General features: G+C 45.2%; 1 protein-coding gene across 1 annotated transcript; it reads right to left on the bottom strand.

The window, feature by feature from the left end:
* Positions 1–99,302: 99,302 nt before the first annotated feature.
* On the bottom strand, positions 99,303–285,510 carry SH2D4B (SH2 domain containing 4B). Its single transcript, XM_054983863.1, has 8 exons — positions 285,327–285,510; positions 221,118–221,277; positions 217,859–218,006; positions 199,793–199,940; positions 187,023–187,233; positions 178,662–178,789; positions 113,938–114,158; positions 99,303–99,395 (listed from the first exon to the last, which is right to left on the bottom strand). The coding sequence occupies exons 1-8, from the start codon at positions 285,508–285,510 to the stop codon at positions 99,303–99,305; spliced, it is 1,293 nt and encodes a 430-aa protein (XP_054839838.1).
* Between the last annotated feature and the right edge of the window lie 2,848 nt (positions 285,511–288,358).

Raw genomic sequence — 288,358 nt, 5'->3', positions numbered from 1 at the left:
GTGTGTTCCTGGGGTTGCACAACGATGTCGTTTCCGGGAAGTGATGTCATTGTGCAGACTTGCTGAGAAGTACGGGAGTGCTCTTGGGACAGTGTGATGACATCACTTCCAGAAATGACATCGTTGGGCTGCCCTGGGGAGCAGACCTGGGAATCAGGTTACCCTGCCTCTCCCCCTCCCCCCCCCCCCACCCCACACACACACTGATACTCCAACAAAAGAGGCTTCCCTAGGAGAAAATACTAAACGGCAAAATCAAAAACAAAGTTCTATCTAATCAATTAATGTCATAAATACAAAAATTCAGTAATGTCTTTAAACAGTGTGAAAGTGCAAAAAGTGCCTACAATATTATAAATAGTCCATATATAAATTAATCATACAATAAATAGAATTCATCATACAATACATAGAACTAAAATGCATTTACAAATTTCAAGTCATAAATATCAAAAGTACAATCCATATAACATTTATAAGCTGGTTAGACAGTTAAAGGTCCATATGAGTCTTATTACTCAAAAACAACCGTTCTTGTTCTCTGTGTGGATTCAACCAACTCCACCAGAGGCTCCCACCAGAACAGAGGTAAGTGATATTTTCCACATCTTCTTCTGTTATTGATACGTGTTTCCTGTTTAATTTCAGGTATCAGCTTTGCCCACTTGAACCCGCCAGCTACAGCAAGCCCAACAAGCAGCTAGCCCTGCCTGTTTTGCACATCAGTGCCTTTTCAAGGGCTGATTACAGTATCTGAAGAAGAAACATATACGTGACAAGCTCAAAATATCCATTATCCTATGCTTAAATCTTTCATTCAATAAATAATTATATTGTGTATTCTCAGTCTCTGTCCATATCCATTATTCACCAGATGTACTCAGTTCTGACAGAACGAAAGCCGTTTCCTTTAGCGTCACAATTGACCTAGTCATTTATATTCTTATGTAGCTGCCCACTTACTCATTATCTTAAAGGGGCACACTCAAAGGAAACAAGATAAATTCCACTCCTGATTCAAGCCTTTCGGGGCTTTGGATTTTAATTTAAATATCCAAAAAGATTCCGTTTGTAGAAGGTGTTTCTGCATCACTTGCCCTTCCCTGTAATGTACAACCTCCAAAACTGTGTATCTTAACTCCCTTAATGTTGATGGTTTTCAAGAATATGTGTTACCAAGGGAGCTTCCACTACCTGTCTCCTGATTTTTAAGAGGCGTTCCTGTATTCTAGTGAGTATGGGGTGTGTGGTACTCGGGGCTTTTTTTCTGGGAAAAGAGGTGGTGGAACTCAGTGGGTTGCCCTCGGAGAAAATAGTCACATGGCTGGTAGCCCCGCCCCCTGATCTCCAGACAGAGGGGAGTTTAGATTGCCCTCTGCCACGTTCCACCATGTTCCAGCTGAAAAAAAGCCCTGTAAATGAACTCGCAAGGGCATTCTATGAGATATATTACTCCTGAAGTTCTGCAGGTAGAAAAATGCCTGATTACGAGGGTCATGTTGGGCTTATGTAGTGTTTTGATGTCACCCTCTATAGTCCATGTGCAAAGGTTACAATGCCCACATTTGTAATGTCCCTTGATATGGTCTCTTATATCTGGAACAACCTTCATATCTGAATGAACCAGCGCATCACAGAATGGCTAACTATATGCCAATGCTGTTTCATTATCCTACTAATAATAAGGGCCAATGTGTTGTAAACTACTGTCCAATGTACCCTTTGTTCCTTCTGTCTGATTTTGATTTCCAGTAGCTGTTCCTGTCCCACACCAACTGCTTTGGAGTGTGCCCTTTCAACTATGCTTCTTGGATATCCTCTCTGCAAGAAATTCTTTGCTTTAGATAAATTCCAAAGTAGAGTCCCTTTTAATGTGAAGGAATTGACCTAACGCAATGTTCTTTCTCAAGTGTACTGGGTGTTGGGAGGTGTATAACAGTTATGAATTCCTGCCAGTTGGCTTTTTATATGGCTTGACTGCCAACTTGTTTTGTGTTTGTTTATACATCACTACATCCAGGTAACTGACCTGATTCACATTTGTTTCCCAGATGTATTTCAAATTAGGGTTACGGGCATTCATCCATTCCCTGAATTTGGTCATAAAACAAGTTGGCATATAGTTAGCCATCTGCCTGGCTTTTTGCACTTTCACATTGTTTAAATATATAATTGAATTTTTGTATTTACAACATTCATTGATTAGGGAGAACTTTGTTTTTGATTCCCTAATTTTGATTGGCTGTGTGAGTGGTGGCGGGGTGCAGAGGATGGGAGCGGGGGATCCCCTACCCCCACCCTCACTGAGGGACATGGGATCCGTATCTTGTAAGAAGGGGTAGATAGGAGTAAGACGAAAGACACAAAGGCCATAAAGAGCAGTCTAAATACTAGAAGAATAAGTGGAGAGAAAAACTGGCCAGGAACTGGAGATGATTTGAAATGAGTTGTTTACATCCCCCCTCTCCTCCTCTATATTTGACCAGTTTCTTTCTGCCCTCCATGCATCTGACGAAGAGAACTGTGATTCTCGAAAGCTTATGCTACAATAAAATTGGTTAGTCTTAAAGGTGCTACTGGACTCTTTTTGATTTTGCTACTACAGACTAACACGGCTCACTCCTCTGGATCTATAGTCAAAACTTTGGCTCCAAGCCTGGGCAAACAACAAAAACATCAGGTTAAACACGGGTTAATACAGCTGGATAAAGGTACAAATGTAAATAGTTCAGCATGGCTCATTTCACCTGAGAAGTTTTGTGTCAAAATGAAACATAGTTCAGAAAAGGCAAATTCCTCAAAGACAGGCCACTCATTGGGTATAAGTTGAGAGCTAGTTCAGACTAACCGGAATGTTCTAAAATCCTAAGTATTCAGTGGATGGTGGGGTCTATTCGGGGCTTTTTTTCAGGGGGAACGCGGGGGAACGGAGTTCCGGAACCGCTTGAAAATGGTCACATGGCCGGTGGCCCCGCCCCCTGATCTCCAGACAGAGGGGAGTTGAGATTGCCCTCCGCACCGCTCAGCGGCGCGGAGGGCAATCTCAACTCCCCTCTGTCTGGAGATCAGGGGGCGGGGCCACCGGCTATGTGACCATTTTCTCCGAGGGCAATCCACTGAGTTCCACCACCTCTTTTCCCAGAAAAAAAGCCCTGGGTCTTCTACAATATCTTATGCGCTTGTCATACTGCTTTGAGTATTGTTTCTAACGTCTTTTCTCATTCAGCAATAGGACCCAAGCAGTTCTGTTAATCTAACATTTCTCTATCATGCAAATATTAAAGAAATTCCTATTCAGAGTTACTCCATAACTCCTATACAAGGTCATACATAGAGACCTATTGCTTCCTCCCTTTTAGTATCATTTTTAATTATATTAATAATTTTAAGAAGTATTTTAAATTTTCTGATGTATTTTCTTATCACATATATAAGATCCCCGTGTTGCAGAGTGTTAAGCGGCAGTACTGCAGCCCAAGCTCTGCTCATGACCTGAGTTTGACCCTGGCGGAAGCTGGGTTCAGGTAGCTGGCTCAAGGTTGACTCAGCCTTCCATTCTTCTGAAGTCGGTAAAAAAAGTTCCCAGTTTCCTGGAGGTAAAGTGTAGATGACGGGGGAGGGCAATGGCAAACCACCCCGTAAAAAGTCAGCCAAGAAAACATCATGATGCGACAGCCCCCCATGGGTCAGTAATGACTCGGTGCTTGCACCTTTACCTTTACCTGTATATCTTATATACTGGAATTTGGTACTGTTATAACTTTTTGTTGGTGGTTCTTAATGGTCATTGACGGTCAACCAACCAACCAACCAACCAACCAACCAACCAACCAACCAATCCTATATGTAGAGTTAGCCCATTCAAATAAATCAGTATAGAATGGTGTAACTGAGTTCAGGAAGGATTGCCCTGTGAGAAACTTGATTAAGTCAATTGTTTTCAGTTTCTTCTTTGAAATAAAATTTGGATTTCACAAGCCTTCCTGGCAAATCCCAGAGCCTCAGGCTATATTTTTTTTCTAGTCGATTCCTTTCTTTTCTTTGGAGATGTTCTGTATAGATGACCAGAGTTGTTACCAAATTTAATCTCAGGCAAAATCAGTGGTGAAGTTGGTGGAGGACACTTGCAGGAAGTCAGAGGAAAGCTGAGAGATGTTGCCGTTTCTGACATTGGTTTGGGTCAGCGCAGGAACTGGATGAGGACTGGACGAGGATCACAGAGCTGCTCCGCTTTCCGCTCCCTCATCTAGCAGCCCATTCTGATCCCAGAAAAGTTTATTCTCAAAGTCAAGGGATGCACTGAAAGCAAGTTTGGTAGAGTGGTTAAGAGCGGCAGGACTCTAATCTGGAGAACCAGGTTTGATTCCTCACTCTTCTGCTTGAAGCCAGCAGGTCAGCCACAGCTCTTTCAGAGCTCTCTCAGCCCCACCCACCTCACAGGGTGATTGTTTTGGGGGTAATAATAGCACACTTTGTAAACCGCTCTGAGTAGGTGTTAAGTTGTCCTGAAGGGCAGTATATAAATTGAATGTTGTAATGATGATGGTGATGATACCACCCTATGGATTGGGAAGCTGCAATGGGGAAGAAGAAAGGGGGAAATGGCACCTTCTTCCTCTTCCACCCTCCTGAATTCTCCCAACACACATGGTGATTAATCTACCCTGGAAATAAGCTTTCCTGGGGTAAGTAATGGTTGGTGGGGGAAAGGGAAAGCTGGCAAGATCAACCACCGTCAGCACCTATCACAGAATCATAGAGTTGGAAGGGGCCATACAGACCATCTAGTCCAACCCCCTGCCCAGCCTGCCCAACCTTTTGCTGACCGATTGCAAGATGTATCCTGTTACTTTGGAAGATAAGTGGGTTGCTCTTCTAGAGCTGCAACTACATTGTGTTTAAAACATTTGTAGGGCCCTGCTTAAACTGAAACGTCCATAGGAATTTTAAGGGTCTTGGTAAGATTTTTGCTCATTTTTGTTGGGGAGGGGGTCCCATGCATTCTTCTCTAAAATACAATGCTGTTTTTTGGTCAACACCAAATGCTTGCGTTGCGCTTTCAGGAAAAAATAAATAAATGATCCAATTTTTTTCTTCTTTTCAGGAACCATTATTGGAAACCTAAGGTTGAGGAATGAAGGGAAATCTCCTTTTGACTAAAACTTGTGTTGTGTGTCAAAAGGGAAAAAAAATATTTTCCTCTCAACATCAGTTTTGTGAGATTGTTTATTTTTGCCACTGCTGCTAGCTTTTGTCATGCAAATACTAATCTTGTAGGGAAATGTCAGCCTATGCATCTTTTATACCAGCTTGATTTATTTCATGTAATAGAGGGTAACTTGTCATTGTGTTAAAAATTAAATGGATTTTTTAAAAGGCAATGCACAGGCTTGTACAATAATCTTAAAGGAACATACTCAGGGTGGGCAGCCCCTTTTTCCCACTTCTGAGTTCTCTTGTTTTTCTTCTTCTTCTTTCTCTTGAAGTAGTCAGACAGAAGAATGATTCGTGCTGTGGGATCCTGGCTTTTCTCCAGATACTTTGGCATGCATAGCAATTTGGATCGGGTTGAAAATCAGGAAAAAATGTATGGCTCTAGCTGTCAGTCAAAAAATATTTTGCACAGTTAAAAATGTAAACACTGCCTATGTAGGACCAACTTTATAAAGTTTAATTACTATATGAAAAGTATGTATACTATATGAAAAGTATGTATAACATATGAAAACTGTTTTGTATAGCCCATTTTCTTTTCTTTCTTTGGCTCCCTATGGTCTGCTTCTAACTTGAGCACTTGTGTGGTTATCATTTTAGGCACCAAACAGCCTCCCAACGTTAATGTATGATAAGCAAAACCAAAACTGATTTTTTTTTCCAGTTCAGATTTTCAAACCCAAATTTACTGATTTTTTTTTTTATGTGCACACCCCTAGATAACATTATTGAGCAGAGGATATGAGAATCCTAGAGTTGGATGGGAAAAGCAAATACATTGGCTTCTCAACTCAAAGTAGCCCTACCTCCTGACAAAGGGCAACACATTGGAAGTAGCCATTTTGGAGTCTCCTCCCATACAACTTTGGGGTTCCTGTATTACCCGATTGATATGGGGAACCATGCTGCAGTACCTTTCAAACTAGTAATGTCAGAAGGGTCCTAAGAAGCACCCAAACATACTGACTAGTATATTTATTATTGTTGTATACAGGGCTTTTTTTCTGGGAAAAGAGGTGGTGGAACTCAGTGGGTTGCCCTCGGAGAAAATGGTCACATGGCTGGTGGCCCCGCCCCCTGATCTCCAGACAGAGGGGAGTTGAGATTGCCCTCCGCGCCGCTCAGCTGTGCGGAGGGCAATCTCAACTCCCCTCTGTCTGGAGATCAGGGGGCGGGGCCACCAGCCATGTGACCATTTTCGAGAGGTTCCGGAACTCCATTCCCCCACGTTCCAGCTGAAAAAAAGCCCTGGTTGTATATCCTAATTCTTCTGAGCAGCTCTGGTCAGTATACGCAGGTTATATCTTCTTTTTTTTTTTAAATAAACCTGTAAAGCAGGTTAAGCCAAGCAAAGGATATTGAGAAAAGTCTACCTATGCCTTCCTGGGTGATCAGGCTTAGGAGCTGAAATCTTCCCAGTCCACCTGCAACATTACACCTACTATACCACTCTGGCTATTGGAAGTCTGGTTATCAACTTTAACAATAATGCCTATACTGAGTTGGAGGTGGAATGATAGAGACAGGGTTGTCCTGTGTTGTGCACATGCATTAATGCACTGTGTTTCCCTTTGATGTGCACATATGCACCCCTCTCCAAATTAAGCAAAAGCTGTTTGAGTGGAGACAGCAAAAGAAAAGAGTACATTTGGGATGCCTGTGCCGGTAACCACCTTCAGCTCAGTTTAACGCTGTTTGTCTCCAGCCTTGATACCAGAATCTGTCAGGGCTGCTGTCATTTTGTACCATTCCCAGCTACATGAATAAGAAGTGACTAATGAATGCATGAGAGATCTTAATATAACAACTCGTGTCTTAGCTGTGACTGCCGAATGGGCCCTTAGGGAGACTGACTGTTGCTTCATTTGGTCAGTAACCAACTAATTCTCACTGGAGATGCTTCGAAGACTGTCTTAACATAAATGTTCTCCCTAGATTTTGGTGCTACAAATTACATTACCCTTTTTTTCTAAAGTAGAATGGAGGTTTTAGAAAGACTTTGATGTTTAATTTTTTTAACTGAATTTTGTACAAAGCATGGGCCACGCACAGTTTGTGGCATCTTTTAGGCCCTGAAGTTTATTCCTATCTGTTTCCTCCCCTCTACATTACCAATGTGTGCTGATAAAATTCTGCAAAAAAAAAAAAAAAAAAGGTACCTTGATGTGAACGTAGAATCAGTTGTACCAAGATTCTCTTTGTGGGCTTTCTTCCAGTGCACCAGTGCGTATGTGCACATCTGCAAAACACATCAGTTTGGTGTAGTGGTGAAGAGCAGCAGGACTCTAGTCTGGAGAGCCAGGTTTGATTGCCAGCTGGATGACCTTGGGTCAATCACGGCTCTCTCAGCCCCGCCCGCCTCACAGGGTGATTGTTATGGGGATAATAACAACGCACTTGGTAAACCACTCTAAGTGGACATTAAGTTGTATTGAAGGGTGGTATTTAAATTGAAAGTTGTTGTTGTTACACACAAAAAATCTTGATGATCTCGTCAAGATTTTTATTTTCAGTGTTTATCAATGCACGCACAGACTTTTGTAAGACAGATGAAAATAAATTGAAGGAACAGAATCCAGCAAGGAATTCTGTGTTCCAAGTCTGGTATTCATTTAAGAAATGGGGTCTCCTGCTCCCTCAAATGATTCCACCCTTTCCCCCTTACCATCCCTTCTGTCTCCCAAAACACCTGCTTAATGCCTCCTTGTTCTATCCCTCCTTAGAACCTTTTCCGTTGGACATTTGGCACAACTTCTTAGCCTACGTTAGGGTTGCCAGCTCTGGATTAAGAGATTTTTGGCGATTTGGGGGGCAGAACATGAAGAGGTTGGAATTTGGGGAGGGAAGGGAACTCAGCAAAGAAGTGATGCCATAGAGCCCACCCTCCAAAACTGCCATTTCCTCTAGGGGAGCTGATCTCTGTAGCCTGGAGATCAGTTGGAATTCTGGGAGAACTCCAGGCCGCACCTGGAAGCCAGTTGACTCTCGTTCACACCAAGCGTGAACTCGCATGATGGCTCAAGCGGAACGTTTCAGCACCTACCACTGACCGATGGTGAAGAAGGTGGAGGTGAGATGACCTTACTGCAGGGCATCATCCCCAGGGCCACTGCTGCAGCAACACATGTGTAGGCGTGTACTGAGTGGCTAGGTTCATGTGAGGACTCTAAATTGTAAGCTCCTCACGGCAGCCATCTTGTACTTTGCAAAGCACTATGTTTTAGGAATGAATGAATAATACTAATAACGATAACAACAACTATCCTGGAATGTGAATGGAATGCAGGGCAAAGCAGACCCTCAGAACCCTAATGAAATGGAAGAAATCAGCTAATCAGTTCTCACGATGACAGTTTTTTCTACCAGTTTCCTCCGCTATAAGGCAATTTTTAGTCTCCTCAATGCATTGCCCTCCTTTACTCACACAATCATTGCTGAACCACCATTATGATATTGTGTAGATTTAAACATAAGCTGGGCTAATTGTGTGGGTCTTCCCAGTCCTGTTCTTGGCACCATCCTGGTGGGGTAATGATAACATGGAAGAAATCTATGCAATTGGCCCTGCCTATAAGCCTTGTTTACAAATTGCATGGAACACACATACAATCCATGTACACCGCAGACTTTATTTTATTTAGTACATGTGATGAATAATTTTCCTGTCACATAGGATGCAAACTCCACATTTATCCAGGCACTGATCCTTGGTTTCAATTGCAAAGTGAATGTGTATTGGCTGTTTCTTACAAACGGATGTCACATGGATATGCAGGATGTGTGTTCACTGTAACCCGAACAGGGATAATATGCTTTATTAACATGCACTACCCTAGATAGCATAGTTCAGGGCTTTTTTTCAGTGGGAACACAGTGGAACAGAGTTCCAGAACCTCTTGAAAATGGTCACATGGTCGGTGGCCCCTCCCCCTGATCTCCAGACAGAGAGGAGTTTAGATTGCAATCTCAACTCCCCTCTGTCTGGAGATCAGGGGGCGGGGCCACCAGCCATGTGACCATTTTCTCCGAGGGCAACCCACTGAGTTCCACCACCTCTTTTCCCAGAAAAAAAGCCCTGGCATAGATCATATGGAAAACTGCAGGGAAGGCACTTCCATGTCATTGGAATTGTGAAGAGAATCTGAGTGCAGTCTCTTGTGGCATAAGGTTGCTGTGAGCCAACCAACACACACACCCATCCCTGAAAAACAGGTGAAAAGCTTACAGAAGACCTACTTTCCTTGATTATCTGCATGGGAAATTTATCTTGCACCTGCAAATATTGCAGAAAAAGATATCACTATGTTGTATTTTGCTTTGTATCATCCAGATCAACCCTCTCCAAGATGAAGCCGCATTCTCCCCTCCTCCCCATGACTGCTGTACACATTAGAGAACTGCCGCAGCTTCAGAGGCCTTGAACTGCAAATAAGGCTTCTAATTCTGCCAGATCAAAGGCTGCCTATGTAATGAAAAAGCAAACAGAGTAATTTTACTGGCTGCCAGTCTTCTTAGATTATTTGATGCATTGAAGCCCTTGCATTTCTCTGTTTAGAATGACATGGCAGCTTGTGGTTATATAGTAAATTTACTGTTTGAATAGGATGAGCATAAAGGGGGGGTGGGGGGGCCAGCAGTGGAGTTCCAGATTCCAATATAGTCTTGCACACTCCATTGATCTTGAGCATCTCTGAAGTAAAGCACTGTAGTTAAGGTTTTGCTGGGCAGGAATAGCTACAATCCACCAGAAGAACAGGAAGGGAATTATCACAAGAAGATTCAACTATTCTCTATTCATTATTTCAATTTTGTCCTTGATGCCAGAACATATTTTGGTGCTTCCAGAAAGGAAGGAAGGGAAGGAGGGAGGGCAGATTAAGTCCAGCATCCAATTGTTAGTGTTGTGACTTAAAAGATGCATCTCTTAAGCATATGCTTTGGACACATCTAGTTATGCACTCCTTTTGGGAGGAAGCCATTATGCATATTAATTTTGTATTAGCATAGTCATTTAATTTTTAGGATGTTTATGTAATTTTAAACTATTTGCCTGCCTCATGGAACCTAAACAATGGTCAATGAAAATGCATCCTCCGTGCCTTGAAGTCAGTCAAAGATGTATACCACAGAATTAGAAATATAAAAGCCAGGGCTTTTTTTCTGGGGAAAGAGGTGGTGGAACTCAGTGGGTTGCCCTCGGGGAAAATCATCACATGGCTGGTGGCCCCGCCCCCTGATCTCCAGACAGAGGGGAGTTTAGATGGCCAGCGGCGCGGAGGGCGATCTCAACTCCCCTCTGTCTGGAGATCAGGGGGCGGGGCCACCAGCCATGTGACCATTTTCAAGAGGTTCCAGAACTCCATTCCCCTGCGTTCCCCCTGGAAAAAAAGCCCTGATAAAAGCCCATTTCTCATAAATCATTGGCCTAAGAACCTTATAAACTTCAAATGTATCACATGTAAACAACAACTGCATATGGATTTCCTTTTAGATATTTGGAGACCTTTTATAGAAGCCTATGTGTAGATTTGCCAACATTATTAAAAATTGTTTTTGCTTTTTGTTTCTTTTTTGCACAAGTAAATAAAAATAAAATGATTCCAGGAGTGTCTTTATTTAGCTGCTACATTTTAATCCAGCAAGGAACAGGGTTGCACCTAAGGGCTTTCCAGGTGTTGCCAGATTCCAATTCATGGATTGTTGGATTCTGCCTAACGCAACCTCACATCTTTCAGGCTCCCTCCTAGCTCTGTTCTCAAGTCCACCCCAGGCTCAGCTGCAGCACTGTTCAGGAGACAGTGACATGGAACTGGGCAAGAACAATACAACTGAAAGTCATGTGACCCATTAGAGATCAAACAGAATTCAAGCGAATGGCATTCCCCCGCGTGTAAACCTCCATTATCAATCAAGGCATAGTCATTGCCATGGTAACAGAGAAGTAACATTCCTTCCATTGCCTTGTACATATTGCTGGGGAAAGATGACTGAAAATCAGAGAATCCAGGGACAACTACTCAGAGGAAAGAGCAAGAGTCCGGTAGCACCTATAAGACTAACAACATTTGTAGTAGGATATGAGCTTTCATAAGTCGCAGGTCACTTCTTCAGATGCTTAGAAGAGACTGAAAAATTCACCTACTTGAAACAGTAGAGAGAAATCAACATGAGGTTTGGAGATTCCTGTCACCAATTGCAAATGCCGCTTTGCCACCCTAGTTGGAATGAAGAGACAGACACCAAGTTTGGATATAAGAGCCACTTTATTAACTTCATATAACTAGAACAAGCCAGAACAGCGGGAAGGGCCTAAAGCGGTACAGGTCAAGCCACAGGATCCACCCTGGACCGCCGCCTTGACCTACCTGGGTGACCCCCAAAGGTGCAACCTATCCATGGATGGTGCGGACCCGGCTGGCCAGGCAATTTGGTCGCCCCCTCTCAAGCTCCTGAACACCTCAGCCGTACAGCAATGAGGGAAGGACTTGCACGCGGGGGTTCCCGAAGGCAGCTTGCTCCTGCAGCTGGCAGCCGTCAAAGCAGTACCAGCCACTCCTGGCAGGCTCCTCTTCCCACCAATAGGGAAGCGCCAAGGGTGCTCACCGGCCCGCACCCTATCTCAAACTCAAACCTGCCAATGCCAGGGCCAAACCTCTGCTTAGGCCCCAGCGACCCCACTGGTAGCCTAAGGCTAACCAGAGCCCTTGCCACATATCCTCCATAAAAAAATTTATTGCCTGCTGAGGAAGATGTCTTTGCCCTTAGTGGCCAGGTGAACTCCCATTACCTCGGTAGAGGTTGGCAAATTCAGCCTAGTATGTGGAGGTGTGGCAAATAAAGGCCCATACCATCCCCGAAAGCTTTCTCTATGGCTCCGTTAGCCTTTCGTCTAGCCCTCTCAAGGGCTAACGAGTCCCAAGCTTTCCGCCGCACTGACATGGAAGCATTATGGACCAGTCATCAACACACCAGGCCACTACTTGCCTACGCATTGCAAGTCTGTGTGAGCCTGTAACAAAAGGGCCACGCCCTGCAGCCAAGGTCATGCCCAGCAAACGAAGGTCATTAACACACGGTGAATAACCAGAACTTGAGGCGGAGGACCGCACCTCCCTTCAACCATCAGGCCACTACTTGCCAAGGCGCTGCAAGCCTATGTGAGCCAGTAAGGAAAGGGCCACGCCCTGTGAGACAATGTCAACACCACGTGGCAAATGACCAGGATGTGAGGCGGAGGTCCGCACCTCCCCTCAACCATCAGGCCACTACTTGCCTGGGCACTGCAAGCCTGTGTGAGCCTATAAGGAAAGGGCCACGCTCTGTGAGACAAGGTCAACACCACGTGGCAAATGACCAGGATGTGAGGCGGAGGTCCGCACCTCCCCTCAAACCAACAGACCACTACTTGCCTGGGCACTGCAAGCCTGTGTGAAACTGTAAGGAAAGGGCCATGCCCTGTGAGCTAAGGTCATACCATCCAGGTGAATGACCTGAACACAAAATGGAGGCCACTCCTCCTCTACAGCTCATGAGGCCACCATTCTTATGTGTGCAAATCTGCCTGAGCCTATACTGGAATGGCCATGCCCCGTAGCCAAGGTCATCACAGCCCAAGTGAATGACCAGCATGTGAGGTGGAGGACTGCTCCTCCCCTTAAGCGCACTGGGCCACCTTGTGGGCCACCTTGTGGGGCCTATAATGGAAGGGCTGTGCCCTTGGGAAGCCCAGCTTATCACTCCCAGGTGAATGACCAGGAGTGAGGCAAAGGACCCCACATCCCAACAAACAGAAGTAGCAGCTCAGCCATCACTTCCCCTGTGGCTAATGCGGAGTCAACCAGACCCTTCCTTAAGGGCTTGGGTCATCACTGCACTAACGCTCAGGATCTAACTCCCATGCTCACCATTAATGTCATGTGACCCCGAAAACTGCCCGGGCTTACTTCAAACTTGGAGGTTTACTGGCGAACCAAAAGGCGCCTGAGCTGTCTGATGGCAGCCACTGGATGTGAGGCAAGCCCCTTAACTTTCCACTCACCCATAATAATAAGTTCGATCCCGGTGGAAGCCGGGTTCAGGCAGCAGGCCCAAGGCCGACTCAGCCCTCCATCCCTCCGAGGTTGGCAAAACGAGCACCCAGCCCCCCGGGGTCAAAATGCAGACAACTGCAGAAGGCAACGGCAAACCACCCCCCACAAAGTCTGCCAGGAAAACGATGTGATGCAACGTCCCCCCATGGGTCAGCGATGACTCGGTGCTTGCACAGGGGACCAACCTTACCTTTTTAAATAATAATAATTTTATATACCATCCTTCAGGATGACTTAACACCCAATCAGAGTGGTTTACAAAGCATGCTATTGTTATCCCCACACAACAAACACCCTGTGAGGAGGGTGGGGCTGAGAGAGCGCCCAAAAGCTGTGACTGACCCAAGATCACCCAGTTGGCTTCAAGTGGAGGAATGAGGAATCAAACCTGGTTCTCCAGATTAGAGTCACACGCTCTTACCCTCTACACCAAACTGGCTCACCAAAACTGTGGGAGAGATCTATCAGCTCAGGCAGAACTCCTACAGACCAGCTGGTACCCCAGCCTACTGGCCACTTGGTCATAGGTTCACCAGATGCTGGGGGTGATCCACCCAGTTGCCAAGAAACAATAGCCCTCCCTGGAGGCAAAGCTCAGAGGAAATCCGAGGGACAAGCTGCACCATTCCATCTGCAGGCAATACGGGGCACTGCCTTAAAACCTAAACGCCGGGACCAGTTTCCAGAACCCACCAGGACCCGTCTCAAAATCCTATGCCACTCGGATGAGAGAGGGTTAGGTATGGGCACCACTGCCTAATTGTATACATGAAGTGGGTTGAGGGGTTATCTAGTTCCCTCCCACACAATCCAACTGCCACGAGGACTGGGAAATTCCAATCATATATGATTTCTTGTTAGACTCCCATACCGACTGGCAAATGGGCCACCTCTCAGCCCACCAGTGCCTCTGAACTAAACCCAGAAGCCACTGGACCCCAAGGCAGCGGAAACTCCAAGGAAACTCCACTTCTAGGTGCCAACCCAGAACCCATTGGGCCCCAAGGCAGCATAGACTCCAAGGAAACTCCTCTTCTAGGTGCCAACACCTTGGAGACAAGGCTCAGTGCCCCGCCAGCTGCTGGAGCTCCTGTAAAGACTGGCCAGCAGCTGACTGGCCCAGATTCAGTAAACCTTCTTAAGTCTCATTTACTTGTCTCCCTCCTCAGGTCTACCTCATCCTTCTCCTTCCCCTTCCTGAAGAAGAAAGTTAACCCCCAACATGCTGCCCCCTTTATGGCTGTTCCTTTAGGATTGAGTCAAGTAACAACCCAATGGCTAAACTGCAAAACTCGAAGGCAAGATCCAAAACGATACAACTCAGGAGTCTGAACATGGGAGTCAGGAGACTGTTGCCTGACCCCCCCCCTAGAGCCCCCAAAGCCAAGCACTAGGGGCCAGTGGACTTACCTACCTTGTCAATCATCCGCTGTCACCTCAACCTGACTGGATTACAGCAGCCCAGGCCAGATGCGCTACCAGCCGTCCATTGTGCTAATCTAGTAGAAAGAGCAGATCACATCTTAGACTTCTGTGCCCTGCGTGACAGCATTGCAGATTTCAGCAGATGCCATAACACAGCATGTCATTAGGTGGCCTGAGTGACAAAACCTAAAAAACAGCTCTTTAGGCCCACCAAGGCTGCAAAATTGAGCAGGGGGAAAAGGAGGAGGGGTTTAACCAGTCACCACTCTGGGACTGTATATCCTTGCTACACCAGCAGAAATAAAGTGTGCAGCTAACCACTCTTCAGATGATTGCAAGCCCCCCCCCCCAGCCTCAGCCAGGCCTTCACTGCTGCTGCTGCTCTAAGTACGCTCTCCAAATAAAGGGACACAGTGAGGGAGGGCTGGATAGGCTGGAGGCCTACAGGGGCTGTGCCTAACCCTGCTTCAGTGACTGAGAGACACTGATAGCCCAGTATTTCCCTCCTCCCCTTGGCCACTTCATCATCCTCAAAGGAGGAGTCTGCAGGGCCGCTTGGCAGGAGGCCTATTTTCTGGCTGCTTGCCCTTAGCAGGGCTACTACCCTTTTGGGGTGGCATGATGGAAATGTACAGTAATGTAATGTACTGTAAAATAACTGCTTTTAAAGCTTCAAAGCCCAACAGGAACACAGCACCCCCACAATGGCAGCCCAAACACTGTGTAGCCTGTAGAGGCCTCTATAAAATGACCACCAGTGCAAGGAGGCTAAGCAGGCCGCCGTGAGACACACTCAAAATGGTCACTGCCAGCACAGGATAAGCTGCAAAAAGCCCACAAAAATGGCCACTGCTGACAGTAAGCAAAAGGCAAATCAGGCCACACAAAGCCCACAAACAAAATGACCACCCCTGGTGCTATGCATATTAGAGATGCCTTCACAACATGGCCACCATTCCCAGGAAGCTAAGCAGAGGTGCCTCTCTCAAAATGGCCACCCTACCACATGATAAGCTGCAAAAGCCCCACTAAAATGGCTGCTACGGCCGGTAAGCAGGAGGCAAATCAGGCCACACAAATGCCACACTCAAAATGGCCACCTCCCAGAGTTCTGCATATTGTAGATGCCTTCACAACATGGCCGCCACTGCCAGGAAACTAAGCAGGCCACCGGGTGCCACTCTCAAAATGGCTGCACCAAGCCCTCCCACAAAATGGTCCCTGCTGCCTGAAGTCCTTCCTTAGGCCAAACTATTGCTGCTAGCATTACTCCCTTCCAAGTAAGTGTAAACTGCAGGGGAGGGAAAAAACCTAGACGGGGGGAAGGGGGGCTACCAGCATCCACTCTGATAGGCCAGTAGCAAAAAAGTACGAATTAATCCACACTTCAGATGGCTGCATCTCACCCCTGTGGCCTACAGCAAAGCCTATTGCTGATACTAGAAGTCCTCTCTCCCAACAAAGGAAAATGGGCGCGGGGGTGGGGGGGCCTCAGTAGGCCAGAGGCCTGCAAGGACTGGGTATGATCCTGCTTCAGCCCTCCTGACTGGTGGAAAACAGGCCCCAAATGTAAGTAAGAAAAAGCCTCTGCCAAACCCCTGAGCCTGGCGCTGGGCCCTGGCTCTCCTCCTGGAGTCTGAAGGGAGCCAGCAGGGGGATAGCACAGCTTCTCCAAGACAGCTGGCACTGCATAACCACTGCATAACCTCAGAGGAGCTTGGCTGAGAGAGCTTGCGAGGTGCGCTGCTCAGGCCGAGTGACTCTTCCCAACTGTGGCTGGGCAGGGCGGAGCAGCCTCCCAAAGCCCTTGTCTCCACCCTCCCAGCCAAACCCTGGATTGAAAGGAAGGGGGGTGCTGCCTCCCTCCTTCCAGAATGGCAACTAATGCCCCCCAGCTTTAGCAGCGTAGCTGCATGCGTGGAAGGGGCCATATTCTCCAGTTCGTCTTCTCCAACAAAGCTATACCAGCCTCAAACTTGCATCTCAAATTAGCCATGGGCTGCATGAGGGTGAATTAACTGAAGAGTGCTGGTGGTGAATAGCACAGTGATCCAATTGGAAGGGGAAATGCCCATCTTTGATACTGTTGCACAAAAAAGTGCTCTTTCCCTTTGCCCCTTCCAATCTTCTGAGCAAAAGAGAGATGAGACAGACAAGGGCTGTTGTAACAGAGTATATTTGCAAATATAGGGTACCAGCTTACAAAATGAGCTTAGAATGTACCACAGAACAAAGGAGCACATGCTTCTTTTAAGGGCTTGTGACATCATTTTGGAGAAACGAAAGTCACATTCAGAATAAGGCACCTGATCACTTTTATACCTTTACATTGGACTATTGTCCACCGTTCAGTCTCGCGACAACATCATGTACCATCCTTTCTTGGTCTCCATAGCAGCACCTTCCTTCATTCCACAACTGGTTACTTTTCTACACAAACTCTCTTCTCCAAAAGGGGGAAGGGGGTGGAACTTATAATTCTCCCTTTGTTTCTAGCTTTGCCCTGTTCATATACTGGCAGGACTGTCCAGTTATCTATCTTCAAGGATAGACATTCTTTCTTTCCATGTACAGCTAGGGAGAAGAAGGGGGGGTGGCTAAAGACAGAGACCAGTTACTTTAAAACATAAAGAATCCATCTTATGCATCTTGCTAGCTTACTATTATTGCTATATGATTAATCCATAGTCTTTACTAATATTTGCTAATCCCACAATACCCTCTCTTTGAAAGATCAGGTTCTTGGCCTGGGACAATCCTGGATCTTCTGTTACTCTTCCATGCACCTTTTTCCAGCTTTGGCAGATTCACTAGACACATCTTGGGCTGGAAGGCTGTCATCCATACTTTAAGGGCCTGTAGATTAGACTGCTGCAAGGTGCTGTCCAAGGGGTTGCTTTTCAATATGATATGGAAACTTCATCTACAGCAGAATGTCTGGTGTAAGCAGGTAGCAACTTCCTATTTCTGAGCCCCTTCTAGAATACTGGAATTAGCCTTTAAAGCCACAGTCATCCCGTGTTCTTATCCCATGAGCTATGTAAATGAAGTTGTAGAAGCCATTATTTAGAAGGAGAACCCTAGATGTCTCGACAGTCCTATTCTTTCAGATGGTTTGGATTCAGAACTCAAAGGCCCTTTAATGGGAGTGGAATGCAGGGACTCTAATTGTCACAGTCCAGGCAAGACTACATGAGATCACCACAATATTCTTTAGGTGATCTCAGCCTACCAAATGCATGTGATGTCTTTTCTAAATGTGTCATGAGGGAACAAAAAAGTCCCTGTGGTGATTGAATTCTGCAGGTTAGACTTTAGTTAGAAAGAAAGGGGGGAGCTCTCAGGCCATGTTCTTAAAGTGGCAACTGAAAGCGCCAACATCTTGGGTGGAATGGCTTTCATCTTTGCTGAAAAGGGCACAGTGTATATTTGGCACCAAGTTACACCCTTGGCTTGTTGGGGACAGGAAACAAACAGGGGAGGGGACGGAAAATAGAAAAGCCATTCGCTGATCAAATGATTCTGCGATGATAATGGAACAGAGTTCCTTTTTAAAGGCTGAGAAAAACAACTTAATGCCCTGACCTGGATAGTCCAGGTGAGCCTGATCTCATCAGATCTCAGAAGCTAAGCAGGGTCAACTTTGGTGAGTAATTGGATGGGAGACCTCCAACAAAAACCAAGGCTGCAGAGGCAGGCAATGGCACACCACCTCTGTTAGTCTCTTGCCATGGACCCTCCCCAGGGATCACCATAAGTTAATTATGACTTGAGGGTACTCTCTACCACACACATTAACATAAAAGAGATTATCTTCTTGATTTTCAGATTTCAGAAACATTGCATTCATGCTTTTGGAACAAGCCACCTGATATAAGACTGGAAAGAACATCAGCAAGTTAATGAGTTGGACCCCACTGGTGAAAAGGGGAGGAAGTGTCCCCCTCAATCACGGAAAAGGCTTTGCAGGGGATCCTGGAACCTTCCTCGACAAATGCTATGTGGAATGGATGGGAGACCTCCAAGGAAGACTGGGGTTGCAGAGGCAGGCAATGGTAAACCACCTCTCTTCATCTTTTGCCATGAAAACCCCACCAGGAGTCACCATAAGCCAACCATGACTTGAGAGCAGGATTTCATTTCAATGGGGTACTGTAATAAAAAGGGGAAATGACTGATTGAGCAAAACTGTTGATTGAATTCAACCCTGTTATTTTGCATGTGTGATTTTTTTCGTGCAACTGTGCCAAAAACGGATGCGACATTCCATTGCGTGTTTCTCCCCAGATCCCAATCTCTAGAATCAGATAATGCTTTACTCTGTGAGAACTGATACAAAACCAAAAGATACATGGAGATGTATAAAACTCACCACTGCGTCTCATGGTAATGTGGCCAAGAAGAGAATGTGCAATGGAGCGTCAGGCACACTTGAAAGGTAAGGCTACGCAGGCAGGAGCTCACTCATTTTCCGCTGGCTTTCATTAAGACACAATAGGCAGTCTGTAATTTGATTAGACTATTACAGAAGAGGCCCAACTTGCTCTCCTATCCCAAAAAAAACTAGATTTGGAAGTAGTTGTCTGTCCACCAACATCCAAGCCTTCAAAAAAATAGATGAGTGGATTTTATATATTTTTGTAGCAAAATGTCTAAAATGATAGATATTTTGCTAGGAAATATATAACACCACCCATCTATTTTTTCCCCTTGATATATCTTTTTCTAGACTTCTTTATTCTGTGTTATTTCAGACAATTTGAAGCAGCAATAAGGCCACAGCTGCCCTTTCTTTCCCACAGAAAGAGTCAGAAATCCCATAGAACTCATTCCCTTGCTATTTCAGCTGCACAAAGCTATTGGATTGGGCTATCGCTCTGTATTGATTATTGGCCTCTCTTCTGTGACAAGGTGAGAATTCTTAAAATCTGAGCCTTTGTTGGCGCTCACTAGTGGGGCGATGGCCTATTTAAGAGGCTCAGTCAAAATTACTAAGGAGCAAAGATGGAGGCGGTAGTGAGCCTAAATGTCCAATTTCTGGATGAAAATGAGACTTTTTAGGGGCCCAGCGTATGGTTTTCCAGGATGTGCATAGCCACAGAGTTCTCCCTGTCTACTGTCCCAGGTACTGGACCCCCACCCTCTTTTTCTTGATGTGATTCCCTACCAATTAAGGATCATGTTGTGAACACAGATAATATCCTGGCACTGCACAGCTAATCAGATATGATTCTTGGCCATTGTCCTAATGGCTGTGGCCAAATGACTAAGAATAAACAAGCTGTAGTTGAATCCAGACAAGATGGAGGTGATGTTGCCTGGAAATCCTCATGTCCTGGAGAGATTGCATTACCCATTTTAGACAGGGCCCCGTAGGTATCTGTAGATTCTGTTAGGAGCTTGGGGGTGCTTTTGCATCTGACCTTGTGGATGGAAAGACAGGGCAGCACTGTTGTTAAGACTGCCTTCTTTCATCTACATACATCAGGATTGAAAACATCACCTTTTTCGGGACACAGCGAATCTGGTTCATACTGATTCATACTACTGTAAACTTGAGACTAGATTACTGCAATCAACGTGCTTTATGTGGGTTGCCCTGGGAGACGGTTCCAAAATGACAACTGATCCAGAATGCAGCAACATGTATCCTGCTGGAAATCTGTCAGATTATTCATATTTCAGAGATATTAAATAAATTGCACTGGTTACTGCTTTGTTTCCCAGTCCAGTTCAAAACGCAGGTTTTGATTTTTATGGTGTCATATATTTGAAGGACCAGCTTTCCTCATGAGCCTAGATGAACCTTATATTCCCCCAGGGCTTTTTTTCAACGGGAACACGGTGGAATGGAGTTCCGGAACCTCTTGAAAATGGTCACATGGCTGGTGGCCCCGCCCCCTGATCTCCAGACAGAGGGGAGTTGAGATTGCCCTCCGCGCCGCTTGGTGTCGCGGAGGGCAATCTCAACTCCCCTCTGTCTGGAGATCAGGGGGTGGGGCCACCAACCATGTGACCATTTTCGCCGAGGGCAACCCACTGAGTTCCACCACCTCTTTTCTCAGAAAAAAGCCCTGTATTCCCCTCATGCTATCTTGGAAAAGTGAGGCCCTTGATGGGTCAGGCAAGAAAGACTAACATCTTTGTGAAACCACCCATTGATATGAGGGCTGGCTCCCTCTCTGTTGCAGTTTAGAAGACAGCGTACGCCAGGGCTGTTGAGAAGTGCTTTGGTTGAATTTCTTTTATATATTGCTTTGGATAAGTGCCTTCAAGGCTGGTATTGAGAGAGTTCAATCCAAGTTCAAGTGAAAAATCCCGAGTCTCCCATGCTGTGTCCCATACGCAGTCCTTTGTTTAGAAACTGGTAGAAACATGGTAGAAACGAGAGCATGGCTTATGTCAATTAAATATTGGCTACGAGTGCACTATAATGCTGGCCCTAGGAGCCTTTTACATTAAATGCTGTCAGAATTTACCATCTCCAACTGGACTGCCTCCATAGAGAAAAAAATAACTACAATGGGCTTATCTTTAGATTCATTATTTATGCTCCCTTTTCCAAATGCATTATCAATCAATTAAATGCAGAATTTTGGACACTGAATTGCAAAAGCTTGCCAGTTCTGCCCCAAAATCCTGCCCCAAAAAAGGTAGCCCTATTTTTAAGTCTGGTAATCAAGGATCGATTGAAAAATGTCTAACTGCTTTCACTCAAATCACCCTTGTTACCGTTATATTTGTTTACTGCCTGTATCGATAACCTGAGATATGTTAATAAAGGCTTTGTTGTTGTTGTTGTTGTTGTTGTTGTTGCTTGTCACTGGATTTTATGATGTTGGTTTTAATTCTTTGGATTATGTGTTAATTGCATTTTAGTGTCAGGTTCAGAATGCTGTATTGTACTGCTTTGCTTAACCGACTCCATTTTTAATCCTTTCAGTGTTTAAGTGCTTTCTCCACAGGTGCCAAGGTTCCCAGGCAGCTATCTCGCAGAAGAGGATTGTTTTGGCTACCGACGTTCCACCAAGAACCGGCCTTGGGAACTTTCGCTATCCTGACTTCAAAGGGGATGTTTTGAGAACTATGGGGGGAGGTTGGGTCTTCTGTGATCTGTTACTTTGTACCTCATGCTTTGCTCTTCATTGGTAACAATGCATATGTACCATCCTGAATATTGCATTCAGGCTAGTGGACTATAATGAACTATTTTTCCAGTAAAAGCAATGGACTGTTGTCTGATTGCAGAAGGTAGTCTGGAGTAAGGACATTATCTAGCCACAGTTCTGACATTTAGTTGTCTGATATTAGATTTTGTAGATGGAAACTGTTTTAAGCATATTTGGCAAATCATTTTGTGATGGAACTAATTTTGAGCACATTTGGAGAAGTAATATAGGTACAGAGTCTGACAGCATGACATCACTTTGGGGGAAGAAAGCCCTCCCTGGGTCCTCAGTCTGAAGGGGTTCAGGAGAGCGAATGCACCGGCCCACAGCCCAGGTAATGAGCAGGTGATGAGCAGGTTGATGAGGAGATGTATTCGCTCCCTCTCTCTCACCTCTGCCCAGTGGCCATCCAGGCTGAAAATCTAGGGCCCCACCTGAAGGACCAAGGCGAGAGCCCTAAAAGCAAGTTATAGCTTTGCATTGAAGTATGCATTATTCGGGGTGGAGTGGGGGGCTAAGGCACTACATGTTTTGTGCATCTCTTTTGCAACTAGTGAACTCTGTAGACCAGACAAGACCTACAAATCTTGTCAACTACCCCTGCCAGCTGTTGGGTTTTAGGAGTCCTGGTTGAAATGACCTCCCGGGGCCTCCTGATGCGTACACAGACAAAGAGACATCCTCTTCCATTTGGAGGAAAGAGGAAAGCTCAATTCCTTTAAGCCACATTGGACCAGCAGGGATTAAAGCAGGGCGTTTTTTCAGGGGGAACATGGGGGAACAGAGTTCCGGAACCTCTTGAAAATGGTCACATGGCCAGTGGTCCCGCCCCCTGATCTCCAGACAGAGGGAAGTTTAGATTGCCCTCCGTGCCGCGGGAGCTGCCTTCCAGAGCCAGGCTTGGACCTGGAGAGGTTCTCATGGGCTGAAGTTTCCCTTCTGGCATTTCGTTGCCCCTTCACCCAGCTCCAGTGCCTTTGCCCTGCTGCCGGCTCTGTCTTTTTAAATTATCCTTCCCGGCTAACATTGCATCCCTCAGCATGTGTTCATCACATCAGATGTCTCGTGCAGTGACCGGCTCTCTGTTTGCTACTGGTGAACTGATTCAGATCTAAACTGGTAGATGTTCAAGTTTCCCTAACTGGGTGTCCTACAATTGGCCTTGATTAGCTGTTGAGTATCATGTTTATGTGTTTCTTTTAGGGCTGACAGGGAGGAGGTTGTTTGTTTAATTTGTAGACTAATCAATGGAAGCCCTTTTTGGCAAGGGCCAGTTTGAATCTGGAATGCCCAATTTTAAATGAGGGCCTTGAGGAATCAGAGAGCTGGGGCTAGGTCTGTAACTTTGGCTTGCTTCTGCTGCGTCCTGATAGTGAAGAGTTAGCATAATGGCATAAACTGGATTCCCCACCCCCACACACACACTGTGTGAAAACCAGTTGATTGGCTGTGGCTGTGCAGAGGCTTAATATGTGTAAAATGCCTGAAAGACACCGGCTGTGATTGTCACAACCACCTCTGGAAATCTCATCTTACAAGTATCACATCCCTGCTAAGTGCATGATTATTTTTCACCTGCTTAAGAAACGCTTTAGGCAAAATGACCTTTCATGGGAAACAGAGCTTGCTAATGTCGTCAACACACACACATGCACACAGCCCTAAGTAGAGATGCTGAAACCTGTCCCCTTCTACCGACAACTCTTTCCACCTTCCCACACATGGGCATTTAATGCTTAGAATGCTTTTCTGCAAATAAGAGGAACTTTTTGCAAGGCTAAGAACAAAATGAGGGGCTCTAGGCTAATGCAGAAGTATTATTTTCTGCAATCTCTTTTAGATAAAATAGGTTATAGCCAGTATTTATTTTCTGAGAGCAGAGGGGCATTTCTGCTGCAGAGGAGGGAGCAGTCCCAAAGCAGCCCCACGATGTTCTAAGAGGCAGCATTTGGGGGTGACAGTATGCTGTATCGTGGTCAGGAGACAGGGAAGCTCTACTCTGTAAGCAGAGATCTGCTCATGGTAAGTTAAATGCAGGGTTTTTTTTATTAAAGCTTCTCAAATAAAAAAAATCCAGATGATGCTTTACCACAGAAGAATGATGAAATAATAAATCCCTCCTATTAATAATCTAACCAGATGAAAGCAGCCTTATACAGCTTCTGATTAAAGTGGCAGGATGAAACAGACTAAAAAGTCCAACATCCAAAGTACAATTTCCAGTCCATAGTGTGCATTCTCACACACACAATCATAGCAGTAAAATTACAAGGCAGGACAGCAATAAAAATCAGATCCATAATGAACCATCCATCAGCAATTCACAAGTACCTGGGGGAAAAGCCAGTAGGGTGCAAGGCCGTTGGGGTATAGCCGGTTGGATGTTGATGATGATGGTGGTCATGGTGTGCTTATATACTATCCTTCTGGACAGATAAGTGCCCCACTGAGACCAGTGAGCAAAGTCAGTGTTATCATTATCCCCAAAATATAGCTGGGGAGCTGGGGCGGAGAGAAGTGGTTGACCCAAGGCCGCCTGCAGTGCTCTTGGCCATAGTGGGAGTCGAACCAGCAGAGTGCTGAATCATAGTCCAGCTACTTAACGACTATGCTACATCAAGTTCAGATCTCCCCTCTCCCATGAAGCTCACTGGGAGACCTTGAGCAACTCACTCTCTTTCTCAGCATAACTTACTGCACAGTTTGGTTGTGTGGATACACAAAGGGAGAGCTGTGCCACTCTCAGCTCCTTGGAGACCAAGTAGGAGAAAAAGGTAAGTCGCCCGTTTGAATAACTCAAAGCTCTCCTGCTTCCTTGCAGAGAGAGAGAGAGAGACCTTTCTGAGAGCCAAAACAGACAAGCAGAATTCTGTTCCTGACAAGGCTGCATCACTTCCTACTGCAGTTGTGGGATCAAAAATTCAAATATTCCTTTGCATGAAATATTTCCTATACACACACATTTGTTTAAATTTACACACATTTGTTTAAATGTATTTATATATTCTACTTTTCTTTCCAAAGAGAATGTTTCTAGTTGACCTTCTATGGCAAGCTAGATGTATACGGAGTTGAAAATAAAGTTGGAAGAAGAGTTGGACAGTTAATCTTCCCACCTGCAGCATGAAATGGGGCTGCTCAACCACCAAGTTCACCCCCATGAGGCTTCTGGTCACCTGGTTCAGTTCTACATGGTATAATATAGATTCAAATCAAGGTGGCTGTTGATTGTTCAGAAGCAAACCTTAAAGCCCTATGTCAGACACACACTAAGCAAAGCTTCAGGAGGCAGGGGTTATCCTCCATTGAGTACTTCCCCCTTGCCCACCCTCACTGTGCACTTATCTCTGTTGAATTGCATCCTATTCACAACCGCCCACTTCTCCAGAGTATTCAGGTCTTGTTGAATTTGAACTCTATCTTCTTGGGTGTTTGCCACTCCTCCCAATTTGGTATCATCAGCAAATTTAATGAGTAGCCTGTTTACCCCTTCCTCCAGATCATTGATAAAAATATTGAAAAGTACCAGGCCCAAAACCGAATCCTGTGGTATGCCACTGGACACCTCCCTCCAATCTGATGAAATGCCACTGAGCACCTCTCTTTGGGTGCCGTCCTCTAACCAGTTCCCTATCCACCGAACTGTTCTTTAGTCCAGTCTGCAGTCTTCCAGTGTACCCATTAGAATGTCATGGGGAACCTTATCAAAAGCTTTACTGAAATCCAGGCAAATCACCTGGATTGTTTGGACTGGGGGAGGGGAACTGGAGTATAACCTCTTGGGGAAGGCTGTATACTTCAGCATTCTGGGCAATCTCTATGTAACAGAGCATTTCTAGGGAGTTTTATCTGAATAACGACCTTTAGCTCATGCAACCATGTTGGATGAAGTGGAGAGTCTGAGAGAATATCCTAGGCAGGCCTGACAGCCACTTCCTGCTTCTTCCCAGGAGTTTGTGCCACCCTTTCACCACACTCCTGTACCTCAACTCCAGGTAAGCCCTCTCTATGCATGCTTCTCTTTCATTGTTGCTGCTCTCCTGTCTCTTCCCTGCTGGTTCCAGGTCCTAGTTTGGAGGAGGGAAGGCTGCCCCTGTTACCCAACTAGGCAGTCTCCTAATTAGTTAGGGGAAATTAGATTAAAGGAGACAAAGCAAGAGGGGGTAACTGGGATTCTCCACCAATGTTTCCTAGGATTTTTCCCTAAGAGAACTCTCAAAATAAACCAGCCAGATATTCGTCCGGAAAGGTTTTATTAAAAGAGAAATAAAAGGGCAAAGATACAATCACATACAGAATACATATGAGGCTAACTAAGAGGAAATCAGCGAAAAGAGGGGAGAAAGCAATTTAAGGAAAGGCTATAATTACCAGTCTCAAGATTGAGGTCCACAGAGGCATCAGCAGAACAACCAGCATTTCATGGAGAGAAGAAAAGAAGGTGCAAACAAAGTTCATGTTTATGTCAAGGTTTATGTATAGGTCCCAGAAAACAAACACACACAGGTTCCAGATATAGGACAAAATGCTCCCTGGGGAAACTTGATGGTTTTTCTAGAGGTGGATAACAGGTGTAAATGGTGGTTGATGACCCTGTAAGTACCGGATGGGAAAAGTTACCAGGTTTGGTGAACAGTGTTAAGTGTTGCTTAATTAGGGTAAATGGGTAAGGTAAAGTGAGGCTGGGAATTGATGAGATTAGTCAACAGTTTCTTGGGAGACCGATCTAAGGTAAAAATTCCATTATCTGTCCAAGCCTTCCATAAAAAAATATTTCTTCCCAATTTTTAAATGTGGATTTGACCATAATGTTAGTTTAGCATGTGAGAATGGGTTACGTTGATATTGTCATGATATGATGTGCTATACTTCTCTAGCTGCAGAGATAGTTGGAGGAACAACATCAATTTTAACATAAGTAGACCCTAATGCATTCCACTTAAAAAGTGGTTCCAAAAAAAAAGGCCTCCAAGAATGCCCAAGACAGATCCTCCAAGCGAGGGCAGGATCCCAGTAATTTGTACATGCTAACAAATATCAAACAAGTGGAGCCCAAGCTCAAGGAAGTACAGTTAGGAGTGGAAATTATACACCTTCCGTATATATAGAATTCATGAATTTTTATGAATTAAAGTCCTTAATAGACTCATCCTAACAAATATGCCTGAAGATAAGCACTAAGGTATGGAAAACCAAATCCTCCATTAATTGAAAGTTGAATCCTCTTTAAAGAAATCTTAGTTGATTTTGAATCCCACATAAATTTCTAAAACAAATTATTAATGTTATGAATAGATCTGCAAGGTATATAAAAAGGGATTTCATGCATAACATATAATTCAAGGTATGATAGTCATTTTGACTGTATTTACTTTTCCCACAGGAGCTCCGTGGCACAGAGTGGTAAGCTGCAGTACTGCAGCCCAAGCTCTGCTCACAACCTGAGTTCGATCCCAGCGGAAGCCGGGTTCAGGTAGCCGACTCATGGTTGACTCAGCCTTCCATCCTTCCGAGGTCGGTAAAATGAGTACCCAGTTTCCTGGGGGTAAAGTGTAGATGACTGGGGAAGGCAATGACAAACCACCCCGTAGCAAAAAGTCTGCCAAGAAAACATTGTGATGCGACGTCCCCCCATGGGTCAGAAATGACTCGGTGCTTGCACAGGGGGGCTACCTTTACCTTTTACTTTTCCCATAATGAAAATTTTAGAGTTGCCCATCTATCTCAATCCAAGGATATATCTGAGATCAGTTTATTAAAATCAATATTCCAAGATAAGTAATAGGATTGCTTAAATATTCCAAGATAAGTAATAAGATTTGGACACCATCGAAAATGTCTCTCAGTAATTACACTCTCTATATATTGTCTCCCAGTGGCATTAATTCTGTTCAATTTATTGAATAACCAGACTGATCACAAAAATTATTAATCAAACACATTAATTCAGAAATGGAAGACTGAGGTTCTGAAATACATAATAAAAGATCATCTGCATATAAAATAACTTTATATTCCAAAGAATATATTACTTTGTCTAACAGCATACGCCAGAGATTCCAAACATAGCTCAAAAATGAGTGGAGAAAGAGGACAACTTTGTCTAGTACTTCTTTCAAGAGGGAATGCCGCAGAAAAAAATACCATTGTTCTATACCCTAGATCTAGTGGACGAATATAAAATTCTAATCCATTTGAACAATTCATGAGGGAAGCCAAATTTAGTCAGTGTAGAGGAAATAAATTTCCAATATATTGTGTCAAATGCTTTTTCAGCCTCAAGTGAAAGAAAAGCACCTTGATCAGATCTCTTTTTGTTTAACGCATTAGTATTACGGTACCATGTTACCAGAGATTTTTCTTTCTTGCAAGAATGAATTCACTTCTGCTTGCTGTTTTAAATGAACCATTTGCAGGCCAAGAAAGAGGATCTAGAGTTTGTATATGTGATAAGTCTTTGTTAGAAACTATTGACCATTTCTTCTTTTTCTGTGTAATCTATTCAGATCTGAGAAGAAAATTTCTGGATCCTCATCTGAATAAGAAGCCTTGTATATTTCATTTAATGACACTACTAGTGGACCTAGATTTTAATATAACATTAGATGTGTGTAAGTATATAGCTGCTGCAATCAGGGCTTTTTTTCAGGGGGAACGCGGGGGAATGGAATTCCGGAACCTCTTGAAAATGGTCACATGGCTGGTGGCCCCGCCTCCTGATCTCCAGACAGAGGGGAGTTGAGATTGCCCTCCGCGCTGCTCAGTGGCTTGGAAGGCAATCTAAACTCCCCTCTGTCTGGAGATCAGGGGGCGGGGCCACCAGCCATGTGACCATTTTCTCCAAGGGCAACCCACTGAGTTCCACCACTTCTTTTCCCAGAAAAAAAGCCCTGGCTGCAATCAAATTTTTTTTTTAAATAAATATTGAACAGCAATAACTTTTTAGTTATATTGCTGTCTTCTTTCAGTTGAACAGGCTATTGGCTTTAAGAGCTAGATGGGAATGAGAATGAATGGGTTTAATGCAATCAGGTCAGCCACCAATCTAAAATTATTAGATCCCTGCCTACTTTGTATAAATCCTTTATGGTCTACAAATACCAAAGTTCTAATAACCTTTTGAAGCCTGTTAGTGAGAATGGCAGTTAATATCTTAGCATCCACATTCATTAAAGAAATAGGTTAAAATTTGCATACTGAGTATAGTGTTTGCCTGGCTTTTAATATAAACATCCTGCAGTGAAGCTGGTAATACACCAGATTGAAAAAATCTCATTGTATATTTGATATAATTTTGGAATTTGAAAATTTGAAAAGGTTTTATACCATTCAATAGAGAACCCATCTAGTCCTGGAGATTTATCAGTGCTCATATCCATTATCACAGCCTTAATTCCATCCATATGCAAAGGTTCAGCAGGTAGATGTTGCTGAGCCATATCTAAATATGGAGGATCAAGGTGAGAGAAAAATGTTTTCAAGTTACATTCTCCTCGTCCTTAATCAAAGAAATATAACTCTTGTTCTTTCGCTGGCTTAACCAACGGGTCAATAATCTGCCAGCTTGCTCTCCTCTTTTCCAGTACGACATGTCAAAGCATGTTCTGCTTTCACTGACAACATATTACTCAACTCGTATTTAACCTTTTGCAACTCTCAATACAGATCTCGATTGGGAGATGTAGTAAACTGAGTTAACTAATTTCAACTTATTTTTCATATTTGTCTCTTCCCTCTCTGTAAGCTTCTTCTTATAAGATACACAAGCAATAATTGTTTTTCTGATAAAGGCTTTACAAGTTTCTCACTCAATTACACAAGTACTCACAGTTCCTTGGTTAATATTAAATTACTCTGCAAATACTCAGCTATCCAGGGCAGTGGAACAGAGTTCCGGAACATCTTGAAAATGGTCACATGGCCGGTGGCCCCGCCCCATGATCTCCAGACAGAGGGGAGTTGAGATTACCCTACGCGCCATGCGGCGCAGAGGGCAATCTCAACTCCCCTCTGTCTGGATATTAGGGGGCAGGGCCACCAGCCATGTGACCATTTTCTCTGAGGGCAACCCACTGAGTTCCACCACCTCTTTTCCCAGGAAAAAAGCCCTGCAGCTATCATTTGTGTTTGAAAAGTTCCATCATTGAACAGAGAAACATTAAGATGCCATGAGGTTGGTGGTCTAACCCAATCAGTAAACTGGAGAACTAATGAAATAGGGGTATGATCAGAAATAACAATTACATCTACATCACATGCTTTACTCTGAGGCATGAAAACAGCTGAAACAAGGAAATAACCTAACCAAAAACAGTTATGAAGTAAAGAAGAGATAAAGGTATACTTTCTGTCCTTTGGGTGTAACATGTGCCAAGGATCAATGAAATCTAGTTCAGCCATATAGGCTTTAAATGTAGCTCTCACCAGTGAACATTCCTTATGTTCACTACTACCCAAGGTGCCCTCATCAACTAGCTCTTCCCTTTAGATGAGAATCAAGTCCAAGATAGAAGACCCCCTTGTTTCCTTCTCCTCTTTCTGGATGAGGAAGTTGTCCGAAAGACAAGTCAGGAATTTTTTAGACCTTATATTTTTAGCAGATTTTGACAGGGTAATTGAAATCTCCCATGACACCATAGCACCTTTTGCACTCCAGACTTATTCCTCGTTTTTCAAGAAGTCAAGCCAAAAACAATGCAACAGGCTTGGCCACATTCCTGCCACATCTCTTCCATGTAATGGTGGTGTGGTGTCACTTTATTTATTCTGTTCAGTACTCAGATAAATCAGAATAGAAGAAGTTTGTGCTGTCGTCGTCACCAATGGCATCAACAAGAAAAAATGAAAACAATTAAAGCTATGAAAGCTATTGGGAATCCTGTACCTCCTGAATGCTTGCAAACGATTGGTGCATCGATCCAACACTGGATTGGGGGGGGGGAGAAAAATACAAAGAGGGGAGGGGAGGGGGGAAGGATGGAAGGGAGGGGAGTGGCTGGATAGATGAGAGTGACCAATCACAAAGAAGTGGGGTGACAGGGGGTGGGAGAGGGACAGAAGCGGGATGAACACTAAAAGCCGGCATAAAGATTATGCACACAGGAGAGCACTGACTGGAAAACAACTTTTTTAAAAAGTCAGGGGGAAAGTGCGCTCAGAAAACTAGGGGGAAAGCTGCCAAAAATCCGGACCCACTACTAATGGCACAAAATAGAGTGTGGAGGCTTGTAAATAAATCAATGCCATTTGGGGAATGAACTGGCAAAATTAACTGGTGCAGAAAGAGTTCACATCCCATTTCTTTGAAAATTTTGTAATCTGGCCTAGGAGCATATCATCCAAATCCTCTGCCTGGCTTGTTGGGCTATGGCAGATCCCCACCATAATGTCAGTCTTTCTTTCTCCTTTTATTTTTATCCAGAGGCTCTCAACTGACCTGTAATACCCTTGAAAACCAACTGGGTCTCTGTAGGAAAGACAGGAGAAAGAAAGCAATGAAACCAGCATTAGCAACAAGTATATACATATCCTTGACATATAATACTACTACTTCTGCCTCCTTATTGGTCTGTTTCTTTTAAACAAGTTGTACCCCTCTATCCTAATACTCAGTTGTGTGGCTCATCCCACCAAGTTTCAGTAATGCCTATTAGATCATCATTCCTCTCTTGTACAAAGACAAGTTCCTCTTGTTTATTTCCCATACTCTGTGCATTAGTGTAGAGATATTGGAAGCCATGTTTTATGTGCCCCAAGTGCTTCATATTTGTCCTTATCTGCAAATTAATGGATGGTATAAAAACTATCTAATTTGTCTCTTCCGGTAGACACCTCTGAGCTTAAAATGCTCTTTCCCATAAAAATACCTGTTTCAAAACTGCGTTTTGTTCATTCCACTCTTTCTGAGATTAAGTCTGGGCATGAAGCCATGTATTCATAATCCATCTTTCACAAACACGGGACAGTGCGAGCAATGCAAACACGACAAGAAAATATAGGGGTGCTGAACTTCTCAGGCCTGCTGTTCTTTAGTCTCTACGAAAGCACCGCTGCAGTGGTCAGAGTCTATCATGAACCGATTGCCCCAGGATTCATTGCCTAGGGTCAGAGGCAGTCCACAAGTGAGGGTGCCAGAAGGCACACTAGGACCTGTAGTGTTGTGCCAAAGTTGGCTCCCCTGCATGTTTGCCAATTACCACGCAGAGGCTGGAGTAGGCAGAATGATACGAAGGCTTCATTGCCAGAAAAGAGAGGAACAAGGCTCTCAAAAACCAGCCGCCATGCTCCTCTGACTTGGGTCAGAATACTCAGAGCTTTTATAGTGTTATTTCAGCAAGGCATATGTGTCTTCTTTGGCTTGGCATCATGTTCCAAACTAGTCATGACTTTCCCTTCAGCAATGCATACCACTCTGTGTACAGCCTGTGGATTTTATCAAGGCCGTCGTCACACGGGCATCTCTTCTGTTAAATTTACAGCATATAGCGTCCTACCTGTTATCGGCACAGTAACGTTTCTTTGGGTCACCTAACGGCTCTTCGCGCCACCAGCTGTCCACACCGAAGCACTCTGTTCTGTTCTCTCTAACCGCACAGAAGCAGCTCCTCCCCCTTTTTTTTTTATTATTCTGGCGTTTAATTCCGCTATAATGGAATAACAGGATATAAACATTCCGTTAGAGCAAAACATTACGACCCTTTTGTTTTTCCAACTTTGAAATTATATAAATAGCCCTTTGCCCGCAGAAAACTCCCTGTCTGACGTGATCCCCATCGCTGAAGACTCTGCCGTGGCGACTGAGTCATTTTTACTTCAGCAGAAAGTTTGCATTGTGTTATGTCGTTATGGCGTTATAAGGACATAATAAAATTAAAAAAGGGGGAGTCGCAGGAAGAAATGGATTCTGGGATTGAAGGGAGGGCATAGGACGTTGCGAGGCGAAATACATCGATGTGAGGCATTCACACTGAGGCACAAAATAGCGCAACTATCCAGCACAAAGCAGAAGAGAGAAAATCGCTACAGTGTTGGAATAAGGTGGGTGTTTGCCGGGAAATAGCGCCATTTTAGCGCTAAATAAAAGCCCGTGTGACGACGGCCCAAGTCTTGTTGCAAAGTCTATTACCATCATAAACTGTTAGCTAAAGTAAGGTTGTTTGTTACTATATATCACTGTTAGCTATGTTGCAAAGCAAAGCTGGTTGCTGTCACATACCATTAGTTATGGCTACAGGATTCACTGTAATTATTGCTACACAGGGTGACTGCTGCTACACAGCATTGACTAGTGGGTGATGGGCTATCAAGTCTATCAGAGTCTCAACTAAACTAACCTAAAGGTTATGTTTGTTCGGTTTTTTTAGGTTGGGGCACTTGAACAGTTGGAAGCGGTTTTGTGGTGGCAGCAGATAGACGTCAGGGAACATCCCCTGCATGGAAGTGGCTGCTTCCACACACATTGGATAATGCACTTTCAATGCTCTTTAGTGATCATTTGGAACTGGGTTTTCGTGTGTGAAACACAAAATCCACTTCTAAAGGATAACTAAAGTGCATTGAAAGTGCATTATTCAACGTGTGTGGAAACGGCCACCGTGTACTTCTCTGTACTTGGAGGTCAGGTGCATTTTGGGTAAGAATCTCTGCTCACATTCTGAGATCTTTTAAAAAGAAGACAGAGCTTTATGCACTAACAACCATTTCTAATTTGCCGAGTGCAAAAGCACAGGAAAAACATACATTTTTCAAATAAATTAATAAAAATAAAGATTTCAACCATCCCACAGACGTTTAGGGGCATTTCTACCTTGCTGTCTTGCATCACTTATATATATATATATATATATATATATATATATATATATATATATATATATATATATATATATATATATGAGTGCCTGTTAAAATCCACAGTGTAGATTAATCCTCAGAATTTTAGTTCACCTATATAAACAAGTCAAAGAACTCCAAGCACAAAACTCGTACCTACCACAAGGTAGGTCGAGGGAAGGAGAAACAGCTCCATCCTTTCATTCTATTCTTGATTCTAAGAAAATTATTACACATACTTCATCCAAGCACAAACTGCCATATCTATAAAAATATTAAATATGGAAAATCCAAGCATAATTCATATTTGTGAAGGGCGGGAGCAAGTTAATGAGAAACAAATTGTCCAGAGCAAGCTGAGCAGTGGTATTCCCTTTTAATATTCTAGCTGTCATCCTTTCTTAAAGCCATGCAGCTGTATCAAATAATGACCTGCAATTTGCAATACAGGCATTTATTATTAATTTTTTATTATTTAATTTTTTAAAGGTATTTCTTATTGTAAAACATGTCTGCAAGGTCAGCTCAATGGCACCACCTTCAGGAGTAAAAGCAGATTGCATGCTAAATTCCCTGGATTCTGACAGCCATTCTTCACTCATTGATAGAAAATGTCTTCTTTTATACCCTCTGCGTAGTTTGTAAAAGCTGGTCTTCTCTCCTGGATCCACTTTGCATAATCTACATTGCACAAATGAAAAGGTCTCGCAGTCTTTTTTAAAAAGCACAATGCCACGTTAAACAATGTTTCCTAGGTTCATTTGAGAATGAAGGTGGAGAGGAATCTGGGTTTTAGAAAAGAGTATATCATCCTTTCTGTTTCCGTTTTGCAAAAAACAAACAAAAAACACTTAAGTAATCTACCTCAAATCATTTTTTATTTATTGGCAAGAAAGGCTGCTTATCTGGCTTCGGTCGTCTCCTATTAGTAAATATCAGCGGCTCCAGGAATAAGCTCTCTCTTCCATCAACGCAGCCCACAAAATCAAGCCATTTGAGAGAAAGACCAATAGCGTGGATGATATGAGAGAGAGAGAGAGACAGCGAAAGAGGAAAGGAAGAAGATACAGCAAAGAGAGTTCCCCTCCTCCTGTCATGCTCAGAAAAGTAGAACAACCGCAAGATGTGTGGAATAAAAAGAATCTGCTTGCTGTGCAGACATTTTCATGTCAAAGGAGCCTGTCCTCTTAATGTCGTCTGGCCTCCAAGCTGTCTTAAAATATAACTTTCTAATCTTTGGGGCAAAGCCCCTCCCATCCAAACTATTAAAAGCCCTTTTTCAAGGACATGGACTAAAAAAACAGGGCTTTGAAGCTAAGTCCTGCGTTAATAGATAATGTTGAAGGATGCCTATCTTCTTGTTATCCATCTGTTGTTGTTTTTCTCTCAGATTCTTTGCTATAGATGCCCCCTCCTCTTCCCCAAGACCGTATGCACAATGCTCTGGCTGCATTTTTAAACTTCATTTTGATTTTCCAAACTGACTAGTCAGCTCTTAATCTTTAATTAGTGATGTCATCAGAACAAGGGGCGATCCTGCTTTCGGGAGCGGATTTCAAAGTTATTCTCAGTGCTGCCAAGAGACTTGAAATACAAATTTATGGAGGGCTTGGCCACCTTGGTTGCTTGTGTGGCCAGGCAAAAAGAAGAGTTGTTAATTAGACATTCCTGCTGATTTGACTCAGGTTGTGATTAGGGTTGACCATCTCCAGGTGGAGCCTTGACGGCTCCCAGGGCTTTTTTTCAGCAGGAACGCGGTGGAACGGAGTTCCAGAACCTCTTGAAAATGGTCACATGGCCAGTGGCCCCGCCCCCTGACCATTTTCTCCTAGGGCAACCCACTGAGTTCCACCACCTCTTTTCCCAGAAAAAAAGCCCTGATTACAACTGATCTCCAGGCTACAGAGATGAGTTTCCCTAGAGAAAGTAGCTGCTTTGGAAGGTGGAATCTATGGCTGACATCCCACTGAAGTCCCTACCCTCTCTAACCTTTGTCCTCCCCAGGATCTCCATGAATTTACTAACCTGAACTGACAATCCTAATTGCATCATTTTCTCACCCCTCTTTGTTTAATGGGTAGGTCAAGTTGCTTGCATACAGTTCAAGCCTGTTTGCCAGTTTGCTTTCTCTATAGGCTCATATGCAGTGGCTCACAGAGGGTGGAGCTACATGAGATGTACGGGTACATGTCAGATCCTGCAAGGATCCCTGGGAAATGTAGTCTTTAAATAACCAGCTGCTTGATGTGATTCTCAGCTGGGGAGAATTGCAACTGGAGGGACTTTTTCTCTCACACTCTTTCTCTTTCAAAAATCCTCTGGGAGCTCAGGATTAAGGTGGGGTGGCAGGGAAACGATGTAACAAGAGGCAGGGGAAAAGCCGAGGTGTTTTACAAGCAAGAGAGAAACCCAGTCCCTCCCATTCATCTTCTCCCGGCAGGTAATCACAGTGTGAATTCCCCTCCCTCCACCCCATCTCTGAGCTCCTGAAGAAAAACTAAAGCAACTGGATTTTTGAAAGAGAGAATGCCTCCAGTTGAATGGCTGTTCTTGGTAAGAAAATCCACTTGGCTCAGTTTTCCTCCAGGGGGGGGGAGGTAAAACTACCCCTTCCAGGGAAGCTTGCATGACCCAACCCATGTTCTTCACGTGTAATTCGTCTCGTGTGTTTCCACTCTGAGAAGAGGAACGTTTAGAGGAACTTTATTTTTGCTTAAGAATCCAGTGCCATGGATGTATTCTCATCTGGGTTTATTTACTTTGCCTCAGTTTTTTCAGATGTAAAATACTACAGTGTGTGTGTAAAGTGCTGTTAAGTCACAACTGACTTATGGTTACCCCATCAAGGTGCTCCTCTAAATCAGTGGCCTTCAGTCTTTCCAGTCCTGGGACCCACTGAGCTGACACCAAGTGGCATGGAGGAATAGCAGGAACCAGAGTTAGTCCTCACCAATGTCAAGGCTGAGACGGTGGGCAGCAGACCAAGGGAAGAAAGGACAGGAAACACAAGCTTGGAGGAGCAGATGAAGAACAAGTCAAGAGGCAGAGCCATGAGAAAAACCTTCCTCATCTCAGCCTCCCGCTGCTCCGCTTATGTGCAAGTGATGTCCTTGCTCTTGATGTGTGCGGCTTATTAGCAGCAGGTCCTTCTGAAAGGCAGCCAAAAATGGCAGCTTTAGAGAGACCCATGATGACCCACCTGACAGCCTCAGTCCATGAGTTGAAGACTGGGGATGCTGCTGATTTTGCCGTAAACAATGGTCAAACTTACCGAGTTTGAAGATGGTGATTAGATGTAAGCCTATCACCCTGTCTGTTCAGTTTCAGCCAAAAAGCAAAGGTTTGCCATACTGGTTTGCATCAGGTTTTCCCAACATTGTGCATGCACAAATATACTGCCAATTCAAATTGATTAGCTAAGGACTACTTAGACGAGCACAAAAGGGTAGGATTTTATTGAAACACAGTGTTTATTGATGACTGGCGTATAGGATTTGCGAGTGATCTAATTGTTTATTTAAGCAATTCCCTGCTGAGCTGAACAGGTACACAGCAAGGATAGGGAGTAGTAGAACTCACTTGGGCTCTGTGAGAACCCAAACACATGAAAAGCCAATTGCACTATATTGAGTGGTTAGGAATGAATACAGTGAAACAATCTGCCAAACAGACAGTTCAACAAACTGTTGAATTGTCAAAAAATCAGGCCTCTCTCTGTTTGCAAAGGGCTAACAGGGTACAAGCCAAACTAGTGAGAGCTTCGGAATTCCTATAGAAGACCACTGCTGTAAATAATATAAATTCAGTCTGGTGAATATCTACTTGACCTGCTTCATTGCTTTAGTCACCCAGATCCTTCAGCTTTACATCCTGCTTTTGCTTGAGGAAGGCAATAGTACACCGCCGCCCCCCCCCCTGCTCATCTCTTGCCTGGGGCACCTTGTAGATGGGGTCGCCACAAGTCAGTTGCAGCTGGAAGGCACCTTCTTCTTTTGCTTGAGGCATGTTTCAGTCAGGATTACATTTCACCCACAATAGGATGGCTGACCCAGCTTCTAAGCCATGATGGAGGGTATGAAACAACAACACCCCTGGACAGCCCAGGTGAGCCTGATCTCCTCAGATCTCAGAAGCTAAGCAGGGTCGGCCTTGGTTAGGAACTGGATGGGAGACCTCCAACAAAGACCAGGGTTGCAGAGGCAGGCAATGGCAAACCACCTCTGTTAGTCTCTTGCCTCTTGCCATGAAAACCCCACTAGGGGTCACCATAAGTCAGCTATGACTTGAGGGTACTCTTTACCACCGTGGAATAACTTAAAAGCAGGATGGCACAGAGGCCAAGATGGCCTTCTATCAGCAACGTTTGGTTCACTAGCTCTCTCATTCTTGGAGTAAGCAGATCTGACTGTGATGATCCATGATTTTGTAACCTGGTCTGACTACTGCAACAAACTTTGTATTAGGCTGCCCTTGAAGACAGTTTGGATTCAGTTGGTTTAGAATGGAGCAGCCAAAGTGTTATTAGGGGAAAGCCAATGAGCTTGCCTATCTTAAAATAGCTACACTGGTTGCTAGTTTATTTCTGAGTCCAATTTAAGATGCTAGTTATGAACTTTAAAGCACTGTATGGCCTAGAATCTGCATATTTAAAGAAGCTTCTTTCTTTCTTTCTTTCTTTCTTTCTTTCTTTCTCGAGATCCAAGGAGGATTGCAACAGTGTGAGTGAAAATACAATATAATTGACAGCTAGGGCATTCACTAAGCAAAGTATAATAGTGGACAACAGTTAGGGCATTCAGGGAAACAGATGCAATAGGGAATGGTAGCAGAAAAATTTTAAACAAGGATAAAGCTGAGCACAGAGATGAAAGCTATCTGAAACAAAGCATAACTAATTTCCATGACATGCTTAGTAGCATGAAAAGTCACTAGTAGGTGCATATCTACATCAGCAGACAGTACCCAATAGTATATTTAGCATATCCTCATATAGTTGTTATGGGGGAGGGTTTTTCTGATTTTGTTTTGTTTTTTATTGGTTTCTCTTATACTCTTTTCCTCTTTCAAAAGAGGAATTCTTTTTGATTTCTCCTTAATCTATCTTGTGTGCTTGGGGGGGGGGTTATTTTTACCATGTGATAGTGTAGTTTCCAGGGCTCATTTCAAGGGGGAACGTGCCAGAACACAATTCCAGCAGTTCCCCAAAGAGGTCACATGTCAGGTGGTCCCGCCCACCTGACCCTCGGCCATTTTGGGCCCGTTTCAGCCTGGATTGGGGCCAAAATGGCCTGGATTGGGCCTCTGACGTGTGGTGAATCTCTCTTCCACTCAGCAGTGGTCCAATCCTGACCATTTTGGGTCCCTTTTCGGCCATTTTCAGCCCCTTTTTGCCATTTTGGGCCCAATTTAGGTATCACAGACAATGTAGTTCAGTGGTTAGAATACATGACTTCTTTGAGATGTAGTTGAATCTTCCTCTTTACAAAAGAGGAATTGATTAAAAAATTATTCAAATTTTATCAAAATTGTTATTAAATATCTTAACAAGTAATATTATAGAAATACATAATGAACTATTTTAAAACTGGAAAAGAGCAAGAGTCCAGTAGCACCCATAAGATTAACAAAATTAGTGGCAGGGTACCTTTTCCACTGCTCTTTTCCACTGCTCTTTTCCACTGCGACAGACAGACTAACATAGCTACCCATCTTGATCTTTTTAAAAACTATTATAAAATACATAACCAACTATTATAAAAATACGTAGTGAACTATTTAAATATAAACAACAGCAAGAGTAGTATATGCTGCAAAATGGAAGGCCGGATCCCACTCTGTCCTTTCACGGGGATGAATACTTCTCTGAAGCTCCGGCACAAAATCATCCTCTTCTGCATGTAAAGAAGAATTCATCATCCTAGACAGAGTATACAGATATTCATTAGATGATTTACAGCTTCTAAATCTGGGTTATTTTGAATGTTCTAATGCTTCAGGGAGATTCAGTGACAGCCAGTGTGGTTTGTGGGAATGCAATTTGAATATAATACTAAAAAATTTTACAATACCCCTCTGTGTTGACTTAGGACAGCAATTTTGAATATTATGCTCAAATTGCACTCCCACTAACTGAAGATATTTATGAAATCTGTGGCTAATTAGGTACTTACAGGTAGGCCTCCTGGTAAGAAGTATTACACTTTATCAACAACTCAGTCACAAGGACAAGCACATTTTTAAAAAACAAACTTGTGCACAAAATTCTAATTCAGAATTTGACAGAATGGATGAATAAGATATATGAATATGCATCTCTGGTAAAATTAACATCTTACATACCTAATAGGCCAATCCTAGAATTTCAGAAAAAATTGAAAGTTTTTTTTTATCATGTAGCTAAAAAGTAAGAATGACTAAGACCAACTATCAGTAAAATAGATTAGTTATCAAATTTGTAATTAAAATGTGGAATATAAATGTATCTTAATATAAGTAAGTATCATTGTATCTCATAGAAAGTATCTTAAGAAATTTAAAGAAGCGGATGGTGGGGAGAAATACTTTGTGTTTTATATATTTTGTTATATATAACTATCTCTGATTTATATAACTATGTTGTACAATCCTTTTTTTCTTTCTGTATCCCCTCTTATTATTACTTTTTTCAAAATAAAAATATATTCTATTGGGGGGAAATCCTAAAAGAGGGGAAGAGAAATAGATTGTTGGATTTTAAGAAGAAATTCAGCAAAGAGGAATTAAGAGAACTCTACTTAACAACTCTTGTGGTTATCAGCGTACCTATTGCTGATTCCCCCTTTTTACATAGCTGGCCTGATGTTAACCAGAGTCCACGTCTTCTCCCACTATGTGAAATGGGCTGTCTGAGGAGCTCTTTAGAAATTTTCATAAAGCACTGCAAGTCCAATTTTATTTGCCAGGGCTTTTAATGCAAATATCTTTGCTGGGGCAGGGAGGAGGGGGAGGGGGGCAGGAGGAGTTTTACTTTCTATAATTGTGATGTTTTATTTGTGACTTTGCTCTGGATGACTCTAGTCTGGCCTGATCCAGGTGTAGGTGTGCAGGAGGTGTGCAGGAGGAGTTTTACTTTCTATAATTGTGATGTTTTATTTGTGACTTTGCTCTGGATGACTCTAGTCTGGCCTGATCCAGGTGTAGGTGTGCACTTAAGAAGCCCAGAACGTCTAGCTATCTTTCCTATATCAAATCATTTAACTCCTGGCAAGAGGTACACCACAAATAATGTTTTATATTCATGACAAGGTATAGTACTCAAGTAATACTACTACAAAACCTCTGCTTCCATTCTAAGCCTTAATTAATACAAAAATTATTATTCAGCATTCTTAATACAAGCTTAATCAACAAAAAATCATACCATACATTATAACTCCATAGATCATTAAAGGAGGGCAAATGTAAGCCAATTCAGCTTCCCATATTAATAGGGTTTTAAAACCATCTCCTGACAACAACTAACTATCCTGCTTCAAAGGGCTCACATTCTCAGCTAACTAGGGTTGCCAGCTTCAGGCTGGGAAATTCCTGGAGATTTGGGGGGTGGAGCCTGGAGAGGGTGGGCTTTAGGGAGGGCAGGGACCTCAGCAGGGTATAATGCCATAGAGTCCACCCTCCAAAGCAGCCATTTTTTCCAGGGGAACTGATGTCTGTTGGCTGGAGATCAGCTGCAATTCCAGCAGATCTCCAGCTACCACCTGGAGGCTGGAAACCCTACAGCTAACTAATTATCTTATTAACTTCAAACACCAGACAAGGCCATCTATATTTGAAGCATCATTTCAAAGTATATAAAAACTGTTAGTTCGTTCGTACTCCATTTTATCTTAATACAGTCTATGGTCAATTAGAGATAACGAGTTTCTTGTACATATGGATATCTTTTGGCCTTCCGCCAACGCTCCCATCCCTGGGTTATTCTCCAAATTCTGTGAAATGAGACATTCTTGCCATTCCCAGACGCTCTCTGCGCATTGTATCTCTTGATACAGGGTAGACGGTTCTTCTAATCTACACAAGGCCATAAAACGGTGTTACTGCTCGATTTCAAGCCCCTCTCTTCGGTTTTTCTGTTCTAGGCCTCTAGACAATCTTTGTGGCCTGTCTAGTTATGAGGCTGGGCCTGCCTTCTTTCTGTGCATAAAGATATCTTCTATGATTTTTTTGGTCAAATCAAGCAACTGTTCTCCTATACTGCTAGCTATATCCATTACAACTTGTAAGCTGCCTTGAGCCACAAGGAAAAGTGGGGTTATGAATATTTTAATTAATAACTTGATAATAAACATTTTTCCGTAATTCTGAGAGGCATATGCATAGTCACCTTTCAGGCTTTTCTTCTTTTAATTCTCTGTTGTTTCTCCTTCAACCTCCCTCCTTTGGGTTTTCCCTTATTTTTATTCCCCTTCTCTGAGTATTTTACAAAGCAAAGAGGGGACTATTGTGTTTGGTTCTACCTCTTGTGGCAGCCATTTTATGGGGGCACTCACCTCACTCTCTCAAAATTTCAAAGGTAGCCACAGGTTCAAAAATGTTGGAAGAGGAGGATTTAACACTGTCCCCTTCCTCAGGTTTCAAAGGGGGACAAACCAAAGAGTAAGAAAGACAGAGAGGTCAGGGCACTCTGTTGACTGCTCTGACTGTCCTTTGATATGTAGATTGCTATTATCAGGATTTCCTCCTCCTGACTTCCTCCCTCTCACTTCTTCTCTTTCTGGCTTTGTTCCAGGCAACACCTCTCTCCTTCTCCTCCCTCCATCTTGGCAGCACGGATGCAGGACTTGTCCTGCTATCCATGTCCATCCTTAGACTGGATAGGTAGTTAGGATCTGCCTCTCCTCCTTCCATATCAGAGTATGGAGTTCCTGCAATAAAGAACTCTTATTTCTTTTCTAAATATAAAGCAAGTGTATGAGTTTATTATTTTCATTTCTGCACACCCACCAGCCAGCAGAACCAGCTCACAACCACCTACAATCATGCTTCCTATGCCAAATGATAGACTCTGCTAATAGCCCAAATATGGAATCCTTTGATTAGGTTTCTGGGGCCTACATGATGATTTATTTATTTTTTAAAAAAGACTTGAGACTGCTGCTCTAAGATCCTGGCCTTCAACAACATCAGCAGCACATGCCAGCAACTGCATGCTCAAATTGAGTCCCAATGAATTTCAGAGAATTGTAGCCAATATTCTGTCTCTACTGAACCTGTTCTTACAGGCTTGCATTTAATCCACCCTTGGTTCATTTATAGAGGAGCAGAGTGGGAAGGCAATGAAAAGTGAGTAACATACGGGAAAAGGATGCACTTTCGTCAATGAACACAGCAAATTGCTTCTAAAGAACTTCGTCAAACTCCTGCTGTAGTGTTGTGCTGCTGTGTGAATGACCTAATGGGGACAGGAAATAAAAAGCAATGCTGCCCCCAAGTCACAGATTTGAGAAGCTTATGCTGATCTCGTGAATTTTTGTCTATGAAAAAAGGGGTGTGGACAAAGCATCTGTGGTACATTATTTTCTGTTGTTTTGAGCCTTTTCACATAAACAAAGTAACACTGAGTTGGTTATATTTCAAACCCCATTTTTCTCGCTCACAAATAGACAACTCGTAATATGAAATAAAAAAGGTCCCAGTCTGGCAGCAGGAATGTGGAAATACCAGTGGGATAACAAAACCGATTCCTTCTGTACAAATTCCAACTTGAGTGATTATTAAATTCTGCTTACCTATCATTTGCTCCTTTAGCTTCAAGGGGAAAATATTATTTTTTAAAGTCTTGAGTTGACCTGAAATCTGTTATGTGCTCCTATAGATGCTGAAGCTTTCCTGCTCAGCATATTAAGTAAGATGATAAGTTGCTCATGAGCCGATGCTAAAATTAAAAGTTGCTGGTTTGCTCTTTAATTCTGAGTCACACTTTTCAACCCTAAAACACATCATAGGGACACTATATTGTATTGAAGAAAAGCAACCTGGATGTTACCTTAAAAGAGCTTTGGACTATAGTATCCACTTTGGTCCACGATGCATTGACTACTGTTTTGTTGTTTGTTGTTTGTACTTTATTTTATGTAGCTTTGTTTTAAAATGCATTTTATAAACCACTTTGGGTCCCCATTGTGGACGAAAGGATAAAAAATACACTAAAATAAATAAATAAATAGTATTCACGCATATACTCCCTTTTCTTCATGTTCCAATTTTGCGATGCTGCCCGTAAAACACTTGTATATTTTACTTTCTAGAGAGGAAGTCATTGTTCCCCCTGTGGTAGACAAAGGCATGCTGGGAAGGGTTAGAAATATATTATCCTACTTTTCTCTCCAAGGGAGACCCAAAGCAGCTTACAAAGAAACATGGATACAATTTAGACAAACAACCCCCCAAAATAACAGAATACAGTTTTAACATCCCTGTTTGGTACTGGATCCATTGGTCTGGCTCACAGGGTTTATAGATTGAGAGCTGTGAGCTAAAAGACAAGAGATAAGAGTCCTTTCAGCTGGCACCCAAAGGCTCATGGCTCAGATCATGCTCAGGCTTAAAGACCTACAACTGCAAATGGAACAGAAGCTCAGAACGGAACTACAAGTGACGAATGACACAGGTTGGACACTTGTCAGCTTCCCTCAAGTTTTGATGGGAAATGTAGGCATCCTAGTCTTGCAGCTTGGCTCTCTGACAGCTGTCCAATGGACTTTTCAACTGTCACTTGTCCAATATTCCGCCAAGCTGCCTACATTTCCCATCAAAACTTTTTTTTTAATAAAATTTTTATTGGATTAGATATCATTTAGTTTCACATTACAATCAATTCCCTTATTTCCCAATTCTAACCCCCTCCCTTTCCCCCCCTTTTTGTAGACTTCCAACAGTTTTCCAACCCTTTGTCCCTTTTCCCTTACTCATCTTGAATTTATTCTGTCTAACAAACATATACTTTCACTTTATTCTAAGCTTATCTATATAACACCATATTCTTTCTATTCTCTTACTTACTTACTTTAACATCTAAATAACAATAGGAATAATAGCTAAATAATATCTTTCTTTTAATAATAATTATTTAACTATTTTTAATACTCTGTACTCTGTCTTTAAGTCCCTTCTTCCATATTAGACAAACAATTTGTCCCATTTTGCATAATTTCAAATATTTCTATAAACCATACATTCATATAAGTCAACCAATTTAACTTATACTCTATATGTTACTTTTTCTGCATATCTTATCTTCATTCTGCTTTAATTATATTTAATTATATTATTATTCTACTTTGATTATGCATCTATATAGCTATCATCAAAAGTCGTCAATCAATTTGACCCATATATATCTTCAAATAAACGTATTCAATTTAGTACATTGTACAATTTTTACCAAAAGTAGTATTAATTAATCTGTCTTTATAATTAGTTATTTTCTATCATTATTCTACATATTATTCTATATATAATAATCTAACAAAATAACTGCTTAGAAATTCTCGTTTACCTCTCCACCCCCCGGTAAAGTCACCCCCCTCTGCATTTTATTATGTTTCAATAGTTCTCAAACTGCCACAGTTCTCCTCCCACCTCCCATTTCTTCACTAGATAGTGTTTCAGCTTCTCCCAGTCTGTGTTAAACTGTCCTGGATCAAGGTTTCTCAGTTTTCTTGTCATTTTGTCCATTTCCGCCATATACAGCAATTTGTAGATCCAATCCTCAATAGTTGGCACTTCTTGTACTTTCCATTTTTGCGCGTACAGAAGTCTAGCCGCTGCTGTCATGTAAAATAACAATGTCCTGTGTTGGGCTGGAATATCCTCTATTCCCAAATTCAGTAGCAGGAGTTCTGGGTTCTTATTAATTTGAAATTGTAAAATCTCACTTATTACTCTTATTATTTCCCCCCAGTACTGCCTAGCTACCTCGCACGTCCACCACATATGATACAGGGATCCCTCATGTTTTTTACATTTCCAGCATTTGTTGGACGTATTCAAATTCCCTAGCGCAATCTTCTTTGGTGTCATGTACCAACGATAAATCATTTTGTAAATGTTCTCTTTAATATTAGTACACGTCGTAGTCTTCATTGTATTCTTCCACAGGTATTCCCACGCCTCCATTGTTATTTCTTTGTTAAAATTTATGGCCCACTTCACCATTTGTACTTTGACTATTTCGTCTTCAGTATACCATTTCAGCAGTACTTGGTATACCTTGGAAATTTCCTTCTTGTCCTCTTGTAAAAGTATCTGCTCTAGTTCCGAATTCTCTATTCTTATGCCTCTCTTTGCACAATCCGAATTGTAGAGATCTCTAATCTGTCTATACTGAAACCAATCATAATTTGGAGATAGCTCGTCCTGTGTCTTTATTTTAAGTTTAGAAGATTCTATTCGGGTTATCTCCTTATATGTTAAACACTGTTGCTCATTATCGACAGTTCTCGGATCTATTACCTCATATGGAACCACCCATGGGGGGTTCCTTCTTGTAGATAGTCTCTGTACTTCTTCCAAGTTATGTATAGGCTTCTCCATATGTAATGGTGTAAAAACATAGAGTTCGCTTTTACTTTATCATACCATAAGTATGCGTGCCATCCAAATATTTTTTTATATCCTTCTAGGGCCAGTAATTTCTTATTTTTCAGCATCATCCAGTCTTTCAGCCACACTAGACAAATTGCATCATAATAAAGTCTTAGATTGGGCAGTTGCATTCCGCCTCTTTCTTTTGCATCTTGTAAAACTTTCATTTTCACTCGAGGCTTCTTGCCTGCCCAAACAAAATCTGATATTTTTCTCTGCCATTTTTCAAACTGCTTAGAATCTCGGATAATTGGTATTGTCTGTAGCAAGAACATTACTCTTGGTAACACATTCATCTTAACTATTGCAATCCTTCCCAACCATGACAAATTCAGTCTATTCCATTTAATCAAATCTTGCTCTGAGTCCATAATTTTTCATAGTTATTTTTGAATAGATCTATGTTCTTTGCAGTCAGATCAATTCCCAAATATTTCACCTTACTTGTTACTTCACAGTCTGTTATTTCCATTAACAATTGTTGTTTTTGCTTAGTCATATTTTTACATAATATCTTTGACTTCTTTTTATTAATATAAAACCCTGCCAAATCTCCAAACTCCTTGATCTTCTCTATCACTTTTGGCATGTTCTCCGTTGGATCTTCCACAATTAACATTATATCGTCCGCAAATGCTCTGACCTTATATGAAAAATCCTTTATTTTTATTCCACGAATTTCTTCATCTTGTCGTATTTGTATCATCAGAATCTCCAATACCAGAATAAATAACAGCGGAGACAATGGGCAACCTTGTCTTGTTCCTTTACCTATAGTCAGTTTCTTGGTAACCTCGTCATTCACCACAATTGCTGCATTCTGGTCTCTATAGATTTCTTTAACTGCTCTTATGAATCTTTCTCCCATTTGTAGCTTTTCCATAGTGGCAAACATAAAGTCCCAGTTCAAATTATCGAACGCTTTTTCAGCATCAACAAAGAAGAAGCCAACCTCTTTATCACAACGCTTATCGTAATATTCAATAGCATTTATCACTGTCCTTAAGTTGTCTCTGATTTGTCTATTTGGCAAAAAGCCTGCTTGTTCCTCCTCAATAACTTCCGAAAGCCATCCCTTCACTCTCTCCGCCAGTATCTTCGCAAAGATTTTATAGTCATTATTAAGTAACGATATAGGTCTGTAGTTTTTCACATTAGTCAAATCTTGGCCCTCTTTAGGGATCAATGATATATTAGCTTCCTTCCAGGTATCTGGGATCCGTTGATCCTTTAAAACTCCATTGATCACCTCTTTTAGGAATGGTGCCAGCTCATTGGCCATTACCTTATAAAATTTAGCTGTAAGTCCATCTGGCCCTGGCGCCTTTCCCAGATTTGTTGACTGTATTGCCTTTCTTATTTCCTCATCCGTTACTTCATTATTCAATCTATCTCTCCAAGCTTCCGAAATTACTGGGAGCTTCATTTTCTCCAAGTATGTCGCTATTGATTCTTTATTCACCTCTTTCTTATTATACAGTTTAGCATAAAATTTATAGAAGGCTCTACTAATGGCTGTCTGTTCCAAATACGTTTTGTTATCTTCACAAATTTTGTTTATTGTTTTCTTTTCCTTTCTCTTTTTCAATTGCCATGCCAAGTATTTCCCAGGTTTGTTTGCACCTTCAAACGCTTTTTGGTTCAATCTTTTAAGATTCCACTCCAATTCTTTATTATTCATTGCTGTCAGCTGTTCTTGAAGTATTTTAATGTCCTGATAAATTTTCTTTTTCCCTGGTCTTTTCTTTAACTGTATTTCTTTGGCTTTTATTTTCTCCATGATCTCCTGTCTCTTCTCCTCTTTCTTTTTTCTGGCTCTTCCATTTAAATCCATTAGTATGCCCCTAATTACCGCCTTGTAGGTGTCCCAAACCTTATTGGTTGGTACTTCTTTATTCATGTTGTATTGTATGAAGAACTTTGTCTCTCTTCTCAGCGTCTCCATATTCTCTCCCTCTTGTAACAAATCCTCATTTATTCTCCATCCTTTCCTTTTACTCCTTTTCCCCAACTTCCACATAATTGGGTTATGATCCGAGCCTACCATCGGCATTATTTCCACCTCCTTAGTCCATAACGCTAAGTCTTTTGAGGCCCAGATCATGTCAGTTCTCGATAGTGTAGAATGTCTTGCGGAGAAAAATGTAAATTGTCTACTTTTAGGGTTATTTCCCATCAAAATTTGAGGGAAGCTGACAAGTGTCCAACCTGTGCCTTTTGTCACTTGTAGTTCCGCTCTCAGTCCTTGCATAGATATTCCAAGATTCCCTTTCCCTGCTAGTACAGCCTCTGACTTAAATACCTGTGACAGGACTGTAAAAATGTTCCGTTAAAGTCAGGAAGGACACATGTTCCCTTAAATGGCTCTACCCATTCTCTATTTATGCCTAAATCTCCCACTCTAAATATCTAAGGAGCTCAGGAAGGCATACGTGGCTCTTCTCCCGCCATTTTATCCCCACAACTCTGTGAACTAGGTCTGGATGAGAGAAAATGACTGGTCCAGTCACTTATAAGTTTCATGGCAGAAAGAGAATTTAAACCGGGGACTGCCAGGTTCTAGTCCAATACTGTGTCCACTAATACAACACAATGGTATGTGGTTCATTTTCTCGCTTCCTTCTAATCTCTCCTCAAGCTTACTTTTTCTGTGAACTTCTGGGGCCCCAGCTTGTACAGAAACTAAACCTTTGATGTGCACGTAAGTGGATTGGTGCCTCTTTGTCCTCATCACCATAACCTTTGTTTTCCTTTACATTGCTTTATTTAATTTTGTCAGGCTCTGGATGACAGGATATGGCAGACAGATCCCTGGATCATTATAGCAAGACAGAGGTCCTTGATTAAATGACTTTTATTCAGAAATCAGATCTTTTCCATATTCAGGTCCAAAGGTCTACTTAGGAGTAAGGTAATCATCCAAGTAGCTCGAGTAGAAATTTGACAAGAATGGCAACATGGGAAAATACATCTCTTTTCTACCCTGCTTTTCTTCCCCCTCCCAATTCCCAAACAATCTCTTGCTGCTTTTTCGGTGCGAGAACATTTTGCAAATTTGTGATATCACGCTGCGCCACTAAGAAGAAAGACATATCATAGTCCGAGGGAAAGTCCAAGGTCGTAAATAGTTGCGCTCAACAGATAGCCACCTGTGAAAGCCTGAGAAACCATTAGAATACTACCAACAGGAAATTGAGTTACACCAGGATTATGGTTACAATAACTGGCATTAGAACATAAGCATCAGAATTAACATTGGCATGGATGAATGGGTAAAGTCATACATGACAAATTTTCATTTGAAGTTTGACAAATTTGTTTCAAAGTCCTGGTGGGAGACTAGGCTCAGAAAATCTCCTCTGCTTTTCTTTGACCAAAAACCAATATGGGAAATGTTTGTTGCTCTAAGTGGCATTGACAAAACCCTTCCTAGTTTAATGGATACAGTTTATTATCCCTGACTTAGGTTTGCTGGAAAGATCTTTCTTTCCTGCTAGACTATCCTCTAGAGCAGGAGTTGCCAACTTTTTGAACCTGCAGACAAATTTGGAATTCTGACACAATATGGTGGGCACAGCAACAAAATGGCTGCCACAAAATGGCTGCTGCAGCTGACAGAGCCAGCCACAAAATGGCTGCTACAGCTTACCTTGAGTCACACAGTGAAGATTCTTGTGCTGTGAAAGCAACTTCTGCTAAAGTAATGTTTTTAAAAATCTGTACAACATATCAGATCACCAATGGCCAAACAAAAGCCCTACTGGGCAAAAGCTCCACATGGCCCCACCCACTTTCTAAAAAACACTTGGTGGGTGCAAAGAAAGGTGTCAATGGGCACAATTGTGCTCACAGGTAACACTTTGGGGACCCCTGCCCTAGAACAATACTCATCAAATTGATGCTGCATCATTCACTGATGCTAGAATTACCCTTTTGTGCATTACGCTCTGTGATTAGATGTCTTTCTCTCATTGGCTAAAAAGACATCCAAACTGCAAGATTTTGATCAACCTGAAATGAATTAATACGATCCATTGTTTATATAGCTTGGGAGAAAGAGAAAACAAGGGAGGCTAATTGTTACTTACGACAATTACCAAAAGCTTGAAACTCTCCAGGAAGACAGTATTGGCTTCTTCTTTGTAATTATTTTTAATAATTTATTTTAAAATATGTTATGTATTGGGTTAAAATAGGGTTTAGTAAAGCCTCTGAAAGCTCAAGTGTTATGCACTGTGTTGAGCTTCAGGTTGAGTCAAAGTTCCTAATGTTCTTACTCTCATTGGTTACATTCTGTAGGCAGCAGCCAATCGGTCCTCTCCAATAACGACCAATCACTGGCCTGCCAATCTAATACTTTGTATATAGTTCATGCAAATGATAGGATTGTAGAGAGCATGTTTCTATTGGTTACTGGTTACTATCAGGGTGGGGTTTGTATGTATATATTGGCTCACATTGAGCTTCTCAGTCTGTCTGCTGTTGTCTGTCTGTTCTGGCTTGCAATAAAGCATGCTGTGTTAAGCTGAAACCACTCAGGGCTGAAATCATTCAGAGCACCAAGCTCAGTACTTACTAAAATAGGTAAGATTTGACAATGGAAAGTGCATAGAAAAGCTTATACAAACAATACTTGCAGTTAATTTGAGACTTACAGTAACTTAAAAATAACAGATCTAAAAGTTTATAACTTAAACAGGCTGTTGGAATCTGTGCAAGTGTCCTACGCTCAGTCATGAAAGAGTTAAATTGTTGTTCTGTTTGTTTAGTCAGATAGCTAGTTAACATAGGACCACTTAGGCTTCGAGAGAAGTTCCCGCCAGAGAAAGCGCATGTCTTTAGTCTTAATGAGGGAATCCAGGAATGTCTACTGAATGAGCCCGTTTATTGCGGGTCATTAGCTAGCAACATATACTAAGGTTTTATTGCTCTTCGTTCACTTTAGTAGTCAGCAGCCTACTACTTCACTAGACCATGCAGTCTAAGCTTTTCTCTCTCTAGTACCTAGCTGAGACTATCAAGATGTTGTCAGAAACTGTTGTTTTTCCTACCAAATGTACCCTTTTAACCCTATTATCTAGTAGTTTTATAGAGCTAGAATCACAGAAGTCTGTATACTTATTTCCACTGCGCTATTATCAAACTCTGCAACTCTGCAAACTTATTATTATATATATAATTGCTGTGCAACTGCCAACACAGGCACTACATTTAAAAATGAGCTAAACTGACAAAGGTTAAGATATAAGAATTTTAGTAACAAAATTATGTTGTAAATTTCCTTCTCTCCATGGTTACTTATATTTATACAAAATATAATATCTACTTACTAATCATTCTCTGTGTTCCATACTTTTATCTTTATAGTAAATTATACTAAGTAACCTTAATGGTGTTAGTTCTGGCCTAAATAATCAAAAAAGTCCCTCCAACAGTCTGACTTCTTAAGTGACTGCGACTGACCTGGAAAGGCCACGTGGCTTCAGGATTCTGCAACGCTGGGCGGGTTGGACTTCGCAGCCAGACACTGAAGTCTGGGGCCCCAGCTCACAGGCACAGCAGGAAGAGACAGAAAGGAAGCTGGCACTTTGAAATTGAACTATAAATGCCATCTAAAGAGGGGGCATAAAGCAAGTCCAGAGTCTGAAATTATCCAACTATCCCCGAAAGTCTTATCTATAAGTTAACTTGATCAGTCAAAACAACAAGTCCCTGGGAGCAGACAAGCCATCAAATGCCATTTGGGGCCTTAAGGGAAAGAATGAGCATTTTGAAGAAAAGCAGCTCCCAGTGCAGAACCTTCAGCAACGAAAGCTTGCCAACTTACCAACAGGCATGATTGCAATGGAGGCAAGGCTGATGCAGAGACGAAGGAGGAGTGGAGGGTGCAGAGGGAGAACTGCTAGGTGGTTGGGCTCCTCCTCTGTAAAGCCCTCGTGGTCACCACCATCGTTCAGGTGACATGGCAGTTTTGAGGCATTGGGTTAGATCCACTGGGGGTGAGAGCTGTGGTACGGGCAACTCACCCTGATTCTTGAGGGGGGATCCCCTTAAGGGATCTGGCCAAAGGGTACGCCCTGGATGGCAGGGACCATCTGGTTACTCCATGGTGGCTATACATTACCTGCCGTCCTGCAAACGTGCTGGGGGGTGATAATATCGGACAGTGGAGGGCCCTTCAATGCAGTGGATCTGTTGTCCAGTTTTCCAATGGCTGTAATCAATAAATTTGTGTCCCAATACATCCAATAACATGGGGTGCTGTGTATTCTTTGCCACGGCATAGGGGTGCACACCCCTATCCAGGATATCAGGATTGAAAAAAATAGTGATAGAGATAGATGGAGACAGGGGAAGGAGAGAGAGTGTCATGTCCCATCCATGCCACTACTGAATGCTGACCTGTTGTTTTCTGACCTGTTGTTTGTGAACCAATGTTTCATGCTATAACTTGGCATCATATTGCCAATGCCATAACTGTTTCCTTTCACAGGCTTATGGAAGCTGCAGGTGCCTTATCTAACGGACTGTAGAAACTCTCAGTGCTTCTGACCTTGTATACTGCTCACTCCCATGCAGTGCTATGTCTCATCTTTGATCTCTTGCTTTCTCAGTGTCTCGACTTGATAGTACACGTATGTGAGATGGTCTCAGGACTTTTGGCGTGAACTCGTCCTGATTTACTGTTGGGAGGGGAAAGGCACAAACATATGTGTTAAGAGGTAGGCTTTTCTCATAGGTTACCATTCCTGTCAACGTGTTCTTACTGCTTAGATGCTTACCTTGCTTCTGAGTAGTTCTATGGACATATCTGTGGGAATGATCTGATTTCTGAATAAAGCCATTTAACCAAGAGCTTGGATTTCTTGCTGCGATGGTCCAGGGATCTATCTGCCATAGCCTGTCATCCATAGCCTGACAGAGAGTCTTCAGTCATTTAACTGAATGTGTAGAGATCAAGGATGGGGACAGTGGACATGACCACCCTTTCCATCTATTCAATACATTCTGTCGATACATGAAAAGGACTATCACTCGTGCTTTTAAAAAGAGCTTGCTGCAGGGTGGATTTGATTTAAATCAAACTGATTTAAATCACGATTTAAATCACTAGTCATTAAGGCTTGATTTAAATCATAGTTTTCTACATAAAGACTAATTCTTGCTGGTATAACTTTAATATGCAAGTAGATGCCTGCCTTACTGATAGGTAAAGGAACTTCATTAAAGTATTCCCAAACTGGGTCTCTTTTACGGCCTGCTGCCATTATAGGTTTTTTCCTCCAAGGAAAGAATGTGATAAACCTCAGGTCATACACACAGAAGATCCAAAGACTTGTGCAGTATTGTGCTCAAAAAGTTTCACTTTCATTTTGTACTGCTTGCCCCTCCCTCCTCACACTTAGTTTCTTCTTGTGCAGATCTATTCCACTCCAAACAATCAGAAAAATATTGTTTCTGTTCACTGAACTTCTTGAAACTTAGCACTGGAGGGGTTGATTCTGTCTTCATAGGTTTGTAGAACAATGGGATTAAGGTCTTTTTCTCAACTCTGTTCATGTTATAACATTTTTGCTGTGAAGAAGAGGCATGTGATCTCTGCTGAGCTGACACAAATTCAGTTTTGAGAACTGAAGAACCAAGCATCTGTGATAATATCTTGTAGGCAGAGAAACTGCCCAATAATCTTACAGAAACCTCTGGAAGAGCATGTCATTGTGAATGGATTAATGGAATTTATTTAGCAAAAAAATTAAACATATACAGCCTTATTCTACATAACTAAAAACTAATCTTTATTTCATGATGGAATAACCTTTGGATGGTAATATATTTTCCTCAAAAAGCATTTTATTTAAAAAAATCCAATTTAAATAAAAAAAATCCGATTTAAATAAAAAAATCCGATTTTTTTATTTTTATTTTTTTAATTGTTGATTTTTATCCACCCTGGCTTGCTGTCACATAACCTGTTGAACCTTCTGTTTCATCTCCTGCGTTTCTTTATTTTGCATATCAGAAAACTTCAGAAAATGACAAATAATTGTATTATGGATATCTGACTTCCACTTTTAAGCAGAGGCTAGATGGCCACCTGACAGCCTTGCTGATTCTGTGAACTTGAGCAGATCATGAGAGGGAGGGCAGGAAGGGCTACATCAGTGCTTAGTTCTCACGGCCTTCTTACATGCCCAGGATAGTGCCAATCACCACCTTGGGGTCAGGTAGCAATTTTCCACAGGCCAGGTTGGCTAGGGATCCTGGAGGTGTTTTGCCATCTTCTGGGCATGGAGCAGGGGTTACTGGGGCAGTCTGAGGGAAGGTAGTTGGGAATTTCCTGCATTGTGCAGAAGGTTGGACTAGATGACCCTAGAGTTCCCTTACAACAACCCTATGGGCCAAGCTAGAAGTGATGAATTACACCTGAATGGCAATTAACAGACTCACATGTATTCCTCCCTATTCACTTGTGCTCCACTTGCACTCCTCTCGATCACGTAGTGGAGTGCAACTTGAATTACATTCAAGTGTAATTCGTCACTTCTAGCTTGGCCCTATGATTCTATGATTCTGTTCTATGATTTGTCACCCAACTGCAGGTTGTTTAATCAGGTCTATTCTTTAACATTTTTCTACCACTTCACTAACAGTTCCCAGGCCCTCACAACTTGTTAGGGAGCAGTTGCGGTATTGGCAGCCTCAGATAAATCTAGAAGTGCCCTTGCATAAGGAGTAGAATGTGTGAGAGGCAAAATATAAGAAAGAAGCATTAGAGGGGAATGTGACCGAGTCAGTCCAGGCAGAGGAACGGGTGTGACAAACGGGCCATAGAACTGTGAACCCCAGGAGCTTGTTTACGTTCCATTTGTGAAGAGAGAAATCCAGACGGGCAGTGACTGGCAATACGAACAACCCTATTGTGCTTCCCACAGAGTTGTATCTGTAGGAGACGCAATAACATTCTGCTTGTGCAGCAACTGCAGGCCTACACAGCTCACCAGGGTTTTTTGTCCAATACTTACATGAACAAGTTAATTTTTTACAAAGCAAGGGAGGGAGGGAGGGAGGGAGGGAGGACACTAGCCCTTAGGGGTGCTTCTGAAATTCTCTTTATTGCTATCTCTCCCTGGGGTTTGGAGCTCAAAACAACCTAGTTTGGCTTCCAAAGTACAACCTGAATATTAAAAATTCTCCTTGATATTTTCCCCCCTGAGTTTTGTGCAGAATGTCATGCATGTGCAATTTGCCACAGTTTCGAGTTACATCCGATCCTGTGCATCTTTCCCTTCCTCTAGGCTTCGTATGTGTGCACATTAATAAAAAACTGCAAAAAAAAACCCCAAGTGATTGTGCATGCAGCTGTATCAAGATTCTTTTGTGTGGAGACTTACTGAGGACATAGGCACGTTAGGAAAAACCCCACATGCCTCTGATAAAGAAGGCTGCGTTTGGATGCTGGTCTGTAAGATGCCAGGAGAATCACTGTTTTCACATTGCAGGACAGAAGATCCTTGATACAATCACACAGAGGATCACATCAGAGCTGCTTTTCTTCCAAGTTTTACTGAAATGCACGTGGCCATGTAGATTCGGGTAAAGATGCAAACTGAATGCTTCAGCAAAGCACCTGCGATCAAATTTTGGAATTAATTTTAGTCAGTCTAGAGGTTAAACCAGAATTGACTGGAACTTTGGGCAGAGAAAGAGTTTGGGAAAATATAGTAATGGGACCGTGGAAATCTGCCTGCCTCATTGATTGCACTGAGGCGGGGGGGGGGGGGGCACATGAGTGAACACATGAGGGGGGTCGTCTGTACTGGGCTACTTTGATTCTAATCATGGATAATATTTTATTATGGAATTTCAATGCCCTTTACTCCGTTCTGCTGTGTGGGCTACACTAACAATTTCCCAACTTTCTAGCTTTGAAGAATGGTTTATACATCATCTTGTTGGATGAAGAATCCTTGTCTGTCTGCCACAGAATATCTGCTTGTTTAAAACTAAGATAAATTAAGGTAATTGTGTTATAAAGATAAAACACAAGAGAAATGACTGATTAAATATTATTGATATTAAAGTTTGGGTATAAACAACTAAGGAGAGGGGATGAGAGCTATTACATAATTTAGTTGTACTGTAACTTAAAGATTCTGAATATATCTTTCAATTACCTTAATCTAAATTCAAATGTAATACTTGTATAAGTTTCTATGCACATTCTATTGTTATATCTTTTCTTTTTAAATAAAATCATTTCATTATGAAAAAAAGAATATCTGCTTGTTGTCAAGTAGAGGTAGCCATGAACGGGGGGGAAATGAACTGTGTGGTTCATGGTCCATCTCATTTCACGAACCATGAACCGTGAACTTTCACAAACAGGCCCCAGTTCGCAAACCGGTTTGTGGTTCGTGGGGTTTAAATATCCCTTTCTATGCTGCTGCGAACTGGCACGGAAAGGGGCATTTCATCATAGCCAGCTTGGATCAGCTGCTTGGCGGGGAGATCCCCGATAAGCAGCTGATCTGGGGTTTTAAATGCCCCTTTCTGTGCTGCTTCACAGCGGCAGGGAAAGAGGCATTTCACCCCTACAGGCTTGAATCAGCTCTTGTCAGCAGGACCAGATTTGGTGGGGGCAGGAGGGTCACCTGCCCCTGGTGCTGACGAAGAGGGGGTGCTGCGTATGGCTGCCGTCTAGGAGCACACACTGCGGAGCTGGCGGCTGAATAGGAGGGCATAGAGGCCACCTGTGCACCACCCTGGCAACCTGCCGCGTTGATGGCTGCGCCTCGCCCACAGCTGCTGTACCCAGCCGGGAGCCAACACGTGCGCAGCAGCTGTGGGCCAGGCACAGCCATCAATGTGGCAGGTGGCCGGGGCAGCATGCAGGGCAACTGAGCAGGAGGGCTGGGAGGCCGCCTGCGTACCACCCTGACTGCCTGCCACACCAATGGGGCAGCTGGCTTGCAGCTGCCAGCCAGGGAGCACACGGAATTGTGGGCACGCTCCTGGGGGCAGCGTGCCCTGTGTGATGACATCACATGCAGTGACATCATCATGGAGTCCGGGTACACACGCGTGTACTTCTCGCAAGCACACGAATGGTCACAGGGGTGGCAACAGCCCTGGAACTGCCCCTGGGTGCTGGCAATCCTCGCTACAGCTGTGCTTGTCAGGGAGATTCTCGACAAGCAGCTGATCCAGGGGTTTAAATGCCTCTTACTGTGCTGCTTTGCAGCGACAGGGAAAGGGACATTTCACCCTCCCCCCCCACCGGCTTGGATCAACTGTTTGTCGTGGAGATCCCTGACAGGCAGCTGATTTGGCAGTTTAAATGCCCCCTTCTGTGCTACTTTGCAGCAGCAGGGAAAGGGGTATTCCCCCCCACCGGCTTTAATCAACTGCTTGTTGGGGAGATCCCCAATATGCAGCTGATCCCTGGGTTTAAATGCCCCTTTCTGTGCTGCTTCAGAGCAGCACGGAAAGGGGCATTTCACCCCCGCAGGCTTGGATCAGTTGCTTGTCGTGGAGATCCCTGACAAGCATCTGATCTGTGGGTTTAAATGTCCCTTTCTGTGCTGCTTTGCAGTGACACAGAAAGGGGCATTCACCCTGCAGGCTTGGATCAGCTGCTTGTCGAGGATCTCCCCAACAAGGAGCTGATCCAAGCTGGTGGGGGATGAAATGCCCCTTTCCCTGCCACTGTGAAGCCGCACAGAAAGGGGTATTGGGCTTTTACACAAAGCAAATGAACTGGCAGATCAGTTAATAGAAGTTAATGGAAAATGGGCTCCCATGAACCGCTGGTTCGCAAAGCATGAACCAGCCCAGTAGTTCATCTTGCAGTTTGTGCCTATCTCTATTATCAAGTTCTGGGAATTGTTCTAGGAAGCACATTTAGTTCATATAGCATATTGGCTGGACCCGTCAGGATTCAACGTCTTAGAGCCGGTGATTGCACCCAGGCCACACCTAAGGCTGCATCCACACAGCCGTTTTGCTCTGCTTTGGCTTCCCAACAGGAGTGGTCTTCTTCCATTCTTTGCATGGCCTCATTACTGTGTCTTTTTGCACGTTCCAGGCCCTCCCACCCGTGCCTCACCACTTGGCGGTGATCTTTACAAAATGTGCTTTGGTTGACCTTTTCTTGAAAGAGCCCAGTCAAAATTTGATTCTGCTGGTGTGGACAGAAGGGTTTTTTCCAGTCCCACCCCTACTGGCACCATTTTCTCAGCCTCAGTCCCTTGGGGCTACCATTTCCTCTCCTCACTACTGGAAGGCTTTCTATAGAATTGGTAATTGATATATGGATATAGCATTATAATTCTATAGTGGTGTGTTAATTACTTTCTTAAAAATTAAACGTTTAGAAAATAAACAGTGGTTGGGAGGGTCATGATGGCCATAAGGGACTCTGCACACAGAAACTGGGCTAGCCCAGTCCCATAGCTATATATGCCACAAAGAGGAACCTAGAGGCCTAGAACAGAACAACCTTGGACTGGGGCACAAAACAGAGGAATAACACAGTTGTATGGCCTTGAGCAGGGCTTTTTTCTGGGAAAAGAGGTGGTGGAACTCAGTGGGTTGCCTTCGAAGAAAATGGTCACATGGCTGGTGGCCCTGCCCCCTGATCTCCAGAGAGAGGGGAGTTGAGAATGCCCTAAACTTCCCTCTGTCTGGAGAACAGGGGGCGGGGCCACCAGCCACATGACCATTTTCAAGAGGTTCCGGAACTCCGTTCCACCATGTTCCAGCTGAAAAAAAGCCCTGCCCTTGAGCAGATTAGAGAGCTATCTACCCCATATCAATATATACAATGTGTTGAGACCTAGGTGCAAAGAGCACCTGAGGAGGGCAAGGAGCTGTTCCAGTTGGCAGCAGAGGGTAGGACCCGAAGCAATGGGCTTAAATTACATGCAGAAAGGTACCGGCTGGATATTAGGAAAAACTTTTTCACGGTCAGAGTAGTTCAAAAGTGGAATCAGCTGCCTAGGGAGGTGGTGAGCTCCCCCTCACTGGCAGTTTTCAAGAAGAGGCTGGATGAATATTGGTCAGGGATGCTTTAGGCTGATCCTGCACTGGGCAGGGGGTTAGACTAGATGGTCTGTATGGCCCCTTCCAACGCTGTGATTCTATGGGAATGGCAAGAATGTGTCACTTCACAGAAGTTGGAAAATAACTCAGGGATGGGTGTGTTGGTGGAGGGCCGAAAGATATCCACATGTATGAGAAACTTGTAATCACTAATTTGTCATAGGCTTTGTCATAATTTGTCATACTTTAAGCAGATGTTTCAAATATAGATAACCTTGTCTGGTGTTTAAAGTTACAAGACAATTAGTTAGCCAAGGATATGAGCTCCTCTGAAGTGGGAGTTAGTTATTGTTAGGAGTTGATTCTGAAACTCTATAAATATGAGAAGCTGAGTTTCTTCTTAAAAGGGGCTCCTTGCCCGTGACCTGCTTATCTTTAGGTAGGAAACATTCTTGGATTCATGTAATTACTCTCCTTTAACGAGCTATGTAGTTATAACATAGGATTTTCTGTTGATTGAGCTAATATTAAGAATGCTGAATATTTATGTTTTAATAATAAAGGCTTAGAATGGAAGCAGAGATTCTATAATAGTATTACTTGTGTATTATACTGGGTAATGAACCTAAAACATTATTTGTGGTGTATCTCCTGCCAGGAGTTAAATGATTTGATATAGGAAAGCTAACTAGACACTCAGGGCTTCTTAAACACATGGCTATATCTGAATCTAGGAAAAATGGAAGGCAGTAGGAAAAGAGGAAGCCCCAAAATAAGATGGCTTTGACTCAGTAAAGGAAGCCACATCCTCCAGTTTGCAGGATCTGAGCAAGTCGGTTAATGATAGGACGTTTTGGAGGTCTTTCATTCATAGGTCACCATAGGTCGGAGATGACTTGACGGTACATAACACACACACACACACACATCAGAATCAGGCCTGACCAGAGTCATTGAGAACAACACTCTTGGCACCACAATATGCCAACATTTTCATGGCTGACTTGGAGCAGCACATCCTCAACTCCCACCCGCTAACACTCCTCTTGTATCTGAGATTCTGGAGGATTCCAGGGCTCCACAGAAAACAGACTGAAAACAATGGGTTTTGTTTGAGCTGATTCTGTCTCCAGGTATCATGTGTTTCTGTTTCCAAGGTTTTACCAGCAACCTAGTGTAGGTAATTTACTTCCTTTAGTGTTTTCATGTTGCATCTCTACAGTTTCCCAATTCACTAACCACAAAATTAACCAGCGAGCTGTTGAGCTGTTATTAGTCCATATATATCATTCTACATGATTACTCATACTGAATGGGCGCTCAGCAAGGTGGAAAAAACAAAATCTAAGGGGCTGAAGCATGAAAAGCAAAGAACCACCACTTTTATATTAATTCAATACCAGGAATTTTATATACACATCATTTCTCATTCATATTAAACACTAACATTATCCACCAGATTGTACATTGCTTCCCCCCCCTTTCTTTTTTTTTCTCCTAGCAGTTAATTTTAAGAATATGAGATACCAATTTCAGCGCAATTCTTTGGGAATGCATTTTCTTGTTCCCTACAGGAAAACAATTAATAAGATTCAAGGAGTTTATCTGCAGTCATATAGGAGCCAAATTAACTGCATCTGTAATTATAGTTCTGGCATGTAAGAGTGTGTGTGTGTTTAAATTGACTGAATTTGTATCAACAGATACTACTTCTTTTTTCAAAAGTAATGCTAATATTCATATCTAGGGCACTAAAGGAATGACACCTAATTTACAGACTAGATCTAAATGAACATCCCAACTGGCAGTTTTGGAAGCAATCTGTTTATCATATGAAGAGGTGGTTAGGCTCATTTCGAGGGGGAACGCACAGGAATGCAGTTCCGGCAGTTCCCCAAAGAGGTCACATGTCAGGTGGCCCTGCCCTCCTGACTTGGCCATTTTGGGCCCGTTTCGGCCTGGATTGGGGCCAAAATGGCCCGGATTGGGCCTCTGATGGGTGGTGGATCACTCTCCCACTCATTAGTGGCCCGATCCTGACCATTTGGGGCACCTTTTCAGCCATTTTCAGCCCCTTTTTGCCATTTTGGGCCCAATTTCAGCCCTGAATGGCCAGGATTGGGTCCAAAACAGCCAGAATAGGTGATGTCAGGGGTGTGGCATATGCAAATCAGTTATACTAATGACACACTTCTGGTGATGGTAAGAGGCATGGCATATGCTAATGAGTTATGCTAATGAGTTCCTGCAGCTCTTTTTCTACAAAATGACCCCTGGTTATAGCCCATACTATTACATTTTATGCCCTGACCTGAATGGCCTTGGAGAGCCTGATCTCATCAGATCTCAAAAGCTAAGTAGGGTTGGCCTTGGTTAGCAATTGGATGGGAGACCTCCAAGGAAGACCAGGGTTGCAGAGGCATTTAGTCTCTTGCCATGAAAACCCTACCAGGGGTCGCCATAAGTCCACTATGACTTCAGGGTAGGATTTCGTTTTCATGATATTTTATACCTTGTTAAAGTCAGAGTGGGGCAGTCCCAGATTTTTGTAGCATCTACTCAAAGGAACTGGTCTCCAACCATGACAGGAAATGTTTTATTTATATTTAAAAATGCCTACATCTGTGAGTGCTGGATGTATCTGTAGAGAGCGGTAGCATAACCTGGTCACCCAGGATCTTCCATGGCAGAGTCCGGGTGCAAACTTGGGTCTCTCAGATCCTCCTCTGATGCTCTATAACCACTATATCATCATGGCTCTCATATTCATTTAGAAGAATATGGGCTAGGCTCTAATACTTATGTATTTACTTTTAAAAAATATATTAAGGACTCCATTTCAACAGCTAAACTATCTTGGAGCTTACCGCTTTTTTGCTTTGCATCTTTTCTCCATCTTTGAGAGCATATACACTCTCCTACAGTTGGGAGAAAATAAATACATAAAAATAAATAAAAACAAGAATATTGATGAACAAGATTTCTCCATAACTTCCATTAATCACTGCTTGGAAATGTATCAACCTCATCCATAAAGGAATAAGGATTTTTCAGCAAAATTACCATTTTTAATGTTTTTAATTGCACTAAAGCATGAATGACAGTAAATAACAGAATAATTTTTTCCTTCAGGCTGCAGCTTGACATTAATTCACCCAAAGAGCATGAATGAATGTAAAACTAGAAAACTGAACTGTTGGTCCCATTCTCAGCCCTGTCTCTGTGGTTTCAGGGCACAGGAGCAAGCTGCAGTGGCACGATACCTTGTTTAGGACCAACCAAATGTCATAAAAATCAATGAGTTCATGTTTTTGAATCTTGCGCAACTGTTGATGTCAAACAAAAGATGTGCCGTACAACCTTCATGACAACTTAGCATAGCTATCTATTTTAGTATACACAAAATCATTTAAATTTTAAATTCAAAGGCAAAATAAAACCCCCAAAATAAAAAGGAATGTCTAAATGATGATGACTAAAGAGAACGTCTGCATCCCACTGATTGTGTGATAAAAGATGTTCGGCTAAATGGACCACAGGGTACCTCCAAAGTGCTTCTGTTCTTTCACACTTCTTTCTTTTCCAATTGCAACCACCTGAGTGCTTTTTCAAAGGAGGGGAATACTCTTTAACCCGTTCCTGCTTGCTACTGTTTTACTGATAAAAGCCTCAAATCTCAACTGAATACTGCTCAGAAGAACTCTCATTTTCAAAAGTAATAGCAGTTGTAAGGAAGGAGAGAAGGAAGAGATATTAATAACAACAGCAGCAGCAGCAGCATTTGATTTATCTACTGCCCTTCAAGACAACTTAACACCCACTCAGAGCAGTTTACAAAGTATGTTATTATTATCCCCACAACAAAACACCCTGTGAGGTGAGTGGGGCTGAAAGAGCTCTGAGAGAGCTGTGACTGACCCAAGGTCACCCTGCCGGCTTCAAGCAGAGGAGTGGGGAATCGAACCCTGTTCTCCAGATTAGAGTGCTGCCATTCTTGACTACTACACTAAACCGGCTCTAGCTAGCTGGGTGGATTTTTTACCATTAATTTGCTCACCTTCATCTCTGTTTAAATCTTAGGGGCTGTTATTAGTCTTGGGAGGAAAGGCAGGTAAAATGACCATGCCTGGTTTTTTATCAGGGCAGAGCTGAGAGGGAAGGCAATTAAGGATATCTCATGAGGCAGAAAGGGTTTTAAACCTCATTATGGAGTTCTACACCCACTGTTTCATAGCTCGGCTCCCCCTGGGATTAGGACCCAGAAGTGGGGGAGAGAGCTGATGCAAATAAAAGGAAGAGTGAATAAAGGGGAAAAGAGGAAAGAAGGGAAATAGGGAGAAAGGCAGCCCTGTTGCTCCTGCAGAGATTAGATGGTTAGAGAAGTTTGGAGCAGGTCTTGGGTCTTCTTGTACTGCAATCTCATCCAAAAGCCTCAAAGCAAATAGTACCTGTGTCCGAGCAGCCTCGGAAGCTCCTCACAGAGGCCAGAATGCCTGGGCATCACGGCTGCTCTTTCAGAAGCTTGATCTAGGCAGGTGTCACTTACTTCTCATCTGAGGACCAGACAAGAAATGTAAGAATGGAGGGGGGGAGGGGGGCATTTCCTTAGAACCTGATTAAAACCAATTCCATAGGAGTCCCTGGAAATTAACACAAGTACCTCCGCCCTTTATAAAGGCCAAGATTCCACATGCATTAGAACTGTATTTTGCTTGGGTCTGATGGGATAGTTACAGTCTAAAATGTTTGCAGCGATATGGATTTGAAACTATAATATATGCCTTTCTACTGTATATCAAGGCCACGATATTGATAATAAGGGATTTGCTGGCTATTTACCACTGACATTTTCAGAAGCTGCTCTGTAATCCACGGTGATCTCCCTTTGTATTACATTCTTTTTTTGTAAATGAGACATCTGGGTTTTACAAAGAAAGGCATTGTATTGTACAACCTGACATTTGGATGCTTTCCCAAGAGATATTAAGAACTGAACATCTTCATGCCACACTCCTGCCAGGGTAGATTAAAAACTACATAAGGACATTTTTTATTAGAGTCTGCTTAATCTCCAAAAGTTCAGGGGGTTCATTTATTCACACAAGAATACAGATGCTTCTTGGAAACTTCTCTGAAGAGGAAACATCTCTAGAGTTTAACAAAAATTGCTGAAAGATGTAGAGAACAAGGTAGGATTTGAGTGATATTTTTTGCATTTGATGTTTCTTGTTGGGCCAGGAATTTATTTTCAGCAACACCACCAACAAATTTCCACAAAATTGAGAGAAAGCCTAGGGAGACACCCAAATGTAAATAGGGCTGTGCCCAGATATTCTCCAATTTTAGCTTTGGGGCTGAAAAATTAACTTCATTGTGGTAGAAAGCTTTCCTGTAAAACTCTTGATTGTATGATTATTCACATTGTTTTGATCCTGTTTAGTGGTTGCCTATGGCTATTGCGTCTTTGACCCTGGGGGATCAGCCATGTGGGTGATCCTAACTAATCGGAAATCCTGTAGGGACACCACAGCAATATATAGCCAATCATATAGGCAATGAGATGATGTCACTGAGGGCAAAGGAGGGTACCTTAAAGAGATAGGGGTGCTTTTTGGGTCAGGCACAAGAATTATCCAATAAGGTGAGGGTTTGTTTTTAGTACTGTCGGTGTCATTAAAAATGGTGAATAGTTTTGTCTGGCCTTCAAGATTAAAACATTTTGGATCAGTGCCTTCTGATTCATTTTTTCAGCCCTTCTCTTTATTTTTTTCATAGACTATTAAGACAGAGATTGAGTGCAAAGGAATGGAAAGGAAATTAAAACTTCAACAAAGAGTTTGACTTGAAGGATTCATGAAAAGGAGAATACGTGAAGAATACAATGCCTTTCACCTACTCTTATTTTTGATCTCGTGCTCTTTCGTGGTTGTTAGGCTTGTTTAAAAATTATGGAAACCAGCTCAGTGCCACATTTAAATGACCTTGGAGGAGGAGATTCAAAACACTCTGATTATTAGAAGTTTGGAGGGTATCAGAGAATCTTAAGAGGTGGGTGAGAGCTGATACGACAGGGTTAACATACCTGTAACTTATGTTCATCGAGTTCTTCTGTGCCGACACACATGGGTACTGCGCACGCGCAGGCCAGCCGCCGGAAGATTTTTTATCGCTTTCCCAGCTCCGAAGGGGCCGTTTGCCGCGCGCCTCAGCAACCGTTTCCCGCCCAAACGGTCACATGCTCCTCCAGCGGCCAACGGCCCCTTCCCTCAGTTCTCCCTTGCCGCCGCTCATCCAATACACAGAGCCATAACCCCGATAAAGACTAGAGCATAGCCCAGCCATAGTACAGCAATCTGCGTTGGAGTTCACAGCGGGGTAGGAGGGAGGGTTGTGTGTCGGCACAGAAGAACTCGATGAACATAAGTTACAGGTATGTTAACCCTGTCTTCATCTTCGTTCTTCTGTGCCTCCACACATGGGAGAGTACCAAGCTTCACATAATAAGGAAGGTGGGGTGAAATCCAACTCAATTTTATTATACAACAGGAAAGAAGAACAACATATATACACATATACATATGTGGCAAAAGAAAACATACCAACCCCACAACATCCAGCAAGTATAAATATATATATATAATATACACTATATACAGCGCCTCCACTTCCCCCATTGGAGCATATTAATCAGTATACTCCTAGGGAAACAAGGAATGGAGGACGGCCCTAGCAACAGCTACATCTTCATTGGCATTTACATCCACAGCGTAATGCCATACAAAGGTATCGGCGGACGACCAAGTTGCAGCCCTGCAAATATTAGCTAAAGGTATACCCTTGAGCAGTGCCGAAGACGCCGCCTGGGACCGTGTGGAGTGAGCCCTGACACCCAAAGGACAGTCCACCCTAGCCGTGGCGTAGGCCTTCACAATGGCTGTCACAATCCAACGGGACACCGTCTGTGCAGACGCCCTGCGGCCCTTGTCCTTCGCCCCGAAACACACAAAAAGGTAGGGACTGTTCCTGAACACCCTTGTCCTCTCCAAATAAAAAGCCAAAGCCCTCTGCAGATCCAAACTGTGGAGGGCCTTTTCCCCTTTAGTAGAAGCTGCAGGGAAAAATACAGGCAGAGAAATCTCTTGTGAAAGGTGGAAGGTTGACACCACCTTGGGCAGGAACGAAAGACATGGTCGCAAGACCACCTTATTCGCATGAAAGCGAAGGAACGGGGGGTCCGCCCTAAGAGCAGCCAGCTCGCTGACCCGTCTGGCAGAAGTGATCGCCACGAGGAATGCCACCTTGTAGGAGAGCAAGTCCAGAGGGCACGTAGCCAAAGGCTCAAAAGGGGGCAACATCAACCTAGCCAGGACCAGGGAGAGAGACCACTGGGGCACAGGGGGTGACACAGGCGGGTAAAGATTAAGCATCCCCTTCAAAAACTGGCGGGACTTCTGGTGAGAGAAAACCGTGCAGCCATCCACCCGATCATGGAACGCAGAGATGGCCGCAAGGTGCACCTTCAGAGACGCTACACTAAGGCCCTGGTCCTTCAGCTCGCAAAGATAATCCAAGACCATCCCCAAGGGGCTATCCAGAGGCGCCACCTTCCTAGAGGCGGCCCAAGCCTCAAACCTACTCCACTTCGCCTTGTAGGCACGCCGTGTGGAGGGCTTCCTAGCGTTCAGTAGGACCTTCTCGACTGGCTCAGAGAAGCCTAGGGACGGGGCCGAATCCGCCAAGCGGTCAGGTGTAGTTTCCTGGGCTCGTGGTGGAAGAGCTTCCCGTGTAGGAGGAGATCCCTCCGGGGCGGAAGGGCCACGTAAGCTCGGCAGCTTTGGGAACCAGAGCTGCCGTGGCCAGAACGGAGCCACTAAGATGCAGTCCGTGTTGTCCCTCTCCACCTTGCACAGCACTCTGGGTATGAGAGGGAAAGGCGGAAACATGTAATGTAGTCCCCGGGCCCAAGTAAATTGGAAGGCATCCCCAATAGAGAGGGGGTCGCTTCCTGCCCGAGAACAAAAGATCTCGGCCTTGGTGTTCGCCGATGTCGCAAACACGTCTATGCTCGGGCGACCCCATTTCCGAAAGATCGGCCCAACGTACTTTGCGTTGAGCCCCCACTCGTGATTCAGCATGTGCACCCTGCTGAGAGTGTCCGCCTGCACATTGTCCGACCCAGCTACATGAATGGCGCGAAGCGTCACCCCATTCCTGATCGCCCATTCCCAAATGAGCGTGGCCTCCCTGCAGAGGATCATGGACACCGTGCCGCCCTGTTGGTTCAGGTAATACATAGTGGTAGTGTTGTCCGTCTGCACCAGCACCTGATGGTTCTGCAAGATTGCTGTGAATGACATAAGTGCAAAACGAACAGCCCTCAGTTCAAGCACATTAATATGGAGACCCCTTTCTCTCTCAGACCACACATCCTGAACACATAGCTCCCCACAGAAAGCCCCCCACCCTTGCAGAGAGGCGTCCGTGGTCACGGAGAACTCGGGATGATGGAAACCAAATGGGGTCCCTTTAAACAAATTAATATCCGACAACCACCAGTCAAGAGAGGATATAACGGCTCTGGGAACAGAGAATTTAGCAGTCGGAGGATGCTGTAAAGCATTGTATCTCCTCACAAACCAGTTCTGGAGCGGGCGCATGCGCAGCCTCGCAAAAGGGACCACCGGGGTGGCAGCAGCCATATGCCCTAGCAAGCATTGAATCATGCGCACTGGCTGAAAACGATTTCGTTTAAACAAGGACACCAGGCCCTTCAAGGAACGTGCCCGCTCCGGAGGCAATAAAGCCTTGGCCTCCAATGAGTCGAACACTGCCCCAATATAAGGCACAACACGGCTAGGTGTCAGCTTAGATTTTTCAAAGTTAACCAGGAGGCCCAGGCGTTCGCAAGTGTCTAGCACCAATGCCACATCTTGCAGCAGCTTAACCTCCGAGCCCGCTGTTATAAGCCAATCATCGAGATAGGGGTAGATGGTACAGCCCTGCTCTCGAAGAAAGGAAACCACAGGAGCCACGCACTTAGTAAACACACGTGGGGCTGTGGAAAGGCCGAAGGGGAGAACCTTGTAACGGAATACCCGCTGCTTGTAAACGAAGCACAGAAATCTCCTGTGCTCCTCCAAGATCCCCACGTGGAAATACGCGTCCTTTAAATCCAGGACAGCGAACCAATCCCCCCTCTTCAAAAGGGCAATTACAGCAGGCAGTGTGATCATCTTAAACTTGGTGACCCTTAGAAAGGCATTTAGGCCCCGAAGATCCAAAATGGGACGTAGACCCCCATCCTTCTTAGGGACCAGGAAGAACCGGGAAAAGAAACCCTTCTCAGACTCCACAAAGGGCACCTCTTCCACAGCACCCTTAGCCAAGAGGGACCTAATTTCATCCTCCAGCTCAACCAAGGTATTATTCACCGCACTCAGCGGTGAAGTACACATCGGCAGTTCAGTGAATTCCAGCCCGTACCCCTTATCAACAATCGTTAAGACCCATGAGTCAGATGTTATTGACTCCCATTCAGACAAAAAAGGACTGAGTCTGTCCGAAAAGTTCAGGGCTGCCGCAGGGCCGGGTCCTCAGAACTGCCTTCCAGCCCCTTGCGGATCTTTTTGCTGGGGCGGAGGTTGAGACGAGCGGGGCTTGAATGGCCTACGCCTCCTGCCCTGGTGTTGCGCTGGGGTATACTGGCGCTGCGAGGTAGGGTACTGCTGATAGTACGGACGGGGTTGATATCTGCTGCGGTACTGGTAGGGATTATACCTCGACGAGTACCGAGGCTTGAACGTGGACCTGTCCGCCGGAGTGACCCCCAGGGAGCGTGCCGTCTGCCGGTCCTCCTTCTTCTTTTTAAGCGCCTCGTCGGTGGTGGTAGAGAAGAGGGAATCACCCTCGAAGGGCAGACGTTCAATCTTGGCCTTCACCTCCTGCGGGAGGGCAGTCGACCGCAACCACGAGTGCCTCCTCAGAAGCACTGCTGACGCCATACCCCGAGCAGCCGTGTCAGCCGCATGACTCCCGGCATTCATCTGTTGCTTCAATAATCGTACTGCCTCCGTCTGCAGCAACGACACCACCGCCTTCTTGTCAGCAGGGAGGTCAGTGACATAGTTCGCCAGCTTTTCCCATAGGTAGAGCTGATAGCCCGCCATAATCGTTTGATAGTTGGCTATCCGGAGGGCTAAAGCAGCAACTGAGTACTGACGTCTACCCAGTGCGTCCATCTTCTTTCCCTCCTTATCCGGTGGGACGGAGGAGGACCCCGACCTCTTGTGCTGAATCTCCTCGGCTATCAGGGATGACGGTGGAGGGTGCTTGATGAGAGACTGCCACGTCCCCTGTTTAATCTTATACATCTGTTCGATGCGTTTGGACGTGGCAGGCAGGTCAGATGGTGACTTCCAGACCTTGTCGATGATCTCCTCCAAGCCCTCCAACATAGGAAAACCTACTGAAGCCGGGTTCTCCCCATAGATTCTGCACAGCAACTTGTCCTTCGTCTTCGGGACCACAGAAGACACGTCAATCTCCAAGGCCTTGGACATGCGGGCCATTTGGTCTGCATAAATCCGCAGGTCCTCGAAGGGAGAGCTGGTGGAAGGGCCAACATTGTCGTCCGGAGATGGCTCGGAGAGCGACTCAGAGCGGTAGCCGGACCCCGCATCCTCGTCATCCTCATCAGACGCAAGTGCTGACACTTCCTCTCCTGGGAAGGGTGGAGGCAACCACTCACGACGGCTAGACGACGATGGCCCCGGATCCGATGACCTGAAGCCAGGTGGAGCTCCTTTCCACTGGCACCGATAGGCCTCTGGTAGACCTGTAGCCTGTTGGTGATGCGCAGCCACGGACCGCTCGGATCCGACTCGCTCGGATCCGACGCTCCCCTCCGACCAACACCGCTGGCTACGGGCAGACTGTGCAGGCGACGGATCCCTGGTCGTCTCTCGGATCCGACGACGCGGAGCCGGGCTCGATTCCGGTGTTGGCGAACGCCGTCCACTCGACAGGACCACATAGGCCCCCGGATCCGGCATCTCTTCCTCAAGGAGGGGACGGTCAGGGGACTCCAGGTGAGGTGATGGCGTTGGTGGAGACACCAGGACCACCTCTTCTGTAGACCGGCGCCGAGGGGACCGAGAGCGATGCTTGGTCTTCTTAGCCTTCTTCTTCGGAACCGATTCGGAGGAAGCTTTCGGAACCGATGTCCTCTTGGTCGACGCCTTCCGCGCAGCCTCCGGTCCCGGGACTGTCACAGGCCCTTCGATCGACGCCGGGGCTGACCGTATCGGATCCGACTCGCCCGGTTCCGGCCTCGGAGCCGACCTCCCCGGTTCCGACCTCACCGACGCCGACTTGTGCGGGGACTTCGCAGACCTCGCCACCGAGCTTGCCCTCAACGCCGGCTTGTCTGCCGGGCGGGATGTAGCCACCGATTTGGAAGAGGTTACAGAGCCCGCTCGAGACCGGCTTCCGGCATGGGTGGGGGTTCGGCCAGCCTTCTCCGCGGCCCCGGGTTTCTCCGCCTCGGAGGGCCCAGGGGCGTCCAAGACCCGCTGCCACAGTGAAGCCTTGAGGCGGGCGGACCGCTCCTGCCTGGCTTTATGCGTAAAGCCCTGGCAGACCTTGCAAGTGGGGACTACATGTTCCTCCCCCAGGCAAAGCAGGCAAAGGCTATGCCCATCCGTTTGAGCCATTTTAGCACGGCACTGGGCACAGTGCTTAAACAGGGCTGTAGAAGCCATTCCGAGGGGCAAAAAACAAACGCGAAGTCAAAAACAGTCCGGGTCAAATACTCTACCAAGATCAGTCCGTCCAAATCAGTAAGCAGAAGAGAAGTCAAATCCAGATCCAAGTCAGTCAGGAGAAAAGCAATCCAAAGACACAAATAAGCACGGAGCTACAAGCGAACGTTCTCCTCAAGCGGCGGCAAGAAGAGAACTGAGGGAAGGGGCCGTTGGCCGCTGGAGGAGCATGTGACCGTTTGGGCGGGAAACGGTCGCTGAGGCGCGCGGCAAACGGCCCCTTCGGAGCTGGGAAAGCGATAAAAAATCTTCCGGCGGCTGGCCTGCGCGTGCGCAGTACCCATGTGTGGAGGCACAGAAGAACGAAGATGAAGGTGTAGTGACACAGAATGTCGGGCTAGAATCTACAAGGCCCAGGGTTAAAACCCCACTATGCTGTGGAAGCTTGCTGTGTGGCCTGCTGTACAGGGTTTACCTGCTTTGCAGGGTTCTTGTGACGATAAAATGGAGAAGAGAATGATGTAAGCCACTTTGGATCCTCATGGTGGGGGGGGGGGTGGAGGCAGGAAATCATGAGTTAAATAAATAAACAAGGGCACTATCGCTGGATCAGTCTAAGGATCTGTGCAGTCTAGATTTCTTCCTTGGATTTATATCTACAATTTCTTCCCTGGATTTATATGTACAAATCTGTCAGCTTTATCCTTATGTAATGGGGGATCCTGACGACTTCAACAGGTAATTTACCTTTCACAGGTAAATTATAACATAAATGGAGATTGTTCTTGCACATCATCAGCAAAAGTCATTTTCCAATCAAAACTAATGGAGCTGTTTGGAAAATAGAAAACTGTATTATAATCAACATTCAGATGCAAATGTGACTTTACCGAATGAATATTTATGTGTCTTTATCCCTTTCTACACCTATTCATTTACTCCCTGTCAATAATGGCAGTTTTGCTGACAATAGCTTGTTGGGAGAGTCCGGATTCCACCCCCCGCCCCCTTCTTTGCTTTGCAACTCTTTCCAACCATAATTATCCTGTTGTACCAATGAACATTATGGAAGCATTTCCTTGCACTGTTACAAAACATCCTGTACTAGCTGCCTATCTAAAAATTGCATGAATATATCATATTAATATTTTACACTTTAAAAAAAATTAACGCTTAAAAAAATCTGCTCTTGCTGTAACCCAACTTTGACTGCCTCTATACAGTAACAGTTTTGGGTGGAATGAAGCAAACATACAGTAGTTTCTCTGTACTGCCCTTGCTCCAACCCCCCTTTGCCTTCAGACAAAACACCGGGAAAATTTAAAGAAATGCCAGAAGAATTGTGTGTTGTTCTATTTGAAGAAAGAGGCAAAGTAAGAACAAACACTTTGTACAGGGCTTTTTTTCTGGGGAAAGAGGTGGTGGAACTCAGTGGGTTGCCCTTGGAGAAAATGGTCACATGGCTGGTGGCCCCGCCCCCTGATCTCCAGACAGAGGGGAGTTGAGATTGCCCTCCGCGCCACTGGCGCGGAGGGCAATCTCAACTCCCCTCTGTCTGGAGATCAGGGGGCGGGGCCATCAGCCATGTGACCATTTTCAAGAGGTCCCGGAACTCCGTTCCCCCGCGTTCCCCCTGAAAAAAAGCCCTGACTTTATACATTCAGAGAGAATATAAGGTCTTGGGGTCTTTAGATGTGAACAGGCCTTGCTTTAGCCAGTAGCTTTGACTCTCCACTTTTCTCGTTGTATCTCCAGAAACTGGCTTCAAACTAGGCCTCTGGTACATAACTCACTGTAGCTACTATTATGACCAAAGGGGAGGGTTTTCTTCTCAGTCCCTCACAATCCCTTGTTTCCTTCAGTAGCCACCACCACCCAAACTGAAACAGGCTCGATCCTTCACCGGCCGTTTGGGAAGCTGGTGAGCTTCTGTACTCGTGCAGAGTTCTAGCAAATGGCTAAGCAGGAGGCTTGTCATGAGTGAAGCTCAGACTTAGCTTGGATTAACCAAAGGAAGATCTTTATTGTACTACAGTAGAATATAAAATACAGAGCACACAATGCTACGCAAAAAGAAGCAGTGCAGAAGGCATAAGAGCTAATAAGAGAGAAAAGGAAACAAAACGTCTAATCACTAACTATCCCTTGAGAGTTACCAAATAGTACCTGAAACATACCCTGCAGGGATGGGCGTTCATCACTTGGGGGGGCGGGGGGAGAGGCAAGCCTGCCTCTAGCGCTTCCCATTCTCCATTCCAATGAACCACACCATAAAAAGCACCAGAGCCTATTTAAGTCCACTCTCCTGTAGAGGTCCCTTCCAAACTCCACACCCCAGCTGGCCTTTGTCACGTAGGTTCACACAGGCCACAAAGCTGGTTTTATGATGGCACCCAAAAGACCAGCACGTTCCTGATAGAATGTCACAGCCAAGCTACAAGTGACGCCTGACACAGGTTGGACACTTGTCAGCTTCCCTCAAGTTTTGATGGGAAATGTAGGCGTCCTGGTCTTGCAGCTGTAACGGAGAGCCAAGCTGTAAAACCAGGACGCCTACATTTCCCATCAAAACTTGAGGGAAGCTGACAAGTGTCCAACCTGTGTCAGGCGTCACTTGTAGCTTGGCTCTCAGCTTATAACAAACATCCCCAGGAGAGGTGTCAGGTTAAGCCAACTGTGCTCTGTTTCTTGCCCTCTCTTCCCTAAGAAGAGATGCTTTCCCAGGCTGGATTTGAGAAGGTGAGTCACAGGCCAGTCTGCTAGATCTAAAAGGCATGCAGATACACGTCCTTATCATGACAACCACTTTGTGAGGATTCTGGGTAAAAGTAAACAACATGCAACGTGTTCTTTGTAACTTCCGTATATGTAAGAAATGGTGATACTCTGAACCCATCCTCAGCGTTAGTACTCGGGTTGCCAGGTCTCCCCAACCTAAAAAAGAGGAGGTGTGAGGGCCAGGGGGCGATACAAAGCACTTTTGCCCATGTCCCTGTCCAATCATTTCCAAGATAGGTAGCCACATTACTACAAAATTTGTGGTAGGTTCTTCAGCTATCTGAAGAAGTGAGCTGACTCACAAAAGCTCACACCTTACCACAAATTTTGTTAGTCTTATAAGTGCTACTGCTCTTTTCTGCTATTACATTTACAGAATGCTTGAGTTGCGTTAAAATAGTATTAATCTCTCCTCCGTTTCCCCACCCAGGTAAGTGGCAGTGGGTGGTGGTGGTGGGACTGGGGGAATCCCCCACCACCAGAAGGGAACTGGCAACCACAAAGTAAAAGAGGCATTGCTTCATCTGCGCCCCCCTTTCAGTTTTCATATCAGTCGATCCTTTTGTATTCTGTTGGATGAACTGTGGATTGCTCCGACATCTTTCTATTGAGATCTCTCATTTATAGGATCACCGTAGGTTGGAGGTGACTTGACGGAACATTACACACACACACACATAATTGTAATAATGAATATGAAAATGAAACAAACTCCCTATCTGAATAGCCTATTTCGCGTTCAGGGAGTGCTGGGACTTCCTGGTAGTTGTCTGCCATCGTGCTTGCTCACCCCTAGGGCCTCCTGCAGGCCTCAGATTAAGGAAGGATGGGGTAAGGTTGCATCACCCATTTCCACCGACTTCTTCCTCAAGGGTTGCACCTAGCAAAGTCCAGTCCAGCTCCTCCGGTCTCCTCCCCGGCCTGGGTTCTGGAGCCACTTTATCCCCAACCAGCCTGTGTCAGGCGTCACTAACCCCTAGGCCTGTGGCTATGTAACAAGTAAGGAGAGACACATGAGGATTTTTCTGCTTTAGCCTTCCACACACAAACACCCTCTCCATCCTGCTGCCATCAGCCCTGGAGCAGGCAAGGGCCTTACTGGCTGCCACCACTTTGGTCTGGGAGTTCAGCTCTCAGAGCACACCTCTTGCCTTCACCCTTTCTAACAGAACCCCTCTGCAGGTGAGGGCATTGCCAAAAGACTGGTCAAGCTTGTGGTATGATGAGCTTATTGTTAGTGCCCTGCTTTATTTAACTTGGGCAGTATTTAACCAGGTGGGAAAACAGGCTCAACAAGCAGGGCAAAATTAACATTAGAAGGAGCCAGTAAGAAAGCAATAAAGCTTCTTAATGCAGTGAATTGACTGGTCCCTACAGTACCTGGCCCTGCCTGGGTCCAACTTGCCCTCTCTGGATGAGGGATCCTTTCCTAATTCTCTTCAGCTCCCAGGATAAGAGTACTTCTGCCTTTCAGGAGGGCCTTATATTACTTCTCCCTTGACCCAGGCTCGGTTCTGATTGGCCTTCCTTTTCTCTCAATTCTATCCTTAGTCCAATCCAAAATCTGAGAAGGATCTTGGGAAATGTAGGCCTGTAGGGGAATTGGCAGCGAGGGCTTCTGGAAATGTTAATGTTAGGCCTCAGGCTTCCTTGAGGCCTACAGGCCCAGAATCATGACAAACTGGAGCACAGCCTGGTGGAAAACCTACCCACATCCCTCCAGCCTCTTAGTCCAGTCTAGCGTTGCCAGGTCCCCCAGTGGGGACTGGGGATAGCCCACTCTCAGACTCTGCTACCTGCTGCCACTAGGGTTCCCAGATGCCCACCGGTGGTAGGCAAACTCCCAAAGGTTTGCCTCCTTGCCCACTGACCCTCCAGTGATTGGCATAGGTGCAAACTCCTGGAGGTTGCTTGCCACTGCAGGTATGCCAGGAATGTGTGCCATGAGCATGCTTCTAGCAGGTGCAACGACATCACTCCCAGAAGTAATATCATCACACCAGCCATGGGAGCACTCCTGCACTTTGTTTGGGGCTGATATTGGCCCCAAATGGGCAGAATTGGTCCTGCATGGAGTACGGAGCCGATGTGATAACATCACTTCCAGGATGATGTCACCACCAGGAGTGACATCATCACGCAGGTGCTAAGGCATGTGCATGCTCTGTGAGTGCACAAAAGAGCACCACACTGCTGGCACCAGGTAAGCCAGTGTGCAAAGGGTTGCCAAGTCCAGGTTGGGAAATTCCTGGAGATTTTGGGAGTGGAGCTGACTTATCAATTGTCTTTTTGTTAGTGTTCAGATTTATTTTTCCAGTTAAGCCTCCATATTTTTCAACAGAGAAATTCTTCTTGAGTTTCAGTAACAGCTCCAGGAGAGGAAGGAGGAGCCGTCTATGTATCTTTCCACTTACAGCTCACAGTTGAAAATTATAAGCCCACCTCAAGTTGATAGCAAGAGAAAATACAAAACAGTAAATAAAGGCAAATTACCACTGCATCGAAGAAGACACATCGAATCAATACATAACACACAGAAGATACAGGATTGGCACAGAGTTGCTTCTGATTACTCCATCTTTACTTTGGGGTTTCTTGATTGATTTCATACTCTACCCACCAAGATTACATATATGTTTGATGAAGTCCAATCCTTGAAACATACTGGGTGGACCTGGAATCAGATCAGAGCTGGTTTGGTTGCACATTCTGCAGCTTGCCTGTTTGTAGGGAAGCAACTCAGAGAGATAAAGATTTTTTGCAAGTATTCTTGTGTTAAACTACAGTGTCGTATTTTATACTGTATTATTCCTTTCTTACTTAGCTTTCTGCTTGAACAGAGTCTGTTTTGTGTAAACTGTGCATGCTTTCTAATTCTTACTGAAGCATTTTGCTGTTTTTACTTCTTCCTCCTTGCTTTATTATTTACCTTGCTTTCCAAATCTTGCTTTCTCCTGTCACTTCCGGCTGTTTGGAGGCCAAATTTTTATTGAATTCCTCCTTCACTCTTACTTGATTCATTTTTAATTGTGCCGCACCCCCCAAGCTGCTGCAGTTCTTTGAGAATTTTTAGTAGGGAGTACAGTGTCCTTCAAGATCTCTGCTTTCCCAGCAAGCATCACTTCTGTCTCGTCACACAAACAAAAATGAAAGTGTTCTCCAAGTATCAGCCTGGGAGCCAAGCTAGAAGTGATGAATGACACTTGAATGGCAAGTGAACAGACTCACGTGTATTCCTCCCTGTTCACTTGTGAGTGATCGAGTGGAGTGCAAGTGGAGCGTAAGTGAACAGGAAGGAATACACGTGAGTCTGTTCACATGCCATTCAAGTGTCATTCGTCACTTCTAGCTTGGCCCTGGGTAAAATAGAGAACACTTGAAACACTGTGTGAGTGGAAATATGAGTGTTGATTGGGGCCAGGGTCCTATGAGGTTAAAGTTAAAGGTAACGTAAGGAGGAGCTGAACTCAAGGTCCAAAGACCTTGAGTTAAAAAGTTAAAAGTTAAAGGTTATAAAACAAAAAGTAAAATTACAAGTGGTGCAGAGGAAGGTAACAAGTTGACCTATTTCTATAGTTACCATCACTATCTGGGTCTGAGTGGCCATTGCTGGAGAATGCCACAGAGCTGCTTGGCTTGGATTCAGCCGGTAGTGGTGTGAGAAGCGGTGAGGAGTTAGTCTCTGCCTTCTGTTGTCCTTGCCAGTTGGGTCTGAGAGCGGAACCACAAGTGACAAAAGGCACAGGTTGGACACTTCTCAGCTTCCCTCAAGTTTTGATGGGAAATGTAGGCAGCTTGGCGGAATGTTGGACAAGTGACAGTTGAAAAGTCCATTGGCCAGCAGTCAGAGAGTCAAGCTGCAAGACTAAGATGCCTACATTTCCCATCAAAACTTGAGGGAAGCTGACAAGTGTCCAATCTGTGCCTTTTGTCACTTGTGGTTCCGCTCTGAGTCAAGCAGCCCCTGCAGGGCAGCCTCACTGGGGTTGCGTAGATCAAACCTGGCTGGCAGCTGGGCAAGAGGAGATGATGAATGAGCCAACACCCATGGTTGTTATCTGACACCTCCCTCTTTCCCACCTGCATCTTCCCATGCCAGATCTTGCCAGAAGACCAAGAGGGCCTGGTTTATGCTTTAAAACAAAACCCAAAGAAAACTCTTTTCTCCCCTAGCTCTCCCTTCTTGGCTGGGTTGAGGAAGTCTAGTAGATCTGCTGTCACCAACAAGAGAAGACCCTCCCTCCCTCTTGGTCATCCCCCCCAGAGACATTCGACTCCAGGAGGACCGGGGTCTTTGTGTGCAAGTGAGGGATGGAAGCATACATGGAGTGTCCTACCCTTCTGTTGCTCAGCTGGCAGTGTCCCTTCAGCACCAGGCTGAAGCTCCTGGTCGTGTGAAAAATTGTCAAGCTTCATGGGTGAGATTCTAAGAGCAGTCACTCCACAGTACAGATAATTAAGAGAATTACATTTTTAATAACTAAGCATAAGCTCTAAACCAAATAAATAAATAGGAATGCTCAGATGACAGATAACTGGAGGCAGAGCAGTAGGCAAAAGAGCTAAAAAGATGTAGTGCTGGCTAATTCTAAATTTACAGATTTACAACCAATAGATTATAATCCTGTCCTTGGAAAGGGTTCAAGTGTTTGAAGATTGGCAAAGCCTGTCTTCCTCCAACATCCAGAGTTTGGAGCCTTCCTCCAGCTTAAGTGAGCTACTGTGATATAGTGGTTAGGGATCCTGGTTTGAATCTTCACTCTGCCATGGAAGCTTGCTGGGCACCAGTCAGTCTCTCTAAGAGCCAAGCTACAAGTGATGAATGACACTTGAACGGCAAGTGAACAGACTCACGTATTCCTCCCTGTTCACTTGCGCTCCATTCGATCGAGTGGAGTGCAAGTGGAGCACAAGTGAACAGGGAGGAAGACGTGAGTCTGTTCACTTGCCGTTCAAGTGTCATTCGTCACTTCTAGCTTGGCCCTGTGTCTAATCTACCTCCGAGTTGTTGTGAATACAAAATGGAGGCGAGGAGAATGACGTAAACTGCTTTGGGTCCCCATTGGGAAGAAAAGTGGGGAATAAATGAAGTAAATAGATAAGTGGTAGCGGTAGGTAGGCTTGCTCTGCTAAATGTTCAGGATTTTTAGTAACTGTTTTCAGACTTTGGCTCATGCATGGAGGTTTCCAAGATTTATTTATTTTCGGAATAGTTTTTCACTCAAGTACTGGCCCTTGCTTCTGTCCTACTGTAGCAAAGAAGGCAAGAACTCTGTTTAAAAAACCTTAATAGCCCACATGAATATCGTTGCTGTTTTTGAGATGAAGAGAAAAAGAAAAGCAAAGAGAAGAAAATAATGGGAAGCTCTTTTGGTTCCATATGTCGAAACCTGGGTTTCATACTGAAAGAGGTAAACGGACATTAATTCAGACTGGAGCCACACACTTGCTTCCATTAAATTTTTATTGATTCACTGTTGATATAAAATGAAGCATGCAGACGCTGATTTTTTTTTTTAAAAAAAGCTTTATAAAAGGCTATGCAAGTGATCATCAATTACAAAAAAAGAGCAAAAAGAGAATGAAATGATCAGCTCCTCGAGCAAGCGAACAGAGATGGTATTATATTCACAAACAGGATATTAGCCTGCAGGCAAGTTTCTCCTTGATTGTTGTGTATGTCTTTCATTATTAATGGATCAGGAGGGTTCAAAAGGAAGCCTAACTGATCTGCTAACTGCACCCAGCTGAGGCTTTCAAGTCCCCCTTGATTGACCCCTTGACAGTTCAAATGGGTTTGTTTTAGACAAGTTACTATCCTGCAAGCAACGTTCGAGAATGAGACCATGGGCTCACATTTACATGCTATGTAAATGAGTCAGATGCTGCTGTTCCAGTCCATTAATGCTGGAGCTTTTATCGGGCACAAGATGCCTTTTGCTGACCCAACAGGACCTGCTGGCAATAGAACAGTCTCTGACATCAGAGAAAGGCTCCTTCCACTGGAGAAAAGCACAACCAATTGCAAAAAAGATGTGCAGGTTCCAACCTTGGAAATATTTATATCCCGCTTCTCCATCAGTTTAAGACAGCTCACAAACAAAAAGGAACTAAAGCCCCAGAGCTAAAATGCATGCAATAAAATTTTAAAGCAAAAGAAGTTAACTCCAGCGTTAAATGGCATTGCAAGCATATACCCAAATGAAGACACTGGACAATATTATTAATAAAGCTGTTTTTTCATTAATAATAATGGCTAATAATTATTATTTTAGTGATAATTAAAGCTGAAATAAATGAAATTGCAAATAAATGAAATTGCATTGAATTTCAATCCTGCATGCATCCTAAAGTGTTTTCCAGTGGATTTGCTTACATTTGAGCCGATCCACCTTAGGTCTCAAAGCTGGATCAGTACCATCACCATACTGCAGCTTTCCTTGCCTATATACCAAAATGTGCTGAGTGATGCTATTGACAATGCCATTCCCCAAGCTGGTCAATCATTCAGGGGATGATATTCAATAACTAACCTGTATAAAAACAGACCGGTTTAATTACCTACCGCTAGCACTCCCAACAGATGCCACGTGAACAAGCAAAAGAAAAAGGGAAACTCTCAAGGTCACTTAGAAAGAGATCCAAAAAATTTCCTTCTTGGCCCTGAGGTGACCAAGTAATCTCACGTAGCTTTCTCAGGGAGGGACAGCAGGTCAGTTCGCTCCAACAATGGCACAAAGTGGGAACAGCCAAGCCTATTTAAAGCCTTCTTTTAACAAATCATGAAAAACCCTTGTTACACAGGTGGTCAGTCAAAGCTGGCGTCCTCATCTGAATATACAATGCTGGCACTTCCAGATCCTTTTTAGGCAGAGTCCTCGTTTACACACCACAGTGCTTCCCAGACACAACACCCAGCTCTCCATGGATGTACGCAAGCTGCAATGGGCAACCTCAGAGAAACTCAAAGGCAGGTTATGCCTTGTGTGCGAAATAGCTGCATGTCTGTATTTAAAAATACCCTTAATGTTTCCTCACGCAGTGCTGCCAGAGTATTTTCTAGGCTCCCCCCGTTAAACTAACATATAGTAGCACCACATGCAGCAGAGTTTCATTAATTCAAAACAGCTGTAGCAGCCAAGTGGAAATGCTTGCCAGCAAAAGGCTTCAGCCTGTTAGCAAATCCACATTAGGCACCGGGTCACAATGCAAACACTCAAGCTGCAAGCCTAATCAACAGGCGTGAGTCAATATTTGAAGATGAGATTTCCACAGAGTGCAAGCATGGTAAGAAAGGAGCGGGGGCTGAGGAGGACGAGGAATCAATTATGCATCATTATCCCTGGACTGGGCCCAGGGAAAAGTGCAACCTCCTTCCCTGCCCCATCTTCAGCATCTTCCCTCAGGTCTCCTTTTTCAATATGATCACTCAGTCAGAGATTCATCACTGTCTCGGTTCACAAACCCAAAACCTCAAGGGAAGGAAGTGAGAATCTTAAAGTCAAGGCAGAAGAACACAAATAAGAATGTAAATCTTTGGCAACCTGTGAACTCTAGACCTTTGCCTGTAAAACAGCTTAAATGAATACAGTCTCTCTCTCTCTCTCACGCACACTCACACACACACACTCACACATATATGAGAGAGAAGACAGGAAAGGAAATTGCTCCCAAGATGTGTGTAACCATTTTTTGCCCTAACACAAATATATGGTATGACAGAATATAAAATCTCAGAAGATAAAGATTTATGAGATAAGACGGCAAGCCACAATGGTGCATAGGGACTGCATGATTATGTATCCGTATATAAACCCTGGATTTATACAATGAACATTGTTCTGTACAGGCTCCTGTTGTGCAGACATCCAGATAGGGTTGCCAGGTCTCCCACCAGCAACCCGCTCTTCTCACTGCGGCTCTTTCAGATGGCAGGAGGATTTTTTTTTTTAAATCTTCAGTGTAAGGCAGAATGTAAAACCATAGAGCTCCTGGCAATTCCTAGAACAATGTAATGCCATTTCTGGTTTTCCATGGAAGTAACATCACATCTTGCGTGATACCGCTCCCCCCATGTCCCCACCCAGATGCTTCAAGGCAAGGGAGTTTCAACTGAAAATTAATGAACTGGGTATACATTTATACCAGCGGTGGATGCAGGAGATCCAGGAGCCTTGGTGTTACGCGACTGTTGCCCCAGTTCCTTCATTCTGATCAGGGACACAGAAAATAGGCTTGTCCACGCAACTCCTCCTGAAGAGTTCTAAATGCCCCCCCCACCAAGATTTGTACATTGCTTCCATTAAAAATAATTGATAATGGGTAGAAATACACAGCTGCTAAAACTATCCCAGTTTCTCCCACATCCATTCATTGACATGCAGCTCTTGACACTCCTTAAAGAAATGCAAATTGGCAAGTCCAAGGAGCCTCCAGTACTTGTCCTCACAGTGAAAACAGAGCTGAATTGGCGCTCTGCCCTCCAGACTCACTCACAGATGCAATCATGCAAAGAGAGCTCCTTTGAAAGCAGCATTTATGTGCACCAAGCAAGAACAGCCTGCACATGTATTGAGGACCACACATAAAATCCTGTGCTTGAGCATCCCCAAGGTAATTTGCAAGATGTATTTCCACTCATAGTCCAACCCCCCTGCTCAGTGCAAGAAATCCAAAGCTAGAGCATTCCCAACAGATGGGAAGTCTCTGCTTGCAGGCCCCAGGATGAGAGAGCACTCCCCCCCCACCACCTCAGTAATTGTTTCCATTGTCAAAATGCTCTCACTGTTTGGAATTGTGTTCAACTGAAATCAATCTTCTTGTTACTTAAGGCCATTGCCATGTGGACCTGCAGAAACTCTCATGTAAGAGCTCTTCAAGTGTGATCACGTCCCCTTTCAATCTTCTCTCCCCCAGATTTGGTTTTTCTACCCCTTCCATTTCCCAGATCCTTTTCTCGGGTGTCATGTGTAGTTTCTGTGTGTGTTTCGGTGCACACAAGGAAAAGAACCAGCATCTTAATGTCTCTTCCACCATTTTTTAAAAAATTTCCATCAGTTGCCAACACTAAACAAAGCGGCCCTTGCCCACATTCCCTGGCCCTGGGAATGGAGGAAGGAAAACTACCCACCCCCATACTTAGAGATGGTTTTTGAGGTGGGGAAAGAGACATGTAGTCCCCTACAAGCTACCTCCAGGTTGCAAAGGAAGGGTATCCATTCTGAGGTTCCTGTCTATGATGAGAGGCATCAGATTCATTATTTATTTATTTAATTAATTTATCTATGCCCTGTGTTTCTTCCCAATGGGGACCCAAAGCAGTTTGCATTGTTCTCCATTTTATCCGCAGAACAACTCTGTGAGGTAGTTTAAGCTAGACATGGACACGAACAGAAAAAAACCCAAACGGTGTTCGTTGTTTGTTGCCATCCATGAACAATGAACATTGACGAACATGACCTGTTCACGAACATGTTAGTTGTTTGTTGTTCATGGGGGCCAGCAGGCTGTCCTCCAGCCATGAATGATCCCTACCACACCACTCCCAGAAACCATACCTGAGCAGGCAGCAGGAAATGTACCAATAATAATAAATAATAATTTGGCCCCAGAGCCTGGCAGCAGCCCTGGAACTTGAAGAGGTAGATCCCTATCCCACCACACACAAAGAAAATTCAAGCTCCAATGCACTCTCTCTATCAAAATGCCAACAGCAACTGTCTCTCCCTCACTGTCTGCAAAACTAGAGCTAGGAGCCCCCCTCCCCCCTGCTCTTTGCTTCCTTGTAACAAATTTGGAGCTCCACACTTGAAAGGAAGACCTGCCTATCAAACTAGATTGGGCTTAGATTGGGGTTTCCAGGGCAACAGCAGGAGCAGACAGAGTTCAAGCAGTCCCTGCCTCCGGTTGCCAAGGGAATTGATTGCAGGTACCAGATTGTCTGGCTTGATGAACAGCAACAAACAGCAATGAACGAGGCTTGCAACGACCACCTGTTCGTTTAGAATGGGACCTCACAAACAGCTTGTTCACCAACTGTTGATTGGGCGGTTCGTGGCTTTTTAAAGTTCGTATTGCTGTTCGTGCCCAAAGTCACCCAGCCAGCTTCCATGGCAGAGTGGGGATTTGAACCTAGGTCTCCTGGATCCTAATCCCACTCTTTAACCACTCCACGCTAGCTCTATTAGGAACTCTTAAGAATCAAGCCAGATTCTGCCTACATAAGCTTTCTCTGGGTTCCATTCCTGGATCATGCAGGAGGGTGATGGAACGATGGGAACTGGTATTTTTCTGGATTGCAAAATGGCTTGGCAAGGAATGGATCTGAGTAAGTAAAAGTAAAATTCTCACTGATGCATTGGTTCAAAACATACCACAAGTATAGCAGCTAACGTGGATGTGGGTTATGATTGGATGCATTGCAGCATTTCGGTGGGTGCAAGGACTTCCACTCATGCTGTGCTGTTCTGATGGCTCCTCTCTCCCTGGCAATTCCCAATGCCACCTGAAATCCCACTTCTAGGAAAGAAGAAACATGACCAGAATCTGGGGGCATTTTGAGCTGCCAATGCAGGGAGCCACAAAAGTTTTGCTCTGTGGGTAGAAGTACGTACTTACACCAGTGGAAATGCTGCACTGGCTCCAATCCTACGTGATCAGGATTATTTTCATCTAGATGAACAGTTGTCTAAACTAGGCAGCGTCATCTATTCCTCACGGTAATTTTAGGAACAGATTTGAGCGATTGCTTTCACTTCCCTAAGAAGTGACCCTTAATTTTTTTATTTATGGAATTCCCATTAAAATACTGGAGGATAGTTGTGCTATATTGAGGGTTTGTTTTTTTTAAACAGGCCTGTTTTCCTGTAAAAATGGAAGCTCATAAAGTGTCTTGCAATCAATTCCCAGAAATCTAACTGACAGGGATTATTGGCAGAAAGGCTTCTAATGGAAACGCACAGCATGCAAAACTCCCCTAACTCCCTGCTAACTATAACTGGAATAGTAAATTATAAAGCTGCATTTGAAGGTCACAGCAGTAGTCTCATAAACTCCAACAACCTCGGAAAATGAAACAGCCAATAAGCAATTGGGCATATAAACTAGTATGGACTATTTAACCATATATCCTGGCAGGATTGTACCATTGGTTCTTTAAGGCTGTGACTTCAAGTCCAGTTTCATCTTCCCACTCTACGCTTCAAAAATCAGATCACAGTAGAAATAAGCAAATATTCCCTAACTGTATTGCATTTTATATTTGTTTCTTTTGTGTCAGTCGCTGAGCTTTTCGCTTTTGGTTTATATTTTGTCTGCTTGTTGTATGGCTTGATACGCAATTTTTTGGGAGAACTTATGTGTTGCAGTGCATACACAAGTAATATGCATGTAACATTTAATGTGAACTTTTGATGCATAAGTACAATTGAATGGTGTGTGCATTTTACTGGAAATTTTCTGTGGAAGGAAACAGAAAATATTAATAAAAATATAGAAATGCAAGGTTGCCTCATATGAGAGACGAGCAAAATTGGAATGGTGATTGGGAGAAAAAAAGCCATTGTTATTGTACCGAAATCATACTGTTCTTATTGAACCTCACTGTACTCTCAAGATGAAATCTGCAAAAATCAGGTGGCCTGTATCAGTCTCATAGAATTGCCAGCCTCCTGGAGGGGTCTGGAAATCTCCTAGAATTACAACTGATGTCCAGGCTACAGAGATCAGTTCCCCTGGAGCAAATGACTGCTTTGGAGGGTAGTCTGTATGACATTATACCTCACTGAGGTCCCACCACAAACACCATACTGTTACTGGAATGGGACTCCTTGCGAGTAACATAGTGTGGGAGGGAATTAGCAGCAGGAATAAGGCTATACGAGAGGGGTAACGAAGCGGGAAAACACCAATTTTTACGGGGTCCTTTTCCGAAGGAAGTAGATGAGACTGGTGATCTCAAATGAAGGGGAATTTTTATTAGCAGAGGAAAATATACACACACAAGAAGTACTGCACAAGCACACAGAGCCCTAGGAAAAGCAGTGGTGAAAGTGGAATAGATTTGAGGGATTTGGGGTAATAATAACCTATCCACAAACAGCAGGGGAGAGCAGTCCACGGAGGAAGAGGGCTTCAAACGTCCTGCATTCTCAGCCAGGAAAGAGAGTCTCAGGGAAGTTAACCTCAGCCAGGAAAGCGTGCAAAGTTTGAATGGGGCAAGAACCCTGTTTTTTATAGGGCAAAATGTATCCTGAGGTGGGAGAGCCCTTCAGCCATTAGAACAAAGACCGTAAAGGTCAGTCTCTGGGAATTACAAAGGTTTGATTACATCTTGATGGTGCTGCCGGGGTATGTGAAAGGAAATGTAAAATCACTCCTGCCGCCTCACAAAGAAGCAGTTTGCTGTTGAGTTCCACCAGTGCTAAGTTGATGAATTTAGATATGAAAAATATAGGTTCCCAGAGAAAAAATATCTTATTGGTGCTGAATGATTGCTCTCAAGCTTGGGGTAGGAAATAAAATAACGAGAAGAGGACATCGGAATGTGCTAATGGGGTGACACAGTGAAGCCCACTATTGTATTGATCTCGTGCCAGTTCCTGGGAGGACAGTAAATCCAATCACTCCAGTCCTCTGCATTCAGCATGGACGTTCCTTGTATGTCTGAAATCCCGGACGGGTCTCAGCAACTCTCTTGCTGGAATTCCCCTGCTGCAGATCAAGCTGCATTCATCCAGGGGTCCTGTGATTTTTATATCACAGGCCTCTATTAAAGGTATATTAAATATGGCAGAGTCCAGAGCCGACCACTTACACTACTTGTCAGGCGCGGTCCACAAAAATTCACAAATTTCCCAAGCTGGTGTTGGCAACCTGACAGTTCAGTTACTTTCACATGTAATTTTCAAAGCCTGCCCAGAAAAGAATCATTGAATTGATCTCAACATTGTATGCAGGGCTTTTTTTCAGCTGGAACGCGGTGGAACGGAGTTCTGGAACCTCTTGAAAATAGTCACATGGCTGGTGGCCCCGCCCCCTGATCTCCAGACAGAGGGGAGTTGAGATTGCGCTGGAGCGGCACAGAGAGCAAACTAAATTCCCCTCTGTCTGGAGATCAGGGGGCGGGGCCACCAGCCATGTGACCATTTTCACCGAGGGCGATTTAAACCTTTAAAAACTCCCCCCTTGTTCCAGCTGACCCAAACTGATGTCATTGGCCCTGGGAGCATGCGTGCACTTTGCACGTGCACATGTGGTACCAGGGCCACCACCTCCCGCCAAGAGTTGCCCCCTGTGCTGGCAACCCACTGAGTTCCAGCACCTCTTTTCCCAGAAAAAAAGCCCTGGTTGCATGCACCAAAGTTTTCAGAAACAAAACTTCCCTTTGGGAATGGAGTCACGTTATGACAAAGCATATGCAATATATATGTGCTGGTTCAAGTTCTGCCATCAGCGTTTCCCTCTCAAGGCTCTCCCAAGCTCATTTTAATCCTTGCCTTCCTCCAAGAAGCTTAGGTTAACTGGCTCTCCCTTTTATCCTCACCCGATCCCTGTGAGATGGATTAGGCTGACGGAGGATGACTGGCCCCAGATCACTCATGGTCACGTGTGAATTAGGACTAGTTCAGTACTCAAACCACAGCACCACTTTGGATCTCAGAAAGGATGAGGAGTTCTCTGAGAGCCAGTTTAGTGTAGTGGTTAAGAGCGTGGGACTCTAATCTGGAGAGCCGGGTTTGATTCCCCACTCCTCCACGAAGCCAGCTGGGTGACCTTCGGCTAGTCACAGTTCTCTGGAGCTCTCTAAGCCCCACCCAACTCACAGGGTGATTGTTGTGGGGTAATAATAACACTTTGTAAACCGCTCTGAGTGGGCATTAAGTTGCCCTGAAGGGCGGTATATAAATCAAATGTTGTTATTATTATTATACAGCCAAGTGTTTTAATAATTAAAACTAGCGTTTTTCCCCCAAACTTATTCTGAAACAGGCATTTTACATACCATATCAAGCCTTGATTTCTTAAAACTGTTTTTACTTACAGCTTTATTTCATGGGAACTGCAAAAGATTTGTATGCACAATGCTGATTGTAGTCTGCCAACCAAACTGTGGTTGTGTCTTATTACCGAAAAGTTCTGTTTTTAATTTTGTCCACGCTTCCTTGCTAATCTTGAGGTCACGTTAAATACAATAAATATGCATTTGTGATTGTGTATGTTCCATTCCCACCTCTAAACTGAACAAACTTATAGAGAGAGCTGTCTTTCTTAAAAGGGAGCTTGTAAAAGTTTTGAGCTCATAGAAGTCTCCCATGTTTTGATGGTGCATTTTTAAAATTTTCTTTGCCATAATATATCCATGTGGAATTGCCTTTTCTTGGAATTGTATTTATTGTCACATTTCTCATCATAAATTGATCCTGTTGTATTTTTTATAAATAAACATTGTTTAAATAAAATAAAAAGAAAGGATGGCTGAGGAAAAGTAGGGTTAATAACTGCCTGGAGTAAGAAAAAGTCCTGTTCGTTTAATAAAGGCTTAATGGAATGAAAGATGGGATGAAGTGGCTGTGGGATAAAAAAACCGCAGTGAGATCAGCTATGTCACAACATCACTTCCAGGTAAAACCTGGAAGTGACTTAGAGTAGCTCTAGGAATCACTGGAATCTCTCTGCTTTTCAACGATTCCTAGAGCTACCCTATGTCACTTCTGAGTTTGCCTGGAAGTGACATTGCAACATAGCCAACATTGCTTGTGTCGTATTCTTAATGCTAAACACCAAAATAAGGAGGCCATATTGTTTCAAACAAGAGAACCGTTTAATAACTCCAGTTCTTTCTCAGTGTAAAGCTGCAGGGACAACAACTTCCTTTCCCCCAATTTCTGCTCATGCTCAGTCCTGAAGCAGACGAGGGCAGTCTGAAACATTGGTCTGGATTAAAGGAACAATTTTGTCAAAAACACCACAGCTCTCACACACCCCTTTCCTCACCCCCAATCCTCCCACGAGTTGCCAGGCTAAGCATGACAGCCGTCGACCTCCCAGCCATGAAATCTTCAGATGCCCATTTCCACACATGAAAGTGACGGGACATTTTTCTCCAGACCTGCTGGTAACCCTCGGAAAAACTCGTACCGGAGGCTTTGGAGGTCTACAGTCTCCCAGTCAGAGTAGCCATTAGAGCTGGAGAGTTCAAAGGGCACCGCCCTATCAAGCTGCTTCACACCTGAATGCATTTTCAAATTGTACATGTTCTGCTTTCCAATTTGCAGAAATATTTGCTTTCCCCTCCATCTCTCGTACATTGTTTACCTTTTAATGAGCTGTTTGTTTTCTCAGATTCAACATGATAAACCTGTGAGCTTAGGCAAGTGACCCCCACCTCAGCTTGTTATGTTCTCGCGCCCCCCCCCCCCTTAGTTCTGGCTGTGCATCTTCTCTGTGCATTGTTTCTGCTCTTTTAAATTCCTTCCTGCTATGATCTTTCTTTGTTTCCTTTGGAATTTATCTTCAGTTAAGTCCTACTCTATTATACAGTGGCTGTTTCTGATTATATATTGTCGAGGTTTTCCTTGCTGGGACTCTATGAGGTGGCCAACCATTTTTCATTATTTCTTAGGGACTGTGGGGGGGGGGAAGTGATTCCTTTATTTGAGAATCCTGACATTTATTAGCATAATAAAACTCTCAAGATGAAATTGCAGTTTTCCAGCTGGTAATTTCATTTGCTGCAGAACTTACAAGGAATTTATTTTAAAGCCAGGTAAAATCTAAAATATGAGGCATGCATGAAATGCAGTCCCCCAAAAGAGATGAAAATGGATTATGGGATGAAAAATTGTGCCCTTGTTCCATTTTTGTTCACTGGGGTATGGCAGGGAGATGGCCTAACTTTCAGCTGCCCTTACTTGAAAATCATGTGCCAGTCCTGCAAGTGATCACCCATTTGAGTAGCTAGCTGGGGTTACTCTTGGCTTGCCTCCGCTTGATTCCTGGCAACTCAAGCAGCATCTGTTACTAGGGTTGCTTCCGCATGGAAGTTTTGCTCTGATTTGGTTCCAGTCTGGAGCTATGGTTCTGTTTGGAGATTTGGGGAGTGTTGTTCATCCAACATCATTCCACTTTCCAGGTCTATTTATTTATTTTTAATTTATGTACATGATTTATAGTCTGACCTCATCGGGACTCAAGGCGAATTATATAGTATAAGTAAATATGACCAACGGTTGGGATATACAATAAACAATACAACAGGGTAAGGATTGCAAAAATGTGAAAACAGCAGGAATACAATATAGAGTTGTAAAAAAGGCTGAAACAGACAAACAAATTAATAGAACATATATAATGACACAGAGCCAGTTTGGTGGTGGTTAAGACAGGCAGGACTCTAAACTGGAGTGGCGGGTTTGATTCCCCACTCCTCCACTTGAAGCCAGCTGGGTGATTGTGGGTCAGTCACAGCTCTTTCAGAGCTCTCTCAGCCCCACCCACCTCACAGGGTGATTGTTGTGGGAATAATAATAACACACTTCGTAAACCACTCTGAGTGGGTGTTAATTTGTCCTGAAGGGTGGTATATAAATTATTATTATTATTATTATTATTATTATTAAGAGATTACTTACAGCAACAGACAGCACACAATATAGTCTACAGACCTGTCCCTTTCCCAATGCATCCCTCTGAACTATGTCCTTATATCATAGTCCTATTACCTGCATAAAAAAGCCTTTCTTGAATAATTCAGTTTTGCATAGTTTGTGGAAAACCAGAAGAATGGGAGCTTTCCTGACCTCTTCAGGCATGCCATTCCTTAAGGTGGGGTCTACCACAAGCAAAAAAATAGGTATGGGCAGCTGTTGATTGTACCCATGTGCAGGGTGACACCTGCAGAAGGCCCTGTTCAGATGAGTGAAGCTGCCCTGGCAGGCCATAGGGAAAGAGGATGTCATGTAGATATGAAGGACTTTGCGTGTGATGGTCAAAACCATGAACTGAGCCTTGAAACTGATGGGGCAGCTAATAAGTACAGAATGAGAGTAATAAGCATGCTCTGCCTAGCTCCTGATAATAATCGAGCTGCGTTGTTCTGCACCAAATGGAGTCTCCAAACTGATTTCAAGGGAAGTCCCATATAAAGTGCATTGTGGCAATCTAGTCTCAATGTTACAAATTGCATGGATCCTGCTAGCCAGATTGGGCATGTCTAGGTATGGGGTCTAGCTAGAAGGCATTTTTTGCAGCTGCATTAACTTCCTTCTCTAGCAGCAGTGCTGGATCCGGTAAAACCCCTAGGCTATTAACCAATTCTGCAAGGGACAGCTGAATACCATTGAAAGTGGGGGGGGGGAGTGCAATTCAGATCTTGGATTTGAGGGGAAAGCTGGATTTTTGCCAATCCAGCTAAATCTGGGTTTCCTAAATCAAATAAGAGAATCTGGGATCTGATCCAGGAACCTGACTGTTACCTGAATTGGTCTCCTTGTGAGTAATAGAGAATGGGGTAATTAGTAGCAAGGAAGATGGCTATGCGAGAGGCAGTAACTAAGGGATCTTTTCCACCAATTTTTACAGAGTCCTTTCCTAAATAGCAGATGAGGCTGGTGCTTTAATTTCAAAGAACCATCTTTTATTGAAGAGGAAAACATAAGCACACAGAGGAGTAAAGAAAAATGGTTACACACACACAGAGCCCTAGGAAGCTAGTCCGAAGTTGGAATAGAGTGAGGGAGGGGAGAAGTATATCTACCTATTCTGGAGAGTAGTCTAGTCCACGGAGGAAGAGAGTAGCTTCAAATGTCCAGCGTCCTTGGCCAAGAGAGCAAGAGGCTTAGGATAACCTCAAGGGAGCAGCACTTTGGATCCAATAAGTGTGCACAATTTGAATGGGGCCAGGGTGCTACTCTTATAGGATAAAGCATGCCCTGAGGTGGGAGAGCCTACCTAGCCATTGGAACAAAGGTCCCAACAGTCAGTTCCTGGGAATAACAAAGGTTTGATTACCTTGATTGCTAACTGCCGGGATGTATAAAAGAGAGTGCAAAGTCTCTCCTGGAACTGCTCAAAAGGGGCAGCTTGTTAATGGAGTCCACCAATGCTAAGTGGATGAATTTAGTTGGGGAATGTACCTTTCCTAGGAATGAATCATAAGAGCTTATGAATGCTAATTGATTTTATCCTCAATCACGGGCAGGAGATCTCATCATGGAAGGAGGGGAAAGGAATGTGTTAAGTGGGAAGACACTGCAAGACCTTTGTTGCTCTGGATTCCATTCGGAGCTGGGAAGACTTTAAACTAATCACCGCTGGTCCCTCTGCATTTCTATGTGGCATTCCATTTATGCCTGGGTCTCCTGGGTGGGACTCAGCAACTGTTAGCTGGAATTCCCGTTTGCACACCAAGCTACTTTTAATCCAGGGGTTTTGTGATTTTATATTAAAGATGGCCGAGATCTGGCTGACCGCTTACTAATCTAGACCCATGGAAAATCCAGGAAAGATGGCTTCACCCTCTGGATGGCTCCTTCCTGGGCTTCTCCTGCTTTTTTCCATGAGGGGAGGAGGAGGAGGGAGTGGCCAATCCATGCAGGAGCTCTCGTTGTCTGCCTGGCTTCTGTGAGTGACACTGGTTTAGTTGGGATAAGTTGCAACACTGTCCCTTGCTGTCGTTTGGTTTTGGTGGAATTGGTGGAATTCTTACTTCTGACATGATTCTCTGGTTTGATATTTGTCCCCTTGATTCACTTTGGTTCTGGGGGGATTCCATTCATTCCATTGATTCATTTTGGTTCTGCTGGGCTTCCTCTTGCATTTGGAAGTGTGCCTTGGGCCACTGGCAGCCTTGCCCCTGTGTGTTTCTGCCTGAGAGCCTGCTTGGAAATATTTCTCCCTTAGGAAACAACAGAGTGTGGCTGAGAGCACCTTTTTCAGGGGCCCATAGAATTGGTGTGTGTGTGTGGGGGGGGTCTTTAGAGGACAGTCAGGAGTAGGTTCCCTGAAAATATGGTGGAATTTGTTTGAAAACCTCATCCCTCTGGATAGCCCCGAGATAGTTTTCCTCATAGGGAATAATGGCCAAATAAATCTGGGATTCTCTGATCTGTCTTAAATGGATCAAATACAGAATCCCAGATTTTTTTAATATCCCTGAAGCCTGGATTTGAATTTCATTGAATGTCATTCAATATCTCTGCCTTCCCAGCCGGCATCACTTCAGTCTTGCCTGGGTTTAGTTTCAGTTTGTTTTCAGCCAACTGACCACAGCTGTCAGGCAGCAATATAAAACATCTACTGCTTTACCAGTAGATTTGGATAGAGAGATATAAAGCTACGTTTCATCCGCATAGCTATCATTCCATAGCTATGAATGATATCTCAAAAAGCTTTACATCAAGGTTGAAATTCAAATCCTCCTGGATCTATCTGCAGCTTTTAATACAATTGTGTCATGTGGCACCCCAAAAGATAGTTCCCACACTGAGGGATAGCTGGTCTCCAGCAACAACCCTTTGATAGCAGCTGATTACATACAATTACATTGGCTGCGATTATATTTCTCGTCCACTTCAAGGTTCTGGTTCTGACCTTCAATATTCAGGGTATAGCAATGTCTTTTGTACAATGAAGAAGAATCCTGCAGGGGTAGCAAGCTCTAGCTAGACAGCTTTTCTTTCTAAAGGGGCTTTTCCTTGTCTGTCTGCAGAATGCTGCTCTTAGGTTTTTCTTCTAGAACTCTGCATACTCTTTCAACTAGCAAGGCAGGTAGGTTTAGTGCCTCTCTTTTGTATCCAGTTTGTTAGTTCCACAAATAAAGCTTATTTATTCTTTAATCAATACAGCATCCTATCTGCTCTTTAGGCACTCTGCCAAGACAGGGTAGGCCAGGGAGTATGTCCTCTCATATGATCTGGCCACCTGGATCTATGCCACGGTAACATAGAGACTCAACTACTGTAGCACACTGTACATAGGTCACCCCTCAAAGTTAATTTAGAAACTCCAGTAGGTGCAGAATGCAGCAGTTCAGCTACTATCGGGAGCTAGGAGGAACATGAATATTACTTCCATACTGAAGTCATTCCATCGGCCTATCAGTTATTGGGCAAAATTTAAGGTGTTGGCTGGCACATACAAAGCTCTTCATGGCCTTAGTTTATTTATTTTTATTTATATTTCAATTTATATACCGTCCATCCTCAGGGGCTCTGGGCGGTGAACAAGTTAAAATAAATAAAATAAAAACAAGAAAACAACAATACTAAAATCAACATACAAAACAATAATGAAATAAATTAACCAAGTGCCATGGTGGCGAGTATCTACAGGACTGCCTCTCTCCCTCTGTTCCACCACGGCAGCTTCAGTCATCTGAACAGGGCCTTCTGCAGGTCCCCTCTTGCACACAGGCAAAATCAACTTTTGCCCATACACAGGCATCCTCTGGGGTAGCCCCAACGTTATAGAATGGCCTGCCTAAAGAGGTTAGGAAATCTCGCACTCTCCTGGCTTTCTGCAAACTATGCAGAATTATTCAAGAGGGTTTTTTCTTCAGAGGGCTGTACTGCAAGGAAGTGGACTCAAAGCCAATCCATCAGTAAAGGGAGAGGGAAGGACCATAGACTTTACTACTGTAGCTGTAAGAATGATCCTACTGGGTAATTCCAACGTTGTTTAATATGTCGGTTTTAGAATTGCTTCTGCTCCGTTTCAGCATTTCTTCAGCTCTGGATTGAATTTCTGCTGGTTTTAAATCTTTGCAAATGTGCAGGTATATACACCCTTACATGTTTATTGAAATGTCTTTGAAATTGACTGTATCGACTCAAGACTGTGTAATCCGCCTCGAGTCTCAGTGAGAAAGGCGGACTATAAATAAGGTAAATAAATAAACAAATCAAGCAAGCAAGCATTAATATCTGCTAATGAGGCTCTATTTTGAGTACCATTTTTTGCAGATGCAAAGTTGGCCTTGACGAGAAGAGCTTGTTCAAAAGTTGCCCTGGAATGCTGTACCTCAGGTAGTACATTTGATGCCATCGTTTGCTTCCAATAGGAAATTTCTTTATTGCTGCTTTAAAGTTGCTGTTATCTTTATAAAAAATCAACTTGCTTTATGGCTGTTCTTATAGACGTGTTTATTGCATTTTAACATTGACTTGCTGTATACTGGAAACTGCATCAGGAGGCTTTTTTTTTGGGTTGAGTGCTGCAAGATAAAAATGCTTTAAGTAAATAAATGAACAAGGCACTTTTTCCTGCCACAGGGTTTTCAGGATTCTGTTTGTGGTTTTTTAGTCTGGTATTGCCTTACTGCTTTTAACACTAATTTAACTGGTCAGAATTTGTCTTCTTTTAAAGTTGTGTATGGCTTTACAAACTGATATCCAAAAGTAAATGACAAAATGATACGAGGTCAAGAAACAGGAAGGCTCCATCAGTAGTTGACTGTGTAGACACTGGTGCCTAAAAGAGGATCGTACATTGGCTTGTACCCTATAACCAGGGGCAGCGCCAGGGTTTCTGGCGCCCGAGGCTCTTGGCAGCATCAGGTCTGTTGCTGCCCCTACGTGTGTGCACAGAGTGTGCGCACGCACCCCAGACTGCGTGATGATGTCACTGTGTGTGATGTCATCACACAGCATGTTGGCCCCATTGGTGCGGCAGATGGCTGGGATGGCGCGCGGAGGCTGCCCATGCTCCCAGTTGGGCGTGGTGGGTGGCTGGGGAGGTGCACGTGCGTTCTCCCAATCCTCCTGCTCAGTTGTTCCGTGCGCTGCTCTGGATGCCTGCTGCGTCTGGTCCGCGGCTGCTGCACCCGGCGGGGGGCGTGTGTTAGCGGCGGCAACAGCGCAGGGCGGGGTGGGAGGGCTGGCAGGCTGCAGCAGCTGCGGGCCAGGCTCAGCAGGTGGCCGGGAAGCGCGCGGGTGGCTTTCCATCCCTATCACTCAGCCACTACCGCTGCTGCCACCAGCTCCATGGCACATGCCCCCTGCCTCAGCGCTTGAGGCAGGGGCCGGCCCTGCCTCAATGGGTGCGCCAGCCCTGCCTATAACAGCTCAGCAGAGTCTGAAGCCAATGGACAATCAAAGATGCCTTCTTTCAGATGAATGCTGGTGGAATAGCCACTTGGAAGAGAGGGAGGCTCCTTAAACTGCAGGAAGGTTTTGAGACTTTGCTGAGTGGAGTGAGAGAAGATGAGACAATAAGAAGGGGAAGGGTCCTTTGGGGGTGACCAGGCCACCTTTATTCTGTTGCAAGTTTTTAGTCAGTAGACCATTAAACTTTCCCCAGTTCTATCGTTTTGCTACGAAAGGTGATTGTGAGTTTTTTTCTCACAATCTCTTTTTTTCTCTCTGTTCTTTTTTAAAGTAAGCTACTAGAATTCCCTGACTTAGGTGGGAGAACAATTTTAGAACAAAATTTTGAGAACAAAACATTTGAGAACAAAATTCCATTCTGTCGGAAAATGTAAAAGAATTTATCTAAAATGAAGCACAATTATTGTCTTCATTCATGGAAGGAGAATATGAAGGCAGCTTTTTAGGGCATTTTTTAGTGTCAGTCAACTAATGAACAGATTGCGTTTAAAAAATATAAATCTCTTCTTACATGATCTTAGCCTCACAAGCAGAAGGTTCACAATGCAGTGGCAAAAATCTCTCTGGAAAGCACGTAAGAAAAAAGCCAACTCCATTACATACTTAATTTCTTGTGATTTGTAAGCCCATTTAGTATGATGTCTTAGGGGAGGACATACGGACATGAGCATTTTCAAAGCAATACATGAAGCTTCCTAAGTTTTGAATCTGAATAAATGAAATCCTGCCCTCAAGTCAAAGCTGACTTATGGCAACCCCTGGTGGGCTCTTCATGGCAAGAGACGAACAGAGGTGGCTTGCCGTTGCCTGCCTCTGCCACCCCAGTCTTCATTGGAGGCCTCCCGTCCAATTACTAACCAAGGCCAACTCTGCTTAGCTTCTGACATGAGTCTTAGCAAGAAAGGTGGGCTAAAAATAAAGTAACTAAATATATTTTTTCTGCTAGGATATGTATGAGATGTACTCATATCTGGAACTCATGCTGTGTAGGGCAGACACCAGCTTCTGATGTTGACACTATGCACAAAACAAGAGCGGCTTGTGTTTATGCTCCTCTCACATTGTAACATCAAAAACAGACCCTAATCTTCCAAGACTTGTCTAGTTTAGAGTTTGTCAAACATTTCTGAAGTGATTTTCATCAATGACTACCAGTTAGTCTCGAGGACAAACACCAGGTTCCAGTGCTGAGGATGCCATGAGGATTGGCTCCTCTTTTTCTGGATTTTGAGATCTTCAGAAGAGGCCTTGCTCAGTGTTCTTTGTCAGGAATCAGGCTGACAAAGACGCCAGAAACGAGGCCTTCTCTGTTGTTGCCCCTTCCTTGTAGACATTTTCCCACAGGAAGGCTGCAAAGAGATGTGGCTACTTTTAGAAACAAGCTGAAAGGTTTTTGTTGATAATTATTCTAGGGTTTGTGTGTGTTATGTGGGTTCTTCCTCATTGTACTGCTGGCTGTGGTTTTTAATTGTTTTTATCTTTTTAATTCTTGTGTTGTACTTGTAATATTTTTATTGTTATAAGCCACTTTGAGGGTTCTTGAGGCAGAAAGGTGGAGAAACAAATAAATGAAACTAAAAAGCTCATTTATGGTCCAGTGAGAAAATCTCCCAGTGGATCACAAAATCACAGCAGTTGTGCATCATACTCAAGGCTTGGTACAAAATACAAATGCATTAGAATGATTGACAAAATAAGCTTGAAATGAAAACATGAGGGGGTGGGAGAGAACTTTACTAGTTAAATCTGAACAAAAAATATATCTACAACATACAAGTCAATGTTTCAGAAGCATTTATTGTTTATTATAAAAAGTTGGTAATTAGCCCAATATCCCCATTCTCCCCAACACTTGCCAGATCACAACAGGAATATTATATTTGACGGCCTGATCCAGAATACAGTGAAGGATGGTTAATTCCCATATAAGGAAGTCCCTCTCTGTAACACAGCAGTGGGCAAGCCTTGAGAAGAAGCCACTTCCAGCGAGGCGTTAGGAAAAGATAATTACTGGCACCTCCCATTGAAAAATTACACAACCTGTTCATTTCAACAGCCTTTTCTCTGTCTAAAAATGCTTGTGATGGGGTAAACCTTTTTTGTTTAAACTCAGATCTGCACTGATCATATGCAAGACAAGTAGTGTGGGTTGTGCATTAAACCTTCTCCCGGCTTCTCTTTCCACAGTCTCCAAGGCAGCTTCTCATCTCAACCAAGTTGTAATACTAGATATGAGCTCACCTAGGAGCAAAATGCCCTAGAGTAAGAAGAGGCTACAGGGAGGTGTGTATATTTATCAATCGTGCACCCATTTTGCAGTCCAAATCAGATCCTGCCCCCCCCCCTCCGCCCCAGCTTCCTAACTGATCGAGGCATGTGGATTTGAACAGGTTTGGTTTGAGCCTCCAAAATATCTGCACATATCAGAAGTCTAAATTTTTCAGCCTCATAAATCAGCTTTCCTAATACTCTTTGTGAACTTCAAAATACACAGCGGCCAAATTGTCAGAGCCATTACCAGATATCCTTTTCATGTTGTTATTAGCGAAAATCAGTTGAAATAATAAAAATAAGACTTTTTTTTAGTAATCCAGCTGTGTTTCACTGCATTGAGAAGCTCAATCATAAAGGAACTGGGTTGTACCTTACCATCGTTCTGCTGGTGGAGGCATATCCTCACCTTTCTACTGCAGTCCCTTTGACCTCCAGAAAGGCATTGTTGTGGGACGCACAAGATTTGGGTCCAGTAGCACCTAAAAATCGGACTAGATTCCAGAATCAAAGCTCCCCTTGTCAGACAAAGGTATCTGATGAAGGGAGCGTTGACTCTTAAAAGCTTATAAAGTTTGTCTTTATGGTGCTACTGGACCCAAATCTGGCTCTTCTACTTCAGACCAACAGGATTACCCACCTAAAACTATCTTGGGGGAACAAGACATTCATAGTCAAAAAGCTGTGCAAGTTGGGAAGGATGCAACAGAGGCAGGAACTAGGCTACATCAGCTCTCCTATTTCTTCCATCAGTGAACTGGTATTAAGTGACAACTTATTATTTTCATGTTTTTCTCAGCTTTTCATTACTAATGACATGACATTGAATAATGTTTTCAGATCAAAAATTAGGTAGTCCCTAATCTAAGACTTTTTATTAATTACCATTTGCAGAGCCATTACCTAGTAATAAATGGTCATTTCTCAAGGGAGGTTTGGTTCACTAATCACTTCTACTGTCTAGAAATATTTATTGTAATCTTTAAAAAAAAAAAATCATTCAAATAAGAGACTATAGTCCGGCGGGTTCTTTGTCTGGCTGCAAGGATCCAATAGCAATTCTCCACCCGAGGATGTGATTATTTCTTCCTAGAAAGATAAAACAGATTACATCAGCAGTATGAAAATAGATTGTATTGATTGTGATTGCAAGGTTACAATCCTAAATCAGACTAATAGTGCAATCTTTAAAAGTTACTTCTTTTTAAATCCACTAATATCAATGAACTTAGAAGGCTGTGAATCTACTTAGGATCACACTATAAATTCCACTGATTTCACAGAGGATTACATTATAGGATACATTAACTTAGAGTGAATTTTGATAGCTGGGATTTAGTCAATGGTTGGGAAAGTGACAAGTGTGTGTGTAGGGGTATGTATATATATATGCATATGCACATGTGTATATGTGTGTGTTTATTCTACTATATAAAAGACTAACTGTGTTCCAGACAACTCACTTCCTACCCTGCTGTGCCTCCAGAGGGTGCTGCTGTGGAGAGAAGCCCGGAAGAGGCAGCCCGTCCCTCAGAGAGTGTGCCAGGCCGGGATCGGGCGCAGAACAGGCAGCAATGCCTGTCCCCCTGTCATCACCCAGCTGGGATCAGGAGCAGAGCAGGTGGCAATGCCCACTCCCTGCCTCCACCTAGCTGTGATCAGGACTGGAACAGGTGGCAAACCCTGACTACACTCAGCTGGGATCAGGAGCAGAGAAGGTGGCAATGCCCACCCCTCCCACCTTTACCCAGCTGGGATGAGAAACAGAGCAGGTGACAATGCATGCCCCTCACTGTCACCAAGCTGGGATCAGGAGCAGAGCAGGTGGCAATGCCCACCCCTCCCACCTTTACCCAGCTGGGATGAGAAACAGAGCAGGTGACAATACATGCCCCTCACTGTCACCAAGCTGGTATCAGGAGCGGAGTAGGTAGCAATGCCCACCTTCACGAAGCTGGGATCAAGAGCGGAGGAGATGGCAATACCAGCCCCCCTTTCCTTCACCCAGCTGGGATCAGGAGCAGGGCAGATGGCAGTGCCCGCCCCCTCTTCACCCTGCCAGAATTAGGCATGAAGCAGGTTGCAGTGCCTGGCTCCCCCTTCACCCAGCTGGGATCAGAATCACAGCAAGTGGTAATGCTCACCCCCTGCCATCACCCGGCAGAGATCAGGCGTGGAGCAAGAGGTAATGCCCATTTCCCCTTTACCCAGCCGGGATCAGGAGTGGAGCACTTGGCAATACCTGCTCCCCCTTTCACTTGTTGGAATCAGGTGCGGAGCAGGCAACAATGCCCACCCACCCCCTTTACCTGGCTGGGATCAGGTGTGGAGCAGGTGACAATGTCCTCACCCCACCTTCACCAGGCTGTGATCAGGCACAGAGCAGGAAGCAATGTCCAACCCCTCTTCACCTGGCTGGGATCAAGAACAGAGCAGGTGGAAATGCCTGCCCCCTTCACCCCATCAGGATCAGATGTGGAGCTGGCAGCAATGCCCACCACCCTTCACTTGGACAGAATCAGGCAAAAAGCAGGAGGCAATTTTAATTAATTTAATTTATTATATTTATATTCCGCCCTCCCTGCTTTCGCAGGCTCAGGGCGGATAACAAATACAAACATGTTTAAAAACATTTAAAAACATTAAATAATACATTTAATGCTCGCCCTACTTCACCTGGCTGGGATCAGGAGTAGAGCAGGTGGCTGTGTCCACCCTCCTTCACACGGCTGGGAGCAGGTAGCAATCTCCCCTGTCTTAACCCACCTGGGTTCAGGTGCAGAGCAAGTGGCAATGCCTGCTCCCCCTTCAACCCACCGGAATCAGGCGTGGAGCAGGCAGTAATGCCTGCACCTCTTCACTCCATCAGGATCAGATACGGAGTGGGCAACAATGCCTGCCTCTTCACCCAGATGGAATCAGGCACAGAGTAGGAGTCAATTCCCACCCACCCCTTCACCCAGCCTGGATCAGGAGAAGAACAGGTGGCAATACCTATCCCCTTCACCTGGCCAGGATCACATGTGGAGTAGGTGGCAATGCCTGCCCCCCCTTCATGTGGCCAGGATCAGGCGTGGAGCAGGTGTCAATGATTGTCCTCGCTTTCACTTGGCCGGGATCTGGAGTGGAGCAGGTGGCAATACAATCCCTCACTTCACTCGGCCAGTATCAGATGTGGAGCAGTCGGCAATGCCCACCTCGTCTTCACCTGGCTGGGATGAGACGCAGAGCAGGACACAATGACTGCCCTTCTTCACCCAGCCAGGATCAGGCATGGAGCAGGTGACAATGCCTGCCCTACCATCACCCACCAAGGATCAAGAGCAGAACAAGTGGATATGCCCACCCCCTCTTCACCCTGCCGGAATCAAACATGAAGCAGGTTGCAGTGCCTTCCTCCCTTCACCCAGCTGGGATCAGGCACAGAGCAGGATGCAATGCCCATCCCCTTCACCCGGCTGGGATCAGTCAGTCGTAATGCCCACCTGTCCGCCCTCCACTTTCTAGAGCCCGTTGTATTTTTTCCCACATGGAGAGAAGGACAGACCTCTAAAGAGGAATATATGTGGGTTACTAGGTACTGCAGATCAGCCATCAGAGAAGCCAAAGCTCAGTATGAGTTCGGTCTGGCCAGGGAGGCTTGCTACAATAAGAAAAACTTCTACAGATATGTAAGAAGCAAACACAAGGTAAAAGAGGCAATTAGACTGCTGTTGGGAGTAGAAGGAGAAACTCTGATGGAGCACAGAGAAAAAGCAGACAGGCTTAATGACTTTTTTGCCTCAGTTTTCTACCTGAAGAACTCGAGCCCATTTAGAGATGGTAGAAGACATGACAGGACACCTGAGTGGCTAGTTGACATTGACAGAGAGGTTGTGGAGAGGCACCTGGCTGCACTGGACAAATACAAATCCCCTGGGCCGGATGGGGTGCACCCAAGCGTACTGAAAGAACATTCTAGAGAACTTGCAGAACCCCAGTCCATCATCTTCAAGGCCTTCTGGAGGACTGGGGGTGTGCCACAAGATTGGAGAAGAGCGAATGTTATCCCAATCTTTAAGAAAGGGAAAAAGGATGACCTGGAAACTACAGGCCGGCCAGTCTGACTTCTGTTGCCGGGAAGATATTAGAGCAGATTTTAAAGAGTTTGATCTGTAAGCATCTGAAAGACTGCTTAGTGATCCGGGGAAGTCAACATGGTTTTGTCCCCAACAGATCTTGCCAGACCAACCTGGTTTCCTTCTTTGATTGAGTGACGAGCTTACTGGATCATGGGAACTCTGTCAATGTGATTTACCTGGATTTCAGTAAAGCTTTTGGTAAGATCCCCTGTGACATTCTGATGGGCCAACTGGAAGACTGCAGACTGGACTATAGGACAGTTTGGTGGATAGGAAACTGGTTAGAGGACCGCACTCAAATAGTGGTCGTCAATGGCATTTCATCAGATTGGAGGAAGGTGTCCAGTGGGGTGCCGCAGGGCTTGGTTTTGGGCCCAGTACTTTTCAATATTTTTATCTATGATCTGGATGAAGGAGTGGAAGAGCTGCTCATTAAATTTGCTGATGATACCAAATTGGGAGGAGTGGCAGACACCCAAGAAGATAGAGTTAAAATTCAACAAGATCTGAACACTGTAGAAGTGGGCAGTTTTGAACAGGATGCAATTCAACAGATAAGTGCACAGTATTACATCTGGGCGAAAAAAATGGGAAGCACAGATACTGGATGGGGGATACACTTCTGGGTGTGTATGCGAAAGAGATCTTGGGGTAAGAGTGGACAGTAAACTAAATATGAGTAATCAATGTGATGTGGTGGCAAAAAAGGCAAACTCAGTTTTGGGTTGTATCAAAAGGGCCTGTCAGAGTGCCAGTTTGCTGTTCAGTTCTCGAGCCATAGCTACGCCATGTTCTCATGTTATAATCTGTAGCTGTTTCGTTCTCTCCCTCCAGGCCCAGGTGCTGTCCAGGCCGCCTATATCCATGGGAACGAAGAATTCTCTTATCAACGCATTCCGGCCGACCTTGACGTCCTCGCCTTCCCAGGCTCTCTAGACAGGACTAAGGGTGGAGGCTGGGAATGGGTGTCTGAAGTATTGTTACTTTCATTTTGTGTGTCATTCTCAACAAAGCTTCTGTTCAGCCAAGGCTTTCTTAGTCCTTGGAATATGGATAACTGTATCCTGAGCATTGTCTTTCAATAAACCTTTTGGAATCAAGAAACATTGTGCTTCTTGCAGAAGGGGGGAGACGAACTCTAGATAACTGGGATTCCAAAGTCTGACAGGGCCATTGCATCAAAATTATAGGAGGTCATAGTCCCTCTCTACACTGCCCTGGTCAGACCACACCTGGAGTATTGTGTGCAGTTCTGGAGGCCTCACTTCAAAAAGGATGTGGACAAAATCGAGAGGGTGCAGAGGAGAGCGACGAGGATGATCAGGAGTCTGGAGACTGAGCCCTACGAGGAAAGGCTGAGGGCCTTGGGAATGTTTAGTTTGGAGAAGAGGAGGTTGAGGGGGGGGGCATGATTGCTCGCTTTAAATATCTGAAAAGCTGTCATTTGGAGGAGGGCAAGGGGGCTGTTCCAGTTGGCAGCAGAGGGTAGGACCCGAAGCAATGGGCTTAAATTACATGCACAAAGGTACCGGCTAGATATTAGGAAAAACTTTTTCACGGTCAGAGTAGTTCAAAGGTGGAATCAGCTGCCTAGGGAGGTGGTGAGCTCCCCCTCACTGCCAGTTCTCAAGAAGAGGCTGGATGAATGTGTCCGGGAACGGGCCTCCCCCAACCCGGAGAAAGCCCCCCAGACTCGCTGCCACGAACCCTTGCCCCTGCACTGACGCCGGCACTCACCTGGGGCGAGGGCTCCCGCTCCCCCGCCCGCTGCCGGAGGAGCAAGAAGTGGCCACAGAGGAAGAAGAAGCGGCTGCGGCCCAGGCTGACGTGCAGTGTGCTGCACCACAGCGAGGGGCCTGGCGGCGGAAACGAGTGCGAGGCCGAGCCCGCAGCCCCGGGGCTACCCGCCCCTGCACCCCCCAACCCCCAGGCCGGCAGCAGATGGCTGGGGCCAACGCTGAGCGGGGCGACTCACCGCGACACACCCCGGCTGGGAGAGGTGGCGGCACTGGGCGGAGGCACGCCAGGCCCAGTGCGGCGGAGGCAGGGCCACCCCTGGGCCGCAGGAAGGGATAGGCCAGGAGGCCTGTCCAACAGCCCTGCCCCCGCCAGAGCCTCCACTGGGCTCGGGGGGAGGGAGCAGAGAGGGCTTGCACCTGGGTGCAGGTGGAGCTGGATGTTGGCCCCCGGCCTAGCCCAGGTGATTGGCCTTGCGCTGGGGGCTGGGTGAGGGGTGGAGATGAGCTGATGTGGGAAAGGGGATAAAAGGGAGGCGGGGATGCTGGCAGAGGAGAAGAGAAGCAGCCTGGCCACCCTACTGTGAAGGGTGGGCCAGCTGCCAGGGGAAATAGCCGGCCCACGGTGACGCAACCAAGGCGGCTTGCCCCTGTATGAGGCCTAGCACGCCAGCGCATACAGTAACCCACCGGCAGGTGCCTGGCGCCGGCCCGCCTGCCGGGTCCGTACCACGGCGACCTCGCAGGAGACTGGCCTGCTGCCCGGGCCTCTTCACAACATGGTGGAGAATGCAGGCACTTGGCCCGCTGTAAAGCCTCGCCTGCACATACCCACCCCTGCAGGGTGGACCAGCAGCCGCATCTTTCTTCGGCCACCTACCTTCCCAGGGCCTGCAGCTCCCCCGCAACTCGGCACCACCCTGGACTTTAGCACCATGGACACCAACCCCGCCGGCGGCGTCACAGCTAACCCCAACGCGAACCCGGCCCTGGACCTGGCCCAATTCGGGCAATGGCTGGTGGAGCAGCAGGGCCAGCTGATGCGCGACATCACAACTCAGCAGGCCGAGCAGCAGGGACAGATCCTACAAGACCTAGCCACCCAGTAGCGGGACGCCCAAGCTGCTCTCCTCCAGGATCTGAGCCATGTGATGAGCGATGTGCAGGGCGGCACAAGCCCCGGGGCTGGAGGAGGCCATGCGGGCCGGGGCACCCCTTTCCAGCTTACTAAGCTGGGCCCTGAAGATGATGTTGATGCCTTCCTAGAGGCCCTCGAGAGGACCGCCGAGGCGGTACAATGGCCCCCGGCTCAGTGGGCTTTTATAGTTGGGCCCTATCTCACCGGGGAGGCCCTGGCGGCCCTGAAGGTGCAGTCCAAAGAGGAAGGGGCGGACTACCCAAAGCTAAAGGAGGCCATCCTTGACCGCTACGCCATCACACTGGATACCTACCGCCAGTGGTTCCGGGGGATGCTCTACATGAAGAGTGATCAGCCCCGGGGGCTGGTTATGGCTCTGCGGGACGCTGCCTACCGTTGGCTTCAACCGGTGAGAAAGGTGGAGAAGGTCGTTTTGGAGCAGCTCGTCAATATCCTGCCCCCACGGGCATGGTATTGGGTAGCCTGCAGCAAGCCCGCAAGCCTCAAGGAGGCCACCGCGCTCCTTGAAAATTTCATGGCGGTGGAGCCGCAGGAGACACCCAAAGGGCCGCTGCTGGCCAGGAGGGAGGCTGCCAACCCCGGCCAGGCCCGGGCCGTGCTTCAAGGCCCTGGCAGCGGGTCCCCGGCGGCCGTCTGGGGGAGGGGTCTCCGGTCTGAGGGAGGAGGAACCCCCAGCTGGCCCCGACCACTGACGCTTGGCCCCTGGGAGGGTCCTGGAACCAGAAAGGCCACCGACCGTGGCCCCTGGTTCTGCTGTGGACAAAAAGGACACCTGATGTGGGACTGTCCCTTGATGGAGTGTGACGCCAAGTGGGAGGAGACCATGCAGATGACAGCCCAAGCTCCTTGGCCATCCCCGCTTTTGGTACTCGTGGAAGTCACCAGCCGGCGGCTCTCAGCCTTGCTCAACAGCGGAAGCTCGGTCTCCATGATCAGGACCCGCTTGCTGCCTGCCGATCTCCCTATGGTCCGCCGAGCCATTGTGGCCTGCTTCCACAGCCACTCCGAGGAATACCCAGGCCTAAGAGTGCCAGGGGCAGCAGTGGGAGATGGAACTAGTCCACGTCCCGGCCCTGCCGTACCCCATGCTGCTGCGGCAAGATGCGCCAGGGTTAGCCGTGCAGCTCCAGAGGCCCCAGACCACCACACAGGCGCTGGTCACAGTCGACGAAGCAGCCTTCCCAGCCAGCCCCAGCGGGTCGCCATGGATTTTGTGGGGCCCCTGCCAAAGACGGCCCGGGGCTGCTGGTTCCTCCTGGTACTAATGGACTACGCTACCCACTACCCGGAGGCCGTCCCCCTCTGGTCCATGCAGACAGCCGGGGTGACCCGAGCCCTCATATGGTTCTTCGCGCAAGTGGGGCTGCCCAGGGAACTCATAACGGACTGCGGGACGCCCTTCATGGCCGCTGTGACTTGCCAGCTCTGCACAACCCTCGGGATTCGGCAGGTGTTTACCACCATCTATCACCCCCAAACCGATGGCCTAGTGGAGCAGTTCAATCAAACCCTGAAAGCGATGCTCCAGAAGTTAGCCCATGACAAACTGACTCAGTGGGACCTAATGGTCGACCCCCTGCTCTTTGCCGTCCGGGAGACCCCGCAAGCCTCCAACGGCTACGCCCCATTCAAGCTCTTGTATGGGCAGCGCCCCTGCGGGATCCTAGGCGTCGTGGAGGGACAGTGGAGCCCCCCCAGGAGGAGCCAGGCCACCCGGTCCCTGAGTACCTGCAGCAGCTGCGGAAGCACATGGAGGTCGCCCGTGGTGCGGCCCAACAGAACCTGGAGAAGGCGCAGGAGGCCCAAAAGACCCGCTATGACCAGGAGACCCACCTCCACAGCTTTCGCGAGGGCGATAAGGTGCTCATCAACTGTCGGGTCTTTGGGCCCCGCCCGGGAGGGGACCCCTGGCATGGGCCCTTCACCGTTGCCCGGGTGCTGGGACCCCTGTCCTACCTCGTCCGGTGGGGCCCCTCCTGGCGGCAGACCAAAAGGCTGCATGTCAGTGATATCAAAGAGTGGCAGGAGCGACCCCGGGAGGGGTGCCACCTAGCCCGAGACCCCCTAGAGCCCTCGGACGGCCACCTGCCCTGGACCCTGGGGCCGGCAGCAATGGAAGGGCCCCAGCTGGACAAAGCTCTGGAGCCTGTGCAGCGCCAGGAAGTGCAGGACCTCCTACAGGACTACCCTGGGGTCTTCTTCAAAACTCCAGGTGCCACCCCTCTGATGTCCCACTCCATCCCAACACCCACGGGGCAGGTTGTACGGGCGCCCTGGAGGCCCCTGCCCTGGAAACAATGGGAGGCGGTGGATCGGGAGGTGGCAGACATGCTCTCACTTGGGGTTATTGAACACGCCCATAGTGCGTGGAGCAGCCCCATCGTGCTGGTCCCAAAGCCCGACGGCGTAGTCCGATTCTGTGTGGACTTTTGGGAGGTCAACCGCATTGTGCAGTTCAACGCCTACCCCATGCCCCGCGCCGATGTCCTTATTGACCAGCTGGGGGCCGCAAGCTATTTGTCAGCCCTAGGTCTTATGAAAGGCTATTAGCAGGTGCCCATGCGACCCAAGGACAAAGAAAAGACAGACTTCGCGACCCCCCGGGGGCTGTTCCAATTCAGGATGATGCCCTTTGGGCTGCACGGGGCAGCCGCCACCTTCCAGTGGCTAGTCGATACTGCGCTGGCCCAATGCCATGGGTTCACGGCCGCCTACATCAATGAGATTCTTATTTTCAGCCCCGACTGGCCCACCCACCTCCAGCATCTCTGACGGGTCCTACAAGCCCTGCAGGTGGCCGGTCTACGCGCCAACCCGGGGAAGAGCCGCCTGGGGTTCCGCAAGGTGAAGTATCTGGGTTTCCTCTTTGGCAAGGGCCAGCTGCGGCCGCTTCCTGAGAACGTGGCCATGCTGGAGCAGTGCCCGCGACCCACAAAGAAGAAGCAGCTACGGCGGTTCCTAGGGCTGGCGGGATATTACGGCAAATTCGTGCGGGACTTTGCCACCCTCGCCAGCCCCTTGACCGACCGCCTACGGAAGGAGCAGCCAACCAAGATCTGCTGGGGCCCCGACAGTGACCACGCCTTTCACGACCTCCGCATGGCCCTGTCCGGAGCCCCGGTGCTCCAGAACCCGGACTTTGACAAACCCTTCACGGTCCAAACAGACGCGTCCAACATGGGTCTTGGGGTGGTGCTGTCCCACGTCATCGACAGGCAGGAACGGCCAGTCTTATTTATAAGCTGTAAGCTTCAGGACACAGAGCGTAAATACGCCACCATGGAGAAGGAAGCCCTGGCCGTCAAGTGGGCGGTCGGGGCCCTTCACCTCACCAACAACCCCTTCACGTTGGTGACCGACCATGCACCTCTCCTGTGGATGGCGTGGATGAAGTATCACAACGCCCGGGTTCTAAGGTGGTATTTGTCCCTCTTGCCTTTTAGCTTTCTGACGAGACATCGCCCGGGCCGGTGCTACGCAAACACCGACTTCATGTCCCAGATGCACGAAGAGGAGGGCCCCCACGCTCCGGTCCCAAGGGGTGTGTGTGTCCAGGAACGGGGCTCCCCCCACCCAGAGGAAGCCCCCCGGACTCGCTGCCATGACCCCTTGCCCCCCCACCGACGCCAGCACTCACCTGGGGCGAGGGCTCCCGCTCCCCCGCCCACCGCTGGAGGAGGGAGAAGCGGCCGCGAAGGAAGAAGCGGCCGTGGCCCAGGCCGACGAGCGGTATGCTGCACCGCAGCGAGGGGCCTGGTGGTGGCAACGAGCATGAGGCCGAGCCCGCAGTCCCGGAGGAGCGGGGCACCATGGAGCTGGGTCAGGGCTGCCCGCCTCTGCACCCCCCCCCCACCCTTGGGCCGGTGGCAGATGGCTGGGGCCAACACCGAGTGGGGCGACTCGCCCCGGCGCACCCTGGCTGGGAGAGGGGGCGGCACCGGGCGGAGGCGCGCCAGGCCCAGCACGGCGGAGGCAGGGCCACCCCCGGGCCACAGGAAGGGATAAGCCAGGAGGCCTGTCCAACAGCCCTGCCCCCACCAGAGCCTCCATTGAGCACGGGGGGAGGGAGCAGAGAGGGCTCACACCTGGGTGCAGGTGGAGCCGGATGCTGGCCCCGGCTCATCAGCCAGATGAGCTGATGTGGGAAAGGGGATAAAAGGGAGGCGGGAACGCTGGTCAAGGAGGAGAGAAGCTGACTGGCTACCCTGCTGTGAAGGGTGAGCCAGCTGCCAGGGGAAACCAAGGCGGCTCACCCCTGTCTGAGGCCTAGCACGCTGGAGCCCCGCCACTCAGGAACCAGTGCATGCAGTAACCTGCCGGCAAGTGCCCCACACCGGCCCGCCCGCCAGGGCCATACCACGGCAGACTTGCAGGAGACTGGCCCGCCGCCCGGGCCTCTTCACAGAATATTTGTCAGGGATGCTTTAGGCTCATCCTGCATTGGGCAGGGGGTTGGACTAGATGGTCTATATGGCCCCTTCCAACTTTGTGATTCTGTGATGTGTGTATGTGTGTAACAATCTACTTCTCACAAGTTACATAGATATAAATATAGATACAGATATACATTTTGTGATCCTGTCCCAGCTCCTAACTTGTCCGTGGAGATTATTTGTAAGCAGGATGCACCCAGATTTCTAGCCAAGTTACATCATTAGAAAGCTAATACGATCTATTGATTGGTAAGAGTGCAACATTTCTGCCTGAAGGCCTGAATGTTTGAACCGATATACAAAAGCTCTTAGAACATAGAAAACTAGCATGACAGGGCAAAACTATCAGGAAATGTGTGCATACACATGCATGTGTGCATATGTACACCAACAAACATATTAGGCTGCTCTCAGCCTGCAGTTTGAAGTGGTACAGATCAGGCAGACTCTACCAGACTGCTGACCACTTGGGTTTGTTTTCAGTTTGTGAAAACCTCCTCCCCCATTATTTTATCAATCTGCTATCCTGCCTTTCCATTAGACTCCAATAAAGCTTACAATCAACAATTTCAAACAACCCAAGCAAAATAACATAACCTTCAACGAAAGGCAAACTAACAATAAATAAAAAACTAAATAAAAAACTAAAAAAGCAAACTAACAACAGTAGCATCACAAGGCTTGTCTGTTAAAAGCTCAAGTGAATAGGACAGCAGATGATGGAATCAGTTAGATCTGGGGCCTAACCTAATGGATTACGATAAAGGTGTCAGTTAGAGTTGGGAAGGTTTTACCCAATCAGGGAGCCACCACAAAAAAGGCTATCCTATGTCCTCCTAATGGCAGAGGTACATGCAGGATAAATTGTTTTAATGGCTGAGCAATTGATGTTAAACCATGGTAAGTGTGTGGGGGATGCTCAAAGGGCAACCCTATGTACAATTACTTGATGTCCATTGATTTCAATGGGCTTAGACTGGAGCACTTCTGCATAGGATTGCACTGTTAATTGTTCATCCCAGTGGACAGTATTTTTAATAGTTATCAGTTCTTGTAAGAACCACTAGGAGAGCTTTCTCCATTTAGGATGTGGCGCTAACTAATCACCTCATATTAATTGTTAACCCAGTCCCATCCATCTTTGCCATGGGTAGCAATTTCTTTTCCCACTTCAAGCTTCCTCCTCTCCCTTTTCTCGTAAATTCCAGTGTCTGCTGTAGGTTTGCACTTGTCCCTGGATCTTCTGATGCTTGTACATAAACAGTAATCATTGGGAACACTTTTAAGAAGGATTTATTTTCTTCAGCTTTAGCTTACAGGCCATTACTCATTGAAGAAATGATTTCTTGCCATGTCTGGCACATTAAGATTCCTCTAGGGAATGGAGGCTTTTAAAAAAATGTTTTGGTTTAAAAGAAATATTTACAAAACTTATGATACGAGATCCAAAGAAAAAACCCAAGAGCCGCAAGTCGAAGGGGTGAAACTTATTGAAATCAATAGTAAAACTCTGATTGATTTTCACAGGGAAAGAGGGCAGCCTGTGTCAAGAGATCTCCAACCATGCCAAGGGCTACAAAAGTTTTCTTCTGACTGTTATCTATTATTTAACAGGACAAAAGGTTACAAGGACATCATTCCGTGTACTTTCAAAGCAAGAACACAGTGGCCCGAGAGAAAAGCTCTAAACCCTGGTGCTACGATCTGAAGCGCGAGTGTTCCAGTGCACAGTCCCAGCACCAAGGCTCGTCTCCAGGCTGCGGCTGTGTCTCTTCCAACATTCCATGGAGCAGTTGCACATAGTTGCATAGCCAGCATGCAAGAGGCCAGCCTGGCACATGCATGCCCACCGAGAACTTGCAGGAGACTTCAGAAGGAGAAGAAGGAAAGCCTTATGGCTACCAGCATCGTCCCTCGGTACAGCAGGGTTGCCTTCTGCTTTTCAACCTGAAAAGCTCCCATAACTTGACATAGCAGCAGGCCAAAATGAATAAAACATCAAGGGGTGTTTGGAGACTATGGTATGCCCACAGCTTTCTTTTCCTTTTAATTATTTTCATGCATAAAGCAGACTTAGAAATAGATCTAATACCCGTCCCTTACAATCCTACAGAGCTTTCAGAGTGCATATGGTGAGCAAAACAACTCTTGGTGTTATATTTCTACAAAACATCTTATTCATGTCATTTAAAAAAAAATAGTGTTTCCTGCTGCCCTGCCCTTTGCTGCTTTATAACACCTGTTTCCTTTTGGAATAGGCAGGAATTGTTGAAACACATGGAAGGAAGGAAGGAAGGCAGGAAGGAAGGAAGGAAGGAACCAACCAACCAACCAACCAACCAACCAACCAACCAACCAACCAACCAACCAACCAACCAACCAACCAACCAACTGACTCCTGAGCAGACATGAGGAACTGGCAGTAGGACAAACAGCCCATCCCCCATGGTCATTTTCTTCTAGCAAAGGAGGACAGGATGGGAAGGAATAAGTGATGAAACCCCTCCTGCTGCCACATAACACATGGTAACTGATTTAGTCCCCACACACTATTTTAAAGATGATTCCCAGGGCACATATTAAAAGCAGAGTTAGGTTGCCCTCTCTCCCAATACAACTTGCTTTTAATATATCCTTTCATCAGACCCTCATTCTCTGGTTTGGATTCAGAAAGGTATTTTCCGAAAAGAACTGACATATCTCCGCATGAATTGTCTTCACTGGATCGCAACAGCCACCTGTAGTGCCTTCCACACTGCATTTAAATGCACACTAAGTTTTAAAAAGAAATACATTAGTGGATTTAATAATAGAAGCTAGACTGTCTGGTGCCTCTACATCTGTTGCCTTCTGCCTTTAATAGAGTTGGAGTAACTTTTTTCAGCATTTGCCGTTAAAGAGCACTCAGACAGAAAGAGCAGCAGAGTCAGCAACCGGGGAGATAAGGGAGGGGCAACATCTCGAGACAACGTTATTAAAGCAGCTTCCCATTTGACCGCAGACAATTAAGCTTGCTAGGGGCAGAGCGCAGCCTCTAGGACGCTTGTCAAAACGGCAGTCATTGATTCTTCTCATCAGGGGACCACCCTCCCAAATCTATGTTAGTTTGAAATGTCAGAGGCTAATGGATTGGTTGCTTCTGACAGGTGTCCCTGCACTCCCTCCCTCGATGGAGGAGCTTTTCTTGTCCTCTTATTGCTGGTGATGAGCAAGCAAGGAGTGCAAAGAAATGCAGAACTTTTAAGAGTTCCAAGTTCCAAGCCCCCAAAGGGAGAAAAGAATACTATTTGCCCCACACAGAACCAGCAAAGTCGGAATGCACATGGAAAAAGTGGGGAAATGGCACAATCAGCTGGTGAAAAAACAGGAGAGGTCATGCAAATTCACTCAGTTTCCTCAATTTTATACAGATTGAAAAAAAATCATCTTTGACTTTTATGGGCTCTGAATTGCACAAAGTGAGACCAAAGTACTAAGGATCCTCCTGACTATTCTCTCTTTACTCACTCTTCCATCTTTCTCTCTGAGAAGTTCTTCATCTCAATGTAAAACATCCCTTTGTAGTTTGCAAAAGGTCACTGAGCTTATCCCAGCTAACCTCCATCCCATAAAGGCAGAAACTGCTGCATCATTTCCCGCCTGGCAGGAGCTTTAGCCTTCTCTAGCCAGCTTGACAGCCTTCCTATATAAAAAAATGTCACCCCCAACTTATCCCAGGCAGGTTCAGCTGGGTTGACTCTGGCTCCTTCTGAGCTGTCAGCTACCTGGCACATGGATGCATGAAGCTGGGAGCATGGACCTGCCTTATCCTAAACCAGACGACTGGTCCATCAAGGTTACTATTGTCCACTCAAACTCTCCAGGTTCTCAGGTAAGTGTCTTTCATATCACCTACTGCCTGGTCCTTTTAACTGCAGACGCTGGGTTGTGTGCATCCCACCCCCGGTCATTTCTGGATATTTTTTCACTGGGCTACAATTTAGGTTTCAGAAGGAGGAATCAGAGCAGAAAGGAAGGGCATGAGCTACCAGGGGGAGGGAGAATGGATCCTAGGACTAGTCGAAAATTCATTTTGTATGTTGTGTTTTTCATTTTTCCTATGGGCTCGTTTTTCAAGTTGCATAGCCTCTCTCTGAACTATTCATCTCTCAAGTAAAGTGATCAAACTATGTATCGCAATACCTTGTGGAAATCAATAAGATCTGTGAGTGTTGCATGCCGGTTGGGATCCACCCCCAAGAAGCTGTAGAAATCTCCAGAAGCATCCACCAGAAAATGTTTGAAGCCACTCTGATGACGGTAGGACAAGGCATATCCCCAGATTTTCTCGCTGACCCTCACCAGGAAGGCTCCCTCCGATTTGTTCATCAGCAGCTCTTCCGCTTCCTGGCGACTAATAATACCTGACAGAGCAAAAAGATGTGGTAAGGAGACGGTGGGTCTTCAGGGACCTGAAAACGTCAGCTTGGTCTGACTCATTCGCCGTTGCCATTCAGGCCAGGTACTGGAGGAAACAAGCCGTTCCTTACAAAAGCATCAAACTATTTAGTCTTTAAGGGTTTTTTGCAGGGGTGGGGCATGCCCAGGTTCTGCCTGCCAGCCTCTCCAGTTTTGCCATGTCTGCGTACGGCCATGCCACGATTGTTCGGTTGTTATTTTATTTACTTATTTATTACACTTCTAGACCGCCCTCCCTGTCAGACAGGCTCAGGGCGGTGTAACAACATACAATTTTTACATAAAGATGAAAAACAATAAAACATTATAAAAACATTAAAACATTATTCCATATACAATTAAAATTGGCGGATATAAATATTAAAATACAGCATTTTAGACGCAGGGCTTGTCTCTTGCATCATGCCCTGCGTCACACTTATGAGCTCTTGCATGAGTGGTGGATGGTCTTCAGTGGTATGACCAGAAAGAGGACAGCCTAGCCGCCACCAAATGCCTGGTGGAACATCTCCGTCTTGCAGGCCCGGTGGAAAAATAACAAATCCTGCCGGGCCCTACTTTCCTCAGACAGAGATTTCCACCAGGTCGGAGCCAGGACCGAAAAGGCCCTGGCTCTGGTAGAGGCCAGGCGGACCTCCCTGGGGCCAGGGACCATCAGCAAGTGCTTATTGGCTGATCAAAGCGACCTCTGGGGAACATACGTCACTGTCACTGATGCCACAGTATGTTGATTGTTTGATGCTAATATAATGTATTCTCTCCTTAGCCATGTTCTTTCCATATTATAACTGTTATTTCTCCAGGCCTTCTAACTAGAGGATCCCTCTCATGTTATCTCACAGAACTATGCCTCATCCCTGCTGAAAGAAATGCAACAAACATCCTCAGAAACAATCCAGACACCATTATTAAAGAAGCTGACAAAGGAGGAGCAGTTGTCGTCCTGGAAAAATCTGACTACATTTAGGAAGCTGAAAAATAACTCTCCAACACTACTTTCTACAGGCAAACTATCTTCAGACCCTACTCAGGAATATTAAAAAGAACTAGACAGGATTATAAAGGGATTACATGCATCCAGGGCTTTTTTTCAGCTGGAACGCAGTGGAACGGAGTTCCAGAACCTCTTGAAAATGGTCACATGGCTGGTGGCCCCGCCCCCTGATCTCCAGACAGAGGGGAGTTTAGATGGCCCTCTGCGCTACCAAGCGGCGCAGGGTTCCACCACCTTTTTCCCAGAAAAAAAGCCCTGCATGCATCCATACAAGAACAAATCTATATGGACACACCACAGGAACCTTGACCAGGCATTTTCTATCTTCTACCCAAAATACAGAAGCCTGGCAGCCCAGAATGTCCTGTTGTCTCTGGCATAGGCGCCATGCTTGTAGGGATGTCGGGATATGTGGGCTTCGTTCTTGGACCTTATGCTATCAGTGGTCCCAGTGATGTGCACAACGCTATAGACTTTCTAAGAAAAGCACAATCTATTGATAGTCTTCCATATAACACTGTTTTGGCCCCCATGGATGTTGAATCCCTATATACCAACATTCCCCACACTGTGACACTGAGAGATCTCTGTCTTTTGGTGCTACACCTCTGAAGATGCCAGCCACAGCTGCTGGCGAAACGTCAGGAACTACAATGCCAAGACCACGGCAAGACAGCCCGGAAAACCCCCAACAACCATCGTTCTCCGGCCGTGAAAGCCTTCGACAATACATTCCCCACAAAGATGGGACTCAAGCCATTAGGAACACCATCTCCAACAACACCACTGCTGACCTTGCTACCAAGTTCTGCCAGTTTGTCCTCATCCACAAGTACTTCAGATTTGGTGATGATTTATTTCTTCGGATCAATGGCACAACCATGGGCAATTGTCATGGATAAAGCTAGAACTATAGGAGAACAGTTGCTGGATATGACCAAGAAAATCATAGAAGATGTCTTTGTACACAGAAACGGGAGTCTAGAGGCCTAGAATAGAACAACCTTGGAGAGGGGCGTAAAACAATAGAGTTATACAGATGTACTGCCATGTGTAAATTAGAAGAGGCATTTAACTCATATCATATATACAACGTACCAAAGCCCAAGTGTGGGGAGTATCTGAGGATGGCAGGAATGTCTAACTTCGTAGAGGCTTGCAACAGTATTCAAGGATAGATGTATTGGTGGAGGGCCAAAAGATATTCAGATGTATGAGAAGATTGTAATCACTAATTTTACATAGACTTTGTTAAGATAAATAGCAAGAATGAACTAATTATTGTTACACATTTTAAGAAGATGTTTCAAATATGGATAACAAGATTATCCTTGTCTGGTGTTTGAAGTTATAAGTTAATAAGCTAGCCAAGAATGTAAGTTTCTTTGAAGCAGGACCACCATTGTAAGGAGATGGTTTTGAAACCCTATAAATATAACAGGCTAAATTGATCAAGAGCTTCTTCTTGGAAGGGGCTTCTTGCCTGTGACCTTTGTAACTTTGGGTAAGATGCTTTTCTGGGCTCATGTAATTGCTTTCCTTTAATGATCTATGTAGTTATAATGGACTGTATAATTTTCTGTTGATTGAGTTGATATTAAGAATGCTGAATAATTATTTTGTAAGCATAGAAGCTTAAAATGAAAACAGAGACTCCATAATCATATTACTTGTGTACAATACCTGATAATGAACCTAGAATATTTTCTGTGGTGTACTTCTTACCAGGAATTAAATAATTTGATGTAAGAAAGATAGCTAGATGCTCAAGGCTTCTTAAATGCATGTCTATATCTGAATCGGGCTTGACCAGAGTCCTCTAGAACAATCGTCACAGCACTACAATATGCCAACATTTTCATGGTTGACTTGGAGCAGCACTTCATCAGTTCCCACTCACTAACCTGAGATTCATTGATGACATTTTTATCATCTGTACACATGAGAAAGAAGCACTAGAGAAATTTCACCAGGCTTTCAGCAACTTCCATCCCACCATCAACTTGACCATGAATGAATCCACACAAGAAATACATTTTCTAGACACTACTGTACAAATGCATGATGGAAGTAGCCACCTTATACAGAAAACCAACTGATCACCAAACATGTATAAACGCCTCCAGTCATCATCTGAAACACACCAAACAATCTATTATCTACAACCAAGCTCTACGCTGCAGCCACCTCATTTCCAATACCTCTGACAGAGGTTTTTACCTGCATGATTTACAACAAAGATTTCTGGAATTACAATACAAATCGGATGTAATAAGAAAACAGATCAACACCACCAGAATTGTACCAAGGGATGACCTGTATGACAGGTCTTCCCCACTTCCCCATTCTGAAGCAGACCCCCCCAATCCAACTTTGCCCGCTTTGGCTGACCAGCCCCAAACAGTATGTCTCTATCTGAGGTATTAAAGTTCTTTTGTGTCCCACCCTGATAAGCAGTTATATGTTTGGCTATTTAGTCCAGTTCAGAAACTTGATGGGAGGAAAGCAGGAACTTTCTTCTTCTGTATGGAAAATAGCCCTTGAGATGGTGTAACATATAAACAACAACAACTTTATTGAACAGGCAGGGATGGTATAAGGACAGTCAGGGAATGAAAGAGCTGAGGTAAAATTTGTAGGTAGAATAGAATACTTTATAAGTAACAGGCAAAATAAGTTCCTTTAAGTTTAGTTTCTTATTCTTAGATCTTGTTAGTGAGAGGTGTTTTGTTTAATCTTTTGGTTACAGTAATAATGTTTCTTCAGAGTTCCCCTTTTAAACTTAGGTTTCCAGACATTAGTTCAAAGTTTTCTCTTTACAACAGACCCAGGGTCTTCCTCAGAGCCAACCCCCCTTTAGACATTGGGCAGGAGTTATTCATCACCTAACAGATATAGCCCTTCTTCGCTTGGCTTGAGTTTCCATTTACTATCCAATCACATTGAACATACAATTCACAATGGAGAAAGAAATTGAGGGAAAACTCCCATTCCTGGATACCTTGGTCATCCGCAAAGCAAACTTTCAGTTAGGTCACAAGGTCTACAGGAAACCAACTCACACTGATCGGTACTTACACAAAAACTCCAATCACCACCCCCGACAGAAAAGAGGCATAATGAAAACATTAGTGGATCGTGCAAGACGGATATGTGAGCCGCACTTTCTCAATGAGGAAATTAATCATCTAAACCACGCACTTCAGGCAAATGGCTACTCCAGAAATGAAATCCGAAGAGCAATCAAACCCAGGATGAATCAAACAACCAAGGAAAAACAGTCTCCCACAGGAAAAGTGTTTTTGCCATATATCAAAGGAATTACTGATCAGATGGGAAAGCTTATGAAAAAGCATAACCTTCAAGCAGTATTCAGACCCACCAGAAAAATACAACAGATGCTACGATCAGCAAAAGACAGTAGAGACCCCCTCACCTCTGCAGGAGTATACCGTATACCCTGTAGCTGTGGACAAGTGTACATCGGGACCACAAAGCGTAGCATCCAGACAAGAATAAAAGAACATGAAAGACACTGCAGACTTGGACAACCTGAAAAATCAGCAGTGGCTGAACATAGCCTAACACAAACAGGGCACAGTATCTTATTCCAGGACACCAAAATACTGGACAACACTTCCAACTACTTTGTCAGACTGCACAGGGAAGCCATTGAAATTCACAAGCATAAGCAAAACTTCAACAGGAAAGAAGAAACCTTAAGAATGAACAGAGCATGGTTTCCAGTTCTGAAAAACACCAGGCTAACAAAACATTCTACACCCGACAATAGCCCTGCGGAGAAGATTAGCACATCAAGCACCAATCCATATGCAAAAGAACCTCCTCAGGATACAGTGAAGCCTCCCGCCATTAGCATTCTACACCCTGGGAAACTCTTACAGGATGACTCAGCTCAACCCCACCCCTCCTGAGTAGATATAAATGACCTGCCAACACCTTTTCCACACTGTGACACTGAGAGATCTCTGTCTTTTGGTGCTACACCTCTGAAGATGCCAGCCACAGCTGCTGGCGAAATGTCAGGAACTACAATGCCAAGACCATGGCAATACAGCCCGGAAAACCCACAACAACCATCGTTCTCCGGCCGTGAAAGCCTTCGACAATACTTCGACAATATATCCAATCACTCTTTGCCAAAAACATACCCACAGTTCTATTGTAGCAGTGTAAATGGTTTTCAGCTTGTGCTAGCTTTTATACTTGGAATTCTTAACTAGAATTCTTCCTCAAAACAAGGATGTTACAGTTAGGGCAAAAGATTTCTTTTTTCTTATGCCAGAGGGGAACTTGTCTGACCTTCCCTGTTAGACACTCGCATACACTCTTCCAAAATCTTGTCAGCACCAAATGTCATCTTGAAGGCTGGTTCTGACTGGCCAATCAGAGAGAAAGGAACAACCTGTCAATCAAACTCATATTCCAGGCAATTGTTAACTCTTTCCCTTCCAGCTCCCTGACACCTGCACTTAGGAAATCTTCTTTAAAGTGCATTCTGCTACAACCTGCTACAAGATAAGCCCAATCACTACCAATACAATGACTTTAGTGTTAAAGTGCAAACAGTGCTCAATTATAATTATAACAATTCATGAAACTCCAATATCAATGCAATCAATAAATAAGGCAATAAATATGTATTATATACAAATATCATATCCAACAGGTGGAATCTAAACAACAACTCCTAAAAGTCAATGTATTGATCCGAAAAGGGTATCCAAAGAACTGAATATTTCAATATAGATCAAAGTCCATTTTTCAGCGAAGTAAAGTGATCCTTTAGACAATGCTGTATACTCATAGAAGAAGTCACAACTCACAAAGATACTGCCTATGTGCTTTGCTGGCATAAATATTCCATCCTGTATAATATTTTTTTACCAAACCATCCCAATAAGTATTAATAAATCCTTTTTCAAAGATCTAAACAAAAATATAAGCAAATTTATTTGGCAAGGAAAGAAACCAAGAATTAAATTGAAAACACTTGCAAGGTCTGAAAGAGAATGTGGGCCGTGCTTTACCTGATTGGAAAACTTACTACCAAGCATGTTGTTTAGTTTGGATGAGAGATTGGATTTTATTGGAAAATCCAAGACTTTTAACTCTTGAAGGTTACAGTCAGGATGGCATGCATTTATGTGGTATGGAAAAGTGACTGGACACAAATATTTTAAAAACCATCTGATAAGAAAATCTCTTATAACAACATGGGAAAGAATTGTGCCGCAAATATATTCGAAAACTCCACAATGGGTCTCCCCATTAGCAGCATTTACACAGCCAAATGTATTCTCCACAGATAAGGTTATCAGATACAAAGAACTCTTAGATGATAAAGGAGTATTAAAAATGAAAGAGGAGTTACAGAACCAAGGTATTAATTTAGATTGGTGGTCAAGAGCACAGATTGAATCTAGATATAATAAAGACAAAAAAATGGAAGGCTTTTATATAGAACAAAAAGACTTTGAAAAACTGCTATATGATTCAGATGAAACATTGATTAAGAAAATGTATGTATTTTTAATGCAAATGAAAGTGAATGAGGGGGTGGAAAGTGTAAAACCTTGTGAGCGCAGAATTTAGGAGGTATTATCGACTCAGTACAATGGAATAAGATATGGAAAGTAATGTTAAAATAACTAAATCTGTCACATTTAAAAAGAATGTATATAAGATGTTTTACAGATGGTATTTAACACCGGATAGATTGGCTAAAATGTATAAAAATACGTCTAGTAACTGCTGGAAATGTGAGAAACATACCGGGTCATTTTTTCATATGTGGTGGTCCTGTAAGGAGATGCATAGATTTTGGATAATGGTACATACTTTATTACAAACTATCTTACAGACTTCAATTCCAACAACCTCATAATTCATGTAGTAACTGCGGCTAGAATTTTACTAGCATCATCCTGGAAACACCAATACCTCAGCAAGAGGAATTAATTGTGAAGATAATGGAAATTGCAGATATGGACAAATTAACTTCATTAATGAAAGGACAAATGGAAGAAGACTTTTCTGTTTCTTGGAACCCTTTACAAGTGGATAAAGAACAAATACAGAGACTAAAATGTAATAATAAGGCAATACTGTAAGAAATATTAGAATTCACAGTCAAGGTTGTGTTAGGAGAAAGTATAAGATTTGGAGAATTAGAATGTTGATATAAGCAAGTCTAATAAAAATCTGTACAATTCTTTGTCTCCCTTTCTAGTCCTTTATCTACTTCTTCATTCCTTCCTACTTTCTATCTATCTGGAAAAAACAATAATATATATATATAATTTTTTTTATTTTTATATATTTTATATATTATATATAATATTTTATATTATAATTATTATATTTTATATTTATATTTTTATTTTAACTGGAGATGGCAAGGATTGAATATATATATTTAAAAAATTCCATCCCGTTTTATGTTTCACTTCTTCATAGGCTTCTCTATTTTATAAACAACAAATTTCTCAATGAGAGCAATGAATCACCACCATGTTGGCTGGAGCAGACGGTCTAAGGCCGGCACATAAAGCTGCCTTCTGCTGAGTCAGACTATTCATATAATCATAGAGAATTATAGAATCATAGAGTTGGAAGGGATCTCTAGGGTCATCTAGTCCAACCCCCTGCACTGTGCAGGAAATTCACAACCACCACCACCACCACCACCACCACCACCCGACTCCTGCCACCCCATGCCCAGAAGATGGCAAAACACTGTCCGGATTCCTAGCTAAACTGGCCTGGGGGAATTTGCTTCCTGACCACAAGGTGGCAATCAGCATTATCTTGGGCATGTAAGAAGAGCCACGAGAACTGATGTAACCCTTCCTGACCTCTCTCTTATGATCTATCTATTAAGGTCAGTATTGTCTACTCTGAGTGTCAGCAGCATCCCAGGGTCTCTGATAGAGAGGTCCTTCCCATCATCTCCTTACTGCCTGGTGCCTTTAACTGGAGATGGCAAGGATTGAATCTCAAACCATCTTCATGCGAAGCAGCTGCTCTACCACTGAGGCATATCTGTCAGGGTTGTGGGCCCTGCCATACTCTGGGGGTTTGGGGTTCACTGTTGGGCTCTAGACCTGATCTTCTGTGACATACTTTGGGAGTGCTGGAGAACTGGCTTGAGAAACTGTGAGACGCTAAGAAGGAATGAGGTTATCAGCGTTACCAAGGAGATGTGGCCAGATGGCTTGAGAAGAACTGGATTCCTAGTCATAACAATTCTACTTTCTTTCACTTTTCTTTCTTTTACTGCATAGATGGGAACCTAGATAAAGGGGGGTGGTTAGAGTAGAGTGGGTTGTGCTTGAAGGGTTTAATATGCCTAGTAGGGAGGGGAAAGTTATTCCTGACAAGAAATGTCTGTGGTGCTGTACTATTAGCTTCTCAATAAAGCTTTAACTCATGTACCTATGGATCCATGCAGTGAAGTTACTGAGATCTAAGTTGGCAATCCCTGACAATATCCCCCTCCCAAACTAATATTTGAGACATGAATATAGAGGTCTGAATTATAACTATATTATATCTTTACAGCATCAAGCAAACCCCTTGGTCTTAGATAACTAGGACCTCCAGGGCAGTGTGCATCTCTGGTAAATAACAGCCATATTGACCATCAGAATAATTTCCTTCCTGGGCAGGAGAGATTTTGCCACTGTGGTACATAGTCTGGTAACGTCTAGATTAGGTTATTGAAATGCACTCTTTGTGGGTCTGCCCTTGAAGACTGTCCAGAGATTGCAGTTGGTGCAGAATGCTTCAGACAGAGTGTTGACTGGAGTGGGTTGCAGGGATGATCTTACTTCAGGCTTGTTCTATGTACATTGGCTCCCAATTTCCTTTCAATTGAGGGTGCTAGTATTGACCTACAAAGCCCTATTTGGCTTGGAGTCAACATACCTTACAGACCGCCTTCTCCCATATGAACCTAACCATCCACTCCGGTAATCTTCAGTGGCCCTGCTTCAGTTGCCCCTGCCATCTGAGGCAGACAGGTGGCAACTTGAGAAAAGGCCTTCTTGGTTATGGCGTCAAAACTTTGGAACTCCGTCCCCAGGGCCATTCTGCCTCTGTTTACCTCTGCTGGTGTCTTCTGCCAGTGGGTGAAGATTGTAACTGTTATTATTATTTTAAATGCCATTTTAATGGTCAATGTATTAATGTTCAAATGTTCACCGCTTTGGGAACCTGATTTGGGTGGAAAGGTGGCATTAAAACATTTTAAATAAAATAAATAAAATAATATAAATAGTTGCTTTTTTCCCATCATCAGAAAAACACAACAGCCAAATTTCATCAATGCATGTAAAAATGGAATTGCCTGATGAAAGAGCAGCCAACGCAGTCAATTATTCATTCATTCCCCAAGTGCACAGGAAGCATCCAGATCTGCATAGTTCGGGCTCAACGTTTACAAGGCTGGCAGGAACAGACTGTTCCAGAAGCACACAGAGCACATATTGTGTGAAGCCACTTCAGCAGATCCGAACGCCATGGTGTCACGTGCCAAGAAGGGCCACACAAGGAAGAAGCTCTCTGTTTGTTAAGGTGAGCATTCAAATCTCTGCCTTTTTGGGACTGTACGTTATCCTTATCTGAATATGCATACAGAGGAATTAGCAGTGTTTATAGCATTTCCTTTTATAGATGGTTACTACCTCTGCTCGAAAACTGACTGATTAGGCATACTCATTCCGAGTTAAGACGTTGAGCTTAGTAACACCATCTGGTCAAAGATAGCTGCTGGGAGTTCTGTACTGGTGGGTATCTTCCTTGGTGACCTTCTGACTTTCCGATGGTCGTGCTTTCCTCGGGGTGCTTTTACGTGTCCCTCGAGCAGTTCTGTGTTCAAAGAAGCCCACACTGCTACTTATGCAGGACAAGGTCAGATAGCTTCTGTAACCGCTGATATTATAGAGATTCCAGTTCTGTCCCTTCATACTGAAGGCTCCTGTCCATATGACGTAGATCAGGGATTGCCAGGGTGGTGCCCATGAGCACCTTCCTGGTGCCTGCCAAGTGTTTATAGAAAGTGGGTGGCACCAGCCAGATGGGGCTTGTGCCCAGCATGACTTCTGGATGGCCACTGGAGATCTGGTTGGCTGTGCAGACTTTCTGTAAAGTTGCTTTGGTAGTAGCTGCTGCCAAAAGGTAGAGCTCCTCACTGCTCTACCAACGTGCTCATGTGGCTGCTGCTGTGGGAAGGGGGGGGTGCAGCAGCCCCTGCGCCTCCTCCCCTGCCTTCCTCCTTGACCAGCCACCCATGGCGCTGGCAGCTCATACCCCCTGCCTGCAGCAGCACTAGCTGCTGCTCCTCGCTTGCTCAGCCAGCCAATTATCTGGCTAGAACTACAGCTCCTGCTCATCTTCCCCCACTTGTTCACCTGGCTGGCTCACACAGCTGCTCCTTCTTTTGAAAAAAAACTAGTGGCTGAGATTTGCAACACTGCATCACAAAATTTCAGTATTTTTGTTAAAATATTGATTTTTTTCTGCAAGCTGGGGATGGGTTAAAAAAAAAGACTTACTAGCTTTATTGGTCCCCGTATTCTGGGGGTATATTGACCTACACAGGGGCCAGGTTTAGAACTGATATGATATGAGACATTTATAGGCTTGCCTTTCTCCCAGGTGACTGGAATCCAATCAATAACATTATTTTGTGGATGAGTGTCAATGATGTCATGATGTAGAAAAATGATCTTGTTAACAAAAAAATCACCCACTAGGGTTAAACAGCACTAGGAACAAATACGTCTCAGGACCAAGAAGGCAAATAACAGCATCAGAACAACACAGATTAGCAAGGAGTTTAGAAAAATCATCCATAAAAAGGAACGATTTTCAACATTCATGAAAAGAAAAATAAAGTTTGCTAAGGAGCTTTTGCTCGCTCCTTATTTATGTCGTTCCACAGGTCAGTGGCTGAGCCCCTGTTTTGCATGTGCACAGTTCAGAGTCAGTCTCTGGCATCTGTTAAAAGACTATTAGGTACTGGGGCTCCTGGTGAACAGCTTGGAGGTCTACCCGCAGAGTAGACGATACTGGGCTGTATGGATCAAATGCCAATATCCTTTCCTTTCCCGGTACAGCTCTTTTGGCCATAGCCTGGAGCCTGATCCCACATTAACTAACAAAAACCAAAATACTACTACTACTATTACCAATAATAATAATAAAAGGCTCTTACTTCAGTCATAAAAGTTTTCTAATTTTAGATTGGATTAAAATGCCAATATAAAGCAAATTGTTATATCATCTGCTAAAAGACAGGGTTAACATACCTGTAACTTATGTTCATCGAGTTCTTCTGTGCCGACACACATGTGGGGTACTGCGCACGCGCAGGCCAGCCACCGGAAGATTTTTCACCACTTCCCTAGCTCCGAAGGGGCCATTTGCCGCGCGCCTCAGCGACCGTTTCCCGCCCAAACGGTCACATGCTCCTCCAGCGGCCAACGGCCCCTTCCCTCAGTTCTCCCTTGCCGCCGCTCATCCAATACACATAACCATCACTTCAACTAAGCAACTCGTGTTATAGCCCATAAATGTACAACACATCTGCATTGGAGTTCACAGCAGGGCAGGAGGGAGGGTTGTGTGTCGGCACAGAAGAACTCGATGAACATAAGTTACAGGTATGTTAACCCTGTCTTCATCTTCGTTCTTCTGTGCCTCCACACATGGGAGAGTACCAAGCTTCACACAATAAGGAAGGTGGGGTGAAATCCAACTCAATTTTATTATGTCCAACAGGAAAAAAACAACATATATACACACATACACATGTATAAACATAATAACCCCACAACATCCAATAAAGTATATACATACAACCATATACAGTGCCTCCGCCTCCCTAACGGAGCAACTACACCAGTACACTCCTAGGGAAACAAGGAGTGGAGGACGGCCTTGGCCACAGCCACATCCTCGTTGGCATTGACATCAACAGCGTAATGCCTCACAAAGGTATCAGCGGATGACCACGTTGCAGCCCTGCAAATATTAGCTAATGGCACACCCCTGAGCAATGCTGCAGATGTCGCCTCGGACCGTGTGGAGTGGGCCCTGATACCCAACGGACAGTCCACCTTAGCCGAGGCGTAGGCCCGTGCAATGGCAGTCACAATCCAACGGGAGACTGTCTGTGCAGATGCCTTGCAGCCCTTGTCTTTCGCCCCAAAACACACAAAAAGGTGGGGGCTGTTTCTGAACACCTTCGTCCTCTCTAAATAAAAGGCCAGAGCCCTCCGCAGATCCAAAGTGTGGAGGGCCTTTTCCCCTCTAGTGGTAGCCTCAGGGAAAAACACAGGCAGAGAAATCTCCTGTGACAGGTGGAAGGTTGACACCACCTTGGGCAGGAACGAAACACACGGCCGTAAAACCACCTTATTCGCATGAAAGCGAAGGAACGGGGGGTCCGCCCTAAGCGCAGCCAGCTCGCTGACCCGTCTGGCAGAAGTAATCGCCACCAGAAATGCCACCTTGTAGGAAAGCAAGTCCAGAGGGCACGTAGCCAAAGGCTCAAAAGGGGGCAGCATCAACCTGGCCAGGACCAGGGAAAGAGACCACTGGGGCACAGGGGGTGACACAGGCGGGTAAAGATTAAGCATCCCCTTCAAAAACTGGCGGAACCTATGGTGCGAGAATACCGTGCAGCCATCCACCCGATCATGGAATGCAGAGATGGCCGCCAGGTGTACCTTCAGAGATGCCACACTAAGGCCCCGGTCCTTCAGCTCACATAGATAATCCAAGACCTCCCCCAAGGGGCTGCACATAGGCACCACCTCCCTTGAGGTGGCCCAAGCCTCGAACCTACTCCACTTCGCCTGATAGATACGCCGCGTGGAGGGCTTCCTAGCGTTTAATAGGACCCTCTCGACCGGCTCAGAAAACCCTAGGGACGGGGTCGAATCCGCCAAGCGGTCAGGTGTAACTTTTTGGGCTCGTGGTGGAAGAGCCTGCCGTGCAGGAGGAGATCCTGCCGGGGCGGAAGGGCCACGTACGTACGGGCGGACATCTCCAGCAGCTTCGGGAACCAGAGCTGCCTTGGCCAGAACGGAGCCACTAAGATGCAGTCCGTGTTGTCCCTCTCTACCTTGCACAATATCCTGGGTATGAGAGGGAAAGGTGGAAACATGTAATGTAGTCCCTGGGACCAAGTAAATTGGAAGGCATCCCCAATAGAGAGGGGATCGCTCCCTGCCCGCGAGCAAAAAACCTCGGCCTTGGTGTTTGCCGATGTCGCAAACACGTCTATGCTCGGGTGACCCCAGTTCTGAAAGATCGGCCCAATGTACTCTGCGTTGAGCCCCCACTCGTGATCCAGCATGTGCACCCTGCTGAGGGCGTCCGCCTGCACGTTGTCTGACCCAGCCACGTGAATGGCGCGGAGCATCACCCCATTCCTGATCGCCCATTCCCAAATGAGCGTGGCTTCCCTGCAGAGGATCATGGACACCGTGCCGCCTTGCTGGTTCAGGTAATACATGGCGGTAGTGTTGTCCGTCTGCACCAGCACCTGATGGTTCTGTAAGAGCGCTGTAAATGACACAAGTGCAAAACGAACAGCCCTCAGTTCAAGCACATTAATATGTAGACCCCTCTCTCTATCTGACCACACATCCTGGACACAGCTCCCCACAGAAGGCCCCCCACCCTTGCAGGGAGGCATCCGTGGTCACCGAGAACTCGGGATGATGGTAACCAAATGGGGTCCCTTTAAATAAATTAACATCCGACAACCACCAGTCAAGGGAGGAGATAATGGCCCTAGGGACAGAGAGTTTTGTCGTCGGAGGATGCTGTAAGGCATTATACCTCCTCACAAACCAATTTTGGAGCGGGCGCATCCGCAGCCTCGCAAAGGGGACCACCAAGGTGGCAGCAGCCATATGATCCAGCAAGCATTGAATCATGCGCACAGGCTGAAAACGATTCCTTTTAAACAAGGACACCAGGCCCTTCAGGGAACATGCCCTTCCCGGGGGCAACAGAGCTTTGGCCTCCACTGAGTCCAACACCGCCCCAATATAAGGCACAACACGGACAGGCGTCAGCCTAGATTTTTCAAGGTTTACCAGGAGGCCCAACCGTTTGCAAGTGTCCAGAACCAATTCCACATCTTGCAGCAGCTTAGCCTCCAAGCCTGCTGTTATAAGCCAATCATCGAGATAGGGATAGATGGTACAGCCCTGCTCTCGAAGAAAGGAAACCACAGGAGCCATGCACTTTGTAAACACACGTGGAGCTGTGGAAAGGCCGAAGGGGAGAACCTTGTAACGGAATACCCGCTGCTTATAAACGAAGCACAGAAATCTCCTGTGCTCCTCCAAGATCCCCACGTGGAAATAAGCGTCCTTTAAATCCAGGACAGCGAACCAATCCCCCCTCTTCAAAAGGGCAATTACAGCAGGCAATGTGACCATCCTAAACTTGGTCACCCTTAAAAAGGCGTTTAGCCCCCTCAAATCCAAGATGGGACGTAGGCCCCCGTCCTTTTTGGGGACCAGGAAGAAGCGGGAAAAGAAACCCCTTTTGGATTCCCCATATGCTACTTCTTCCACAGCCCCTTTAGCCAACAGGGACTTAATCTCATCCTCCAGCTCAACTAAAGTATTATTCACCGCACTTAGCGGCGAAGTACACATCGGCAGTTCAGTGAATTCCAGCCCGTACCCCTTATCAACAATCGTTAAGACCCATGAGTCAGATGTTATTGACTCCCATTCAGACAAGAAGGGTCTGAGTCTGTCCGAAAAGTTCAGGGCTGCCGCAGGGCCGGACCTTCAGAACTGTCTCCCAGCCCCTTGCGGAACTTTTTGCTGGGGCGGAGGCTGAGACGAGCGGGGCTTGAACGGCCTACGCCTCCTGCCCTGGTGCTGCGCCGGGGTGTACTGGCGCTGCGAGGAAGGGTACTGTTGATAGTACGGACGGGGCTGATATCTGCTACGGTACTGGTAGGGATTATACCTCGAAGAGTACCGAGGCTTGAACGTGGACCTGTCCGCTGGGGTGACCCCCAGGGAGCGTGCCGTTTGCCAGTCCTCCTTCTTCTTTTTAAGTGCCTCGTCGGTGGTGGTAGAGAAGAGGGAGTCACCCTCGAAGGGCAGACGTTCAATCTTGGCCTTCACCTCCTGCGGGAGGGCAGTCGACCGCAACCACGAGTGCCTCCTCAGGAGCACCGCCGACGCCATGCCCCGAGCAGCCATGTCCGCCGCATGACTCCCGGCGTTCATCTGCTGCTTTGACAATCGTACTGCCTCCGACTGCAGCAACGACACCACCGCCTTCTTGTCAGCAGGGAGGTCAGTGACATAGTTAGCCAGCTTTTCCCAGAGGTAGAGCTGATAGCCCGCCATAATCGTTTGATAATTGGCTATCCTGAGGGCTAAAGCAGCAACCGAGTACTGACGCCTACCCAGTGCGTCCATCTTCCTTCCCTCCTTATCTGGTGGAACGGAGGAGGACCCCGACCTTTTGTGCTGAATCTCCTCGGCTATCAAGGATGACGGTGGAGGATGCTTGATGAGGGACTGCCACGTCCCTTGTTTAATTTTATACATCTGTTCAATGCGTTTGGACGTGGCAGGCAGGTCAGAGGGTGACTTCCAGACCTTGTCGATGATCTCCTCCAAGCCCTCCAGCATAGGAAAACCCACTGTAGCCGGGTTCTCCCCATAGATTCTGCACAACAACTTGTCCTTTGTCTTCGGGACCACAGAAGACACGTCAATCTCCAGGGCCTTGGACATGCGGGCCATTTGATCCGCGTAAATCCGCAGGTCCTCGAAGGGAGAGCTGGTGGAAGAGCCCACATTGTCGTCCGGGGTTGGCTCGGAGAACAACTCGGAACGGTAGCCGGACCCTACGTCCTCGTCCTCCTCATCAGAGGCTGGAGCTGACAGTTCCCCTTCTGGGAAGGGTGGCGGCAGCCACTCACGATGGCCAGACGACGACGGCCCCGGATCCGATGGTCTAAAGCCAGGTGGAGCCCCCTTCCACTGGCACCGATAGGCATCTGGCATACCTGAAGCCAGTTGGTGACGCGCAGCCGCGGACCGCTCGGATCCGACTCACTCGGATCCGACACTCCCCTCGGACCAATACCGTTGGCTACGGGCAGAATATGCAGGCGACGGTCCCCTAGTAGCCTCTCGGATCCGACGACGTGGAGCCGGGCTCGATTCCAGCGTAGGCGAGCGCCGCCCGCTCGACAGGACCACATAGGCCCCCGGATCCGGCACCTCTTCCTCAAGGAGGGGACAGTCTCGGGAGTCCAGGTGAGGTGATGGTGTAGGTGGGGACACCAGGACCACCTCTTCTGCCGACCGGCGCCGAGGGGACCGAGAGCGATGCTTGGCCTTCTTCTTAGCCTTCTTCGGAACCGGCTCGGAAGAAGCCCTCGGAACCGACGCCCTCTTGCTCGACGCCTTCCGCGCAGCCTCCGGTCCCGGGACTGCAGCAGGCCCTTCGACCGATGCCGGGGCTGACCTTATTGGATCCGATCCGCTCGGTTCCGGCCTCGGAGGCGACCTCTCCGGTTCCGACCTCACCGACGCCGATTTTTGCGGCGATTTCGATGACCTCGCCACCGAGCTTGCCCTCGACACCGACTTGCTTGCCGGGCGGGATGCAGCCACAGACTTGGAAGACGCCACAGAGCCTGCTCTAGATTGTCCCCCGGCATGGGTGGGGACTTGGCTAGCCTTCTTCGCGGCCCCCGGCTTCTCCGCCTCGGAGGGCCCAGGGGCGTCCAAGACCCGCTGCCACAGTGAAGCCTTGAGGCGGGTGGAACGCTCCTGCCTGGCCTTATGTGTAAACCCCTGGCAGATCCTGCAAGAGGGGACTACATGTTCCTCCCCAAGGCAGAGCAGGCAAAGGCTATGCCCATCCGTTTGGGCCATCTTAGCACGGCACTGGGCGCACTGCTTAAACAGGGCCATAGAAGCCATTCTTAAGGGGCAAGCCAAAAACGCGACGTCAAAAAAAACAGTCCGGGTCGATACACTACCAAATCAGTCAGTCCAAATCACGAAGCAGAAGAAAGGTCAAGTCCAGAATCCAAGTCAAGCACGAAAAAAGGCAATCCAAATACACAAGAAGCACGGAGCTACTAGCGGACACGTTCTCCTCAAGCGGTGGCAAGAAGAGAACTGAGGGAAGGGGCCGTTGGCCGCTGGAGGAGCATGTGATCGTTTGGGCGGGAAACGATCGCTGAGGCGCGCGGCAAACGGCCCCTTCGGAGCTAGGGAAGAGGTGAAAAATATTCCGGTGGCTGGCCTGCGTGTGCGCAGTACCCCATGTGTGGAGGCACAGAAGAACGAAGATGAACGTCAATTTAAGCATTCTAAAGGGCATTTACTCATAATGAATTGCAAAGTGGAGAAACAATCGGAAATTTTATTTTATTTATTTTTATTTGTTGCATTTATATCCTGCCGTCCCCGCAAGTGGGCTCAGGGCGGGTCACACAACATCATAAAACTGCAATTAAAAAAAAGAATCATAAAGCAATAAAATCAACAGATCTCATTCCCACCTTCCCCCCAAACACAGGCAAAATAAAATTGCAGAAGACTCCCAAGCTCAAAGGACCATCTCCTTTCACACCTACTCCTGCCCCTTAGCTGGCTACCCTTGTAGCACAATTGCCTACAGCACAGATTGTTGAGATGCAGCACTTAGAGACTCTCTAAATGGGTTGTTTTTTTAAAGAGTTGGGTCTGGGTTCCTCCAGCTACACAGCAGCTGTTAAAAAAATAAGACAGCCCAAACAGTCTCAGGCAGGAGGAAAGGCTTCAAGACATTTTGCAAAGTAGCAAGAGGGGAGAGGGGGGGGGGGGCTCTGTTTTTGCTGCTGTACTTGGAGTATACTATTCAGTGCACACAGAGAAGTAAAATTAGTGAAACACACACACACCCCACACACACACTGTGCTATTTTGCCATGGAGAAACAGCTTGGGGGGAAGCACGAGCCCTTCCTCCCCCCACAGGGGCATTCTGAGGCTGTTTGGACTTCCCTTTATTTTTATACAGCTGTTCCCTGCAGCTGTTGTGTGGCTACAGGGAACCCAAACCTATTTCTTTAAAAACCTGTACATCTAGAGAGAACTTCAAGGTGCAAGAAGGGACCAGAAACTTTAGTAGTACAGATCAAGAGATCTTTACCTCCACCATCTTATCATGCATAGGAGAATTTAGTGGTAGGATACATCCCTCCCTCATGCCCTCCAGGACAGTATAAATTTCAACAGTTAAGCTGTTCCTTTGCGTTATTATCATTTCCTAGGTAGGAAATTACACCTAATTTAGGGTAACACTTTGCTTTAGTTCTCTTAACTCACTAAAGCTTTCAATGAGTTCTCACACACAAACACCCACCCACCCATATTTATTTCCTGGTACTGTCAGTAACTCTGGAAAATTACCTTTCTTCCTTCCTTCTCCCTAACCCTTTATTTTAAGGTGTGAGTCTGTGTTCAGAGAGTATGTTAATTAGACCAATGGAAACCTTTATTCTCCCCTTTTCAAAAAATATTGAATCATTCTCACAGCAACAAAAAAATTAAACAAAAAAGGTGTGACTCACAAAAGGATTGCTACCTTCTTCAAGAGAACTGTTGAGAAATAAACAACATCTGTGCAAATCCTGCCTGAACATCTGAAACAGTTTGAATTTGAGTCAAATAAATTGGCTTCCCCTCCCTCCCTCTGCTTCTGAATCACCTACACTTTTCTTTGTGTTATTTAAGATACTATGTTATCTACAAGATCTGCAGCAGTGACTTCTGCCCTTCCATTATTCCCACAGCTTTCTTTTACCTCCTTAATTTTTTAAAAAACAAAAACTACACATGGGACAACGTAAGTTTCAAATATATGTTTGTACCTAGAGCTGTACTGAAGCAGCCTTTTAAAAATTTTATTTCCAGCTTTCCACTTTGGTAGCCTAAGAGTATCTCCATTTTGGTGTATTTTTCCCCACAAACCTTGAACACTAGAGCAAATAATCTAAAATGATGGTTTTCAAACCTCATGGTAACGGTCTAATCTTGACTAGAGATGGGCACGAACATCAATACGAACAAAAAAAAACCACGAACAGCCCAATCTGCTGTTTGCGAACAAGCTGTTCATATTGAAACCAATTGTAGTTTGGGGACAACTCTTGTTGTGTCCTTATTCTTATTTTAGAAAATTCTATTTGAGTTATCTCCTTATACGTTAAACACTGTTGTTCATTATCAACCGTTCTTGGATCAATTGCTTCATATGGAACCACCCAGGAGGGAGTTCCTCCCTGTAGGTAATCTTTATGTTTCTTCCAAACTGTGAAGAGGCTTCTCCGAATATAATGGTGCAAAAACATAGAGTCTGCTTTCACTTTGTCATACCATAAATATCCATGCCAACCGAACAGTTTTTTATATCCCTCTAAGGCCAGTAATTTGCGATTTTTCAGCGTTATCCACTCTTTCAACCATACCAGACAGATTGCATCATAATAAAGTCTCAGGTTGGGCAGTTGCATTCCACCCCTTTCTTTTGAATCCTGCAACACTTTCATTTTCACCCTAGGCTTCCTGCCTGCCCACACAAAGTCTGATATTTTCCTCTGCCATTTTTCAAATTGTTTAGAGTCCCGGATAATTGGTATTGTCTGTAACAAAAACATCACTCTTGGCAAAACATTCATCTTGACTGCTGCAATTCTTCCCAGCCATGACAAATTCAGTCTATTCCACTTAATCAAATCCTGCTCTATTTGAGTCCATAGTTTCTCATAATTGTTCTTGAATAGATCTATATTTAGAGACCTTTATTATTCGGACTGTGCGAAGGGAGGAATAAGAATGGAGAATTCAGAACTAGAGAAAGTAATTTTACAAGAAGATAAAAAGGAAATCTCAAAGGTTTATAAAGTACTGTTAAAATGGTATACTGAAGACGAGGTAGTTAAAGTGCAAATGGTGAAGTGGGCTATAAACTTTAATAAAGAAATAACAATGGAGGCATGGGAATACTTGTGGAAAAATACCTTGAAGATTACGACATGTACTAATATTAAAGAAAATGTCTATAAAATGATCTACCGTTGGTATCTGACACCAAAGAAAATTGCGCTAGGGAATCTGAATATGTCTAATAAATGCTGGAAGTGTAGAAAGCATGAGGGATCTTTGTATCATATGTGGTGGACGTGTGAGGTAGCTAGGCAGTACTGGGGTGAAATAACAAAAGTAATGAGTGAGATTTTACAATTTCAAGTTAATAAGAACCCAGAACTCCTGCTACTGAACTTGGGAATGGAGGATATCCCAGCACAATATAGGACATTGTTATTTTATATGACAGCAGCAGCTAGACTTTTGTATGCGCAGAAGTGGAAAGTACAAGAAGTGCCAACTATCGAGGACTGGACCTACAAATTGCTGTACATGGCGGAGATGGATAAAATGACAAGAAAACTGAGAGACCTTGACCTAGGGCAGTTTAACAAGGACTGGGAGAAGCTGAAACAATATCTGGTGAAAAAATGGGAGGTGGGAGGAGAACTGTGGCAGTTTGAAAATTACTGAAATATAATATAAGAAGAGGGAAGTGACTATACCGGGGTGGAGAGTTAACAGAATAATTCTAAGCAAATATCATATTTAATTATTATATAGAGTATTAGTAGTGCTATTAATATAAGAATTATAAGGATAATAGACTAGCATACGGAATGTGGATTTAATAGACTGACTTATGTTAAATGGATATATATTGACTATTTTTGGTAGATAGCTTTACAATGGTGAAATAAGATAATTAAGATAGATAGGATATGTAAAAGGAAGTAAAGAGCAACATATAGAATATAAGTCAAATTGATTGATTTATCATGAATGTATGTAATGTTTATAGAAGTATTAGAAGATATGTATAACGAGGGGCAAATTGTTTGTCCCGTACTGAAGAGACTAGAAAGAATAAGATAGAGCATAGATTATTAAAATGAATATTATTAGTATCATTGAAGAAGATAGGTTAAGAGAGTATTATTCATTTGTAAGGGAAGGAATTAGAAATAGCACAATTATGATAGATAAGCTTAGAAGAATTTGAAAGTATATTTTAACAAATGTATCAAAGTTGATATGAGTAAAGGGAAAATAGAATGAGGGGTTGGAAAACTGTTGGAAGTCAATAAAAAGGGGGGGGGGGAAGGGAGGGGGTTAGAATTGGAAAATTTTAGGGAATGTGATTGTAAATGATATGGACTGTTTCTAATCCAATAAAAAAATTTACAAAAAAAAAAAAAAAGCTGTTCATGAGGCCCCATTCTAAACGGAACAGATCGTCGTTGCAGGCCTCCTTCGTTGCTGTTCGTCAAGCCAGACAGTCTGGCACCTGCAATCAATTCCCTTGGCAACCGGAGGCAGGGACTGCCTGAACTCTGTCTGAACTCCTCCTGTTGCCCTGGAAACCCCAATCTAAGCCCAATTTAGCTTGATAGGCAGGTCTTCCTTTCAAGTGTGGAGCTCCAAATTTGTTACAACAAGGGAGCAAAGAGCAGGGGGGAGGGGGCTCCCAGCTCTAACTTTGCAGATAGTGGAGAGGGAGAGAGACAGTTGCTGTTGGAATTTTGATAGAGTGCATTGGAGCTTGAATTTTCTTTGTGTGTGGTGGGACAGGGATCTATCCCTTCAAGTTCCAGGGCTGCTGCCAGGCTCTGGGCCAAGCTATTTATTGGTACATTTTCTGCTGCCTCCTCAAGTAAGGTTTCTGGGAGTGGTGTGGTAGGAATCTACCCCTTCGAGTTCCAGGGCTGCTGCCAGGCCCTGGAGCCAAGGTATTATTTATTATTGGTACCTTTCTTGTTGCCTGCTCAGGTCAGGTTTCTGGGAGTGGTACAGTAGGGATTTTGACTTGGATGATGGCTGGAGGAGAGCCTGCTGGCCCTCACGAACAGCCAACCACAAACATTTTCATGAACAACATTCGTGGTTGTTCATGAGTCCCTGTTCGTGGATGGCAACAGACAACGAACATCATGTTTGGGTTTTTTTCTGTTTGTGCCCACCTTGAATCTTGACTACCTAAATTTGGGGAAGCTCCCTGGGCTGGCTGAGCTGAAGAGTCTATGCACACCATGTGACCAGAGACAGTGTCAAGGTTTGTCACAAAGCACAAAGGAGTTTACAAAAAGGAAAATAGGGAGGAAAACAGGGTTGTGGAAAAAAACAAGTTAATGGGGCCTAGTTTCATGATACGCTGTGTTCCTGGCTCTCTGTATTCAGAACGCAGTTCCTTGATGCACAGAGACTAGGGTTGTTAATTCCATCTTGAGAAATGCCTGGAGATTGGAGCAGTACCTGGGAAGGACTATGTTTGGGGAGTGGCGGGAGCTCAGGGGGGATGTGATGCCATAGATTCCAGACTCCAAAACTGCTATTTTCTCTGCGGGATTTCTACTGTCTGGAGATCAGCTGTCATTCCAGGAAAACTTCAGGTTCCACCTGGAGTTTGGTAACCCTAACATAGGACTAATTCAGATCAGTGCTGTGGTACCCAAGGTAAGGGAAGCTTAAGCCACCCCCCATTTTCCCTGACCCAAAGGTCCCAGGAAGCCACTTTTTACTCCACTGGGGAATTTACATGTGACATTTTACTATATATTGTTTTGCCAGTGGGACAATCAGTGGCTCCCTGGAGCCATTTCATGTTAGAGAAATGATAAAGGGGAAGGCTTAAACTCTGTCTCCCCATGTGCCGCGGTCTCCATCTGAATTGGACCCACACATGGCTGGGAATTAAAGTCAGAGCTTGGAACACCCAGAACATAGCTGTCACCAGAACCCATGCTCTGAATTCTTTCCTCCTCCCCCTACATTGTTTTCCAATAATGGCAGGAAAAATAAATCTGGCTAACACAGAGTTACGTGGTTTTATATATAGAAACTAAAAATGAGATTTCGGTCTATCTATAGGGAATTCTATATAATATTTCAAAGTTCATTCTATGTAATCAATCCATTCTTTCTAAAGCGCCTTGAAAGGAAACACTGACATTCTCAAGGTATAAGTTTTTTCACAAAGTACAACACAAAGTTCCCACACTCAGTGCTAGCATCTATACCACTGGTATTGTTAAAGGGGTCAAATAGAGGAACTTAAAACACTCTTTCTGCAGATATCAGACTCCTTGATGCCATTTTACTGGGGGTAGTTTGTAAATCATGCCCCTCCAATCCCTCAATTTTCCCGCTGCATATTACATTGGAATCCAGGCCAAATATGACCCAAATTAGATCAATTCACATTGAGCAATGTACAAGCTGTCCATATTCATTAACTAAATTTACATAACCCCCAAAGAGGTAGTTTTGGCTTAGTTTTGCTCTCCTTGTTAACTTTCTGTTTTGGGGGTTGTGTTGGGAAGTTCATTTCCCAAGGCACTTGGGTCATTTCTCCACTGGAATCTTTTTCTTTCTTTTTCTCTGACCCCCCCTGACACCCCCCCCCCCCGAGATTTCTCCTTTCTGAAAACTTTGCCTCTCTTGCTTCTTTGTAACCTCCAGGTTAACTTCTTGCCTCTTTCATTACTCAACTGCTTGTCCCTATCCCACTCACATCTCAGTCAGCATCTTTTACACTCTAAGCTCCATCTTTTCTTCTCAGTAAAACTCTTCCTATTTTCATTCCTAAATTATCTTTCTATGGTAACCTTGCCTCTTACTTAACTCACATCTAAATAGTTCTATCTGTTTGAATCTTTTGTGTGTTTTCAGCTCTTTCAAAGCATCCACTGCAACTTCCTTATCCTGCACCAGAGGGGAACTCACTGACTCACCGGCGGGCTGTGTTGGCCCCATTGTGTAGGATGCAGTGGAGGCGTGGCCAGCCAAGAAGAGGAGGAGCGCCCATCCCTTCTCTGGTCCAGCTTCAGGGTCAGCACCATTTCTTTCCAGAGCCTTGGCAGGAGCAGCACGTTCCAGCCTTTCCTTGCAGATCAGGTAAAGAAGCTTATGGCCAGAGTCTCCCAGGAGGGATGCAGAGGAAAACCAGTTGAGCCTGGCTCCCAGTCCCTAAAAAGGGGGAATGGGCAGAGCAGAAGGGGGGAGATTGACTGAGCCTGGCCCCCTGCCCCCTCTGTCGCCCTGGGGCCCCCTCCTCTGTGGTTCTCCCCCCTTCCTGACACAGGGCCCCCATGGCTCACCCCCTGGGGCAGGCCCATGACCCAGCCAAACCCCCAGTTCCAGGGGGCTGGGGTTTGGTGAGAGGCTGCTGCAGGGGAGGGCACTGGGCCTGGCAAGGCCTACTGTGGCCATAGGGCCCTCTGCCGGCCCCACTGTACCAGGATGCCCCCTGGCTCGGCTGGGAGTTGTGGCTGTGCTGGGGCCTGGCAGGGCTTCCTGCAGCCTGTGGGGGCCTTCCATCGGCCTTGCCACACCAAGGTGGCCCTGGCACCACTGGGCTGTGCGGCCTGGGCTGTGCTGGGGCCTGGCAGGGCTCTCCCGCAGTCACAGGGGGCCTTCACTGGCCTCGGCATGCCCAGGCTGCCCTGGTCAGTGCCAGGCTGCGCGGCGCAGCTGGTGCTGGTGCACACTGTGACCTGATGTGGGTCCCAGCAGCCTGCAGGGACTGCCCCTTGTGCTGCCTGGCCATCTGGCACCACCCGTGTGGGCAGTGGGCGGCCTGGCTGGGGTCCTTGGGGCTTGAGGGGCTTACGGCTTGCCCATTGCACCATGGCTGCCCCCAGCACTGCCGGGCCAACTCCTGGTTCACACCAATTGCAGCTTACTCACAAGGTTCCAGTTCACAGCTGTCCTGAGGTCCAGCGAGTGGCAGGCCTCCCACCGGCCGAGCTCAGCTCTCACTCATTCCGCATTGGGGCAACTAACACAGCAGCCAAGGTGGGGCTGTCTGCAGACCACATAAAAGCGATTGGCAGATGGGCTTCCAGAGCATATGTGAGTTTTGTCAGAAGAGAATATACTAACGATGTTTGATCTAGTTGCAGGCACAGCATCCCCCTTGGAGCGATGGCGAACGATTGGCGGTAACATCTGGATGAGCAGTGCAACATGAGCAGTGGGGCAAGGGGGATGTGGTGGGCCCCCTGAGGCTCCTGGCAGAGATCCCCAGGGCCAGTTGTGGCGGTCGCCTTTGGGGGCCAGGACGGATTTTTTCCCACAAGGGGCCAGATTGGCTGGGGCCTCTTGGGGATTTTTTGCCTTCCTGTGGTAATCAAAGTTGGGAACCCTGGGGGAGGGGAGTGGTTCCAACTTTTTGGTTGCAGCGGTTGGAGCATTGGCAGGAGTCGGGCCTTTGGCCTTCCTCCTGTGGCGGGGTTGAGGCATTGGGCCACATCTCAATAGGGTGAGTGGGGCATTTGGACTGCTCACCCCGATGGATCAGGAGGCAGCGGTCACCCAGCACGGCTGGTGGTGGCAGAATGCTTGCTGTGGTGTTCCAGCATGGGGCTGGTGGGATATGCATCGGGCAGCAGGCAGGCCCTCCAAAGCCAACGGGGATTCGTGCCCAGATGCCGGGCCAATGCTGTAATCAATAAAGTTGTGGCTGTTTTCCAACCCAAAAAGGTGTTGTATTATTTAGCCAGAACTCAGACTGACATAACACATAGGTGACAAATGCTAAGCTTTCCTTGCTGTACTATATTATAATCACTGGATTACTTCACTGAAGAGTCATGGATGCAGGCATCCCATCATCTCTTCAAGACGGGTCATATAATCTTATTCCCACATCCACTTTTACACATTTAGATGCAAAAAGGCACACTGATCCTCAAGTATCCAGTCTTAATTCTTTGGTGTGTGATAAAAACTACCCCACTATGTGTCACACTCAAGAGGCTTGGCGCCGGTCCAGGCAGGGGTTGAGGCACCTGGCGGGCAAAACAGCTTACGAGTAGGTCAGGCAGTCCAAGGTCATACATAAGCTAGGCAGTTCTAAAGGCAAGTTCAACGGTCCAAGTCAATGCACAGGCAGGGCAGTCCAATAACAAGGCAGGCAAGTGCAAGTCGTAAGCCAAGAGTTCAGTCCAAGGGAAACAAGGTACAAGGTGGAGTCAAGAGCTTCCAGGCATAGAGGTGCAGGTCACAGGGAGTAGCGAGCTAGATTGCTTCCACGCTGAGCTCTGCCTGGTGTCCTCCTATTATCCCTGCACTCAGGTAATAGGCTGTGGTGCAGGTGTTGCCTCTTTGCCTGATTGCAGCACCTCGCTCTAGGAGCTCAGTCCTGCCTGCTGCTAAGCTTGCAAGTATGCGCTCCTGCGCCTTCCCAAACAGCTGCCCTTGCTTGGTTCCTCCATCCTGCAGCTGGCTTTGGGGGCTAAGGCCTCCCGGGTGCCAGTTTCTCCTCTGCACTATGCAAGCCCTCACCCAAGCCAGCATCCCCAGAGACCCTGGCTGCGTTACTTGCCACTCCATCAAAAACTCTTCTGGCACTGTGGTGGGCTCCAGTGCAGGCTCCTCTGGAGTAGAAGCTAGCTCTGCTGGCTCCTCTAGCTCTTTGTCCTCCAAAGAGAACTCGACTGCAGGTGATAAAATGACAGGCCGAGGCTGGCCCATGACACTATGTTTCATGGAATGCATTCAAATTAGTGTCACAACCTTTGCTTATATCTTCTTCTTCATATTTTTTCTTTTCACATTAGTAACTGTGTCTTTGATTTTGTATGTATTGCTGATCAAGCCTTGTGTAAGATCTTACAGATTAACAAAAATGATTACTAGGAGTGTTGTTAAACACAACTCTGATCTGCAAATGAAAAAAAACCTCTGTATTTCAGCCTTACTTGTGACTCTCTGGAATTTAGACACTGATCTGGGCTGCTTGGGAGTCACAAAAATTTCTCCTCTAAACATTTCCTGGCATCTTTCAGTTCTGAGTGCTTTTGACTAGTGCTGCTTCATCACATTGTGTGTCACAGCTCTGAGCATCATGGCGTAGCAGTGGATCAAACCCAGGACTCCCTAGTCAAAGTCCAACTTTTACTGAATTGCTGGCATCACACGTATTGCAGCTCTTCTGTGATTTAACATAACATTTTTTTAAAAAAAACCAAAAGCAATGCAAAGTAAATCAAAGACAGCTGGCCCTGGAACCAAAACTGCTGGAGGAATTCACCATCTGCCGGCATCGCAGACTGAATTCACAGAGTCTCAAGCAAGAACTAGCACCAGACGTGCTTGTACTGCTGGTAGCAAAAGCACGATTTGTAGCTGGAAAGAAGTAACAAGGAGCCACTGAAATGAATAAAAGGTAAAAAACAGATCTTCTCTGGTAGTAGAATATGTACGCGAGAAAGACCCCAGAAAAGGCTGCTGTGTGTTCATGGACAACTTCTGCAATTGTCTAAGTTTCAAAAAGACCTTCACACTTTGGTAGGGGTGTTGAAACTGATCCTCTCCTCTTGGCCACCTCACAGAAAGATGTCCATGTCTGTCTAAAATGAGGCTTCTCCCTCCTCACTTCAGTTGTAAGAGAAAAACACCTTGGAAGAGGCAATGGAAATATGTTGGGGGGGGGGGAGAAAGTAGGTGGGGTAATGTCTCAAAATGAGGGGAAGGCTGGATGATGGCGTAATTGTACTTAGGATAGAAGAAGTCGTGGGGAAGCACCCCATCCAAGGTATGCCTGGATTTAAATGAGACGGGACTGACTGCGTCCGTGACTGACCTCTTGGGGTTTATCCACAATGCTCTACTTACTCTTGTGAGAAATTTCATTGTGAACAAGGATGGGGTTGGAAGAACAGGACAGAAAGAGTTTTTGCTAAATATGAAGGACTGAGATTTTCCTTATGCCAAGACACACTGAAGAACCTACATGCTAGGAACTGATACCAAGAACAGTACACTGAGAGCCAAAATACAAGTGACGCCTTACACAGGTTGGACACTAGTCGGCTTCCCTCAAGTTTTGATGGGAAATGTAGGCGCCCTGGTTTTACAGCTTGGCTCTCCATTACAGCTGCAAGACCAGGATGCCTACATTTCCCATCAAAACTTGAGGGAAGCCGACAAGTGTCCAACCTGTGTAAGACGTCACTTGTAGTTTGGCTCTCAGCAGGAGAGGAACAAGACTTGATATGGGATTGCTGCATCCACACCGCCTTGGATGCTGCTCTGAAGCAATAATCCACAACTGGATTTTCACTGATTTTCACAGATACAACCATCAATGCTAAAAAGGACCTGGAGGATGGAGCTGGATCAGGACCAGAGCCCAATAACTCCCTTAGTCCTTTCTCTGTATTATTTTCCCCTTAAAAATTGCTCCTCTTCAATTCAGTAGGAAAAAGGAAAGCATCCCCATGGTAGTTGCTATTATTCATTATTGGCACTAGATGTCATTTGAGGAGGGGGCAATTTCTACGGGAAAGATTACACCAGAGAGAGGAGTTCAATAACCTGAACTGTGACTCTGATCCAAATCAAGCGCCATCTGCTTTTTAACATTAAAAAAAATCAGAAGATCCAATCTCAGATCTCCCACATCATGTTCACTTGGTACTCAGAGTAAATTTTACTAGAGGGAAGAGATTTTGGCTTTGGGCACCTGCTTTTGACTCTGTTAAGGACTGTCAGTGTAACCCTAAACAGATTTTCTCCAGTCTATACCCACTGATTTCAATGGGCTTAGACTGGAGTAACTCCTCTAAGGATCACACTGTGTCTCGTTCAGCTCTCAGATGATCAGGATTTCTTGCAATAGCACTGGCTATCACTGTAGTCTCAAACACACTACGGCTGTCCAAAGAAAGAAAAAAAAGGAAGGAAGGGCAGAAGGAAGGAACCAACCTACCTACCTACCTACCTACCTACCTACCTACCTACAGGGGGAATCACCTGCTCAAATGCTATTTAAGTTCTGTAGAATTTCAGAGTCTTTCTGAAAAGGCTTTCTGTAGCTAAGGAACAAATTTTCCAGCAGCTTTCCTGAGAATTAGCTGTGCTACGCCCACTGCTGCAGCTCATGGTTAACAACTGCATTGTCTCCTTGAACCTCTTATTGTTTCTCAGCTATCAAGTACTGTAAACCTCTTTCAGGTTGCTGTCAAAATATTTCCCCCATGTTCACTAACAAGCTGTGCCGCATACGAAAGGTAGGCCACATATTACTCGTTGGAGTGTGCCATTCCTGAAGGAGGGCTGTGATTTAATAATGCTTTGAATGGTACTGTTGGTTTCTTACCCATCCGCTCCATTATCTTTCATTTCAGTTGACGCAAAACACCAAAGAACAATCTCAAATGACTAAGTTATTTCATTATCTTACTGTCCAAACAAGCAGTGCTGAAAATGTGGATTTTTAAACTTCCAAATGTATCCTCCATGAATCATCTAATGGCCTGTCTCTTCTGTTACTAAAACATTAGTCCACTTCCTTATTGTTTCTTGTACTACAGTGCCTTATTGGCATGTCAACTGTTTCGGTTCTACTTTCCCACCTGCTTGTTTTTGATGTTTTGCCATATAACCTCACTCCTGTCTACTGTTTCTTTCTTTTACAAATCAAATCTACTGTACAATCCTAATAAATTACTCCAGTATACAGGGCCAGCTCCAGCATCGCCAGCACCTGAGGCAGCTTAATGCGCATGCGCATGCGCACACTGGATTGCACGATGACGTCACTGTGTGTGATGTCATCACGCAGGGGCTGCATGCACATGGGGAGCCTTCCAGCCCTCCCATTCAGTTGCTCTGTGGGCCATGCGCAGCCGGCCTCCCTGGCCGCCAGCTGCGCCTGGCCCTCAGAGCAACTGAACGGGAGGCTGCCTGCTCAGCTGCCCGCCACTGCTGCTGCCAGCACGTGCTCCTGGCCGGCAGCATTGGCGGCAGCTCCGTGGCGCACGTCCCTGCCCCCGGGTCGGTGCCTCTCCGGCGCCTTAGCACCCTGAAGCGGCCGCCTCACTGGCCTCAATGGACGGGCCGGCCCTGCCAGTATAAGAGCATTCATTTCAATGGGCTTAGAGTAACTCTTCTTAGGATTGCACTGTTAGCCTAGGCTTTCTCCCTTTATATTGATTCACACACACACACACACATCCTTCCTACCTTCTTTTGCTCCCACAGCTGCCACCACAGGTCCTCAGGCAACAATTATGTCTGCCCCTCCCATTCAGAAGAACACACACATGATGCTTGATTAGAACATATATGCTACTACCTAGCGTCATCTTTCCTAGAAATCTGAGCCCCCAGAGCACAGGAATTCGTAGTCCTTCTCCTGCCTCAACAGCCACGACCTCTTCCTGCATCAGTCTTTTTAAAGCTCAACATTCCCCTCCCCCCCCGGCCGCTTGCCCACACAATCCTTAGTTGGCTCTTGTCTATAAAATGCTGTCTGCACCTAGCATCTACCTGGCTCTGTCCCTCATCAGCTTCAAGTAGCAACTAAGGACTTATCTTTTTTCTGCCTTATACCACTTGCTTCCTCTACCATTTTAGATTTCCTATCCTCTTCCCTCGTGTGTCATGTTCTTTTTTAGGTTGCAAACTTGTGGGCAGGGATTATCTATCTGCAATCATGGGAAGGCATTGCCTAGTGTCTGTGCGTCTCCATTTATATATACCCTGAATCTGGGCTATTTTTCACAATTCATGGCAGCAGAGCTGGGTTCACCACTAAGTACATCCCCAATAGGTATCTGTAGCCACATCCATCTCTATGACAATGATGCTCACAACTGCAGATATGTCTTTTGGTCTAATAACACATTCCATTTTCTCCAGAGACAGCCTCAGGCTGAGTAGAGTGGCATGTTCTGGAATTCCACTCTTCCCAGACATGCAGGGGCCTGATTTGGATGGGCAAATATTTCCCAAATGGGGCAAGCAGCAATTCTGTGGGAATGTTTCAAGTTAGGAAAATGGCAGCGGAGGGGGAGGTCTAAACCCCCTCTCCCTGTGGGTCCAGTCTGAATCATGCTCATGTGTGTTTGGGAAGTGCAGGATTTACACATCTCTCAACCCAACCCAGAAAGATCCCGGTGGGGAAATATAATCTGAAGATAAGTTCTGCATTTTTAGATGTACCCTTTAAAATACTGTAATATACTGTTAGTGCAAAGTAAGCCTCGTTGAATTTATATCTCTACCTATATTCTTTTTGGCAGCTTGACCAATTCTCCTTGATAATCATACTCATTAATTAATACTCCTTGATAATTAATACTCCTTGACCATACTCCTTGATAATCATACTTGTCCCTCCAGTCTCATATTTGTACATTATATTAGTCAGCAAATTTCTTATTGGAGTAGCAAAGTTTCACTGTTGCCACCATCATTCTAGCCATGATGGCTTAACTGAGCTTCTGTGTTGAGACCATGGCCTTTGGGATCCACAGAACTGGGAAAAAAATAACCTGGCTTGTATTCTAGGAGATCTGTTTATGTGTTAGCAGTCAGACCCCTCTCATGCCAAGAGGGCAGTTTATGGATGTAATATCATAAATGCCATTTCCTCATATGCCATAAGCACAAGGCACTGCCTGGCCCAGAGCGGCTGTCAGCCCAGCAGGGGCCTGGAAAACTACCAGAATAATGAGAGTCATAGGTGGCTGACTGATGGCCCTTCCACACCCCAAAGGGAGATGCATTACAATGAGGTTTCCCAAGAGGAACTCGGGACTTATCTCGTCCACACCCAGCTTTGCTTCCCATCAGTCATTTACCTTGATTAGGCACCCAAAATGCTGGAAGCTTTTCCCATCCAGTAATGGCTAAGTTAGCAAGCACCTTTTTACTCCCAGAAGTCCACCCCAGATACACTTCTCAAACTTTTCTCAACTTCTGTTTTACCTCTGGATAAAACAGTAAATCATTGTCTTTGGAAGACATCAGTTTGCCTCTAGGGTACATTTTGCCCTGTAATGAGACCCCCTGGACACCTACTCTCTGTGTGTGTTCTGGGTCCATATACCCTCCCTCAAGTTCACTTGAGCTTCCTCTTCTCTTCGTGAAATGCTGGTCATTCTCATTGCTGTCTCTGCAGATCTCCCCCTTCATCATGACTGGTAATTATCTCCATATCCCAAATTACTCTCTCTGTTTTCTTAGCTAGCCTCATATGTGTGCTGGGTATATTTTATGCTTATTTGATTGCTCTTTTTATTGCTCTTTGAACAAAGAAACCTTTCCAGTTGAACATCTGCCTGTTTTATTTGAGAGTTCTCTAAGGGGATAATCCCCATAGACATAGGGGGACAATCCCAGTTACCCCCCCCCACTTGCCTTCTTGATACTAATTCCCCCAATTAATTAAGAAAATCTATTTGGGTAACAGATGGAATGAACTTTGTTGTATCTTAGATGAACTTTGCATTTTTATCTGAATATACTGGCTTGTGCCCAACAATCCGTGAATCTTGCTGAGCGAGACTTTATTACTTGCCCCTTTTGATTCTGCTCACTGATTCCCCCAATTATGTTCTTGGAGGTCAACAGACCTGCAGGAATAACGCAGGAGGCAAAACTGAGGGGAAGGGGTCTGCCGTGGGAGAGAAATCGGAGAGAAATCACTGTCCCTTCTTCAGAAGATAAGTCTTCAGGATTGAGGAGTCAGATACAAGCCAAGGAGGGCTGCTTTTCCTAAACATCAAACACCTGTAACAAGTAGCAAAAATTAACTCAAGGGATTTTAAAAGCTTTATAAATGTGTGGAAATTGTTGAAGGAAATAAATAAGGAAGGAGTGAGCTCTAGAACTAGTCAATACTTCTCTGCCGGCATGTAGACATCAACAGCCAGAATGGCTGGCCTACATCATTAGCACACCACACGTTGTGCCACTCACCACTGTAACCCTATTTAGGACTGAGCAACATATGTAAGGACAGCATAATACCCTGAAGTCTTTTTTCTTACACGGTTTTTTTTCCAACAGTTCCGGCCCCATACTGCATCAATTTCTCTCCAGACTTCTGCATGCACACTCAAAATACCCTGATTCAGTCTCCAAATTGCTTCCCAGAATTTTTTGTATTCCACATTCCACAATGAGAAATCTATCTTTCTCTGGCTTTTCTGCAGCTTTTCTCCCCGCACACATACCCCGATGTTTTTTTTTTCCAGTGAAGTCAACTCAGGGCTTTTTTGAAGTGCAGAATGCTTTCTTCGCTGTGAGGCCTGGCCCTAGCCCTGCCTTTTGCCCTCCCCTTTATTCCCTTGCATTCTGATTGGTAGAACAGCAACTAATCAAGGTTTTTCCTGACTTTTCTTTTTAATAAATAGCAGCTTCGCAGCACTGATGCCTTTAAAAAAGACAAAAAAGATCCCTTGTAAGTTTCCTCAGCAATCAATTGAGGAAACTGACGAGTCCTCAAAGCCCGCCTCAGAACAGGGGCATTTTCCGAGAGCAGAAATAAAAAAAGGCACCACTTCAACTCCCTCAAAGTGTAGAATTAAAGAATCAGACCCGTATGGGACCAGAACTGATGCATAAAGTGGATCCAGTCCTCATAGGTTGAATACACAGAAAGTTCGATGTAAAGTTCACTATGCAGAGGCAACCTTAGGTAGTTTTTTTTGTTGCCTTAGTCAGTTCCTTGTTGGCATTGTTGATTAATTATGTAGATTTAGTCTTACTGTGTTGGTTATTGGAGGTCTTTGTTTGATTGACTTGATTTCTGTATTTTGTAATCCACTCTGAGTTTTAGCTAGAAATGATGTGAATGAATGAAACCTTGTCCTCAAGTCATAGCTGACTTATGGCGACCCCTGGTGGGGTTTTCATGGCAAGAGACAAACAGAGGGGTTTACCAATGCCTGTCTCTACATAACAACCCTGGTCTTCGTTGGAGGTCCCCATCCAATTACTAACCAAGGCCAGCCCTGCTTAGCTTCTGAGATCTGATGAGATCAGACTCTCCTGGGTTATCCAGGCCAGGGCAGAAAGGGGCTACACATGGAGTAAATAAAAAAAACCAAACACTATTTTTTTTTTATTCTGACACATTCGAACCCTCCCTCCTCTGCTGTTCTTAATAGCACCCCAAATAAGCCACCTGAAGCAGCTGCCTCATCTTGCCTTACAGTAAGACCAGGGCTTTTTTTCGGGGGGAACGCAGGGGAACGGAGTTCCGGAACCTCTTGAAAATGGTCACCTGGCTGGTGGCCCCACCCCGATCTCCAGACAGAGGGGAGTTTAGATTGCGGCGCGGAGGGCAATCTCAACTCCCCTCTGTCTGGAGATCAGGGGGCGGGGCCACCAGCCATGTGACCATTTTCTCCGAGGGCAACCCACTGAGTTCCACCACCTCTTTTCCCAGAAAAAAAAGCCCTGAGTAAGACTGTACTAGCAATTGTCTCTGGAGGCTGCCATATTGTACACTCATGAGGCAAAAGAAACATAATCATATGTATGCAGAGTTTTGAATGAAATGGGACTCTGATCCGTGGGGGAGCAAGCTAGTAAAAATTACTGCAATATAAATATGATGAAACGATTGCATTGTTTCAGTAGCATTGTAATAAAACTTTGCTGCTCTCAAGGAGGGTGGGAGTAATCTAATTACTAACACAGAGAAAAATCTAGCTTCTTTTATTCTGTTTTTTTCTTCAGCACCTATGCATTTCATCAGCATTCACGAAGTACTTCATTCCAACTTGGAGTTACATTATTACTGGGAGAAAATGGCCCAGAAAGGGGAGAAAAAGAAAAATGGAAGTCTCTGCAAATTTGTTTTAAAGGAAGAAAAAGATGACATTTACCTATATCTTACATAATCATTTTAAAATGTTAACAAATGGTTGTCCTGATCATTTTCAATGTTCTCCCTTTGCAGAAAAATTGTACATAATTTGTGTCAGTTAGATTAGATTTCCCTGGAATAATGGAGCACTTGCATAATCTTGTACAGAGCTGAATACAAATTCTTTTAGCATGCTGCATCGGTACATACCTTTCAAATGTTTTTTGCAATTGACTGGGTATATTTCTTGTGCAAAGATGTCACCAAATGGGATGGGGAAAGACCTTCGACAAGTATGATGATGTCAACACAGTGCCAAGGTTATGGCATGACAATTTTTAAACCAGAAGAGTTGCAGGAATATAAATGCCAACCACGTAGAAAGATATCTATGTGCCTAATCCAGCCCATGAAACAATGCCATTTCACTCCTGGTGTGTGTGTAAAGCGCTGTCAAGTCACAACTGACTTATAGTGACTAGAGATGGGCACAATCCAAAATAAATTAACGATCCAGCCGATCATGGATCGGCGCCGGCGACGATCCCCAATAAACGATCCACACCGATCATCTCCCGTTCCCAATCCATGGATCGCGGACAGTGGAGGCCAAAGCGGGGCACGCTGCTATTCCCAGCGATGTGGGAAGGTGGGTGCTGCCAGCGGCCGCCGGGCCCGGTGGGCACGGGGAGACGGCGACGAGCCGCCTCCCCTCAGGGGGCGAGGGGGTCTGGCCTGTGTTTGGCCGTCAGAGCTGCCTATCAGGGTTTGCAGGGATGAGATTGGAGTGCCCATGGCTACAGAACACCCCCTTCCCCCTCCCTCCCCTGGCTGTCTTCTCCCAACTGGTGACTGCTTTGCTGCTCTGTGGTTGGAAGGAAGCCCTGCTGATCAAGGAAAGCTGGGCTTCCATTCGGGTTTCCAGGGCGACAGAAGGACGGCAAACACAGCTCAGGCATTCCCCTGGCTCCGTTGCCAGGGGAATAGATTGCTGGCGCCTGAGTGTCTGGCTTCCCGATCCGAGCACGATCGCCCCGATCCAGCCCCCCCCCCCCCCGGATCGCTGCATCATTAGCCGTGGCCGAGCAAGATCCGCCGGGTCCTGATCACACGATTGCCATTATCGTGGGTTTTTTTCAATCGTAATGCGGATCGTACCCATCTCTAATAGTGACCCCTGCTGGGGCATTCAAGACAAGTGAGAAGGAGTGGTGATTTGCCATTGCCTTCTTCTGCGGAGTCTTCCTTGATGGCCCCCCATTCAAGAACCGACCCTGCTTAGCTTCTGAGATCTGACGAGATTAGGCAGCACCACACTGTCTTTCTTCCCCCTGGTGGCCCTACCTAATATTAATTTTCAGTAAAAACATTTACTCACAGAGATCCAGTGTGATATAGTGGTCAGAGGGTTGGACTAGGTTCATATCTCTACTCTGCCATGCTAGTTTACAGGGTGAGCTTGAGCCGGTCACACACTCTCGGCCTTGCCTACCTCACAGGGTGAGAGAATGATGCAAGTACTGTAAGTACATAAATAAAACAGCATTGCTCAAAAAGAATAGGACATTTTTTGACATGATTCTGCTTTATATAGAACCAGATCACTGGTCTATCCAGGTCAGTTTATCTACTCTCTCCAGGGTCGCAGGTGAAGATATTTCACATCACCTGCTACCTGATCTTTTTAACTGGAGATGCTAGAGATGAAACCTGGGGGCTTCAGAATGCGAAGTAGCTGATCTGTAACTAAGCCACAGCCCTGCTTCTATTAGGAATTAGTTGTATTTTGTTTATGGTAGCAGCAGAGTTACTTAGTCAGAAGCGTCCATTAATTAATCTTCAGACAAAGTTTTATTGAAGTAGGTTCCATCCATAGCAATATCTTGCAGAAGAGAGAAAGAGTCCTAATCTAAAGAGTCACTTTTCCTATTTCTATACCACGGCCTGAGATTGGCAGCGAGGCTGAGATGTGGGTCTGTGGGTAAGGCCTTCATGTCAGGGGCTCAGAAGACCCCATCCTTCTCCTTGGAAGACCAGGAGGCGAGAGAGAGAGAGAGAGAGAGAGAGAGAGAGAGAGAGAGAGGGAGAGAGAGCAATCTCCCAAGAGGCACAGAGACAGAGGAGGAGTCAGGAGGTGTCCCCACCTTAGACAAAGAGAAGCAGCTTACTTAGCAGGAGTTACATAGACACACAGAGAGACATGCAGGCCCCCCGCCCCCAGTGTCCAAGGCATGCTGAGTCACCTATTCCAACAGCTCCAGCTCTCAGAATTTGTGGAAGATTGATATAGTCCACTATTCAATGTTACATCCCTTTTTGAATGTAATGCTTTGACAATACCCAAACATTCACAATTGTGAAAGCTCTTACTGTAACTAACATTATTAGAAACCATGACCCATCTCCTATCTTATCCCTAGGTGTTGCCATCCATCTTCTGGACTAGGATGTGGGAGACCCACGTTTGAATTCCCATTCTGTATTAGATGTTTACTTATGTGACCTTGGTTAGTCACTCTCTCTCTCAGTCTAACCTACATCGTGTGATTATTGTTAAGAGAATAAAGTAGAGGAGGAGAGAATTATGTTGTAAGTTGGATTTGATCCCCTTGAGAGAGAAAAGTGGAGTATATGTACCTAAATAATAGCAATTTCCATCAGTTGCACTAAGATTTGCAGTTTTAAAACTATCACATGCACATAATTGACAGTATTATGAATGACCACTTTTTTGGGTTTCAAAGTCAACAATTTTCTGTATCAGTCTTGCAATGGGAATAAACTTTTAAATGATACAATAATAGGATTATTATTCCAGTGTCAATTCTCACAAGAATTTCCTCACCAGTTGGGAGAAGATAGGAAGTGACATAGGTGGGAAATGTGAATTTTGAAAAGAGTAAGTGACCTCATAGAAAGGGATGGGTTTGGAGGTGACATGACTCTTCCATCACTTGCCCTTTGACGTGTTTGGCTATCCATGGTATCTGTAAAATTCTTCCAGCACCACATTTTAAATGAATCCATTTTCTTCTTGCCATCTTTCTTCATTGTCCAGCTTTCACATCCATCAATAGTAATGGAGAATACCATAGTGTGAATTATTGTGGTCTTGGTTCCCAGTGACATTTCCTTTTCTCAAGGACCTTTTCTAGTTCCTTCAAGTAATTTAGCCTCAGGGATTTTGCACCCTCTGTTCAAGCTGATGGCCAGACCTGCACGTATGGTTGCCAGGTCTCGGCTATAGAGGGAGACTTCCCAGCAGCAGCAGTAGCTCCCCCCCGCCCCAACAGCAGCATGCATACTCACACCCACCCACACAAACTGCTCAGTAGGGAAGCAGGTGGGAAATGGTGAGGGAATGCCATGACATCACTTCCTGGGTGAATTTCAGGATTCACCTTGGAAGTGACAGCACAGTGTTGCCCCAATGTCCTTACCCTCTAAGTCTCCCAATGAGTGCCAGCTGCTGGCTGGCAACTCTATCTGCTCGTTGAGGCATTTAATTGAATTGAGTAGACTCTTGCCTATGAAAACTCATTCCATTGTAAAAATGTTCATCTTGATAAGGTGCTGCAGGAATTCAGTGTTAAAATTCAGAGAGTCTCCTGCCCATGCTAATGATGGAGATCTCACGGTATTGAACAAGAGCGAGAATCGTCTTTTGGGCACATTTAGAACAATATGTAGAACAAGCCGGCAATGTTGTGTTTCATTTCACAGCTCTTTCTTAAGTGTGAAACCAGTTATTACCCTAAAACATGTGGCCCGTTGCGCAGATTGTGTTATTTATGCACGCTTGTAAAGAAAATGCGCAATTTGTGCTGTTACCTTTATTATGCTTCACATGAGGCTGTCAGAACCTTTGTTCCAGTTAATTAGTTTGTGGAGAGGAATGGAGGCCGTTTTATTTCCTCAGCTTTCCTTCAGATGCTTGCACATTTGGCACAAATGTGAAACAGTTTGCTTTGCTTCCCCTCACTAATCGACATGTGTACATTTAATGATCAAGAAGGGCTTTGAAGCCAGCTGCTCTACACTTTGGCCTTGGTATACCCTAGAAAAATAACTCTGTATTCCCTCGCTTCTTTGGCTCTGTACTTTTTGTTCTCGTGGCTTTTTGCCACCATTCCCCCCCCCCTCGATCTCTCACTCATATAGCTTGCTCGTTCTGCAAACCTATGTATGTTTGGTGTGGAAGAGGCTGGGTGTAATGATTTCAAGTAAATGTGTGCATGTGTCTTTAAATGCTTGGTGAAGAGTGGGGGTGAAAGAGAGGGATGAGTGAGTGATGTGATTGGTTGATGAATGAGAGTGTGGGCGGAGTGAAGGCAGTTGAGACTGAGAGTGCAGAGAGAAAAGTTTCAGTCCCAGGAAAGCAGGCTGGCTGTGGGCTGCCTGAGTATGTTGAAGAGTTTTATGAGAGAAATATAACCTGTGTGGAACCTGAACTGAGCATGTTTGTGAAAGGACGCTCAGTCAGGGAAAGAGAGGCCAGCTGTGGGCTGCCTGAGCAGGTTTCATATTTCTGTGAATCAGAGAAAGAGAGGCCGGCTGTGTGCAGCCTGAGTAACTTTAAGCATGTCTGTGAGAGAAATATAGAGCCTAGAGAAAGAGGCTAACTGTGTGTGAAGCCTTAGAAGAGATCTGTGTGAATGAGTTTATAGGAAGTAACTTTAAGAACCAAGAACTACTTTTATGAAACCGATACGCTTCTTGAAAAAGAAGTTTATTTTGGTTTTGTTATATCCCAGAGTAGCTGTCATTGCTATATCCCATTCTTATCCTCAGGGCCACACAGAACCACGAAGGAGCCTGACGCTTAGGCACGTTACAAAAGGGAAAACTTAAATAAAATATCTTGGAATATAATATTCCTGGTGGCAGCAAACTACCCAGAGGGTGTTAAGGGAAAGATAAAAGGCAAAATCTACCCAAGAGAAAGTAAGGGTCGTAACACTGGGTGTCTTGTCTTATGGTTGCCAACTAAAGTTTCCATCACAAGCTCCACTACACTCAGAAAAATTGGCTGGACCTGATCAGAATTAGATCTAACAGCCAACAGAAACAATGGCAGGACTGAGGCATTTGTTATTTACTATAATACAAGTATGTCAGAGACTGAAATTTGTGCTAAGAACTAGGGCTGCCAGGGCTCAGTCTCTGGAGGAAGTTGTGAATCTGATCAAGCCCAGCTATTTTGGGGTGGTGGTGGTGGGGGATGCAATGAAAAGGGTTTTTTAAAGGAAAAAAACAAGCAATGTCAGCTAAGTCAGCTAAGTCATGGGATCACTTCTAGGTAAAACATGGAAGTGACATAGGGTAGCTCTAGGAATTGCTGAAAACACTACAATTATACCATCGATTTTCTGGTAATTCCTAGAGCTACCTTATGTCACTTTTGGGTTTTCCCTGGAAGTGATGTCATGATGTAAGCTGATGTCATTCCCCACCCATTTCCCCACCCCCACCCCTCCAACCAGTTGCCAGGCAGAACCTATCAACCCTATTAGGAACCTCACTGTCTAATGTTGACACCTAGCCCGGTGATGAGCTATCACATGTAGTGTGTCCTTGGGCCTCAGAGCCATGCCTGGTTGTAGAAGGGAATACAGGTGTCAAACATCAGTCCCTGCTATAGGCAGGCAGTAGGAAGTCTCTGAATTTGCCAAGCCTCATACAAATTCAAGGAGCCTGGCCTGCTGCTCAGAGGTGCCATGCCTCCTGTCTACTGCAGTTCAAGCTTTAGCTTAGGCCACAGGTCTCGTAGACCCTGTGCTGGAGGATAGCATGTCTTCCAGAGCTGGGTGCAACTGACCACAATCCTGGTTATGCCGTGGGAGAAGGTTGGACCCTGTGCATCCATGAAGTGGGACTCCTCACTCCTTACTGCAGCCCCAATGCACCCTAAATGCCACTCATAAGGGGAAAGGATGCCCAGGAACAGCGCGAGGAATCAGAGATCAACCATGGGAGCAAAGAATTGGCAAAAATCACCACCCCTTTCTATCAGTGGAAATTTCCATGGGATCCAACCCATGGAATTCACTTTTGCCCTATATATAAATGACATAGGCATGAACCCAATAATTGATCCAAACTGCCAACAGGCATAATTCAACCTCACTGATTCTTGCAAAGCACTCTAAAGATTCCACATTGCCATTGTTCTAAAACAACTATGTGCCAAGAGAGAGCAATAAATTTGTTATAATTAGATAATTCCTTATTAAGAAGTACTTGGTAAAGCACAATACAGACATTAAAAAGGAAAAACTAAACAGAACAGTACATTCATTTCTTCTAAGCAGATATTAATAATTTATTCTGGTTATAAAATGAACTGAAATATTGGGGATGATAATCTAGGGCCTGAGTCTCCAATGTGGCACCTCTGGGTGTCATGGCACCTGCCAAAACCTTTCCTGGCACTTTCCAAATGTCTTTATAAAATGGGTGGAGCTAAATGGGCTTTTGCCCTGCAGGGATTTAATTGGCCATTGGAGATCTGATTGGCTGTGCATACTTTTAAAAACATTCCTTTTGCAGTAGCTCCTACCATAAAACAAGGATAATAAACAATATGTTCATTTTAAAGGGTACCGTATTAAACAGAGCTTCTGCCTGCAAAATTGAAGAATTACTATTGCAGTTATGCATAACCTCACTCTTTGACATTTCGTGGTTGGTGCCACCTCCCATGGCAATCGTTTCCTGAAATGTGGCAGGTTTCACATGGGAGAAGAGTATTCAGAAAAGCCGAAAGCAGCATGTCAAAGAGTCTGCAACCATCTGGAAACAAGCTACCTTCTTCCTAGGAAGACGGTTGAGTTAGAGCTTCTTGACCTTTTCGGACAAGCCCACCCCTATGGCAGCCATTTTGTGGTTGCACTCACTCCTCTTTATGGAGTTTCAAACCACCAGGTGGGACATGAGGATCTCCTCGAATTACAACTGATCTTCAGATGACAGAGATCAGTTCCCCTGGAGAAAACTGCTGCTTTGGAGGGGGGACTCTATGGAATTATATCTTGCTGAAATCCTTCCCCTCCCCAAACCCCATGCTCCCCAGGTTCCATCCAGAAATTTCCCATCTTGGAGTTGGCAAACCTACACCTTTCACAAAATGCCAAAAGGACCCTCAGGCTCCACAAGGACCCCTGCCATAGCCTTTTGAAAAATCCTATGGCAGAAATGTTTTTTTTAAAAAAACTCCCAATTCTATTAAAATTTCCTCTCTATGTTTTATATTGTGCAAGATAAATTGGAAAAGTCCTCCATTAAGTTTGATTCAACCTTGCTTGTTTTTTCATCTCATTTTTCTTTCTTATTTAATCTTTTTTTGTTGTTGTATTATATGCTCACTCCTTATTCTTATATGCAACTTTGTATGCTATGTGTGTGGTTTAGATGGTGGAGGTTTTTTTGTTGTTGTTTTGTTTGAAAAATTAATAATATTAAAAATTTAAAAAAAGAAAAATCCCGTGACAGCTGAAGATTTCCAATTTTCTTGGGCCTGAACTTTCATAGGATAAAAACTTCTTCCATATATGCTCTTGGTGGTGGCTTCCTCTCTGTAAAACTCTTTCTTTGGGAAAGCCCAGCAGGTAAGCTTGTTTTTAGCACTTGCAAAGCTGGTTACAGCCGTTGTGGTGCTGGTCCCGATGGAAGGCTCTCAATTCAGCCGTAATGTGAAAATACATCAACGTTATGAAGGAACACTGACAAAGTCTCACCATTCTAGCCAAATGCAAACAGCAGGAGCTCAGTCCTAAAAGGACTTTGCAAGGCACTATTAGGAGAGGAAAATAGCATCATCACAGATCACAAGCCTCATTCTCAGTGGTTTTCCTTGTATAAATGCTGCAAGCCTAGATAATAAAAAGAACCCAGCAGTCCAAACTTAGCTCCCTAAAGAACCCACAGTCTTTTACCCAATCCCCAAATGCCTTAAAATATGATGTGATCCTGTGCCATAACGCCCCAAAGAAAAGACAACTTCCTCATCCGTGGACTGAATGTACATAAAAACCAGAGATAGAACTCATAAAAACTCAAAGAAGTTTCATCTCGGAAACCCCGCTGAGAGCAGTACACGTCCAAAATGTTATCCTCGGGGAAACATTAAAGCATTATGAATGTATGCCTCAGTGGCCGTCTCCGCAAACTGCATCTTAACATTATTGCTCAGCGGTCCTCTGCCATGATGGATTAACTCCTGTGTATTCTGTGATATAACCTCATCACTACATATTGACACACTGATATTTTCCTCAGATAACCTCTAAGGAATCACACAGGTTTTGCTATTGCTTGTGTACTCCACAGGAAAAGGAATTCTGTATGTTGTGGGAGAAGGTTCCAGTTCAGCAAAGCAAATAATTAATTGCATTTGTTTTGAATTAAACTTCCATTTAAATTCAGTTGTTTTCCCTGCTTGATTTTATCTTGATTTGAAAACTACTAGGTAGACCCTGATGCAGGAAATCCCGTAAGAATATGAGCTAAACTACACAAGATGCCTGACACATGTTGGGTTCCTGCAAGTTTACCTAGGAAGTGTAGTTGTGCTCTGCCCCTGAGCTCCCAGAAAAAAAAACGAGCGGCATGGATTTTGGCAAGAGTGTTTCCGGTTTTCCTCTGAGAGCTTGGGGGTGGGGCACAACTACACTTCCCAGGTAAACTTATGGGAATCCAACATCTGTTGGGCTTCTCGTGTAGTTTAGCTTTATGTACATATTCCTTAACTTTGGTCTCACCTGAGGTTTAGAATGCATATGTAGCAAAATAAGGTAGGGTTCCTTTAAAATTACAGCAGCTTTAGGGATATGGAAGCAACCCATTGTGTGGAAAAGGTTACTTGGAGGCAATACTATTAACTTCTTCTATCGCTTACAATTTCAACAATGTCTACAACAACAGCAGTAACATGCTCACATACTGCTCTTCTAGACTGATTAGTTGCCACTCAGAGCGGTGAACAAAGTCAGTGTTATTATTATCCCCACAATACAGCTGGGGAGTTGAGGACTGGCTTGCCCAAGGCCACCTGATGAGCTCATGGCAGTAGCAAGAGTTGAACCTGCAGAGTGCTGATTCGCAGCCCAACCAGTTAACCACTATGGTATAGCAGCTCTCATTGATTAGGCACTGAGTGCTGCTGCAGCTCAGTGATTAGGACTACTAACAGGCCTAATGCATGGAAGGATGCACCTGGCAATCACTTCTATCATGAACTCATCATCTGCCCAGAACCTTTTAGAGGAGCATACCGGTTTCTGCTAAGGACCTTAAGCTGCAAACAACTACATTTAGGGTATATTGGACACCACAGTGCCTTTTTAGTAAAGGGTTAAGGATTTTCAAGAAGAGGCTGGATGAATATTTGTCAGGGATGCTTTAGGCTGATCCTGCACTGGGCAGGGGGTTGGACTAGATGGTCTGTATGGCCCCTTCCAACTCTATGATTCTCTGATTTAGTACAGTGTCCAATGCGTACAAGGAAACATCAGCACCTGTGTTTTATACCTTTCAGTCAACATGTTACAAATTCTTTACAGTACAAACAATCTCATACATTTCTATGAACAAGTCAGATCAGAAGTACACCATCTTTAAGAATGATGGATTGACAGATGATAGTTTACTTTCAGGAATGAGAGCAGTCAAGCTGGCACCTGCAAACCCATGGTAAAACTGGGCCGATTCCAGACGGCCCCCTGCCTCGCGAAACGTCGCGCATCGTCGCGCAGAAAACGCAAAATATCACGTTTTCTCGCGCGAGTTTTGCGCGACATCGCGCAAAACTCGCGCGAGAAAACACGGTATTTCACGTTTTCTGCGCGACGACGCGCGACGTTTCGCGAGGCGGGGGGCCGTCTGGAATCGGCCCTGAAGAGGCTGGAGGATGTGTATGTAACCCTTTTGTTCTTTCAGAATAAGAGAGAATAATAAGTCAGAGATCATCTTTGAGGAGGTACAAACAGTAACAGTGGCTCTGGGTAGTTATGACATTCTTGGAACACACCCTTTCAAGGCTGAGCGTAGAAGAAACATATGTAGCTTTGTGTTTGTGTAGAAAAACTAGCTGACTGCAACTTTTAATAACCTCCAGGCCTCAACAGCTCAATATGGTAGCATAAATGGTGATCAGAAAGCGTGTGAGAGATTTATGGGTAGAAACTGAACAATCTGGTTCAATGAAATAGTGTGCCAATAGGGTATTTCCAAAATTTCCCTAACACTTAGTTTTATACCTAATGCACACTCAACACAGAGCTGAAATCAAACCTGTACACCTGGTGAGGGTGCCTCTACAATGACACATCTGTTACATGTTGTATTCACACTTGATATATTTAAGTATACACTAATGTGTATACTTTAGGTATGAAGAAGCTCTTCAACAAAGGCAGGGCTTTTTTTCAGCAGGAACACGGGGGAACGGAGTTCCGGAACCTCTTGAAAATGGTCACATGGCTGGTGGCCCCACCCCCTGATCTCCAGACAGAGGGGAGTTGAGATTGCCTTCCGCGCCGCTTGGTGGCATGGAGGGCAATCTCAACTCCCCTCTGTCTGGAGATCAGGGGGCGGGGCCACCAGCCATGTGACCATTTTCTCCGAGGGCAACCCACTGAGTTCCACCACCTCTTTTCCCAGAAAAAAAGCCCTGGACAAAGGTATGTAAGAATTACACTCATTCTTTGGAATGTATCTAGTCATATTACTTATACCTAGCAAAGGGACTGTGTGCCTTAATGGTCCTCTGCGGCTTTAAATCCATTTTGGAGCAAGTAAAAACAACAAAAGTCCAAAATCCATTCCCGAATTTTAAAAAATCTACTATTCAAAATGGAAGGACTCTCCTCTTACATTAAAGGCCAACAAATTAGAAATAAAACATTTCTCTCAGAAGCTGCTTTTCAATTAAAGATTAAATAGCTCCAGGGAATTGGAACCATGTTTCCACCCCCCTTCCTAAATCACTTAAGCTAAAGTGAGAATTCTAATTAACAAAGTTAACTTAATATTTGTCTAGTTGCTTCTGATGTATTTACATATTGATTGTATTTAATGGGTGCTAGAAGAAAGTGTTTATCTTAAGACTTAGGAGGTGCTAATTAGACACTGTAACTCGGGTGGGAATGAAGGATGAGCGCCAATCGGCAAGGCAATCTACTCTAATAGGGTTTGCACAACTGTAGGGCCTTGTTCACACTTCACTGGTACCATCCTCCCAGTTCCATGGACACTTATACTGGAAACGTAATGTGTTATTTGTACACCATCTGCCCTCTATAGCAACCCTTTTCAGAAGTTGTGATCCCGCATACTTGGATCCTGTCAATTGTACATGCGGGGAGCACCCACTAACCTCAGCCCATATGAGCGGTTGCCATGTGCTGATTTTTATACACACACTGCCTCTGTACATGCTGCACAAAACCCTAATTTTTTTCAGGGTTCTGGTTCACATGTACTGAATTGGAAAATATACACATTGCCTCTTTCAGAACATATGACTGTATATTGTGAGAATCTATACTCAGATTCCAGCCTCCTGGCACACAACTGTAACATCTGAAAAGGTACAAATACACAAAAGCACGGATGCTTGAGTTACGAGATTATTTTTCCTGAGGAATAATCAAAGGTTGTCTCAAACCAGCTGGGGCCTAGGTACAACTCCCACCCTTCCTAAATGGGGTCTCTTGCCTATACACAAGTGTAAGACAAGTGCCTATGATGGAAGTCTCCTCAGCACCCTACTATTTACATATTCTCCATGCCAATAGTGTAGTTGTCTGGTACAGCTGAAGGGAATCATACCGGCGTGTGTGTGTGTGCGCTTGCATTAAGTGTACCCCTGCATATGTTCATTTTAACTATGTAAGGTTTGCTGTAAAAGCTTTTACTTGAGATAAAAGTAAAAGTACAAGTTATACAGAAAGGCAAGGATGGAAATGGCATTGAAACCTGTCAAACCTATGGAAGATATCCAAAAAGAAGCTCTCCCATTTATATTTCCTGCAAGTTTATTTTTTTCCTTCCTTACTGACACCTCCGGTCCACACAAATAAACTCATGTTTTTGTGTGCAGAATTGTTAATAGAAAGCTACACACACACACAAATGTCTTTCTGCCGTCTCTAATTTCCTTCTGCTGTTTTGTCAGTGGCAATGTCAGTAGGTTAAGTACCACCACCCACCGTTTCCTGAGTGACAACATTTTTCAGTCTGATCTCTCTGCATATTTCTGAGTTTTCACATATTCCCCCCACCTTTGTAATATGATTGCAGAGTGTGAGCAGCCCCCACTGAGAAGACATTCACAAGTATAATTTCGCCTTAGCAAGCCTCAGAAGTATCATCATTCCAAAGGAGTTTTCAGATTGACAGCTTTAGCTGATCCCGCCTAAAGGCCGGATCAATATGGCTGACAGTCTCAGTACTTTAAGCATTGAGGAACTGGATCAGGAAGAAGGCCCTCTGCAAAACAGCTGACTGTAAGGTCAGAACATTTGTCATAATATCTGCAGTTTTCCTCTAGAGCAAAAGGGAGGTAAAAAATAACTAATTAGACTTCAGAACTGAGGAAGTGAATATGGATATTTTTGTTACACTTAATATTGAATCCTCATTTATAGAGCTGAGTCAAAAACTACCCATTTTTTTGGAGTAACCTTGTTGGTCATGTTGCAAAATGTGTTTTCCTTCTTTTAAGTGTTTTGCAGAAATGCCTGCAAAACAATATGCTTATCCATTTCCATTGCCTTCTCAGATTCTCATTCTTAGCAGGCTTCATCTGCCCTTAGTGATGTCATTACATAATCAAACCTGACTGGCCAGATAGTGTTGTGACATCACTTTGTTTATTGTGTAACCCCAATTGACTGGGTTCAGCAATGTGACTAATCCCAGAGGGTGGGGAGGGGGAAGAAATAATAACCAGGAAAAAAATGATGCCACTGTATTAGCAAACAGGAAATAATGGATTAGAGAAAAGTAAATATTCTATCAAATGTCTTTTAAAAAAATTAGCATCTTCTTTCCCTGCCAGAAAATCATCACTATTACTCTAATAATCTATGGTTTTACGAAGTGTAAATGTTTCATGCATGCATGAGACATGGAGTTCCTTGCCATGTTCTCTTAGCAATGCATGAGTCGCTGCAGCAAATGGCCTCCCATTAACCTCAATACAACAAGGTCATAGGGGAGAAACTGTGCATGTCAGCATCAGTGGTGTGGGATAGAAACTTGAGTTCATGTGTTATTTTCTAGCACTGTGGCATGGAAAAGGCACAGAGTGCAGTGCCTCCTGTGCTGACGAGATCATTAGAAGAGGTTCACATATATAAAAGGCAGCTCCCAGGACTGTGTCGCACTCAACTATCACTTCAAGAAACAGAATCTGGCTGGAAAGGATATGAAGATTTATTTCCTCCAAATGGAGACCACCAGGGCTTTTTTTCAGCAGGAACGCAGTGGAACAGAGTTCCGGAACCTCTTGAAAATGGTCACATGGCTGGTGGCCCCGCCCCCCGATCTCCAGACAGAGGGGAGTTTAGATTGCCCTCCGCGCCGCTGGAACGGCGCGGAGGGCAATCTCAACTCCCCTCTGTCTGGAGATCAGGGGGCGGGGCCACCAGCCATGTGACCATTTTCTCCAAGGGCAACCCACTGAGTTCCACCACCTCTTTTCCCAGAAAAAAAGCCCTGGAGACCACCTATCCTAAAGATGGTCATCTAATTGTCTCTCATTTGCCTTTCCAAGGCAAAGTGATTGAGAGAGCAGTAGTGGAATAACTCCAGGTCTTCTTGGATAACTCATCTGTTCAGGACCCTTTTCAGTCTGGTTTCAGGCTGGGATATAGGATAGAGACAGTCCCTGTTCGCTTCAGTTGATGGTCTCTGTCTGAAGGTTGATGTGCCTCTTCCGTTGCTTTTGCTGGATTTATCTGTAGCCTTTGATACAGTGGACCATGGCATCTTGTTGAGCTGTTTGAAGGTAAAAGTAGGTATCAGGGGAGGTGTGTTGGACTGGTTCAAATCATTCCTCGCAGACCATATTCAAAGGATTGCCATTGGAGACCATTTAAAATGAGTGTGGGACCTATCCTGTGCGGTTCCTAGGGCACAATTCTGTCCCACGTGCTTTTCAATTTCTATGTAAAGCTCTTAGGACAAATCATTCGTCATCTGGGTGATGGCTGTCATCAATAGGCTGATGATACTCAGGTCTATATCTCCCTCTCCAAATCTTCTAGTGATGTCTGACTGGTGTGGTTAAATGGCTAATAGTAAACAAATTGAAACTAAACCCTGGTAGACAGAGGCAATGCTAGTTGGGCAGGTGAAGTCTTGAAAGACATTGTCCTCCCTGCTTTCAGTGGGGTTCAGGTGACCCTTGCTGACTCGGGCAAGCTAAACATGCAGGTTTTTAAAGAGCTGGGTTCGGGTTCCCCAGTCCTAACTTGAGTTTCCTGCAGACACACAGCAGCTGTGGGGAATGGCTGTTAAAGAGCCCAAACAGCCTCAGAGTGCTTCTGCGGGGGTGGGGGGAGGGCAAGGAAAAAGAGGGTCACATTGCTCTTACCATAATTCTTCCCAAGGTATGGTTATTTCAGGCATCACCAACCTTTCCTTTAATGACAGTGACTTCTACGTGATAAAAATATCCCACGCTACTCCCCATACACATACCAGCACATTACCAAGTTCTGTTCAGTCTTTGAAACAGAACTCTATGAAGAAAACATAAATGAAGCTAAGCAGCAGAAAGTAAAATCCTATACTTCTTTTTTTTAAATCTTAGATCAGATTTTTTTCACACTCTTCTCCTGAGTCTTCTAGGGGATACATGAGCCATTTTTCAGCTATCAGTGGCTCCTGAATGACCTGCTAGAGTTGGACTAGATTTACAAGCATGCCCTGCTAGATCAGTTTTCTGGAAATCACCTTTACCTCACAAAAGGACTGTGCCTGGGGGCTAGCTGTTCTTCACAAACACTGGCTTTGAGCCAAAATTCATGGGGAAAAGATTGACAAGGAGGAGGGTCAAAACGTTAGCTTCCTTATGAGACTTGCTTCTACACATTTATGTACCATAATTTAAATCTGTAACCTGAATAGCCTGGACTAGCCTGATTTCATCAGAGCTTGGAAGCTAAGCAGGTTGGGTGATGGTTAGGACTGGAGATCACCCAGGAATACGGGGGTCGCTATGCTGGGGCAGGCAATGGTAAACTCTCGTCTTGGTCCATATTTTCCATTCCTGAGTCTTGTTTTTAACTTATACTGTTTTATACTCACATCTGTGAATTTCTCTGTTTTCTTCAGCATAATTTCCTTGCTCAATATGTGCTGGTTATGAATCGTAATAATAAATAAATAAATAAATAAATAAATAAATAAATAAATAAACAAATACTTTGACAATCTGAGGTTTGTCATGTGTTGGTTGCGACATGACAGCACCATAGTAGTAGTAGTAGTAGTAGTAGTAGTAGTAGTAGTAGTAGTAGTAGTGGGAGTAGCACAGAGCATATTGCACTCCAATATGTACAGCTGGTGGACACCTGCTTTGCAATAACAGAAGAGAACATAACAAGTGCAGAGGGCTAGGAGGTTCCATGCATGGAAAGGAGAAGCCAAAATTTTCATCTATTTTGCAGTCCTTTAACAACATCCAGTTCCAATGTTTACTTCTTCAACAAGCCTCTCCTTATTGCCCATGGTGACATGCAAGCTTGGGCCACCCCGCATAAGCCTCCATGCCCATAGGCCTGACTTGCACACACTTCCTTCAGAAAGGTGGAGGGAGATAACATGTGCTGGAAAAGGGACCCAAATCCTACTCTACGAGAAGGAGGCTGGTTATGTAAATCAGTCTGCGGCTTAAGACAAAAATAATTGAGTTTTAAAAATATTGACCAAACAAAAAATTAAGTAGAGACTTGAAGTTACACAAATCTGTTTGGCTTTCATGTGTCCACTGGTCAGACTTGGAAGCATTATTTTCTTCCTCTTTTAGGTCAAAATAGATGTGTGTTTTATCAGCCCCCCCCCCCCCCCTAAATAAAGATTGCTTCTTGGGCACAATCATTAGCCTGGGCTAGGATTCTCCAGTGTACAAAATGAGTATAAAAAAGGCAAAGCATCTGCAAATCCTCATAGCCCAGCAGTGGCATACACTCTTAATTGCGACAAGGGGAGTCTTACAGTTCCTAAACCTCAGGATTAAATTAAAATTTACAGTAAAATGAAAAGCTGTCCTGCCTGGGGGCAAGTCGTATTCAAAGTACAAAGGCCTGTTTCGAGTTCTTAAGCCTTCCTCATGCTTCAACAAACAAGCCTCTCTCCACATCTGTGCTAACACTCTGTGTAATCACATTTCCCCCCCTTTCGAATCAGTAACAGCTGTCCAATACAGCAATCTTTCCCCATCCATCATCTACAGCCTTGATGTATCAGCACTTGACTTCAGGTTAAACACAAAGCAAAGATGTTGGGTGTCTGGTGGTGGGTTAGCAAACCCTCTTTCCATTTTGGCAATTAGACCATTGGCATGAATTATTCAGCCCCTCGGCTCTCCAGTTTCACAGCAATAGCTACGCTGGCCTTTTTTGCATCCTTTCTCCTTGCCATATGTCCCAACTCATGTTACCTCACATAGATGCTCTCTTTTCTTCCACTGGGAGGCTGTGGCTCTGAAACATTTATAGTGTTTGCTAATAACTTCTTGGCCCAGACACTTCTCAACGACAGCGGCCTGAAGAACAACAATCACGAGGCCGTCAAAATGATGGGCAGACTTAAACAATTATTAAAAACTAAAGTGAACTGACATGCTGCATGAAGGATCAAATTATTTGTCAGGACAAAGGAGGGAGGAAAAAACACCCTGGTGGCTTCCCAGGGGAGAAGCAGATTGGAGTTCGACAAGGCTATCCGCTTTTATCATGCTGCTAAAAGGCTGACTGACCTTGAAAATGCCCATAGATGCCTCCAGATAGCCTTAAAGAATTTGAAGGGATCGCCATGCACAAACAAAGCACCAAACACTGCCATTCCAGAAAACCATTGAGGTAGCAATCACAGAGACGTCTGCAGAAGCAGGGGTGCTTGAGCACCTGCCGATTTAGCTCACTTTCTGCTCACCAGATGCAACTAGGGATTAATTGTAGGGCAATTCCATCGCTTGGGAGCAGTTCAAGCCTGCTTGGCAGTATTCAAACAGCTCAGCCAAGTGCAACCCACAGCATTCCATGCATATGCATTCTAAGACAGCCCAAAAGGACTCCTAGTTGCTTTCTCACAAACCTGTCTTCATTGCATGCCTCTTTACAGTGAATTGTTTAAATAAAGAGTGATCAAACCAGTCAGTCAGTTGTTTTTAAACATCACGTTGTTTTTTTAAATTAACTGTTTGGTTTCATTAGAATTCATTTTATCAACATTATTTTGCACATGCCCCTTTTTGCACACTATTATAGGAGTCATAATTAAGGGAGTTATAATTCTTCAATTGACTGACTAAACTGGGAGAGAATCAATGTCGTCTACTGTGCAGATGCAAAGGAACCACAAGGCAGAATGAAATGGAACTTAATCACTACATCTTACTGCGCACTTAGAATAATAGAATAGTAGAATCATAGGGTTGGAAGGGACCTCTTGGGTCATCTAGTCCAACCCCCTGCACAATCCAGGAAATTCACAAATACCACCCCCCTCCCGACTGCCCCAGCGGCCCCTACTCCATGCCCAGAAGATGGCAAAACACCTCCAAGATCCCAAGCCAAACCAGCCTGTGGAAAACCACCACTCAACCCCAAGGTGATGATTGGCACCACCCTGGGCAAGTAAGAAGGGCCACGAAAACCCAACACTGCTGCAATCCCTTCTGCCCTCCCCCTCGTAATCTGACCATCTAGTCTCTACTTAAAAACCTCCAAAGAAGGACAGCCCACCACCTCCCAAGGAAGCCTGTTCCACCGAGGGAACACTCTGTCAGGAAGTTCTTCCTAATGTTTAGCCGAAAGCTCTTTTGATTTAATTTCAACCCATTGGCTCTAGTCGAAGCTTCTGGGGCAGGGGGAAAAAACTCCATGCCATCCTCTATATTGTAGCCCTTCAAGTACTTGAAGATGGCTATCATATCACCTCTCAGTCTTCTCCTCTGCAGGCTAAACATTCCAAGCTCCTTCAACCTTTCCTCATAGGAATTGGTCTCCAGACCCCTCACCATCTTCGTTTGTCCTTCTTTGGACACGTTCCAGCTTCTCTATATCTTTCTTAAATTGTGGTGCCCAAAACCGAACACTTACCCTTATAATGTAGCCCAACTCTGCAAGCAACCTCACACATCCATGCTCCAACTCCTGCCCTGCTCTGTAGATTAGCAGGAGAGGGAAATGGAGGGAGCAACATCTGTGCAATGCCATAACATCACTTCTAGTTGAACGGGTAGAAGTGATATGGCCCCTTCCTGGCATGCAGCTACGCTGCTAAAGCTGGGGGCCATTAGTTGCCGCCCTGGAAGGAGGGAGGCAGCACCCCCCCCTTCCTTCCAATCCAGGGTTTGGCTGGGAGGGTGGAGGCAAGGGCCTGAGGAGGCTGCTCCGCCCTGCCCAGCCACAGTTGGGAAGAGTCACTCAGCCTGAGCAGCGCACATCGCAAGCTCTCTCAGCCAAGCTCCTCTGAGGTTATGCAGTGGTTATGCAGGGATAGCTGCCTTGGAGAAGCTGTGCTATCCCCCTGCTGGCTCCCTTCAGACTCCAGGAGGAGAGCCAGGGCCCAGCGCCAAGCTCAGGGGTTTGGCAGAGGCTTTTTCTTATTTACATTTGGGGCCTGTTTTCCATCAGTCAGGAGGGCTGAAGCAGGATCATACCCAGCCCTTGCAGGCCTCTGGCCTACCTAGACTCCTCTCCCTCCACCATTTTACTTGCAGCAGCAGCAGCAGCTGTAGGTCTGCAAGGATGAGTTGCAGCCATCTGAGGGCTGGATTAATTCATATATTATTGCTATTGGCCTAGCAGGGTGGATGATAGTAGCCCCCCCTTCCCCCAGCTTTTTCCTTCCCCTGCCGTTACACTTACTTGGGAGGGAGCATTGCCAGCGGCAATAGCTTGGCCTAAGGCCTTCAGGCAGCAGGGGCCATTTTGTGGGAGGGCTTGGTAGTTTATTCAGTTGGGTGCAGCCATTTTGAGAGTGGCACCTGGTGGCCTGCTTAGCCTCCTGGCAGTGGCAGCCATGTTGTAAAGGCATCTACAATATGCAGAGCTCTGGGAGGTGGCCATTTTGAGTGTGGGCTTTGTGTGGCTTGATTTACCTCCTGCTTACTGGCAGTAGCCGCCATTTTAGTGGGGGGTTTGCAGCTTATTATCATGTGGTAGGGTGGCCATTTTGAGAGTTGCACCTCTGCGTAGCTTCCTGGCAATGGTGGCCATGTTGTGAAGGCATCTGCAATATGCACAGCACCAGGGGTGGCCATTTTGAGTGTGGGCATTGTGTGGCTTGATTTACCTCCTGCTTACTGGCAGCGACCATTTTAGCGGGGCTTTTGCAGCTTATCATGTACGGTGTCCATTTTGAGAGAGGCACCTCTTCCTAGCTTCCTGGCAATGGTGGCCATGTTGTGAAGGCATCTATAATATGCATAGCAGCGGGGTGGCCATTTTGTGTGTGGGCTTTGTGTGGCTTGATTTGCGTCCTGCTTACTGGCAGTAGTGGCCATTTTTGTGGGCTTTTTGCAGCTTCTCCTGTGCTGGCAGTGACCATTTTGAGTGTGTCTCATGATGGCCTTTGCACTGGTGGCCATTTTATAGAAGCCTCTACAGGCTACACAGTGTTTGGGCTGCCATTTTGGGGGTGCTGTGTTCCTGTTGGGCTTTGAAGCTCTAAAAGTAGTTATTTCACAGTACATTACATTACATTACTGTACATTTCCATCATGCTACCCCAAAAGGGTAGTAGCCCTGCTAAGGGCAAGCAGCCAGAAAATAGGCCTCCTGCAAAGCAGCCCTGCAGACTCTTCCTTTGAGGATGATGAAGTGGCCGAGGGGAGGAGGGAAATACAGCCCCTGTAGGCCTCCTGCCTATCTAGGCCTCCCTCACTGTGTCCCTTTATTTGGAGAGCGTACTTAGAGTAGCAGCAGCAGTGAAGGCCTGGCTGAGGCTGGGGTGGGGGGACTTGCAATCATCTGAAGAGTGGTTAGCTGCACACTTTATTTCTGCTGGTGTAGCAAGGATATACAGTCCCAGAGTGGTGACTGGTTAAACCCCTCCTCCTTTTTTCCCTGCTCAACTTTGCAGCCTTGGTGGGCCTAAAGAGCTGTTTTTTAGGTTTTGTCACTCAGGCCACCTAATGACATGCTGTGTTATGGCATCTGCTGAAATCTGCAATGCTGTCACGCAGGGCACAGAAGTCTAAGATGTCTGCTCTTTCTACTAGATTAGCACAATGGACGGCTGGTAGCGGATCTGGTCTGGGCTGCTGTAATCCAGTCAGGTTGAGGTGACAGCGGATGATTGACAAGGTAGGTAAGTCCACTGGCCCCTAGTGCTTGGCTGTGGGGGCTCTGGGGGGGGGGGGTCAGGCAACAGTCTCCTGACTCCCATGTTCAGACTCCTGAGTTGTATCGTTTTGGATCTTGCCTTTGAGTTTCGCAGTTTAGCCATTGGGTTGTTACTTGACTCAGTCCTAAAAGGACAACCATAAAGGGAGCAGCACATTGGTGGTTAACTTTCCTCTTCAGCAAGTGGAGGAGAAGGATGAGGTGGACCTGAGGAGGGAGACAAGTAAATGAGACTTAAGAAGGTTTACTGCACCTGGGCCAGTCGGCTGCTGGCCAGCCTTTATGGGAGCTCCAGCAGCTGGCGGGGCACTGAGCCTTGTCTCCAAGGTGTTGGCACCTAGAAGAGGAGTTTCCTTGGAGTCTATGCTGCCTTAGGGCCCAATGGCTTCTGGGTTGGCACCTATAAGTGGTGTTTCCTTGGAGTTTCTGCTGCCTTGGGGTCCAGTGGCTTCTGGGTTTAGTTCAGAGGCACTGGTAGGCTGAGAAGTGGCCCATTTACCAGTCGGTACAGGAGTCTAACTATAAATCATATATGATTGGAATTTCCCAGTCCTCATGGCAGTTGGATTGTGTGGGAGGGAACTAGATAACCCCTCAACCCACTTCATGTATACAATTAGGCAGTGGTGCCCATACCTAACACTCTTTCATCCAAGTAGCATAGGATAGTGAGATGGGTCCTGGTGGGTTCTGGAGACTGGTCCCGGCGTTTGGGTTTTAAGGCAGTGCCCAGTATTGCCTGCAGAAGGAATGGTGCAGCTTGTCCCTCAGATTTCCTCTGAGCTATGCCTCCAGGGAGGGCAATTGTTGCTTGGCAACCGGGTGGATCACCCCCAGCATCTGGTGAACCTATGACCAAGTGGCCAGCAGTCTCTAGGCTGGGGTACCAGCTGGTCTGTAGTAGTTCTGCCTGAGCTGATAGATCTCTCCCACAGTTTTGGTGAGCCAGTTTGGTGTAGTGGGTAAGAGCGTGTGACTCTAATCTGGAGAACCAGGTTTGATTCCTCATTCCTCCACTTGAAGCCAACTGGGTGATCTTGGGTCAGTCACAGCTTTTGGGAGCTCTCTCAGCCCCACCCACCTCACAGGGTGTTTGTTGTGTGGGGATGATAACGGCATGCTTTGTAAACCACTCTGAGTGCGTGTTAAGTCATCCTGAAGGGTGGTATAAAAATTTATTGTTGTTGTTGTTATTAGGGCTCATTTCGAGGGGGAACACGCCGGAACACTGTTCTGGCAGTTCCCCAAAGAGCTCACATGTCAGGTGGCCCCGCCCACCTGACCACCAGCCATTTTGGGCCCGTTTCAGCCTGGATTGGGGCCAAAATGGCCCGAATTGGGCCTCTGACAGGTGGTGGATCACTCTCCCACTCAGCAGCAGCCCGATCCTGACCATTTGGGGCCCCTTTTGGCCATTTTCAGCCCCTTTTGGCCATTTTGGGCCCAATTTCAGCCCTGAATGGCTCGAATTGAGTCCAAAACAGCCAGGATAGGTGATGTCAGGGGGTGTAGCATATGCAAATCAATTATGCTAATGGAACACTTCCGGTGATGTAAAGGGGTGTGGCATATGCTGATGAGTTATGCTAATGAGTTCCTCCTGCTCTTTTTCTACGAAATGACCCCTGATGATGATTATTTAAAAAGGTAAGGGTGGTCCCCTGTGCAAGCACCGAGTCAAACTTTGTGCGGGGTGGTTTGCCATTGCCTTCCCCAGTTGTCTGAGCTCTGACCCCAGGGGGCTGGGTGCTCATTTTGCTGACCTCGGAGGGATGGAGGGCTGAGTCGGCCTTGGGCCTGCTGCCTGAACCCGGCATCCACCGGGATCGAACTTATTATTATGAGTGAGTGGAAAGTTAAGGGGCTTGCCTCACATCCAGTGGCTGCCATCAGACACCTCAGGCGCCTTTTGGTTCGCCAGTAAATCGCCAAGTTTGAAGTAAGCCCGGGCAGTTTTCAGGTCGCATGACATTAATGATGGGCGTGGGAGTTAGATCCTGAGCGTTAGTGCAGTGAACATAAGAACATAAGAACATAAGAACATAAGCAAAGCCATGTTGGATCAGGCCAGTGGCCCATCCAGTCCAACATTCTGTCACACACAGTGGCTAGAAATCCAGTGCCATCTAAAGGACTGTCAGTGAGGCCAGGACACCAGAAGCCCTCCCACTGCCTTCCTTCCAGCACCAAGACAACAGAGCACCACCTCCCCACAAAGAGAATACCATCTATCTCCTGTGGCTAATAGCCACTGATGGACCTCTGCTCCATATATTTGTCCAGTCCCCTCTTGAAGCTGGCAATGCTTGTAGCTGCCACCACCTCCTGTGGCAACGAATTCCATGTGTTTATCACCCTTTGTGTAAAGTAGTATTTTCTTCTATCTGTTCTAACCCGACTGCTCAATAATTTCATAGAGTGCCCACGAGTTCTTGTATTGTGAGAAAGGGAGAAAAACACATCTTTCTCGACCTTCTCTAACCCGTGCATTATCTTGTAAACCTCTATCATGTCTCCCCTCAGTCGTCTTTTCTCCAGGCTAAAGAGCCCCAAGCGCCTCAATCTTTCCTCATAGGGAAAGTGTTCCAACCCTTTAATCATTTTAGTTGCCCTTCTCTGTACTTTTTCCAGTGCTATGATATCTTTTTTAAGGTGTGGCGACCAGAACTGTACACAGTACTCCAAATGAGGCCTCACCATCGATTTATACAGAGGCATTATGATACCGGCTGATTTGTTTTCAATCCCTTTCCTAATAACCCCTAGCATAGCATTAGCTTTTTTTATGGCAGTCGCACACTGTGCTGACGTTTTTAGTGAGTTATCTATCATGACTCCAAGATCTCTCTCTTGGTCAGTCTCCGCCAGTTCAGACCCCATCAACTTGTATTTATATTTTGGATTTTTGGTTCCAATGTGCATTACTTTGCACTTGGCTACATTGAACCTCATTTGCCACATGGATGCCCACTCTTCTAGCCTCGACAGATCCCTTTGGAGTGCCTCACAATCCTCTCTGGCTTTCACCACCCTGAACAATTTCGTGTCATCTGCAAATTTAGCCACTTCACTGCTTAATCCCAATTCCAAATCATTAATAAAAAGTTAAAAAGCATTGGACCCAATACCGACCCCTGTGGCACCCCACTGCTCACCACCCTCCACTGTGAGAAGTGCCCGTTTATGCTCACTCTCTGTTTCCTATTAATTAGCCAGTTTTCGATCCACAAGAGGACTTGGCCCTTTATCCCATAGCTACTGAGCTTACTTAGGAGCCTTTGATGAGGAACTTTGTCAAAGTGATGACCCAAGCCCTTAAGGAAGGGTCTGGTTGATTCCTCATTAGCCACGGGGGAAGGGAAGGCTGAGCTGCTATTTCTGTTTGTTGAGATGTGGGGTCCTTTGCCTCACTCCTGGTCATTCCCCTGGGGGTAATGAGCTGGGCTTCCCAAGGGCACGGCCCTTCTGTTACAGGCCCCACAGATGTGCATGCATAGGCAAGGTGGCCCAGTGCGCTCAAGGGGAGGAGCAGCCTCTGTTTCATATTCCGGTCATTCACTTGAGTGGTATGACCTTGGCTCACAGGGCATGGCCCTTTCCTTACAGGTTCACACAGGCTTGCAGCGCCCAGGCAAGTAGTAGCCTGATGGTTTGAGGGGAGGTGCGGTCCTCCGCCTCATTTCTTGGCCATTCACCCTGTGGCGTTGACCTTGTCTCATAGGGCATGGCCCTTTCCTTACAGGTTCACATAGGCTTGAAGCACCCAGGCAAGTAGTAGCCTGATGGTTTGAGGGGAGGTGCGGACCTCTGCCTCACATCCTGGTCATTCACCACGTGGTGTTGACCTTGTCTCACAGGGCATGGTCCTTTCCTTACAGGCTCACACAGGCTTGCAGTGTCCAGGCAAGTTGTGGCCTGATGGTTTGAGGGGAGGTGCGGACCTCTGCCTCACATCCTGGTCATTTGCCGTGTGGTGCTGACCTTTTCTCACAAGGCATGGTCCTTTCCTTACAGGCTCACAGAGGCTTGCAGCACCCAGGCAAGTTGTGGCCTGATGGTTTGAGAGGAGGTACAGTCCTCCCCTCACGTTCTGGTCATTCACTGCGTGGTAATGACCTTCGTTTGCTGGGCATGACCTTGGCTGCAGGGCATGGCCCTTTTGTTACAGGCTCACACAGACTTGCAACACATAGGCAAGTAGTGGCCTGGTGTGTTGATGACTGGTCCATAATGCTTCCGTGTCAGTGTGGCGGGAAGCTTGGGACTCGTTAGTCCTTGAGAGGGCTAGACGAAAGGCTAACGGAGCCATAGAGAAAGCTTTCGGGGATGGTATGGGCCTTTATTTGCCACACCTCCACATACTAGGCTGAATTTTCCAACCTCTACTGAGGTAATGGGGGTTCACCTGGCCACTAAGGACAAAGACATCTTCCTCAGCAGGCAATAAAATTTTTATGGAGGATTTACAGCAAGGGCTCTGGTTAGCCTTAGGCTACCAGTGGGGTCGCTAGGGCCTAAGCAGAGGCTTGGCATTGGCAGGTCTGAGTTTGAGATAGGTTGCGGGCCGGTGAGCACCCTTGGTGCTTCCCTATTGGTAGGAAGAGGGGCCTGCCTGAAGGGCTGGTACTGCTTTGACGGCTGCCAGCTGCAGGGGCAGGCTGCCTTCCAGAACCCCCGCGTGCAAGTCCTTCCCTCACTGCTGTATGGCTGAGGCGTTCAGGAGCTTGAAAGGGGGGTGACCAAATTGCCTGGCCGGCCGGGTCTGCACCATCCATGGATGGGTTGCACCTTTGGGGCTCACCCAGGTAGGTCAAGGCCGCGGTCCAGGGTGGATCCTGTGGCTTGACCTGTACCGCTTTAGGCCCTTCCCGCTGTTCTGGCTTGTTCTAGTTGTATGAAGTTAATAAAGTGGCCCTTACATCCAAACTTGGTGTCTGTCTCTTCATTCCGACTAGGGTGGCAACATCACAGCACCAGCAACACTGTAGGGATTTTCCAAAGCTTCATGGTATTTACCATAGAGATTGGGGGAAGTCCTACAGGATTGCTGATGCTGTGATATCTCCTCCTGCAGCTCCAGAATGGCATCTTGGTGTTTTTGATGCAGCCCCTCCCCAGGCTCCGCTCCTGCACTGCTCCTCAGGGTTGCAAGCTGAGAAGCTGCGTTCCTATGAACTGCAAAAAAGCTACTTAGCTGCTGTTTGAGCCGGATGCTGGCAAGGAAAGCAGTCTGAGGCTGGGCTCATCAGTGATCACAGCGGTCAAAAAAGGTATGCTCGTGCACATTTGCCACAACCTTTTCAACATCTTGATCAAGTCTGCCAACTATTCAGTTATCTTGGGGGACTCACAGAAAACACATTTACATTACGTTCTCAGCAATGTTTCTTTTCTTCCTGTTTCACTCACAGCCCTCAGGCTCCTTTGCCGAGATAGATATTTAATTTTATTGGCTGTGACAACTCACATGATTTGTCAGTAATGTTGGGGCATTGTATCTGAACGGATATAAATAAAATCACATTACAGATTAAATAACAGAGTGAGGCAATGAAAACAAAAATATCAACAGCAGAAAGGAAAGAAAACTGCTGAGAAAGCAGCCGCTTGCAGGACAGAAGGGTGCCAAACAGACTCGAACCAACACAAATGCTCAGCAAGGCAGGGAAGGAGTTAATCATTTGGGCTGGGGATCAGGGGCAGACTGGGAATTCAGCAGCCCTGGGAAAGGTCTCCATTTCCTTCTGCCTTCATGTCGCCCTTCACCTGATTGAGGGCTGAAGGGGGGGGGGGAGAGAGAGCCATGTGGCTCTTCACTGGCTGTTCTGTGGCTGGGCCGACAGGGCAAAGACTGGTTTCGTTCTGCCCATTCCCCTCCTCACTTACTACACCTGAGGCATCAGGGTAAAGCTAGGCAATATTGTGTCTGTGCTTCTTTTCAACTATGGGGGGAGGCATAAAGGCAGCAGCCCTCCATGATTTTCCCCAGTAAAATAAATGGCCTGTCTACCACTCCCAGTGGGAAAGGGAAGCAGTCTGAAATGATGAAGCCCAGCAATAAAGACGCCACTTGAGTTTGTTGGTCAGACTACATGTGGATGGGCCAGGGGATGGATTTAACTTATGACTGTTTTTACTTTTTTTCATTCATTTTTGTTATTTTATTAACAACATTTGATTTATATATACTGCCCTTCAGGACAACTGAAGAGAGAGGAGTACAGGCCCCTGTCCCTAACGCATGGAGGCAGGGGAAGAGTTGGTAGTTTATCTCTTCATTGAAATTGTAAGAAAACAATTGCAAAGTTCCTCCCCCCCCCCATCGATCTTGTACTGTTTTTGAAAACAGTCTTTGAAAAGCTCTTCCCCTCCCCTGCCTCCCTGAGCTAGGGATATAATGCTGTCTTCAACCACAGTTCCCAGGTAAAATAGTGTCCCTGACACGTTAAAAAACACTTGTAGCTTACTCTGACTCCCAACTGTTCTCAATTTTTCATACCTCCTAGAGCATGCTCAGTCTTCATCAAGTGACAAGGGTATTTCTTTTTCTTTTGTATACATTTACAGTATACCGCTTAGAGACAATGGAAAATTTCTGTTAATGGAAGGAGAAGTGATTTTTTGCTGATCTCCCACTCTCACTGCAGTCCTCTGCCCCACCCTCATGGTCTCCTGTCCCTCAGGAACAGCATTTCAGAGGACATTACAGTGGGAGGAGTAGACCAGGGGTGACAGAAGTCCTGTCAATACAAATTTATTGTGGGATCCAAGCTCACGTGTACTTGCATAGTTCAAGAGCCTCCAAGTATGTAGATTTCCTGCCTTGGCTGTGTGCAACCAGATTTTGCATGAGCCTGGCACTTGACTGTTTGATATAATAAGTCCGCAAGAAATTGCAGGGAGGGGTTAGAAGACAGGAAAGTCCTAAGAAATTGCAGGGAGGGGTTAGAAGACAGGAATCCCATTGCTAAACCCAAATCTCTCCCTCTTGATCAGTGCAATTTCCTTTTCAACTGTTTGTCTCTAATGGATGCTCAAATGCTTTCTATATTCTGTGCCCCTCAAGGACAATGAGCATGTTTGAGCATCATCAAGCTCTATATTGCTTTCTTCTTTTTTTTACTTTACAACATCACATTTTATTCTTCAAATATGGGAAGTCCCCAGGGTATGCAGAAACTCCTACTTTCTCGGTGGGTAGCTTTGTTTTGCTGCCCTCTGGTAGGTGTTTCACCACACACTTTGCACTAGAGGCAGCGTCAGTGAGCATACGCTGAAACTGATTCTCAGAGCAATCTCAAGTAGATCTGCTCAGAATTCTAGTGCAGTGTATTCAATGGGGCTTACTCTCAGGAAAGTATTATTATGAGTGCACTATTAACTGATTTTCTGTTATTTCAGTCATGTTCATCAGTGGGGTGTGGAACTGCACGTGCTGAGTTTTGAGCCTTATTCAGCCACCATTTCCTCTTGCATTTTTGAAAGGTCTGCTGTCAGTACACATGCATAGAGACACAGGGCATCACACCCTCCCACTCTCTTTACATGCTTGCTGAGAGATGCAGCAGCACAGCCAGATCGCTCATTGGTGGAGTAGATTCCTGTTTAGAGCAGGCAGAGCTCCTCCTCTTCCAAGGGCTTAATTTGAGCCAAAACCTATTGGAAGTTGGGCTGCAAGGCTCCGCCGATGGGGCAAGAGCCACTACCCTGAGCTCTTGTTGCCTGCCGCTGCTCCAAGGGGCAGTGGGATTTTTTAAAAAAAACTCAGCTCCAGTGTGATAACATCACTTTCATGTTTTCCCCAAAAATGACATTGTCGTGCTGGCAACATGGCCTCAAAACCTCCTGCCCAGTTCAGGCCTGATACTAAGAAACCTCTTTTGCTTTACTGAGATGGCGCTAAAAAGGTAGATAATCAACTCAGGCTTAACAGTTCAAAGGCTACTAATAGCAGGATGATCAACAGCAGCAGTTTCTTTACAGCAAGTGCTTCATAATTCTCATGAGATACAAGGAGCCACCCAATAGCTCTATGATCAAAGGAATTTCATCTAGGCCTTCCTTCGACTCTTGGATATACAGAGGTCCTTACAGGCAGCACAGAGCCTTCCTCTAAATGCAATAAAGCTAGAGGTGTGATAACATGAACAGAGTTGAGGAAAAGACCTTAACCCTATTGTTCTACAAACCTATGAAGACAGAATCAACCCCTCCAGTGCTAAGTTTCAAGAAGTTCAGTGAACAGAAACAATATTTTTCTGATTGTTTGGAGTGGAATAGATCTGCACAAGAAGAAACTAAGTGTGAGGAGGGAGGGGCAAGCAGTACAAAATGAAAGTGAAACTTTTTGAGCACAATACTGCACAAGTCTTTGGATCTTTTGTGTGTATGACCTGAGGTTTATCACATTCTTTCCTTGGAGGAAAAAACCTATAATGGCAGCAGGCCGTAAAAGAGACCCAGTTTGGGAATACTTTAATGAAGTTCCTTTACCTATCAGTAAGGCAGGCATCTACTTGCATATTAAAGTTATACCAGCAAGAATTAGTCTTTATGTAGAAAACTATGATTTAAATCAAGCCTTAATGACTAGTGATTTAAATCGTGATTTAAATCAGTTTGATTTAAATCAAATCCACCCTGCTTGCGCCCCTACCCTGAGGACTGGCATGAGGCACCAATGCTTTGAGAAAGCAGGCAGACGGGCAAGCAAGCTGCTTCTAGCTGCCGTTCCTGCTCTTACTCATCCCCTGAACATGGCAGTATTGCCTAGCAGGAGCTGCCGCTGCCCACCCAACGCTTGGTCTCCTTGCTCATTCATTCACTTTTCTCACAGCAAGGGGCACCTGGGCAGCAGAACACTGGCAACAGCTTCCTCCCAAGTGACCCAAAATGATGAAACAGTTTTCAGAAACACGCATTCACTTTTTACCATCATTATCAACAGGCAGTTCTGAGATGTAGGGTTGAGCACGTTTCACACCTTCCAACTAACCTTAGGAAACAAACTAACATTTCCAGGTACCCATGGAAGCCACCAGTAACAGCTTCAAGAAAAAGGGTTTCCTACTCAAGAATGCCGAGGAAGGTAAGCTTTACCGTGAAACCATGGTGCAATGGTATTTGTGTTCCTTTCAAATCCAGCACGGCGTGGAAGCTGTTCCTCTTTGAACCACTGAATGATGACTTCTCTGGAGAAAGGCCTTGGAGGCCGCTCCCAAGCTTTGCTGTATTAAAAAGAAATGGAGGTTAGAGCCAGGTGGAGCCTGTTTTGCAAGGAAGGAATCACACCAAAGTTACTAAATAAAAGGGATCTCTCTCTCTCCGCCCCTCCCTCCCTCCCCCTCCTGCCAAGCCAAGCAGGCAACTATAGTTTCTAAAAGCAACTTTTTGCCTTCTCCAAATTGTGAGGCAAACTGAAGGTGAAACTGAGTAGCAACTCTAAACATGAGCAAAATATATGGGAGCAGCATCTTCAAAACTGAGAGCCAGTTTGGTGTAGTGGTTAAGAGCAGTGGGACTCTAATCTGGACAGCCGGGTTTGATTCCCCACTCCTCCGCTTGAAGCCAGCTGGGTGACCTTGGGTCAGTCACAGCTTCTCGGAGCTCTCTCAGCCCCACCCACCTCACAGGGTGATTGTCTTGAGGATAATAATAACACACTTTGTAAACCACTCTGAGTGGGTGTTAAGTCATCCTGAAGGGCAGTATATAAATCGAATGTTGTTTTTGTTGTTATTCATAAATCCAGAATAATTTGTGCCTCTTTGAGAGCATGTTAACTGATGGATTTCCTTGCTTATGAAGTGTGTAATGGGTTTAGGTTTGCCAGCCCCCGCCTCACCCAGGGTGAGAGAATCCCTGCCACACCTGCTACCCCCTGGCCTGCTCACTTGGCCTGCAGGGAGAAAGGCACTGGAGGAGAGAAGAGTATGCGAGAGCTCTGTTGTGCTGAAGAATGACATCATTTTCCAGCATGGGGGGAATTTTTAATGAACTGGACTTCATCATGACCTGCAACTCCTCCGTTGTGCCAGAAAATGACATCATTTCCCGGCAAGACAGAGGAGTATGGGATGAGAGTATCGCTGCTGCCCCTCCACCCCCAGTACCTCTGCTTTGGCCACTGGGAGAATGGGCAACCCTACAGGAATGATACATACATGAGTCATAATGAGGGCGGTGCCCAAAACAGCCTCCTCGTAGTGAGCAATTGCTGCTCGGCTGATAACTTTCAGAAGTCACAGCACCTAGTAAGGCAGCATTTTCTTTTAACATCAAATGGTAGTTAGCTTTTATTAAACGATCATTTATCTTCCTACGAACACAGAAGGCCATTTACCAAATGGCAACTTACTATCATGTTCATTTAACCATATGGTAAAATTTGCCATCTGCAATATGCTGTCAACAATGAGGAAACTTGTACTGTACATCTATATCTGATCAGAAAGACAAAGAAAGCATACAACAGTAAAATCCCGCCCCGCCCCCTTCAGCTGGTAGGATATTACCAACAACCACTTTACCAAGTACTTCTATTGACACCGTGACAATTTTCCATTTACCTACAGTGTCTTCCGCACAGTCTCATTACAGCAATTCAAGGTCCATTCCGCTTCTCTTAATCTCCAGAGTTCCACAAATGAAAAGGAGGCATGAGAAGCAGAATCGAATTTTCCCCAGCTTTTCTCTGGCTTTCCCCCGCTGTATACATACTGCAATTTTTTTAAAGCCAATGTTAAGCCAGCTTTAAAGCATTTTATCTGTTTGCAGAACTCTTACTCCGGTCAGGCTTCTCATTCTTTACTTTCCCTGGGTACTGACTGGTTCAGCATCCCCTGAGAACCCTCTTCGCTCTGTACCCTCCCTCCCCCCTTTTTTTAAACTGAGGGAAGGGTTGTAATGTTGTGGTGTCGTTTTGCTTGGTAAACACAGCTGTATTGCATTGTATTCTCAGTGCGGCTACCTTTGCATGTCTAAACAAGGCCTGCAAATTTGACTTTTCTGGATGGGTCATTAGTGTCTGGAGAAGCTGAACAACAAACCACAAGCACCCAACCCCTCTCCCCTGTCAAACTTAAAACTTGTATGTGGAAATGAATGCAAAATTTTGGAGAAGAAATGACATTTCAACAGTGGGAAATTTTATGGATTAAGGGTATAAAATTCACAGCAAGTCAAAATTGGGGTTTTTTTATGATCACCCCAAAAGTTATTTGAAAAATGGATAAGATAGCGACATGCTGGAAATGTAAGGAAGCAGAAGGCACTTTTTACCATATGTGGTGGAGATGGAAAAAAGATACACATGCTGAAATTCAGAAGATTTTAAAAATTTACTTTGCTATGAAACCTGAGCCCATGCAGCTGGGAATATTACCAGACAATATTGAAAGAATACTACACAAATTATTCAGATATCTGCTGACGGCAGCTAGTGTAGTAATGGCAAGCAAATGGAAAGATGAAGAATGCCCCCCCCCCTTTTAATAAAGAGTTATGCCATAATGTTTGGGCATTTGAGCCATTAAGAACAATGTCAGTCCTGTTGTGATAGAGACTGCCAAGGATGGGACAACCCCACCTGGGATTCACAACAATCAATCACTCAAAAGATAAACTTGCTTACTAATAAAGTGTCAAGTGCTCATACAATTAATCCGAATTCTTTGTGCATTTCATAACAAACAATTTAGTACAATCCATAAACACATCAGTCTTTGTAGTAATACATCACTTCTCTGGCACGAATCCAACTCCAAGAGAGAAACTCCGGGACCAAGTCAAGGTAAGTATAAAGTTCCGCTGATTATAATAAAGTGTTTCTTCTTTCTTTTTTAGTTGACTTGGCAAGAAGGTGGAAATCTGAATGTTATGCCCAAACTGGGGCCGTCCACAAGACAAAATCTGCGTGATTGATAGCCGGCCCCAGTTTGGGCATAACATTCGGATTTCCACCTTCATCCAGCCTCTTCCTGAAAAATGCCAGTGAAGGGGAGCTCACCACCTCCCTAGGCAGCTGATTCCACCTTTGAACTACTCTGACCGTGAAAAAGTTTTTCCTAATATCCAGTTGGTACCTTTCTGCATGTAATTTAAACCCGTTGCTTCGAGTCCTATCCTCTACTGCCAACTGGAACAGCTCCTTGCCCTCCTCCAAATGACAGCCTTTCAAATATTTAAAGAGAGCAATCATGTCCCCCCTCAATCTCTTCTCCAAACTAAACATTCCCAAGGACCTCAGCCTTTCCTCGTAGGGCTCAGTCTCGCCTTGAGGGAGAAAACTGAGGCAAAAAAGGCATTAAGGCTCTCTGTCAGAGTTTCTCCATTTTCACCCAGCAGTGGGGGTATTGCCCCCTGTACCTTCCATTTGCTCCACACATATCTGAAGAACATCTTTTTGTTGTGGCAAGCCCCTCTGACCAGTCTCAGCTCATTCTGAGCTTTGGCCTTTCTGACAGCTGACCTATAGTGTCTACCTACCCCTAGACACTCTAATTTGGATGCATTTCCTTCCCTCCATTTCTTGAAGATCTTTTTCCTCCTTTGCTTGTCACAGAGCTCCCTGTTCATCCACATTAGATTCTTAGATCCTCTACTGCATTTCCATCTTGCTGGAATGGTAATAGCTTGAACCTGCAAGAGCTTTTAGGAGAGGCCACCCTTCACCTACTCCTTTCCCTTCCAGCATTCTTGTCCATAGAATAACTCTCATCATATCTCGAAGTGTATTAAAGTTTGCCCTACTAAAATCTATCATGTGTGTTTGGCTACAAACTCCCTTGGAGGATGTGATCACTTCTCCCTAAGGTTCCCACCACCTTTACCCCATCAACCAACTATTTCTTGTTGGTTAATATCAAGTCCTTCATCACTTCCTCCACCATTTGAAAAAGGAAGTTGTCAGCCAAGCAGGTGAGAAAGTTGTGTGACTCTGGACATGTAGCAGAGGTGGTCTCCGTGTCAGTCGTCTCCACTCACCTGTGGTGCCAGTTTAAAGCCCTCCCAATGAATCTTCCGCGGTCCCTTCCAAATATATTCTTCCCCGTCTTTCACAAGTGAAGCCCATTGTGTACAAGCAGATCATCTTCAAGAAAATGTAGCCCAGGGTTAACTATTTAATAAATAAACTAATTAATAACAGATTAACTCACCAACTAATATCTTTACTTGGTTTGCCACCCTAGTTTTAACCAGCCAGGGAGGAATACATGTGAGTCTGTTCACTTGCCATTCAAGTGTAATTCGTCACTTCTGGCTTGGCCCTAAGGGACTTTCTGCAGGGAAGAATATGCTGCAGTTAAAACACTTAAATCTTCTCAGGTGAGAAAGGAAAGCTGAGGGGGAACATGATAAGGAAGATCGGAGAGATTGTGACTGGTGCGGAGAGCACGAATAACACAGAGATATGATTCATTCTTTCGCAAAATACAAAACACTCGGGAGATCATCGACTGAAACTGATAGGCTGTAGGTTGATGAGTAAAGAAGGAAATATTTCTTCACACACACCATGCTATTTGGTGGCCAAGAGCACATGGCTTTTCAAAGGATTAGAGAAATACAAGTAGGGGAGATGTCAGTAGCTGCTCAACATGAAAGCTAGAAGAACAAACCAAATTCATCTCTGATTGCACAATGCAAGGGCTTAAGACTGGGGGTGTATGACCTCCCTCATACCTCCCTTTTAAGTTTCCCTGTTCCTCTTGGCTGCAACTGGAAAACAGAAAGTGGAGCTGTGCTGATCTCTAGTCTGACTCATTGAGGCCTTGGTATGTTCAGTTCTTCAGGCTATTTTCAACGCAAGGCTAACAACACACTTCACACTGCAGCACATCAGCCCGTTAGGTGCAGTGGTTAAAATGTCGGACTAGATGCAAAGACACTTGAGTTCAAATCCCCACTTGCCACAAAACTTACTGGGTGCCCTTGGACCAAGCATTCTCTTCATGCTTATCTGAAGATAAAATGAAGGAAAGGGTAATCGAGGTACACTGCCTTGAACTCCATGAAGGAGAGGGGGGATAAAAATCCACTAAATACATATATGACTTTAAATTGATTAAAAGGGTTTTTTAAATTGTACTACACCCTACATGAAGCAATTATATTAACAATGGTCAACAGTTAGCACGTGTTAGCTTGGGAATAAAATGATGCAGTCTGGAAGTCAAGCCACAGCAGTAAGACTTTGTAGAAATGCGCTTACGGGGGGGTTGTTTGCCACAGCTTGCCTTGTACTGGGAACGTCCCCACCCTCCCCTGCAGCTTCCACACAGTGATGTGGTGATTTTTTTTGTGCTCCTGTGTCCCACGGGAAAAGACAATAATGCTAGGAAAAGTGGAAGGAAGTAGGAAAAGAGGAAGACCCAACGGGAGATGGATAAGCTCAATAAATGAAGCCTCCAGTTTGCAAGACCTGAGCAAGGCTGCTAATGATAGGGAATTTTAGAGATAATGAATTCATAGTGACACTATAAGTCAGAAGTGCCTTGAAGGGACATAATACGCACAGAGAGAGAGCTTTCCCCTCTCTTTCCTGAAATCTTCCCCAAACCTGCTTTGTTTGCACTTGTACAGGTGCCACTTTCCCTGCCTTCAGACAGAGCGGCCAGGCGAAGCCATGCAGGGCTGACAGAGAGCAGCAGCAGGAGGTGCTTCCTCCACCTCTGCTAAGGTGCCAGAGTTGGGCAAGCAGCCGGGAGCTCCCATTGCCACAACCATTGCACTAGCAAAGCTCAGGAGACTTTTCAAGGGGGTGCCCAGGCTGGGATGGGGGCACACATGGCTGCCATCACTGCCTCTATCGAGGAGGCAAACTTGGAGTCATGTGAGGTGAGGCCATCACCTTTGCCAAGCTCAGGGTCAGGCTGGCTGAGGTGGGCGGAAATGCTGCCACGTCCGTTGAGGCAGTGAACATAGAGGTGGGCATGCAGAGGGGGTGCCACCTTAGCGGCAACAAAGCTGCAGTCAGCTGGGCTGGAATGGGGGAAGACACCAGCCGCAAGACTGGGATGTGCCAGGCAGAGGGAAATACCCTGGCTATGATTCTCATGGGAGGAGAGCCAACCTGGAATATATATCATCGTGATTACTCTTGGTTATTGTTCAACTATCTGAATTCTAGAAATATTCTAGAAAAGACACAACCTTGAAGGGAGCTCTTCCAAAGAATTGTGATTTGATCATTTTTACAAATTTTGCTTATCCCCCACAATAACCCAAGTTTTCAAATGGGCTTCAGTGGTAGCTACAAAGGATATCACTGAAGGAAACCTGGTCTCATATGAAATTAAAAAAAAACAATGAAGAGGCCTATAGTTGAAGGTCCAGTCTACAGGTTTCATTTCCCCTTGTGGAAGCCATCAAAAACACGCATGATGCAATGTGTTGTGTTTTAATGCCACTTAAAACACGGAGACTTCATTGCGTGGAGAATCTCAAAACTAGCACTAGCTGCGTGGTGCCCATGTGATGGTGCTGATCACATGCTCCATGTGATGAAGTGTTAAGCAGCACAACACATTGAAGATGGAAAGCTGGCACAGTTGCTGATCATACAGGCCCTTTGAGCCAAGGGGCTATCTCGGCTGTCCCCCCTTCTCAGGAATCAAACACCCACATTTTTGTTTTTTTGGATGGTGGTGGTGGCTCAAGATCTTTCACTTCCAAAGGCAGTAACAGCAGTAGCTTCCACCCCACCTCCCCTCCCCACAGCCACCTTGCCATCTCCACTCACCCACTTGTCTGACTACTGTTCTTGTCCTTGGAGAAGATGATTCTCCTTCCTTACCTCTTGATTGCCCCAGCTCCTAAATAGAGCAGCAAGCTGAGGATGCCCAATAAAACTTCCTGAACTCTGGCGAGGCTGCTTTCTCTCGCAAGAGTTCAGCCATCACTTTGGCCTGACTCTTGCAAGAAGATGGAATATTGCCAAGGGCCTCGGCCCTAGGGTGCGTGGCTGGCTGTGCTGTTTTTAAGGAGGCAGAGGGGAGGGGAGGGGTAAAGAGAACCATCTCTTCTGGGGTTCAGGGCAGGAACTGACAGTCGGGTAGCAATTGGCAGGCAGCTGATTGCTTGACTGGGTAGCAGGTGAGAGGGTATGAGGGTGCCACCACCCCTCTGAATCTGTCGCTTGAGATGACAGGCTCAGATTGTCCCAACAGAGAGCCAGCCTCATTTTAGGGGGATGGCTTTTGTTATAAACAATTAACCAAGTCTGTTTAGTAAACATGTCAAAGGCACAGACTCTTCCTTTTTTAGTAATATAATAATAATAATAATAATAATAATAATAATAATAATATTTATCTACTGCCCTTCAGGACAACTTAACACCCACTCAGAGCAATTTACAAAGTGTGTTGTTGTTATCCTCATGACAATCACCTTGTGAAGTGGGTGGGGATTAGAGAGCTCCAAGAAGCAGTGACTGACCCAAGGTTACTCAGCTGGCCTCAAGCGGAGGAGTGGGGAATTAAACCCAGCTCTCGAGATTAGAGTCCTGCCGCTCTTAATCACTGCACCAAACTTTATTTAAAAAAGAAAGACTTTTGACCTGTGTTGTTACGAGACAAAGGGGTGGATTCTACCTCTATCCTATGGCTCCACTGAACAATATTTGAAGTCTTTCTCCAGCTTAAGGAGCCTTCTTCTAACTTGACTGGCTCTTCTGTTGGAAGAAGAGCTGCTTAAGTTGGAGGCAGTTTTCTTTCATTCCGCCGGGCCTGCAAAATAGAGAAGTTCCACCAGGCCTATGGTTGAGGCTCAGCGTCTGTCCCTCTGACTGCTTGCGCTCCACTGTGCCCCCAAGGGGGATTGTCACACCCTTGTACTGTCTACACTTTATGGTTTTATGACAACCTTTAATTTGAGTTTAACTCCTATTTATTGACTGGTTTTATGTGTGTTATATCATATATTTTAACTTCTGTATTTAAATGTTGCCGTGATCCACCCTGAGCCTACTTGTGGGGTGGGAGGGATATAAGTGTCATAAACTGAAACTGAGGCTGGAAGGAGGAGGCTCCTTGGAGGATGGTTGGACCCTCCCCAATAAAAGCAACACGCTGCTTTGTATGCAATGTAACCCTGAATCTATTCAAGAGCATGCCTTTTAGCTTCTTAAGAATCACAGCCTTTCTTACTTGATTCTGACAAATAAGTAACACTCTCTCGGCCAATTCACATGTAGAGGCAGGAAGTGATCCCTATACACGAGCTACAAGTGGTGAAATACGAGTGCGGCAGTTTTTAGTATTGTATTGCTGTTTGCTGACTTTATATTTTATGCTGCCAACTGTTATTACTGTATACTTTTATATTGTTGTGATCCTCTCCGAGCCCATTTGCGGGGAGGGTGGGCTATGCATTGAATTAAGTGATAATGATAATGATGATGATGATAATAGTAAAATATAGATCAAGTTTTATGTTCCCTTATTGACACCAACAAACCTGGCTGGTACCCTCAGGGCCAACGGTGCGACTGGACAGGTCGTGGCCAGCTTTGTGTCTTGCTCATTATTCAAAGCTGCTCCTTGGAACAGGTTACTCAGACCGGCGACTTTTCCCTTCTGGATGGCTCGCAAGGATTGCCGTCGATATTCATCCCGAGCCCACTGGGCTTTATGGCTCCTTTCTTCATCAGCAGCTTTTGAGCGCCGTACTGCAGGGAGGAGGAAGCAGAGAGTCATAAGGATTGTACGACCTTACAGGTTTTGCATATCAGCATATGTAACTCTTGAGAGCCACCATTCAGCCAGAAGCTGCCTTATACGGAGTCAGGCCATTGGTCTGTCACGGTCAGTATTGTCTGCTCTCCATGCCAATGACTTCTCAGGGTTTCAGGCAGGGGTCTTTCACATTGACTCCATGATCTTTTTAACTGCAGGCACAGTGCAGGCAGGATGGTCTGCCGCCCAGCCCTTCCCTGCCACAATCCACTGGTGCCTCTCCAGCTGATCGGCCGTCCTGCACTGCCCCCACCCAGATGGGGCACAGGTGAGGGGGCCATGCCCAGCTCGGGCACCCTGCACTGCCCCCGCCCAGACAAGCTTTGATGCTAGTTGGTAGTAAGGGAATAATGATTTTTTAAATTTTTTTTTAAAGATGAATAGAAATAGGTTTGAATTCTGTTGTTTATTCGATAATATATACACTGAACAGTTTTAATTATTATTCTAACACTTTTAAAGGTTATGATTTTTGTACTCTGTACTTTGATAATCCTCGTAGCACACAGCTTTATATTTGTTTTTCTTGTCCCCTTTATCCTTCTTTTTCTGTATTCCCTTTTTGTTTTAATAAAACATTTTTTTAAAGAAAAGAATAGGAAAGTGGTTAAGGGTGGGATGCACTAGGGTGGGATGCATCGATTGACTCAGGAACTCCAGGAGGGCCCTGTTGTATCAGGATCCTTCGTGTGCCTCCGGAGCAAGGGAGGGAGTCAGGCTGGCCTCTCCCGTTTCTCCCCATGTTTGCATGTTCCACCTCCCAGGTGGGATCCAGCTTCCTGCTTGGGCAGCAGCATCCATGTTTTCTGCCTGCTTGGGCAGTAATTTGAATGCTGCAAGCATATTTAGAGAAGGGGTTCATGGCATATCCATGACCGTATGCCTTCTAATATTATGGGGGGGGGGGTCTGGCTGCTTACACTAAGTAAATGTGGGACCAGAGTTGGTATCTTGGATTGTTGCAAGGTCTGATCCCTGGTTGTGTATCTCTGTTATGTGGCCAATTGTTTCAGAAAAAAAAACCCTGTTCTAGGATAGGGGGCTGTAGGGATTGGGGCAAGAAATAGAAGAGGCACAAGAATTTTTATTTATTTATTTACATAGTTTGTACCTCTCCTTTCTGCCCTCATCAGGGACACCAAGGCAGCTAACTTATCAAAAACATACATAAGAAAGGACATCTTAAAAACTATTAAAGCCAAACAAAATTGCATTGCTAACACAATTAAAACCAAGCTAAAATACACATACAAATACATATCACAACTAAGATAATAGGGCAGGATGGAAGGATCAATGAGGGAACACCAGACAAAACAAAACAAAAAGTCTTCGTCCATTGGCAGAAGACAAGAACAGGATGAGACAGGCAAGTACATCTCGGGAGCGTGTTCCGGAATATCTGTGCCATAACAAAGGCCATTTGCACAGGTCCTTAAAGGGATGGCCCACTCACTGCACACTGACAGCTTTTTTCCTTAACGCCAGATGTCTCTGTTTTCTAAACGGTTGCAAGCTGTTTGGCTTCCTTTTTTCAGTGCCTTTTCTGGGACTGTGGGAAAGTGTGGTTTCAGAGAAGGCACCAAAAACATGGAAGCCAAGCAGCCTGCAACCATTTTGAAAACAAAGACATCTGGAGTCAAGGAGAAAAGTTGCCAGCGTTCGAGGAGCGAGCCATCCCTTTAAGGATGTGTGGAAATGGCCTAAGAAGGCCTTCCCCTGAGTTGCCGCCTGCCTAATCGCAGAAAGTGGGGGCACAAGAAATAAAAGTGAGGCACCATTCTACTATACAAAAGGCTAAGCATATTCATGACAACTCACTTCCTACCCTGGTGTGCCACCAGAGGGCGCTGCTGTGGAGGGAAGCCCAGAGGAGGCAGCCAGACCTCCAAAGAGCACCACAGCAGAAAGCCCAGGCAGGGATCAGGCATGGGATGACCGCCCCGCCCCCATCTTCACTCAGCTGGGATCAGGAGGGGAGCAGGTGGCATGCCCAAGCCCTGCCTTCACCCAGCTGAAATAAGGAGCGGAGCAGATGGCAATGCCCATTCTCTGCCTTCACCCAGATGGGACCAGGTGCAAAGGAAGTGACAATGCCTGGTCTCCATCTTCACCTGGTAGGGATCAGGAGCAGAAAGGGGGCAATGCCCACCCCCTGCCTTCACCCAGAAGGGAACAGGTGGCAATGCCCATCCCCCACCTTCACCCAGCTGGGATCAGGAGCAAAGCAGGTGGCAATGCCCACCCTCTGCCTTTACCCAGCTGGAATGAGGAGCAAAACAAGTGGCAATGCATGCTCCCCGTCTCCACCCAGCTGGGATCAGGAGCAGAGAGGGGGCAATGCCCATCCCCTATCTTCACCCAGCAGAGAACAGGAGCACAGCAGGTGGCAATGCCTACCCCTTGCCTTCACCCAGCTGGGAACAGGAGCAGAGCAGGTGGCAAGGTCCACCCCCTGCCTTCACCCAGCTGGGATCAGGAGGGGAGCATGTGGCAATACCTGGCTCCTCTCCACCTAGCTGGGATCAGGCACAGAGCAGGTGGCAATGCCTGCCCACCCTTTACCCAGCTGGGATCAGACGTGGAGCAGGGTAAATACCCATCCCCCACCTTCACCCAGCTGGCATCAGGAGTAGGTGGCAGTCCCCACCCCCCGCCATGACCCAGCTCAGATCAAGAGCAAAGCAGGTGGCAATGCGTGCTCTCCCTTCACACAGCCAAGATCAGAAGCAGAGCAGGTGGCAATGCCCACCCTCTTCACCCGAACGGGATCAGGTGCAGAGCAGGAGGTAATTCCCACCCCTGCTTCACCTAGCCAGGATCAGGCGTGGAGCAGGAGGCAGTGACCCTTTTTCACTCAGCTGGGATCAGTTGCAGAGGAGGTAGCCATGCCTGCCCCCCGCCTTCATCCGGCTGGTATCAGTGATGGTGGAGGAGGGAATGCCCGCCTGCCCATCCTCCCCTTTCTAGAGCCAGTGGTATTTTTTCACACAGCGGGCTTTGTTGCTAGTCCTAATATAATTGCAAATAGGCAGATCTGGCAAGATTCTAACTCCAAGGTGTTTGATTAAAATGTGAATGAAATCCTACTGTGCTGGGAATGAATTTGAGCAAGCACCTCTACTGGGGATAGCTTAGGAGGTCTCTGTATTTTACGGTCTTCCTTTCCTTTTTTGATGATGGTTGAGTCATACTGCTAAGCTTGGATGTGTATTCTAAGAATGCCCCATGAATATGCATCTCTGATTTTTAATGATTTGCTCCAGCTGCTCTCTTGTTAATAGTTCTTGGTCTGTAGATAATTTGGGAACAATGCACCATAAATATTCTTGATTCAAACGGTATTTGAGTGCAAACATTGCACAGTAAGGGTTTTCCCCCCAGCTTTTTTGGGGAGGGGGGGAGAATGACTCTCTCATGAAACATGCACCATTGGATCGTTGCAATTATAGCTTTAGTAGAGTGTGGCCCATATTCAATCGCTAGAAAAATGCCCATCATTATGACAAGTGGATTGTATAGAGGGAGGGACCACACACTGCAGAGACTCTCGAGCACAGTGCATATCTGTGTGCTTGTGACACACACTTGCAGGAGGGTCTGCCACTGAGGATTCACAACCTAGTGCCAGGAAGTTTTACTGCCATCACAACAGTGTACCCAAATGCAGCGTTCTCTTATTTTCTTCATAGGGCTAAGAATCTCTCTACACAAGACATCTGACATGTGAAGAACAAATGTTGGGAGGTGCAATGGTAGCTGGGAAGGGTAGTTTAAATAGACAGAGCCAGCGGCAGGACAAAGGCTTTGCTATACACTGGAGCTGTGTGAAGGGGCTGTGAAATGCCAGAAGGGAAACTTCAGCCCATTATAACCTCTCCAGGTCCAAGCCTGGCTCTAGAAGGCAGCTCCAGCCCATTTCCATTCCTCACTGCCCTCTGGTTGCGATCCCACACAGTTTTAGACTGGAGGGGTGAAATTGACAGAGCCTTCGGGAAGGCAAAGATGAAATTAACAAACCCTCTGAGGAGCGATCTCCACCAGCTCTGTCTTTTTAAACTATGCTTCCCAGCTAACATTGCATCTCCCTACCCTTGACAAGCACATGCCAAGGTGTCTCGTGTAGAGAGACTCTGAGTGGCCACTGTGTTCTTACAAGTTAACAGGCACCTTTGGAAACACAAGCAGATTGGGGAATAAAGCTGTTACCTGCTCTTGGTGATCCCAGTAATTAATCCCTGCTCCTATCTGCATAATTCCATCAGCTGACTCTCTGCATTCCTGCATTCTTGATTCCTGGTCGATTGGCACACCACCCAGGAACCGGGAGAGTAGTGTCAATATGTTTCATCTGAGCATAGTACGTCTCTCATCCTTCTCAGAGCACAATATTCCCATACACTCTAAGTAATATTCTTACATGTCTTAAAGGTCCACTGTGTTCCTCTCGCTATGCTTCATAGATAAGGCAAAAGCCTGATCACAGCATATTTGCTTAGTTGGCTGCAACTGGATTGGAATGTGTAACTGTTGCTACAATGGTTGCTATAGACAGCTTCTTAATAAAACTGTCGCCTCCATGTTGGAGGGACAGACTTTGCATCCAGATCCGGTCTCATGTCGTTACTACACCATCCTGGGTTCTATTTTCTTGGTCACAGTAGACTGGAAAGTAGGGATAACGAGGTAGGACTGAATATTGGGGAACCTGGATGGATGGAAACCAGTTTCTCTTTCTGCAAAACACATACCTCTGTGCTTATATTCTGTTGCACCAATTTGGGATCCATACAAGAAGAACTAGTACCCCAAAATATTTAATATGTCCCAACAAATGTTGAAGTCACTCTCCTCACCAAGCATAGCCACTGTTTGTTGCGGAGGGCTATGTGGGTGAACTTGCAAACTCCCTGAAAGCAGATCCTTATTGCTAACACCAGACAAAAAGCACTGGGACACATTGAAAGTTTATTTTAAAATACCTATTGAAGATTTCCTTTCCCCCTTCCCTCATTTCTGTTCCACTGGGGAGAAGTTTTCATTAGAAAATTTTCAAAGTCTGGGCTGAACAGCCTCAAGTTGTTACTTCAGTATCTGTCCCTGGGATTTGTTTGTTTGTTTTTGCTGAGTTCCAAAAAGCAACCGGCTCAGTACAGAGTAGCTGTGTATGTTTCTCAAACTGCACATTCCTGTGTTGTACATCAAACCACGTTTGAAACCGAGGGGCCTTCCCAAAGTGGTTAGCAGGAAGGTATGCAATCTGCCATTCACTGAAAAGACATTAAAAAAAACCCATCAGAAGCTTTTGGCATGGCCTAAGCTCTTGGATGAACCCCCAGTGGTTCTTTAGATCCAGATTGTGCACTAAGCTTTAGCAGAAATGTTTCCGGAGTCACCTACCCAGAGATGCCTGAAGCTCAGATCTTCAGAACTCAAAGCTCAGCTGCCACAGCAAACAGGGGAAAGCTAGTAGCTAAGTGATATTTTCTTAAGAATATCTTCTCCTTCAACCTGGTCTCCAGCTGCAAAATAATTGTCCTTCCCCCCGTATATTTTCAAAATATTTTGGAGTGGACCCAACAATCCTCTAAGAAGACTTCCTCCAACTTAAGTGCTTCTTTCTCCAAGTAAAGTGGGCCTTCTTCCAGTGGATGAGCCATTTAAGTTGGAGGAAGGCTCCTTAGACTGGAGGAAGACTTCAAACCTGAGCCAAAAGAAAAAGTAGGTTAAAAATACATTAATAAATAAATGAACACCTGAGGAGAGCTGGAGGAAGAGTCTTCTGAAAATTGGCTCACTCTTTTGCTTGGTACAAAATTCATACAGGAGAGCTGTAATGGAACCTCCATGTTCAGAGGCACTGTACTTCTGAATAACAGATGTTGAGGGTCAAACCAGGCAGAGAAGATCATCACATTCCTGCCCCATGTGCCATTGCTAATCTATATGGTCCTTGGTTTGACCCAGCAATGCAATTCTTAGGCAGCAATATAATGAAAAGCTGATGCCCACATGGGTGGAATGTCAACATAATGTATTTTTAAAACTATATTTCAATTACATATAGCAGAGCGGCGGTGTTATTTGTTTGGCTCAATAAAAGGAACGACAGCAGCGAATTAAGCTGAACACTAAAATTAGTAACGCTTCGCCTATTGACTAGGCAATAAATAGTGATGGGGTGATGAGATGAATCCTCATTCTGTTGGAAATTCCATCCACTAAATAAATTAGAAGTGTCATCAATATCATTGCAATGTTTGCCCTCTACAACAGCTGTGCTAGCGAAGCACCCCTCAACCCCCACCCCACCCCTCGCACTGCTGAGCACAGTGGCTGACTTGGTGGGGGCAAGACATGATGGGCCTTGGCTTTGGTCCTAATGGATAATTTGGCATCTACAGGCAGCACATGATAGCAAAATGATGCAAATGCTGACACTGCTGCATCTCCCTTGCCTCTGGGCTGGTGGACAGAAGCCAGGACACCACTACATACAACAGAGAGGCAAAACCAGGCTGCTCTCTTCTGGCTCATGTGAAATCATAAGCCAGAGGTACAGAAGTACCAGAGGCGCCAGGAGATTAGGCAAGTTTCAAAACATGGTCTTGGATAATTGAGAACGTGTTTGTAAAAACCAGCATGTTTCAAGAGTACTTGCGGTTATTGTGTTTGGAAGCCAAGAGATTTCTGCTTTGCCACTGGATCTCCACGTAGCACTGGTCTTTAAACTTATGATGTGTTGTTTGTTTTTAATCCTGTGTTTTAATGGAGTTCCATTACCTATCCTACCACTCCACTGAGTAATTTATTTTATTATTTACTAGCTTGATACCTGTACTTCGGTACAGTATTTAACTACTTTAAATCTAGTTATAATACTTATGGAAATGTAACATTTGTGTGTGTGTGTGTGTGTGTGTGTGTTTTAGTTGGTTTTATGGTATAATAACATAGTACCTGAGCTTCACAAACGTGTTTGAATAAAGTGAAGCATGTTATCCCTATTCAGGAGTCTTATACTGTCTTTCTTCAACTGTCTGCAGTTTCCTTGACCTGATTTTTACCTCAGAACACAGAGTTCCACAGCTGACCAATCAGAGAGAGGGGGGTGCAGGCAGACAGGAGCCTGCCAGTCGCACAGGGAAGCCAGACCCCACAGGGAGATTGGCAACCTGAGTGAACTTTGAGGGGAAGGCATTTGACCTCAGGACACATTCCGTGATTCCCAATAGCAACTGTAGTCTGTTTAGAATGTGTGGAGTGAGGACCAATCAGGCTGCATATGCAAATGACCTCTGTGTTCCAACTGTTTTGGGGGGGAGATGACATGTGGAATGTTGTGAGGCCCAATCAGCCCGCACATGCAAATGACCTTGAAAGGCTGGCCCAATCAGGGAAGAGTGGCTGAGCTGGCAGTGGGCAGGGGTGCAAGCAGGCAACAGCCTGCCAGCCACACAGAGAAGCTATATCCCTTGGGGAAAGCACATCCGACCCCTTTTTATCCCCTTAGGAGGCAAATTTCTTAAAATCCCTTCTTAGTGGTTTTTACATCATGAAAGAAATATTCTCCCCAAATTTCATGGTTCTAGGTCCAGGGGTTTGGGCTGGTCGTTGATGAGTCAGTCAGGACACTTGTCTTTAGACAGACAGAGATTAATATTTATTACAATATTTATATTTCCCCTTCCCTTTTGGCTCATGCTTGAAGCCTTCCTCCAAGGAGACTTTCTCCAAGTTTAGTGGTTCTTCTGTTGTAGAAAGAGCTACAAGTTGGAGGAAGGCTACTTGAAAGGTAGTTGGATCCTCCCCCCCCCCCACACACACTATTTTAATTTCGAGCCTTCACATTGGCTAGACTTAACTCCTTCCCCTCTAAAGTGCTTTCTGGTCGTTTCTCTGGACTCCCTTATTCTGAACGAGTTTGTGACTGGACAAGGAAAGTTAGAGACCTTGGATCATATAATAGTTTTTTGCCCTAAGTGGAGTAAGGAAAGAGAGAGATTTATTATTCCTATTATGTTAAAAGAAAAGCTTCCCTTCCTTTCTTGGGCAATCTCAGTGTTACTGTCTGATAACTTTCCTGACAATCAAACCTCTGCTATTGTGGCTTCCTTTTTAGCCACGGTGATAAAGAAACAAAATCTTCATGAGTTTAGATAGTTTAAAGAGATAATGACGAGTTATGTCTATGTGAATTGGGTATGTTCAAGTGTACAGTTCATATTTTGTTGGTGTTTGTACGGCTTATGGCTTTGGCCGGAAAAGCAATAAACATATTATTATTATATTATTATTATTTTAATTTCCATAAGCTGGCGTGAGTACTTTGATAAGAAGGTGGGGGGAGATACAGCAAATAAATGAGATTTGAGTTCAGTATCGCCTGAAAGACCAACAAGATTTTCATGGTATAAGCTTTTAAGAGACAAGCTCTCTTCATCAGATACCAGCTTATATCCTGAAAATCTTGTTGGTCTTTAAGGTGCTACTATACGCAAATTTTGCTGTTCTATTAAAGACCAACAGGGCTACCCACCTGAAGTGAATAAATAAATAAATCTTCCCTTTCTGGAGGAGGTGGAACATTCTTTCTGAGGTTTAAAATGTCTATGCTAACCATCTGTAAGGTTAAATCTTCTGAGGCTCATCTTCAATGAAAGCCCTATCTGCCATGTTTCAGCATAATATGTTTCATACTTAAAGTAGAACTTCATGCGGTTGTTTCAAGTGTGTACAGATATACATGTTGAGGAGTATGGCTCAAGATTACACCAGCTAGTTTCATTCCTGGCCTCAATATGTTCTAGTTCTTGTGTTCATAGGCTCTGTGTTTCACCTCTGCTAATGCAGTATGCGACCGAGATTACGTGGATGGTATAGATAGCACGTACAGTGTGTGGCAGTGGGAGAAGTCAGTACATAGATAGGCTTTTGTGCAGATAGAGGTAGGGGAGAAGAGCCAGTAGGCATCATTCCAACCTCCAAGCCTCCATATATTATCTGATTAAAGTTTGTGTATCGACAGAGAGCACTAGGCAGTGTAATGTAGCATCTTTGTATTGTATGTGTATGGAAATGCATAGTTTTAACCTATAGGGGCATCTATGATCACAGATCTACCTGGATCTTTTCTTTACAGTTTTGGGCCCTAAAGGCTAGTTTACACCAGGCCTTGGATATTAAGCTTGATATATGGTGGGATGCAGCAAGCAGTCTCAGTTTTGCACATCCTCACTCACCTGTCAGCATGGTATATAAAATTAGTTTGTGAACTGACTATGCACTCTCATTTTTTAATAACAGATGTGGAGCATACCCGCTGAAAAAGATGAAAAGGCATCATTTCATGAAAAAAAATCTATACGTTGGAAGAAGTGGAAGCCTAATATATAAGAATGTTTTGAATAGATGATGGAAATGAAAATAACAAGAGGGGACAATTTATCATTTATGATGGACATGCAACAAAGCTAAGAAGCTTTGGATACAAATACATTCAATTATCCAGAAGATTTTAGAGACTAATGTGGATTCCCTGCTTGTTGTTAACAATTATCTATATTTTTTCTTCCATATCCTTCATATAAGATTTTTTTTTTAAAAAAAGAGAACAAATAACCATCTCTACCACTGACAGAAATCAGGATAAGCCCTTCCACAAAACAGAGACACATTCATTCAAAAGAATAATTGCTTCCTTTTGAAATGAACAATAAGGTTAGATTTCATAACATTCCTCAGAGAATTATGGCTTTCCCCCTTGTGCATTGACATTCTTTAGGATTTTTCTTTATCAGAAGTGTACAGTCCAGGTATGATTTTGGTTAACAGATGTGTCATTTTGTCATGTTCAAAATTAATTTGGTGCAAAGTAATTTGGTCTCCTATGAAGGGCAGGTCACAGATTTGGGGTAATTATCATTAAAGGAATTATGCTGAATTGTGACTAATTGTGTCTTCACAGAACACACTGTCTCTAACACAACACAAATGAAATCCACAATAGCACTCCACACAATGCTGTCTTATTAATCTGTGTAGCCCTTAACCTTTAACTTTCTACCTTGCAGAAAATTAAAACAAGAGACAAGTCCCAGCTCAAAGACATAGAATCTAAAGAAATAAAACTCAAAAAGGGAATGGGAAAAAAGACAGAAAGTAGGTTAAAATATATACTCCAGTTGCCCTATGTAATAAGGACAGATCCTACTTTCTCACACTGGGTGACTCACTGTCCCTACAGTTACAATTTTCCGTGATTCAAACAGCTCCTTATATTGGGGGAGGGACCATAGCTCAACAGCAGAACATTGCTTCTCTGCCAGCATAAGAGCCCAGGTTCAATTCACAGCAACTCTAGTTAAAAGAATCAAGTAGTCGATGATGTGAAAGACCTCACCTGGAGAGCTATGGACATGGAGGGCATGAACCTGTTATACACTGAGTCAGCTCCTTGGTCTATCAAGCTCAGTAACAAAAGTAGACAATACGGGCCTTCATAGATCACCAGTGTTACTCAATATAAGAATTGTTCATGTGTGTGGTCACTTGCTTTTGGGAGAACTGTGCTCTTCACATCAAACACCTGGACCTGCTCTCAGTCGCAGTTATCTATGCAATAGATAACTTTCTGGATGGGGTGGGCCAACCAGCTTTAGACAGGGTTAGATGGGGGCGGGGGGTGCCGGGCTGACTACTGAAAGGCTTTGCTCAATGCCAAGGTTCTTAACGAGGCATATATGGTAGACAACATTGCTGTTGCTATCAAGAGGTGATTACTGGACTGGTTTTACGGGGACATCACCATGGGGTAAATGGCGACCATTGGCGGCAGAAGCATCAAGGCAGGGGCAGTGCAAGTTGGCCTCAAGCACATTTACTGCACGGTCCACAAACTTTACTTCATGGTGAAGGACACAATGGGTCAGAATTCTTCTGAGAAACCTGCAGAGGACTTGCAAGTCCCAGTGTCTCCTCCAGAGATACCAGCAGCACCTCATGAGTCACTTCTTGCACGGTGAAAGAAACTCACCAGCTGCACCAGAAGTAGGTCAAGACCAGCATGCCAGAGCATCACCTGATCAGCTGTTGTGATGGGATGGGCAATCCTATCTGCAGGACCTGCCTGTGAACATAGATATTCATCTAGCTAAAGATACTTGCACTGAAAGTAGCTTCCATGCCTGTATGACCGACCCAGCTACCAACACGCACACGGCTGGACTTCAGGTATACAATCTTAGTAAGCAACTTCTTGAAGACTACTGGATGACCAGATGAAAAATGAAGAACAAACAACATCACCACGGTCTGTGAAATTCATCTCCACTATAGCTCATCAATTGAGAGGGAAGGTTGCATAGTATAGCCCTATCTCATCAGATCTTGAAAGCTAAGCAGGGTCAGTATTTGAACAGATGTCCACCAAGGAAGACTTTGCAGAGGAAGGCAATGGCAAACCACCTCTGATTCTCACTTCCCTTGCTGAAGTTGCTGTAAGTTCTTACAGCCCCTTGCTGAAGTTGCTGTAAGTCAATTGCAACTTGATGGCACATACACACACACCTGAACAACATCCCATACCTGATCAAAACTCATCTCCACCACATCTGACCTCAATATCAAGACTGCTGTACAGAATACAAGCCGTTAAAGGCTATTATTCTCATTGGTGGTGGAGAGTGCCCTCAAGTCATAGCTGATTTATGGTGACCCCTGGTGGGTTCATGGCAAAAGACTAACAGAGGTGGTTTGCCATTGCCTGCCTCTGCAGGCCTGGTCTTCACCAGGCTAGCCATTAAAGGCTATTCTTCTCATTGGTGGTGAAGAATGCCCTCAAGTCATAGCTGACTTATGGCAACCCCTGGTGCAGTTTTCACAGCAAGAGACTATCAGAGGTGGTTTGCTACTGCCTGCTTCTGCAAACCTGGTCTTCACTGGAGGTCTCCCATCCAATTACTAACCAAGGCCGACCCTGCTTAGCTTCTGAGATCTGATAAGATCAGGCTCACCTGGGCTATCCAGATCTTCTTATTGAGCTGTATAAAAATGTACACTGTTCCTTCCCTAAGAGCAAAAGAAGAGCCCTTCTGGAACAGATCAGAACCCTTCTAGTTCAGCATCCTATTTCAAGCAGCGACCAATCAGTTGCCCTGGAGGAACAATTGCCAAAGGCATACAGGCCTTTCCCTGATGTTGCCTCCCAGCACTAGGTTTTATTGCCTCTAAATGTGGAGGTTCCAGAGTCACCATAGCCAGTAGCCATTGATGGACTTTTCCTCCATGACTCTGCCTTTGAAGGCCATCTGTGCTCGTGGTGGCCAACTCCATGGGCAGTGCGTAGATCCACAACCAGGCCACTAGTTTGTTTAGATAGCAATGCTCAGCTCTTAAACCTTGAAAAGTTTGCTCATGATCTTACGTGACAGTTTGCTCAAGGCAAACCGGGCTCTTGGCATGGTTCAGAATTCCTTGTTAAAGCTCACTCACACTGTTCTTCCCATTCCCGGTCCTCGTTTTCATTGTGTTGGCTGTTCTGCAGGGCTTGCTTGAGGCTCAGGTAAAGCTCTTGAGCTCTGCGTCCTTCCTGCTGACGGATCTGCTCTTCCCCTCTTTGTCTCTCTTCTTCCTCTCGTTTCTAAACAAAACAAAAGCAAGATCGCCCTGAAGAAACAGCACGCGAGAAAGCATCCTGAGCCGTGTGATACAGATCTCCAAAGTATTCTGATGGCCAGAGCGGCTGGAAATTGTACAATGGCCACCTCACACCCTGCGTGGTGGTTGGTGATGCATCAAGGAATTTTAAAAATGTAAAGCTGGTTGGTGGTGATCTGTTAATAGTGAGCTGAGAATAAATTTTACAAATAGGTCCCTAGAACGAGAGCCAGTTTAATCCCTGCTCAAATCTCACTTCTGCCATGATCTCAGCCAGGTGTCCTGTAATACCAAGTCTTGGTAATCTCCAGATTGAATTACTGTAATGCTCTCCGTGTGGGGCTACCTATGAAGAACGTCATGGAACTTTAATTGGTTGAAAGTGTTGGAAATACAACGTCTTGTGTACAGAGAAGGCAGAAGATACAGAATACCTGCAGGGGGCAGCAGGATGGGATCCTTCTTTCCGCCTCTCTTCTGTCCTTCTTGCATGTCTCCAGACTGGTATTCTCAGGCTGCTTCCTGTCTCTTCCCCAAAGTCCCTCCTCCCTCCCTGTTTAGTGAGGCAGTTAGTATCTCTTCAGTTTCTCTCAGCTTTCTGTCAAAGTCATAGTTCCTGAATAAACTTTCTTTTTACTCCTTAATCAGACTCAAGATCAGTCCTAAGATATACCATACCCTACAGAAAGCTGTTACAATTTAAAAAACTGCTGACCTGGAGGCAGCACACACATGCTTTTGCTGAAAGAGCTGCCCTAGATCCCAACTGGTTTCTGGGTGCAATTCCAAGTGCTGGATTTAACCTTAAATGCCTAATGTCCTTGGTCCCTGATATTTCCTACGGCTCCAGAAATGAAGTATACAAACACTTTGCATGTAGAAGGCTCCAGGTTCAATCCCTTGCTTCTTGTAGCAAAGGGTCTCAAGTAGACATGGGCACGAACGCGGGGGTGGGAAAAGAACACGCTGTTCATGGTTTGTTGACGTCCACGAACAACGAACATTGATGAACATGATGCTCTTACAAACATGTTTGCAGCCCCCATCCACCCCCACCCCAACCCCACCCACTTAGCCCCCCATCCCCTCTACCTAGCCCTGGCCCTTCAAAGATCCCTTTAAACTATCACCTGGCAGGCGGCATGGGGGGATTCCCCCCTGCCAGCTGATAGTTAAAGGGCCCTGTCCTGCCACTTGCAAGCGGCAGGGCCCTTTAAACACCCCCAGCCCCCACATCCCCTGCCCCACCCCAGCACTGCTGGGCTTCTTCTGCTGGATGCAAGTGGTGCAGGGAGATTCTCCCCTGCCCGCTCGCACCCGATACAGCCAGCGCCCCCGGGCTGCTTCTGCCCTGTACGAGCGGGGCAGGGAGTTTCTCCTTGTTGCTCTTGCACTGGGCAGAAGAAGCCACGTGGCACCAGCTCTCCCAGTGCTAAAAGGGGCAGGAAGATTCTCCCCGTCCCACTCGCACCTTGCAGAGCTGGCGCCCTGGGGCTTCTTCTGCCATTGAGATAAAAGAAGAGGGACATGGAGATTCTCCCCGCCCCTCTCACACCCGGCAGAGCTGGCGCCCCACGGCTGCTTCTGCCCCATGCAAGTGAGGCAGGGAGTTTCTCCTTGTCGCTCTTGCACTGGGCAGAAGAAGCCACGCGGCGCCGGCTCTCCCAGTGCTAAGAGGGATGGGAAGATTCTCCCCACCCCGCTTGCACCCGGCAGAGATGGCGCCCCACGGCTGCTTCTGCCCCGTGTGAGCAGGACACAGAGATTCTCCCTGTCCCTCTTACACAAGGCAGAAGAAGTCACACGGCGCTGGCTCTCCCGGTGCTAAGAGGGACAGGAAGATTCTCCTTGCCTCGCTCGCACCTGACAGAGCCTGCACCCTGGGGCTGCTTCTGCCCCATGTGAGTGGGGCAGGGAGATTCTCCCTGTCCTGCTCACACCCAGCAGGGCTGGCGCCCCGGGGCTGCTTCTGCCCCGTGCGAGCGGGGCAGGGAGATTCTCCCGAAGCTTTGGTTCCGGGTTTCCAGGGCAACAGCAGGAGTTCAGACAATCCCTGCCTGAGTTGCCATGGGAATTGATTGCAGGTGCCAGATTGTCTGGCTTGATGAACAGCAACAAACAAGTATTGCAACGACCACCTGTTCATTTGGAATGGGGCCTCACGAACAGCCTGTTTGCAAACAGCCGGACAGGCTGTTCATGGGCTTTTTTGTGTTCGTAATGCTGTTCACGCCCATATCTAGTTTGAAACAATAAGACTAGGAAAGACTTTTGCCTGAGATGCTGCCATTCAAAGGAGACAATGCTAGGTTCAATGGGTCCAATATGTCTAGCTTTGAATCCAGCAGTGTCACATATACTCCTGAAGGCACTTGCCCTTTTACAATGAGCATTCTCCCTGCATTAAGGTCATCACATTGAGACTTGCTTGGAGTACCTTCTCTGCCTAAAGTCAGATGGGTAGAAACCTGGGTGAATCCAAGAGTGTCAGCCTGATGTCATGATGCCCTCACATGTCACCATAACATCATGACATCAGCAGAAGTGATGTCTCATGCTGGCATAATGTCAGTGCCCCCCTCCCATTTTCCCATCTGCCTTTAAAGTGCTGGCAGCGAAGGAGAATTGCCAATGCAGCAAAATACCTGCCTCCCCCCACCCCCCATGCATGATCACTGGCTCGTGAGCATGGGGTCTGTACACTATGTACTATACACTATATGAAATGAGGATGGAGCCTACGCACACTCAGTTTGTTCACACACATTCTACTCACAAGCCAGTGACTAAGCACTGGCAGCACACACTCATGCCAGTGGGTGTTGATTTCGAGATGTGTGTGAAGGGCTACTGAAGTGGCGTTGTTGCACTAGTCACAGTGCTTTGCAGGGGCTGATTTTGGCCCCAAACACTCCAGCACAATGACATCACTTCTGGAAGTGATGTTATTTCCCCGGGCCATACAAAAGGTCAACGGCGTTTCATCAGATTGGAGGGAGGTGTTCAGTGGGGTGCTGCAGGGCTCGGTTTTGGGCCCGGTACTTTTCAATATTTTTATCAATGATCTGGATGAAGGAGTGGAAGGGCTGCTCATTAAATTTGCTGATGATACCAAATTAGGAGCGGTAGCAAACACCCAAGAAGATAGAATTAAAATTCAACAAGACCTGAATACTCTGGAGAAGTGGGCAGCTGTGAATAGGATGCAATTCAACAAAGACAAGTGCACAGTATTACATCTGGGCCACAAAAATGAGAAGCACAAATACTGGATGGGGGATACACTTCTGGGCAGTAGTATATGTGAAAGGGATCTTGGGGTAAGAGTGGACTGTAAACTGAATATGAGCAGTCAGTGTGATGCGGTGGCAAAAGAGGCTAATTCAATCCTGGGTTGTATCAAAGGGGCCATAGCATCAAAATCGCAGGAGGTCATAGCCCCTCTCTATACTGCCTTGGTCAGGCCACACCTGGAGTATTGTGTGCAGTTCTGGAGGCCTCACTTCAAAAAGGATGTGGACAAAATCGAGAGGGTGCAGAGGAAAGCAACAAGAATGATCAGGGGTCTGGAGACTGAGCCCTACGAGGAAAGGCTGAGGGCCTTGAGAATGTTTAGTTTGGAGAAGAGGAGGTTGAGGGGGGGCATGATTGCTCTCTTTAAATATTTGAAAGGCTGTCATTTGGAGGAGGGCAAAGAGCTGTTCCAGTTGGCAGCAGAGGGTAGGACCCGAAGCAATGGGCTAAAACTACATGCACAAAGGTACCGGCTGGATATTAGGAAAAACTGTTTCATGGTCAGAGTAGTTCAAAAGTGGAATCAGCTGCCTAGGGAGGTGGTGAGCTCCCCTTCACTGGCAGTTTTCAAGAAGAGGCTGGATGAATACTTGTCAGAGATGCTTTAGGCTGATCCTGCACTGGGCAGGGGGTTGGACTAGATGGTCTGTATGGCCCCTTCCAACTCTATGATTCTAGGATTCTATGAAAAGCTAAGTGCCAGGAGTCTCCTCTCCCACTGGAGACCTGGCAACCCTAGCCCCGAAGCTGTTCCAGGGCAGGAAAATGGCATGGGGTGATGCTAAAGCACCATTTACATGTACTCCACAGTCCTAATCTGAATCACACTTCTGTGCACATAGGAAGCATGGAACTCCCAGGGCACATGTGTTCCAAAGTCCTCATAGCAGCAACAAAGACATCGTAACATGTGAATTGGCTCTTATTTGGAAATAGATTCTTTGAACAGAGGGAAGCTTATGATCGCTGAGTGATTGGGCACAGGAGTGGGCTTTAGGTCTCCAGACCTTGGGCTCCAAAGAATAAATAAAGGAACAATATTGAATTGGATCATTTAGTGGAATGTCAAACATCCCTGCTAATTTGGAGCTCATTTTGCCACAGAAGTTTTCCCAAATCATTGTGTGTGCATCCAGACCTGATGAGTAGCTAACAGCAGAGAAATCCAGAAGTCTTCCCAGGAGTCTCAAAGAAATCACGTTGTTTCGGAGAGGTGCATTGCTTCTTTGTTTCCTAACAGCTTTGTACTGAGCTCTGTCACACCTTGAGAAATGTGAAGCTGCATGGTGGGAGTTTTAGCGCTGTCAAGATTTGAAGATCTTTCAAAAGATCCTCCAGTGCTTCTTTATGACCTTTAAGATACCAAAAAGGCCTCCGGTTGTTTGACTGCTCAGACGCAGAGTGTTTTCTTTAAAAAGGATACACTTAAGAAGAACTGACATTTTCCATTGGGAAGGAGCAGGAAAGAACAGACATACTTTGTCAAGACTAAATAAACAAGGACAGGTTCTCGGGTTTCAGCAAGGTATCTCACTTAGCACATACACACACCCCTCGCAACAAACTGATGATGTTCTAAAATCCATTGGCATTTCCAAAATTATTGGAACTAAGTAAGCGACTGGCTAATTAGAAGCAATGATCATATTCTGGGAGTATATAATGGAAGCAAGTACAGGTTTCTACTGTTGGCAATTAATGAAGATGCTGTACACCTTTAAACATCTAAGGGCCAAGCTAGACATGCAGGTTTTTACATTCAGGTTTTTAAAGAGTTGGGTCTGTTCCCCAGACCCAACTCAAGTTTCCGCAGCCGCACAGCAGTTAAAAAGTAAATGGCTGTTAAAAAATCAGGGAGAGCCCAAATGGCCTCAGAATGCCTCCAGAGGGGAAGGAGGGGCTCCCGCCTCAACCCTCAGGCCCTTTCCCACTGTCAAAATAGCACAGGAGGAGTTCCCCCCCCCCATTTTTACAGCTCCATGTGTACTGAATGTGCGACGTGGAGCAGAAAAAACAAGGGAAAAAACTCCCTCCCCTGCAATTTTGAATAGCTCTGCTTAGGATTTCACTGTAAGTATATGAAGGAAAAGTTCAATTTAAACATTTTTTAATGCTGAGATCACATGAGATTACCACACGAGATATTGGCAGCCATTTTGGATTTCTTAGGTAATCAAAAATGTCTGCTGCAGTTTCCTATTGAAACCTGAGGGGAGTAGGGGGTGGGCTGGCAGAAAAGACAAGATTGGGGAGAAAGCAAAGTCAAATGGGAGGGAGGGAAAATAACATAAATGGAGCAAAAGGAGGGGAGAAGAGGACTGGAGGGAAAGGAGGAAGCAGTGAATGGGAAAAGCTTAGAAGGTTGGGGTCCAGTCCTGCACCTACAACTCTTGAGATTTTTGGTGGGGCACAGCCTGGTGAAGGGGGGCCATCAGTAATACTGTGATTACCCAGAAATTAATTAACCAGACAGAGCCCTGTGGAGCAGAGTGGTAAGCTGCAGTACTGCAGTCCAAGCTCTGCTCACAACCTGAGTTCAATCCTGGCGGAAGCCGGGTTCAGGTGGCCTGCTTAAGGCTGACTCAGCCTTCCATCCTTCCGAGGTCGGTAACCCCCAGTTTCCTGTAGATGACTGGGGAAGGCAATGGCAAAGCACCCTGTAACAAAAAGTCTGCCAAGAAAACGTCGTGATGCGACGTCCCCCCATGGGTCAGTGATGCGACGTCCCCCCATGGGTCAGTGATGCGACGTCCCCCCATGGGTGCTAGCACAGGGGACTACCTTTACCTTTTTTAATTATCCAGACATGACATCGCAGGCCTCCCCTGTCCAGCTCCAAGAATTCCCCTAATCTCTATGGTAAAGACAATAGAGAGGGAGGAAATTCCTACAAAGTCATGAACAATGTAACATCCCTTCCAGGTGATTTGGAGCATCACACAAACACACACCCATTTTTCTCTCCTGCTGCTCCATCAATAGAGCACAGTCAACTGGGAAGAGGTGTAGGAGTTTGCCGGTGGCAGGCAATCAAATGGTAAGCCTATTTGAAGACTATGAGGGGCAGGGAAGGAAGAAAGCCAGAGACAAGATGGGAAGGAGGACCAGCTGAGGGCTGTCATAAGATTCCTCCCCTACAAGTCCTCGAGGGTCATATGCTGAAAGAATTGGAAAAAAAGAAAGGGTCTCATGCTTGCGTGTGTGAATATATCTTTCCCCCTTTTGGTCAGCACTTAGGGCTGCCAGATCCAGGTTGGGAAATTCCTGGAGGTTTTGGGGTGGAGCTTGAAGAGGGTGAAGTTTGGGGAGGGGAGGGGCCTCAGATTGGCATATTGCTATAGAGTCCATGCTCCAAAGCCACCATTTTCTCCAGGGGAACTAATCTCTTTCACCTGGAGATCAGTTATAATCCCAGGAGATCTCCAGCCACCACCTGGAGGCTGGCAACCCTATCAGCAATAAAAAGCAATCAGTAGACTTCCTTGTTGCGCTTCGCAAGATAGTCCAGTTAATGGTGTTCCCTGTTTTGCCGAGTCAACCAGGGCACAGGGGTTGATGCATACTTTCTGGCAGAGGTGATGCTTCTGGAATTCCCTTGTGCCTGTAGTGTGGGGTACGTTAGGGGAATCCTGGCTCATCCTTACTTTTTGTCTCAAGAGGGTTTCATTGCTTATGTATTGTCATAGAGGAGAGGTCTCCATCTTTGTTGGGTCTGTGAGAACTGTTGGAATTTCGGGTGGCACAAGAAAATGGCAACTATGGCAGCAGGGGGAGGTAGAGCCAATCACAAAACTTTGGGAGTTTCCACAGAATGTTAGGAGCCTTCAAGTTAAACATCTTCTTATGATGGAGGCCACTGTTTCCAAATTAGTTCTCCCTGAAGGCACAAAGGGGATGCTTCGGAAGTACCTCCTACTCCAACAAAGGGAAGAAATGTCAGAATTAGCTCTCTGCTTTGAAGTAGCAGCAAGTGGGCACCAAGAAACACTGGTGGGCACTATAGTATCCACGGGCACCATTTTGGGTATCACGGGTACGGAGAGAAGGAAATCAGTGCTGCATAGTATTTCCTTACTCCAGATGGCACATAATAATGATGTATTAAATATGGTAGCTTAATCTTCCAGGCCCAACTGCAACCTGTCTTGTGGCTCACAAGTCTTGCTAAGCATATAGTTCAGGGATTGCTTTAATAGTTGCTCAGGAAAGAACATTCTACAGGGAGAAGCATCGCTCCTAGGTTTGCCAGAGTCTCCCCTGGCAACCTGCAGGAGGTGGAAGGAGACTTACTGGACATAGGGGAGGGGGTTGTCAGCAACATGAAGTGATGTCATCACATCACTAGGTCTCCCATATAAGAGAGCAACTGCAGATTTACACATGCAAGCAAATTACGTGCTAAAATGTTGAGGCAAGAGTACAGAGACTGCACCACATCACACAACAGGTGGAGGATCTCATTTTGCAATGTTCCCTACAAACACAGCAAGCAAACTGGGGAGCAGGGAGGGGGACAGAAGTTTTCTTCCTGCTGGTCCATGAAGCGTGTTTATGCAAAGCAGCGTTCAGAACTGGAAATCATCACCTCTATACTGGGGCACTCAATACTGCCATCTCATTCCCTGGCCTCTATGAACCAGGCTTAAAGTGTGGTGTTGAGGTTAAAGTTTTGGACCTGGATCTCAGAGACCCAGGTGCAAATCCCCACTCTGACCCTGGACTCTCATTCTCAGACTTGTTGCGAGGATAACATGGGAAATGATGCTGCAGTGCCTCATAAATATCTAAAGTAAATTAACGTGAGGGGAATATTGTTAGGGAAGAGTATTTTGCTAATTATACTGTCCTTTTCTTCCAGTAGTGACTGACCCAAACAGAGTTATATTTTCCCTCACAACAACCACCCCTATCAGGTAGGCTAGGCTGAGAGTGGCTCAAGGTCACCCAGCACCAGCGGTCTTTCTGAGTGGGGAATTCCAGCCTGGGTAGTCTGAGGCCCGAACCACCACCTCATCCTGGGGGCTGTGCAGTTACGACCTCTGCTTTTCTTTTTTTCTGTCATGGCCCTTGCACCCTTAAAATCTAGCCAACGGACAGAATGTGCAAGCGGCAGCTCTTTTCAGCACAGAAGTGACGAGAATAGTGCAATCCTAAACAGAGTTACTCCAGTCTAAGCCCATTGATGTTAATCTATGACTGGCAAGAATCGAATTTTTTAAAACCAGTAGCCATGTCAAAATAAAAGGGAGGGGAACCCTTCCTGCAGTATCCCTTCGCACGCACACCCATGCACGTATGTGTTCCCCCAGAAGCCTGTCACTGTAACTGCCATGAACTCTGAAGGCAGTCTTGGGTAAGCCACTCCTCTCAGCCCCAGCTGTATTGTGGGGATAATAACAGCACTGACTGTTCACTACTCTGAGCGGGCACTAATCTAGATAGCTCTTCTAGACAGAACTGCTGTAGCATAGTGGTTAAATGGTTGGGCGGTGAACCAGTAATCTGCTAATTTGACTCCCACTACTGCCATGAACTCTGCAGGTGACCTCGGGTAAGCCACTCCCCTCTCAGCCCCAGCTCCTAACACTGACTTTGTTCATTGCTATGAGTGGGGAACTGACTAATCTGTCCAGAAGGCTGTTATATAAGCATGCTGTTGCTGTTGCTGCTGCTGCTGCTGTTTTTGTTAGAAAGAGAAAGAGTGCCACTAGCCCAAGTTCACCCAGTAAGTTTCATGGCAAGCAGGGGTTTGACCACAGGCCTCCCCTTTCCCCTTCTAACGCTCTAGCCACCAAACCACAGGTGCTGAAGGACCTGAAAACACTGCCTCCCAGTGACACACGGATGCCTCCAATGCATTGCGCATGAGGGAGGTGCACCAAAGCTGCCCTTTACAAATGGCACTGAGGTCCTGAACACAGTCTGCAGTTTCTGAAATCCACACCCTGTCATCCTTTCATCAAGATGGCAGATCTAGACCTTCTTTGCATCTATCCTTTCACTAAGAAAAACTTGCAAACCATCTCTGGCAGCCCACATGCGTTTCTCCCCCATGGCTGTCCAGGACTGTGGCACTGATATAACAAGAGCAGACAATCAAAGCAAACTTTTGTTAAGTCTCAAAAACACCAGTTAAGACAAGATACTTCTGCATGTTTAGGGAACAAAACTGATTTAAAAGTGTGAGTTTTTAACTCCAGCATATTGCAGCAAAATAAATTATTAATCTTAAAGGGGGAAGGGAATCAACTATGAAAATGCCTTTGGAAATAGAAGATAATTCTCTTTTGCTCCCCAAGACATTAACGCCCCTGCATAGTGAGCCTTATGCCCATTTTACAGCCATAAAGCAGATGCAGTCTGGTACACACAGGGAGAAGATCCGCCATATAATAAACGTTTCTCTACAGGATCCTCTTATATTTGTTACGTTGATCAAGTAACACCATATCGCAATAAAAACGATGACAGGGCCTGGAGGGGTCTGGAAGAGAATTCCTTCCTAGAGAGAAAACGATTTGCCTTTTTCAAGCATGGGGAGAGTTTTAATTAAAGTCAAAAGAGAGTTGTGTAGAATTTTTAAAAAACTCCTGCACAAAGCGCCATTCTTTTGTGACACTGAAAGAAATTATTTTCTGCTTCTTTTCTAGTACTTTGATGACACACAAACAGTGCCACCATAACCAGTTCCACCTTTCTATGCTCCTTGACTTCCATGGGCTAGGTTAATACACACCATGATCTTCTTGGCAAAATGCACGTGGCTGGACTGCACGTGTGAGTGCGTGACTTGAGGAGGATGTCACAGGCAAAATGTGTGGTCACTCATCCCAACGTCACTTTCAGCCAGGGGCAGCTCCTGGTCTCCTAGTCTGTTGCCTGCCAGCCGAAGGAGGAAAGACACAGTGGGGCAACTATGTACAGTGGGATCATCTCCTGTGTAAATGTGACACAAGTTGTGAACGATTACCACACTGTGGAAGCCCCATTGTTGCTGCAGTTGGAGATGCAGTACTGCAGCAATGGGGCTTTCAAATAGTTGCTTCCCCTGAATTTTTCCTGTGGAGGTAATTCCCTACACCATGAGAGTCTTTTTCAGAGTATTTTTTACGAGCAATGAGCATAGCAATATACCATCATATCAATGTCAATATGTTGATTACCAATTTAAACAATCAAAAAGCCCCCAGAAGCCTGCATCTGACGAAGAGAACTGTGATTCTCGAAAGCTTATGCTACGGTAAAGTTGGTTAGTCTTAAAGGTGCTACTGGACTCTTTTCTATTTTGCTACTACAGACTAACACGGCTAACTCCTCCGGAAAAAGCCCTCAGGTGGTGAAGGGAAAATGGCCACAGGAAGTAGGGAGAAGGAAATTACTGTCATGTGGGCTAGAATGAGAAAACTGAGATGTTCCTGCCTACACAACAGCCATCTTGGCTTTGCTGAGATCTCTCCCAAAACATCACAGCAAAGGAAGTTCAGGAAATATCAAAGAATAGCTGGGGGAAACTCAGGAGGTGTGCAAACGTACCACCGTGCGGTGGGAGAGTGGGGAAAAACCACGCTTCCCAACAGGGTCGATCCCAGGGGAAAAAATGTGTGGAAAAGCCCCCGGACGACTATAACTCCTCAAGTCTGAAAGCACATCTGGGGATACAGAGCCAAACTACATCGGACTGTGCAGCCCATTTAACAAAAGTTTGTTGATTCATCTGTGAATTGACAGCCAAGCCAGAGCATCCTAATCATTTATACTTCCTCTGCATGTTCAACAAGCATGGCCGACAACAAAACCTGCAGCAATCTATCAGTAAGAAGTAGTACGTGATCTCCTATTATTTCAGTGAATTAGTAGAGCATTTTGCGAGCAAATGGCTTACATACCTACTTGCTGCAAAAAAGAAAAAAGAAAAAAGGGGGGGAAAGGCAGGGGGAAAACGAGTTCTTAAACCACACACACAAAAAATCACTAGCCTCACTTAATCTTGCAACATAAATTAAATCTATCTCATCTTAAGAAATGCTGGGGATAGATTTGTATTGGCAAGAGGAAGAAGGAATCATCATTCATCCTGATAAGCGAAAATATAATTTCTCTCATCTGACCAGCTTCAGAGTCCTGATCGGTGTCAAAAGGAATAAAAGTTATTTTTAAAAGTGGAGCTTGATCATACTATGTCATTAAAGGTTAGACACATCAGGAAAATGGACGACACCATTTAATTTCTCAAATCAAAATGCTTTCAGATGATGAAACTCTAATGGAGTTCATGATTTTCTTCCTCACATTTTTGGAGACTGTTTCAAATACGGTCCCAGTCATCTTCCCTGAAAGATGATTAATGACGTGTTAAATATTTTAAACTTGGTAAAGTGGGCTTGTTAACTGATCTGTATCTCATTCCAACCCCCTGAATCATTCATAAAAGTTACACTTCTTCAAAGCTTCAATGACTTCAAGTCAAACATGAACAGATTAAGCTGAAGTACCTTTGCAGGTGTGTTTCCCCTTCCAAAACGCTGGTTTCATGAGGAAATTTTTTTCTTTTATATAAAGGTGACGCTGGAATGCATTAAGGTTATGATCCCATATGACCCTTTGGCCAGAATAAGACTTCTTTTGAATAAAAATGGTTAGGATTTCACTGTACATGTGTGGAAGGGTATAATCAGGCCTTTTTTTCTGGGAAAAGAGGTGGTGGAACTCAGTGGGTTGCCCTTGGAGAAAACGGTCACATGGCTGGTGGCCCCGCCCCCTGATCTCTAGATAGAGGGGAGTTGAGATTGCCCTCCGCGCCGCTGAGCGGCGCGGAGGGCAATCTACACTCCCCTCTGTATGGAGATCAGGGGGCGGGGCCACCAGCCATGTGACCATTTTCAAGAGGTTCCTGAACTCCGTTCCCCCGTGTTCCTGCTGGAAAAAAGCCCTAGGTATAACACTGACAGGTTAATGCAATTGAAAGATTGTCCATGAAGTATGCTATCTGTACAGAAATCATCCATCTTTCTAAAGATTATTTTCACACCATCATACAAAGAAGCTGCTTCTAATATAGAAACGAGAATCTGAAACAAACTTCATGCTTTATAAAGCGTTTGACTGCACACTGGAACTCTTTTTATGATATAAGTTTTTGTTTTTTAAAAAATAAGGAGGACTTAAGCCAAGTGAACCATGCTATGAAGCAGGGAGTGAACGTTCAACAACGTGCCTGCAAATCTCTCTTTTCCTCCTGTATCACTGGCCTTACCCTAATACTCTTTCAAGCAAAGTTTGAAGCCATCCCATAACTTAAGCAGATCCTCTACCAGGAAAAGAGTACCTTATGGTTGAAGAAGTCTCCTTAGTCTGTCCCAGTGTAGGCAGGAGAGGTACAGCCAAACTAAATGTGACAGGGAACGTGTGGCTGCCATGTGGCTGCCATTGCCTTTTATTAGTGTGTTTAAAATGACACGAGGGCTCGATCTTGATCAGGTCAGTGGTACAGAGCTCTCTCCCCACATTGCACTTTTTAAATGCTGAAACAGCTGCGTGTGTGTGTATGCCCCTCCTTGTGGCTGTTTTGGCACTTTATAAGGGGGGGGGAGAGCTCCATGCCATGGGACTGATCATGGTAGGAACATTGGCACTTACTGCAAGGACTCCTTCTGCTCTGAGGAGGGGAAGGCATCTTGACATGGGTGATTCCCTTCTGACCATCAAGGAGGCAGGACTAAAATTCTTCCTAATTTCCTGCCTCTTGGGAGGAGTCACTCATGTCCTCAATTCAGTAACTTCCAAAACAGTATCTATGCTAGGGAACTGTATTCATCATTTTAATAAATGTATTAAAACAGGAAGCAAGAAAGTGAAAACACAGTAAAGCATGGGGGCTAATCCCTCTTCAGTCAGGGTGAAAAAAGATGACTCCCTTCCTCAAAGCAGAGGGAACCCTCACAGTAAATACCAATGTATTTTTCTCTCTCTGAGCGGGGAGGGCATCTTGACATGGGATGTCCAAAACCAGTTCCCATTTAGGGTGGGAAAATCAATCCACTACTACCACTTGCTGTAATATCATTCTTCCAAAGGCTACGTCAACTGAGGCAAGAGTATTCATTTGTAATGTCTGACAAAAGTCAATAGATGTGACTTCAGATCTCTTCAACTGAAGTTTCTGTGTCCAATGCTGCATTAATTGCAGCACTAAGAATGAAGTGGGCTATAATTCCAGATGAAACAATAATCTTACTAACAGCAACTGGGGCCTCCTGGGGCATAGGCCGGTTTTAAGAGCAACCTCTTAAAACCTCTGGGGAGGGCAGGCCAGGAGAAAGGAGGTACCAGATATGGAGACCATTGGCCCAGGCTCCTGTCACTTACTTTGGGCCTGCTCCTGAAAAAAGGGTGCTGGGGGAGCCCAGGATCAGCCGCCTGCTGGTAATCCTTTATTAGGCCAGCCTAGGAAGGGGCAATGGGGAAGAGCCGATCACTTCCCAGGAGGCAACGGGAGAGGCAGATAGCTAGACAGGAGCCAGGGTGGAAATAAACCCTCCTCAGTGCCAACACAGCCTTGGCCAATAGATTGTGATAGTGCTCTTGCTTAAAGATAACAACAACAACAACAACAACAACAACAACAACAATAATAACTGTACTTATATACCACTCTTCTAGACCAAGAGCAGTGAACCAAGAGCACCAAGAGCAGTGAACCAGATAGTGTTGTTATTATTATCCCCACAATATAGCTGGGGAGCTGGGGCCGTCGGAGTGGCTGACCAAAGGCCACCTACTGAGTTCATGGCCGTAGTGGGAGTTGAACCAGTAGAGGGCTAATTCGCAGCCATACCACTTAACCACTATGCTACAGCAGCTCTCTAAAGATGTGTTGGAATTGCTCTAAGTCTATTATCTCCTCTTCAGACATTTCCCTTTCCTCCTTGTCTGAAGAACTGTCTGATTCCACTGAGTCTTGGTGGGAATAGCGGGGCCTATGCGCCTCCAAAGACTTTTGTGTTGCCTCAGTTGTCCAGGGCTGGTGTTCTGAGGGAAAGAGAAAAATGTGATTTGGAAGTAAGGCTGCCACTCCCCGGGTAGGGGCAGGGGATCCCCTGCTCCTAGCCTCCGTCCCTGCCACCACTCACCTAGCCAGCAGGGGGGGAAAGCAGGGGAACTTTTGAGTGATTTCCTTTACTGCTCCTGTGTGGGGCGCGTGCAGCCTGCTGTTTCAGGGACCTAAATTCCTTCCACAATGCTTGTTGCAGTTAGCTTTTAACCTCCAGGGGACGTCTGAAAAATGTGAACTGAGAGGGAGGGGAGGAGTCTATATTCCATGATGGTGGTCCACAGGTCCCTGACTGTTCTGCTGCAGGTATAAATGCTGAGCCCCAGTGCCCGCTGTCTTGGCTGAGGCGGAGGATCTTCCTGCCAAAATCTGCTGCCACCCAAGAGGCGTCATCTGAGGCAGACTCACATTGTGTGGCATGTTCTCGCTGCCTCGGCCCATCAGCTGTCAGATGCTCTTTGGTAGGCCTGCCTGCTCGTCTGTTCTGAGGAGGAGTCCTTTCTTCCCATTTCTGGGAGGAGAAGCGGGTTCCTACCATCCTTGGAAATGAAGCTGCCCAAGGCTTTGTTAAAATTCCCCATGTCCTTCATTGCCTCAGCCATCCTGGCCTCAGAAGGAGGGGGAGAATAGGCAAAAAATGGAGGAAGGAGGTACAGAAGAAGGAAAGAAGCAGAAGTAGAAATAAGCTCGTATAAGGTTGCAGTTTCCCCCAGTGGGGGCAAAGGATCCCCTCTTCTCACCTTCCACCCTCACCCCCTGCCACCACTGACCTGCCTGGGGGGGGGAGGCAGGGGAACAGGCCTCTCAGGTGTGCTCCCGAGGCAGAGTGACGTTGCCGTGCCACCCCAAGAATGCTCCCACACTTTGCAGCAGGCTGATTTGGGCCCCAAACGGACCCCAAATTCTAAATATTTCTACGTCTCTGTCCCTGCTAAAAGAGCAAGGCCAGACAAAATAGAGACCAAAAAAGAAAAAACCATGTTGTGAAGCAAGATAAATTTTGCTACCATTCTTCTTGCCTTAACCATAAATAGGGAAGGACAAAAGTTGCAATTTTGAAACTGGGAATTACAAAGTTTCTGCAAGGCCAGCAACCCTAGGATAAACCTGATAAAACTCCGTTGACTTCAGAATGCACAATGACATTGGTGGCATTTGACCTTTCTCCACTTTTTCAGCCAAGGAAATTGTCCTGAGGTTTTCTACTGAATATTTTACAACTTATCTGTATGGATCGCTAAACGTGAAAAGTTTCTACCTGCTGTGTTTGGGGTGAGTGTAATCTGAATTCTCATATACAGACAACGGAGCTTCTCTTAAGGGTTGAGGGGTCAGAGTGCAGGAAGCTTTTGCACTCCAAGGAAGAGTTGGGCCACTCTCAGTATAGTCCCATCATGATGACCGTTACAAAATTTGCTTTGTTAAACACAGGGGAAAGCATTGAAAATTCTTTGAGCAGGCCAGTCAAGTAGACCTGTCTGTAATGAAAAAGACCAAGGTGGATCTGGCCCATAAACAGAAGTTGCGTATGTCAGCAGAATGGAACTTTCCCACCCCCTACATTCCACTGAGAGCCTTGAAATGCAGTCCTGGACCTTGGGAGCAGCATTTCAAGAAGACTGCGCCCCCACAGCATAGTCCTCATGCCCCCCCCCCCACGTGATGGCTGCCGTGGGTCCATCACAGCAAATAGGAGCTTTCTGGGGCCACTTTAGATCAGGAAAATGACACGGAAGGGACTCAGCTCCAAACACATTTTTCAGAGTCCTAGAAACCAGGCTGCTTATTCCATGCATGATATAGAAGCAATACTCCAGGGGTATCAGATAACAAAGTAGAGCGTAATAACAAATGGGCAGAAAAATGACTAGAAGACAAGCCTGCCTCATGTCTGGATTGAGTGGGAAATATAAAGATACCGAAGGAATCTCGTGGCTGCTGCCTGAGCCACTCCACCATTTCCTGTGGGCTACTCCTTCCCCAATCACACTCCTCTGCTTGCCCAAAAGACTTTGTGACGAAGACTGCATATTTCGAAGAAGACTGATGAAAGCACAGGGCTTTTTTTCAGCAGGGATGCGGTGAAATGGAGTTCCAGAACCTCTTGAAAATGGTCACATGGCTGGTGGCCCCGCCCCCTGATCTCCAGACAGAGGGGAGTTTAGATTGCCCTCCGAGCCGTTCGGCGGGGCCACCAGCCATGTGACCATTTTCTCCGAGGGCAACCCACTGAGTTCCACCTCTTTTCCTGGAAAAGAAGCTCTGTGAAAGTGTATGGGAAAAGAAGAGAAACGTACGCAGGTAAAGAACATTCAATAATGCTCATAGCATTTCACAGAGAGAGAGATACAGTCTTAGTTCTGGAACTGGTAAATTAGATTTCATACAGGAAGGGGATTTCTGGACCATGCTCCCTCCATGCTCAATAAATGAGAAATTATAAGTTAATGCAGTGGTTGTCAAACTGGATATTTATCATTCCCCCCCTCACTCCAGGGGGTATAAAAGCAGCTGTGGGAGGACAATTTTGCTTTTAAAAATGGCCAGATTGGAATAAGGAGAACTGCTCCTCCCCCCTGCTCGATATCCTTAATCAATAATTAAAGAAGCCACTGAAGATTGTTATACACATCTGCCAGGTCCTTCTGACATCACATTCATTTACAAGTTCAGGCATACTGAGTGGATGGAACTAGATTTGACTCTTGAGAGAGGACTGGCAAGCCCACGATTCCTGCACCATTTACTTAGACTTCGCCATGAAATTTCCCAATATCACATCACCAGCAAAGGCAGGAAAACTCCAGGGAAAATGACTGGTTATTCTGGAAAATGACTGGAGCAGCGGGTGGGTGGTGGTGGGGCCCAAGAATCACTTCTTGTCCTGTCCTGAATCTGCATTTCCTGCTATGGGATCTAATATATATCTAACTTGTGAAGAAAAGTCTCCACTCTGGTGAAATTATGATGGGTGAATTCTGAGAAGGGTTGCCAGCCCAGAGCTGGCAACCAGCAGCAGGTTTGGGGAGGCACGGAGAGGCAAACAGGCATCTATCCAAGGCTGCAACGTCACTTCTGCCACAAATCCGGAAGTGATGTCATCATGTCAGCACAACACTCTGAGATCTCCTTCAACCTCTGTGGTTCTACCATAGCTTTTTATGGGAATCCTAGAGCATCATGCCACTGCCGGGTTCACACCAGAAGTGGCATTGCGGCATTGGAGCAACACCCTTCCCCATTTTTCCCCTGCTGCTCCACTGAGGACAGTGAGCAACCATGGCAGCCCTAATTCTAAGAGGTGTGGAATGAAAGCATATCAAGAACCAGAATGGTGAAGTAGTTAGGCTGTCAAACTAGACTCTGAAAGACTCGGTTTCAAATCCCCAGTTGGTCATAAGCTCACTGAGTGACCTTGGGCCAGTCACTGCCTCTCGTTCAGCCTAACATGTCTTCATTGTTGTTGTGAGGATAAAAAACGGAAAGGGGAATCGTGTTTGTCACTCTGAGTTCCTTGGAGGAAGGCTGGAATAAAAATGTGCTAGACAGAAGCAAACCTTTAATTCTTCCTGGATTTTCTCTTCCATCAGTTTGGCAGCTTTGCGATCTTCTGTCTCTATCTTCCACTTCTCTGCCACAATTCGAGCTTTCTCGTTTGCCATAGCATCCCGAAACTTCTTCGTAATTTCAGCTTCTTTTTCCTTCCTTTAAAATTAATGCAGTGAAGATTTCAAAGAATTGCAGGTACTCCTGTTTTAAAAATTCATGTGGTGGGTGGAAACCTGCCATTCATTACCACCCAATCAAGTGGCTAGTTTCTGTGGATTGAGTTGTTAATGCCCACTAAATGTTTTGTGAGATTTGAGATTATATAAAATTAAAGAATCTTGTATTTTAAAAATAGTGACATTGGTTTGCAGCATGCTGTTTCTGTGGAAAATTGTCTTTTAAAAAAAGTTTGCAGTTTACAATAAGTTGGAATGAAAGAGAAATTTATGATGAAATTGAAGTCCATGGCCTTAGACTGGAGTAACTCTCCATAGGATTGCACTGTTAGTGACACTTCATACCATGGAAAAAAGCAAAACCATTTAAATGAAGGAAAGTGCTAGATTTGCCATAATGGTAATGTCACAGGGTCCCATTGCACGTTACACAAGCCTGGTGTCTGTCTCATCCTTTGTAACGGTTTGACTGCTCCTACCTCACATCTGGCTTCCTGTTTTTAGAACTGAATAAAGAATGATCAAACATAACCGTGTTTTCCTGCAACAGAATGTTAACTGCAAAGTCATGCCAGTCAGTTACAGCAAAACAAAGGCCCGGTGGAACCTTAAAAATGAATACTGAAATGTTGATGGACTTTAAGGTGTCGCTGGACTTTTGTTTTATTTAACTGAATGTTAGCCAGTTAGTGCCATCACTTTAATTGCCATCCAATTACCAGGGATTTATAGGGTGTTTGGAGACGTTGAGGGGACTTGTTGCTATAGGGTTTAACTGCCTGGAACCTGTTTACCAGCCAGAGGTTTTACTTTTGGGACTTAGAATATCATTTTCCATCAAAAGAGCAGCATTTTAAAAAATGTCTTTATGTGATCTCAATACATCTCTATATCTCTACATTTTATGCTAAAAACGTAAGACAAAATTATTGCTCTTCTGATGTATTATTCTTTTGGCTCCAATTTGACAAGCTGTTGTGACCCAGCCCTGGACCGAGCTCTTGCCGCCCGCCAGCGAGTCCTTGTTGGAGGAGGAGGACTGCATTGGGCAGGCAAATCCAGCCCTGGAACCGGTGGAACCGGCAGCGGGGGATGAAGAGGAGGCATGGGAGGCGGTTTGGCAACAGCACCGCAGCACCCGGTTACAAGCACAGAGGCAGCTGGAGCTGAGGAAACACCTGGCCTGTCCACCTCTTAAACAAGGCAGAGTATAAGACCGGACGCTGAACTCAGAGCAGCGTGGAAACAACTTCAGTCGTCATCCACTCTGCAGCCAGAGCCTCACGCCTGGAAACCTTCCCACCTCCTTTGAACCTTGTTCCCTCCTTGGACTGATTCCCGGACTTTGACCTCAGCTTGCTTTTGGACCCCGCACCTGCCTGACCCTTGTTTGGACTGCCTTGACTGGATTTGACCTGGACTGTTGACTTTGAACTTTGCCTGAACGGACATTGAAATAGATAGCCCTCGCCTAGGTGAGCAACATCGCCCGGCCTCAGCCTGTGCCCTGAGCGCCATGCCAGAGCATGACAAAAGCACATAATGTGCTTATTATTCAACTACAGGAAGAATAGCGTCCCTGCTCATTGGCCTCTTTAAGCAAGGATGATGTGATTCCACCTATTAAACAGGGCCATTAAAGAGAGTTAAGAGCCAAAACAGACGAAATGCCTGACGCGTGGAGGTCATGTGTCAGTTTCCCACAAGGTTCCACGGGAAGTGTAGAGAGAAAGAACCTCTGCCAGGGAGAAGAGGGAGAGAATTCCTCTTCTCCCTGGCGGAAGTTCTTTCTCTACGCATCTTGTCTAGTCCACTCAGCTCCCTCTCATTGCCTCCTGCTCCCCTTGGCCCCCTAAAAGTACTCTACAGCCAGAGGGAGCTGGGCATGTGGGCAGTGGTCAGAGGGAGCTGGCAGTGGCAATAGGCTCCTTGGCCTTCATGCCGCAGCCATTGTGCTCAACTTAGGGGAGCAAGAGGAGCCGCCAGCAGTGAGAGGGAGCTGAGCAGGCTAGATGAGACGCCTAGAGAAAGAACCTCTGCCAGGGAGAAGGAGGAGTCTCTCCCTCTTCCCCCTGGCAGAGGTTCTTTCTCACAACACTTCCCGTGGAACCTTGTGGGACATGACCTCCACGCATCAGGAGTCTTATCTGTTTTGGCTCACAGTTAACAGAAACCAAGTAGATTGTGTAATGTGTAATGAGACCCATGGACCTCCATAAAAGCTAGTAATTCTTGGAAAATAGCATTATCATCAGAAATGGTAATCATGCAATTCTTAAGTATTTGCTTGCCATAACAATTACTTTATATAGCATGTAGTAAATGAAAGATCATGATTTAGTGCTGAATTATTTGGTTTTTGCTGGACACTGGCCATTTCCACACGACTTACCTGCCTGCGGAACATCACGCGAAACTCCCAGGTAACAGCGTCTTCCTGGCGCGATTTCGCACGAGAAGACGTTGTCTTCTGGGTCTTTCACGCGATGTTCTGCAGACAGGTAAGTCATGTGGAAATGGCCACTATAAAGTACACAGTGCTGTCAAAAACATTATGGTTACAAGAAGCAGAGAAACAAAGCTGGTGCCTTAACAAGGTATATTACCAAAGACCGCAAGCTAATTTTTTTTAACATTAAGAGAAGTCTAGAATACAGTGGTATTCTAGACCAATGAATGAACCAATTTTCTGTCATTGATACTATTTTTGAACAACTGGATCTGGTTATGGGTTATGTCTTACAGTCAAATGTATTAAAAAGTTTCCCTTTACAAACTATACAATCAGGTTTTTTTCCCCAGGCTTTCAAAAGACTAAACAAATCTTTAAAAAACCAAATAGAGGGGGAAAAGATATAGGAGGGGAAAAACTGTATCACTTCCGATCCCAAACTGGTTTTATTATAGTCAAAAGATAGATAGCAAATGCTAGAGGAAATGCACTATTTTTTTTTTTGCATTAAAAATGAAAAATTGTATTGAAAAAGATTTTTTTAAAAAATTAGTAGGAAAAGATACTTAAATGTGAGACTCCTTACCCAAGACTGCCTCACAGATATTTCAGGTTTTTGCTTTTTGGCAATCTACTCACCATAGTTCATCAGCTTCCTTCTGGGCTTGTTGCCTGGCTCTTTCTGCCATGAATTCCTCAGAAATCTGATCATACGGCTTATCTCCCAGAGCTTCTCCCATTATCCAAACCCAGACCTCGCCATCACTCCCACAGAGCCACTGTACTCGTTTGCCGTTTTCTGGAACAGTCACCAAAATAAACACAAAAAGGGGTTATGGAACAGTTTGAGCATCGATAACTTGCAGGTTGTCAAAGCCGAGATCTACTTACAAAATCAAAGTCTATTAACTACTGCAAAGAAAGGAGGAGATCGGCCGTAACATGTTAAACCATCCTCATGCCTTTTAGTGATGGTTCATACGTTGGCACCCAGTAAGCCTCAGGACGACGACTAGCTGCAGTCTCAGACTGGGGACTTTCAGGGACTGAACTGCCACCTCACGTCCTGAGCCTTCTCCTCATCTGAAAAACTTTGCCTTATGATTGGCCTTTTCTGCCTCCTATGTAAATGCCCATATGACAAGTTATTATATCTGTATGATCATTAGGTCTCAGAGGGGGCTCTCTGGCAACCAGTTACCATGCATGGGTGAGGAATGTCATGAAATCAGCAGACATATGCTCACTCTTGTGATTGTTTTTGATGCTTTAAAATCAATTTCATTTCTCCCTTGTCTGACACGGATTATTCTCAGTCCATAAATCCAACCATCTTGAATATATGAGAACCAGCACTGGAACGAGCCCCATAGGCAACTGGGCCAAGCACCAACTTCAATGTCCTGCTTCCTCAAAAGGATGCATACGTATTTCTCTCCCCAGGCTTGGAAAACTCACGTAGCATGTAAAGTCCGAGTTCCATAAAATTCCAGCAGCCATAGGCACTCTTGTTATCTGAACAGGGAAGCAGCCCACTGGAAGCAATCCTATTGGCCCCCTCCCCACTTAAGATTCCAATGATGTCTAACTGATTAGGACTAATAATAGCTCCAATACACAGAAGCCAGCAGCCCTTACTATCATAAACTCATCAGCCATCAGGCACTCCTCGTCCTCTGTCCTCCGAAATCAACGTGTAAACAGTCATTTCTACACATATGTTGCTCACACCGGGGCAAATGCAACTGAGCTGCTCATAATTTTCTTTTCTTTTTTTTATTGAGTTTTATATTGTTAAAGAACAAACTAAGAAGACTAGTTACACACATACTAATAAAACAAACAGAAACAACTAATCAACAAACCAGAATAGCAAATCATACATAATACAGAAAAAGGAAAAAAAGCTCAACAATAAAAAGAAAAAAAACTATCTAAACTAAAAAGTTCCCGATTTTCTCCAAAACAAGTATTCGTATCATGTGAAATTTACACACTCTCTTTTTCCTAACGTCAAAATCCCTTAGTCCATAAATCCACAAGTCATCAAGTCGTTATTATCTACAGTATTTCATGTAAATATTCTATGAAGGGTTTCCATTCATCAACAAACATACTAATTGATGTTTTTTTCAAATCAATGGAGTAAGCTTTGCCATCTTTGCCAGTTCCAGCATCTTTGTCATAATTTTCCAGCCTAGCAATTAAAATCCAATTGTGCCCAATAAACTTCCTTACACAGCCCAATCCCAGTCCAGGAGGACCAAAGCATCCTAACAGCAGATGCTCATCAGTGCATAAATGTAGCCCCAGCGCTTGGCTAGCAGGATCACCCACCTACTGCCCCTGTGGCACTGCATAGGACTATCTATATAGCATTGCAGCTTATCGTTCATCACCTTTCCTCCCAACACTCATGGACCAGAACCCTTGCCAGGATCTAGTTCGCATGATTTCTTCCTCCTTTGCACGCTTTCAGCCACCTCATTCTATCACTTAGATTTTAGGTAATAGGCAGGACTTTTTTTCTGGGAAAAGAGGTGGTGGAACTCAGTGGGTTGCCCTAGGAGAAAAGGGTCACATGGCTGGTGGCCCCGCCCCCTGATCTCCAGACAGAGGGGAGGGCAATCTCAACTCCCCTCTGTCTGGAGATCAGGGGGCGGGGCCAACAGCCATGTGACCATTTTCAAGAGGTTCCGGAACTCCGTTCCACCGCGTTCCTGTTGAAAAAAAGCCCTGGTAATAAGGTTTGCTGCGTGAGAGACTGTGCATGTGCCCTATTCTGAGTGTGCCTCTCTCTATTTCTGGTGGTCCTGGAAAATGACATCAAGTCATAGATGACTTAGGTAGACCCCTGGTGGGGGTTTTCAAGGCAAGAGACTGACAGAGGTAGTGAACAGCAACCTTAGTCTTCTTTGGAGGTCTCCCATTCAATTACTAACCAAGGATAACCCTGCTTAGCTTCTGAGGTCAGGCTTGCCTGAGCTATCCAGGTCATGGCCTTTCCATTTCTACTTGCTGTTATTTTTCCAATAAAGATTTTAATGTTTATGGCCTTCTGTCTGGTTTTCTTTTAATTCCTCTACTTGTGCATGAAGTACAACTCAGACTGAGATGCTAGTATACACCAGATAGTGATTACTGACATGTGTTGGGACCTGGCACACAAGATAGGTTGCTAGGGTTCCCAGGTGCCTGCTGGTGGTGGGCAAACTCCTGGCAGTTTCCCCAGTGCCCACCAATTGCTGGCAATCAGCGGGAGATGGCAAGCCGCACGGTGATTGCCTGTCACCAGTAGGTGAACCGGCAAGCACACAGCAAGCATGCTCCCACTGGGGTGTGACAATATCAGTTCCTGAAGTGACATTTTCACATTAGCTGCAGGAATGCTCCAATGCTTCATGGGGGCTGATTCTGAAAGAACTGGTCACATGTGAAGTGCTGGAGCACACTCCCACAGCCAGAGCAATAATGTCACTCCAGTGACGTCATCGCACCGAGGCTGGGAGCGCTCACGAACATCTTCCAAATGGTAAGTGCCAAGACCTCCCCTCCTTCCACCAGGAGCCTATAGGGACCTGGCAACACTACAGGCTACAGACTCTTCACGTGTATGCTATTTGGGCAATGCTCCTCCGCCCCTATTTTCTCCTGCCAGCTGGGAAACGCTCTCCTCTGAGCCATTCACCTGGCATTCAATCTTTGAGATTTCAGCTACAGTGAAAATTTACTTGTTCTCCCAGGCAATAGTAATAATAATAACAGACACCCATTATCTGCTCTCAAAATTCTGAAAGTGCCCACCCACCTCACAAGACTGGGGACTCCTTCTCTATGCCAATAAAAATAACTACAGTTCCTAGTTCACTTCTTTGGATTTATGCCGCTGATCTTCAAGGTGTTTCCTTATCTTCAGTCTTGATTTTTTTTTAAAAAAAATGGCATCTTAGCTGCCTATTTTAAAAACTGCTTATAGCTGCTTATTTACTGCTAGTTTCAGCTGCGTCTAAATGCCACTGAAGGATAAATGGAAGATTGCTACGAAGTTTTGTGAGATTATCTGTACCCAGAAATGTCTAATCATCATCAATGGATGATTGGGGGGTGGGGGGAGGATGAGAAAGGCTGGATAAAAGCAGGCAAAGTAATTGGAAGGATGTCTGCTGAATCTCCATCCATTATGGGAGAAGTGGGATTTCAGTGACTGCATATTTCCAATGCAAATTTACTTAAGATCTGAGAACTAGAAAGGGCAAGGTATGTGATACATTTAAGGAGATGGCTATAAACATTTTTTGGCACATGATGCTGAATGAGAAGAAACACCTTTCAAATTAAGGCAAATGTTTGCATTCGTTTATACGTTTGAGCAACCATGAGATACAGGTGGACTGTGAGAGGAAATTAAAAAATGAAATACGGGATGCTTTTACAAAAAAAAAAGTTTCTACAAGATAGTTGTGACTCTGGAACCAAGGAAATATGACATCTTAGAAACACATGGTGTAACAAATGAGCCTGTGGGGTTCTGCACCCACAGAATTTCATTCTATTAACAGAGGAGAAATAACACCAAAGGCTGAACTATACATTGGTCAGTCTCAGAAAGCCAGTCCAGAGCAGATGGAAATCTTTCAAGCAGTAGATGGTCGTGACAATTGAGTGAAAATAGATTTCTGGATGCCTTGAGGGGACTGTGGAAAACTTTTCTTCATTGAAGTTTGCTACATGTATCCTCTGAACAAGGAAGGGATAAAATGTAACACTGTGACTTAAACCAGAATTGCAGCAATGTTATTTTATTTTTTAATGTACAACTGTTACCACATGCTAACAGAAAAGTGAATTATCAACATTACCTCCAAATGATGCTGAAGGAAAATGTATACAAATGCACTGGGAGACGGTTTCAGTAACTCTGGCTGTCAAATATGAGAGCAGATTCAGAGAGGTTTGAAATTGGAATTGGAACAGGGTCTTCAGACAGCTGCACACCTACATCGAAATGTGCAATAAAGGCTTCTGAAATGTGCTAACGTCTGAAGGGGAGGTGAAATTCACAGAGCCTTCGGGGAGACGAAGATAAAATTAACAAACCCTCTGAGGAGCGATCTCCACTGCCTCTGTGTAGAGGTGAAATTGACAGAACCTTTGGCTCTATCTTTTTAAACTACGCTTCCCTGCTAACATTGTGTCACCCTTCACTTGAGCGTCCTCGTATATGATGCCTCGTGTAGAGAGAAAGTGAGTGACAATAGCTGTTAGCAGGGTTTTTTTCTGGGAAAAGAGGTGGTGGAACTCAGTGGATTGCCCTCGAAGAAAATGGTCACATGGCTGGTGGCCCCGCCCCCTGATCTCCAGACAGAGGGGAGTTTAGACTGCCCTTGGTGCCACTGTGCAGCGCGGAGGGCACTCTCAACTCCCCTCTGTCTGGAGATCAGGGGGCGGGGCCACCAGCCATGTGACCATTTTCAAGAGGTTCCAGAACTCCGTTCCACCGCGTTCCCCCTGAAAAAAAGCCCTGGCTGTTAGTAATATAGCACATGGATGCCCACAGACAATATAGGTAGTTTTAGGCACAGAAGGGGGAAGACCTAGATATGCAGGCCAATAAGACTCTGGAAAAATAAAAAAGAATGCAGCAACACCCAACAAAAACAAAAGGGCCAATGAGGACTGAACATGCTCATTGCCCTGTGGGAAGCATTGCATGTTGCAAACAACCAAACAACTCAAGCCCCTAAATTCTTAGAGCATTCTGGAGTGGAGTTTAGAGCTTGGTGGAGAGGATTTCCCAATTCTTTCTTACCCCCAAAGTTGCTTTGCTGGCTCCAATGTGCAAATATTTAATTAAATGAAACCTATTACCGTGTGGGCCAAATCACAGCTGATGATACTGAAGAACCAGTGGAATAATTATTTGGAAAGTAATGGGTTACCTTTCAGGAATCTCAAATTGGAAAAGGGACTGTGATGATTTCTAATACCAAACCTAATGGCCCATGCATGGGAAAGAAGCAGGACTTCCCACAGACAAGGGAATTCTCTGGTGTTCAGAAAAATAATAGTTTGCGAGCGGGGAACTTATGAGGATGATCTGGGAGATGAAAGAGCTCATTCTCCGGTCCCAACCAGCCCTTTGATTCATGCCACTGGTGGTTTGAAGCTGAAAGAGCGTTCTGCACACTTCCAGTTACAAGCTACTGAAGAGGACCATGAGTGCCAGGTGGCCAGCAATGGCTTTGAAGTGTGCAAATAGGGTTCTCTGGTGTCCACTGGTGGCAGGCAAACCACCCAGCAATCACTCGCCACTGGAAGGCAACTCAGGAAGTGCGCGATGTGCATGATGCCAGAGGGGCACAATGGCATCACTTCCAAAAGTGACATTGCACTGGTCACAGGGAGGGGGGCACAATTTTGGCCCCAAAGAGGCCAATTCTTAAAGATCCTTAAAAATTGGCCCCGTGCGAAGTGCGGGAGCACTCTTGCAGCCAGTGTGATGACATCACTTCCAGAAGTGATGCTATCTCACCTCAGATGGGAGCTCGTGTGTGCTTCACATGCAAGCACAAATAAGAGGAACACCAGGATCCCTCCCTCTGCTGGTTGCTAGGGAAACCTGGCAAACCTACATGCAAACCACCCCTGGTCCATCCCTGGGCTTCAGCTTTCCCAGAGCATCCCTTTGCTTCCAATCCATTCTGCCTCCTTCTGCCCTTCCTCTATCAGGCCTCTTGTCCAAACAGCTGCTCACCCCACAGCATCACCCTCTCATTGTTCACTTCACACAAAGTTTTCCCTGCCCTTGGCACGCTCTCTGAAACCTGATTACTATCACCTTTTCCGAAAGACCACAATCTAACTATAGTATCATGCTGCCTGTACAGGAAGGGGCACCTTTTCAAAGATCCAGCCCGCATTAGCCCAGTTTTCCTACCGTCAGTCCGTTATGACCACCATTTTCCCTATCCCATCACCAGACAGCTTTTCGAGGTCTTAAAAAAAAAAAACGCAGTAATCACTAAAGTGCTATAACAGTTACCATTTTTTTTCTAAAAGGCCCTCAAAAAACCTTTCGCTGACATGGTGGGAGGGATGGCATCTGATGGAAGAAAGCGCAGAGAAAGGGCTGTGTGAATAGCTCCACTGCCAGTCCAACTGCCTCTGCATTCACAGCAGCAAGACCAAAGAATCTTTACTATGTAGAAGCAGCCACTGAAATATGAGTGGAAACAACAGTAGATTCTGCAGTTAAAAAGTGTCACCTTTAAAAGAAAAGAAGCAAATGTGTATTGCCCCCCCCCACCCCCAAGCTGGAATAATGAGGCAGACACAAAACTTAGAACTAAAGGGCTGCTTTATTGATATATAACATCGACCATTAAATACGGCAAGGGGCAACTAAGCGGTACAGGTCAAGCCACGGGGTCACCCCTGGACCACCGCCTTGACCTGTCTGGGTGAGCCCCACAGCCCCAAGCATGGGCCATCCATGGAATGGGTTGGACCCGGCCGGCCAGGCAAATGGATCCCCTCTTCAAGCTCCTAAAGCCTCAGCTGTGCAGCATGAGGGAAGCACTTGCACATGGGGTTCACTGCAGACAGTCTCCAGTTGGTGGTAGCCGTCACAAGCATACCCCCCGCTCCTGGTAGACCCTTTCTTTTTTACCACTGCAGGCAGTCTACAGCTGGGGGAGCCATCACAAGCATACCCCCTGCTCCTGGTAGACCCTCATTTCCCCACCAATGGGCAAGTATCAAGGGGTGCTCACCAGCCCGCTCCCTACCCCTAAACTCTCTCCTGCCACTGCCACTGCCAGGGCCAAGCCTCTGCTTAGGCCCTAGTGCCCCACAGAGGCTTAGAGCCAACCAAAGCCCTTGCCGCTAGTCATCTAGGAAGACGTCATTGACCCCTGTAGAGGTCAGCAAAATCGGCCCATAATTTAAGATAAAGTAAGTGGGCAGGTGAACCCCCATCACCTCTGTAGAGGTCAGCAAATTCAGCCTTTATGCGGGAGTGCAGCAAATAAATGCCCAGATCCTCCCAAAAGCTTTTTCTATGGCTCTGTTAGCCTTTCATGTAGCTCTCTCAGGGAGTAATGAATCCCAAGCATCCCACTGCACCAACACGGAAGCATTGTGGACCAATCATCAACACACCAGGCCACTACTTGCCTATGCATTGCAAGTCTGTGTGAGCCTGTAACGAAAGGGCCATGCCCTGCAGCCAAGGTCATGCCCAGCAAACCAAGGTCATTACCATGCGGTGAATGACCAGAACGTGAGGTGGAGGACCGCACCTCCCCACAAACCATCAGGCCACTACTTGCCTGGGCGCTGCAAGCCTGCGTGAACCTGTAAGGAAAGGGCCATGCCCTGTGAGACAAGGTCATACCATCCGAGTGAATGACTCAAACGTGAAATGGATGCTGCTCCTCCCCTACAGCTCATGAGGCCACCATGCTTATGTGTGCAAATCTGCCTGAGCCTATACCGGAAAGGCCATGCCCCGCAGCCAAAGTCATTACAGCCCAAGTGAATGACCAGTATGGGAGGTGGAGGACTGCTCCTGCCCCTGGGTGCACTGGGCCACCTTGCCTATGCATGCACATCTGTGGGGCCTGTAATGGAAGGGCTGTGCCCTTGGGAAGCCCAGCTCATTACCCCCAGGTGAATGACCAGGGGTGAGGCAAAGAACCCCACATCCCAACAAACAGAAATAGCAGCTCAGCCATCACTTCCCCCGTGGCTAATGCGGAGTCAACCAGACCCTTCCTTAAGGGCTTGGGTCATCACTGCACTAACGCTGAAGCTCTAACTCTGCCAACCCTTAATTTCGTGTGACCCCGGAAACTGCCCAGGCTTACATCAAACTGGGAGGGTTACAACCTAAAGGTGCGTAAGCTGCCTGATCGCTGCCACTGGATATGAGTCAAGCCCTTAACTTTCCACTCCCTGTAACTGTCGGAAAGATCCACCAGCTCAGCCAAAACTCCTACAGACCAACAGGTACCCCAGCCTAGAGACTGCAGGCCACTTGGTCACAGGTTCACAACATGCTGGGGGTGATGCCATCCAGTTGCAAAGCAACCATAGCCCTCCCTGGAGGCATAGCTCAGAGGAAATCCAAGGGACAAGCTGCACCATTCCATCTGCAGGCGAGACCGGGCACTGCCTTAAAACATAAACACTGCCATAAAACATAAACAGTCTCCAGAACCCTCCAGGACCCATCTCAAAATCCTATGCCACTTGGATGAAAGAGGGTTTGTTACCGAGCAGCCCCCCTCCGCCTTGGGAAAAGCCACAAACTGCCTTCCTTTGAGTTCTACACTAAAAGACTGCCTTGCATGTGTGCCTCTAATACACGTATCAGTTTCATATCTGATGCTGCCACAGACTGTATCAGTTTCCTAGGCAAATACATTCAGGACCCTTACCTGGCACTGCCCTGCTCAAGCTTATATCTGGACTCTCCTGTGTGATGTTGCCCTGTTACCAACCACGGACTGTGTCTTAAACGCTGCTTCCTCGCCTGCCATGAGAGCTTGCCTCACCCTGGGCCCCAGCCACGCTGTCAGCAGACAGACGCCAGCCAGGGGAAACCTTCCGCGAGAACGGCCAGGCACCCCCTGGCCAGCTCCTGCCGGGAGCCTCCCGTGGGCTGGATACTAAGTGTGCCCTCACTGCCAGGCAGTCTGCTGGTAAGCCCTAGCCATGCCCAGAAGCCAGCCATGTCCCAGGCAGCCAAGAAACCGAGGGGAACAGCCTGCTTTGGGAAGCCATTTCGAAGAAGCGAGCTGACCACGTACACGGTGAGAGAATTCTGCTCTCCTCTGCATATCTTAACACCTATCCAGAATGGAGATTGATCATCAGTCAGCCAGGGCAATCAACAAGTGTACATCAAAGCAACCTTTGCACTCCGGACTTGAAGGCACCAGGATGAGTGCTGGGAAAGTGCAAACGGCCCGGATCCCCTTCCTCCCCCCATCCCCTCTCCCAAAAAGGTGTCATTACAGATCAATCAGACTTCAAACATTGTCCAATCAAGGCTGTTCCGATGGCCTCAAATCCTTTGATTTAAGTTGTGAGAACCACTGACAGAAGCGTCAGCCCCTGGGTAATTTGAAGGTATATAAGCTAGCCCCTCATACACGGAGGTGCGCGCCATTCCTATCCCAGCCCCCTTGCTGTCTTTCCGTGATTCCAGTGCAGGCACTGGACCTGTTGCTGCTAAGATCTCTGTTCTGCTTCAGGATTGTGAGTATGCCCATGTCATCGTGATATCCTGCTCATGCACCTGTCGCTAATTTTCATACTCTGTATTTCTTAGATCTTGTATGTAATCTTGTATGTGTGTGTAAGTTCAGGCATACACCACACTATTAGAAAATACACGTTATTGACTGAATACTTATAGTCTGCCTCTTTGTCACGGGGATTTCCGAAAATGGACCTTGGTATAGATGGCCAGATCTGCACTGTTTTAGTTCTGGACTGCTAAGCTAACTCCCCATTCAAATAAAAGAGCAGTTCCAGTAACAGATTAGGTATGGGCACCACTGCCTAATGGTCCATATGAAGTGGGCTGAGGGGTTATCTAGTTACCTCCACCACAATCCAACTGCCACGAGGATTGGAAAATTCCAGTCGTATACAGTTTATAGTAAGATTCCCATACTCACTGGTCAATGGGCCACTGCTCAGCCCACCAGTGCCCCTGAACTGAACCCAGAAGCCATTGGGCCCCAAGGCAATGGAAACTCCTCTTCTAGGTGTCAACGCCTTGGAGACAAGGCTCAGTGCCCCGCCAGCTGCTGGAGCTCCCATAAAGAAGGCTGGCCAGCAGTCGACTGGCCCAGGTGCAGTAAACCTTCTTAAGTCTCATTTACTTGTCTCCCTCCTCAGGTCCACCTTATCCTTCTCCTCCACTTCCTGAAGAGGAAAGTTAACCCTTGACATGCTGCTCCCTTTATGGCTGTCCCTTTAGGACTGAGTCAAGTAATAATTCAATGGCCAAACTGCAAAATCAAAAGGCAACACCCAAGACGATACAATCTAGGAGTCTAAACATGGGAGTTGAGAGACTGTCGCCTGACCCTCCGGAGCCCCCACAGCCCGGCACTAGGGGACAGTGGACTTACCTATCTTGTCACCTCAACATGACTGGATTACAGCATCTTAGGCTAGATCCGCTACTGACTGTCCATTGTGCTAATCTAGTAGAAAGAGCAGATCACATCTTAGACTTCAGTGCCCTGCATGACAGCATTGCAGATTTCAGCAGATGCAATAACACAGCATGTCATTAGGTGGCCTGAGTGACAAACCCTAAAAAAGAGCTCTTTAGGCCCACCAAGGCTGCAAAACTGAGCAGGACAAAAAGGGGGAATGGTTTAACCAATCACCACTCTGGGACTGTATATCCTTGCTACACCAGTATAAATAAAGTGTGCAGCTAACCACTCTTCGGGTGATTGCAAGCCCCCCCACCCCCACCCCCACCCCAGCCTCAGCCAGGCTTTCACTGCTGGTACTGCTCTAAGTACACTCTCCAAATAAAGGGACACAGTGAGAGAGGGCTAGATAGGCTGGAGGCCTGCAGGGGCTGGGCCTAACCCTGCTTCAGCCCTCCTGACTGAGAGACACTGATAGCCCAGTATTTCCCTCCTCCCCTTGGCCACTTCATCATCCTCAAAGGAAGAGTCTGCAGGGCCGCTTTGCAGGAGGCCTATTTTCTGGCTGCTTGTCCTTAGCAGGGCTACTACCCTTTTGGGGTGGCATGATGGAAATGTACAGTAATGTAATGTAATGTACTGTAAAATAACTGCTTTTAGAGCTTCAAAGCCCAACAGGAACACAACACCCCCACAATGGCAGCCCAAACACTGTGTAGCCTGTAGAGGCCTCTATAAAATGGCCACCAGTGCAAAGAGGCTAAGCAGGCCACCATGAGACACACTCAAAATGGTCACTGCCAGCACAGGAGAAGCTGCAAAAAGCCCACAAAAATGGCCACTACTGCCAGTAAGCAAAAGGCAAATCAGGCCACACAAAGCCCATACTCAAAATGGCCACCCCGGCGCTATGCATATTATAGATGCCTTCACAACATGGCCACCATTGCCAGGAAGCTAAGTAGAGGCAACCCTCTCAAAATGGCCACCCTACCACATGATAAGCTGCAAAAGTACAACTAAAATGGTGGCTACTGCCAGTAAGCAGGAGGCAAATCAAGCCACACAAAGCCCACACTCAAAATGGCCAACCCTGGTGCTATGCATATTAGAGATGCCTTCACAACATGGCCACCATTGCCAGGAAGCTAAGCAGAGGCGCCAATCTCAAAATGGCCACCCTACCACATGATAAGCTGCAAAAGCCCCACTAAAATGGCTGCTACTGCCAGTAAGCAGAAGGTCAATCAGGCAACAGAAAGCCCACACTCAAAACGGCCACCTCCCAGAACTCTGCATATTGTAGATGCCTTCACAACATGGCTGCCACTGCCAGGAGGCTAAGCAGGCCACTGGGTGACACTCTCAAAATGGCTGCACCCAACTGAGTAAACTACCAAGCCCTTCCACAAAATGGCCTCTGCTGCCTGAAGTCCTTAGGCCAAGCTATTGCCGCTGGCAATACTCCCTCCCAAGTAAGTGTAATGGCAGGGGAGGGAAATATCTAGACTGGGAGGAGGGGGGCTACTATCATCCACTCTGCTAGGCCAGTAGCAATAATATATTAATTAATCTAGCCCTCAGATGGCTGCAACTCACCCCTGCAGGCCTACATCCAAGCCTGTTGCTGCTGCTAGAAGCCCTCTCTCCCAACAAAGTAAAATGGGGGGGAGGAGCCTAGGTAGGCCAGAGGCCTGCAAGGGCTGGGCCTCACCCTGCTTCAGCCCTCCTGACTGATAGACAACAGGCCCCAAACGTGAATGAGAAAAAGCCTCGCCAAACCCCTGAGCCTGGCGCTGGGCCCTGGCTCTCCTCCTGGAGTCTGAAGGGAGCCAGCAGGGGGATAGCACAGCTTCTCCAAGGCAGCTGGCACTGCATAACCAGGAGGGCCTTTGGTAAAACAGCCTCAGAGGAGCGTGGCTGAGAGAGCTTGAGATGGGCTCTGCTCAGGCCAAGCAAGCAAAGCAACTGCCCCCTGGGAGGGCGGAGCTGCCTCCTGAGGACTCCGGCTTCGCCCCCAGCCAAATCCCCCCCCATATGTCTGAGGACTGCCTCTGCCTCATCCTCCTTCCGAGCGGGCAAAGTATGGCCCCCAGCTTAAGCCATTGTGTGGCAGCTGGGAGTGCTGCATTATCTTGACAATTGGACTGAACTTGGAGATTTATTTGGATATTAACATGTATTATTTCCCTTCTCTTCCCTTAGAATCAGATATTACTAGTTATAAAATGAATGAAATAGTCATCAAAAACCACACAAATATTCAAAGAATATCTGTTGAATATTTGACATCACATGTCAGCTTTTAATGGAGAATTCTGGGGAAGAAATTTGTTTCAGCAATACAAATCCCTTTATGTCACATTGCCTAATTCCATAATCAGGAAATAACAACCTTTGAAACGTTATTAAAAAAATTAGCATGTGTTTAGTGTCAAAGTGACTTACAAAGATGCCACTCTTTAATTTTACAAATCTTCTCCCTGAATTTTTTTAATGAATAATTTACATTTCTTAAAACTGCCGAACAATATTTAACCACTGCCACATGAATCCAGGCCTACTGCTGGATGTAGGTGACAGCTATGGCCAGGAGTACCTTTTATGAGCATTGACTGATTAGCCAGTTGCAGCCTTTCCTGGGCAGGAAAGATCCAGTCACATTGTCTGGTCACATCTATGTCTATCTATGCAATGCACTCTACATGGGTCCACCCCTTGAAAAGAGTTCAGAAACTCCCGTCTGTGCAGAATGCTGCAGCCAGGATATTGCAGGGAACATACCACTCAAATCTTGGTTTGTCTACACTGGCTCCTAATCTGCTTTCAGGCACTATTCTGGTGCTGACTGTTAAAGACTTATACCGTTAGGGACCAACATACCTGAAGAACTGCCTTATGAACATACCTGACTGCTATGATCATCTTCAGAGGGCCTGCTCTGGGTGCCTCCCCACTCTGAGATTAGATGGATGGAAACCTAAGACAGGGCCTTCTCAGTCATGGCACCAGAATACTGGAACTCTCTCCCCAGGGACACTCGACATTAGGGTTGTGCATAACAAAAATCCCAAGCCAAAAAAATCATGGAAAAATGTGTTCTCAAGCCTTGCTTCCATCTCTTTGGAATGGAGACATGGTTCCGGGCTGCTTGGTAGTCAACGGAACTACTCTCCAAACATTTTGTGATATTTTGCTATTTCAAATGTTTTCGACTGTGCAGTCCCACAGCACTACACAGAAGCTTCCCAGTTTTTTTCGGGGGGGGGGGGTCCATTCTCCACCCTCCCGGCAACCTTTCTTATTTTATTCCTTCTGTGAGACACAGGGAAGGAGAGTAAAGGGCAGTGCGGTTGGTGGGCCAGCCTGCATTCTCTCCTGACTTGGTAGTGGAATGGGGCTGCTACCGCAAAGGCTCATGGCTGCATGCAGATTAGGGAACAGGCAGGTAGTGGTGATGAAAATAAAACGTTTTTTAAAGAAAGAAAACATGTAGGGCTAACAAGGAATTGAGGGGTTTGTGTCTCTGTAAGCTCTGTAAGTGTACCTTTCAGATACACTTAATCAGAATCACTTAATCAGATACACTTAATCAGATACACTTAATCAGAACCACAGTAACTGCAGAGATGTCATCTTGAGATGGCTGCTGCTGAGAAGCAGGTCTTTGGTTGCTGTTTGTTCGCCATTGGAGGCAGATCAGTATTCCACATGGGGAACTAATCTGGTTTACCATGGCCTCATACAACAGTGTAAACCACGAAGTCTTCAGTGATTCAAAGCAGAGTTAATATAGTCAGTCAGGGAGGCTAGCTTTTGCTGGCCACCCAACAACTCTTGTTTAAAAAAAAACTTTAAAATCCAACTTTTCTCCTCCTCTTCTTACTGCCTTCCTCTATTTTTTAATGAAACACACACAGTGCCTGCCAACTTCCCCAGCAAGGACACCTTGCTCTTATGCTATTAGGTTGATCAGCCAATTATTTCCCCTAACGGTTGGTGCAAACTGACTATACTGCATTGTAGAAGGAAAGAGTTAATGCAGGTTGTGGCTGAACAGACCCGATCCCCAAATCTTTGTGCATTCTGTAAGTTGTTACACAGAAGTCAGAGGAACCCTGCATGGTGGAACAGGTGGACACACATTATTGGACAATGTGACTACTAGCACCGCCACATGATTAACATATGGGGGAGGAGGGAGCGTCGTTTCTGCCGCCTTGCATTGTAGGAAGGAAAAACGGGCAAAGATTGGTCTGTATCTGGCCCAAGATGGTGCAAAGAAAGTAAACTCATGGGGAAATAAACTGTATCCATCCTGTCTTTGCAAGACAACAGGCAGGTAGTGTGTGCCAGTCGTAACAGTAGAAAAAACATTTCTCTGAAGGGGCTGGTGCAAAAAAAAATCACCCATGACAATTTCAATCAACCCATGAGGGGTTGGATAGATATGAATGGTGAGGTTCATATAAAGGTCTCAAGTATGCAAATTGTTCACTTCACCTGTGCAATCTGATCACTTGGCACAGGCAAGGCCAAGTCTCCAGCTTTCACTCACAATTCATGACTTGGGAGAAGGTAGAACACCTTCTCTTGCCTACAGTGTAGTAAAGGAAGAAATAAATAAAGGAAAAGAGAAGAGACATCTCTTGCATTCAGCACCAGAAATGACCTTATTAGGAAAGGAGTGCAGCCAGATGACGTGCTGCATAAACAAAGCTGCAAGCTTTTCACTGTGGGGATGATGGTGCGGGGTATGAAGTGAGTCTGTTTGGAAAAGAAATCCTCCACCACCCAGCTCATGGTATTCCCCTTGGAGGGGGGTAGGTCGGTGATAAAGTCCATTAAGATTACTGACCAGGGTCTGGCAGGGGTTTCTAGTGGCTGTAGTAATCCTGGGGGCTTTCCTTTCCTGGATTTCTCCATGATGCAGATTTGGCAAGAAGACACATACTGGGAAATGTCTTTTCTCATATTTGGCCACCAAAATTGCCTTTGTGCCAGATGTAATGTTTTCAGATATCCAAAATGCCGAGCTAATGGGGAATCGTGGCATTGTTTTAGTACTTCTCCCCTAAGGCTGGCTGGGATGTATTGTAGGCCGGAGTAGGCATGCCACACAGCCTCCATTAATTGCTCTTTACATTTCTACATTCCTGATCTCCTGGTCAGTTGGCATGCCACACGGGAAGACTCAGGGAGTAGTTTAAATGTGTAACAATAAGTCTCTCACCATTCACAGAGCACAACATTCCCATACACTCTAAGTAACATTCTTCTATGCTCAGAAGCTCATGATGTACCTTTCTTTCCATTATGCTTCCTAGATAAGACAAAAGTCTGATCACAGCATATTTTGCTTAGTTGGCTGAGAATGGAATGTGTAACTTGTAACTGTTGTAATAGCCATATTTGGGCATCCGGGACTTCTTGAATACAAGCTAATAAAACTCTCGCCTCCATCTTTGGAGGGTCAGACTTTGCATCCAGATCCTGTCTCGTGTCGTTACTACAATGCCTCCATGTAGACAGTGCTAATTTAATAGCTCCTACCTCCTTATCCCAAACCGCCCAATGGTGTTCAGTTTCAGAGAACTTTTTGGATACAAAAGCACATGGGTGGAGCTTTCCTGCGTCATCTGCTTGTAACAAGACTCCTCCCATGGCTATGTCACTAGCATCCACCTGCACAATGAACTTGTGGTTCTCATCTGGGTGCTGCAGAGCTGGTTCAGAGGTAAATGCTTTTTTCAATTGATCAAATGCATCCTGGCATTCTTGGGACCAATTTAATTGTGCAGTTGATTTTGCTCCTTGTAGCCCTTTCCCTTTGGTTTTGAAGTCAGTTAGTGGGAGGGACATTTGGGCAAAATTTTTTATGAAGGGGCGGTAGAATTTGGCGAATCCTAGGAAGGATTCCTAGGATTCGCCAACTTCTCCTAGTTTTTTTTTGGGGGGGGGGTCCCACCCCAGTACTGCTTGGATTTTCTGCGGGTCCATTTTCAGCCCCTGCCCTGAGACTCAGTAGCCTAAAAAGTCCAATTCCTCTTTATGGAATTCACACTTGGACAGCTTTACAAACAAATGATTGTCTTTTAGGGCTTTTAACACTTTTCTGACCAGTTCGACATGTGATTCTTTATCAGGAGTATAGATCAACACATCATCTAGGTAAACAACCACACCTTTGTACAGGTGTTCATGCAGCACTTCATTAATTACATTCATAAAAACTCCCAGGGCCCCTTGGAGACCGAAAGGCATCACCCGGTACTCAAATGGCCCTAAGTGGGTGTTGAAAGCAGTTTTCCATTCATCCCCCTCCCGAATTCTTACCCGGAAGTAAGCGTCTTTCAAGTCCAGTTTAGAGAAGATCTTCCCTTGGGTGACTATGCTTAGCAAGTCCTTGATGAGAGGGAGGGGGCATGCATTTGACATGGAAACAGCATTTATTCCTCTCTAATCGGTACAGAGTCTTAACCCCCCATCTTTTTTCTTGCGGAACAAGACTGGGGCGGCATGGGGGGACCTGGCTGGGTGGATAAATCCTTGTGCCAGGTTCTTGTTCATGAACTCTCTGAGCTCCTTCCACTCTTCTCAGTTCATCGAGTATAATTTCCCTTTTGGCAGCTTTTCGCCTGGGATGAGTTCAGTGGTGCAGTCTGTTGCACAGTGAGGGGGGAGCTCGTTAGCTTCATCCTCCTCAAACACTTGTTTCAAATCATGATACTCCAGTGGGATTTGGGCCAGTTGTTCTTGGGTTAGCAACACTGGTTCTAACAGGGGGGAGTGGTTTGGCCCCATCCTGGAGCCCATTCATGCGCTCGGCATTCCCCTTTCTTTTCAAACACCAGCACCCCTGTTTTCCAATTGATGTGGGGGTCGTGGTCCCACAGCCATCTGATTCCTAGTACTAACGGGTATGTGATGGCTGGGCTTACTATAAAAGTCCTGGATTCCCAGTGATTTCCCATGCCCATCAGGGTGGGTTCGGTTTGATAGTTGGCAGGTTCCCCTCTCATTTGGGACCCATCCATTTGTTCAAACACGATGGGTTTCTCCAGTTCAGTTACATTTAGCCCCAGCCCCATTACTAAGGCAGGGGCTATCAAGTCTCAGTGATAGCCCGAGTCCATTAAGGCTTGCACGTGCATATGCGTCCCCCTATTTGGGTTTACTAAAGTCACTGGCATAAAAAGTAGGGCCCCTTTTGGTCTCACCTTTGGCGTTAGCTGAGTTGGGACCTGCTGTCAGGGCCTTTTCACGGCAGGCTGTGGGCATTTCCCAGCTGTGGGGTAGCTTGATTTTCCTCCTCTTCAGAGTTTGTCTCAGTGACTTCATCCACAACCTCGAGGCCGGGTTCTGGTTTAGCCTGTTTCTGAGTAGTTCTCTTTGGTGTTGGTTTTGAGGTTGATGTCACCTTTTGGGGAGGGGGAGGTCATTTCGGGAGGCCTCTCCCACTCGAGCATTCTGAGGCAAAGTGTCCAACACCCCCACATTGCATACATTGTCCTTGTCGCCAGCGCAGTTCTTTCTTCCCCTCAGGAGTTTTGGGGGCTAGGTTTGTCCCTAGCTCCTGCTATCGGGCGCGCCAGTTTGGGTCCTCCCTGCTGTCTTGATTTCAAAAGTTTTACTATATGGTTGCAGTTTTCAACTTCACATGCCACTTGAATCCACCCTAGTAAAGTGTCGGGGTCGTCTTGTACTAGGGCTTTTGCGACTAGTTCAGCACTTAGTGCATCTCGGAAGTACTCTATCTTCATCCCCTCATCCCAGCCGTGTATTTTGGCGGTGTAGCATCTGCCGCGTATTCATGCACTGCTCGGTGTTCTTGTCAGATTGTTTTGATTTTGGTTCTGGCCCTCTCCTCTTTGAAGGGATCTTCAAATTGGGCTCTTAATGCCTGCATGAATGCATCAAGAGTCTCTAATTCGGGCGCCTCAACTTCGTACAGGGTTACATACCAATCCGCTGCTGCGCCTGTCAGTCGCGAGCCTAGGTGACTCACGCAACTGTATTCGTTTGGGAATAGGTGGCCCCAATTCTGGAAAAATGTCAAAGCTTGTACCATAAAAAATCCCAGGTTTTTTTTGGGGGGGGGGCACTGAAACTTGCCTCCAGTTTCGGCCAACCTGGATTCATTCTTGGAGCCACCAGCCCCAGTAGTGCCAGTGCTTGCCCGTCTTGGGGTCCTTGCAGTGGAGCCAGCCGCCCTCTGGGCGGTGGCAGTGCTTTTCCCCCTCCTGGTTGCTGTCCTAGCCTAGGTTGATAGGGGGTGCCTGTGGAGGAGGAGGAAGGTACGGTAGTGGCTGAGGCCCCAAGCCCAGTCGGGGTCTCCCTGGGGCTAGAGCTTGCGGCTGGGCTGGAGCCGGAATTTGGCCCACTCGGGTTCTGACATTCCTGGTCTGCCCAGCTCTCATCCTTGGATCCCAAGGTCTCCCTGCGGCCCTTGAACTTGTCTTGGGGACGCTGTGGGTTGCTACAGATGTGTCGCTGCTGTGGTCCCCCAGTTTGAGCCACTTTGCTGGGTGGCCAGGAAGAGTCCAGACCTCCTCCTTCTGGAAGGTATTTGTAATCCTCTCTGCTGTGTGGTAATAGCAGTTGTTTGTAATCCACTCTGCTGCGTAGTAGCAGAAGTCGTTTATAATCCAGAGGGTTGAGCAGCTTGAGTTGTCCCCCTCGGTAGAGTTGTAGCGGGGATTGTAGCTGTAGTTGTAGCTACAACGCAACAGAAATCAAGTTTTACTCTGCATGTACTCAGAGGCATATTACTCTAGCAAGAAACAATAAATGGCAGATATGCTGGAGGCTTATCTGACAGCAGGCAGCAGACTGACAGCCACACAGGGAAGCTGTATCCCTATGGGAAAACACATTTTACCCCTTTTTACCTCCTCAGGGGGCGAATTTCTTAAAATCTCTTCTTAGTTGGTGGTTACATCATGAAAGGAATATTCTCCCCAAATTTCATGTTTCTACCTCCAGGGGTTTGGGCTGGATGATAATAAGTCTTGATGCCCGTGCTTCGCTATGGTATTTAACTACTTTAAATCCAGTTATAATATTTAAGTGTATGTAACATTTTTGGTTTGTGGGGCGGGGGGGTTGAATTGGTTTTGTAGTATAATAGCATAGTACTCGAGCTTCAAAAAGGTGTTTGAATAAAGCGAAGCGTGTTGATGCCGAAAACTGATGAAGTGAATTTCAAAATGTAACATTTATTGAAGAGATTTTAAAAGGAAAAGATTGTAGTACTGACTTTTATGTAAAATCCATATTCAGGAGTCTTGTTCTTTCTTCAGCTGTCTGCAGTTTCCTTTACCTGATTTTTACCTCAGAACACAGAGTTCCACAGCTGACCCATTAGCCTGCCAGCCACACAGGAAAGCTAGGCCACACAGGGAGCTTGGCAACCCTAGAGGGGCAGGCTGGGAGGTGTATTTTTACCTCAGGACATGTTCAATGACTGGGAGTCATTGATTGTGTCATGAGTACTGCATGTATACCACATACTCTTTAGAATGTTGGGATGATGGCCAATCAAGAGCACATATGCAAATGACCTCAGGGCAGAGTGGCAGTTGGCAGGGGAAGGGGGATGAGCAGCCTGCCAGCCACACAGGGAAGCTGTATCCCTATGGGAAAACACATTTTACCCCTTTTTACCTCCTTAGGGGGTGAATTTCTTAAAATCCCTTCTTAGTGAGCCACTACCTCACAAAAGGAACATTCTCTCCAAATTTCACATTTCTAGGTCCAGGGGTTAGGGCTGGGCGTTGATGAGTCAGTCAGGACACTTGTCTTTATATATATAGATTAAATCAAGGAGGTCTAAAGCAAAAGTCTTTGATGGCAGTAAAATCCTTTTAAGGGAGTCAGGGAGGCAACAATATACAGGTCACACAAACAAGAAAGGGAAGGTATTCTTGAGATAAAAGCCTGGGTAAAATAGAAAATACTTAAGCTCTGTGTGAATGGAATTAAAAAGTGTGTTGGCTGTGATCAGAGCCCTCCAGAGATATAAATTTAAGGTAAAGTAAGGAGAAGCCAAGTTAAAAGTCCAAAGGCAAAGGTTTTAAAAAGTTTATAAACATGGCAAAGGAAGTAATATGCCATCCTGATAGCTGAGAAGAAACAGACTTTAAAAGTCTGTTTCTTCTCAATTATCAGGTTGGCATATTAAAAAGGAGAGAAATGACAGAATTTATGGGAATGAGAAAGGTCTCTTTAATTAAAAAGTGTATTGAATGAGGAATACCATATGAAGGGAAATCTATTGAGATGTTAAGGGTAACCCTGATACAGCACCAGACAAAGGAGATTGATACAGTAGGAACTTTAGGAAGTTCTGAGGCAATTTCTACATCCACAGAGTACCTAGAGATTCTGAAACAGCAGAAGAGATTGACAGTTCTGGAATTACAAGAGAAAGTTAAAATAGAAGCAGAGCAACATAGACTTGAGGAAAAGAAATTGAAGTACAAGAATGAACAACAGATAAAAACGGTAACAGAATAGCTTAGACTTGAGGGATAGAAATTGAAGTATGAGAGGGAGCAACAGATGAAGAAGCCGGGGTTGAAAAGAGAAAGGCTGAAATGTAGTGACTTTGGGTGGAGGAAATAGCTTAAATAAGAGAAAGAAAGAATCTAAATAGTAGGTCTAAGTCTGAAGATTTTAGTTCATATATGGTAGGGGAAGATCCCCAGGTTTTCTTGGCTACTTTTGAGAAAGCTGCCCAAAATTGGAACATTCGTACCACACAGTTTATGAAATGTTTATCCAGCCTTATGAAATGAGAATTGACTGAGCTATATGAAAGTTTTCCCTCAGACAAAGTGATTAAGTATGAAGACTTTAAACAGGCAGTATATGACAGGTTCAAGTTCAGCCCTGATCATTTTAGAAAGAGATTCAGAACTTTATAACCTTAGCCTGGGAAGTCATATGTAGCCTTTGGGACAAAACTGGAAGATATTTTTTTAATAAATGGATTATCTCAATAAAAGCTGATACAGCAGAGAAAGTGAGGGTGATGATACTAGACCAATTCTTGTCCCAACTTCCTTCCAATATAAAAATTCTTGTCACTGACAAGTTACCTCAGGATGTCTCACAAGCAGCTGAGTGGGCAGATAGACTAATGGCTAACATGGTAGGATTTAACAAGAAGATAAGATATTCCTTCAAGCCTTTTTCCAAACCTGAGTACAGGAGGGAGGAAGAAAAAAGAGAGAATAAGTGAACAAACCATTTACCAGAGGAGTGACTCACTCAAGTAAAAAGGCAGGAAACCAGACTGACGTGAATCCTAAGACGAGTTACTCCAGTTTAAGCCTATTGAAGTCTATGACCTTAGACTGGAGTAACTGCTTAGGATTGCACTGTGAGTGTGGAAGAGACAGAGTATGCTATGGGTGTGGGAAGAAGAGCAATATGTAAATGCCTGTCCTACACAACACCACCTAAGCAGATGGCTCCTGAGCAAAGAGTGAGGGTGGTTAGGACTGTAATATAAAGGGAGACAGTTGTAGGGCCTCATCATCTTTACATCAGCAACCAAGGGAACCCCCGCAGTCCCATGTGGATCCCAAAAACAGAGACACCGTGAAATCATATTTATGTGGTATAAACATCAGCAGCACATGTTGGGACACTGAATTTAGGGAAAAGGTACAATTAAATGGAGAAAATACCCTAGCCATTTTAGAAACTGGATCTTCAGTTACCCTGATAAGAACAGAAGGTATCTATCAGGTTGCTGTTAACTCTGATCAGGAAGAACCAGTAATTCCTGAAAGATATGAGAGATCAGGCTAGGATCCATGTTCTGGTGGACACTTACAGCACTGTACAGAAAAAGCAGGAGGAGAGAAGTAAAGCTCCTGAAATGTAAATTTTATATAGGAGGAATTCTGTAAAAAATGATAGGATTCTCAGGAGAAAGTAGGGGTGGGTGGGGGAGTAATGCGCCAGAAGCAGGAAAAGCAGCAGTTCCCACTTTCCTGGGTGAACGTAGAAATAGGGCTGAATTCCTGCAGGAGGTAAACTCTGATCCCAGCCTAGAACCTCTCAAGAAAGAATGTGCTAAGGCTATTCTTGTAGCCAAAAAAAGAAGCAGCCTAAATGGATAACTGAGGAAACTCTTAAAATTGCTAAAAATAGACGAGAAGCAAAAAGCAAAAGGTGACAGAAATAGAATCAAAATTCTAAATGCAGCTTTTCAGTGCCTTGCATGCAGAGACAAAGAAATCTATTATAATAACTAGTGCAAAGAAATAGAAGAGAACAACAAAAAAGGAAGAACAAGAGATCTGTTCCAAAAGATCCAAGAAATCAAAGGGAAATTCAAGCCATGTCTTGGGATGCTGAAACATCAACATGGAAATACAGTATCTGATCAGGACAAAATAAAGGAAAGCTGGAAACAAGACACCAAAGAACTATACAAAAGAGATGGAAGGATGACAGATACTTTTGACGAAGAATCTTTTGATGGAAAACTAGAAATCCTAGAAAGTGAAGTAAAAGCTGTACTCAAAGCAATTGAGAGAAACAAAGCACCTGGAACAGATGGAATACCAATAGAGCTATTTCAAGCTACAGAAAAGGACTCCATCAGAATCTTAACAAGTATCTGTCAACAAATATGGAAAACAAAACAATGGCCCACAGACTGGAAATATTCAGTCTACATTCCAATTCCAAAGGTGATGCTAAAGAGCTGCAACAACTATCAAACTATTGCACTAATTCCCCATGCAAACAAAATGATTCTCAAAATTCTGCAGCAAAGACTCTTACCATATATGGAACAAGAAATGCCAGATGTTCAAGCTGAATTCAGAAAAGGAAGAGGCTCCAGATGGCTAATGGAATTTCAGAAGAAAATCAGTTTGTGTTTTATAGATTACAGCAAAGCTTTTGATTGTGTGGATCATGAAAAGCTATGGAGAATCTTAAAAGAAATGGGGATGCCACAACATCTGATGGTTTTGATGTACCTGTACTCTGGACAAGAGGCTACTGTCAGGACAGACTATGGGGAAACAGAATGGTTTCCAATTGACAAGGGTGTCAGACAAAGAAGCATATTATCTCCCTACCTGTTCAAACTCTATACAGAGTATATCATAAGGAAAGCTGGATTGGCTCTAGAAGAAGATGGAGTGAAAATTGGTGGAAGGAACATTAACAATTTTAGATAGTAGATGATACCAACTTACTAGCAGAAAATAGTAAAGACTTGAAACGTTAAAGGAGAAAGTGCCAAAGCAGGATTACAGCTGAACATCAAGAAGACAAAAGTTCTTTACCTGGCCTAAAACTCTTTCATAAGTAATGACTACTGAGGAATTACACAATTTTAAAGTTGACAATGAGGAAATTGAAATGGTTCAAGATTTACTATTCCTTGACTCAATCATCAACCAAAAGGGAGACTGCAATGAAGAAATCAGAAGAAGCTTAAGCAGCTGTGAGGGAGCTAGAGAAGATCCTTAAAGATAAAGATGTCTCTCTGGGAACCAAGATCAAGATAATCCAAACTATGGTATTCCCCATTACTATGGTTCAAAAGTGGAATCAGCTGCCTAGGGAGGTGGTGAGCTCCCCTTCACTGGCAGTTTTCAAGAGGATGCTGGATGAATACTTGTCAGAGATCCTTTAGGCTGATCCTGCACTGGGCAGGGGGTTGGACTGGATGGTCTGTATGGCCCCTTCCAACTCTATGATTCTATGATTCTATGATATATGGATGTGAAAGTTGGACAGTGAAGAAGGAAGAAAATTGATTCATTTGAAATGTGGTTCTGGAGGAGAGTTTTGCAGATACTATGGACAACCAAAAAGACAAATAAGTGGATATTAGACCAAATCAAGCCTGAATTCTCCCTAGAAGCTAAAATGACAAAACTGAGGCTATCATATTTTGGTCACATCATCTGAAGACAAGATTCTCTGGAAAAGTCAATAATGCTAGGAAAAGTGGAAGGCAATAGGAAAAGAGGAAGACCCAAAACGAGATGGTTTGACTCAATAAAAGAAGCCACGTCCTCCAGTTTGCAGGATCTGAGCAAGTCTGTTAATGACAGGACATTTTGGAGGTCTTTCCTTCTTAGGGTCGCCATTAATTGAAGGCGCCTTGATGGCACATAACACACACACATAATCTTTTAGGAAGTTATGAGGCAGAAGAATTATCATGTATGAACCTTGAGTATCAACTCTCACAGAGGAAATCAACGTTGAAAAGGTTCTTGGTGAATGAAGAAAAAATGTGAGAAAAAGAAACTTTCAGAAAGACAGAAACTCTAAAGAAGAGAAAGTGAACTGAAACTAGAAAAAGCAAAACACAAGCCGACAGATAGAACTTACAAAGCAAATGACAATACTGTTAAAGAATTGGATGACAAAATTAAAAACAAAATGAAGCTTGAAAAGAAGCATAGGCACAAAGATAAAGCTACACTCAGACTCTTGCCTACTATGTGGGGGTGCTGTGTGATAAAGAACTTAGAAACGACTGCTGGTCTTCCACAAGCTAACTGTCTGTCAGAAATATTACAAGGCAATATAGTAAAGCCCCAAGGAGAACAACAGAAGTGATATGATGTAGGTGCCTGAAGCAAAGAATTTGAAGTAGGGGACTTTGTGATGGTGTTCTTATCTGTGAAAGCTAATAAAAATACAAATAATAAACAAACAAATAAATAAAAAGCCAGTAAGCAAAAAAACCATAAACAAAAACAAAAAACAATTAAAATGTCAGGTGAGAAGGACCTTGAGTAATCAGGGAAAAGCTGGACAACCTCTCTTACGCAATTTCTAAAGGTGAGAGAAAAGGTGGAAGGTAATCCACATAATATGGTTAAAGCCTGTTACAAGTATAATCAACCATGGTCTCTATGCTACTCTTTTAAAAAATTCTGATGAAAACCTTTTAAACAAGAGGCAGATAAGGAAAGCACCATCCAACAATTCAAAGGGTCCCTAGACATAACACCAAGTATTGAAAAAACATTGTCATTGAAAGAGATGCCAAAAAAGAAAGATATAGACAGATATAAAGAGCATGACAAACATAAAGAGAAAATAAAGCAAAACAACTTAATTAACTTAAAGCTTGGAACTAAAATGCTTAAGTCTATACTGGCACTCGTACTTAGAGACACTAGGTAAAAAAAATTATTAGATGATTATTTGATGCAAGTGAGAGAGGGCTTAAGGTATTTCACCTGAGTGGAAAGCTAACTGACAGGGAGCAAAACTATTCTGTGCAGAAAAGTGCCTGGCTAATGGGTGTGCTCTCTCCAAGTTAAAAAGCTATATTTGAGGTCAAACATTCACACTACTAAAAGATTGTCATTCTCAGAAATGGCTGCAAAACATGAAAAATACCAACATGTTATTGCAGAGGTGTCCTGGTGTATTCAAGAGAACAATCTTAAGATCCAGCACATAAAAGGCAATAACAATTGATGCTTTATCCCGATGTGAATGGCAGACGAGTGACCAGATTGAAGTACCCAGACTGGAGCAATGGGTGATGACCAGTGTCCAATGATGAATGACCAGACCACAGCAACAGGTGATGACCAGTGACCAGAAGAAAGTAACCACACCAAAACAACCCGTGATAACCAGTGACACAAGGTCCTGCCCAGACAAAGAAGGAGTTCTCCGGGGTGTCTGCTTGTCTTTCAGCTCTTCACAGTTGGAAGAGCAGCAGTTTTCCGGAGAATTTCAGGAATTCAGGATCGTGGTCTGCACCGAACCTCGATCCGCTGGTTCGTTAATTTTTTTTGGTTCGTGCCCATGTCTAATCAGGGGTCTGGAGACTGAGCCCTAACGAGGAAAGGCTGAGGCCCTTGGGAATGTTTAGTTTGGAGAAGAGGAGATTGTGGGGGGACGTGATTGCCCTCTTTAAATATTTGAAAGGCTGTCATTTGGAGGAGGGCAAGGAGCTGTTCCAGTTGGCAGCAGAGGATAGAACTCGAAGCAACGGGCTTAAATTACATGCAGAAAGGTACTGGCTGGATATTAGGAAAAACTTTTTCACTGTCAGAGTAGTTCAAAGGTGGAATCAGCTGCCTAGGGAGGTGGCGAGCTCCCCTTCACTGGCAGTTTTCAAGAAGAGGCCAGGGCCAATTCCAGACGGGCACAAATAAAGCGAGTGCTTTCGCTTTTCCAGCGACCTCACTCGTAAAAACCCATAATGTCCCGTCCCTGCTTACCTCCGGTTCATGGCGCTGTGTTGCACTCCAGAAGCGGACGGTGTGAACGCCGTATTGCGGGTTTGCACACTTCTGGACGCTTCATCGCTGTGGAGAGGCCCTCCCCTTTCCCTCCTTCCTTTGCCGGCCGGCCGGCAACAATATTCCCTTAATTTTTTTTTAAAAAACGGGCGCCGTTTGCGCAGTCGCACGTTTGCGCACATTGAACTGTGCAAACGTGCACAAATGCACAAATGCACAAAAGTTGATGCTGCGTATTCACAAACCTGCACATTTGCGCATTTGCGCATTTGCGCAAAACACGTAAAAATTTTTTTTTTAAAAAACCGAAATGCGAACCAATGAAGGCCCCCGACGTCAACTGTGACGGGGAGGAAACAACCAATCCCGGGTACCTCAGTTGGCCATGCGAACATCCGGAAGTGGGATGGCACGGCACGCTGTGAGACAAAGCGGATGGAGACGAAAGTGAACGTGTGGCCGGTAAGCGATTATTTCCGCAGAAAAACCGCAATTTCTGGCCATCTGGAATCGGCCCAGATGAATATTTGTCAGGGATGCTTTAGGCTCATTCTGCATTGGGCAGGGGGTTGAACTAGAAGGTCTGTATGGCCTCTTCCAGCTCTGTGATTCTGTGACAAGTGGCTAAGGAGTCCAGACAAGATCCATGTCGGTTCGAGTCAGACTACAAGACCAGCAGGAATACCTGGACAGATGCATACCAGCCAAAGGGTACAAAGAGGAGCCTACCTTCAAAGAGGCAATGGCAGAGACAGTGGCAGAAACATTTCCTCCCAGAGACACTGCATATTGCCCTTTGGAAAAAGAGACAGTGTTCTGCTACAAAGAAGGTGGGGATGCTGTTATGTTCTGCATTACCAAGGAGGTCTAAGGTGGAAAGCCTTTGGTGTCAGTGAAAATCTTTTGAGAGAGTCAGGGAGGCAGCAATATACAGGTCACACAAACACAAAAGGGAAGCTATTTTTGTGGTACACGTTTGGGTAAAGTAGAGAACACCTGAAGTTCTGTGTGAGTAGAATTAAAAAGTGTGTTGGCTGTGACCAGAGCCATCCTAAGATATTAAAGGTAAAGTAAGGAGGAGCAGGACTAAAGGTCTGAAGGAAAAGGTTTTAAAAGATTTTTAAAAAATAAAATCATTATAAAGTGGTATCAAAACTAAATAAATCATTACAGATGCTTCCTGTGTGCCTTTATGCACAAAAACACTTTTATGGACTGAAAGGAGTCTTTATGCACAGAACAGAGAGGTGACCACAGTGTCTCTGTGTGCTATGGTTTGAGCAGTCTGTCCAGCCTCCACCGTTTTAATAGCTGCTTATGATATAAAAGCATAGGCCACTGAATCTAACGCCCTTCAAATTGCATTAGCAAGCCACCTGGCTGAGCAAAGTGTTGCTGGCTCCAGCTGGGAGAGTGAACATAAATGCAAGTATATGCCAAGTGACTGGGTGTGATTGGCTCCTGCTTCTCCATGCTGCAGACATGCTATCTTTGACTTCTATGCCTATGCTTCCATCAAAGACGGAGAAACACACATGGAGACTAACAATAGTAGGGTTGCCAGCCTCCAGGTGGTAGCTAGAGATCTCCCAGAATTACAACTGATCTCCAGGCCACAGAGATCAGAAAATGGCTGAAATGGGGAAAATGGACTCTATGTAATTATACCATGCTGAGGTCCTTTCCCTCCCCAAACCCTGCCATCTCCAGGTTTCACCCCCCGAAATCTCCAGGAATTTCCCAACTTGGAGATGGCAACTCTAAACAATAGTAAGGTTCTAGGTGCTGTAATACAAGGCATAGGAGGGCCTTGTTGAAACTGAACAACCTTCTGAGGTTGTTGGACATTCAGTGTGTAAGTGGCAGATAATGCTTGGTGGAGTCCTTATACTGCTTGCTAGTGAGAAGTTATTCCAAATCTTGCCCTCTGCATGCGGGTTCGTGGGATGCAGAGTTCCACAACACAATCTAACTTATTAGAAGCAAAACAACAGGCCCACAACAGCTCACATGACTTCACTGTTTTGTGAGCAATTGTTGTAGTAAAATTATTCTGAATTAGCTCTGGAAAGTGAGCTGCTTTGCATCTAAATAAGGCAATTTTTTGCTTATTATTTACTACAGTAACAAGTGAATGACGGATGTTAAGTGGTAACGCTTAGTGGAAACGACTTCTGTTTAATTCATAATGCATTGCACAAAACTTATATTAATGCATGTTACAGTGTAAAACATGGTGGATGGTAAACAAGATCTTAAGTCTCTCACCCTGCACAGTGCTTACCGCCTTAAAAGATTGTAATGGCTTCTTGCCTGAGAGTGAAGTCCAGGCTTATATTGGCAGACTAAACTGGAAATATTTCAGACACACTAACAGTCCCCCAGTGGGGGTGGGGGATCCCGCGCTCCCACTCTCTGCCCCTCCACCACTAATCACCTGACTGGCACGGGGGAAAGTTGGGGGAACAGGCCTCCCAAGCATGCTAAATCCAACAAGAGGCTACTGCGGGTACCAAACAACAAAATGAAAGGGAAACCCTTCCAAGGGAAAATTACCACAGCAGTCAGTAACAACTCTAGATCTTTAATGACGTTTAAAGTGCAAGTGCAATGAATAAGTATACAGCAATAAATAGATATATTCATATAAAAATATCAAGAATAAATATTCACAAATGATCACAAATGTGACATACAAGATACACAATATTTCCAAACCCTGAAGAATAGAATTGCAATGCCAATGTCTTTTTGTTATATTTTCCCAGGTCTACAGTAGATAATTCAGGAGGGACACTCCCAGCTGGCAGCTGTCTACAATAACATACAGTTAACTAATAGTTGTTCTCTCTTGGTTCCAGGTACTGGGTCCATAATTCTTGCTGCTGCCAACAATTGGAAGGTCCCAAGAATATGGCCCAATAGGCCACTAGCTGATTGACCGTTTCGTGAAACAACTTTTTTGAGGGCGTAACTAACAATAGTCAACCTGATAACACAATAAATAAATAAATTTTCTAATGTAGACTTCTGATTAATTGAATGCCATATAGAACAAATGCTCCATAGGGTTAATACATAGACAAAACATACACTAATCACTAAAGATTCCTCAAGATTAATGACGATACATTTCCGTAACCATCCATCAAGACGCTAACCTTAAATGTACTCCTTAATCTACACCTCTTAAAGTGGCAAAACCCTATTGGTGATAGATTTCCATATAGCCATGCTGACCGCTGCAAATAACAGGTTAAATCCCAAGCACGCTCCCAGAGTGGCACAACAACGTCCCGTTTGGGGCTCAAATCGACCCGCTGTGAAGCATGCGCTCACTCCCTGGCCTGCGTGATGATGTCACTTCCCAGAAGTCATCAAGCACCCCTCCCCCCGCCCCAGGAGTGCATGCACACGAGGAGTGAAGGAAAGGTGAGTGCCAGGTTCCTCACCACCACCACCACCACCAGGAGGGTAAGAGGACCTGACAACTCTTACCCTACACACTCTAAAGCATTTGAGGGTCAGAGAGCACAATGCTGTCTGTAAAGGCTGCACACATCATTCCTCAAACATAAATACGGTCTTCTGACACAGAGCTGTACAATTGCAAATGAAGCCTCAAAGAAAATATAGGTTCACAGGGAGTTATTTGAAAGAAAAGCATGTGATGGCCTAAAATCTAACAGACATCACCAATGCAAGAAACTGTAAGCTGGAACACGTATTTAAAGTACTGTTTCCTGAAAACTAGCAAAGAATTCAGATTATTAAAGTGTCATTTTCTTTAAAGGGCCATTTCAAAGTACCAGTACGGTGCTGTGGTTACAGTAGAGTAGGATCTGGGAGTTGAAACCCAGGTTCACACCCCACTCTACCAGCCACAGTCTCTTAGCATAACCTACCTTCCAGGGTAGTTGTGAGGGTAACATGGAACAGGAGAAAGAGATATGTTGCCTGATGAGGAAATGAGGCTGTAACTCGATTTAGGACTGCAATGTTGCATGCCCTAGAAAGTTCTCCTCTTATGGTGCTCTTGCTCAGCTCTTCCTCATCCCAATGGGTCTTGCACAGGAGATCTTTCCAGGGCATTTTGCTGATTATCACTCACACTAAACCAGTATCCTTAGGATCTTCCCCAATTATAGGCCCAATGGAGCGGATTCTAAGCCTTGCCCTTGAAGGAGGAAATGAGACATGCCAACCTTGCAGTATCAGTTGCCGCACAGGGCAGCTTTCCAGGAGGCAGACGCCTAAGGCTAACAGAACGTGGAGAATGTACCCTTATTATCACTAATAAACATACACAGGCCCAGCTCTGGAACCATAATATGCTTTTCCAGGGTCTTCTATGACAGATTAATAGGAACCACTTCTACCTGAAGTTCACAACAATGAAGTCAGAAAACAAGGCCTTGGAGAGCAATACTGAACTTAGGATTCTGGCCTGTAAGAATTATTAGTCTCCAATGAACTGCACTGCCAGTCTAATATATACCACAGACTACAGTAGTGCTTGCAACCTCATTCTCCAAAGGCGAACAAAGCTAAAAAAGAATTCAGATCATTAAGTGAGAAAGAAAGAGGGAGGGTGGGAAAGAGAGAAGGAATTTCTACACTGCACAAAACTTTCAGAATATTATTAAGGCACCTGTGACCCACGAGCCCCTGAACTAAATAGACCACCATGTCCTGATGGCCATTTTGCCTGTTGAGTTAAATGCTTTAAAAAAAATTTAAATGGAGACAACAGGAAAAAGCATTTCACTGCTCTAAAAGCCATATTACTCAGACTGTCAGCACGCAAAGTTGATAAACTATATCTCCTCACCTATTGACACCAGGGTCATATCTGATGGTGGCATTGCTCCTGGACTTCCAGTAAACTGACCTGTTCTGAAAAAGCTTTATCCAGCATTCTAGAACCTTCTTAAGCAACAGTCATGCCCGAGTCAGACTTTGGGTTCTACCAGGGTCAGTCTACTCTGACTGTCAGTGACTCTCTAGGGACTCACTTAAGGGTTTTTCACGTTGCCTGCTATGTGAGCCATTCTTTGATAAGAGAGAGCAGGAATTGAACCTGGGACTTTCTGCAGGCAAAGCTGCGTGTTCTGCCAATGAGCCAGTGCCACAACAACCCACTCATTGCTGTAGTGAACTCTGACATTCTCTCCCATAATATCATTCACACAAACTTCCATATAGTACAATACACACACACACCTGCTGCTCCCATTGGCTACTAGCTCTCCAACCCGAGTTGCCATGTTCTCTCACCTAATATGCATATTTTGTATAAAAGGGAATCATACCAGTGAGGCCTGAGGCTAAAAAAGAAACATTCAAGATCAAACACCCAAGATGGAGTATTCATATTGCCCACAAACACAGTGCGTTGTAATAACAAAAATATTCGATTTATCTATCACCCTTCAGGGCAACGTAACACGCGTGTGTTATTATTATCCTCACAACAATCATCCTGTGAGGTGAGTGAGGCTGAGAGAGCTCTGAAAGAGCTGTGACTGACCCAAGGTCACCCAGCTGGCTTCAAGCGGAGGAGTGGGGAATCAAACCCGGTTCTCCAGAAAAGAGTCCAGCTTATCTTGACCGTTACACCAAGCGGGCTCGCATCTCCAAACTGGCTCTCATGCACATCTTCATGATCCTTGTCTGACATCGCAGTGATGTTGCAGATGTGAATGAGCCCTCACAGGCAGACATTTTTTTAAAAAAAAATGTTGGAATTTTGATATCTATTTATTTAGGTATTTATATCCCCTTCCCTCCCCAACGGGAATCCATCTTGAGATATAATTGGATTGTAAGATTTGTGGGGTGCTTAAAATAATTTTTGCACAGCGTGTACTTATTCTAAGCACTAAAATACAGGTGGGGTGAGTCATGAGGGATGGGAAATCTCGTTCTCATTTTTTTTAATTGAAAAGAAGAATAGAGGAGTTAAAATAAGCCTCATATACAACAGAAGCCTCGTATGACAACAATAGTAAGACATCTACACATAAGTATCCATTAAAAAGTTTCCAAAGTCATCCAACGTTCAGGGTGATGTGTGTGGTTGTCCTGTCTTTCATTTTCTCCTCATGAGGGGCAGGAAATGCCATCTCCCCCCAACCCCTCATCTTTGGCCAGGTTCAAATCCCCACTCAGTCATGAAGTTCATCGGGTAACCTTAAACCAGTCACTCTCTCTCCATCCAACCTACGTCACAGAGTTGTTGTGAGGAGAAAATGAAAGAGGGGACAACCACGTACTTTGCCCTGAACTCCTCAGAGGAAGGGCAGAATAAAAATGTGATAAAACCTGCTTTGGGTACCTCAACTGTGTTGAGCGCAATTCTGATTGCAGCGGATGAGCCACAGCAATATCCTCCCCATACATTTACTCCACATAAGAGTATAGAAAAAATCTTTAAACTCTAGTAAAAACCCGGCTGATAACCCGACTGTGTGTTTCTCATTTGATGTTGAGAGTCATTTGCATTTGTGCTGCTAATTAAAAGCCGTTTAAAATAACTAGGGCTGCAGTTGACGGGATAATGGCGGGATTAGCTCATCACAAGCAGGATCATTTATCATTTTTGCAAATTATGGCATCTCTGACAATTTCCAATTGTTAGTCATCAACCTCTGGATTTTTTTTTTTTGGTCAGGGAAGCTACTTCAAAGCCCATTGCAAACTCAATTTGATGCTAAATTTCCAAGATGTCCCATTAGGTAGATGCTGCATGCTCATAGCCCACTCCATCTCAGGCATTCATATGAATTGCTAATTAAATTGAAGTTGTAATAGATTACTGCTTTGGAACATTAACAAGCTACCAAACCTTGTTGACTTGATGTGACAAATCTTTTTGCTAAACCCTTTGCTTCCTCTGAATATTTTTGACATACAAAGTTCTCTGTCTGCAGTAAACTAGCATCTCAGGGAAAATAGCATGCTCACTTTTCAAAGAGCTTGAGCCCATCTAGAGATGGTAGTAGACACGACACGACACCTGAGTGGCTAGTTGACATTGACAAAAAGGTTGTGGAGAGGCACCTGGCTGCACTGGATGAATACAAATCCCCTGGGCCGGATGGTGCACCCAAGAGTGCTCAAAGAACTTTCTACAGAACTTGCAGAGCCTCTGTCCATCATCTTCAAGGCCTCCTGGAGGACTGGGGATGTGCCACAAGATTGGAGAAGAGTGAATGTTATCCCAATCTTTAAGAAAGGGAAGAAGGATGACCAGGAAAACTACAAGCCGGTCAGTCTGACTTCTGTTGCTGGGAAGATATTAGAACAAGTTTTAAAGGGATCAATCTGTAAGCATCTGAAGAACCGCTTAGTGATCCAGGGAAGACAACAGGGTTTTGTCTCCAACAGATCTTGTCAGACCAACCTGGTTTCCTTCTTTGATCGAGTAATGAGTTTACTGGATTGTGGGAACTCTGTCGACGTGATTTACCTGGATTTCAGTAAAGCTTTTGATAAGGTTTCCCATGACATAAACTGGAAGACTGCAGACTGGACTATAGGTCAGTTTGGTGGATAGGGAACAGGCTAGAGGACCGCACCCGAAGTGTGGTAGTCAATGGCATTTCATCAGATTGGATGTATGTCCCCCTAATTTAAATCTTTTAGATGATGGTCCCTTTCCACTCATAACTGTTGATCTCATGTTAATGATGCTCACAAAGAAACCAGCATTAAATAATACCAGCATTAAATCTCTCCCCCCCCCATCCCATCCCATCTCCTCTCAGATGTCACTAAATGCAAATTAGATCCATTTTCTATGGGCTGCTTCTGACTCCTGCACCACACAAGGAAAAGCAACAAAAAGCTCAAATGGAAATTTCTGGGGGTGGGAAAGGGAGAAGAGTTGTTGTCATGGAGAAGGAAAGGGCAGTTAATTTATTGATAAAGTATCAAAATCATTATTCTGAAAATATTTTTTTTTCTTCCTCTGTCCTGGTAAGTTGTTTCGGAAAACACATCTTTGTTTTTTTAAAGATTGGAATTTGGCAAAAGGGAAAGAGGAGAGAAAATGGGGTGGGGGTGGGGGGTGTAATCTGGAGGAAAATGTTTATGATCTCACAGTTGAAAATCCTGCTTCAGTCTTTGATCAGAAGCAACCTGCTTCTAAACTATTATATTTGTGAGAAGTTAAGGGGAAACTGCAGTTATTTCATGGTAAAGGACAGGTACTTTTTTCATGCTTGTTACGATCCCCTTTCTTTCTCTGTTAGATTTTGCCTTTAACCTTCTTCTTACACCCACTGGTAGATTGCTTCCACCAGCAATTTTATTCCAAAATAAGTAATCTAAATTTCCCTTTTAATAACATGCCCAAGCGTTCAGCTCCTTCGCTGGATGGACTACGTGGACCTGAGGATAGGAATGGGATATAGGAATAACATATACTCTGGGTTGGAAAAAAAAAATAAACTTTTATTTTTTACTAGAAGCATATCATTTTCACACTATTACTTAAGCTTGATGGTTTCAAAGATATTTATCAGTTCTTTAAGTTTCCTTACATATGCTCAGTCACACAAATATACAAAAACTTCTTTTCTTCCTGCTCAGTAACTAAAACTGCAGTTCACTCCGCCCACACTCTCAGTCATCAACCAATCGTATCACTCCCTCATCCCTCTCTTTCACCCCCACTCTTAATCTGTATCACACCAAACATTTAAAGACACACACACACTTAAAATCATCACAATGCTTAAAGGCCTTTTTTCTTTCAACAGTTGAAAATAAACTGGGTGGAACCCTGGCGAGATCTTGGCATAAATTAAGCAATTAATTCTAGACATTTTACTGCGGGGCCGGGGGGGGGGGGGAGGGTTTGTGGTGGTGGTATTCATGTTAGTAGAAAAACCAAAAAGGTGTCTTGCATTGCCTTAAAGATGTATAGATTTACTATAGTCTCAACTTCAAGTTTAGAACAGATGCGATTCATGTTGTGAACAGTGCGGTTAAAACGGCCTGAAATGCAGGAAGCACAATTTGTGACATTTCTATGCAAAACTCGCCAGTAAAACAAAAACTACTGTGACTGTTCCACAACAACTATAGAAGTGTCTGTTTTAAACCCTGGTTGATACAACCACATTGTAATTCAGCATATTTACTGCTGAAATAATTTATGCAGCGTTTATTTCTGCTTCAAGAAGTCTTTCACAAAACCTCCTTTTTTATTAATCAAGAAAAAGTGTAATATCCATTAAAGATCCACTATGCCATGGAGTTGTGATGCCTTCTGATGAATTAATAAGTACAATATAATATTGAATAAATCATAGAAGCAAATGAGATCCCAGGGAAATGAAGGTTATTTTACTATGAACCCAGATTGTGCTATTTAACAACTAAGTGGCTGGGGGATTGTACCTTACTGGAAATGACAAAATACCCAAATACTCCATCTCCTCCTCACCCTTTGTGGTATGTGATCCTGCACGTTTGGCGCCAGCTTCCTCTTTTCATCTTCTTAGTTCTCATTCAGGGGTAACTCAGCCCTGTAGCCAACTTAGAGGAAAAGTCTTGCCTTTATGACATCATCAGTCACACAGGTGACATCAGACCTCCCTCAGCCCCACATCTCCTTGCACCTTTCCCCCAACTGTGCTGGTTGCCAGGCATGCAAATAGGTTCTGAGCTGAGAGTGGGGATTGGTGTAACAGCCACTGATGTCACAAGACCCCTGTTTAATGTCACAAAGGAACTGCTTTTCCCCTTAAAATTGGGGGGAACAGTACCAATAATGGTACTGACTGACTGACAGCATTTGGACCAAGGTATTTGGGGGTGGGCGTGGGTGGGTTGTGCTTATATTTAATTGTAAACTGCCATGAACTCTATTACACCCTTCTAAACTGATGGATTGAGAATTAGGATTGCACTGCTAACAAAATCAGTAGGTTAGACCACCGAGCCTCTTTTTTGGGAAGGAGTGTTTCCATCCTTCCTGTTAAAAAGATTGCAGGCTTCGTGGGGTTTCCCCCCACCCAGGTCTCCTAAATCCTTCTGCAGCTGTTGTACACATTTGAAATATATTCCATCGGCATTCAGAGCTCCAGCACAGACCTAATCATTCCTGTTTGTAGTTTGGCAGGGATACTGGAGGTTCTGAAAAATGATGTGCTTCCTTCTCCCTCACCCAGCACCTCTTTACTTAACAGTGCATTTAGGCAATGGAACTAGACACCGCTTAAATTACCAGTCACCAGTCACTCGTTAAGGAGTTTAGGGAGTTTATTCCAATGTCCAGACGCAGCAGTCGGCACCCCACCTTCATATGCATGCTGAACAACGGCATTGCAAAACCATTTTGCTGGCAGACAGGCTTCATCTCTCCACCTTCAACTCTCCACCATTTCATCCTTCCCCTTCACAGATAGATGCTGCTGGGGTGGGGGGGAGCTCTTGCCCCGTCCCCCAATAGAGGTTGCCTGTCTCTGTTTTAGCCTGTCTTTGAATAGATGACAGGAGAAATACCATTTGCTATTGAATTACATGGTAGATGGGCTGAAATTCATGACGAGAATGTTCTGGCAGAATAGACATATGGCTAAAGGCTTAAAAACACATTACATGTGTCTGGATCTGCCAGAAGGGCTTTCAATCAGATAAATGCTGAACTCGGAGTTTCTCTACACAAGACATCTTACATGGGGATGTTCAAGTGTGGGGAGAGGCAATGTTAGCCAGGAAGCCAAAGTTAAATTTCACTTCTCTATAGGAGAGTAGTTTAAAAAGACAGAGCTGACCGAGATCGCTCCTCAGAGGGATGGTTAATTTTATCTTCACCTCCCCTAAGGCTCTGTCAATTTCACCTCCCCTTCTGAGAAATAAAAATGAAATTAAGAAACCCTCTGAGGAGGAATCTCTGCCAGCTCTGTCTTTTAAAACTAAGCTTCCTGGCTAACATTGTGTCTCCCTACACTTGAGCATCCTCGTGTAAGATGCCTCGTGCAGAGACACTCTCAGTCCCCAGGTGCACAGCAGTCTGGTTTTGATCAAATCTTTTTTTAAAAAAGAATTTTTATTGGATGGGTCAAAATACACCAATCATAACACATAACCTCAATATCCATCACATTATAATAATCCCACCCATTCCCCCCCCTTTTCAGTTGACTTCCAACAGTTTTCCATTCCCCTTATATATACTACTTCCCTATCTCCTATTTTATTAACACCTATTTCTATATTGTAATATATAGTATACCATACCCTACTATCTATTATAACATATCCATATACTTAATATAATATAACACATCTATATCTACTAATTTTGAAATACATCTCTTATTTAGATTTCCACACTACTATAAAATATACTATATCACTCTTAACTATACAATATCATAATTCAATCTCTAACTAATATCAAGCAAAGATCTATCTTGATTTTGATCAAATCTGTGACACTCAGGGAGAGGATAGTTAAGTCTTCCTTCCATACGCTCGTGGCATTTTTCCAACTTGAAAAATCCACCGAGCTGCTCTTTTCACCACTGGGAAACGGATTGAGGAAGGGGAGGGGAGACTAAGTCCCCTCTCCCCACAACACAGCCCTCCTGATCCAAATTGGGCAACTGTGTCCCCAAGAACTGAGTTCCCAATGAAGAACCTGCAGTTCATGTATGACTGAAAGTTCTTGTCGTGGACCCAGATACAACCTGAGGACTGTGCAATGTCCTTTGTTAATTCACCCACCAGTTATCATGAATAGGGTTGCCACCTGACAGTGTCCTGGAGATTTGGGGCGGCGGAGCCTGGATGGGGTGGGCTTTGGGGGAGGGAAGGACCTCACTGAAGTACAATGCCACAGGCTACACCCTCCAAAGCAGACATTTCCTCCAGGAGAACTGATCTCTGACATCTGAAGATTAGATGTGATTCCTGGAGATCATCAGCCGCCGCCTGGAAATTGGCAACCATAAGAGACACACTGACTATCTGGATATGTGCTCTATGAGATTAGGAAATGTTTACCCAAGGTCCTATAATAATACTGGGTTAGTTTTCTGGCCCTAACCTGGATAGCCCAGGTGAGCCCAATCTCATCAGATCTGGTACACAGGATGGGCTAGAATTCTAACTCAAGGACAAGGTAGATACCCCACCCCACCCCCAGGAATGATATACAGCTACTGCTATCAATCCAGCAAAGTGCAGTGCGCCACAAGTACAAAAGAAAAATCCTTTAATGAAAATAAATTTTAAAAACTGAAATTTTAATTCTCCAAACGTTTCCACTGGGTTTCCATTAACCCAACACAGAGAAAAACTTAAATGATATTCTAGGATAATAAACTGAATTCCACTCCTATATAGAGGAGTTCTACACAACAATCCAAAACTCATTCTAACCAGAGAGCATTAAAAAGAAAAGAAAAAAAAATCTCTTGCCTTAGAGGCCCAGAAGCTGTGAGGACCTAATGAAGCCTTAAATAGCCTGGGCTCAGCATGAGGCTGTCTCCCTTCCTCAGGGGCACCGGCCTTTAAGATCAGCTAGGAACACACACAAATACATTCTTGAAAGTGCTGAATCAGTACGGCATTGGTTGGGCAGGGAAGCGTTCTCAAAGGCTGCCCCTCAGTTTCAGCTTTCTCTTCCCTGACAACTCATGAAAGCTAACACTTCTACAGAAAGCAGCAGAAAATGCGCATATTCAAAGGATTCTGCTGGCTAGCAACCGGGAGAAAAAGAATCGAACGATAAAAGCACCACACATTTTCTTTTCCCTCTCTGTTCAACCTCATTTATCCAGGTGGCCTGGGGGACATCGAGATGATTCATCTTTTAATTAGAAATTCAGCTTTAACAAAGAGCTCTATTTAAATGAGAGGACAAAGTGGGAGCATCACATTAGGCTACGCAATCGTTCCAGCCGACATCTGGAAAGCCAAGAGGAAGTACATTTGGAATCTGCCCTCGAGGTCCACGAATGTAAGTAGAGCATCATTGCTGCAACATCCATATGGGATCCAGACAAGATGGCCGTGATGCTAGTCGGGAATGCAGTTGTTCTGGAAGGAATTTACCTCCGCTTGTGGGAGACAAAGCTTCCTTATCAAATCAAATAAGTGCCTAGAGGTGATCCTAGACTCTGGCCTACTTTTGAAAAAGAGTTAAGAAAAGATGTTGCTAATACCATTTCCCATCTACAATTGCTCTCAGGCTGGTCTTCCTGTAACTTCTAAGCTTGACTACTACAATGCAGTTTACATGGGGCTGCCCTGAAATACAGTTCAGAAGCTTCCAGCTGGTACAGAACACAGCCAGTTTTCTCTTGCCGAATGGCATATATGTACACAGCCTGTTCTTTGCTGTTTATCTTGGTTGCCAATTTACTTCTGGGTTCACATCATGGTGCTGTTTTTGATCTTTAAAGCCTTCCCTGGCCTGGAACCCACATACTCGAGAGGCTGCTGTGCTGAGTGGTTGGACCATTTGCAGTTGCAGTTTTAGAACCAGTTGGTAGTGTCACCAATCCACCTGGTGGATTGGCAGTGAGCACCTGGACCTTCAGTGTGGCAACTCCTGCTGTGAAGAATCACAGAGGTGGGGAAGCCTCATTCCTTTTATCCTTTCCTGTTTGTGTTATTTACTCTCAAGTCACTTCCAACTTATGGCGGTCCTATGAATTAACAACCTCCAAAACATCTATCACTAACACTTTGCTCAGATCTTGCAAACTTCCTTTATTGAGTCAATCCATTTCATTTGAGGTCTTCCTCTTTTCCTACTGCCTTCAGAATTTCTTAGCATTATTGTTTTTTCTAGAGAATCTTGTCTTCTCATGATGTGATCAAAGTATGATACACTCAGTTTCATCATTTTAGCTTCTAGGGAGGATTCAGGCTTGGTTTGATCCATAACCCACTTATTTGTCTTTTTGGGAGTCCATATCCATAAAACTCTTCTCCAACACTACATTTCAAATGAATCAATTTTCTTCCCGTTGGCTTTATTCATTGTCCAGCGTTCACATCCATGCACAGTAATGGGGAATACCATAGTACGAATTATCTTGATCTTGGTTCTCAGTTCCCAAGTTCTTAAGGATCTTTTACTCGTTCCTACAGGGCTGCATTTTCAAGTGTCATCTCCTTCTGATATCTTGGTTGCAGTCTCCCTGATTGAGCCAAGGGATAGAACAACTTGAACAATTTTATTTGGGTCCCACATTGTTAGAAGAAGAGCAATTTTATCAATATTTTAATAAATATCATTTTTTTAAAAAAAAAACATTCTATTTGGCATTTGACATCTGAAGCTTGCTTGGCCATCCTGGAGTGGAGATGTTTTGACTGCTTTTAATTGATTCTTTTGTATGTATTGGCAGGTATTTTTTGTAAAATGGTGTTGAATGCAAGCAAAATGCCAATTTTTCAATCAATCAATAAAGTAAATAAATGACTATTAAAAAGTCACCCCCCACAATCCTTATTTAGACAATTGTTAATCATAATAGCTCCATCCCATCTTGCCCTATTGCCATGCTTACAATTTGTACACAACAGTTTATTATTGTACATACACACCAATATTGCCACACTGCTATCCACATGCACACACACACAACTGAAAATGCTAATATCTGATGCACGGATTCTGCAGCATGTACACATAAACAACCCAGAGTGGCAGATCTGAATAAAAAACAGCCAGCATTCTGATTGTCAATTGATGAAGTGGAGAGTCTGAGATGATCAAGGCCTGGCCTGATAATGAGCTCTCAGCTGTGGCTGTCGGTTGCAGACACACATCTGGAGGTTCAGCTACTACATGCGACAACTTGTTGAAGGTGGTTTGACATGGCCCTTGGAATGACTGGCGCTGCGCTTCTGTGAACCCCTACCTGCGGTCTTCCTTACACCAGCTGTATTATCACTGTTACCGGCTCTGCTATCACTATGTGTCCTGGTGGACGCGCCATCTCAGTAAGATGGGGAGGTATGGCGGAAGGAGGAGTGTTACAGTATGAAAGGGGACAAGATATAGAAATGTTCATACACCTTCTAATCTCCGGCTCATCCCTAGGCATGTTTGTATTCTACTATGAGTTTTAATGTTTGTTTTTTTCTATGATCTTGGCTTTTAATGTCTGTATTCCATTTTAATATTGTATTGTTGATTTTAATGTTTGTGTTTTCTATGTATGTTGTAAACCGCCTCGACAACCAGATGGTGGAGAGGTGGTATATAAGTTGAATAAATAATTAAATAAATAAATGTCCTGATCTGAATGCTGTGAACACCACATGAATATAGATGAAGCTGCCTTCTCCAGAGTCAGCCCATCAAGGTCAGTATTGTCATGTATGTCTCTGCCCAGCCATCCATGCCAATTTTGATTCTACTGCTCAGTGCTGGATGCTCGATGCTTGATGCCAGTATTTGTAACCAGAGTCTTCTTGTACTTTGATTTGCTCTTTGTTAGTGTTATAACTGTTTCTCAAGCTATATAGGTGGCTATCTACTGGACTCTACTGTTATGACCTTGGGCTTCCGCTCAAGCTTTGATATGTCCTTCTCCTTGGCAACAAAGCGTGACAGCATAAATATGTAAAATGTTCTCACAGAGAAAGAATGGGGAAACTTTGTTGATAACTGGGAGGGGGAGGAGAAGAGTGAACTAGAAAAGAACGGTTTTGTTCTCTTGTCGTCATTCTGGTCAACCTCTAGTCAAGCTGCTTAGAAATTTATATTACTCTTAAGTAGACCTATGGAACTGTATATTGAAATGAACTGATTTCTGAATAAAATCCATTTGACTAAGTACTGGTGTCTTACTGCAAATGGGCCAGAGATCTGTCTGCAGTATCCTGTCATCCACAGCCTGACAAGTATTGTCTGTTCAGACTGGCAGGGGCTCTCCAGGCTCCCTCTCTACATGAGACCCCTCGGCGCATGTTCGTCAAGTGTAGGGAGAAGAAACGTTAGCCAGGAAGCATAGTTTAAAAAGACAGAGCCTGTAAGCAGTCAGCCCGGCCTCCACCATCTTTAATGGCCATTTAGCATGGCTACCTGTGATATAAAATCACAAGGCCCCTAGATTTAAAATGGCAGTTTGGCTTGCACCCAGGGGAGTTCCAGCTAACAGTTGCTGAGTCCCGCCCAGGAGACCCAGGCATGAATAGAATGCCGCATATAAATGCAGAGAGACTAGTAGTGATTAGTTTTACAGTCTCCCCAGCTCCTAAAGGAATCCAGAGCAACAAAGGTCTCACAGAGTCATCCCACTTAACACATTCTTTTCCCTCCTTCCATGATGAGATCTCCATTCCATGACTGAGGAGAAAATCAACTAGCGCTCATAAGTATTTATAATTCATTCCTGGGAAGGTACATTCCCCAACTAAATTCATCAACTTAGCTCCGGTGGACTTCATTAACAAACCACCAGTTTGTGCAGTGCCAGAACAAATTTTGCATTCTCTTTCACATGCCCTGGCAGCTACTAATCAAGATAATCAAATCTTTTGTTACTCCCAGGAACTGACCATGGGAGTCTTTGTTCCAACAGCTAGGTGGGCTCTCCCACCTCAGGGCACGTTTTACCCTATAAGAATAGTGCCCTGGCCCTATTCAAATCGTGCACACTTCCGGGATCCATGCTTCCAGGACACTGCTCCCTTAGGGTCTCCTCCCTAAGACTCTCTCTCTCTGTGCACACTTATTGGATCTGAAGTGTTTCTCCTTTGAGGTTGCTCTAAGCCTTTTGCTCTCTTGGCCAAGGATGTTGGATGTTTGAAGTTACTCTCTTCCTCCATGGACTGGACTACTCTTCAGGATAGGTAGATATACTTTCCCCTCCCTCACTCTATTCTAACTTCTAACCAGCTTCCTAGGACTCTTTGTGCATGTAACCATTTTATTAATTACTCCTGTGTGTGTGTGTGCTTCAATAAAATTTGGCTTTTTGAATTTAAAGCACCAATCTCATCTGCTATCTGAGAAGGGACTCTGTAAAAATTGGTGGAAAAGATCCCGTAGTTACCACCGCTTGCATAGCTGTCTTCCTTGCTGCTAATTCCCCCCACAATTCTCTTATTCGCAAAGAGACCAATTCGGTTAACAAGCGGGCTGAGATCACTTCTCAGAGGGTTTGTTAATTTCATTTTTGCCTCCCTGAAGGCTCTGTCAATTTCACCTCTCCAGTCTAAAACTGTGTGGGATCACAACCAGAGGCCAGAGAGGAATGGAAATGGGCTGGAGCTGCCTTCCGGAGCTGAGCTTGGACCTGGAGAGGTTATAATGGGCTGAAGTTTCCCTTCTGGCATTTCAAGCCCCTGCACACAGCTCCAGTGCAGAGCAAAGCCTTTGCCTGGCACCAGCTCTGTCTTATTAAACTACCCTTCCCAGCTAGCATTGCATCTCCCGACACTTGTTCTTCACATGTCTGACGTCTTGTGTAGAGAGACTGTCAGTCAGAGGTTTTCACACCACCCATGTAGAGGGCTCCACACTGTTTGAATGCGGTTTTCTCAGAGCTGTTCAGATTGGTAAACTGGAGTGATCTGAAACCAATTTGATCTAGATAAAGATCTGAAATGGCTCTGTTTGGTTGGGGGGGGGCTGATTGTGCACTACCAATGTTCACTGTGATCTGATTATTTGGATCAGTATTATAGTAACTGTTATTTTCTGTAAAAGCTGAGTTTTATTGTACTTGTTTATTAGATTTCTACATTGCTTTTCTTTGTTTGTCAAATCACTTTACAATAAAATCAGACAATTTAAAAACAACCAGCAACCAGCAACACAGTCACCCAAATCATCTCCTGTGTAAGGCCTGCCTAGCAGATTCTCTCAGACTCTCCACTTCATCCAACTCAGTGGTATGAGTTAAAAGGATCTTTATTCAGATAAAAGTCCCTAGAAGGGCACTGATACATAGAGATTGCCCAGAATGCTGAAGCAAAGTCTTCCCCAAGAGCTTATACTCCAGTCCCCCTCTCCCAGTCCAAACTAGTCAGTTGCAGTCGGTGAAAGTTCTGCAAAAGACACCCAGCCGAAGTTCCCACGCCTGGTTCCCACATACTACCAGCTGCACTGATAAAGTCTTTTAGCAAAGCATAGCTGAGCACAGTGAAGGAAGCTACACTACAGGAAGAAAGCCTATCCTGCCCCCCGCCCCCCAGTAGACATGCATTCACAGTTATGGCAGGCAGGCTGGCTTGCCTGCCTGCCTGCCTGACATCCTGACAGAACAATTAAGCCCAAGTCAGGCAAAATACAAACAACGTATCTGGCTGAATGAAACAAGAGAAAATACATCCTTGATTTCAACAGGCAACCCAGATTCCTGCCTTGGCGATCATGGATCTCGCTTCCTTTAAGGAGCAGAGTAGCTATACACTGCTTAAGGGTCTGCACTGGTTCCATCAAACAATTGTGTGCTGTGTTAAAAGAGAGAGTTAAGAGTTAAGGGAGAACAAACCAAGCTATGAGGGTCTGTTTCACTTACATGGGGAGAGGGGGTCCTTTAAGGGACCCAGACCATAAAGGGCTCTAAAGTGTCTTGATCCCCTGTTGAATGGGCAGTGAACTGACTCCTATCAATAAACGTTGCTGCATTCTGGACCAATTACACCTTCCAAGTCATCTTCCAGAGCAGCCCCATGTGTCTGTTTTGTTATCTCTTCTGAGGTTTGGAAGGGTGATTAGAGATGTTTTTCAGTAAATTTAGACATACCTTTCTACTCCTGCGGGGCAGGCTTCCTTATCTACCCTACCATCTAGACTCAACTTTGAGAGCTTAGTTGTCCAATGAATTGTTTACAGGTCCACCCTTTGTCTGTCGCAGGTCCTGTTCACTAGATATGCTTGGAGTTCCAAGCTGAAACTTAACTCCCAGGGCACGAGGGCACAGTGAGGAGACAGGCTTCCGTACATTTCTCAAAGGGTCAAATACAGAACTCTCAACATGCAACTCTGATTGGCTGGACCCAGGGCAGATCCATCAACAATGTCTAGCAGGGCCCTGAGTTTCAGAACACTGCTGCTAAAATTACAAGTTCTCAAAGATCATATACTCCTGAACAAAAGATGCTAGCGACTGCTGTCCAATATCACAGTTATGAGTTTTTAAAGTGTTCTCTGCCCAATAAGGAATAATCAGTGGTCAAAGAAAAATTACATTGCTTGTCTGAGTTTTTAAAAAGTGTTCTCTGCCCAGTTAGCAATATTCAATGGTCAAACAAAAATAGCGTTGCTAGGCTCAAGGCCAGCTCTTCACCCAAGCTACTGCTCAAGGCACCGCAATGAGGAGGGCACCAATTTGGTGCAGGTGCCCAGTTCATTCCCAGCTATCAGTGGCTCAAAGGGTGACTAATCATATGTTGCCAGTTGGGTTCAGGCCAATAAAATAAGCTGTGGAGGCAATGGGTTGCTTAGGATAATAAAATATCATGAATGAGCTCTGGATAGGCTATAGGCAGAGATCCAATGAAAAGCAGCAGCATGCTACCTTCCTAAATAAACTGATGTCTGGCTTTTCAGTGGCCGCCTTGAAAACTTTTACACAATTCAACATTATTTTTAAACAACTGTTAATATATCTAATGACCTTTAATGGCACTTTCGCACTCTGTCCATGTTGTACCGAGAATCGGTACTCTTATGACCCTATCCTGGTTCATTACTTTACAACAGTGTAACTGATGCCCCGTCCCTCCATGCCAGAACTCCCATCAGTTTTTGCTCATGTTTCAAAATGTTTTTTCCATCTCTAACGAAATAGGCTGATACCTCTTGCCCAATATCCTGTTCATTAAAGGCCATAGAGTTTTCTTTCAATGAGAATCATTCATGTGCGTCCTTTATAAGAAGCCGTCCAATTAGTATGTCTGAAGCCTGGGGAGTCAGGGTTGCTAGGTGACATGTTTAGGGCCAATTCATTTTTATTTTTCCTACTGTGGGACCTATTCCTGCATGCAAAATACACACAGCATTATTTATGAATGGCACACACATATATAAATGATGTCTTCTGCTAGCCAAGTACCTGGAAGCAGCACCCAGATAAGGGTCAAATACAGCTGACATGTACCCAGTAAGCATTGCAACTTATATACCATTAATAAATTATCCTAGTAGCATGCTCAGGAATAAGTTCTAAGGTACAAAAAATTGTGAAATGGCCCTGTTAGAGATCACAGAGTCACAGAACAAAACGGATGTCATTAATTTCAAACACAGGAGTGACACAGAACAATGGCTGTATCTTCCCAGAGACAGCAATAACTTTTTGCTCCTCTGTATTGATAGACATCAGACACTGCTATGTAAACACCAACCTAGCAATACAACATTGATTTTTCCCTCCACCCAATACTTAATACTCTAATTCTTCCTTCCAGCTTTCGGGGGTGGATGGGCAGCTGACTAGTGAAAGACATTCTTCCATTACTCAGAGTCTCCACATGAGACACCTCGGTGCATGTCCGTCAAGTGAAGAGAAACTCAATGTTAGCTGGAAAGCGTAGTTTAAAAAGACAGATCAGGTGGAGATCGCCCCTCAGAGGGTTTATCAATTTCATCTTTGCTTCCCCAAAGGTTCTGTCAGTTTCACCTCTCCTGTCTAAAACTGTGTGGGATCGCAACCAGAGGGCAGTGAGGAATGGAAATGGGCTGGAGCAGCCTTCCAGAGCCGGGCTTGGACCTGGAGAAGTTATAATGGGCTGAAGTTTCCCTTCTGGCATTTCGCAGCCATTTCACATAGCTCCAGTGAACAGCATAGCTTTTGCTCTGCCACCGAAGGGCAAAACTGCCCTGCCCGACTACCATTGCATCTCCTGACGTGTTCTTCACGTGCCAGATGTCTCGTGTACAGAGAGTTTCTCCTTACATAGGACTGGCATAGCTACAGAAAGTATGGTCTCTTATCCTGGAAAGCATCTGTTAGTTTGGCCATCCAGGTGGACAACAAGTATATCTGAAATCACTTAGTTCCAACATAGTTCTCATCGTTTCAACCAGTAAATGTGACCAGGTGACTTCCCCCCCCCTTCTGCCCCTCTCTACTCCGGATAAGTAACATCTTATCTCTTCGTAATACGGAGTACTGGAGTTCCCAATCCTTTGTGACTGTCACATGCAGTCTGCAGCTCCTCAATTTCCACACACATGTTGCCCAATTCAGATTGTTACTGTGGCACACGTGGACGAAGTGGATTCACTGTTTTCCTACCCTTTAGTGATCCCAGGATGCGTGCACGACTGAGACTTCTTCACTGAGGCCAGGAGGACTTCCTTTAGTGTTTCAAGTTCAAAGGAGACAGGCACCTCTCTTCCATCGAGACAGAGCCCTGGGCCTATCATACCATTGCTTCACCCCACATTCTCAAAGAAACTGGATCTCTGCTTCTTTGCTGCACACCAATTCCCCTCCTTGGGAGCGGCATTTATTTTTGTTACATTATTTTTTACTTCTTCATTCTTTTGTCAGAGGTGCACTTATGTGGGGGGGGGGGGCAATGACAGGCAGCTAGCCAAAGCCCCACATCCCAGTATTTCCTGAAAACCCATTACCACAGCAACAGCTCCTACCATTGCTCTCTAATATCTCTGGTTGGGCAACGAGGTCATTTGTTCCAAGGGACTGGATTTGTTCCAGAATAGCAAAGAGTCCAGTAGCACCTTAAAGACTAACCAACTTCATTGTAGCATAAGCTTTCGAGAACCACAGCTTCCTTTGTGACGAAGAAAATGGTGGTTCTCGAAAACTTATGCTACAATAAAGTTGATTAGTCTTAGGGCTTTTTTTCAGCTGGAACGCGGGGGAACGGAGTTCCAGAACCTCTTGAAAATGGTCACATGGCTGGAGGCCCCGCCCCCTGATCTCCAGACAGAGGGGAGTTGAGATTGCCCTCTGTGCCACTGGCGCGGAGGGCAATCTCAACTCCCCTCTGTCTGGAGATCAGGGGGCGGGGCCACCAGCCATGTGACCATTTTCTCTGAGAGCAACCCACAGAGTTGCTCTTTTCCCCCAGAGGGCTCTCTTTTCCCAGAAAAAAAGCCCTGGTTAATCTTAAAGGTGCTACTGGACTTTTTACTATTTTGCAACTACAGACTAACACAACTGACTCCTCTGGATTTGTTCCAGAAGGTTCTACTTGCCATTCCTCATCATGGTTGTTAGCCTTCCCTCAGAACCTCACAGCAGTGGCTTCATCCACGCTTTGCTGGATATTGTTCTGTCACTGTTCTGTTGTTTGCAACCTGGTTTTCCTTTGCGGATAAGACAGTCTAGTTGCCAATTATTGCCAAGTGCAATCATAGCCAATTATGCATCGGAGCAGCCGGTGCTCGTTCCCCCATGGTAAAATGGCAGACTGTAATCTAAGGAACAGCAACAAAATGGATGTCATTTCCAAACTGTCAGCTGTTCACTTGTCCCTGTTGTGCGCTAAGGCTCCGTTTGTCCAATGGGTGGATCTGTATTTCTGTTACAACCACCCTGGTGAGTTTGGCCTAGTCTAAAGGTCTCCAGCACAAATCTGTGGCACAACTACTGCACGCAGTTTCAGTAAACAGGGAGCAAATAACTAATAAGTACCTTTTCCCATCCCGCACGGTTTGCCCTTCAGTTGTTCAGGCCCTGATACATTCCAAGATCTCCTTGCCACTCTGCTGTCAGCTCCGTTATTGCAGAGATTTCAGAATGCCAGCTGGAAGGGCCCCTTGTGTCGTCCTCTTTCAGCCAAACTAATCAAAGTGTGGCTGGCTGAGTGAAAAATGACACACGTACTCTGGTCGGAGGAACATCAAATGACATCTCAAATTTGTATTTCAAATGTTCTCTTCAGAGCTTGATTTGGATTTTTAAAAAGGATTCATTTACAAACACTGGCAACATTTGGAGTAAGGAAAAATCATTAGACTGGATGCTCCTTGCTAAAAGCGTTCAGGTGACTGAAGAGCAAAGAATGCAGAACAGTAAAACTCAAATTGTAAATGAATGGAAATCTGAAAGTTATAAAATTAGAAGCTGAGAAACGCAGCTGCGGTCATCAGCCAGGAAAGTCTTCATCTATGAGTAGGAACTGTACATTGTGGAAACCTATATCAACGATCCCTTGTATGGTACCCCCATGGATACCTACAGGTGAGATTTCTGCTGCCCCTTCTTTGATATAGACGGCCAGTCCTGGCTTTCCTTCACTTCACTGGAGCACGAGGTGTTTCAGAACAGTCCAGGAGGCATTGCCTTTGTGTGCTTGCTGGAGCACCCTTTCAGAGACAGATACCTCCAGCACAGGAGATACTGGTCTTGGAACTGTCCCAATGTACTGTGTTTGCTCCCAGTTCCACATGGCAGTCCTTTTGTGGCAGCAGGCACTTAGGGTTGGCAGGTGTCCATTTATGATAGGAGACCGTCCATAAATTTGCTTCAATGCCCACTGGTGCCCCAAGCACCAGTAAGAGAAATTGGGGGAGGGGGGAAGGGGAGGAAGGTCTAATGGAGCACGGGCACACAGCATCACTTTCAGTTTAAACTGGAAGTGGCAAGGGATACTCTGACATTCTCAAAGGCAAACCGTAGAGTTTTTAAGAATTGCCAGAACATTCCTGCTGATGTGCTGACATCACTTCCAGGTGTACAGGGAGTGACATCAGCACATCACTGGCACTGTTGTGACAGTCACAGTCAGCCTCTCCAAAGGTGAGTCTCTTGCCAAGTTGCCAGGGCAACCCTACATCCACTACCTCTTCTCAGAATTCCAAATGGACCTACAAGTTCAGCCAAGCTAAGGCCCTATGCAGTGCGCTGTGTCTGAAAGTGGACTTTAGCTCCACCCTTTCCCTGTAGTGGCTACAGCGGCATATCCACCTGGACACTTCCCAGTAGCCACTCCAAAGAGTCCCCTTTAAACCACAGAAAAACAGGCTTTGTTTTATTCTGGATTAAAGCGGAAATCCTCAGAAACACCCTGTGTCATATTTGGAATAAGGATATAATGTGGATGTTCCCTTTTAATTCAGGGGCTTTCTGCTTTCCATGCATGGAAAAGTCTTTTTATGGAACCAGCCAGTGTCTGATTGCTGTTTCTCAGAGAGTGGCAAGTTCTCTGTCTCCTGAATCCATAGATCCTTATTCATTTATGTTGCTGTTAACAACTTTATGATTCCAACAAAAAAGCTGGGAGACAAAACCAAACCAAAAAACAACTTAAGAAATGAAGTCTTGGTCCATATACCTTCCATTCTTGAAGAACTACAAAGATCGACTCCAGAGGCACTGAATGCCCACTCTGTGAACACAACAACTAGGTCAAGGCCAGTCCTTGTACTCTTTTCAATACCTGGCTGTTTTTATTCCAATAGACCTTTTAAAACAGTATTGCTGGATGATTGGATTTTATTTGATCACTACTGACCCGAAACTGCTTGTTGTTTGAAATGGTGTGCATGTTGTGTGTGTGTGGGGGTGTGTGTTTTCAATGGATGTTGTGTGTTATGTGCTGTCAAGTTGCCTCTGACCTATGGCGACCCTATGAAGAAAAGATCTCCAGAACGTCCTATCATTAACAGACTTGTTCAGATCCTGCAAACTGGAGGACGTGGCTTCTTTTATTGAGCCAAGCCATCTCGTTTTAGGTCTTCCTCTTTCCCTACTGCCCCCCACTTTTCCTAGCACTATTGTCTTTTCCAATAAGTCTTGTCTTCTCATGATGTGACCAAAGTACGATAGCCTTAGTTTTGTCATTTTAGTTTCTAGGGAGAATTCAAGCTTGATTTGATCTAGTACCCACTTATTTGTCTTTTTGGCTGTCCATGGTACCTGCAAAACTCTCCTCCAGCACCACATTTCAAATGAATCAATTTTCTTCCTGTCAGTTTTCTTCACTGTCCAACTTTCATATCCATACATAGTAATGGGGAATACCATAGTTTGGATTATCTTGATCAATGGAGACATTGTTTTAATTCTTTGTTCTAGTGTATATCACTTTGGGCATTTCAAAGAGAAGCAGCTAACATGATTTATAAATATAAACAAGATCGGGGTTAGACAGGGAACAGCTAGACAGGTTGTCCTACCATCAGCTGGAAATGAAGGAATATGAAGGGACTCATCTCGGGTACAGTGAATTCATGTAACTTTTTTTTTTTTTTGAAAAAATTTTTATTGGGTTAGAATCCATTATTTTTACATTTACATTCAATTTTCCCCAATTTTTCATCTCTAACCCCCTCCCTTTCCCCCCCTTTTGTTGACTTCCAACAGCTTTCCGACCCTTTGTCCCCTTTCCCTTACTTCTATTAGATTCCTCTATCTAAAACAAATATATATTCTCCATTAATCTAAGCAGTACACCCTTAACTATTTTTAACATTGTATACCCAAACTGTAAGTCTTTGTTTCCATCTTAGATAAACAATTTATCCCATTTTTCAATTTCAAATATTTCTATATATCATAAACCATGTAAATCATACATTCATTTAAATCAAACAATTTGACTTATTCTCTATATATTACTCATTCTATCTTTTTGTAATAATTCTGTATAACTCTCATCACGTAGTCAATCAATTTGACTCATCTGTATCTTCAGACATTCAGTTTGGTACATTTTACAAAACTTACCAAAGAAAGAAAATATTGTTAGTTAATCAATCCTTATATTTAATCCTTATAGTTAATTATTTTCTATCTATATTCTGTTTGTTAACCTATATATATCTATATATATGTCAATCTATTAGTCTAACTGCTTATTAATTCTCATTTATCTCTTCTCCCCCCAGTAAAGTCTCCCCCCTCTACTTCAGTACTTCAGTAGTTCTCAAACTGCCACAGTTTTCCTCCCACCTCCCATTTCTTCTCCAGGTATTGTTTCAGCTTCTCCCAGTCTATGTTGAACTGCCCTGAGTCCAGATCTCTCAGTTTTCTTGTCATCTTATCCATTTCAGCCATATACAGCAATTTGTAAATCCAATCTTCAATAGTTGGCACTTCTTGTACTTTCCATTTTTGCGCATACAAAAGTCTAGCTGCTGCTGTCATATAAAATATCAACGTCCTGTGTTGGGCTGGAATTCCCTCCATTCCCAAGTTCAGTAGCAGGAGTTCTGGGTTCTTATTAATTTGAAATTGTAAAATTTCACTCATTTCTCTTATTATTTCCCCCCAGTACTGCCTGGCTACCTCACACGACCACCACATATGATAGAGGGAGCCCTCATGCTTCTTACATTTCCAGCATTTATTAGAAGTGTTCAAATTCCCTAGCGCAATCTTCTTTGGTGTCATGTACCAACGATAGATCATTTTGTAGATGTTCTCTTTAATATTAGTACATGTCGTTGTCTTCATTGTAGTTTTCCACAAGTATTCCCATGCCTCCATTGTTATTTCTTTATTAAAATTTATAGCCCATTTCACCATTTGTGTTTTCACTGTCTCATCCTCGGTATACCATTTCAACAGTACTTGGTATACCTTGGATATTCTTTTCTTGTCTTCTTTAAGAAGGGTCTGCTCTAGTTCCGAATTCTCTATTCGTATACCTCCCTTTACGGAGTCCGAGTTATATAAGTCTCTGATCTGTCTATACTGGAACCAGTCGTAATTAGGTGATAGTTCCTCTTGCGTCTTTATTCTAAGTTTGGATGCTTCAATTTTAGTTATTTCTTTATACGTTAAACATTGTTGTTCATTATCAACAGCTCTCGGGTCTATCACCTCATATGGAACCACCCACAAGGGAGTTCCTTCTTGTAGATAAATTCTATACTTCTTCCAGATCATGTACAGACTTCTCCGTATAAAATGGTGCAGGAACATCGAGTTGACCTTTACTTTGTCATGCCATAGATATGCGTGCCATCCAAATATTTTTTTATATCCCTCTAGGGCTAGTAGTTTCTTGTTCTTTAATGTCATCCATTCTTTCAACCAAACTAGGCAGATTGCATCATGATAAAGTCTCAGATTGGGCAGTTGCATTCCGCCTCTTTCCTTTGCATCTTGTAAAACTTTCACTTTCACTCGAGGCTTCTTGCCTGCCCAAACAAAATCTGATATTTTCCTCTGCCATTTTTCAAATTGTTTAGAGTCTCTGATGATTGGTATTGTCTGTAGCAAAAACATTACTCTTGGTAACACATTCATCTTAACTGCTGCAATCCTACCCAACCATGACAGATTCAGTCTGTTCCATTTAATCAAGTCTCTCTCTATCTGAGTCCATAGTTTTTCATAATTGTTTTTGAATAAATCTATGTTCTTTGCAGTTAATTCGACTCCCAAATATTTCACTTTGCTTGTTACTTCACAGTCCGTTGTTTCCGTTAATAATTGTTGTTTCTGCTTAGTCATATTTTTACATAATATCTTTGACTTCTTTTTGTTGATATAAAAACCTGCCAAGTCTCCAAACTCCTTGATCTTATCTATCACTCTTGGCATGTTCTCCAATGGGTCCTCTACAATTAACATTATGTCATCCGCAAATGCTCTGACCTTATATGAATAGTCCTTTATTTTTATTCCACGAATTTCCTCATCTTGTCGTATTTGTATCATCAGAATCTCCAATACTAAAATGAACAACAGTGGAGACAACGGGCAACCTTGTCTTGTTCCTTTACTTATCGTCAGTTTCTTGGTCACTTCATCATTCACCACAATTGCTGCAGTCTGGTCCCTGTAAATTTCCTTAATTGCTCTGATGAATCTTTCTCCCAATTGTAGCTTTTCCATAGTGGCAAACATAAAGTCCCAGTTTAAATTGTCAAACGCTTTTTCAGCGTCAACAAAGAAGAAACCAACCTCTTTGTCACAACGCTTGTCATAATATTCAATAGCATTGATCACTGTCCTTAAATTGTCTCTTATTTGTCTGTCTGGCAAAAAGCCTGCTTGTTCCTCCTCTATAACTTCCGAGAGCCACCCCTTCAATCTCTCCGCCAATATCTTCGCAAAAATTTTATAGTCATTATTAAGTAGCGATATAGGTCTGTAATTTTTCACGTTAGTCAGGTCTTGGCCCTCTTTTGGGATCAATGATATGTTCGCTTCACTCCAAGTGTCTGGAATCCTTTGATCCCTTAAAACTCCATTCATCACCTCTTTTAGGAATGGTGCCAGTTCATTGGCCATTGTCTTATAAAATTTAGCCGTAAGTCCATCTGGCCCTGGCGCCTTTCCTAGATTTGCAGATTGTATTGCCTTACTTATTTCCTCGTCAGTTACTTCACTGTTCAACTTATTTCTCCAAGCTTCCGAGATTTCTGGAAGTTTGGTTTTCTCCAAATATAACGCTATTGATTCTTTATTTACTTCTTTCTTATTATACAGCTTAGCGTAGAATTTATAAAAGGCTCTACTAATGGTAGTCTGCTCCAAATACGTTTTGTTGTCTTCACAAATTTTATTTATTATTTTCTTTTCCCTTCTCTTCTTCAATTGCCATGCCAGGTACTTCCCAGGTTTATTGGCACCCTCAAACGCTTTTTGATTCAGTCTTTTAAGATTCCACTCCAATTCTTTATTACTCATTGCTGTTAGCTGTTCTTGAAGTATTTTAATTTCCTGATAGTGAATTCATGTAACTTGCTGCAAATGTACGAACCCTGAAATTCAGGAGAATTTCCTACTGAGACCAGTATTTCTGTCTTTAAACTCGCAGAGGGTATAGCATTGTTCAGCAGGCAGGGGCATTGAGCCTTGCCATCTCATCAGGTTAACTGTACCAGTCATTATCACTCTGCTTAACCTACCTCACAGGGATATCGTGACAGTTAAAAGGAGCTAGACATGTACATTATGGCTACATTTAATCAAGAGATGTTGTGAACAAGTCAGTGTTCTCATTATCCCCGCAATACAGCTGGGGAGCTGGGGCTGAGAAGAGAAGCTTACCCAAGGCCACCTACTGAGCTCATGGCAGTAGTGGGATTCAAACCAATAGACTGCTGATTCGCAGGTAGACCACTTAACCACTGTGCTACAGCTGCTCTAGTGCTTCGCCGCTGCCAGCAGTCTGAAAAACCAGTGGATGTGTGGTCCGAATGCGGCATCCCTGTGGCCATAATGGAGAAGTTCGCAGGAATGAAACGTTCTCTTAAGACTAGCTGCACTTTGTACCAATGTTTTTCTCAAAAGGAACACAGCTGAGGAGTTGATACTAGGCAAGATCATCTTCCAGAGCAACCAGTCTCTTCGCATCAAAAAAAGGGCTTTGATCATCCTGGAAAGGGCTTTTACGTGATTGCTACTTGGGATCAATTTTATTTTTAAGTTTTTTTGCACTGCAAATGTGTCATTTTATAATTGACTAGTAACAAAGCCCGTTGTGGGAAAAAATACAACAGGCTTTAGAAAGGGGAGGGCAGGCAGGCAAGGATTGTCTCTTCCTCCATGACTGATCCTAGCTGGGTGAAGGGGGGGGGTGAGCATTGCCACCTGCTCCACACCTGATCCCTTTGATGCAAAAAGGAGGGAGGTGAATCCCACAGGGAACAAAAGAATCAATTTCATACCATTTATAATACAATGAGTCAATTTATAAGTGCAATTGAAAGTGCAAAGTGCTGACAATTCATAAATATTACCACAGTATAACAAATTCATAAATATCCATTCACAAATGTCCACACCTGATCCCGGCCAGGTGAAGGGGGGCAGGCATTGCCACCTGCTCCACTCCTGATCCCAGCTGGGTGAAGGCAGGGGGGGCATTGCCACCTCCTTCTCTACTGATCCCAGCTGAGTGAAAGCCGTGGGTGGGTATTGCCACCAGCTTCGCTCCTGATCCCAGCTGGGTAAAGGCATGGGGCATGCATTACCACCTGCTCCGTGCCTGATCCCGGCCTGGGCTTCCCACTGTAGTGTGCTCTCGGAGGGACGGGCTGCCTCTTCTGGGCTTCCCTCCACAGCAGCGCCCTCTGGAGGTGCACCAGGGTAGAGTTGTCTAGAAGACAGTTCGCCTTTTATATAGTAAGATGAAGGGCTGCATTATCCATAATTGATGAACACAAATGTGCAGCTGACAAAAGCGTGTGGGTGGCTAATTAATGACACATTTGGGATATTAATCTGAATTCTGCTATTTTAGTAAAATCTCTAGACCCTGTATAATTGACCGGAACTAACAACTTCTATGCAATGATCTTACTAGTGCCTCATCCTCTGTATTATTTCAACTAAAATCCTATCTGAAAGGCTGGTTCTTGAATGGTTGCTATGCAGCTTCGGGCACATATGAACTTGTCAGTCCTCTTCCCTTACAGTTTGCAACCTGGGAATGGCACTGAGGTTGCAGCTGTGGCCTTGGTCACTGATCTACACTTGGAGAGCAAGAGGGGAAATGATACCCTATTGATCTTGTTTGCCTTTGATCATGATGCGCTGGCAGCTGCTCAATGTTCCTCTCACTCTTGGCATGGAAACACTAAAGAATGCTGACGGAGAGCACTCTCCCAAGAGCTTCACTTTAGGAACCTTGCTGGGTTTTCTCCTATGCCTTCTCCTCTTAAATAGGAAAGTGAAGTGACTTCCTAAGATTGCCTCAACTGGTAACACCCACACTGTGTGCTGAGACACATGAGCTCAGCGCAAGAAATAAAACAACTGCATGAAATAAGTACAGAAGAGGATGCCCACTGCAGATTGGCATGATTATCTGCCCACCTTCCAACCAGCTTCCACAGGGGGCAGCTAATTACCTCCCATCTATCCCTGCAGTGTAGCTGAAGCATTCCAAGGGCAATCCTAAGAAGAGTTATACTTTCCTAAGGCTACCGAAGTCGGTGGGCTTAAGAGGGTATAAAGCTCCTTAGGGCTGCATCATTGACAGGGCTGCTGAGAGCTACCATGGGCCCCCAGGCAAATGTTACATCTGCCCCCCCCCGCCTCAAATGACCTGATAAAAACCAAATATCATAACATAACAAATCACTTCCTTGTGCTACCTACCAGGAAAGTGTCTTTAGAATTGCAGTATATAATTGAAGTCTTCCAGAGAAACGTAGTGAGAAAGAACCTCTGCCAGGGAGAAGAGGGAGAGACTCCCTCTTCTCCCTGGCAGAGGTTCTTTCTCTAGGCGTCTCATCTAGTCTGCTCAGCTCCCTCTCGCTGCTGCCAGCATGCTCAGCTCCCGAGTGCATTTAGGGGAGCAAGGGGAGCACACTGGCAGCAGCTAGAGGAAGCACACTCCCCTTGCTCAGGAGCAAAGCACACTGGCAGCGGTGAGAGGGACAGGAAGCCGATATTGCCAGCAGCTCCATCTCCCTCTTGTTGCTGCCAGCACGCTCCCCTTGCTCTCTTAAATGCATTCAGGAGCCAAGTGCATTGGCAGCAGGAGAGAGAGAGGAAGCTGCTGGCGAGATCGGCCCCCTGTCCCTCTCACTACTACCAACACGCTTTGCTCCCAAGTGTAACGTATGGAATATGGACCAGAGACGTCAATTCTTGGAAGTGACATAACTGCATCAAGAGACAGTCTAAGAACTTCCACGATCTCTATGGTAAAGACTATAGAAATTTGGAGGATTCCTTGAGAGTACCCCCTTCCCAGCCACTCCATTAAGATAGGGAGGTCCAGCAGGGGTTTTCCCTCTTATCACTGGCAAATGGTAACCCTATGCCTATCTTTTCTTAACCAACAGAGCAGTACCTTTTCCCTTCTCCACTGCACTTCCAGCCACTTACGTGAGGGACTCTATCACACCTCCCAAGTCTAGATGGCTGCTTAGGACCTATAATATTATGGTGCAGCCAGTAGAGTTCCCAGGTGCTCGCCAGTGGTGGAAAAACTCCCAGGGGTTTGCCAGTTTGCCCACTGACCCCCCAGTAGTTAGTGGAAGGTGGTAAGCTCCTGGAGGTTGCCTGCCACCAGCAGGCACCTCAGGAACACATGCTGCATGCCCACTCCCAATGGACGCAGCGAAGTGACGTCATCGTGCCAGCCACAGGAGGGTACCTGCTCTTCGTTTGGGCCCCAAACGGGCCAAATCGGCCCCACGTGGAGCACAGGAGTGCTTCTGTGGCTGGCGTGATAATGTCACTTCTGGACAAGGACCTCGCCGATGGCATGAGGTAAGTGCCACCCCCCCACCCCCACCCCCACAGGGAGGATATAGAGACCTGGCAACCCAAGCAGCCAGAAATGTGCAGTCTGCAGCTTTGTATGGGTCGCTGAACCCGTTATCTTCTTTTACTGGAAAATGGCTTGTATTTAATACAACATTAAATATCCATTTGACCTTTTCTGCATTTTTCCTACGGAAGAGCAGATTCGGTAGTCCTAATTGTATTCAACAACACTAAAAATCTGTTCCTCACCATACTGAACTTTTAACACATCAAACCTTCCTTATGCAGTTTAATAACCCTTGCATTTCATCACATTGCCCGAGTGTACAAAACTACTGGGAGCTGGCTTGTTCTAGGCTTGCATATCGTTTTAGCAAACAGCATTCTTTAAGAAAAGAGTAAAATTCTCTTAAAGCAACAAATGCACAGCGATAAGCCTAAGGTTAGGTGAGCTGAAATGAGGGCAATGTGCTTGAAGAAATGCTTCACAGGCCTTTTTCTTCTCCTCGCACATGTGCAAAGCGTGCACTCCTGGCACAGCGCAATGACATCACTCTTTGGATGTGCCGGAAGTGTGCCTAGGAGGCCAGTTCCCCCACTTCCCCCCCACACACACACACACCAGCAAGGTGAGTGGTGGCACGGGGCAGAGGGTGGGAGTGGGGGATGCCCCACCCCCACCGGGGGACCTGGCAGCCCTATGCCGGAAGTTGTCTTGCATAAAAGTCTTCACACTACACATTTTGGGTGTTTTAAACCTTGTCTTTAAAAGAACTTTCCTTCATTCCAAAAAGGGGTGGAGTGGGGAATAGGAATATGAATATCAGCAGCAAGCAGAATGAGATCTGTTGACTAGGCCAAGGCAGAAGGGCTAAATCCCTAGTGGTGAAGCCAGACGCAGCTTTTAGATTTCCTGCCATTCACAGGAGCCAGCAGTGCATCCCCCTATTCCCTTAGCAGAAAGGGAAGTTCACAACTGGGAGAGTGAATGCTTTTACTCTAACCAGCTGGACTCGCCCATCTGGAGTCGGTTTTAGGTTTCAGAGGGCCCTGGGCAGACAGTGCTCAGCCCCCCCCTTCTACCCACTAATAGGTTCCCCTTGCCCTCTCACCCATGTGCCCCACCTGCCAGTACATCCTCCATATGCCCGCCTGCAAGCTCTGCTGCTGCCTGCAGTCATAGCTGCTTACGCTGCCTGAATGCCCTTCCCCGGATGGTGGTGGGTACAGCTGTCCTGACCACCAGCAATGCTGATGCTTTGTGCACCACCCTTGTGCTCTTCTCCAGCAGCGCTAGGCAGCACATGCAGCTGGGAGCAGAGGCAACACGGCGCTCACTAGCATGCAGTAAAAGGGTGTAAGGGAAGGCGCTGGAAGAGAGGCATGAAAAAGGAGTCAGCAGCAGTGGAACCCACCAGAAAGCACAGGCCCTGGAAGCTGCCCCACCTCGCCTTGTGCTGACGCCAGCCCTGCGCCCCTCTATATATTTGGGAACCAGAACCTACACAAGCATACAAGTACAAGCATGTAGATCCTGCACACACCACCATTTGAGATTTGCAGAAGAGGGCAGCAGGTGACAATCATTTGGTAATCTATTTAACCAAGGGAGTAAACTGGTAACCACACAGCCAGCATTTGCAAGGACCACTGATAGTAATCAAGCGTCCAGAGGTCCTGGACTCCATATGGGTGAGAGCAGGAACTAACTACAGAGCCCCAGGGAAGCCTGGGAGCCCTTCTTTGGTCCAACAGTCCAAACTCTTCTTGGTTTCTGCGGCTCTCCTGCACACAGAGCTGTGTTTTGGTTTGGGAAAGTCTTGACTTGGGATCTTTCCTGCACAGGAATGTTGCAAAAAAATCAGGCTCCAGATTGCACGTAGTAGAACTTGGGGCGTGTAACGGGTTCTCTGCAGGGCTTGTTCACCACCAAATGACCCAAGAAGCTGGTTGGATGCTAAAATGGTGGGGAATGGGAAGAGGTCCCTCTGGTGCCCACTTTGATGATGGGCTCAGCATGGGTAGCATGAGAGGAGACCCACACACCCTGTGTCTGTGACATTGCCGCATGGGTCCAAGTCTAGTCATTGTAGTAGTAGTAGTAGTAGTAGTAGAAACATTTATATGCCACCTTTCTACCCAACTTAGAGTGCCAAGGTAGCAAGCAATCAAAAGCAATAAAACAAGTTTTTAAAATACATAGTATAAAAACAATTTAAAACAACAATTAAACAAAACTGACACTCAGGAAGGAAAGTCAGTGAGGGAACACCAGACAATACAAATGAACCTTCACATGTTGGCGGAAGACAATGATAGATCTCCCTGGAGCTGCAGAGATGCTGCCTCTAGAGCCAGCATCCGACCCAATGAGGTTCGCATGAGGAGGCATGCAGCCCCACATAATCATACTGTTGTCACTTGGATCCAAAGAAGGCTGTAGAGGTGCTTCCCCCCCTCCCCCGAGCTCAACTTGTAGAGGACTCAGGAAGTTGACACTAGGAGCCAAGCTACAAGTGATGAATTACACTTGCCTGGCAAGTGAACAGACGCATGCGTATTCCTCCCTGTTCACTTGCCATTCACTTGCGCTCCACTTGTGGTCAAGTGGAGCGCAAGTGAATGGCAAGTGAACAGGGAGGAATACGTGTGAGTCTGTTCACTTGCCAGGCAAGTGTAATACGTCACTTGTAGCTTGGCTCTAGGAGTGGCAAATCCTAGCCCTGGTTCCCTGCAAAAGTTCAGCTGAATGCACAAGAACGCATGTGTATATTTTTGGATGCTGGCACAAGGCTTTTGGAATGGAATTTCCTCTGCCATAAAGAGCGGTAATAACTTCCTTCTACCATATACCCCTTATTCCACTTTTCCAAGCCACCCGTGCAACTCTTGTGACTCTTCCGGAACACACACAACAATACAGTTACTTCATCCATTATGGTTTGTCCTCCAAATGTAAGAATCAATCAGACTGACTTTCTCTCCACTGGAGATGAAAAGTATAGACCTTCTTTCTGTCTTTTATGTAGGAGAGAGAACACTTCCTCTACCTGCCCTGGATTTCTTTTCTCCCCAAAGACGCTCACAGTTAAAAAGAGAGGCAAATGGATAGGAGCAGGATTTCATAAAACATTGGGTACGGGTGCCTGCTGTCCAAGATGAAAGACAGATAAGTCTACAGTTTCCTGTGATTGTTCGGGCCTCTTTTCCATCCTTCTTTGTAAACCAGAAAATTAATTATCCAGAAAACTATTCCTTACACTAAAAAGCAGAATAGGTTTAATGTATAATTTATATATGGAAATGCTGCTGTCAGAAGTGTGACAAATTACTACATAAAAATGTTGCTGTTACGTTTTTTCTGAGTTAGCGTGCATTATGTTCATTTCCAGCGCGAGGCAATCTTCGTTCTTTAATGGTGCTTTGGTATGCAGAGCGGAGCTTCTCTCTAAGTTCTGTTCATCCTTCCCTGCCAAACTGCAGACCAAATAGGCCTTTACTTGATTTGGGATGAGGAGGGAGGGGGGTCTTCTTGTATTCTGGGCAATTTTCTCTCAAACCACTAGCAGTGTGCGAGGAAGCAGGCATAGCGTAGCATAGAATCATAAGGTTGGAAGGGATCTCTAGGGTCATCTAGTCCAACCCCCTGCACAATGCAGGACATTCACAATGACCTCCCCCACAGGGTGTTGCTCCCCAAAAACCCAATTGCCAAGCAGCCTGCAGTACTGCAAAGTTGCCTCCCAAAAGGCAGAGAGTTTAGAAGCTGATCCTGCTTTTAACACAGTGATAGCCACAACTGTATAAATATGAGAGCCAGTTTGGTGTCGTGGTTAAGAGCAGCAGGACTCTAATATGGAGAACTGGGTTTGATTCCCCACTCCTCCACTTGAAGCCAGCTGGGTGACCTTGGGCTAGTCACAGCTCTATCAGAGCTCTCTCAGCCCCACCCACCTCACAGGGTGATTGTTGTGGGGATAATAACGACATACTTTGTAAACTGCTCTGAGTGGGTGTTAAGTTGTCCTGAAGAGTGGTATATAAATGTATTTATTTATTTACTTTTGATTTCTATTCCGTCCTCCCCAACTAGCAGGCTCAGGGCGGATTACACTCTGCAAATGTTATTATTATTAATATTATTATATCCCGAATACGGTTGCCAGCTCCTGGTTGGCAGATTCCTGGAGATTTGGGGGTGGGTGGGCCATGGGAGGCAGGGGGTGTGGAGGAGAGGGAACTCATCATCATACCATAGAATCCAACTTCCAAAACAACCATTTTCTCTAGGGAAAGAGATCTCTGTCATCGGGAGATCAGTTGTAAATCCAGAGGGTCTCCAGGTCACACCTGGAGGTTGGAACCTTAGTTCTAGATAAGAATTAAAAAAATGCTTTCCAAGGAGGACACCATCACTCTCCATCCAGGCTCCAACCCAGGGCTAGTCTTCAGGTGCATCTGACAGGTTCCCCACACTGAGCGCCTGCCATGCTAACCAATGCTACACCCTAGGCTGAGGCACAAATTGTTTTTCAAAGGGAAAGAATCGCATCCAAGTCCCACAAAAAATATTGGGAGGAATGAATCACAAATAACTGTGTATTCTGTTAGATATAGAAACTACTTAGAAATAGCCTACTATAACTAACAGTACAATCCTAAACAGAGTTATTCCAGTCTAAGATGATTGAAATCAATGGGCTTAGACGGGGCTAACTCTTTTTAGGATTGCAAATCAATTGTTCCATTCATATCAAGGGGACTGAAGTGCAATGAGTTGTCTTTGCAGACCTTGTCCGATGTCACAATTGAGTGTCTTGGGACTCTGCTGACTGTGCACAGAGCCTCCTGATACGTGGGGAAGTCCTGTTGTGTGAACAGGGGCAATGTGTATGTTTACCATGAGCCTAGCAGCTACAAGCATACTCGAACTGACCGCTGGATTTTTCAGAGTTTGCATCCACGTGTACCAAGGCTTTACACACACAGGAAATATGCTTCTTATCCCTGTTCTCACAATACAGCAACTGCATGTATTGCGATTCGTACATTCCAACACACATGGTTGGCAGGTTCCCAGCATGTGCAATTGTAACGTCTGAAAGGTGCTTGAATTTGAGCTGGACTGTTCAGACTAAATTTGGCCAGCCTGGGTTCAAGGCCAGTTTATCCAGACATTCATGAGATTGCCTTGAACGTCTCACTTCCCGCCTTCTCTGGGATTTACATCATGAAATAAGCGCTAATGACATAAAGAATCTATACAGCTTTGCACATTAGAATTCCCATAAACAAGACGCGAGAGGAAAAGCTGCCCAATCTTACTCAGCTTGAACCGGGCCGTCCTCTTCAGCCCAGCCTCTTCCTCGCGGATCTTTTCCTCTCTCTCCCTCCAGCGCCTGACTTGCTCTTCCCTCATCTTGTAGAAGAGGATGTGCTTCTGCTCATCGTTCAGCTCAGCCAGGAGCTCTGGATCGATGTACAGATCCCGCAGAATTTGCTGCAGCATCGCAAAACGGTTAAGAAAGCCACCCGCTCAGACAAAAGCAAACAGGTCCTGCCCCAAACAACACCTTCAGTGTTCCTTGAAACAAAAAAGCCGGCCCTTTTCATAAGGGGCTGGGCTGTCTTGCGCGCTCCTCTTGCTTTCCCTTAATGGCCACAAAAACAATCACTCATATTACCTATCGACAGGTGTTCGGTGAGGAAAGTCCGAACAGGAGAGGAGCAGGAGAAAGGCACACAAAGAAGGACAGACCCCTGGGGAGATGTTAATAGCAAACTGGGGCCCAAAATAGCAGAGGCAACTCTTAAATAAAATAAAACTGATCCGATAATGATACTCGATTCCTTTCTTCTGGGTTTCCCGTTCTCTTGGCAGTGCAACCCCATCAATGCACGGCCGGGGCACATGTGTGTCTGGGTTTATTTTTAAATCCGTGATGTCATGGTTAAAAGAAATGACTATACTGGTGATATCCATGTCACTCCAGCGCCGCGCCGATTGCCAACGATAAGAGGTTACAAACATTTACACCTCGACTCCTGGCTCCGCTTACTCTTGGTCGGAGCACACCACCGCCCGACTTCTGTCGAAGTCACGTTTAGTTACTGCCAACAGAGGTGGTGATTCAGCATTGACTAATTCAAAACCTTGCAAAAGAAAGGTTTTTGAAAGGAACAGAGAAAAAGACCAAAGCTGCTGCATGAAACCTTTTCAGGTACACAATTAATATTAATTAGGAAAACGCCTGCCATCAGAAGTCCGAGTGGACTGCCATCGGTGCAGTTTCCATTCTGCAACTGAGGAAAAGGGATGAGATAGCTTTTTAAACTAACTGTGACCACCTCCTGTGCTTCAGCGTTTTCTGGCTTTCTGTGAAGTGTTATTGCTCACTCATTTGGATGTCTATCAAGGTAATGTCTATGCAACTGTAGTGATTAGATATTAATATACAGGGCTTTTTTTCAGCTGGAATGCAGTGGAACAGAGTTCTGGAACCTCTTGAAAATGGTCACATGGCTGGTGGCCCCGCCCCCTGATCTCCAGACAGAGGGGAGTTTAGATTGCCCTTGGTGCCACTGTGCAGCGCGGAGGGCAATCTAAACTCCCCTCTGTCTGGAGATCAGGGGGCGGGGCCACCAGCCATGTGACCATTTTCAAGAGGTTCCAGGACTCCGTTCCACCGCGTTCCCCCTGAAAAAAAGCCTTGTCAGAATATATAAAGTTGGATTCTGGATCTGCTCTTCTAGTCGTAGTGCAGGGAGTTTTTCCATGACGCAAAAAAGCTCATCAAGGGAAGGCTTCTTGCAGGAGAGGGAAGTACCACCACTAGCAGAATAGATCTGTGGAATCCAACCCATAATAGCTGATCCTCACGGAGCAGGATGTGCAAGAATAACTCTTAAAAGCACACACACACACATGCTCAATTAAAATCCAACTTGAAAAAGCTAAACACACAAATGCCAGCTGGAATGGAAGCCACAAAAGACCGCCACAACCAAATACTCTTTCACGATACTCGAACAATGCCATCTCAGTAGCCAGGCGTCGTGTCGACTACCTTTCTTGCTTAGAAGTTCAACAGTACTTTACATCTACAATCGGACCAAAGGTACCTGCATGCTGTTTCCAACAGCAACCGGAAGGATGCTTCTGAGCTGAAGTCTCTGGAACATCACAATCAACAGTGACTCAAAAGGTCACCTGACCTTGACATCATTAGCTTGGTGATGTCGATCTTTTATCAGATCTGACACTGGATCTTGGCAGAGTAATTAGAGTATCAGACTATGGCTGGGGAGACCCAGGTTCAAATTCCCACTCAGCCTTGACACTGACTTTGGGCCACTCACCCAGCCTGACCTACCTCAAAGGGTTGGTGTAAGGTGAAAATTGGGGAGGGGGAGAACAGCATACACTCACCAGAGCCCCTTGGAGAAAGAGTAGACTTAATACACACTAGGTAACAGCTCATAGCTGCCTACTCAGTCAACTTGAATTTATACTTATTTATTAAAATAGGTATATCCTGACTTACCCACCAACCACACTGGCTGATGATGGCATGCAAAGGTCTGCCCTGGCAGGCAACAAAACAACTAAAACCACAAACAATCCAGATGCAACAGATGGTTTCAGCAATCAATAAAACACACACATACCTGCCACCAATGCATAACTCCCCATATGCCATATTCAACAAAGGCTCATCTGAATAAATGCAACACTGCTTACAAAAGCTGGCAAATGTAGGGACCATCTTGACAGCCTTTGGGAGAGCATTCCAAGGGTAGGGTTGCCATAGCCAAGCTCTCCAAATCCAGATAACCTAATTGGCCTATAATGATTGCAAATAAAGCAAAACAAACCCATTTGTCATCATGTTATTTCTCCATTGCTTAGCATTTCCTCTTTTTAACCACCACAAAAGATGGTGTAATGCTGGTTAATGCACGTGAATGGTTAAAGCCAGGGCTTTTTTTCTGGGAAAAGAGGTGGTGGAACTCAGTGCATTGCCCTTGGAGAAAATGGTCACATGGTTGGTGGCCCCGCCCCCTGATCTCCAGACAGAGGGGAGTTGAGATTGCCCTCCGCGCCGCTCCCCTCATAATCTCAACTCCCCTCTGTCTGGAGATCAGGGGGCGGGGCCACCAGCCATGTCACCCTTTTCTCCCAGGGCAACCCACTGAGTTCCACCTCTTTTCCCAGGAAAAAGCCCTGCTTCTTATCAATGAGACATGCATAGGACCCCCAGCCTCAAAGTCTAATTCTTGCTCAGAAACCAATCCAATCAATTTAAATAGAACTAACTTACAAATTAATATCAGTATTGCAGCCTTAAATATTTCAA

Source organism: Eublepharis macularius, chromosome 6, assembly GCF_028583425.1.
Source record: "Eublepharis macularius isolate TG4126 chromosome 6, MPM_Emac_v1.0, whole genome shotgun sequence".
Lineage (NCBI taxonomy): Eukaryota > Metazoa > Chordata > Lepidosauria > Squamata > Eublepharidae > Eublepharis > Eublepharis macularius.
This window is presented reverse-complemented; position numbering and strand designations above follow the sequence as displayed.

Bases quoted from the DNA above. Each gene is read 5' to 3' on its own strand.
- SH2D4B (XM_054983863.1), bottom strand. From the start codon at position 285,510: ATGCTGCAGCAAATTCTGCGGGATCTGTACATCGATCCAGAGCTCCTG. The intron at 218,007-221,117 runs GTGAGTAGATTG...TTAATTTTAAAG, and splicing joins AAGGAAGCTGATGAACTATG to GAAGGAAAAAGAAGCTGAAA. The intron at 99,396-113,937 runs GTATTGCGATAC...TTATCTTTCTAG, and splicing joins ATCTTATTGATTTCCACAAG to GAAGAAATAATCACATCCTC.